The 203,697-nt window shown below is 36.3% G+C and overlaps 2 protein-coding genes, 2 long non-coding RNA genes and 1 pseudogene across 4 annotated transcripts; 2 read left to right on the top strand and 3 right to left on the bottom strand.

The window, feature by feature from the left end:
• Nucleotides 1-979: 979 nt before the first annotated feature.
• FAM237A (family with sequence similarity 237 member A) lies at nt 980-5,114 on the bottom strand. The gene is made up of 2 exons (XM_039844196.1): nt 4,703-5,114; nt 980-1,119 (listed from the first exon to the last, which is right to left on the bottom strand). The coding sequence occupies exons 1-2, from the start codon at nt 5,112-5,114 to the stop codon at nt 980-982; spliced, it is 552 nt and encodes a 183-aa protein (XP_039700130.1).
• Nucleotides 5,115-27,306: 22,192 nt separating this feature from the next.
• On the bottom strand, nt 27,307-171,898 carry ADAM23 (ADAM metallopeptidase domain 23). Its single transcript, XM_039844553.1, has 26 exons — nt 171,288-171,898; nt 169,923-170,140; nt 139,697-139,773; nt 100,202-100,265; nt 90,343-90,425; nt 89,198-89,261; nt 85,752-85,824; nt 84,856-84,932; nt 83,060-83,125; nt 77,165-77,236; nt 74,907-75,070; nt 73,901-73,985; nt 72,862-72,952; nt 70,504-70,552; nt 68,397-68,496; nt 65,394-65,465; nt 64,677-64,766; nt 63,323-63,403; nt 57,555-57,605; nt 56,810-56,873; nt 55,401-55,506; nt 52,603-52,722; nt 50,934-51,102; nt 48,855-48,966; nt 37,577-37,667; nt 27,307-30,387 (listed from the first exon to the last, which is right to left on the bottom strand). The coding sequence occupies exons 1-26, from the start codon at nt 171,499-171,501 to the stop codon at nt 30,339-30,341; spliced, it is 2,502 nt and encodes an 833-aa protein (XP_039700487.1). The 5' UTR covers nt 171,502-171,898; the 3' UTR covers nt 27,307-30,338.
• Nucleotides 104,302-114,528, bottom strand: LOC120587575 (uncharacterized). The gene is made up of 3 exons (XR_005649016.1): nt 114,518-114,528; nt 113,973-113,978; nt 104,302-104,428 (listed from the first exon to the last, which is right to left on the bottom strand). It is a non-coding gene; the product is annotated as an uncharacterized LOC120587575 (long non-coding RNA).
• Nucleotides 104,427-111,572, top strand: LOC120587574 (uncharacterized). The gene is made up of 2 exons (XR_005649015.1): nt 104,427-104,562; nt 110,112-111,572. It is a non-coding gene; the product is annotated as an uncharacterized LOC120587574 (long non-coding RNA).
• A 26,704-nt stretch (nt 171,899-198,602) lies between the features above and the next one.
• Nucleotides 198,603-198,721, top strand: LOC120587812 (uncharacterized; annotated as a pseudogene).
• Nucleotides 198,722-203,697: the final 4,976 nt, after the last annotated feature.

Below are 203,697 nucleotides of genomic sequence, written 5' to 3'. Positions count from 1 at the left end.
GGAGGGCCTAAATCGTCAGTGAAAACATTTACTGAGGCTTCCTTTGGACCTGATAAAAGCAAGTGGATTGCTAACATATCTGAAATGTATACTGATTGTCAATCATTGGTTATAACAGTCATCATGATTGGAGAGATGAGAGTAATTAGAGGTAAAAATAGCAATGTGTCCAGAACTCAAATTTGCCAATTGGATTTTTCTGCTATGAACCACATATTTTTTCTTATATTTTCTTTATATTATTTTCTTATAAAGCTTTTCATTTTACTTTTAGCTTCCTTTTCAATGCAAAGTGTAACCAATTATAAAGTTTTAATATTTAATTAAACAAAATATGCTAATTGGGAAATAATTTATACTTACTGCTATTTTATTAGAGTTTGGATTATCATTAATGGTAACATTAGATATTGAAATAAAGAGACTTCAATAACGTTACTTGGGGTCTAGAGCTTTTATTAATTTTGTTTCCATTAGAGAATGCTTTATTTACCAGTTTTTTGTTTTGTTCTGGTTTTTTTTGCTTCATTCAGTTCAAAATATTCAAAAATATTCTTTCCAATGAGATTCAGGTATTACAGATCATCAGAAACTGGTAACTCATATATTGTGTAAGCAATCTAGTGGTTAATAGCTTGGAAGTCATGCAATGTATTCAAGTTAAATGTATGGTACTCTAATTAACGATGTCAAGCATCTCAAAACAAATGATCAAATGAATACAAAGACTCTGAGTAGCTCTCATTTCCTACTCATCTTTGGAAGCTATTTTAACTTTCAGACAGTGAAATGATCAGGCAGTAATGTCATCACTTGAAGAAACATGCTAGCAGCCTAAAAGAATGAAACTAAGTATTCTGAATGTGACTTAATATTTATCTCTGGACATTTCTACCATTTCAGGTAAATAAGTGATCAGTAGTCAAGAAAAAAATATAAATTTAATATTCCAAGATGTGAGTTAGCTCTGAGGTTAGATTTATTTTCTCTTCATTTTCAGGCCACTGGTCATTTTTCCAAAGAACTTAGACCCACTCCTGTGCATGTGCATGTTTAGCAAATCTTCAATCAACTCTTTCTTCTTTAGGGAAGGAATTCTTAGTTGCTGAGAATATGCACCTGTAAATAGAGAAAAGGAATGAATCTTTAGGTTACCAAATTATTTTCAGGTTAATTAAATATCAATATATTGGTTTTAAAAGGAAAAATTGCTGTTTCTGTCACTCTGCTGTAAAAATTCTGTATATATTTATTGTAGAGGTATGTATGCAAAGTTTTGTGTCCTATGTAGTTTGGTCATATAACATAAATTAAGTAAATTATAATAAATACATTTCCTTGTTATGATACATTACGATATATTTTTCTGATTAAAAAAGTAAAAATGGTCATTATTTAATTTTTAATATAAAAACATAAAGAAAAAACTTAAAACCTTCCATGATATAATCTTCCTGAAATAACCAGTTTTATGCATAAACACTTTATACTGTAATTTATTTTGTCATTACCCTATCATGGGACATTTAGATTATTTTCAAATTTTCCATTACTATAAATAATATTGCAGTGAAGAGCCTCATACTGCATCATTGGCTACATCTCTCAATGTTCTCTCAGAATAGATTTCTAAATAGGTAATTTCTGAACATGTTGCTTAGGAAATTTCTTGAAATAAAGTAGAAAATCAAGCATTTGTGAATCTAATTATTTATATAACTGAAACATTGTTTTTTTTTCTGCTTAGTGTTTTAAAAATAAGCAGTATGAACATTTGCCTGCTAGTTAGACAACGACTGCAAACATCATCAAATTATAAATCTAAATTTTAATTTTCTTGTCATGGAGGAAAGCAAAGACTCACAATTTTTCTAGAACATGCAAACTGTTCCTCTCAGTGGCACAGCAATATTTATTGAAGGAAGAGGCCATCATTTTTGACACACACAAGAATATACTTCAAAATCTCTTCATTTGCATTCAAGCTTTTACTAACACATATGCTAAGCTCAACTTTACTATTTTCTGTTTGGAAATTATCATCAGCCTACCTTTTTCCTAAATCAATCAATCTTCTCTTCTCTTTCTCTCTCTCCCTCTTCTCCTTTCACATAATGCATCATATTTTAGTGGTTAAGCCTGGTGTACCTTCTTCACACCTTCCAGATATTTTAACATTCAGTGATTAGCTCATATTTTTCTAGACTAAATAACAATAATCTTTTGAGCCTTCTTAAATGATGATATCTCTAGCCCTTAGACTTCTTTGGTATTCTCATGTCTAGACCTCCCCTGTTCCTGCTGATCATTGTTGTAAACAGCTACCGTGTCCAGGTCATCCATCCCCAGCTCAGTAAGCTGTCCTTGGGGTAAAGCTCTTCCAGAGTCTTTCCATAATTAAATACATGTCTTTTGTAAATTTCTTTTTATAGAGTCACATAACATTAGAATGGAGAAACTGAAGAGACTTTATGGATCATCTAGTTCTTTCCATATCCCCCTTTTTCAGGTGAAGAAACTGAGGGCTCAATAAGTTAATTAACTTGCCCAATTACATAGCTGTTTGGTATTCCTTGTTTTTATATTTGTTTTTTTTTATATTTTCTATTTTATATTTGTTATGACCCAATCATAACAAATATGATATATTCACATAAAAAATTATACACAAGTTTTATGTTTTTAACAAAGCATGATTTATAGCAACATGTCTCAAGTGTATTTAAACTATTTAATTTGAAGAGACCAAAATAATAAGACCTTTTGCATATTACGTAGGCACTTATTTTAGTTCTTTCCTTCTGCTCTGATGATGTGATTTCTCTGGAGAACAATAGAGACAAACACTTCTTTACCCTTGCCACTATCCCAACCTGGTAGGATACAAACCCCCAAAGGACAAAAGAAAAAATTAGTGGAGAATTTGTGCAGGTACATCCAGAGCCCAGTTGAGCCACTAGAGATCTTACCAAGCCTCTTGAGATAAAATCTCGATGTTCCTGCAACTATTTAACTTTTAGACATGGTGTCTTCCTGACCCAAGACCCTCTTTGACTATAATTATACAAACTAAATGGAAAGGCTTTTTTCCTGATCTACAAACAATTGTTTATGTCAAACACTAAAATAACTCTAATAAAGTGAAATGCTCACTCTTGCTACTTGCATAGCAACTCCAGCTACAGTTTGCACACCAGCTGGGTCAATAGCAACTCCGTAGCAAGATGAAGGAAGTGGCTTACAAAGCTGAAGATAAATCTACTTTTTATTTAAAAAATGAAAATGCCATGTTGCAGTTTGCTCAGAAAATTACATGTAATCTCAGACTATTCTGATAACCTTGCTGCAAGAAAGTGAATTGAAAGTTGTTTTAGAGAAGGAATATATATAGATATATACACATAATTTTTATGTTATCTTAACACAAATATCATTTTCATTTATTCTACAGATAACTTGAGTAATTGGTAACCAACATCTAAGGATATTCATTTTGTATTTCCACTTTAGTAGCTAAGCTGCTGAAAGAATATTTCCTCTAAACAAGAAAATTGGTTTGAGGTACAATAACACTTGCCAAAATAATAAATTTATCTATAAATAATAGCAGTGGATTGACTGGTTTTATGGATCAGCAAATCATGGGGATTTTTAGTTACTGAGGTTAAAATGAACTAGATATATAAAGGCTCTACAATATTTTGGGAAAGGGTTGCTTTAAAACTGTTACTGTTAATTGCTATTTTAATAATTATAGGAATATATAACAATTCTCACAATAAAATGTACAAATACATAAATTAGTTATGCCTCAGTTTTCCACTGGTGCATAAATAATTCTAAGAGTCACTACTATTCAATCAGCCCTTGCTACAAGCATTGGAAGCTGATGGGTTGAAACAACACCAAAAAAAGGAACAAGAACAATATGAATAGGGCTAAGGTATCTCTCAGCTTAACTCACAGAGGCTAATTCTCCCTTATTCTGATTCTATAAAGGGTATTTCTTCTAGTGCCCTTAGAAAAAACTGTATTTGAATGTGATATTTACTTCAGTGAAAATCTCTACATTTGTAGGAAGTTCAAAATTATTAAACATTAATTGTTCAGCTTGCTAGAAGTTAATTACTTATTTGAGATTTATTTTAAAAGCAATGAGGAGTAAATTTGCAAGCCAGCCAGTTTTTCTATTCTTCACTTCAACTAAGTACATCTCAAGGAGTCTTACTATTTACATGAAAGCAACGTGTTGTTTGTTTGTTTTTAAATTTAAAAGGGGCAATAGCACATGTGTTGTGAATGTTTCCAGGCTTATATTTGAATCTTCTCACTTCCATAGCAAATAAACACAGGTTACAATTCCCAGTGTTCAGGCTAGTGGTAAAAAATAATACTAATTTTGGGGCATCCTTTTATACCCTTATTTTGTTCTTTGGGAATTATACTTTTCCTTACTTGTCTTCTGACTTTTCCTTGCTTCTGTTCATATGATCTATGAGGATGAGGACAATATATTGATATAAACAGCTACTATGAAATACAAAAGAAAGTGAAATACTATCACTTGTGTGCTTTTAAGGTCTACCCCTGAGAAGTATATATGTGGCAATAGCTTCCCCTAAAGCCATTTCCCTCTTCCTCACAATTCAGCACATCCATACTTGATTGACCCTTTCAAGACTTGGAACCTGGGGTTGACCACCTTGTTTTTTCCCTGAGTGCTGTAGATGCAGGGCTGAGATCTTCTCTTCCTCTCCAGCCAATTGCCTTCTTCCTAAGCCATGGTTCCTGGAGAGAACGCAGTCCACATAGATGTCCCAGAAGAGTTGAGCCAGATCCCAAAACAGTGCCCCATGCTTCAAATTCTCAGATGACTTCAGATAGATCATAAAATCCCAGAAACCTGAAACGGTGTTGGAAATTCGAGGCTTCCGCATTTCTAGGAGGAGCACTGAAGAAGACTCCCAGCACTGGGGATCAGCTTGGTTAAGAGCCAGCAGGTCTGCATGGCTATAGCAGAAAAAAGGAGGCACACAGCACATTGCCACAATGAGTAGGGAGCAGGTGAGGCTCAATGGGCAGTAGATCCCTCCTCTGTTCCCAGGATTAGCCATGGCCCTGAAAATGCACATGATGGAAATATCTCATATGAGTCCCTGCTTGTGTTCCACTCAGTAAAGAAAATAATTATGCCTTTAAGAACCCTGGTGCCAGCAAAGGAAACACAGTATTGTCTCTAGGAAAAGTCCTATCTTCCCTCCCATATCACAAGCCCCATTCTATCTAAAATGTTTCATTATCCAGCCAGGTAGTGTAAAACCAAGATATAGATAATAAGAAATATGTATCCCTAAAATGTGTTCCTTTGTAAGATGAATAAGTGAATGTATTTTCCTTAGTACAGAGGAATATAGTTTAAAAGAGCCGTAAGTGAACATTTTAAGTCCTGCTGCATGTCTTTAATTATTCTATATTGTAATTTAGCCTAGCTTTCTTAATCTAGAACTCCCACACAATTAAGAATTTGAATATATTTTACTCTTGAATGTTTTCCTATTCAGGGTGATTTAAATTTTTTAAAAAGGCATAAGAATTATAAAAAGTAAATAAAAATAAATACAAGATAGTGTGCTAAAAAGTATGTGAACCAAAGGACATATATTTAACCCATTAGAGTAGGATCAATAGACACTTTACAAACACCTAAAATGTCCTACGATTCTGATATAATTTTTATAAAGAAGTGTTTTCTCATTTCTCTCTTTTTACTATAAATCTTAAAAATTTTAATGAAAATTATTTGCCTCTCATTCAACTTTTCGGGCTATCGAGACTTGTTGCAATAAAATCAAGGCATCTATCTACCACTTTGAAATTATTATATTACACTTTAGACAAGTGCAATGAGAAATGGTGTCCTCAAAATAATAATAACAACCAGAATGTTCCCAGGAAAAAAAAAGTTATCTGACTCTCACAGACTATACAAAATGTATATCACACTTAAACAAATCTAAGGTAAAGAAGACACAGGACGGCATGTACTGCTCACTCATTTTTATCTTATATTTCCAAACCATTCTGATGTTAGTATGATGAAGGCAAGCAGGGCACAACTCATGAAACATTTAATGATCACACCATAAAATGAAATCTTTCTCTTCTGCACAGCAGAAACCATTTGAACATGTATGTTCCTGTTTTGAAGAGGCACGTTGAGATACAAGGTTATTCAAAAATGTTTCCTCTATATTTCAAATCATTTACGCAGCATATCTCTCTGAACAAAATTATATTTAATATGTCCTCTTCTGAGCTAAAATATCAAAGTCTAAGGGCCCTGAAGATTGTTTTTCTTGGGGGACTAGTCCAAGATGTCAGTGCTAAGTGTAAGACAGAGGGCGGGACGCGCTGTCCAGCGTGCTGAAGTTGGCGTTTCCCGGGTCTCCCCGTCTGCTGGCGCCACAGCGCTCATACTGGCGCTTGCAGGTTCCCTTCTTTTAAAAGGAGAGTCCTCCTCGAGCTTGGAAGTTCCTCAATCCTGGGGTCCTCCGTGCGCCCTGCTACGAACCCCGCGCTGAGCTCGGCGCGTTTTGAGCCCGCACCTGGTTCCATCGCCTCGCCTTCCTTCGGGCAGAGCTACCAGGGACCCTCTGAGTCCTTTGTGTCCCACTAGCCTCCTTACTCCACGCCTTTACTCCCAGGTGGAAGAAGGGCGCCCTCCGCACTTACCTGCTCAGCCCTGTCTGGATTCCCTCGAGCGCGTGGAGAGAAAATGTTCAGGCTGCTTCCCGAGCGAGTGCAGGTCCCCAGCTTCAGCGTCCTGGAGGCTACGGTGCCTCTTCTTAAGCAGTGGGAGTGTTCCGCGCCTCTTCAAGTCTACGTCAAAGCGCCAGGAAACTGCCGCCACCTCTCGCCCTCAAGTCCATCTCTCTTATTCCCTTCCTCCCTTGATAATTCCACTTCAGGAAATAAACAGACTTAGCCACACACACACACCCTCATTGACACTGACCCACACCCACTCTCCGCCCAGTGGAATTGAGCTTTTGTGCGGTTTGGCTTTTCGGCCTGACCTCGAGAGGTGTGACACTGCGGGCGGGAACTGGGAAGTTGGGACCCAGCCCAGCCCCGGTCTAGGAGAGAGTGTGACTCCCCAATTTTCACTCTCCAGGCGTGCCTTGTTAGAAAAATAAAGAGATATGAGGAAATACCGGGAACTCCTAGGGCCGGGGAAGGCACGTGGACGCCCGCCCAGTGGTCAGTAAGGGCTGTGAGGAAATAAGGTGCTTCCTCGAGACTTTCTGGGTGTGAATTTCCCTTGCTTGCCTGCGGACCTGGACTGGAAGGAGAACACCTCTGGGACAAGGATGTGGATAGGGGCGTGGCCCTACTGTAAGCTCCCTCTGACTGGGGGCAGGAGACCCATTATCTCCAGGCTCTGTGGCTCGGATCACCTCAGGAGCCCCAGTTGTTGCTGGCATCGCTGGAGTCAGCCCACCGCTCCAAATTCACAGCGGGGGCGGCTGCTTTCCAGGAAGAGTAACCGCCTGGGATTGTCTTTGAATGTCCACACACAGCTGGTTAATATTCTAGTCCAGGGCTAGAGCCCTGTCACCCCTTTGGGGTTCTGTTGATCACTAGTGTCCACCCTAACTGCAATATACCCAGCCCAGGGAGGGGCCTGAGGCGAAAGTCCTACCTTTGAAACTGTTTCCAGGTTTTGCCCCTCCCCTCAAAACCCTCTAAACATCCTGAAAACCATTTGTAGTCTCCATTAACTGAAAGCTTTTGTGCCAGCTCAATAGTATCCATGGTTACCTTTCAGGGGGGCATAGGGAGGAACCCAGGCTTATAGCAAAGCTTATGGAAGATATGAGGAACCTGCCCCCTGCCCAAATGATAAGAAGGAAGAGCTCTGGAGAGAATTCCTTTAGAGTTCTGCGCTTTTTCTCCTGCCTGAAACTGGATGAAGTGTACTTCAGTTTCTCAGTCTGTGAACTCAGCATACTAATGCCTGCTTCTAATTGCATTCTAAGGGTGAAGGAGAAGATCGTAGGTGAGGTCTTGAACTTGCTTCCTGAACTTCAAGAAGTCCTCAGCCTTTTGGAGAAAGTCATTAGAGAAACACAGTGTGTGAGCACAGGGATAGAAAATGGCATGAAAGAGCCCTGAGGTCAGGAAAGGGAAAGGGGAAGGGAAAGGAAGAGACAGACAGGTATCTCCGAAGAGGTGACTAGCAAACTTCTTGAAGAAGGAGTTGTACAGGCCATAAGGGAGGAGATGGTCTCCTGCAGGCTCAAAAGTCAGCATGAGTAAAGGCATGGAGAGAACATGCAGAGCAATTCTGTGTTTCTAGGGAGCAAAGTCAAGGAAAGGAGTGTAGAGAGAATGGAGAACAGAAATAGGGGATGAGTGGATTTAATTCTGGTTTAGAACATGTTGATAGTTACATTATCCTTGAAAACATTGGTATATAAATATGCAGTGCTTACTTTATTTTTAAGTGCCCATGTGCCAGGCACTATTCTAGACAATGTACATACAAAAGGAATAAAGCAAAGTCCCTGCACTCATGGAGCTTGTATTCTAGTGGAGGAGGGGGAATAAAATTGATATTTTAATTTTAAAATTGTGTATATATGTATAATGATTTGTATTTCTAGTTTCCGTGTTGTGGAGCTACAGCAATGTATCAAAAACAAACACATAACTAAATAATTAAATAAACAAATGAAGAGCATTAGGTAGCATAGAGAAATGTGTTTTCCAGGTATAATAGTAGGTGATGAGGCCGGAGAGCTGGTCGAAAACCCATCCTGGCTGCTCAGTAGAGAACAGACTAGAGAGGAACAGGAGCAGGGGTAGGTAGTCCAGTTAGGAACTGGTGCAATTAACTAGATGAAATAGGACGCTGTATTAGAAAAGGGTGGTAGCAGTGGAGTCAGTGAAAGTGATCAGATTCCGAATATATTTTGATAGTAGAAATTTTTGATGGACTACATGTGAGGTGCAAGAAAAACAGAAGAATTAAAGATGGCTCCAAGTTTTGGGGGCTAAGCAACTTTAAGTTTGGAATTATCATCAGCTAAGAGGGGGAAAATGTTCTGAGGAGTAGTTTTAAGAAGGGGAAATTAAGAATTTTTTTTCACAATGTTGTTTGAGATGACTGACATCTTAATGGAGATGTTGAACAGGAAAGAAAAAGTGGAGACTAAAGATAAACACCTGTGGTACAGTGCACAGGAAAGAATTCTAGATCTGGGATTTAAACTTATGTATAGCCAATAGGTAAAACCCTCAGGACAGGTGTGTAGAGTGTACAGTAGTAAAATAGAAACTGAGAAATGCAGACATTTATGTGATTAAGAAACAGAGAGTTAAGAGGAAGCAGGAGAGTGTGGTGCCTTGGGAGCCAATGATACAGAGATTTTCATGAAGAGGGAAAATCACATCACTCACATTCAGAAAAGGGGGTCAATAAAATGAAGACAAAGAATTTCCATTGGATCTAAAACAGGAGGTCACAAAGATGCTTACTAAGGTCAATTTCAACTGAGTGTTGGGGGAGAAGAAGTGGTGGGCTGAGGCAGAAATGGAAAGTGAGGAAATACTGAAATTGCCCCTGTGAAGCACTTTCTATGATGTTTAAAAAAGAAGAGGGCGAAGGATTGAAACAGGAGATTGAGGATCAGATCTTTGTCGCATTTACTAGCAGAGGAAAATAAACCAATGGACAGGGAGGAGTTGAAATTCAGGAGAGAAGGACAATTAAAAATCTCAGAGGAAACAAAAAGCCATAGGAACAAGAGAATGAGAAACCAGTGTTTAACAGAAGAGGAGTAGCTTTCTTTCTGAACAAGGAAGAAAGGAGGCTACCTTTGGACATGGATATGTCTGTAGGTAGTATGGTAGGTAAGGGAACAGGAATTGAGAGAGATATGGTCTCAATTTTCTTAATGAAGTAAGAGGCATATTCATCCACAAAAAGTGAATGAAGAGGGAAGTATTAAATACAGAACTTAAGGAGAGTAATCATTAGAATAATCATTGAAGAGAAGAAAAGAGAAAAAATATAAAATAGGAGAGAGGAGAGAGAAACTAAAGAACGTATGAAAAATCCAGGCAAAGTCTGAGACCATGAGTTTGTAACAAACTATTCTGCTTGCTTGTGTGGTTTTTACGAAGCAGAATAACATAATGATGACTTATGCTCTGGATCCAAACTGCCTAGGTTTCCACCATGTCTCTGTCACTTGTCATATTTCATTGATTCTTTAATGCACTTTTTTCACATTAAATACTGCTGAAATCAGGATGTATCTATCAACTGATGGCATCTTGCAATTAGAATTGCAGCATTTTCTTTTATTTTTTCTTAAGAAATGAGATGTCTGCAATTGATGGTATCTTTGATATGATGTAATTCTTTGGGCAAGTTAACTCAATTTCTGTAAAACGGTTTTCTTGCCCATAAAATGGGCAAAAAACCTCGAAACCCTGTCTTATGGCTAGTGAGTATAAATTGAGATCATACATAGAAAACTCTTAGAATGGTGCTGCAGGTAGCAAATACTTGATAAATGCTAGTTATTATTTTCTCCTGCAGTGTTCATCTGACTAAATGCAGGAGAAAAGAATTGTCTTTATTATATTGATTCAATGTTAGAGCTATGTTGGTAAATGCTGATGAAAGAGAAGGATGCAACGCAATCAAGGGTAAAAAGCAGGTTCGAAAAAGCAGGGGTAGAAAGATGAAAGACTGGGAGGAAACTGGAGGTCTCATTGAAAGAGGAAGAAAAACAAGTGTAAGGAGAGTAAAGAAAGAGGGTACTGAAAGGCAGAGAGGTTCAAGTCAGGGAGAGGGATATTTAAGTTTCAGATTTTAGAGATGGAGCAGCTCTAAATTCTGAGCAGACCACTGAAATGAGTTGCTAATATAGAGTGACGGTCAGGGTCATTGCCGTTGAGCTACTGTAGGTCTGAGATGATGAACTGGGATGGTCTCCCCTTGCTTTATAGTAGCTGAGGGTGTGTGGCACTGCTATCCCAACCAGCCTAGAACATTCCTTGCCAATGAAAGTAAAAACTTTAAAAATAATTTTTATAAGGCCTAGCTAGTGTCTACTTATATGTTTTCTTTTCCTTTCAATATAAATATATGGGACCGAATGTTTTGACTTTCAATAAAACTTTTGTAGTGCCACACTGGAAAACAACGTCGTGATTAAACATTTTGCTAAGTACAATTTATCAACTTGCACTTGAAAATTAAGTAGGCATCTTATTGAATATTTTTATTTAGAATATCTTAATGACTATGTACTCTGTCATAACATATATTTAGTATTCCTTGGTTATCAGGACAATTTGGAGAGTTTCTTGGAAAGAAATGTATATCTTTTATCTGAACATTATTATCAGCCTAATAATTACAAGAGGAAAACAGATTACTAATTCTCACATTTAGATAAAAACAAAACCTCTACCAAATCATTTGAATAAAATATTTTATACTTTATTGAACATATGAGAGTGCTTATATGTTCACGAAACACAGGATATCTTATCCTGTGTTTTCGTTCTCACAGACGACTCTCTCTAACGATGACGAATATTTGGTCAGCACCTACGTTTTAAAAAACATCATTTTCATATACATAGATGGTCTCATGTGACCCTAAGGAAACTACATTTTATCTTCCTCTTTCCCTCATTTTGCTGTTAAGGGATTTTCCTTGTGTCACTTAGCTGGTAAGAGTTAGAACATGGTCTCTTTCCAAAACTTAGCTTTACTCATTGTCATTTATCTGTTCTAAAGAGTGTGCTTGTACAAACACACACACCATCTGTCACTATATTCTCTTGACTATATAGTCTATCATTATTCCCCTTCTTGCTCCCCAGTATCACCTAGGAGGGAGCCTATGGTAGGTCCAACTTACAGAGAGGATAATTTTACCAAGTTACATCTGGAATCCATCCATCTCATCATTCTAACTTGCTATAAAATATTCAGGAAACCAATGATCATTTAAAATTATATAATACTAAATGACTGGTTTGACTGTCATTTGTCATCAGAAGAGTTGTTTCAGTTTTATGTGGTTGCAGCCTACGGTGAAAGAGTGACTAGTTGAGAAGTAAATTGCAATTAGCTGAATGTGCCCCATGGGTAAGTTTTCTGATTTTTGCCACTTGAAGCAATTCTCAAAGACATTAAAAAGGACTTCCGATTAATTTTAATGAAATTCAAGAGCAGTTATATAGATAGTTTGCACCTTCAGCAGTGCATTAATTTGCAAATGATGGGGACAGACTTTAAGAATAGGGTGCTTCTTTAACATTTAGGATCAGATAGCAAAAATAATTACTTTCTCTCATTCTATTAAGCTGTTTCCATCGTTTGAAGATGACAATAAACAAGGACAATTTCCTGGCATGCCCACTGGGATAAGTGGATGAGTCATTAAGGGTCATCAAATTCATAAGGGCAAGTTGCAGTGAAGTAGTCAAATGATATTGGACATTGAATCTAAAATGTGTGGCAAAAGAAAGTTACTCAGGGATGCAGGAATAGTTCATTCATATGCTTACTGCTTATACAAGTAAAGATACTATAGTTGTGATAAAGATATAGTGGTGATTTCTTTCTAGAATACTTCTCAAGGTACATCCATCCTTGGCCCATTCTTTCCAGTAGGTTGCAAACCTCGTGTAAATTCTTATGGCTTTATCAAAAGTTGAGTTTATCTCTCACTATAACCCCAACATTTCAAGACTGACCATTAAAAGTATTGGCTTTCAGAACAGTCCTGTTTTTCAAGCTATTCATTTCCAAAGGAGACTGCGATAAAGTGATTTGTTTTCAATTTGGTTTACATAACAAGGCAATAGTGACAAAGTTCTAAGATTTTAGCAATGGTAAGTTTCTTTTTTACTAAGGCTTCAGTTTTGATATACTAGCATGAAATAACATAAAATCTCAACTTTAACATATATAGGAGGAGCAAAGGGATCCACAGCTCAAAAACCAGAGATCCAGTGGCAATCATGGACTTTTGCCAAGAGGAAAACATCTGTAAAAGGACAAATAAGGACATAGAACTGATTGCTGAAGGCATAGAATATCTTACAGTATGAGCAGGACTTCTGGGATGAGAGACTTCCTTGACTTATGCATGTCTAAGGGAGTTAACTCTGTTCTGCTCTAGATCCCTGCATAATTTTGTTCATATTTTCATTATGCACTTACTGTAGTCTAATTGTTATACATGCTTATCTGTCTCTCCTCATTCCCACTCCTATCTACTAACCCTATGAGCTCCTTCAGAGTGAGAATCATGTCTGACTACTCAACTTTAGAGCCCAACACACATATTGCTTCTTAACCAATGTTAGTTGAACTTATTTATGAGAACAGTCTCATTTTGAACCTGAACTGAAGTAGTCAGTGCCATTAATCAACTTTGCATTGATAAGATTTCTTTCTCATGTCTGGACAAAGAAATTAAAATGTCGGTCAGCCAATTTAGTGTTTTCCTTTATCCAGTACCTTAATTTTTTTTATCATGCTTTTGCTGAATGGAGATATTACTTTGATGTGATTATGGACACATAATCTGAAATGGAATTTTCGAGTGAAAGACTATTATCTAAAAGTAGATGCTAAGCATGAAAGTATAAAATTATTTTTCCCTAGAAAAAAAAATTCCCATTTAATGACAAGATTTTAATTTTCAGTCATTGGAAAATAAAAAACATTCTAAATTTGGTTTGAGATAATTTTTGTAACATGGTGTATTAGTTAGGAATGGATTAAGAAGCAAGTAGCAGAAAATGTGACCACAATAGCTTAAACAAAAGCAGGTTTATTTTTCTTACCTAATAAGAGTCTAGAGACAAGTGACTACTGATGTTAGTTCAGTGAACCAAATATATCAGGCCCTATGTTTCTATGATTCCCTTAACCTTCCCTTGGACTCACTATTTAGCTGACACTGCTCCAGACATCACATCACCATTCAAGGCAAGAAGTAGGGAGAAGGGTAGTGCCAGCTCAGCCATATCAGTTACTTTTTAATCAAGAAAGTAAAATCATTTCTATTATGCCTATCACTGAGTAGACTTAGGCTTAAATTCATGGGCTACAACTAGGTAACATGGTCATTTATAGATGCAAGTAAGTCTGGAAAAAAGAGCTGCAGTAGGAGGCAGTAAAGAATTTTGTTCAGAGGGTTGGGAATGGCTTTTGGAGAAGCAATCAGCAAAGTCAATCCCACAGGGCAATGTGAGCTGATGGAAAAAACTATGCATTGAATAAATTCAACTTTAACCTTAAGCTGGGATAACTCCTTTGCTGCTTATCTTTTTTATTTTCTTAGGTCTTAATGTCTTTATCTTAAAAATGGAAGTTTATTATTATCCACTATAGTGTATATGAGAAATAGCAGATACTACTAGGTGATGTATCTGAAAACCCCTTGTTTCTAAAACTTTGAGCAAATCATTTAGTCTCTCCTATGTACCAATGTTCTCTGTAAATTAGATTCAATTAGATAATCTCAACATTGTTTCTGCTTTATTATTTTATTCTTCTATAATTTGATTTATTATTTATCTATTCTATGATTAATGATCCATTAATTAAATAAATATCTAGAAATCCTGGAGTTTGGCAAACAATTGAAATCAAGAATTAAAAATGGTATAATCACTGTAGAAAGCAGTTGAACATTGGTATACCCCATGAGTAAGAAATTGCACTCCTCAATATAAACGTCAAAGAAATTCTTGCACTTGTACACTAATAAATATGTAAAAGAATGTTTGCAGAAACACTATTCATATAGGAAATACCCAGAAACAACTTAAAAGCACAAAGAATAGGGAATTAAATAAATTGTAGTATGTTCACATAATAGGCTATTTAATAGCAGTTAAAATGAATGAAGTACAGCTAGCTGGACACTGTGGATGGTTTTATAAATATAATATTGAGAAGAAAAACATAAGTCCCAAAAGATTATATACAACATGTTGATATTCTTTTTATAAAGTTAAAACAAGTATAAACAAACAATGCATTTATTAAAAGAATATAACTATGTATGTTTCCAAATGACAATGAAATGATTATTATAAGAATCAAGGTAGTAATTACATTAGGAGGGAGGAGCCAAATGGACAAAATGGAGGAGTTTTACATAGAAAAATGTTAGTTACTATCAATGTTTAATTATCACATTCAGTAGAAGATTTATAAACATTTATTATAGAATTTTAAATAAGTAGGTATGTAAATAAATATATATATATATGCATACAAAAGGTCACTGGACTAATGATAGTGTATATCAGGAACCAAGGATTATAATTAACCTCATTTTGTTTACTTAAATTTCAAGTAAAAAATTAAGTCTGGGGGGAAAAAATGACGTAGATAAAGGCTCTGTTCATCTCTCTGGCAACCAAATCAAGGTTGTGACGGAAACAAGGAGCAGCAGCATGGAAAAAACACCTGAGATCTAGATGAACAAGCCATGTGACTATGGAGAAATCCAAGAAATCACCCTGCAATAACAGAAGTTAGGATGGGGCGAGGACGTGGGGCTGCCCAGTCCTGAGTGGCTGAGTGAAACAGAGGCTGCGGCAGTGGCAGTGTCTGAAGCCTCTTAAAGGGACCCAGTATGTGAGCAAATTTTTGTGGTGAGAGACCTGCTCGCTCTGGGCACCAGTGCCAGTTTGGCTGTGCACAGGGGGCACCAGGACTTACAGGGAGGCACTGAGATGTCAGAGTGAGGGCTTAGGTGAGACTCACTCTATACAGAAGTGCCAGCGGTGTCCATTGTTCCCTGTTGAGCCCTACCCGCTTATAGGACACAGCGCTGCCATAGCTGAGACATCATCAAACTGGATAACAGAGGTCGCTCTGCCCAGAAGATTCCCTGAAACTACACCTTCCCCAACTGGCGGCCCCACCCAAGCTACATCCAGGTATATCCTCAGAGAGTCAGGTGCTCCTTGCTGAGCAGCGCCTAGACTCACACTGGAGGCAGCTGGCCTTCGTTTCTGGTATGGCCTTTTGAAGCAACTATAAACACAGCATCTGTGGATTGTGTGCTGAATCTTAACAGGTGGCCATGGAGGGATAGATGCTTGAGCTAAGTTTGGCCTGCAGCTGAACCCCTCTCAGGACTGTGCCACTGGACACCTACCACACAAAGCCACACTAATAAGACCGGGAGACTTAGGAGCCTTGCTTAGTACATAGGAACAGACATGGAAAGGTAGCCAAAATGGGAAGACAAAGAAGCAGAAATCATATGAGAGAACAGAACAGAGATCCAGAAATAATGAAGTCAAGCAATCTAACAGAAGCAGAGTTCAAAACACTGGTTATAAAGATACTCAATGAACTTATGGGAAGTGTAGATAAATTCAGTGAGAACTTCAACAAAGAGATAAAAAAACATAAAAATGGAAATGGAAATTATAAAAGGGAACTAGTCTGAAATGAAGAATACATTATCTGAGATGAGAAGTATATTAAATGGAACAAACAAAGGAATAAACAAAGAGGATCAAATGACCTATATAGAGGACAGGAAAGCCAAGGACATTCAATCAGAATGGCAAGAAAAAAGAAGCCAAGGCTATAATAATAATTTAAGGAGCCTTGGGACACTATTAAAGGTAAAAAAGTCCATCTCATTGGAGTACCGGGAAGAAAACAAGATGTTGAACAGCTATTTAAAAAAATAATGATGGAAAACTTCCCTAACCTGGTGAAGGAAATAGACATACAACCCCAGGAAGCTCAGAAAATCCCCCAAACCAGGAATCCACAGAGGCCCACACCAAGACACATCACAATTAAAATGTCAAAGGTTAAATATAAAGAGAATCTTAAACACAGCAAGAGAAAAGCAGATAGTTACCTACAAGGGAGCACCCATAAGACTGGCAGCTGACTTCTCAAAAGAAACTATGCAGGACAGAAGGGCTTGACACAAAATATTCAATGTGATGAAGACCCAGGATCTACAACAAGAATACTTTATCCAGCAAAGCTATCATTTAGAGTTGAAGGACAGATAAAGAGCTTCCCAGACAAAAATAAGCAAAAAGAATTTATCACCACCAAGCCAGTATTACAGGATATGTTGGAGAGACTTCTTTAAGAAGAAAAAACATGTATCAAAAACAAGAATAAAGAATGGTAACAACTACATTCCTATCGATAAGTACCTCAATGGAAAAGAATTAAGTGCTCCGACTAAAAGATAGGGTGGCTGAATGAATAAGAAAACAAGACCCCTACATATGCTGCCTACAAGAGACTCAGTTTAGATTAAAAGACACACACAGATTAAAAGGAAGGGGATGAAAAAAGATATTACCTTGATGGACCTAGAAGGTATTGTGCTGAATGAAATGGGATGGATAGAGAAAGACAAATATCGCATGATTTTATGTACATGTGGAATCTAAAGAATAAAATCAACAAAAACAACAACAAAAGTGGAAATAAACTCATAGATACAGAGAATATTTAGAGGGCTACTAGATGGGAGGGGGATTGGGGGACGACAAAAAAAGGCAAAGGGATTAAGAGTACAAATGGGTAGTTGCAGAATAGACATGGAGATGTAGAGTGTAGCATGGGGAAGAGGGTTAATAATGTTGTAATAAATATGTAAGGGTGAAGAAGGGTACTAGATTTAGTGGGGTCATCACTTTGAGAGTTATATGGATCTCTGATCACTATGCTATAAAACTGAAACTGGTATATTACTGTACGCCAACTATAAGTGGGAAAAGAACTCATTGAATTATACAATGTAAATACAAGCAACTCATTGTCAATTATATTTCAATAAAGACAAAAATATGAAAAAAAAATTAAGTCTATGTCATCTAGGGAAGCTCTTTAAGATAAAGACCTTAAGCTAATGTTCTTCATTCCTCACGTAAATCAAATGATACAAAAATTTATTTACCAAAAATAGTAGAATTTCTTGGTTATTTAGGATGTCTTTTACTAGAGTGCTTAGACATTTAGCTAGTGGTAATCAAACAAGTAAGGAAACCAGAAATATATCACATCCTGCCTTAACTCCAGTCCCTCTTGGGATGGCAGTCACTCTCTATTCTCTTTGACCACCAATCTCGTCCCTGTGCTGCTTCTCTGGAGTGAGGTCAGGCCAGTGAAATGTGAGAGTTTATGCACAACATTTTCCTGAGCAGAAAGGAGATTGTTGAGATGACTGAATACTTACTCTTTTAAAGCATATTCTCTACTGGGTGAAATGAGAGATCATCAAGATACCTTTTAAACACTGATGAATCCACAAACTAATGGGGAACACAGCAGATAAAGAGAGGCAAAGAACAAGATATTGAAATATAATGACATATATCCTCAACCAAAGCAATTTATTTGTTCAGTATTACACACACACACACACACACACACACATGCACATCACACACAGTGCCATTAACTGTTATGGGCATGGGGGACATATATCGGTGAACAAGATAAGCAGTCTTTGCCCATGACTTACATTCTACTGATAAAGACTAACAATATTTATGTAAACAAATAAATAAGCAAGGTAACTTAAGAGATTAAAAGTGAAATAAAGAAAATAATATCATGTATTATAATGGACATTGAAGAGAAAACATGGCTTTTAAGAAGTAAAAAACAAATGACTTCAGTCCTCTCTAACTTGTTTAGATATTCATATCATACAAGCTTTGAGATTGCATCAGTTCTCAGTATAACAAATGCACAGCCGCTTATCCTTATAAAATTGACTTGTATCGGCCAAATTCAAGCATCATTAGGCATACACATCTGAAACTACTGAAACCTACTAAGATATATGGAGAGCATGTGCCTTTTCACCATTCAGCCACTCTGCAATCAGGCTTCTTTTTAACCCTCCCCCACTTTTTTCTTGAAAACCTTCAGAAAGATAGGTGACTCACACCCCTTCTGTAATGACAAGCAGCTCCCAAAGAAGAGTAAATTTCTTTTAACGGTCCCCATGCTTCTGACATATCTGGGGGGCTATATCTTAAGGGAATTTAAATTTATACGTAATTTGTATAAGCACAGATTTAGAAGACTATGTTACATATTCAAATATATATTATGTTATAAATATATATATGTATGTATGTGTATCCATTCTGTCTTGGAATCCCACATTCAGATGAAGTTTCATACCTAACACACTTTTCGGGACACCCATTCATACATGGTTTTGAATTAATAATCATGCAGAAGACTTCTAGACTGACAAAGCTGTGACACAGGCCAAGGCATTGATTAAATCTTAGTGAGAAATTTATAAATTTCTATATATAAGTGTGTGATTTTTTTTTCAACTTGTAAACTGATCTAGAGTTGCTATGAAAAATTTGACCACCTCTACTCTTAAACAAGACTTCTTTGATATCCAACATAGTTTGTCATCCTCAGCAGCAAAAGAAATTTTATTTTCAAATGAATTTCTTGAGTTTCTAGTTCAACACATCTTTCTCACTAGGTCACAGGCATAAGTGAGAGAATTGTCCAGGACATCTATTACACAACAATTGCACCGATCCGTTTTAAGATCAGAAAAATGTCAGGCAACAACCTATGCATTTGTGTTAAGCATTCATCAAATGCCTGGCAGTTTTTGAAACACTTTTGAGCTGCTTGTTGTAAAGAGGTTGTTGAACCGCTTCCTTACCTTCCCCGGTCATAAATGTTTCAGACATAAAACTGTAGAATCTGGGAGGAAATCAAAACAGCAAACAAAATAAAGTTAAAGCCAAGCTCATCTGCTAATAAACCCAAGCCCTATCCCTCTGATGATTTTTGCAAAGTAATATTTACAAATATGACCCAACTCATTTCTCAACCACGGTAGTTCAGCCATACTCAGGCCAGAACCATGATCCCAGTAGCTTTCTGACACTGAATTTCCCCTTTCTCTAAAATGGTTCCCCATGACCTGTCCTACAGAACAGCCTCTCTCACATTGAATAGGAAAGTGGAGGTATTCTCAGGCCCTCATCAAATGTAGCGGGGGAAGAGTATTATGAGGGGTTGGAATTATTCTGTTAGGGATGTTTCCAAGGTTTAATTTTTCCATGTTGGAAAAAAAAAAATCTCTTAACTTAAAAGCAAAATATTAACATTATTTTTAGCTGTCAATCACTTTTTGTACAAGGAGTTGAGTTTTAGATATCTATCACAGTTTGTGAAAGGAATTGAAAATTTATCTTTCACTACAATAAAAGTAAATATATACAAAGCTTTCTAACCAAACTAATTGCAAAGCTATGTTGCTGTCAGACTATTGTAGGAAATTGAGCCAAATAGAGAGATGATCAGTGTTATAAAATATTTGTAATGGTCCACTAAGATAAGTGATATGTGATTTGTGGATAAATGAATTATTTTCTCTAACTGAGAATTGTACAGACTTTGATACTCAAAGGACTTCTTTAAGGGACATTCATCTGTAATTCAATCATTTGTAAAAAGCCAAACTTTTTTATTTCATAATAATAGCTACCTACTCAGTATATATCCTGAGAAAAAATTAAAAATGGACTGATTTAACTACATTTCCTCCATTCATATGAATGTTTGGTCTCAGATAAATATTTAAGTACAAGGCCCTCTCAGAGTCTTAACTTTAATAAAGAAAAATTTATTCTTCATTTTTAGCCATTGCTAATGAAATGTGGCTCTGGGCAATACATCACCAAGAAAGGAGAGAAAAACGACTTTCCAATACAGTCATTTTAATTAGCTGTAACCATGACTTTCTCCTTGGATTGGTTCTTTTTATTTCTATGTTCAACTCACATTTCTCAAAATATTAAATGCCCGATAAAACGTCTTAAGCATTTCGCCTCCTCTTTGTATGGCACTGGGAATGTAATTTTAAGACTCCAGAACGATTACCAACTTTCTTGTGTTCAACCTTATGCCAATCATCTGCACTTATATCACAATGGCCCAGGAATAATATTTTTCTGTGAAGAGCTATTATGATGTTATTAATAAACAACTACTCTGCCGATAAATCAATATTTGGCTTCTAATAAGTATAGGAGTGTCATACTCATCTCTTGTAATTTCAGTATCATGAAAAGTTCCAAGCTTAGAAAACCTAGTTTCCGTCCAAATTTTTTCAAATACCTGCGTGAAGTAATTGAGTTTTTCAGTAACCAAGCTGTATGTTGCATTTTAAGGAGAGCTGTTATCAATTCCACATCAGTTGGAATTATGGCTACAGCAGGAAAATCAGATTTACCCTTTCTCGTTGAGTTCTGTTCTGGGGACCAACAGAATTCAGTTCTACCATCAGTAATCTTTTAGCGGGTACTGTCAATTGCATGGAAGTAATCTCCTTTCGTTGCATTCATCCCATATTTTCTCTTAATATCTTCAGCTCTTTCTCTCCCCCATGCCCCTCAATTTTTTTATGATGCTTCCTTGAGAAATTGCCTCTAATTTTATGTCTTAAATCATTGCATCTATTGATGGTTCTCAAGTAAATGTTTTCATCCCAATTTCTTTAAGGAGTTTCACATCCTCATTTTAACAGCCTGCTGGACATCTTCACCGAGATTTCCTTGAAGCCCCTCAAATTCAGCAGATCCAAAATGGAATACATCTTTGTCTCCTAAATCAGGATCTCTTCCAGATTGTCTCCGTCATCCCAACCACTAGGTATCAAACCTGGCCTTTATCTTTTACTCTTCCTTCTCCCTTGCTTTCCACAACCAACTGCCCAGTTCTGTTGATTTTGCCTGTATGATCTGTCCCTTCCACTCTGTGCATCACCAGAGCCCTGTTTCAGTTCTTCATTAACTGATTTGCCTCTCTTACCCACAATCCATCTTGTATACTACTAGCAGATAGCTTCTGTTACTCTGATCATCAGAAAACTGCTTGCAACTGCCTAAAGGATCAAGTCCATGCATGACAGTTCAGGGTATCTACAACTTTACTCAGAACTATAGGTCATTCCCCACTTCCTCCCTTTCCTCTTTATATACTCCAGCTCTGCTAAAATCATGCTATTGGTGATTGTTCCAGATGGGGTTTCCTGGGAAGCAGACTCCGAGGCAGAGATGAGATTCATGAAGGCCCAACAAAGGCAGAGCTTTTGGAGCAGGTCTGGCCCGGGGAGCTGTCCTCAATGGGGGTGAGAGGGCTGGGCCTTGATAACCCCACACTGATCCATCATTGGATGTAGGCTGCTTCGAGGAGGGCCGTTTTCTTCACTAGAGGCAGTCCTCAAAAGGGTCAACAGCTGATGTCCATCTTCCAGCAGCATTCCCGTCAGACAAATAAACGTTTTATAATCCCTCTGTTCTTCTAAGTGGATCTGAGTAGTACACACAAAGCCATCCAGGAATCCTCATCTACCCTCACGATTCCCCAGCTTCACTGCTAACTAGAGCTCCCACACTCTCTGTATATACCTAGAAAGCTGTGGTAGGATCAGGAAAAACTTTGTGAAGGAAGCAATATTTGAGGTGACACTTGGGGGTGCATGGAAATTTGACTGGGGCTCTGAGAGCAAGAGGAAGTCTTTCCAGCAGAAGAAATAGGCTAAGCCAAGGCCGAGAGGCTAGAAAGTATTTCTTTGCCCTAATGATCTCACCGTTCTGTTTCTGGAGCCAGTAGAACATAAAAAATGGTACATAGGACATATATACAGACACACACACACACACACACACACACACACACACACACACACACACACACACACGTAGAGGAATGGAAATGAGAGGCCCAGTTGCTGCCTACCTTTGTGGGTTGATTCTGTGGTGATGGGAGAAAACAAAATAAAAGTTTGAGAAATTAACAAAATATTAATGAAGGTTATATATTGGTGATTAGATCATAACAGTTTTAATTTTCTTTGAGTTTTTGTTTGTTTTCCAGATTTCTGCAATAAACATAAATTTTCATAATTAAACGTCCCACAAAATTGTAATTAAGTTGTTTTTTTTCTGCTGGATTTTTAAGCTTCTAGACTTTTAAGTTTCTGAATTTCTTTGCTCAAGAATCCTTTCCTTATTTTCCTGGATCCAGAAAACTACAAAGAGACCTCTGGATTAACTGGATTGGTTGATTTATCCCTATATCCAATATTGCCCTTGAGAGTAAAGAGTGAAAAACTGTCTTAAGATTTGTGCAGCTCTAGTCAGGTACTTCTGGTTGCCAGGTAGCAGACATCCATAATCAATAGCAGTCTCTCTAAATGTTAGTAGACATGGCTTAGGATTCAGGCAGCCACTAAGCTGCCTTAGTGAGCATTGAGGAATGAGCATTGAGACAAAGCCTACATGCCAACATAGGATTTGTTCTTTGTCAGTTGAGCACATCTGAATAAACTTAGCACAAAAAGCACCACCAAAAGGACATCCTTCCTCTAGGCTGTCATGGATACTCTGTGGTTTCAGGGTCTGCTCCTCATCCACACACACACACACAAAGACAGTGTCAACTTTGTAATGGCAGCTCATGCGAATGCCTGCATGACTCGACACATGGCACCCTGACAGGGAACAAGGCTACGTCTGTGTACTAACTGGAATTATCAGATGATTCTTGTAGGTCACATGTGAAAATGTCTCATAAATTTATCCAGAAGTTACATACCCGGGGCCAATGGGCTTCCATTTTAAAAGTAGGAAATTTTGTATACAAATTTTGATTTCTGGCTTCTCTAGAAAAATAAATGGAAGAGGCCATGTGGAAATATTTTCCACATGGTGACTATTGGCTGGAGCTGAGTAGAGACAGAGTGTGTGCTCTCCAGCTCAGCTCCGTCTCCCTCACCCTTCTCGTCTTCTATACTATGCTGTTCTGCTCATCTTGGTAATTAGCTTCTGTAGACATTAAGGTTTGTCACCCTTGCTTTATAGCCACTTCACCTATGTAGGAAAGAAGTTTTAGCCTTCTGCATACAGTCTTTACTATTTCTACAGGAGTTACAATGACGCTACAAGTCTGTGTCTGTTGCTACAGAACTGAGACCTCCCTGATGTCACTTACAATCCAAGTTACCTTTTTTCTGTCTTCACCCTGAGACCTGGCCTGACGTAGGAAGGAACTCTGCTGCAAGCTCATTTACCTCCTGAAGGCTAGAAGCTATTTAAAGCTCCAGACATCTGAAGAACTCTTGACATACTCCTGATCATTCAAGATGAAGATTGTGTTTTGTTTTGTTTTGCTTTATTTTGCCTTGTTTTTGTAGAACCAATCAATTTACTCAGCTTATTTTGCTTTCAATGATCATCACAGTCTGATAAATGTTCTCACAAAGGTGGACTCTGTAGAGTCACAAGTGCAGTCTTTGCAGCCGCACCAGGGCAAGTATATGCGTACAGGCAATCAACTGGCAAAGGAGCATAGGCAGGTCACAGCAGGAAAACTATTTTCAGGTAATGAGGGATCATGGCATTTCCTTTCTCTCCAGAAGTCAGGTTTATGGCCTAGAACTTGTTCTAGTCAAGGAGCCAGACCTGGCTCCTCATCCACACACACAGTTGACACTGTCTTTGTGTGTCTTTGATAGGTTTCTGAAAAGACTGAGGAATGACAGGTAACCTTCTCTCCAAGGCATAAGACAGATAAGTCATTAATTGAAGGACTTACAAATGATTCTGTAAAGGCATTTATGGTTCTAATCCATCACTTCATTCCAGACTGAAATTATCCAGGAATCTTTATGTTAAGAAAATATTAGAGATTTGCAGTTCAGGTCAAAAAGTACTCTTTGTTATTATGGACAGCATCAAACACTTAAGACTGATGATCTATGATGAGTACATCAGTAGGAAAATATCTAAAAATATAAGCTTCTGATGGAGAATCTTATAAAAATAATCTTCACACAAGCAAAAGGAATCCAGATATCTGAACTAGAAAATTAGACTGAATATTACAAGTTGTTCTTCTTCCAAGGCATCTATGAACGAACATTCTCCGGCCAAAATGAGCCCTAATTAAACCTAACAATCTGGGATCATGGGATTAGGTTCAATTGCAAAGCCTTTTGCTCAAATGCTACCTCCTTTGTGAGACCCTCTTTGATTTCAAGGGCAAAGATAGTGTTTCACTTCTCTCTTCTTCTGAAGCACTTAATACTTATGCCTATTAGGGTACTTATCACATTGTACTTACATATTGCATCTTGTTCACAAGCCTGAGAGCTCATCGTTGTGTCCTTGAGATCTTGCACATTACTATAGGATTTTTATAGATCAAGTGTTTGTGAAAGGTAGGAGGGAAAAAGAAAGGAGGGAGAGAGATGAAAGGAAACATAGGCCAGATGGATCAGACACTTAGCATTACTTACCCCAAGAGTCTAGCTCTTCTTCCTGGGTCTTGGCACATGTTGCTTTCTATGCCTTGAATGTTTCCCACTTTATTAGATTAGTAAGCTCCTGCCATCTTTCAAGATGGTTCAGAACTCACTTCTTTCAGGAAGCCTTTCTGCACCCCTCTCTCACATGCCCACATGAGTTCTTTTTACTCCCATTCACAATTTCATTGATCACATGTATCTCTCTGTCAAATTGTGAGCAACTTTAGGCCAAGAATTTTCTTTTGTTCCTTAACAGGAGTTCCTGGCATGGAGGCTTAATAAATATTTGTTGGATGAATAAATTAATGAGGAGCAGCCCCTAACCCTTGCACGTTAACCTAAAGCATGCCTACTTTAAATTTCAAAAGTTACTTAGGAATCTCATCTTGAATATGTGGATTATCTACTTAATTATTCACATTAAAGTTTAATTCTAGGGCTGCCGTTCTATTATGTAGGGAGTTTCTGGTTTCTGGGTCATCTTTCTCAGTCAGTTACCCAGGGAGCAGGGAGTAGAACTCATTTCAATGTCAACCTCAAAAATAGAATGACTTAAAGAAAAACCTATCAAATAATCAGGTAATTCTTCTAAAGTCAAACATAAATAATTCTAATATGCTTTCTTAAAGTATAATGCTCATGTTATATGTAAGTGCTTTCTACATTTATTTCATGAAATGACATAGAAACAAATGAATTATGGTGAGTGGACATAACATTTACTTAAGATTATTCAGATCTGAGTAGAAGTAGCTCTTTGAGTAGAACTTTAAGTGGGGTGATTATGAGAGGATAAGAGCCAATGAAAGCTAGAAAAAATAAACAAGGTTGAGGTTGTGAAAGACAGAAGTTTAAGTTACATTATTAAGTTTGGACTTTATCCTATAGAAAATGAAGAGCTCCAGCATACTTTCAAGGAATGACGTGGTCAGATTAGCCTCCCTCTGTGTTAGTGCAGAAGACATATGAGATCTCTGTGGCTGTTGATACCAAACCAAGGCCTGGCAGCAGGAATGGAGAGGAGCCACATTCATGAAGGATTATCATTTGATGACCAATTCCATGTGAGGTATGAGGAAATGCCTTGTTTCAAATGTTTTTGATAACACAATTCATGTAACAAACACTTCTATTTTCTTCACAGCTTAATTGTAAAATTTGGTACCAGGTCAATAGTGTGGATGTTATTACTAGCCACCCCCTTAACACTCAGAATAGACACTAATGAATGAAAACCAAACAAAAAAACAGTAATGGTATGATTCTAAGGTGGCTTTCCCCCCCAATTTATAAGAAGCAAAGCATTTCCAATAAATTCAATGAAACTGAATCCTAATCAGGAATACATTATCATTAATCAGAGATTTTATTTTGCTCCATTGACTGCTTAAATTTTCAGGGAGCCTTTGATTGAGAGATCTGTGCTAAAACTTGATGATATCAGGCGCATGGCCATTTATTCAACAATACAAGAAGTCACAGAAAAAGGGTTTATGAAAAATGATCAAAATATAAAGCTACAACATTTATGTTAACAAAAGTTTTAATACACACTTGACTAAAAGATGCATACAATGAGTACTGAATCTCCATTCGTAGGCAGCTAACAAGATCCTGAATGAATTTATTAACTTCAAACAAAACTTCAGGTTGTGCACTTAAAAAATTACAAAGCATCTAAAAATGAAAATCAATGATGACTATAAAATATGATGGGATGACTTTAAAGAAAGGGTTCAAGTATTGTTTGTAAAGTTCTTCAGACACTAGTCTTTGAAAACTTTGTGCATTTTCCATCTTTGCATAGTAAAAAACAAAAACAAAAACAAAAAACAGAAAACACACATACCACTTGGTAAACTCCATTGCAATATGTGATTCATTTTGTAACATGCACCTATGTGTACTGCTCATTTACCTAATAGGAGTAGCTCTAATTCAGTGGGTTCATGCAGTATCTCAGATGAGCAATGAAGTTAAGCACACATCTCATCCATGTGTCATTAATTAATGCAGCAAAAGTATAGCGGATGAAATGGGAACTTGCCATCACTTAACACTAACTCTTGTTGGGTAACATTAAAGTGATATACTTGTGCTTTAAGCTCAAATTAATAAAAAAGAGTATTCACATCACAAAAATCAGCAAATGAATGATGTGTACCAAAGAAAATACAGCAAAGAGTTTGAAACTACATATAATCTAATGCCACCAAAAATAATTATAATCCATTGTTTATGATTGGTATGGTTGCATTATCTTTCATGTTCATACACACATAGCTTAAAGCTTGTGTATTTTACACATACACACAAATAATTTAACATTGGAGCATAGGTTTGGTTACCTATGAAATTGCCAGTGTAACAAAAAGTTACACTGACATTTGCCATATGTACATAATATTTGGGGACCACTGTGGTCTGATTTAAAACATAACATCGCACATTTACAATGTTGTTTGTGAAATGCTCAAAAGTTAATTAATAAAGATTTAACTTGTTTTGTAACCACCATGGTTTTGTTTCTATTAAGTCATCGTGGTGCCTCTGGAAGAGCAATAAAATGTACACGATGTACACAGCAGTGACTTAGAATCCACGAGTGAGCAGGATCCAGCAATAGGGAGACAAATAATGCAGTGACAGGAAGAGATGCTAAGTAATCTGAGTTTCCTCCAAGCTGAAAAAGCCATTACCACTAGATAAGGTATACAACCTGTGTCTTATGAAGCCACAGTAAGGTTGGTAACACCTTATAAAGAGCCCAGTTATTACAATATAAACATATGGCTAGTTCTAGAGAGACCGTGTACCTGTGTAGCACCTAGTACTCAAAAAGCAACAACAAGAGTAAGATGTTAGGTTATGGTCTACTGTAGCATGTAGAAATTAAAGTTTCTGCTCTATGACTGTGATACTTCCATAATTAAGGATAGACGGGGAAATCCCCACTGTTTTAAGCAGTACATCTTTAGGACATGATCCTTTCTTTCCAAAGTCAAAGCTAAAGTTATGAGACTAGTGTCATGAATCTTGCTAGGAAAAAACTCAAAGCTAAATCTAGCAAACTGATTTGGTTGTCATAAAGTGAATAGTACAAGTGATGTCCTGTTCCCAAAAAAAGGACCTCAGAGAAGTGCGGGCTCTTTGGGGGCCTTCAGGAAAACCCACTGAAGGGATCATGTACAAGTTTTTACATTCCAAACAAAGCTGGGACCCAATTTCTTTATTAACATATATAATCAACACTCGACAGAAAATGGTCATGATCATATTTATGGAAGAAGAAACCTCCATGAAAGCGAAGTAAACTCAGAGGGATTTGGGAACCCAGATTACATCTGCAAATCTGCCTGGAGGGAAAATAAGGTGAGTTTGTATATAGTAGAATCCCATCGTAATCCAGCACAACATTCCACAGACCAGCAACACACTGTGGGCCAAACAAGGTTTGCTGAAAACGCAACACACAGAATTAAAGACTATTACAACAGTGCTCGTAAGAAGGAGATCGCTGTGTCTGCCCTCGTTACTGGTTTTACAGTGGGGTTCTACCACACATATTCGGAGGCAGGAAGATGAAGCATGAATGAAATACTGACAGTAATAGATGTGAATAAAATGGAAAGCTTTAATTTTTTTCCCAAGCTTTCAACATTGAAAAATCATTTTTTAAATTTAAGGCTTTAAGTTTATCCTCCTTTCACATTAAAGACAGGGAAAGAAAATCCTCAAAACCAAAAACCGAAATCATGAGCTTGGCACTTCTGTGATTAATTTGAGAGGGTATCTACTCTCTTACACTATATACATATGTTTATAATGACATCAAAAAAATTTTAGAGACTTATCAGTACGTACACTCGCATTTACATAATTTTCATTTTTAAATGGGTTATTTTGTTGTTTTGTTCCCCCTCCCAACCTTTTGTTTTCTGGGGGTTCGAGCATTTCATTTTTAAATTGAACTTGTTTTGTGCCCAAACTCCCTGCATCTGTGGCTCCATGTCTTTTTTTAAACAAGCCCAACAATCATTGTACAACATGTTACAAGACAGAACAGAGACAGAGAAATAGAGAAAAGAAACCAAAAAGATGAAGAGCAAACAATAAACTCAAATTTGCAGAGAACCTTTACAAGAAAAATATTTCAGTACAGACAAGTGAAAATGATGTGTCAAAATCTCTTATTTCCATATTTACATTTATAAAAGAATTATACAATAGCATCATTGCTCAAATTCCAGCTCCCATTTCCAAAGAATACTTGTTCCAGCAGAAAAGACAATGCGAAAGTGAATCAACAAGAGCGGGAGTTCCTTGAGGGGCCTGGTCTAGATTAGGGGGTGGGGGCCAGGCAGCTTCCTTGTGTTCATCTGTCCTCTTCATCTTAGGAAGTCAACTGCTCGTTTTGCTGGGGATTGGCTTGCTAGCTGCTTGTTGTATATATGCCATGCAGATTTTACCCTTTCGAAAATTAGATCTTCATGCCACTGGAGTGTGTCATTGGTAGGAAAAGGAAAAAAAAAAAAATCATGCCAAATCATTTAGAAGATATTAAGTGCCAGCAGGCTGAGGAAGGAAAAAAAATCATTTGCTATTTTTTAATGGTTCTTTTATTGCACTTAAGTTTTTGTTGTTGTTGCTCCTTCTTCCTTCAGTTAGAAAAAAAAAAGATTCTGAAATAGTTCTTTTAATAACATTGTCTTTTGCTCCCTTTTATTGACAGGTGGTGGGAGGAGTTCTTTGAAATTATTTCCAAAAAGGACAGTTTTCTTTTACCTCATCCCTGTCACTCCATCTTTAGTTCTGTTGTCATTACCACCCAATGTTCTTGTTTACAGACTTAGTAGTTCTGGCAATGTTGCTGCAAGTATGTCATACCCAGAATCCAACAGTGCAAGGCACCATTCATCCAGTGCAGCTGATTCAGATGGGGCCTTGTTGAGTAGGATCGAACCTCCTCTTCTTGACATTTCTTCCAGAGCGCGTCAAAAGAAGATGCAAGCAGAGGGGGGAAATATCCACAATATTAATCAGATCATAATGAGAGAAGGGGGATGACAATGACAATGCTAGTTCCAGAGCAAAGTAATCAACTCACAACGAGGCAGATTTTCCAAAACAGCTTGAAATTCACAGAATAGCTCACACTTTTGAATGTCTTGGTAACCTCTCCACTAGAGTACATCCATTTGTGAAGACGTAAAGAAACTTCAAGTTTTTCATTTTAAATCGTTGGAAGCCTCATTAGCCCAATTTGTCTTTTGTTTCAGAAGTAACTGGCATGGCCAATTGTAACTAGATGATTTTTATAGGGAGGGCTCTTTCATTTAGGGGGCTATTAGAACTAAGAAAAACTTTAAGCAGCGGTCCCCAACCTTTTTGTCACCAGGCACCGGTGCTCCTATGAGAATCTAATGCCTGATGATCTGAGGTGGAGCTGAGGCAGAGATGCTAGTGCTGGGGAGCGGCTGCAAATACAGGTGAAACTTCGCTCGCTTGCCTGCTGCTCACATTGCGCTGTTGTGGCCCGGTTCCTAACAGGCCATGGACTGGTACTGGTTTGCAGCTCAGGTGTTGGGGACCCCTGCAAAGGTCTTGTAGCTGCTTCTTTCCAAGACCTGAGAATTCTGCATCAGTGGATCAGCCTTTGCCAAAATGGCAAAAAAAAAAAAAAGCCTTGTTCTACTCAAGTTATCTTGCAGCCTTGGGTGTGTGAGCTCTTACCTCACTATGGAACTAGCATTTTTCATGTCTAGAAAGTTGAAAACCGGAGTGCACAGGAAGACAGTACACTCAGAGGAGAATGGACACAGGCTCAGGTTAGTTAAGCAAATGCAGCAGATTAGCTTAGTTGAAAGAAGCAAGTTAAAATGCCTTGCACACAGTGTCCAGTCTCCTAAAAAGTGGTTCCTAGGTTTAAAAAGAGGAAAGAAAGAACCAGCAAGACACTTGTACAAGGCAACAACAAAAGTTGGTTGCAACCTCCCCATGGTCTGGCTTCATGTGGGGCATCAAGCAAGGGGGCTCATGCATTTAATCTGCACACTGGGTGGGTGCAACGCTGCTGCCACCGAGGCATCATGCAAAACTGGAGACTGAGGAGTCCCCAGGAGCCCTCATTCCCCTGCCCACTCACTCAGGGCCAGCTGGATACCCTTCCAGCCCTAAGTTCCAAGAGGATTCGAATATATTCCTCCTCCCCCATAGGTAATTTTAAAAAGACCAAAGCTCAAAATATATATAAAGGCATCCTGCAAAGTTCTTATTTTTCCCGAGATGACCACTTTGATGCTTCTCTTTTAAAATACCAAATGTAAAATATTTTAAAGAAAATCTCCCTCTTCTTTTAAAAAGTTTTCATTAAAACGTCTCCATTTATGGCCTAAGCACATGGTTCATTGGGCTAGCAGGTAATCCAACACAGCAAACACTATTTACAACAGTGATAGTTCCTTTTCTTCCCTATCTCCCTCAAACCCTCTTTTGAGTCAATATTCTTTAAAGCAGGCATTGCAGATGCTGCCCTGAAAATAGATGAGATGAAAAGGGACATCTCTCATAATGTACCTCTCACCGAGTTTGCTTTGGAGCACAGGATCTGCTTCTGCTACCCATGCTCACAGCTCTTGAAAGTAGACACATAAGGAACCACACTTTCCTTGAGTCAGGTGGGGAATAACAGGGACAGCTTGACCTTGTGAAATGACCCTGAAGGACGACAGGCCCCAACCTATTTATCTATGTATTACTGGAAATCAAGAGAAATGTTAAACTAATGTCTCCTCAATTAAAATGAATGGAAAGAGCAAGCCAGCTAGCGCCATGCATGTAAATGATTCTTATTTCCCATATCTAAATTCTTTTATTCAAATTTAGGGAACATCAAGTAAATAGCCACGTCCAAGGTCATAACTGCAATCCAGTTCATTTTTGAATGGAGATAAGAAATTCCATTTCAGCCTGGCATAGAGTCAACCTCCAGTGTCCAAAAGCTTCTTTTTCTTTTTAAAAGTCAGTGTTTGAAGCTTAGATTGCAATTTTTATAGAAATGATGTTATATTGGGTGGCTGGGTTCCTAGGCCAGACCAGAAGGCCAACCACCCTGGAGAACCATGTATTTCTACAGGAAAATGGGCTCTGAATACTGACGAGGACTCCAGGACCATATTTCCTCCACTAAGTGGAATCCCGATGAAGACAAAGAGGGACACTCTTTGTGGCAGACTGGTTGTGAGGGCTCCCCACGCATCTATCAATTGTAAAACCACTATGAGCTGCTGTATGTTCCACTGCTTGTCCTGAATTTTCTATGTGAAAAAAAAAAAAAGTCTTTTTGTTCAATTTTAATATGAAAGCACAGCTATCAGTGTAGGTACTTGCTATCTTCCTTCCACAACTGTTTCATCTGAATACTCTCTGTTCACTAGGATTTTGAAAGCAATTAACTTTCTGATCATAACCTGTAAGCTATTTCTGGTTCATTATAAAATAATATCGTAATCCATAAACCTCACATTGACCCAGTTTTCATCAATTTTTACTACTTCTGAACACCTGTACTTTTGTTCACACTATATATTATATACATTTACATCTATACAAAATTAAAACAAAGCTCTTCAGGTAACAACAGCCATCTCAGATTGCAAAGCCTTTAGATCTTTCAAGGGTATATATTTATCCACCGTTATCACCTTCTTATCTTTCCACGATGAGCCATCACTGACCCCACCCCACCCCCGCCACCACCACCACCACCAAGAACACCTTGGCCACTTTAGACTGAGTTCACTTCCTCAAGTGGCTGAGTCAGGGAGCTGAACTGGCCAGCCTGGCCAGCCTGGCACCACCACCATCTGCTAGATCTGAGTGAGAAAGTGCCTAATCCAGGAAAGATAAGGCTCTAAGGGAATCAGGTTCTTTATTTTACATTGAGCTATGGTCATGGAATTCAGATAAGCAACAGTCTGGTTATCCTCCTCATGGAAAGACTAGCTAACACTGATTCCATTTCCTAATTCTATAAAAAGCAAAAGCAAAAAAAAGAAAAAAGACATTTATTCTTTTGAGAAAATATAATTACCAATATTAAGTTACTTTCAAATTTCACCCAACTTGACATTCAAACAATTCAGTTAACTTTCCTTGTGATAATCCAGGGAGGGTCCTTTAAATTTTCATTTACATGAATACCGAAATAATCTTTTCGTTAGCCGATGAAATGGAGCATAGGCCAAACAGAATTGCTTACGAAGTCAGGCTTAGTAAAAACTTGTAACCCAAGTAACTTCTTATAAAGAAGAAATCACATTTGATAATTACGGACATAATAAGTTACCATCTTTAATGTCAAAAAAAAGCTCTGTCAGGCAGTATGGCCACTACTGCCACTGAACCCCATGGAAAGAGCAAGTAGTGGGACAGTGGAACATGGTGATGGGGTTCCACAGACTGAAACATTATAATGTGGTCAGAAGTGCTCAATGCTCATCCTGAAATCTTGTGATCTGAATTGTAAACAAACTACATCACTGTTACCTTCAAGTTCTTTTCCTAGAATTTCTCTTTCCTACTACCACCACCTATGGTGTCCATATACTTTACGTGAATGCAAATGACTACATTGCGCCCACCTAATTTCCTGTATTAAAATTTGGGGAATGTCCACGGTAAAAATAGATATCCTGTTCATTTTTAAATGGAGATATAAAATCCTCTTTTTATATATATGTCACCTTTCCTAAGCTAAAACAATCCTTCATCTACACAATTTTTTCCAAAGTTTAATAAAAAGCAACAGATCTAATGATCGAATCAAGTAGCATTTTTATTCAACAGATATAGGCTATGAGTCTCCATGAGTCAATCAGAACAGAGGTTTGAAATCCTCTGCACCATAGTTCATACCTTTATTCTGTGTATGTAGGTGATGGAGAGGAAAGGGAACATGAGGTGAGGGTAAATAAATGCAGATGTGGGGAAAAGTTGGACAAATTGGTGAACCAAAAGCCTATATTCATTTTTCACCTTAATGACTTGGAATCCATAAACTAGATCCTCACTTATTATCCTCATACTTTTGGAGTATTGGATTAACTGAAGTTACTAAAATATAGCTACCACATTACCAACATATCAGAATATGTTAAATAAAATAATCTACCAAATAAAACATGCTCTTTCCTTTCAGGAATTCTACAATCTTGCTTATAGAAGTGTTGTTTGCATTAAGCAAAGCTTTCAGACTCTACTATCCTTCTATCTACTATCCTAAAAAAAGATCTAAATTTATTTTAATTTTTATCACAATAATCGTGATAAACCTTCATTATCACTCTACACACAGAAAGGTGCATACATTCACACATGCACACACATTCACATATATTCATCCTTTTTTCCACCTCTGTCAGAGGAAATGTGGTTCAAGAAAAAACTATAAAGAATGGCAGGTAATGTCAAGGGTCAAATCACAGCTAATCTCTCATTTATACTAGAAGAGGTCATGTATGGTGTTATACGTCTACGTTTAAATTACTCCCAGTTATACACCTAAAGAAGTGTGACATTAGGAAAAAGCAATACTTCTGAGCAGTTAATACATTCTCCTTTAATTTGAAAGTGCATGTACTCTCAAATTCTTGGGTTTACTTTGCTAATTTCTCTTCTGGTAATAGAAACCTGGTTTCGAGAGGGATTTCCAATAAAGGTATTGAGAGCAGTCATTTTTACAAACTGTTTTTAACTTCTGAACCTAAAGGAATTTCTTTTGTATTTACCTTGAACTCAATGAGAAACTCAAAGGCTTTCAGTTCAACTAGTAAATAGTTATACTTCCAAATCATTTCTAGACTAATCATCTCCAAAATTGCCATGCACTAGGAAAGCCTAAGCTTTATCATTCAGCACCCAAAGTCTTTTATTGCAAAGTAGAAGCAGTTACTTAACACTTAATATAAACCACATAGCTACTGTTGAAATCTAATGCAAATTCAGATAGATCCTCATGTAGCAACTAAAAGCACAAAAAGCAGCAGCTTCTCCAAATTTAAACTCTTTAAGTTTTTTCACTTTTCACTTTAAAATTCTTTTGCCTGTTTCAGAGCATAAAAGTATTTACTTCACACTCTTGTGTGCCTTTCTACAATTTTTATTATTATTATTATTATTATTATGAGAGTCCTAGGGCATGGGGAGGGGTGTTGACTTAGTGCAGCAGCACATATGCCTACACATTAATCTCCACTCTGCCATCAACAGAGGCTGTTTCTCACCTAAGTGTCCATCTCCGCTACCCCCCCTTTTTTGTCTGTTCTTCTAATGATTAGACATCTCTCTCAGATATAATCTGTACAGGGCCTAATCCACTTATATACACAGTGATAAAGGCTTTTCAGTTTTTCCCCAAAGAAACATGCAATTCAAGCTGTGAGCTAGGCCAGGCCGCTGTTTTGAGGTCCTGCTACAGAATAGTGCTCTTATTTCCAAATGTTGAAATGGTAAATTTGACACTGCGTGTGGCTGGATGGCAAAGATGCATAGTAGACTGTTTCCTAAGCCTTTGAAACTGAGGTTTCCTGATGCCAAAGAGGCTAAAGCCTGGGCATGAGCCAAATTTCTTTTCCTTGAGGAACATTTACAAAAAAGTTCAAAGGGGCATTATAAAATAATAACAGGTTATGGAAGTACTTTAATGTGCAATCACTTATTTATAGTAATGAGCCACTAAGAAAATCTTTGCTTGAATTAGGCCAGTCTGAATAAACATATATTCTTTTGTTAAGTGCCACATGAGCTACTCATTATGTGGGCATTGTCTTATTAATATTATGATGAGAAATTCAAATGTGAGTTGCCCATTTCGTGTGTGTGTTTTTGAAAACACACTAATGGCAAAACTACTGTTCCGCCAAACGAGTTCAAGTTTATAAATATCTCTGTAGAAAAGTATCATTTGATAACAACTTTCCAGGTTGAAGCTGCTTGAAAACCTGTAGGCTTAGTCATTAAATCCTAATGTAGTAAAATTAACAGAAAATGTTAAATTTATTTAAATCATTTTTTGGCTTTTCTTTCATAATCGGTTTCTAATAATAACATTTTACCTGGTTTAAATATACTGAATTCGAGATTCCAAATAAAAAACAGACTAAACTTCATAATTAAGGCAATTACTCAAATAATTCAGGTCAAAAACTTCCTCTTTGAGTAACTAAATGGAGGCAAAGCGGGTTTTGAATTTAGGTAACGGTCTTATTTCCCACTTAAATTTGTTTCTATAGGTCTGGATGAAACTTAATTTATCACGAGGACTATTTGGCACAGGAGGTCTTATTTACAAATCACAATAATCAAGTCACTACAGAATTAAAAGCTATAAAAAGCAATTATCCAATGAATCGGAGGTATGAAAATATCCAAACTGGATAAATTAGGTTTAAAATTTTTGATCATAATTAAGGATTATTTGTGATTATCTGGCATGTCTATTTAAATAAACTTAGTTTAGTGATCAGTGTACAATACAAGCTAAAAGGTCACTATGAAAATGCACCAGGCCTACCAGTTAGGTCAATACTGGCAGTTAATTAGAAAATATTAAGTATCACAAAGCCATAGATTTCAAATTCCAATGTGAAACTAATTCAGCTGGTTAGGGAATTAATGAAAATATATTTTATTTAATCTGCTTTTAAATGAAGCTTTTCAAATCACAATGCTATATAAATTCCATGTGAAAAATTGAAAAAATGGTTATTTGCTTGTGAAAATTTCAAAAATTCAATGGAATATAAGCCTGTTTTAAACATACAGAAATAATTTATATCCACTATTTCCAACTACGCAGTTTCTTTGATTATCTATGTATAAATAAATATATCTCAGAATGCTGGCTCCTAAAAGCTGAAATGTCTCATAAAAAACTTTTACTTAGTTCTCCTAAACCATGTGAATTCCTTCTATAATTTATGTTTTCCCACTTGCCTGAAAATGACATTTGAGTTTCCATGTTTCTTCTTTTCTGACCCATTTCTGAATAAAAATATTCAATTTTAGCAGTTTTACTGTTAAAACTTGTAGCAGGAACTCAAAACTTGGTTATGTAAGCAGAAAAGAGAAGTGCCAGAGCCACTGAGAAGAAGGCATGCGGCGTTGCTTACTTAAATCCCCATCCTGTGCCCCCAAGGACAATAGCTGCTACCAGGATGGCACCAGCGATGGAGCCTATTATGAGATTGGTGGCACTAGGACCTGTGACAAAGGATCATGGGAAGAAAGTCATATGAGCCAATCACTTTCGTTACCACAAGGGAAAGGCAGTTAAGCGGTTTCAGGAAGTAAATACCCTGCATAAAAGATTGCTAAACACATAAATCGCCTGTATTACTTAGCCTAATTGCACTTTCGATTCTATGGATAGCTACCGTTTGGATTTGAATGCCTTTAAATCTAAAGCTTCTGCAGTATTGACAATTAAATTCCATTAAATTCACCTTTTGCAGAATTTGAAGCAAATATGCCCCGATTGCTGTCATTGCCTGTCTTTCTTCTCCTCCCCTTTCCCAATATCATGAATCAAACAAGTAAAAAAGTGCATAAAGAACATGACTGAATTAGAATTAGCTCAATCTGATTGGCAGATGAGGGCCTGAAAAGAAGGGAAAATATTCTACTGAAGTGTTCTTTCAAGCAATACATATAGTTGTCTGAACGCTAAATTTTTATCCCCAACTGTGAGACAGTTAAAATTCAGAAGTCAGAAGGTTACTAATAAAGATCTGACTTTGAAGTCTTGTTCTCAAAGATAGATTTCTTTACTGTATGAACCCACACAGTGTTTAAACAGCAACATGGGGTTCCAAAGGCAAGATTAAAAGAATCGTAAAACTCATTTGGGTAATTTTGGGGAAATGGAGAAAGAATTCTTTAAGTTCGATTAAGGCTATCTTTCAAGTTCCCATTTGAAGTTTGAGGCTTGGATATATATACATAAAAAGAAGGGAACAGGAAGGACAGCAAGAAAAAAAATACAAAACGGAGTTTCTGTCAATTGTTTGAGTAAGAGTTGATAAATATTACAACACACACTCTCCACTCACATGAAAAACACCTTACCTCACTATTTTTAAATGTAAGCAACATTAACCTTAACACAATTATTTCAAACATCACATCCTACAGGATTCTAATATGCAGGAACAGTGTCTCTCAACAGCAAAATATTTTCAGTCCTAACATTATGTCCCTGTTCTAGAAGTCACAAGGCCAATTTTGGTAGTTCCCCTAAAATTCTCGATTTTGTGCACACATTTGTCGCTGTGTAAAATAATTCTCTTTTCTGCTCACATCAGTGCCCTCAACTGTGTACATAAATGGATGCCACTTTTAGCAGCACTAAAATTGTGTGCGGCATATGTTTTTACTCAGAGACTACCCAGTGCTTGTGGGTGTGAGTAGAAAGGTGGAGGACAGCTGCAATGGGTGTCTCGGGAATGCAGCCTCTTCAGGCTTCTGGGCTTGTGACAGACACACTCTTAAGACTAACCACTGAGGTTCCACAGAACACCAATCTCAGTGGCCTGTAGAGGTACACCAATAAAATAATAATACTAATAATGAGAACAATAAAAACAGGTTGGCCGCTATATATTATACATATGAGCATTTACGACATGCCAGGTGCAGTTCTACTAAGCACTTGACAAGGCTTATTTCATTTGATCCTCACAAAACTATACAAGGTAGGAACTATGACTATCTCTGTTGAACACATGAAAAAACTGAGGCTTCTAGAAATTGATAAGTGATGGAGGCAAGATTTAACTCAAATTTGTCTGACTCTAAAGTTTCTGCTCTCTATCAACAGTCAGAAAGCTCCAGCCCACAGCCAAATCTGGCCCTGCTGACTGTTTTTTCAAAGAAACTCTATTAAAGCACAGCCACACTCATTCGTCTACATATTGTTTACCACTGCTTTCATGTTAGGACAGCAGAGTTGCATGGTTGTGACAGACATCCTGTCACCTGCAATGCCAAATGCATTTACCATCTGGCCTTTCGCAGACAGTTTGCTAACCCCTGTGCTAATGAAACATTATGCCATTTGTATGTATTTTCTCCCCACGGTTTAATAGGGAATCAAATTTTGACACAAACATTTAAAGATATTTATATTACCATGTACATAATCTATGCTTTAGACATGATTTGCACATTACTAGCTCAGAGAACAGGTTGGAATTAAAATCAACACATAATCCATGAGAAATGATTCCGAATGTACAATTATTAGCTAAGGAGTAGAAATAAAAGCAAACAAAATAAATAAGACAAAACCTCTGTCCATGGAATCCTTAGTGACTAAATGAACATTATTCTATCAGTTAAATTAGAAACTGTTAAAACTATATCATCCTATGTAGATTTTATTCTTTTTAAATGGTATTTACTTTCAGCAATTAAGGTGAAATTTAAAATTCGAAGGAAAAAAATTAGTTAACTAATAGACAAAAACAGTATATAAGCCAAGAATGATAACATCTACTTTCAATACATATACACACACCTATACAGACTTACCTGTCACAACCAGAAAAGGCCACAAACCAACAACACTGAAAGGGATGGATGGAACAAATGCTGGTAACAAGGACTATGCTTTACAACAAAGGCCTTGGATTTTGCCTAGCTCTAAGACTCGAAGGGAAAATTATTAAAACTCATCCCTTCAGTTAATACATTGTAGCCCACCAACAGCCAAGAAATTATATGGAGAAAATAGAATTGGGATGATTTTTTAAAAAAAAACTACCTTTCTTCCAAGGAGGAATTTCACATAAATGTACAGAATTTCCTCTGGAAGAGAAATGTTACTTCTATATATAATCCAGTCAACAGAGCCAAGGTGAAATTTCATAAAATAAAGTTCTTATTTTCTCTGAATATTTTACTTCTGTGATATACTTTATTTTCTAATCAGAAAGGAGAAACAAAATCTCTTTTCCAGTATTTCTAGCTTCTTCTGGGTTAACTAGTTTCACAGCCAACATCCATCAGAAGAGCCAAGTCTAGTCAAAAACCTTGAGATCCAGGAGGGAGAAGGTTTATCTCCAAAACAAAGTGTGACCTACAGAGCTGCTTCCCTCTTCGTGCCATTTCTCCCAGATCCTGTAAGTAAAAAGAGCTTCTGTGTGGTGCAATTGATGGCATTAAGGAGGTACGTGTGTGATGTTATCAGCAAGCCCGTGGTTTGGGCTGGCTGAGTGGAGAGTATCTGGTGATTTCTTAAGATACCAGTAATTTGTTCCTGTGCTGCTGTGAAGTGTTCACCACCACCACGGTGAGTAGAAAAGACAGCATGAGAAGGAGTATTTCTGTTATTTGCAAATGCTCTCTCTGTAATTAGAGAGAGAGAAAAAAAACCAAAATATGATAACGTTTTAATCTATAGATTAGCAATCTCATGAAAGCAATATCCCATGAACTGACAGCTATTCTGAGGATGCGTGGATCAAGTACAGAGCAACCTAAATAAAGGCACCAGAGAGCTGTATTTCCGTGAGGGCTTAATGGGCAAGTGATGCGCAATATATTTATTAACATGCTGGCTATTTTTAAGACAAATCCACCAGATAATTAACAACTGTTCACTTAAGGTTTTGCAGGTTTGGATTAAATATCTTCTCATTCTTAATGCTGCTGGCTCCCAAAAATTTATATAAACTTTAAGATAGTAACCTGTTTTGTTTTGTAAAAAAAAATAAAATAAAGGCAGTATCCTAAATATCTTCTTTAAAAAAAATTAAACTGAAGCCTCCTATATTGTTCAAAAAAATTGGAGAAAATATTAGCGACTATCATTCAAATTATTTTTAAAAAGAGCTACAACTGTTGGTAATTCCTAGGTGTATATGTGGATCTATTTGGTGATGATTAATTTTGTTACAGGAATCTTAATAAAACACCCATATTAAAGCATTTTTTGCCAATAAATAATTTTTTTTTTTAAAAAAGGCATATCTTAAAATTGTTTTTTTCAAGTGGAGGAGCAATGGAAAGGTTTGGACCATTGCCTTAAGTGTAAAGACATCATAAGCACCCCAATATTATTTTATGCCCCACATTGGTCCAGACAGGAGAAGGTTCTCCACTGCACAGAAAACCACAAGACACGAACACGTCCAAATCACACCACAAGTTGCACTACCACGGGACACACATCAATGAGACGACACATGGGAAGTCAGGTACCAAGGGTCAGCTCACACACCAGGAACCAAACAGAAACACTCTGAAACTCATAAAGATGCTTACTCTATTCCCCACCCTGTGCCTCCAAAAATCACCCCCAGGGCCAGAATGGTGCCTGCCACAGCACCTATTAGTCTGCTTGTGGCCATGTTCACTGTGTGGAGGGAAAAACGGAGATTTTTTTTTTTAACAAAGGAAATTAATTACACACTGATTTCACTAACATACAAAATAATCTCTTTAGGAAATGTTTTGAAATTCAGTTAAATAAAAATCTTTGCTTTATGATTTGAAATTAAGATCTACATACACACTGAAAATATTCGAGGATAATTTTGAATTTACCTTCAAACTCCACTAACCCTACTTAAAAACATAATATCTTATACCTTTAAACACATAAATAATCCAATTTGAGATACTCTTCCTACGAGGAGTGAGGTAAAATTAAAATGTAGTTTACACTGCATAACAGCACATCTATATTTTAATTATGAAAGTAATAAACCATTAGTATATTTTTTAAAAAATTCTTGAGCTGTAAACTAGGTCTAAGCTACATCTTTTTAAAATTCAGAACTTGTTCAATTCTGCGAAAATCTTTACAAATTTAAAAAGAGAGTATGTTTAAAATTAAATGGACTTTTATCTGGAAAGTTATTTTACCTGAAAAAGTTTATTTCAAATAACTGCATTTACTTAGGGTTGAGTGTGTCTGTGTGTGTGCATGCAAGTGTGTGGACCTATATTTACTTTATCTCACATTTCTATGAATCAAAAGTACTGGCTTCAAATCAGTCCACTAATGGAAATAGAGATTAGCCTCAATAAGGCTGCATTTATAGACTGTGTGCTATGAGACACAGTGAAAACAAAACATAGAACCACGACTGGAACTCACAATTTCCTAAGGTTTAATATTGGGTTCATTGACTTTTTAGCTAAATAGTCTTCCAAAAAAGAGAAAATCTTAGATTTCTAAGCCAGGTAAGCAACTGTACAATTACTTCATTTTATCACAGGGCAAATAATGAGAGAGAGATTCTAGTTTTACCATTACCTAAGTACAACCTGAGTTGTTCTTAAACACAAAAAAGATGGGGACACAACAGAAAACAGAAAAAGGCTATTGAGAGCAGTGAGGGGAAAGGAAAAAAGACCAACATATAAGGTAGTGGTAATGTTTTCCAAATATGACGATATATAATTCAAAATAACCTAAATTACAACTCAGATTTCCAAATTATGGAAGCAAATACTGAGATAAAAGGTATTCCAGATATAATGCCTCATTTTTTTAAGACCTTAGAAAATCATTGTTTTCAGAATATTAAATTAATTAGGATATATTATATGTAGAAATAAAAAAATATATTTTATATATATATTTTTTTGCTTAAGTTTTAGGCACTGGCTCTCAGAGCCAGAATACACGAGAGTCCTACTACCTCTTTAATTTTTATATAAGCCATATATGCTAAATTATAGAAAATGTACACACACTCCTGTAAAATTTGATGCTGAATAAAAATTTGTTAATTTTTAAAAAATTATAGTAACTGTATGAATGATGAATATAAATATTTTAAAGGCTAAGGATGTAATTTCTCACTGCAGAATCAAGAGAATTAGGCTATCCATCATGTAGGTGTTCAAAACACAACCAGAGGAACAAGACATTTCTACAGATACTTCAAATATATGTGCAAGATAAACAGATAGTCTGTAATCTCCATTGAACAAGAATAATTATCTCCAAATTCTTAACTGATAAGTAAGTATGTACTCTTAACACCAAAGCAAAATAAAAGTGAGAAAATAGCATTTTCAAAAGTATCCTCTCCCCTCCTTTTTCTTCCACCCTCCTACTACTTCGAATTCTGCTATACTGAGAATATATGTAAAAGTCATTTGATCCTTTATCAAGATAGTAACAAGGTTATCTTTTCTAGTAAGTAGGGACTAAATCTGTTTTCAAACCGACATGAATTAATTGAGTGGCTCACAAACAGGTGAAATTTTACAGGGGATATATTTGCAAACTGAGGTCTCAGCTGCTCTTCACAGCTACTAAGAATTTATCTTATTGAAAAAAAATTCCTGGGACCTTTGAGAGCACATGCTCTGATTTTATTTCTATACTAATTTATGATGTAACTGTATTTGTTCACTCACTCACTCATTCTTTCATTATCTACTAAATGCCCTCTTCTGTTCTAGGAACTATAATGGGCAAATGATGATAGACCTTATTTTTCTTTTCATCCCATGAAACCTGAAGATGGAACTCTTAAAGATTCTAGCTTAAAAAAAAAAATTCTAACTAATAACACAGTCCTCTTATCAGGGACTTAACTTTGTTCCTTAACTCTTTGACACACTTCTCTTTCACTATTGACTGTGAAAACTATCATTTAGTAGTATGTCTTCATTGTTGTTTCCTTGTTTATTTCTGTTGTTCGTTGGTTTATAATTATTACTTTTAGTCTTGGTTCCTACTATCTAGGTTCATATGTACTAAAATGTAGACTTTTTGAGAAGTATATAGTATCAAGACACAAACTATGAATTTTCTCCTTTTCTTAAGAATTTCTATTTTATATATAGAATTCTTCCACAGATAAGTCATGTTTCAGACATTTTGAAATTGTGTTTTTGAAACCGAGTGATTCTTTTTCTTCTTCTTCTTACTTTTAGGGAGTTTCTGAAATAGAAAGGTGCATTATTTAGTCCATGTGATTCCAATGAGCTAAAAGGGGCTATAATCCTATATCCCTTAATATTTCCAAGACAGGAGGTATCAAAATCATCATTTGTATTCCATGGACCAAAGTTCTTTCTGCCGGATTTATTATTTTGCTAAAATTTAAGATTAGAAATAAATACTAAATATATTCTTTAGAGTATAATATTGGCATGACAGATATTTTATCTAGCTCTATATTTCAACATGTCAGATCTACACTCATCTCCTTACTCTTTTTCATGAAATAATAATAATAATAATAATAATAATAATAATAATAATAATTAAGTTCATTTTGGGATATATTGGGACAAATATCTAAGAAAATAAAAAATAAATTATTTCATATAAGAATATTATTTCAATCAGTTTAGCTGCCTATGAAAATATCATGGCATTTTTCTGAACCTAAAGAAAACAAACTCACAGTTATTGAAAAATTTTAGAACATGGTAAATCCTTACATTATTAATGAGGCTATTGCTAATGAGAAAAATATCTTAGTGAAATATAATTATACATAAGCATAATCATATATGAAAATCATAACTTCTCATATGTAATCATCTGAACTACAAATCACAGATTTGTGCACTCACAAAAGAAGTCATCTTTTAAAAAGATACATGCAAAAAGTAAACATAAACACTAAATAATACCCTTCAAGGTATTAAGACTTAGAAATTATTGTTTCCAAAATACTAAATGCTAATAATATAACACTTCCTTCGACAAGTAATAAATCAGCTAATAAGCTTAATCATTACTTGGTTATTGTTTCACCCCTTCTACTTATTATTATGCTTTAAGAACCAGCATAACTTAATGTATACTCAGCTTTAAATGAGGCCATGTACAATAACAGAAAAGGCATCGGACTCAAGATCAGGTAATCTGTGTTTTATTCTTGGCTCTGCCCCAACTATCTGTTAACCCTGATCATTAAATTAGTTTTCTCATTTATAAAACAATGGGCCTGGACTAAATTTCCACTAAGGCCTTTCTATCTCTGATTTGATGACTATGGTCATGATGAAAGGGTCCGAACAAAGCTTCCCAGGAAGCTCTCTGCCCTTCCATATCAACAAAAACATTTGATCTGTCCCAGCATCTTCTCTTCCCTCCTATGATGGTGATATAAATCATCCAATAAGAAAGGTTCCATTGTATCTCATAATGAGCACCATGCAAAGGTACCTACAAATTAACAAAAGTTATGGATACTTGACAAGCCTCTTCCCACAGCAGGTCACAATTCTAGGTCTCTTAAACAGAGTTCAAATATACACTACATTTGCTGAACAGTGGGTCAAAAGTGGACAATTTTAGTGCAGAGTGACTTCAATAGCAATGTTTTCATGTGTTTTCAGTTCCTACCTAGCTGAAGAGGTTGAATTTTTATTCTTCCAGCAATTTATAATTAAAATGAAAGAAATACCCAAAATACATTGGTTCATTTCTAACAACTTCAAATCAATGGAAAGAGTCACAGAATTCACCTTTACTTTTACTATTTTGGCCTTGATCCAAAGGGCTGTAGTTGGGTACAATTTATCTTTTATGCTTGCTGTCATTAAAAAAAAAAAAAAAGGTAATAGTTTCATTTTCCTTCTTGAAATTTTTCTCTATAGCAAGTATAATGAAATTAAGTAAAACTAAGTATTTTTAATACCCTCTCACTATGTCTATACAAAAAAAACCTTCATCTATGGATATGACAGGTCAGATTATTGCAGTGTTGCTCATTACACATGGCAAGCATTTGGCAGGGCCCGAACACAGCTCCATAAGGCAAGTGCCAACCAAACCTTCGATCATGAAAAAGAATATACAGCATGCAGTTATAGAGAAAAACCTTGGCTCCTCACGCAGCTGCTGAACCCACAGTCAAGTGAGTACTGATTGTTTCAATATCTTGAGTTCATTTCCTATTACTCTTCAGCAAGGCAATATAACAAACGGATACTGGTAAACTGAAAACCAGCACCAATATGCAGCATTTCCTTCCCTTATATGTTCCCAAAGGGAAGAGATGTAATATTTATTGAGTGTTTACTGTGTGCCAAGGATGCACTGTATTTTAAATAGTAGACAGTCAATGAATACTTGCTACCCAGATAAAAATAGAAGTACATAGTTTCTCTTTCATCATCTTCTTTTAATCAGAATATCAAAAATAAAATCATAAAACCTACAACAAAGTGTTAAAGTTTTGATTTCTGTTGTTTCCCATTTTACTAGTATATTAACAGATTTTTCTATAAAGGCTGAAAAGATATAAATAAATAAAGATAAAGCTATTATTTAGTTATGCTAAAATTGCTCGACTTTTCTGGAAATCTAATAATTTACAATAATAACTGCTCTTCATTAATATCAATTAATGGCTTTTTCAATTTAATCAAGATTATTAGAGATCATGAAGATCTTAATTTTAGAACCAATGGTTATCCTGACCCTAATGACTCCATTGTCTTCATTAAGAATGTGAAAAACAATAACAACAACAATAAAATATACCAAAATGCTTATATTGATCACCTCTGAGTTGTAGGATTAAGGGTGATATTTATTTTTTTTTAATTTTTTCTGTATGTTCAAAAATTTTCTACTATAAATATGTATTACTTGCATGATCAAAGAGGCTATCTTTAAAGATCGTGCAAAATAGCACCACCGTGCTAAATAAGGAAAAACCAAAACAAACAAACAAAAAAGGCAACTGTGAATATCTCCTTCTCTAGAATGCAGCTATTCACTATATGCCCCCATATAAGTTTTCTAGGCCTGGATGGATATAGGAAGGAGGAATAGATAGAGTCAGACAGTTAATAATCCCCTACCCGACCTAATGAAAAGAGACAGAGTCTAGGCCGATTTAGCTCTGCCCATCTGTTCAGGCACCTTTATCCATCCCTTGAGGAAACAGCATGTAGATCTTTAAGAGAATCACAGACATGTATGGAGAGAAAATTTGGAAAAAAATGAACCTCTGCTTCTCCTGTCAGAGCCTAAATTTTCTCTAAATCTAACTTCTGAAGGTGGATCCAAGAATTTTTTGTTCTAGTTTTAAAGTAACAAAAGACTACATGTAAAAATGAAATTGGTTCCTTTTTAGAAACAGAAGAACAGAAATAGACTGTGAGGGTGTGATTATTATTCTTATAGAAGTTTAATATCATGGACATATTAAGCAAATGCATGGAAAGTGTTTTAACACACTCACAATTACCGAACATTAAGTACACACTTGAGTCAGCCTACATCCCTTCAGGAATTTAAGACTGTAGAGCTTCATACGCTTTTGAAGTCTTATTTTCTCATATGGACAATACTGAAGTTCAGAGTTTAAATGAAATTTTGTCCCAAAACTAAGCAGATCGAAATGGCACTATTTCTACACACATATTTCCCACCTGCAGGAAAAAAACATGATAGTTATTTATAAAATACTGTTAGCAGAATCATCAAAAAGAAGAACCTGATGTACAGTGTCACTGGGATACACTATTCACTCCTTGGTTTTCCAGGTACGTACAATGCCATAGGTGCTACTGTAAGCCTATTGCAACTAATGACTTTTCTTGGTCTTAAAAAATAATATCAGGGCTTGGGAATGGGGGGAATAATGAGAAAGTGATTACCATATTCATGATGACATAGATTACGTTATAGTATTATGTAACAGAAGAAACTGGGCCTAATATCGGGCACTTGGGTCCTGGTCCCAGCCCTGCTTCTGGTTACCTGGGTAACTATAGCATATTACTTGACCTCAGGGCCTGGGCATCCTCATCTGCAAAATGAGGATGGTCTAGTTGGTCACTGAGACATCTTCTAATTCTAAAATTCTAATTTCACTCCTTTTAATGGTTGATAAAAAACAAAGGTCTAGATCTTTCATGTTTTCTTTGAACAATTCAAGTTCTGTGAACAAAATTCAACTTCTTCCTAATCAAAAGTGTATTTAAAACAGAGTATAGAAGACTACAACTTCCACATTTTAGTCTTCACTTCTCAAGTACAATTTCACTCCTCAAGTACAATTTCACTTCTCAAGTACTAAGGAATGACAAGACTCTCATGTCAGCCAAAAAGATTTATCTGTTAGAAAACTCACATAGCTTAGATGAACTATAAAATTAGCATTTGTTATTATGAAAAAAGAATGAAGTTTAAAGAAAAGAAATGAAACTGGAAGAAAAGAAATTGGTAAATTTACTCCCTCCTAATCTCAGTTCTAGACTAAGGGGTAGTTCAAACATTTTTTCAGTATGATATACTAGAATCCTTATTTCTACAGTAACATGAATTATACATTTTAATGGCAGAAAGAGGTATTTTTACGTGTCTCCTTTCCAATCTATTACGTTTTATTGGCACCATTGGAAAAGTACCAATAAATTCCGTATATTAAGAATTGAAACTGAAATCACACAAACCCTTGGGTCCCTCATCCTTGCGGGGGTGAGGGTTCCTAACTGGATCCCGGATACTGCAGTCTGTCCCTGCCCAGGTGAAATCACAGATGCAGGTGGCTTCGTTACTACACACCTGGGAAGAACAAATAACAGAGATGGAACATTTTCACTGTGCTTTGTAGAATACTCGTGATAAACATAAAAGAGACATGGGGTCTGGCAGACACTTTAAAAGCCATTTTCAAATTTTTTAAAACTCTCCCACAGTTTTGAATACTAGGCAAGGGGAATTCATGTATGGATCAAATAGCTGAATGATGTTTTTTCAGTTAATTACCAAAAAAAATATTAAAAGGAAGACATTTTAATTAAATGTTATTCACATTGATATTATTTAAGTATAGAAATGTCTAACGATGTAGTTTTTTTCAGAAATAGGACCATATTAAGGAACATATATGTTTAATTCAAGGAATTAATAGATACTGGGTTCAAGAAGTGTTGCTAGAGATTAAAGATCAGGAGACATAAATCACCAATGCATTGCTCATTACTTCACCATATTCAACACCAAATTCATTTGGTGATACTTTTCCAGCCAAATAAGCACCCCTCCCACTTTCCCTCTCTGCCATGGTATCTCTTCTCTCAGTCAGCCAGGCTGGAGCCCCTCCTAGAATGATCTCTGTCTCCTGTCTCTTCCTCTGGGAACCAAGCAGCAAGCTGGAATGGACTTGTAATTTAGATGAAATAAATAACCGTCTGCAAACTAGAGATATAGTAGTTTAAACCCTTATTTGCCTGTAAAATACATTCAGAGACAGATTATTAGAGATGACAAAATCAAACTTAAGCTTATTGATATAAGAGGCTTTTTACTCTGAAATGTTACAATACCATGATTAGATTAACAAGACTGAATTTGACCTTTTTTTTAAACAAGATTAAAAAGTGGGAGGAATAGTAGAGAATCAAGGGCCCTTTTATGCACTAAGTTTTATAATGCTTATAAAGCAATAACTGAAAGGTTCTGCCCAGTGCATTAATTTGAACAGCAATTATTGAATATTTACTATGTGCCAGGTACCTATGCTAAGTGTTTTATGTATAGCATCTCATTATCCTCACACTAGCATTACGATGGATGAGAGAGGTTAAGTGACTTGCCCAAAGTCAGAAGGACAGCAAGAAGTAGAGCCAGGATTCAAACACAGGATTCTTCTAGCCCCCAAATTCATGCTCTTGATCACTAGGCAATACAGCTTCCCTTGTGAGCCTATGATTCAGCTAAACTTGAAACTATAATACATAGTGGTTGAGCGTATGCTTCTTAGGCCTTTCTACCTTATTCTATTCTATATCACCTGCTTAGCTATCTATATTTTCGAGTATTTTCCCCTTCATTCCAGCCTCTTCCTTTTATATTATCATTCTCAGCTTCCTCATGTCTCTTTTATCCACTTCTGAGCTCTGCATAAATTTTGAAATATCTTCCTTTTACAAGCTCAATTTGAATAATTATTAAGATGTTTTTAGATATTAAGCCTAGGTTTGCCAGAAAATGTCTGCCCAAACTCTTTCTTCATAGAATTAAAGATACATGCAGGTAGGGGGAGCAGCTCCTCTTTGGCTGGCAATGATTCAAACATAACTACAGAACTTTAAATGTGTGAATTATCAATGATCCAACTTCCAGTCTGATCTGATCTTGTACATATAGACACCAAGTATGCATTTTGAATAGCTGAAAGGGAATTACTGAGAAGTTTAAGTTATTTTGAACAGTATAAAGTAATCACATTGGGTTGATACAGTTCATTTAGGAATCATATCAATTTTCTTCCAACTCCTTAGATGTCAAGCTATATCTAGAGAATGTGGTGAATTCAAATAGCCAGTGATAAAAGAAATAACAAAAATATACCATATCAATACATATAGGTGTCATTGTTAGCAGATAAAGATATTAAGAAAATAATCATAGTGCAGATATAGGCAATAGCCACAAAAGGCGAGTAGGTGAACTAGAAGTCTAATCATTGTGAACTCTGACGATGCCAGACATTGAAAGTTTGAATTGGAACATTAAAGCCTACTTACCCCATGGCCTGAACAGACTTTACCCTTGGAATCAAGTGGGCAACTGCTCATATTTAGGGCCTGAATCTGCAGGCACTTCCGATCTAAACACATCATAGATGGGCCGCATGGCGTCCCATCTTCCACATAGCCCACATCTGTATCATCATCTAACACCACATGAGCACCACTAAAAAGAGAGAGATATTCATACAATCATTAGCACCACACTTAGAAATATAATGTCAACATGAATGAGCCTTGCTCTTCATGATGCTGAAGAGGCTGTCAGAGGGCATGGATTTCTCCTCGCATACTCCACTTTTCCTTTCCCCCTTCTCCACCTCCTCTTAATAAAAGAACATGATTAAAGGAACTAGCTTTCTCTATCATTATTACACTGCATGTCATCAGGGAAAAAAACGTCATTTGCACAAAGTGTATTCTAAATCTTCACGTTTTCAAGACCAACATTACAACTAGGGTAGAGGTGTATGTACAAGAACAACAGAAGCAATCTTATCATAGCTCTCTAAGGCTTTCAAATGTGTAAAACTGCAAAGTTAAGAGCAACTTGAATTTGAATAATAATCAATACTATAATTACTAATAGAGTATCTTGCTGAATATTTTACAAATATACCAGTTTAAAATATAATGAGGTTGTAAATACACCAGTGTAAAATATAATGATATAATTTATGAAATAATTAATGATATAATTAATGATATAATTTATGAAACTCACATATTCAAAGGAAGCTTGTGGGCATCAAACTATATTTGAAGACTAAAAATTTATTTCAGGAAGGATCTTATTATCTAAGGCCCTATTAGAATTGCCTTCAGAGCTATTTAAAAGATAGAAAAACAGCAATCATTTGATCAAGACAGCATTATCCAATTTGGTTACCCAATCAATTTACTAAATTTTGTTCAAAATTACTTTTGGATGTTTCTGAATCTTACATTCACTCACATAAGATGAAGGTTTGCTTCTCTGGGGATACTAAGAATAAAGTTTTACAGATGCTGAAGGCAATTCTGTGAGGGGAATTCCAGAAGATTTTTGAGCAATGACAGTACCATGTGAAGGAGAGTATAGTATCTGAGAATTATGACTACTTTGAAGGGAACAATGATTATTTAGAATACAATATGACTCCCCTGCCTAAAAAATAGGCCTCATACTTTCTGCCCCTTGTACGCACTGATAGTTAGGTATCAAATGTTTGCTACAACTATAAATAACATTTTAATAAATATTTTCTATATGTGATTGGGTATTTATTTAACAATCTTCTAAACCAGACACATGCTACTTAAAGTAAAGCTTAAACTCTTTTTTTTTTTTTTTTTGGTTATAAAAAATAAAACACACATAGTGCTTAAATAGTGACATATTTCAATGTTCAAAGCTTTAATCATAGGTCAAAACAGATAACATAATTCTACTCTTAAGGTTATAATTACAAAGAATACCTTACTACTAATTACTGGTACAATTTTTGAATGAATGCAATTTGCAAATCTAGTCACAAACTTTGTTTTTTAAATGACTCTTAACATGAAAGGGGATAATAAAATCTCAGTCAGAATTCCTCTTGTAAGACATAGAAAAATTTCCCTTGATTTTTCTAAATTTGTAATTCTCATTATTCATTCGAATTTGCAATATTTAATATGTTACCTGCAATCAATTACCCGGCCTTGATGGTAGAAGGAAGTTGGGATGATCTCACCCTGAAGTTGACCAATACGTGGAGCTCGAGTAAGATTGGTACAGAGTAAAAATCCACAGAACACATCACTAGACAGGTTTAAAAAAAAAAAAAAAAAAGATAAAACGAGAGAAGAGGATCAACCTCAAAAAATCAAAACTATTTAGTCTATATACATTCAAAAACAAAGTGTTCTCTTTCCTTTTAAACAGAAACATTTCTTCAGATATTGTTGGTCGGCTATGACCTCTTCCTTTTTATTAACGGGATCACATTTTTGTTCGGCTCAGTAAAATTCCCGGCCCTGAAAGACGGTCATGACTAGTGTCTAAGCTATTCATGTACTTCCCATTCCTTGCACCCACTTTCCTAGTCATCTTTTCTTCTCATCCTCTTAGAACTAAAAGTGGCCCCTGAGTGTTGAGAAGTGTGAAAAAGCCAGCTAGGAAGTCGCTGGGTAGAATTTTGCTTTCTGGATAAAAGGTTAGAGCCTGACAGAGAAGATCTTTTGCTTCTACCTCTGTTTGCTACCTTTGAATGTGGGGTCTTTGCATCTACTTTGCAATCGTGAGTTCACAGGCATAAGGATGCAAACTCAAGACGCTAAGGATTATAGAGCAGAGGGGCAGAAATCACCCAGGTTCTCGGTGACACTTTAAATGACTCACCCAGCAGGATTGCATCTACCTCCAGTCTATCTTGTTAAGTAAATAATGCACTCCTAAAAAATAGGCAAAGAATTGAAGTAGCACATCAAAAAAAAAAAAAAAAGGAAATCCATGTCCAATAAAAGCATGAAAATGTACTTAATTCTATTTGTAATCAGGGAAGGACAAATTAAAACCACAATAATATAAAAGCTCACACCTCTGGAATAGATAAAAGTAAAAAGGCTGCTAATACCAAGTGTTGGTGAGAATGCAGTATGACAAAATTCTCATACATGTTATTGCTGGTGGGATTTACTAGTACAAATGTTTTAGAAAACTGTGTGACATCATCAGATAACACTGAAAACATGTACCCCCTATGACTTAGCAAATTTTTCTCTAGGTACTAGCTTTAGAAAAATATGTCCAAATATACACTAAATTACATGTAAGGAATGTTCATAGCAGCATGGTTCCTAATAGACAAAACACAGAAACAATCTAAATGTACATCAACATAGAATGGAGAAACAAATTGTGGTATATGACTATGAATATGAATGAAAGTAAAACGAACAAAAAAATTAAGAGGCAGTTGTGTATACCATGGAAGACTCTTAAAATGCTGAACTTAAGAAGCAAAAGACAAAATGATATAGGAAGCATGATGCCTTTTCTATAAAGTTATCAACACTTTTGGCAAAATATATCATTTAGAGATGGAAAGTTAGGTAGTAAAACTCTAAAGAAAACCAAGAAAGATATTGCCATAAAGTCAAAATGATAGTACCTCCAGAAGAGAGACAGGGACATCATGAGGGGAAAGAATAATTTTCTAGGATGCTTCAGTGTTCTATTTCTTGATCCAGATAGAGGTTACACAAAAATTCACTTCATAACTATTTGGTTAAATGTATATTTTGGTATTACTCACTTTTCTATCTATATCTTACATTTCATGATATTTACAAGTTTCAGAAAACACACATTGTTTTTCTTTAATTTCTTGGTAGTTGGATATTCTGTTATCAGTATGCAAAAGCTATCTTTTACAATGATCTGATCCAATGCCTCTCAAACTTTTTGAAGTCACAGAGACACAGAGAAATGATTGGATTTGTCTAGGACACCAAGTTAAGGAACGAACTTAATCATATCTAGAGACATTCAATCCCATGGATTTTGGCAAATTTAGATCCCACTTTCTCCTTTTCCCTGGTTCCTCAAGGACTGAACACTGCAGAACATCTGTACCTTACTTATGAGATATCAGGTGGGAAGCATTGTTCTATATTTTGGGTTGATTTTATAGAAATTATGATCAACAATTTATTGTCTCTTAAGTCCTCATCTCTCATCAAAGACTAGATGAAATTGCAAAGTTTCATACAGTGCAACACAGAAATATTAACCAGAGAAATAAAAATTTTCCTTAAATCCTTGCTGTGCTTCTAAATTGAGAGAAGAACCCTCATTGCTACAGAAAAAAACTGGAGCTTTGGCCTATAACTTAATGGTCCCAAAGTTATTGAGTTAACTTTAATAAACCGTTAAATCACAATTTTAATTTTCCTCAATAATCAAGGCAAAACACCACTGATGTGCTCTGAAAATATTTCATTTCCTCAGTAAAGATGTCTGATATGAACAAACTAGATGGCTTTTAGAAGGGAAAAAAATCTGATATAGATATTAGTTATTTAACCAAATCAAAAGGTGCTGCACTTGTTAAATTATCAAAAATATATGTTATGTCACTTTAAATGTTCCCCAAAATACATATGGTCTACATATTTTGCTTATAGAGCTCTGTATATATTAGTGCATTCATAGGGCATATCTTCTAGCAACAGTAGAAAATTAAAACCTAATATTAATTTGTAATATGTTGGCAAAGTATCTCTTCAAAAAAAGCATCAAGTAAAATACAGCATGTGAGAGATTTTCTAAATTTTACAGAAATGGAGTGAGTCTGTGCCACGGCATTTGTCTCTAAATAAACTGATAAAAAATTTTTAGACGTATACTATAAAATTTGAAATAGTTGAACATTTATAAAAAATTCAGTAACGTTTATTTTGTGCCCATTTCATTAGGCTCCAGAGCTGAGTACTCACTGTTTGCTGCACTGGATCCATCGATCTCCATCTTTCCCACAGTTTCCCTTCTCTGTGCCTTCTGTATTCAGCTTTTCATAACAGAACTTGTCAGACCCTGAAGCCTCTTTTGGACATAAGCAAGAGGAGGAAATTATTTCAGTTCTCTTTGTTAGTCATAACCAGTAATGTGACAGCAAATGTTTAACGACTGGTTTCTCCAGAAAAAAAAAATTCCTAATTTGCAGCATTGACCAATTTGCATGGTATAAATATCATTATGCAAATTTCCATGGTATAATGCGTGGCTAATTTCAAGGTATCAATGTAATGTCAATTGGCTTCTACAATTCCTAAAAATTTAACAACTGGCTCTTGTGGGCTAATACAAGACAGCTCCAACACATAACTGTTTTTAACTTGAGAAACAAACTTATTTCTAATTCTTGTTGGTGGGTTTGAAGATGGATGGTAGGAATAATCATCAGCAGAAATTAGTGAAATGATACATAGAAAATCAATAAACATTCTTAGTTCTGCTTTATATTACTATCAGGAGATATTATAAAGTCTTAGTCAATTGAGATTTTATGTTGGCACTTGGGTTTTGATATTTAAACCCTTCGAAAGACAAATATTTCATTATCTTTCCTCTGTCAAAACTGAAGAACCAAATGTAAATCTTTCAGCTAAATGACATTTGACACTGAAATCACTTGTGCAGGAGAGGGGCTCTATTCTCCAGTTATGTGCTTTCTTTTCATTGAGGGGGTGACCTGGCCTCAGCCAGCAAGGCAGACCCACTTCTTTCTTTTCTGTTCTGTCCCTCAAGAATCAAAGTTCACTGGAGAGGCACTGGAAAGGTCAGGAAGATAACATGTGCATTAGCATTTAGGAAACATACTGAAAACCACGACCGTGTATCTAAATTTCTATGTGTCTTTGGGAAGTACCTGTATTTCTTCACTTTAAACTGAGGATAATAAATTACAGAATTTAAAAAATAAAGGGCTGGAACTTTCCTGGGGTAAAAGAATAGAAAACTAACGTGGAGAGGAGGGATGTTAAATCCAAGATACGAAGTAAACTATGCAAATGGCTGGATAGTGAACGTGATGCTGCACACAACCCAATCTTTACCAGTGGATGTAATATCCCTGCTCTTGCAGCCGCAAGCACTGAATGACACCGTTTGGTTCTGATGACGAGTCCCCAACTTCAGCAGCTGTTATCTGTAGTTTTGTGACTAAGATTCACAGTTCTCTTTATCTCACCCTTGTCTGGATTTTGTTTTGTTTTGTTTTTAAAAAACAAACAAACAAACAAAACACATCACTCCAAGCTGTACATCTCTTTCAGCAAGACTGGCAGAGAAGAACACTATGCAACAGAAATCTGAGTGTGGCCATCTACGGGAGAGCGTGACCTACTTGTTCCCCAGATGTACTGACACTGGTTATCCCGCGTCTTGCACTCCCCGTTGTAGCAGCGGCCCTGAGGACAAGCACACATGTTATGGGACACATGGAGTCAGTTCTCTTTCCCCCCAAATTTCCCCCTGCAAAGTTTCCTTTTTGTTGTATAGATAAACTTCTTTTTCATTCCTCAATCAAATATTTTCGCAGTGAAAATAAGACTCACAAACATCTTAAGAGAAGCATAGGAATCACAGTCAAAATCTAAAACTCAGTCAAGGTCTCATAGCCTAGCCCTTTAAATCCAAACTCATCATCTAAAATGTAAAATTTCATGGTAAACAAAAATTCAGACACTTCTTTAGGTGATACCAAAATAACTTTTAGCTCCTTTTTTTGTGAATGGTTAGGTTATAATATGGCTTTGGGGGTGAGGGGGGCGGACAAAAACAAAAAACACGTTACAACAGATTGTCATATAAATCCATAATAAACAGTCACGACTCAATAAATTAGGTTGTGAATTCTTCAGCCATCACATTTTTTGCCTTGCCTTCTATCTGGACAATCTGCAACCAGAGCAAAATATACTATATTTTGTATCTGGTCTGACACTAAGCAACTCTGAATTAGAAGACCACTGCAATAATTGACTGTTGTTTGAATTGTGATTTCCCTTCAAAAGTATATTTATCAAAAAGAAAAAAACTTGCTAATGAATCCTTTCAAAATTGTATTTAAAACTTATAACTCAGCATACCTGATTTTGATTGCATGCATATCCATCTTGCTTATGAAGATTTGGTGGGCACTGAAAAATATGATCTCTTTAGTTAATCTTCAGCATTAGTACCTTCAGGTATGTGCACGATATATAAAAATGTAAAAAAAAAAATGCAAGCATGGTCAATATATAATTAGAAATGTTGAGGAAAACATGAGTAACTCCTTAAGTAGCTTACTCAAATTAATTATCTTATTATTGGTAAAAATAAGTAAATTAGGTACACACAGTGGGTGCTTTTTATAGTTCCGTTTTCCATAAGGTGGACCAGAATAATAATTTACATTCACTTGCCTGCAGAGTTAAAAGAAGAAGGGATTAAAATGGACAATGAAAGGAATGATTCAGCTTGTTATGTAGGAGTGGACACATTCAGGCCCTAATTTACAAGATCGGCTCAACTCTGTGAAAAATGTCAAATCTATATTTGACACCCATGACACTTACCTATAGGCCACATCACTAAAATGAAAGAAATATTCTGCCTTTCAACTCAATGTGAGTATTGTATCTTTATTAATTTCTGACCTCTCAAACCATAGACATGTTATTAGAACAATCCAGATATGATGGATATTTCTTTTTTCATGTCTATTTATCAAATAATTGTTCAGAAGTACATTTCATTTTCCCCCAAAATTACCCTGAATAAATTAAGTTAAAATGTTTACTCTCTGTATATTTCACTTACCACATTTAAGAGAGCTAAAAAAAAAAAAATTCAACTCAAAGGCTCTGCTACAGTGTTCAAAGCAAATATGAAAAGGAAAAAAAGACGCAGGTATGACAAGTGAATAGGAAACAGCGGTATGCATCGAGGTCCTTCTCGGTTTCCACCTTCTTAGTAAATGACAGTTCCATTCTTTCAGTTGTTCAGGCCCCAACTAGAAAGTCATCCTCTGTTTCTCTCATACTCTCTCTAGTCTGTCAAAGAATCCCAATAGCTCTATCTTCAAAATATAATCAAAATATAATCTGACCACTTTTCTCCATCTCCACTGCTAACACCTGGTCCAGCCCATCACTGTCTCTCACCTGGATTATGCGACAGTCTCCAATCCATTCCCCTGCTGCCACCGAGTCACCTTATAGTCTATATAACTACCAGAAAATCCCTTTAAAAACGTAAACCAGATCATGTGACCCCTCTTCCCAACTTACTAGCCTTCAAAGTTCAACATGATCTGTTCCCATATAACCCCGTCCCCACCCCAATCTCTTGACCTCATTCCTACTCTCTGCCATGACTGATGTGACTCTACGTGAATGTGCCAGGCAAGCTGCCACCCCATGGCTTTTACTCTTGCTCTTCCTTTGATCTTCCCACCAGATTTCTGTATGGCGTTGCTCAAATATTAGCATCTCAGAGAAGCCTTCCCTAGCCATGTTCTTCAAAACTATAACCCCTGCCGTGCTAGCATCCTCCGTTCCCCATTCCCTGTTTTTTCTTCTCCACAGCACTTATCATCAACCAACAATTCATATACAGCAGGTCCTTGAATAACATTGTTTTGTTATAACATGGATGAGAAAGAAAAATAAAAACTGATTTTAGCCGGGGCCACAGTCTGTGCAGGGTTTGCAAGTTCTCCCCATATCTGCTTAGGTTTTCCCCAGAGATTCCAGTTTTCTTCAACACCCCAAAGACATGCATGTGAGGTGATTGGCATCCAAACTGTCCCTGTCTGAGTGAGTGTGGGGGTGGAAGTGAGTGTACCTGGATGGAAGGGTGTGCTGTCTAAAGGGTACCTGCTTTACACAGCCAAGGTTGGGACAGGCTCTGGCCACCTGCAACCTGGACTAAGCAGGTTGGAAAAGAATGATCTTACTCGTTTTTCTTCATCTTTCTCAAATGTCTATATAACTCATGATTATTTCAATGTTTAATATTAGAAGTGTTTGGGGTCTTTATTTATTTATAAGTTTGGTGATGATTTAGTGAAGAAATAGGCCATAGGAACTTAATTCTTATTCATATCCATTAGCCTATGGTAAAATTTTTTGTTGTTGTTACACATCGTTAAACTTAAAGCCACAGTTTCCAAGAACCTATCAATGATGTTAGATGAGGATTTACTGTATTTTACTAATTTGTGTGTCTATTGTCCTATCCTAATGTGAGCTCGTGCAGACAGAGATTTTATGTTTTGTTCCCTGCTGCCTCCCCAGCACCTACAACACTGGGCTCAAGTATTACTGAGTAGGTGGCTCAATTACTATTGGCTGGCTAAGAAAATAAATGAATGACCCATACAGATACATACAATTAAGTTATTCTTTTCTGCACATATCAAGCTGTTTAACTAAAGTTCACTACAGAAAGATAACAACTAATTTGGAACTGCTAAGAAACAGTAACTTACTAAGGAACAATTTGAGATAAAGTGCTTTGGTTCTACATCTTTCTAAAGAATAACCGACTCTTACATAAGCTTTCCTTCACCACAGCTTTTCATTCAACCTGAAGGCAACTATTCAAAAGATGTAATTATCAGCACTAAAACCTGGTATATTGGGCCAACTCCACAGAAACAGAGCTCCCTGTGGCTTCTCGTTCATCCAAATCCACTCAAAACACAATCATTATATTATTAATCAACTAACATTAATTATTTACTTACTCCAAGAAAAATACAATCACGCAGAACAAAAACGCAAAATAAATGGTTGCTCTCAGAATAGGCACGTCACGGTCTAAAATTAATTCGTCATTGTTGACTTTTGCAATGTTTCAATAGGAAAAAACTTTCAGAATGCTTTACTAATGAAGAAAAAGCCGTTGCTATAAACTGTCATGGCTATATGCAAGATGATTCCTAATCAACTTATTTTCAGTTTAAACAAATAAAAGCCAGTAGCTTATCACCGAAATGTTTAACAAGGGAAATTATGGAATGTCTGTGTTCTCTGGAGACATTTAAAACAGAACCGTAAATCTGTGCACTTTATTCTGCCTGTGAGTACAGCTCTGGAGTTAGTCTCTAAATGGCATTCTAGCCCCCGGTTTTATGCTGTACAAGAAGGTTCACTTGAGGCAGGCTTCAGCAATAGCATTTAAATGGGCTTATTTTAAATTGTGTTACACTACACATTTAGATGACATATAACAAAAAATATTTCCCACATCTTTCCAAAATATCTTTATTATATCATCCAGTATTTTTTGCCAAGGAGTTCTGTCAGTTGCAAGTATTGTTTATTCTGTTATCAATTGTGAATTTAAAAAGTAGCTCAAAGCCATCAGTAAATGCTACTATTGAAATTAAGCAAAAACATACTATGAGAAAAAAAGAGATAGTCAAAATGTTGCCAATGATACTGATTCTCAGAGATCGCATTTTCTTAATCATAATTAGTACCAATTAAATTCAAAGTTCACTGCCTCTTACAAAGCAAAAGAATTTGAGGGGCGGGGGGCTTAACTCCTTCAACTACAATTATCTATTTCAGGTTCATTCTAGTCATATTGGAAATAATTACTGAAAGAATATTTCATTACTGAAAGAAATTAATTTAACAGTACAATTTTTACCTTAGACACACAAAATCAAAAGAATATCTTAAAAAATTTAGACAATAGAAAATCAGCCCTCATTTAAAAAGCCTACTTCCAGTTAATTCTATTGCAATTAAGCAGTTAAAGGTTGAAATGGAAAAACTATACTACTAAAAGAGCTGAATACACAGAACCAAAACAAAATATGATGGGTATAAAAATAGTATTATTCTTCATAACTAAAAATATAACTCAATGAAACAATATATCAGGAATGTCAATATACTTGTCATAAAACACAGAATGAACAATTCTTACACTTTGCTACTATATTATAAGAAAATTACAAAGAAACCTATTTATATATTTAAACATAAGAAACAGATATGTGTAAAAATCACAAGAAATAGCCTGAACATTTTTCACCATACCATATCCTCACATGATTCCATTCGAATTAAGCCTCAGTTGATATATATCAAGAATTTTCAGAAAGGTTAATTAGGACCCTTTCTTCCCCTCTCCCCTCGTTTCCTCCAGTGAAGAGAACTCAGTGTAACTCCAACTACTACTCTCTGCTTCTTTATTTCTTCTCCAGACAGAGTGCTTGATTGGTTGATTGACTGACTGATAAACTTGGGAAGAATAACTGGGCATTCTGGCTTGCTTCTGCCATTCTTATCTTGCCTGCTCACATAAATAATATTCTCTCCACCGCTCTTCCATGACATGTGAGGGCAGGGCCTGCCTCTGCAGGGAGAGGTCACTGCAGACTCGATTTTGTCAAAACCTGTTGCTACAGCTTGAATCTGGGGTATATAAAGAGGCCCCTTTAGTCCTCACACTAAGCTATGGCTTTTAACTTGGCTATTTTCAATAACAAAAATGATATTTTGGCCTTCATCCGTACTCTATTTACTGGAAGCCCCTTAGAAATCACAATACCTGGCAATAGGTAACTCTACTCATGGGCTCTTATCCTAAGCAGCTAACCGTGAATGAGAAACACTCTTAAAATTCATGAAGGTGTTCACTGCCATATTAATTATAATAAAAAAATGCCAAAAATCTAAATATCCACCACTAGATATAGAAGTCAACTGATAAATAAACATGACAGACTCTCATGTAATCATAAAAAGGATATTTGTGTAATAGTATGGGAAAACACTTTTGAAGTAATGTCAGAATGAAAATGAAAGTAGAATGAAATCCAAAATTCTAACCAAGTTCCTACCTGCTCTGATGTCTGACTTCTTTGAATCCTTTCCACTGCTCTCCAGTTATTCTTGCTTTTACTCCATTTCTTAAAGAAGCCAAGCTTCTATATTCACCATTTTCTGACTAGCTCCTTATTTGTGTTTCTACTTAAATGCCAACTTCTCCAGGAAAATATACCTGATCACCCCACTTAAAGCTCCCTACCCCATCATTATTTTTCACATAGCCTTATTTTATGCTTCATACTATCACCAGCTAATATTTTTGTTCATTTATTTCTCTCTATCCACCCAGTAAAATCTAAGTTCCAGAAAAGCAAGGATTTGTCTATCTTGATCCCTACCATATCCCAGCATTTACAGCAGTGCTTGGCACACAGGTGCTCAACAAATGTTTATTTGAGTGACAAATACTTAGAATAACATGATATAAATTATTAAAAATGTAAAAATTACATAAAGAAGGAATGCTATAAGGCAATTATAACGTTAATTATAACGTTGTCAAAATTTTAATATGAGGAAGATTCTGCTCGTGTATGGGCCATGAAGCCAGGGCTCTGTAAGTGGAAGAAAGATGGCAACAGAGTTGACAAAGGAGGACTTCTGCTCCCAATCTCACTTTAGCCAGAGCAGTGCTACTTGTTCCCTACTTTCTACATTGGGCTTCCATCCAAAATTTTGTTAAAAGAAAGGGTTTTGTGGCTTTAAAATGTTTGAAAACAGAACATTAGTGTTTCATTGGTGTTTTAGATGTGGGGACCAGAAAAGAAAAACCAATTAGTTGGGTATAAACCCAACTGATGAAAAGAAAATTTGGAAGAAAAAAAAAAATATTTAGGTCCAAAAAACACAATAAAGGTTCTTAAAATAAAGACATAGTAGATAACTAGAAATTACTAGAAGACAAAGCAAAACAAAACTAAAACAAAGGAGCCAAAGTATATTCATGCATGCAATCTAAAGTGAAAGCTTTAAAATGTGTATTTACAAGTAAAATGTATTACCTACAACTGAGTTTGCCATACCTGGCCAGAGTCTCCAGTACAATATTCAGTAATATCACACCCATTCACAGCATCCCGACATTCATATCCTCGTGGCTGAAACTGCAAATCAAAATTCGATATTAGGCGATAGTATGAATTAAAATTTGAAAGAGTTAGCATTCTTATATTCAGCAATAATTCTCATACTCTCTTATAACCATCAGCAAACTCTTTTTATGAACTAGCAAGATTATTGCAGAATAGAGAGAAGGCCAGATACCACTCTCTGTAGTGAATATGAATCATTAACCAAAGCAGTAAATGTTTAGATTTCAAAACTCACTGTCTCAGAGTATTATTTTTAGAAAAGAATGTGATGGCAATTATGTAAAAAGGAAACAGCAGTATGGCTTAAGACAAAAGAGCAAAATACTAAAATATAAATATTTAAGATCTTTCTGAAGATTGATGTACGTACCCAATGTTCACTAAGTTACTTAAGGGCTTGGATAGTAATATTGCTTTAACTAAATATACACAATCAAATTTCAATGATCCCCTTCAGTAACACCAGCGAATGCCTACTATATACAAGGCATTTTATTTGTCTGGATGGGATTGCGTAAAAGAGGAAGCAAAGAGCCCATCACCCTCAAGCAACTTATTACCTGTTAAGGAATGTAAGGTGAGTATAAACTAAGCTAGAATCATCTAGAATACCATAATGCATGATACCCATTGGTATTAAATAAAATAATCAAATCATTCAATTTTATAGTTCAATGGAATTTTAGAGGTTTTATACATGAGAAAAGGGAAGATTTAAAAAATAAACTTTCAATTTTTAAATCTAGAGGTCTCTGCAGATGGAAGTAACTATGTGTCTACACACAAATAAACGGACATTCGGGGATCACTTCTTTATCTAGCTTTCTTGCTTTTATAGGGGATTTAAAAAGCCAAATGTATAAATATGAGCACTAGCTTTTATGCTCAGGTTCTAAAATAATTAGGGTAAGTTTTAAAGAACAATATTATTATTAGGTCGTATTATTAAAAAGAAAACGAGAATCATCCCTCTTCTATTCAACCATTTAACTTGTTTTTCATCTGTGTTAATAGGGAACTCTCCATGTTTATTTTGGAAGGAGTAGAGGTAAATATTTTTAAGGAGGCACTGGAAGATAGGATGGTTGACAGTGAATCATAGTAAAGGTAAATGTTGTGACCCACAGAACTTGGGTAAATTTATTGATTCTACAGAATTGCCAGACTAATACGCACACTGTCAACCGACAAATTTGTGGTAAGCTATACAAATGCTCAATGTGCATATTGAGATATTTGGCTAATATGTCAATAAAAGGAAAGACAAAACTGTCAGGGAACTTACAAGACATGAAGTATTGTTACAGCAAGGCCCGTCGCTGCAATGGGCTCCATTGGAGAGAGAGCACTTCTTACAGCACAATCCATAGCATTCCTAGAAAAAACATTTTACATGAGTGAGGAAACTTACCCACTGGTCATTCAATATTCTCTCCACATGTGACTTATGCATAATCCAGATGAGGAGATTTATACAATAGTAAGCAAATACTTTAGGAAAGAATTAATCACTTTAAACAATAATAGATTCCTCCCTGCCATATTTCTTGGCAAAGCATGATCGTCTACGAAAGGGCTTCTCTACCAAAAAAGTCAGCTTATTTCTTAGCAGGCATCCCACCCTTGTTTAGTTCTATTACATTCTTAATAATCTAGTTTTATAAAAACAAAAATAATACCCAACACAAAAGAAATGTTTTGTGATTTGGTAAAACTGGTCCAAGATGAATGCGAGCTATGAACTTGTAAGAAGTAGGGAATTTGATTAGAAGAATGCATTAGGGTTTTTTTTGTTTGTTTGTTTGTTTGTTTTTTTTCCAGATAGGCCTTAAGAAAATGATTAATTCTAATATGTCTGAGCTGGGATTAAGCATTGATAAGAGAAGTCTGAAAGAAAGGTGGTAGACCACAATGAATGATAGCACTGGCTTGTCCCTAAGGCTATTCTTGTTTGCTCTGGGTATGAGCTGTGCTAAAGGTAGAAAAGATCTCTTATACTTACCACATGGAAACCACAATCACATTCCTCCCCAGCTTCTACATATCCATTTCCACATTCTGTGGGCTCAAATAGCTGAAAGATATTAGGGAAATAAAGAAAAAACATTTTAATTTATCATAGAAAATCACCATACCAATCTGGCCGTATACATGGTCCTTTAATCAGATATCATGTAATATTCTTCTGTGATCTGTTGTTATGGCATCTTATAAGTGATGTCTGTGTGGGAAATACTGTTTACTTATTAATAACACTTCTAAAAACCATACTTTAAATGGGGTAATATCTCTTGGAGGATTCTCAAGTGGTGGGCTCCAGAGACGACCTCTACCATTAGAGTTACTTTTTACAGAGATAAGCTGTCGAGAGGAATAGATCACTTTTCATGTTTGTTAAAAGAGCTAAGATGCATTGCTAATAAGACATATCTAATTTGCTGACTTAAGGCAGCTGAGAAGACATCAAAATTTTCAAAAACATAACAATGCCTCAGTCAGAGCTAAAGGTGATATATACAATCAAGTAAATGCAAATAAGCTTTAAAAAATGTGGCTGGAAATCCACGTCCATCATTCTCACTGAAAAAGAAATCCAGACTGCCCGAAGTACATATGCACAGATGTACAGAAAGTTCTCAGTCATTCCTGGAACAATGGAAGGGTCAAATTTTTAAAACAATCCACCTTACTGGTGCTATCAACTTGCCTGCCAGATAAACTCTATTGCAACCAATTGTGGAGACAGTTGATTGTTTATGAGAACTATTCCAATTTCCCATCGCCTGGGGCAAGATTTCTCTGTGCATGTCCACCACACCTGGGTGAAGACTGGAACAGTACATCCCAACACAAATGATCAGTGCCATGAATACAAGAGGGAGAAAAGAGACTCCTTCCCCAGAAGCAGCGCACACTCAAGGAAGGGTTGGCTTCCACTGAGTCCCCCTGAGAAAAACCTAATCCTCCCTCCGTGTCCAGGAAGGAAAAACTATTATAAGAAGCAAGGAAGGTTTCCAGGATACTTGGGTGGGACTCTCCTATGGGGAAAGTCCAATGAATAAAATCAATAGTTCTACCGTCTTCAGTATTTTGGTATTTTGTTCAGCAGGCAGGAGGAAATGGAAAAGGGAAGGGCAGACTGGAACATAACTAATGCTTTACATCAGGCCTCCCATGTAACCAACTGTTAGATTTCATTCTTAGGACTCACCCATCTTGAGACAGGTCACTACTGTAAACCAGACAGAAAACATGGCAATTGGGAAGGTTCTCACAGCACAGAAAAGATGCATATGGATAATATAAAAATACATAAAATAGGAATACATATTCATTGACTAAAAACACTTGGAAAAAGTCAGTTGTTTGATACATACATATTAAACTCTTTTATTGGAATCTACAAGGGCTTTTTAAAGTGATTCTAATATGAGAATGATGGATCCCTATATACGCACTAGAAACTTTAACCTTTCCAAACAGCTCAGCGTTGTTTCCTCAGGTGTGATGCTTATAATTAGCTGGCGAGCTGCAAAGCAGGTAAAATTAGCCAAGTACATTGTAACTCAAAAATACCAGTTGCTCACATTAATTCATTATTACTCATTTCATGCATTTTAAACACTCCAAAGCTTTCAGATTTCTGTTGCATTGAGATGAATGCCATAAAAGGCAGGCGGCCGAGTTTAATGATGCAAGGTCACTTTAAAATTCCTGTTTCTTTTTCTGCAGCCTTACTGCGATTTTATACAAATCTCAGGCACCACACTACCATCCCCTGACTACAGCAGTATCACTTAATTATGGGGCTAGGAATACATTATTCTGTCAGTTATCTACATTTGTCACTAATTTTTTAAAAAAGGCTAATGATTTCACTCCTCTCTCAATTTGCAGAGTATTAAACATTTTGTATGGCAATAGACTATTTTTGACTTATGAAGTAGTATTTTAAAAGAAAATGTGAAATGTGCTATGTTAGAATTTCTATACCATCTGCTAATTAGCATCAACCCTGTCTTTTTGCCTGTCAAGCAACTCTTCCCAAACATCCTACTACAGGTCCGCAGTCTATTATCCAAAAGCTTCGAAGGTGGCATATTTGAGAATTTTGACTTTGCTGTATTTTAGAAAAGTATGATGCATTTACCATGCTCTGTATACTAACCCTGAGAGGCCTGGTGCATACCCTATAATCAAACACATCAATATTTCCACAGTAAGACTTATGAATATTTACACTGTGAGGTATAAAGAAAGATTTTCAGTTTTGGGTAAGTTCTACTGTCCAGTGTGTTTTCTGCAAACTCATAAAAAACACTTCCAATTTTCAGAACTTTTTGAATAAAGGAATTTGTGGATAGGGGATTGTGACACTGTACATATGAACTTTGATGAAATGTCAACTGACAACATGGAGCTTCCCAAGTAAAGAGACTGTATAATATAGATACATATATGTATTTGTGGGATCCATAAGTATTTCGGGCCATTTTTTGTCTAGCCGATATTAGTAATGCTTCCTATCTGGGAGAATAGACCACTCAAAAAAAAGAAAAAGAAAAAGACAAGACATTAGTTACACTCCTAGAGAGTATGTTAAGGGGTAATGGAATTTTTGTCAGAGTAATGGATTAAAGTAATATATTTTAATCTAAGCTACTATCTCTTAGCAGCAGGGCGAAAACCCTAACATGAAAATTTCAAAGATATTTTAAAAGATTGTTTGTTTTTTGGAGGGGGGATTTAGGAGAGGGTGCAGCTAACACTAAAAACCAAAGATTCAGAACAGTGAAGCTATGCTTTTGCCATTCATTTAAACAGGTCTCGGTCTTCGACATGATAAAGACTTTTATAACTAAATATTGATCTGATTGACAACAAACCTGCTTTCCAAGACAAGTATCTGATATTTGGCACTATTCTATTCTAAAAAAAGAAAAAAGGAAGAAAAGAAAAAGAAAAAGAAATTCGAGAAATAATTATCACTTCATAAATTACTAACCTTTGTTGGCCTGTTGAAAAGACAGGCGCCACCCCCTCTCTGTAAAAAGTCTCTATACTCCAAAATGCTGCACTTTGAGAACTTCCGGGAATGGGATACCCTGAGGAAATAAAGAATCAATTATGTAAATAACTTACCAAAAGTAGTTATCAGAGGAGAAAATTAAAACCCTGGAATTAGAACAAAATGTTTGCTCTGGACCCAGACAATTCCACACAAATTTTGACAAGGCACTTATGTTCAAATTGCCAAATATGTGTGATTCAGTTTGTAAAAATAGTAACTCAAAGGAAATCATAGATTTAGGGGCTAGGTTACAACCTCCTGAGTGCTCAAGACCTTTGGTGCCTGGGCTTGAAAAAGTTTATGAAAAGTTCATCACAAAACTACATCTAGGCTGTATTTTAAAATGTTGTCATTTTTATTTGCTCTGTCTCAGTAAAGGATGCACTTTTTTTGTCTCTGTCCTGAATAAAAGGAACATGGGAACCTACGAGATTTTATTTTGAAGAGAGAGTTGTTAGGGTCAATTTATTAGAGATTATATAATGCAAGCTTCAGCAAGGCAATTTGGGTAAACAATAAAACCCTAAAAAGATGTGTTAGACCATACATATGTGTGCATATATTTTTTTAGTATACCTTATCCTCACCTTCAGATGCTACTGGGTAATATTTAGGATTTAATAGGACTATAACATGAGCCTCTCTATGATTTGTTTAATCAAATTATTATATCTATGTCAGTACATAGGGGAATATTAAGCACATAGTCAAGGTTAAACAAATAATAACTGATTCCTTGAGCATATCTGTAATACTACTTGATTTGAGAGTGAAAGACCACTTACTCTAAGATGTGAGCCAATAGTTTTATGTATCCTGATGTATAAGGGTAGTGTATGCAAGTAGGTAAAATCTGCCAGCGTTAACAGAAATCTCTTACAAGAACTATGCAGAAATGTATACTTGAGAAAATATATATTAACATTAAATAGTTTTATCATACCTATGAGTAATTAGTCCAAAAATCCATTTGGAAATTGGGAGTTTAGAAGACAGAAGACATCTCCATATATGAACCCATATTATAAATGGTGTTACCTTCCTATAGCAGTCCTCAAAAAAGTGTGTTTAAGCCATAATACTACAATAGTAAGGAGACCATGAAATCTAACAGTTTTGAGTTTAGACTACATTTCTAGAAATAAGCATTCTAAAGTCACAGGGAAAATGGCTGACTCTCTCTGCAAATCCTCATGCTCACACTCCTGAGCTAAATTCCTGGTGGAAGAACAAGGAAGGGAACTCTGCACAAGTAGGTCCAGGCTCTGGCAAACCGGACCTCCTGGGGTTTGAGGTAGGACCAGAAATGACCGCCATGTTGAGCAGATGTCTGGCATGGGCAAAAGAGGTGGGAGAGGCACATAGGTAAGGAAACCTTTCTTATCTACAAGGAGAGCTTTAGGGCTCTTAGGGGAGTGGTGCCTCTCAGGCAAGAGTCCCTGATAAAAAGGGCAATGTTTCTAGGCCTTGGTTCACAGAAGCAATGGCAACTCTGGGGCATCTGTTCTGGTTCCCAAAGTATCCACAGAAGAGAGGAGATAAGTGAGAAAATGTTCAAATGCCTACTGGTAGGAGACTATCTAATTTAGACACGATAAATCTGTCTTAAAAAATTATTGATTATATAAGCAGTATAGTACAATTTTTATTACAGCAACATGTCTCTTTGTGAGTTCCTTAAAATAGAAATTGATGACTAAATTGATTTTCACTGACGGCTTCAGGTAGAAAACCAGCTTTTATTCTAAGTGTACTAAAAAATTAATGCCTCTACTAAACGTAGAAGCATTTAATAATGTGCTTCCTTTAAGGGTTAATAAAAGTAGAAATAGTTACTATATTTTACTCTTATCACCAACTTTAAATAAAAAATTAAAATGTAAAGTAAATTAGTCCTTTCATTTTTAAAGTATCAGATAATTATTGAATTTATACTACATGCTTCGCCTAAAAGACCAGTACCCAAGAGACCGTTTATATAATTATATGCAGCAATTTCAGTGAAAGGCATATATCAAATACATGTATAATAACAATTTACCCTGTTTCCTCCATGATGCAGCCACCCCAGGATTCTGTGCAGTCACATTCTAGTCCAAGGGAACAATAAAAGCAGAAGAAAAGGAAAACAACAAAAGTCACATCTTCAATTTACATTACAGCTTTTGAAATAATTCCTTATTACCAATTCCATGTGAAACAGGTAGAGAAGGTGGTCTCACAGAACAAAATCTATTTTCTTTAAATCAATATTTATCCTTTCCAGAAGCATAGGTTAATTCCTAAGACAATGGCTGGCAAGAAATACAATTTTTGTAAACTCAGAGAACTCAATGTTCCAATGTTTAATAAAAAGTACCCTGGTCCAGAAATCGGAAAGCCTGAGTTCTAGTCCAAATTCTCCTTGATGAGAGAGTCCCACAGGGAAGTGACTTAGCATGTCTTGGGGCTATGTTTCCACTTCTAAAATGGGGAATGAATCTCTCTGCCTATCTCCCCGAGTGGTTCTGGGGCCCACAGGAGCTGGCACGCCTGTGTGCTCTCTGTGACCTGTAAAGCTCTATTGCACAAAAGCAATAAGTCATCATCGAAGTCCTGCTCACAGAGCACAATGAAAGTTAAAGATGAGAATTCAATAGGCCAGAGACTTGAAGAACACTATGCTAAAAAGGTTTAGTATAAGAGAGCAATCTAAATGTAAATAATCGTTTAAATTAAATAACAATCATAAAATTAACATAGATACCGTTGATATTGTGATGGGCTGTTCTTTTCATTTAATTTTTCCTATTCTCTTTTCTATTATAGATAATAGATACTTTTAAAGAAAGACTTCCAAATGGATTTTTTAAAATTCAAAGTTCAGAACTAATAACTATCTAAATAATTCAAACAAATAATTCACAAAGGAATGAAGAATTTTAAGAAGGAATTATGCCAGGCATTAATAATGAACGCTATTTCTCACCCTACCCCATCATCCCATTCAGTAACACTCCCAGTTGCCCCAGAGCTGGCTTCTTCTCAGCTCCAGGGGTTTCAACTTATCACCAACTTTAAATAAAAAAATTAACAAGGCTGTAAAACCTGGTCTTACTCCTTTCATATTTTAAAGCATTTATGCCAGCTGACAAAGCCCAAAATACCTCCTTTAATTTTTACTCCCTGTTTCCTTGGGAAAGCAAATTCCCTGAGCACGATACTAATAAATAAATGTTTGCTAAATGCCACTAGACTTAATATACTCATAAATTGATGACTTAGTATGTTATAAAGGGAATTGAGAAGCCTCGGGATAAATATCTTGTTTCAAGTTTCCATAATATTATGTCTTACTGACAATTATTTGATAGTAAAAAGCATAAATGTAGGATAAAGTTAAGGTAGATTTCTTTCCCTTTCTTCTTTGGTGGCGGGGTGCTTTACTTCTGGCATCTGATATTTTTCTCAGAGGGGAGGAACCTTTCACTTAATTTCGAGGTAAGAGAATAATTTGAGTGAACACGTTGGTTCTTCCTTCCACAGGATCGCATTATGGGAGTCCTAGGCAGTTTTTCCTTCTGCCACAAAAAAATGTATTAGAAAATTATATTTTACTATTGTGTTGGTATAAAAAGGAACATAATGCACATTGGATTTTATTCTGATTTTAAAAGAAACTAAAAGTTTTTATGGACCCCTCCTAAAACTATTTTGGGCCTTAGACACTTTGTCACTAGAAACTCACCCCAGCCTTTTCATCTTCCTCTCATCTGATTAATGAAGAGAGTGACACCTCGCAGTCACTGGCTGCATTTTCCTACTGGATGGGTCTGTGGCCCCGTTTGTACTCCCTTTTGGCCCTGCCCACCCACTAGAGGAGTGTGCTCTCCTCTCCCACCTCCCCCAGGCTTAAAAGGCCTGGGGGTGGGGCCTGCCTGTAAGGAAGGCTTCTCTAGTTTCTGGTGGGACTAGTGGATGAGTTTAATTAGAGGTAGGTAGGTGGGTAAGTTTACAGTTTGGGCTCTCTTTTGACCCTAGATCTAAGCTATTTCCTGACCCAACTGTGCTCTTATCAGATTTGTGAAGGAGACTCACTGGCATCTTGTTTCTAGACTCATGTGGTTAGAAGCCAGAGAGTGACAACTCACCACCCCAACACTCTGCAGTGTGGGAAAGCTGATCAGTATCTCAGAAAGTGAGTGTAGTTTTAGCGATTTTGGAAAAGGGACAATTCTACAACCTAAACAAACTGAGAGTTACCTTAAATTGCTCAACTTATCATTTTTTTTAGAGGAAGGAGATACACTACAATTAAACTATAATAACTTAGGAATAAAAAATATATATTTATTGACTGGACATGCATTATACAGACAGAATGGCACATGAAAGGGAGTAAGAAGGTCAGTGTACATACTTGGCTTTCTGCTAGAAGGTTCCCATTGGATTCCAAGGTTTTGAGCCAGGCTCTGCGATAATACTTGTGCCACTGCCATTGGAAGACCATACTGTTTTTCAGAGTTGAAAGTGTGTGGGAGACATTTGAGAGAGTGCACAAAGCTAGTTATTATTTCTTAATCATTACCACATATCATCTCAGTTCTCTAAGTAGAGCCTCACAGCATCAAAAAGCGGCATATGCTCCTTTGTCATTTCTTCCTTGCAACTGGGCCCAAGAAGCAGAAAGCCTCTCTTACTATGTGGCATCTGTCAGAACTTGATGCTCTCACATGGAAACATAATATACAAGTCATAAAAGGCTGTATGTACCTCAATTTGACTCATACCAAACCAAGAATAAATTCAACTTACTACAAATATGTCAAGAGAGGTCTCCAATGGCTATGGGGATAACCTGATATACTCTGGTACTGATCAGGGTTTAGATATAGTTGATTTGGCTTTTTGGGTGCTGTTGCCAACTGTTGTAAGAATTTTCTTTATATTAATGAAGGTAACAAAAACCAAACAATGAGATTAAGGAAATAATTGTCTCAATTGATTCTACAGATAGGTAGGTAGAAGGCATAAAGATAAAAAATTTACATAGGGAGAAAACAAAGATACTGATTAGATACAATCACAAACTCTTTGATATAGATGAGTTAAACCTAACATGGGCAAAAGAGCATTATAACTTCAAGTTATAGAGGAAGAATTAATAAGCTTATAAAAAGTTATCTATAGAGGCCAAAAAAATCTCTAGGCTAATCTTTGCCTTTCATTCACCTGATAAATATGAAAATTATTATTACAAAATGAAACAATGTCTCTTTTCTAACAACAAAGGCCACTTTGGGTTCTATTTGCTAATATAAATCACTCAAAATATATTCTGAATGTCGTTATCATTCTAAACAAGCCTGCGAAGGAATATAAACTGGGCCATAGGGAAAAAAGAGATCATATAAGATACAAAGATAAAGCTCTACTTTAGGAAAATTGACAAAATTTACCTCATTCACACCAACTCCCCTTGTGCGAGAACAGACACCTCCAAAGTAGCTCAGACTGCTTCTCTTATAGTGGAATGTCACGCGTCTTAAAAAAAAGTTGCAGTTAGGAAAGTACATTACATAAGTTCTCCCAAAACATGTCTACACTCCTACAGGGAATACTCAAAACCTGTACTCCTGCAAAAAAATCAAAAACTGTATTTTAAATACATTTATATTTATGTTGTCATAAAAATATTTAAATTTATGTTAAATTAAATAACTCCAGTTGAGAAACATTAATTGAGCATCATATACTGGCACAGGAACTGAGGACACAAAGATAAACAGATCACAGGCCTTGACTTTTTTCTAGTGGAGAATAACTAGTGTTTATACAAAATATTGCTGATTATTATAAATTGCTGATTAAAGACTGAGAGAAAAGAAAGTAAGAGGAAAGGAAGGAGACTTTGGTTGGTTTGATTCTAGGACAGAACCTTAGAGGACTGTCAGAAAACAGTGTCACCATAAGTAGAGAAGGCAGCACCTTCTCTACTTAGTGATAGAAGTTCAATTTTATTCAATAATTCACCTCAAAAGAGAATATTTCCTAGCCTCTCTTGCAGGTCAGTGTGGCCATGTGACTAAGATCTAACAAATGATTTGCTAGTGAAATTGATGTGTGCAAGCTTTCAGGAAATCTGCTTTAAAAGAACTCGGCTGGAAGGAATGTTTTTTTGCAGTCGTCCGGGACCATAATTCCTGCTGCCTACAAGAAGGCTGGAACATCAGAAGCCATCTTGAATTCTGAGTTGACCTTGTAGATGGAAGATCTGAAGGTAAGGATGTGCTCTGAAGGTAGATCTAATAACTAAAGAACCACCATCTCAGCATCTTTGTGCATCTTACTAACAGAGAGAGGAATCAACATCAATCTTGTTTAAAATCAATATACTGATATGTCAACTTAACTTTTCCAATGAAGGGATAAAGATAAATGTCAAACCAAAGACTGAGTACATACGATATGAGATGTACAGCATCAGCATGCTGCTTGATACGCTGCCGGTATTTGGAGAATTCATGGAGCATCTGCACGAGGTTGGTGGTGATATCAATATGATCCTTCTCAGTCCAGGTCTCTACAGCCACCAGGACAACCCTGGTATTGAGCTGCTCCTTGTAAATCTGAGGGTATACAACAGGACAGATGCAGGAGGAAAACACTGGGTCAAACATGCACAATCAGTGATTCAGAGTCAGCGGAAGGACAGGAGGGAAGGTAAGAGGAGAACACGAGGTCATAATTAGCTCATCATAGAGAATCTTCTTTTCCTTTCTCTTTTCCAAGAGCAAGAATAAAGAACAATCACACAATTCAGCCTCTCCTACGAGTTTATTTCAATCCCAAATCAGTATATTTGGTGGCCAGGCATCTCACCAGGGGATAAATAAGCAGGGATGTCACGATTATAAAGTCTGGACATCAATCCAAAACAGGGTTCAATAAAGACACTCTTCCAAACCTCACAGGAGGTAACAGTTTGGAGCCAGATACACAGCTCTGGGGAGTACAGTACAACCAGTTATTCTCGCAGGATTGGAACGGATCATTGAATCCTTCGACAAGCACCAATGCCATGGCCAGCTTGTCCCTGAAGCCTTGTTATATGAAAAGTAAAGCAACACTGGGAGAGAATCAAGGCTCTGAGGTCATTGGAGGGAAGGGCAAATTTATATCATCCGTTTCACCCTCACCACAGGGTGGCATCACACGATACTTAAATTGTATCTTCCTGTTCTCTTTATTTTGGGGCCAGTAGCTAAATAATTCACACAATTAAGCAATTTCACTGAATGTTGTCATTTGGTCCTGTTTTCAAACTAATTAAGAAAATAATGGATGATCTTTGAATACACTGAAGAAAGGGAATATCAGTGTGGCTAAATCAACCTGAAGTGATAACGATTTTATAAGGAGAGAGTTAAATGCAATATATTTTAAAAATTAATTAGTCAGCTTCAGAATCTTGTATGGTAATCCAAAATAAAAATTACACTTTGCAAGATGTGATTCTGTTCAAGCATACTAAAATGGCTAACACAGAGATGCTGCCAAGGGGGAAAAGTGTGTTTAATATGTTTATTTCCATATTCACTTATAATTTTCCTCTGAGAGGACTGATGAGAGCTGAAATTAAAGAAAACCAATAAACCATGTATATTTGGCTTTCAAAATTTCAGTCTTAACTTCATATGCTATTCTAGGCCCATCCATCCATGTTATACTTCTGCTTAGCTATGCCTACCACATTATATGTCATGAGTATTTATATGACTGGAAGTTTTCAGATTGTTTAAAAGGCAAAAAAGAAAGCAGTTCTTTGGAGAAAATAAGTATCATTTAGATATTTAGCAATTTATAAAAAAAAATTTCTAAGTTAAGAGGGAACATACAATAAATATCAGATTAAAAATATATTTGGCTGAACAAAATAGCACTGTACATTAGAATACACTAAGTAGTATGCTGCATTTAATTTATGACTAGTCATATTGAACTATTTATTGGAACATAGTGAATAGTATTCACATCTATGGAGTTCCTATTTAAAGAAGAAAAAAGCAAGAAAATTTAACCATCATTCGTTGTAACTTACAAAATGAGAAGGGAAAATTATCAATATGAAAGATTGGTAGAGTAAGTCTTTGTTAGGAGACATGTATTTTACTGTTTCAAATTAGTTTTATTTGAGGACTACATTTAATTCTGTCACCTAAAAATGAAGTCTGAAGCATTCCACTAAGGGGAGCACTAAGAAGATAAACTTGGGTTCTTTTTAAAGAAACTTTTTATATTTCCTATATCTTTCAAGCATAATACACCTCAATCTGTTAACTCTTTTGCCATATATTTAAGACAATAAGTTCGACCGATTATTATTATTAACAAAGTTTCATTTGCCAAGTTTAATTTGTGCTCTTCTTCTTAGCTAATTTTCTCCAGTGTTTCTGTCCCCCATCCGCTCTGGTGACAATGAGGTCTAGATATCACTTAGAAGCAACTATGGTACATCTTTGAAATTCAAAGAATAACAGTCCCCTGCAACTCTTACAACACTACCCTTTGTGAAGCAGACCACTCCATAATTTCTTAGTCAGATGAGCTTAAGGATGGCATTTTTATATTTTACAAGAAAGAACTAAAGTAACAAGTAAGCACACAGAGATATAAACCATTCTATTTTGGAAAAATAGGTTCAAGGAACCTGGAATACTTACAGAATCCACAAGGTTGACCACAGACTTTGCAAAGTTGTTGGTGTGTGCATGAGAAGAGCGATACTTCTTATACTGGGGAGGAAAAAAAGATATACCAGTCACTGCCAAATCATAATTTAATGGTAAACTTCAAAATTCTATAAATGCAGAATTCTCACAGCAATAGTAGAAGTGGGGATTAAAAATTTAAACAGAATTTAGTTTGTGCCATGTTGGGTATGGTGGTGTTCTTATTTTACTTCTGTGTTATGCAGGAAACTCTGACGGTCTACAATACCCATGGTGTTCTAGGTAATAGAGAGGACCTACAGAAATCTGTGCGAGACCCTTTACACTTGAGAAGTAAGTTGTTATTTCAGTCTTAATGTCTACAAATGCAATCCTCTCGTTTTCAAATAAATGATCTTTCCCATCTTATAAAAGGCTTAGATCAAGAAATTTAGTCCCAACTGGACACCCTCCTCACTTTAAACTCAAAGCCATATACAGATCAAAAAAATTTTGTAGACAGCCTTTTAGATACTGTCCATAATATGGAATGCATCTGTCATGTATTTTAGTATATTCTTTCAGAAAAATGCCTCCTCCAAATGAAGCCTTTCACTTTTGGTTGCTCAAAGTTACAACAACGAAGAGACAAAAAGTAAAAATGAAATGTGATAATAGTTTTTGATTGTTTATGGTTATTTACAATTATTTAAGAAAATAATAAGTAAATAAAATAATTTTCATAGAATTATTACATAGCAACATTTGAAGGGTTACAGTTTTAGCAAGGAGTACTTTGTACAAGTGTATTTGAGAAGAGATTTGAAAACAAAAAAGTCTACCACAAGGGGATCATGCCCTCTGCTGAGAAAAAAGAAAAACATTCCCAAACTACCAAAACAAATTAGCACTATAAGTCTTTAAAATGTGTCTTCAATTATTAATTGAATTGAAATTAATTGAAATTTTAATTATTAAAATAATGCATCTTTTATAAAAGTTAAAAATACTTCTACATTGGAAAACCATGATATTCTATTTTCTTCTTTGCCCACTTTCGCACTATAAATTTATTAGACTCCCCTCACTTAATTCTCTAACTGTTACTATGTTTTTTAAACAAAGAATATATGTCTTAATGCTTACGTATCTGATATTTATTTTTATAATACTAAACACATTGACAACCTATGATAAATGTGCAATATTAGTATTGTGTTTTAGTAGCATTCATTAATTTATAACTATTTATATTTATGATATTGCTATGGTGTGAAAGTTTGTGTGTTCCCAAAATTCATATGTTGAAATCTTAACCCCCAAAACAATAGTATTAGGAGGTAGACCTTTGGGAGGCCTTAAATCATGAGGGTAGAGCCCTCATGAATGGAATTAATGTCTTATGAAAGAGGCTCCAGAGAGAACCCCACCCTTTCTACCATATGAGGACACAGCGGGACATTTTAACAGGTTTTTTAAAACTGAGCATAAAGTTACTGTAAATAGTTCAGCATTTTAAGTTGCCTAGCAAATTCTGCAAGCTGAAAAATTTCAAATATATCTGCAAAAGTAAAAGCAAAAATGTCTCAACATTAAGTCTCTTTGGGGTGATGAAAATGCTTTTGGAACTAAATAGCAGTAATGGTTCACCATATGGTGAAGGTAACTAAATGCCACTGAACTGTGCATGTAAAAACAAGTCTTAATATTAAGAAGCACACATCATCACAGAAAGAAAGGAAAATATGAATTTTATTTTGCTTCTGAACATTCACTTGTCTTTTTGAATACTTCTTTTTATAGTATAATGGTCATGGAAAATATGACATGCAAGTTTAATAAATGAGATCTTGTTAAAGTCTATCAAAATAGAGTTTTTCACCTATTTCATATTTTTAATTTCTAAGTCTCTGATTTTGTTTTCAGAAAAATTACTTTGCCTGCTGTGAGGTGAGCGAATTAAAGAGGTTCAAGAATGAAAGTAGAGAGACCTGTTGGGAAACTATTGCAATAGTCCAGGTAAAAGATAAAGAGAGCTGGACATCTGTATAGGCTGTGGAAGAAAGAGAATAAAAGATGACTCCTAGCTTTTGAACTTGAATAGCTGTGGGGATGGTGGTGACAGTTAAATTAATGAGAAAAACTAGGGGAAGAGAAATTTGGACCCAGGAACCAAGAGTTCTGATCTAGCAATGTTAAATATGAGATGCCTATTCAATATTGAATTATGGATGCCAACTAGGAAGTTGAATATATAAGTATGGAACTCAGAAGGCTAAAGGTATAAAGTAGAGAGTGATGAATTTAAAGTCATGATTTTATTTAAAGACTTGAGACTGGAAGTAGTCACTTTAGGGGAGAGTTTTATAGAAAAGAGAACCCCAAACCAAGCTGTGGGGCACTCCTGAAATTCTAGAGGCTGGAAGTAAAAGACTAAGAAGAAATGGTCATTGAGGCGGGAGAGCTGTTGTGTCACAGAAGCCGAAAGATGGAGAAAATGTTTCAAATAGGTGAGAGTAAACCACTCTGTCCAAAGCTGCTGGTACAGCAAGGAAGATGAGGACAAACAGCAACCACTAGATTCATTCGCCTTAAGTTCCATTTAACTGAGCACCTCGGATTTACCATGATCTACGATCAGCACTTCTCCTGCAACAAATATTCATTCCTCACAACTCCATGAGGTGAGTTTTATTATCTCTATTTTATGAATGTGGAAAGTGATGCTCGAAGGGAACAAATAAAGTTACCCAAGATCACACAGCTGGAATTCAATGGCTACTCTGGGTTGAGATGAGATAAACTTGTTCAGTTAACAATTCTTGTAAAATTATATTATAAACATATCATGAGTAGTTCTCATTTATTTTAATAATAATAAATAAAATGAGTCACCTGTATTTGCCCTTAAAAGATCTAGTAGCCTAAATAAGGTAACTTTATCACAGAATATATGGTATAATTTTTCATATGTGAAAATAATATTTTAAAAGGTGCTATTTTATTATTCATAAGATAAAGACAAGATTATTTAAATGCTTCTTATTTACAAGGATTAAAAATAAATTCAAAATACATAATTTTAAAAAAATTATCAAAATTCCTGCTTTACAGTTACTGAGATCAGCTCTCTGATTGATACCTCATGTGCCTTCCAAATAGAGTATGATAAAACAAGAGATTGGATTCACAAATCATGGGTTGGAGAACTGTTCTATCAATTATCAGCCACATGTGAATACACTTTGTGAATTTAAAGGCTTTGTATATATCTTAATTATTATTTCCTCTTTTTAAAAATATTTGTATAATGAATGTTGTTAAAAGTTGGAGTTTCTAAAGCTGAAATTTCATAACATGCCATAACGCTAAGGATTGAGTTGTAGCTGGAAAAAAACTCAATGTCCCAATCGACAAAAATAATTTAGATAAAAAAAATTAGCTTGGGCTTTCAAGCAAATTAACATCCTTCGGAAACTCATATTTTAGCCTTCATTATCTAATATGTCTGCCTACATACTTGGTTTCCCTTCCTACCAGGCAAACCTCTCCTAAATTATAATTCTGCCTCTTACTAACATGTCTTAAGCAATGAATTTAAAAGCTACTGGTATATTGGGTGGATCCATAGTATAGTGGTTAGCATGTCTACTTTACATGCAGAAGGTGCTGGGTTCACAACCCAGGTGAAGCCACGGACCATACTCCAGGTGCTCCCGGGCACCAGGCACCTGGTGCACCCCACGAGCATGTGGGAGAAGATGCCCCACCTTCAGAGATCTAGTTCTTAAGGGATAACAGCAACATCCATAGGTCAGGGGTGGGAGTGGCAGGGTGCGGGAGGAATTGAAGAGGGGGGAAAAATAAAAAATAAAAGCTACTGGTATAGAAAATAAATCTGCATACAAAATTAAGAGGTGTCTTATTGAATAACTTTATCGTCAACATAATTTAACTGATGTTTGGTAATGAATGGAAGACATCAGTTAATAAAAAAGACCCAAATTAAAGTTTAAATATAAATTAAATAATCATTTCTAAAAATGGATGGTTTCATGGACTTTTCTAATTAGAATTTCAGATTGTCGTTTTTGCTTGAAACACAACTTTATCCTATAGTCTACTAATCTAATGTTTATTTCCTTAAAGGAAAACAAGGACTTAAAAGATATTTGAAATGCAATCTAAGTTTCTGTTGCGATCTTTTACAAGTTTTTCATCCATACCTAACTTTTAAGTATTTATTAAAAGATTCTCATCTTTATAAAGGCTTTCCAGAAATATAACTTAGTTTTCACAGAAACAACTACACCCTGTCTTAGTTTATGCAATTTTTTAAATTAAATTATACCTTAGTTTATGCAATTTTAAAAATTAAACTTTAACTCAATGGAGTGAAATTCTAATAATAACGTAGTAATTCTTCAACATACAACTTTTCCAAGGAACAAACATTAACAATTTTAATATTTTAAATTCTTCCAAATGTTGATTATTATTAGATAATCCTTTAAGAGCAAAAGCCAAATATTTTAGCTATCATTTTAGCCATCAACAAAAATTACAACTGGTCTAAACAGCTTGGAAAGTGTGGCAGTGGGTAGCGGAGTTAGCGCCTAACCAGTTTGCAAGAGCCAACTGGCTGCATCTTTTGCCACCTCCTCACTGAGCGACCTCACTTTGTTAACCTGAAATCAGTCATGATGGGAATATTTACACCATGGCTATCAGCAAATATTTTAATTCGGGCTTTTTTTCAGAGCCAGGTGTTATACATTTATAAGCCAACTACAAGTACTGTGTAGAACAGCAAATAGCCTACAGACTAAGACGTTTTATAATGCTCCAGGCTTCAGTCAAGATATTTTATAAGGAAAATGGTTAAGTAGAGTATGGTTAAGAAAGTTTCTAAGTCTACAGCCATGCCACCCTGAACATGCCCGATCCTGTCTGATCTAGGAAGCTAGGCAGGGTCAGGCCTGGTTAGTACTTGGATGAGAGACCACCTACGAAGACTGTGTGCTGTAGGTGTAAAAAAAAAAAAAAAGTTTCTATTTTATCTTCAAGAGGGGCCAATGGAGGACAATAATTATTTTTCATGTATCTTTTAAGTGATACTGAAATGACATTGATTCACATTTTACTTTGACAGGAGTAACACGAAATAATTCATCTCTCTAATATTTAAATCATCAGTTAAAGATAGTTTCTTTGGGCATATTCTTTATTATATATGCTTATCTCCTATAATTATATCTGCCAGAAATCATAGCAATTAGAAAAAAAATTAACATGTTAGCAGAGCAAAGACATGAAATAAAATTAGAAAGAGGTGACCAATTACATAGATGAAAAGTAGGGAATAAGAATTTTAAATGAAGACAAAGGGAAAGTTTAGTTATAAAATTTCTGTAAAACCCAGTTTTCCCAGAAACAAGGTCATACAGAGTTCATTTTGATGGTTGCCAGATTGGAGATGGAGGTCAGGGGGCAAGAAACGGGTAAAGGGAGAAGGGGATTAAGAGGTACGCATTGGTAGTTACAAAATAGTAATGGAGATGTAGAGCATAGCATGGGGAATATAGTCAAAATTATGTATGGGGTCATATGGGTACTGGATTTATCGGGGTGATCACTTTGTAAGTTATCTGAGTATTAACTCACTGTGTTGTACACCCGAAGCCAATAAAATATTGTATGTCAATTGTAATTGAAAATTTTAAAAATATTTTTTAAAAAACAATGTTCCAAAATACCATGAAATAAATGAAGTTAATATGTCCCAAAAATAAAGTATCTAAGTATCTTGGCTTTACTAAGTAACAAATAATGATCGAATATAAAGTGAAATGTATTCTTTCTCAAGTAAGCTGTCAAGTCCAAAACCAATGGATTCTATAGTCTTACCGTTTTGTGATCATTAACAATCATAAGCTCCAAATATTTCATTTCTTCAAACACACCACGAGATGGCTATGGAAAATAAAAATATATGGTCAAAGATAACAACACCATCTCTGATGCTAACTGTGAAGTTGTAGACTGACTTTGAATTTCAGAAGAACTCTTTGCTGCCTACTTTATAAACACCCTCGAAGAAACAGTCAGGAAAATCAAAAAAAGTGACTAAAAAGAGTGAGTATACATTCAAGTATTCAGAAAAGAACTATATTTAACTATCATTAAAGTACTCAACGAGTAGAGAACAGCCTGTGTTGTTTTATATGATTTTCATATATAAAAATATTCTAGAGAAAAATGTACAGTATAATTCTGTTAAAATAAATAATCTCAATTTCGTTGGCATTAAGATGTGATAAAAATATTCATGTCTATTTAAAACTTCGAGGAAAACCTATGTGAAGCTCATTTAATAAGAATAGAACAGAGCTTGCTTTGGCAGCACATGTACTAATAAGAATAGCACAGTACAACTGGAAAAGATACAAATGTAGTCAAATCTAGCTCAATGGAGTGAAATTCTAATAATAATGTACTAATTCTTCAAAACACAACTTTTCAAGGGAACAAACATTAACAAGGACAATATTCTAAATTCTTTCAAATGTTTATTATTACTAGATAATCCTTTAAGAGTAAAGGCTCAGTATTTTAGCCATCGTTTGGACTTTTATTTCTTTTTCATAGCTGAAAAAGTACAAGGTCATTGAGCACTTTATATTAATAGGGGTGAACTATGGTGAAATGTCATTAGCCTATCTAAAACTTACTATTTCCAAACACATCTTCAAGAGTAAGCAAAAAGAGATCTCTAAGTCAACATATATAAACAATATATATAAATTTCCATAATATCCATAATAAAAGCTCATAAAAGATGTTAATTTAACCCATAACTAAGTTTTTGATGGCTGGCGTTCTAATTTTTTCACAAAAAAATACATTCAACAAAACATTACTTAAATGTGTAATTTCCAGTATAATTAATTACTCATTAAGTTATCTAGTAAATTACCATGTAATCTATAAACTGTGGAATTAATTCTCAGTTACATAGCATTCACCATATAATTACTAGATAGTCCTCATCATTACAGCTTTCTAATCTATTATGAAAAGGACTAGGAACATAATTTCAATTACAAAGCCCCTATACATTTATCAATACATGGAGCTATATGACAGATGTTGATTATATAATTACGTAATTCTTGTTTAGCAACTGTCATGATACTAATGGTCAAACAGATCCATTCTATTTAGAAATACACATTCAGCTTCAACATTTGGTAAAACAGAGTTTTTAATTTGAAAGAAATAAAAATAAGTGTGATTAGACAACATTTCAGAACCTAACTCCTACCCCTACACTTTTTGTCAACAGAATAGTTTTATATGTTATAGTAGCTATATTTTTTAAAAGCCTGATATACTTTCAACAGAAACAAAATGCACTGCAATTTTCATGAGAAAACACTTTGAAAACGGAGCTAAAATAACACATTCTTTATATGATATCAGGGTTCATAAAACATCTTAATCAGTTTATATCACTAATAGGGAAAGCTGAATAAAAAGCAATATGCCTGTAAGACTCAAATTACAAGGGTTTTTGGTTTGTTGTTTTGTTTGTAAGAGAAAGTTTCCCAAATCTAAACTGTTTTGGGCACACGTAGATACTGTGTGATGACAGGCAGCAACTGAGTGAAATGGCCCCACCTGTGGCTCAATGTCAAACTCACATTCACTGCTCTCTTCCTTCTCCTTTTGAACCACTGTAATTCTGATAGAAAGGGCCACTGGTCACTGCTTTCCATACCTGTGTAAAAGGAAAAGAAATACCAAAATCTATGCTTGACTGCATTGCAATAGGAGTATGTGTTTTAAATGTTATATGAAGGAATAGCCACATTGATAGCATATTTCATCTTAAAATCAAAGTTAAGGTGAAAAAAAATATGTTGATCACTAAACATTTCACATTCTCATAGTCACTGATACAATCCAATTTATTAAGAAATTATAACACATAATCCACACATAATTTTCTTACAAACATCATCAAAAACAGAAAGTTGTTCCAAGACTTACTAGGATATATATCTTTGACCTACAACCACCTGACCCTCAATATCTGAAAATTCAAGAGAATTCTACTATGCTTAATTCATCTTAGAATTAAAAGAATAATGCATGTCATAAGCTTTCGCATAAATTATTAAAGTCTTTTGGCACTAATATACAGAAGCAGTCACATCACATACCGCAATAATCCAAAGGAAGCTTTTGCAAATCAGCATGCTTAAAATGTCTCAAGACTAGAGCATGAGAGGGAGACAATAGAAGTTGGCTAAAGATCAGTAAACTGCCAGGGAAATTTAAAGATGAATCTCACTGTCAATAACTCTGGTTCCAAACACGACTTTATTCCTGGACATCATATTTCGGTCTTGCCATCAGAAGCAACTCTCTATGCCTCATTACATGAATGCCACAGTTCACTCCACTGCCTACCCACACTGCTCACTCTAGACCTTGAGCCAATTTTATTTCCCAACAAGCCCACATGTCTACAGAGTTCCACCAAGTCATGGCTCCTATTACATAAAATAGAATGCCTATTCAAGTTAAAACTTACTGAGATTCTTCATTTGCTTAGAATATTGTCCCGCCAAGTTTTTCTGGATTATATGTGGTCGACCTGTGCTTTTCTGAAACAAAAACAATTGTAGACAAGATGTGACTATGCCTAGAGAACTTTCTCTGATATTCTTCCTAGAATGGGGACATTAGTATGCTAATGTTTTAGCTATCAAAAATAAAATTGAAACTTTAATTTTAAATAAAATAGAGCATCACCCAATGGTTCCAGTTTAAACAAAAGCAATAGTTTCAGTAGCAACTCTTAAGCCTTATCATTCTTCAAAGTCATGAATAGGATATTCACAAGAAAGAAACACAAATGGTCAATGAACATATGAAAAAATGATGAATATTTTAATATTCCTTCAAAATCATTTAAAAAAAAATATATATATATACACAAATTTTTGCCTTCTAGTTGGCAAAGGTTTAAAAATTACAACTACAAGGCAAAAAACACTCTCATATACTGCTGGTAGGAAAAACTGGTATTGCACTTCAGTAAGAAATTTAACAATTCTATCAACAACCTTAAAAATATTCATACCCTACCCCCTCGAAATTACACTTTTAGAAATGTCTTATTTCCATTACTATTATCAGTATTAGCTTCCATCACTGAGCGCGTAGTATGTGCTAGGCACTGTTAATGAATCCGTTACCCAATTTAATCCTCATAAGAATTCCATATAGCACATTTTATCTCCATTTTACAAATAAAAATATTGAGGCTCAGAGAGATAATTACTGACTCAAAATTATAATATCAAATAATGACCTAATTTATTTTAAAAATGTGTGGGAATGTTATCAATGGAAAATTGGAAGAATGTACACTGAAAAGTGAAGAGACGTTATCTCTGGTGGATGATGGGATGATGGATAATTACTATTTAGTTAAGTTTTTGTTTATTTTGCTTTTCCAAATTTCCTACACTATATTAGTTTTATAATCAGAAAAATAATTTTTAAAAAGAGTGTTCTCAATGGATTACATAAGACATACAATAATTAAGAGATTTGTTATTCACTTATTACTTGAGATAACATGAATTCTCATTAGAAATATCTCATATCCTTATTACTTGACTTATTGTGAAGCATACTAAAATTAATAATAATAACTAAATATAAAAAATTTAAATTCAAGTACAGTAAACTCTTACTTCTGGTAACAGGTGAAAAGATACCTAGAGTAATAACACTCACAACTAGATTAAAAACGGACTAAAGTTCAAGCACTGTTCCTTTCCCTCTACCCCTAGTGAAGATGAAGACAAATCATTACATGAACAAAAGGTAGGCAGTAAGAAAGAAGGCAAAAAAGAAAAGCATTATGCATGTAACAATCAGCCCCCGAAGAATATGATTACAAATATAACAATGCAACACTAATGACTTACACATTAGGATAATAACAGTTTATATTTACAAATCTCTTTAACAGTTTATTAGATAAAGTCATATACATTATTAATTCATCAAATCTACAAAGCTGTCCTACTAGGAATGTATTTTGAAAAATTATCTCATTTTACATATTTAAAAACTCTAAGGCTTAGGAAGTTGTAAGTTTTTTTAAATTTTGTTTTGTGTTGTTTTTTAGGTTTGGCTTTAATTTTTTTTAAAGTAACAGAGCTATTAATCAATGCCAGAAATCAAAGTCAATTGCTGAATGAGTCAAATAATTTTTGCTGTATACAGGTTATCTACCTACAACTGGAGTAGGTGGAAAACATTTTATTTAATCAAGATGATTTTATATAGGTGGGGTTTGTTTTGTTACCCAGTAACCTTTATAGTCACAAGTTGAAAATGTGATACAGGACTACTCAAATACTAACCATTTAAAATTTAATAACTTCTCTGTCTCAAATTCAAAATATACCTCATATTCATATATATATTGCCACAACAAAGAAAATAAATGTCTGTTCAACTGCTATTATATCGACAGCCTATATGACTATTACCTGTTTCAAAATTTACTTTATTTACATTTGACATCTCTAAAGATAAAAAACATTTTCTGCTCCCCATCAAATGATTACAATATTCTGACTCTATCACTCTCAAAATATTATTTTCCCATTAGCAGTTCTTTTCACCGATGTGGCTTCCCTACTGTTACCATTCGGTGCCTCCATCTCCTACCACTCTCCCCCTTTGTCCAATCTAGTTGGGTTCCTCGAAGTTCCTATAATACACTGGGAACACTCCTTCCTCAGGGCCTTTGCATTTGCTCTTCTCCTAGAATGTTCTTCCAGCTCCTCAATTTCTTGGAGATCTTCATTCAATACTACCATCTTATTGTGCTGTTCCACAGAAGGTTAATATGAAGGTTTAACTCTACCTTTCTGGCTTGATTTTTTTCTCCTTAGCATGGATCACTGTCTAACACACCTGTATATAATCACTATTCATCCCATTTATTCCTGTCTGCCCCTGTAGAGTAAAAGCACCTTTAGGCTCAGGTTCTATGTCTGTTTTGTTCACTATTTTGTCCCTAGCATCTAAAATAGTGTCCAGCATACAGTAAGCCCTCATTATAGCATTTGATGAATATATATTAAATTTTAAATTTGGTTGCATTCTATTAGTGACAACACTATTAGAGTGCATTGAGATATAACTGACATATAATATAGTATAAATTTTAAGTGTACAACATAATGATTTGACATACACACACACACACATACACACACACACACATATATAGCAAAATGAACTCCACAATAAATTTAGTGAATATCCATTGCCTCACATGACACAAAATTTTTTTCTTATGATGAGAACTTTTAAGATCTACTCTCTCAGAAAGTTTCAAATATACAATACAGTATCGTCAACTATACATGTATATTATATCCTCAGAGCTTTTTTATCTTATAACTGGAAGGTTGTACCTTTTGACCATCTTCACCCATTTCCCCCACCGGCCTCTGGTAACCACTAACCTGTTCTCTATTTCTATGAGTTCCAATTTTTATCAATTTCACAAATAAAGGAGATCATATAATATTTCTTTGTCTGACTTATTTCACTTAGCATAATGCACTCATGATTTCTTGTCTAGGCTACTGGCCTGTGCATGACTCTAAACATTATTTTCTTCTCTATCTCTAAAGAAATCTAAATATTAAAAGAAAAGAAGTTGGTCAGTACAAAACAAAATGTCCTCTCTGCTCTCCCTACAGATTGGAAAAAACTGATCTTCACTTCGGAAAATCTACGAGTGTGCCTCTTATCATCCCTTTCTGCTGTGTGAGCTGGGATGTGTAACTTAAGCTTTAAGATTCATGGTTTGATGACTCCCAAGTTTGAAACAGGTTCTATGTGTACATGCACACTGAACATTATGTTCTCTTTACTGATCTAAGGCAAAGATGCTGAAAGAATAAAACACCATAAGGAAACTGATGTCACAGTCAGACTTACCTCTTCATGAATCAGATCCAGTGGTTCTATCATATACACAAAGGTATTATCTTCAAACATACCACTATAACACAAGAAACCACACAAAGAAAGAATTAACATATAGCAGACAGCAAGAAACAGCAGGTGAGCTTCATATTATGTCTTTAAAAATAAAGAGTATATCTAAATAAACATCTTTATACTTCCCCAAATCTAATTCACATATCTATATGGAATCTCACCGTGTTCCCCACACTGTACTAGGCAGCATACACACTATACAGGGTGTAACAAGTATATGCCAAAAGCATACCATCATATCTGATATAATTAATTTTTTAAATTAAATGGACAGATTAGGAGATTAATCTGGGATAGGACTATTCTTGCAGTTCCAATATCATAAATTATTATTCCAGAATAATGTACAATCGGTACTAATTTCTTGCTATGCAAATCCAATATCTATAAGAAAATAGACAGGCTCTTCATGTATAAGAATAATCTAAAACCACCTGATTCTGAAGAGGCAAATAAAGTATCTTTATGCTTGCAAATTGTGAATTTCCATTAAGCAATATACTTTTGTGTTGAAAATCACATTTAATTTTCAAAGATATGGGATTTATTTATTATGTGCAAAGGTAAGATTTTCAAGATCCTTTTTCCTCTCGTGGGCACAACCAGTTTCTACATGAAGTGTTCTGAGTTCAGGTCTAAAAGGTGCCTACAAATGTTTTTATTTAGAGCTGCCTCAAAGCCAATGTACAAGTTCCTCTCTTTCACAGCCTACCCTTACCTGGCTAACTCCTACCTATCCTTAGGTCTAATCTGGCTGATATGTCCTCCTGCATACACCTCTGGGAGATTGTCCTGGACTAGGTTCGGTTACCCTGTAAGTCCCTGTCCTCCCCCTTCACAGCACCTACCAAAAAAGCAAATTAAATATTACTCTGTGTAATCATTTGCTTAATCTCTGAATCTCCTGCAAACTCTAAGTGTTAAGAGGACAAAGACTATGCCCTCCTTGTTCACCACTCCACATCCAGTCCCTTACGTGGCACTGGCACAGAAGAGTCACTACAAAAATATCTGTGGAAGAAAAGATGGGAAGTGTGGATGGACAAAAGCAAGTTCATTCTTCCAATGAGAGTCCTACGTACTGAAGTCCGTTGCAGGTCGACAGAGCCGCCCTGGAGTCCTTGACACCTCGGATGTTTCCATGATAGTAACAGTGCTCTCCACCCTACAATACAGAAGAAGGTGTAACTGAGAAACTATGATTTCTGTATCATGAGTCACTCTTTAGGACTCTTTTATAAAGCAAAAGGAAATGTGAGGATGGTCCTAGAAACTCCTCCTGGTTAATATGAAATCTCAAAGAGCACTAGACAATTTTTCAACTTTCCTGTCATAAGCATCTGTATATTAAATTTAATGAATGAGAAAAGGTTTTAACAGGAATAAGACACCAATGCAACTGGTACAACTTACATACCTTTCATAAGCATGTAAGGGAGTAGATACTTGTTAGATATTATTATGGAATAAGGTCTTTTACCTAACAAAGGAGAGACCCCAATGTTGCTAGTTATAATCATTTTTACGAAAAACTACATAAAGCCTTATTTGCTTTTCCACTTTTTAAAATTAGTTTAAACAAATTTTTAGAAATAATATATGAATTTAGTTTTCAAAGTCAAATAACTACAAGGCTTATTTTTTGCTGCTTAAATTTCTTACTAAGTTTATTGGGGTGACATTGGTTAACAAAATCATATAGGTTTCAAGTGTACAATTCTATAATACATCATCCATATATTGCATTATGTGTTCACCACCCAAAATCAAATCTCCTTCTGTCACCGTATATTTGACCCCCTTTCCCTCTAGTATCCACTAAACTGTTGTGTCTATGAGTTTTTGTTTGTTTGTCTTATACATTTGTTGCTTTCAGTTTTATATCCCAGATGTGAGTGAAATCATATGGCTCTCAACTTTTTCTGTCTGACTTATTTCCCTTATCATGATAATCTCAAGATCCATTCATGTTGCTGCAAATGGCAGTATTTCATCTTTTATGCTGGCTGAGTAATACACCATTGTATATATGTACCACAGATTCTTTATCCATTCATCTATTGAAGGACACTTCAGTTGTTTCTATGTTTTGGCTTCAATGAATAATACTGCAATAAACATAGGGTGCATATATCTTTATGAATAAATGTTTTCAAATTTTTTTTGAGTAGATTCTCGGAAGAGGGATTGCTAAGTGATATGATAATTTTATTCTTAATTTTGAGGAACCTCCACACTGTTTTCCATAGTGGCTATACCAATTTACATTACAAAGCCTATTTTAAAAAATATATAGCCATTTCCTTTCTCCCTCTCTCCCCACTTTCACAGCAATCACTTTTAATTCTTTTAGCTGCTTCGTCTGTTGTTAACCTATATATTTCTGAACAGAATATTTATACTATTATGCCCTAATTTATTTCACTTTAAAAATTTTCTTCCTAATATAGAATCTTAAAAACCCCTCTTATCCCCAGTACATTCCAATACACATCATCAATTTGGGATTAAATCGATATTTAGTGTTTATATTACAACAATGCAAATATTGTTCATAGCTGTGCCACTGTGATTACGTTTTCTCACTTCCTTTTTTAATCATTTCAAAAACTTTTGCTTCATTTTCTTGTTTGCTTGTTTTTCCACAGATTTAATGGCCCCATCATCTAAAATATTATCTATAACTCTTCTCCTATGGTTAAAAACAGGTAATTTATCGTATCCATTTTGTTCCTGGAGACACTCTTAGTGTTTGCCTTCGACCTCCTGCTAGGCCCAACGTACCACCATCATCTAGGACTTGGTAGCATCACCCCTGGAATTTCCTTAGCCTCCCTTCTACATTGACTCCGAGACTCCATGTCTCATCCATTCATGGTCTCACCTTCCCCTTTTCTGGAGGTACACATCCCCTGGTACTTTCCTGAAAAGTGTTCATGGGAGATAAATTTACTGAGAACTTGCATGTATGAAAATTTCGTTTTCTATCTTCACACCTGAGTGACTATTTGAGTGGGTAGAGAATTCTAGATTGGAAATTATTTTCTCTCAGTATTTCAACAGCGTTATACACAGTCTTTTACTTCTAATGTTGCTTTTGAGAACTAGATATAATTCTAATGTCAGATATTTTCTATCAAATCTATTTTTCACTTTCATGAAGACTATAGGAAATTTTATTTATCTCATTTTCTTGAAATCTCATGATATGTATTGGTGTGGGTTGTTGGTTATTCATTGCTCTGGGCACTCTGTCACACCTTTTAATCAAGAAAATGTGTGCAATTCAGTTCTGAGAAACTTTAATTATTTCTCTGATAATTTCCTCCTTTACATTTTTCTCTAAAAGCTGAGCTTTTCTACCAGAGTACAGAGGGATGGCCACCTGGCCATATGCTTATGTAATAGATCAGGGATTTAAATGGCCTCCATATAAACTTTCAACCAAACTTTCTATTTTCATGTGCCTTCAATTCCTGTGCCTTTCTGGGTGAAGTGACATGAGTTGGCTTACTTCTTCTGGGTTTTCCCCAAAAGAATTTAGCAGAGCAGGAAAAGCTCAAACCTAAGGCAGTTAATCCTCATCCATCTTTCTATCTTCTATAATTCTATGGACACCTATCATCTGCTGTCTTTTCTTCTCTTGTCTTTGTCTCTGTGGGTTTATCCTTTTTATTCTCTAACTGCTATTTGGATGTGTTATTGGAAGGGAATAAAGATAAATATAAGCATTAAATCCACATTGTTTAACTAGAAGCTTTCAATTTGTTTTCTTAAATAGAATATATTGGATGTACTTTGACTTTTTATAGATGATTTACTGTCATTTTGATCACTGTTTATTATATTGTATTATAATAGTCTCAAGGCTATTTAATGCGCCTAAAGGTAGTCATCCATACACCAAATAACCACTCCCCGACCAACTCAGTTTATTTCCTCTTAGTAACTATAACAATTTGTATTATAGTTCATTGTCTAAATTTGGCATTATAACCTTGTTAATATTAGTTGAATATGCAAGTTCTATTTGCATATTCAACTCCATAACTTGTAAGGACAAATGGTATCATACATCTCAGCAATTTGAGGATCCAGGTCAATATTCTGCAATTAAATTTCCAACTCTTCGCATGATTCTAAACTGGTTATTTAGCACTTTTATATCACACCAAAAGGCTGTTTTAAGTCAGGTGATTTTTAGAAATGCATAACAAACACTGTCATATTTACTTGACCTTTCTAAGAAAGCTAGATTTTCCAGATTTTCCTAAAAATATTCTTTTTTTCCCAGAAAATATTTCCAAGTCCTTTCTTAAATTTTAGTTTCATTCACTCGCATTGGAAACTGATGGTTGATGCTCTCTCAGTATAAAGGTCATTGCTACTTCTTTTAGTTAAGGCAGGACATTATCTGAAGGAAATTATTTTAGTTCTCTGTATATTTGAATGTGAATCACCATATTTTCTGGACCTTAAATGAGACTTGAGGTAACATCCAATCCCTGATGTTTATCATCATAAGAAAACTTAATATCTAATTGTGTTGTTACATTAAACACTGTAAGCAGTTCAACAGGTTCTAATTTAGTCTTGGTATTCGAGGATTCTCCGAGTTTCTAATTACTAAAGTTATATCAAGTTTCTCAGAAAGCATTACCAGAAAAATACTATTTTGCAACTCTCCTGGTCAATGCAGCATTTTGTAAATACCACTGCAAAGAAACATCTTGAGGTATTTAGTATTAAATAAATCCAAGTTGAAAAGAAGCATTCTTTCTTGAGTTACAGGTAAAAGTAGCAGGTCAGTGCAAAGAGGTCACTTCCAGAGGGCTTCATCAATGGTGACATTGGGCAGTCAGCTCTGTGGATGCCTTCCACACAAAGAACTAGCCATCTTGAACACTCACTATCTCACAGTGACTACTATCTCTGTGTGCGAGTGGGGAGACAGCCACAAAGTGCTACATGTCTCTGCTAAAGACAGCAAAAAGCCAACTGAATCCCACATCTTCAGGCTCTCAAATTAGTATTTCTTTCTCCAGTCAAGAAGGCCTCAGACAGCTCAAGAATGAGGGCCACAGATCTGCAACTAGGCAAACAAAAGGCAGGAGAACCAAAAAAGGACTTATTAAGCCCAAGATACGAGTATATGTGTGTGTCCCCATGGACATTTTGGATTTAAAACTGTCAAGCAGTTAATTAAATTCAACAAATATGGAGCACCGATAAGTGGAAGCTATTGGAGAGTCAAAGGAACTTAAAAATCCTCACTATGTATGATCCCGAACCTTCTCAGCCTACCACTTTTACCTAGCTGAACATTCTGCAAGCCAGATAATGTTCAAATAATGGTTATTTTGCTCCACCAGGTTGTCAAGCTAAGAAGCCCACTGCAAACTACCAGGCCATGCATACAAATAATAAAACCCTGAAGCCATGTGCATTCTTAAAAACATTTCCTAATCAGAAATGGCTGAGAATGACAACCTTGTGAGTCTACTGATGATGACTTGGAGGGAAAAACAGATTTGGTTCCCTGGTATTATTGATCAAATGGCAGGAAAGGTTTGATTCTACTCACTTTAGAAACAACCTATTAGAAAACAGAACCTATTGGAAATAGAATCTATTGTTTCAATTTAATTGATTTTAAAATTACCCCATCTTTATGCCTGTTTAATTATCTCATCTGCTTTAGTAAAGTTCAAGCAGCTGGTTCTTATTATCTCCATTGCTTAAGAAACTCTCATAAACTTGGCTATTCATGGTGGCCAACCACTGATGTTTTCAATCGACTCCTGAATGTGTGGATAAACATTAAAAAATAACTGCATAGGCCTTAGCTCACAAATGTATCTATTCTGATATTTCAGGTTCTGCACCTAATAATAAAATATTATACTATATTCACTATTCTATGTGCATATCTTTAAATATCTCAAACTTATCAACTAGCAGGGCATATCAATCTAACAAATCAGTGGGCTTGTAGCAAAAGAGAAAAGATATCTATAATTGGACACATATACCTGAATTTGAATACTGCAGAATAAGAAAATGAAAAAATATTTCAGAAAATCAGAGAATGTCTGACCCCAACACCAGTTTAATTATTTACCTTCATTAAAATCAATGGGGGGGAAATGTTCAAGTATTAGAACAGTTTGGCTCTACCAATGCTATATAAATTTTTAATAGTTCAAAATTATACTATTCAAACTTAAAATAGCTTTGCGAGGAGCCAGTACTGTCTGCTCTCTTGATTTCATGGGGATTTGCTACCTTCTCAGCCAGAAGCCATGCCCACAGAGGCCCATTCCCTCCAACAACAATCGCTGCCAAGAAGTCTTCATGGAAGAAGGGAGCTGAAGCTGAGCCATGGTGATAATTTGATAAGGAAAGCACAAAAAAAAAAAAAAAAAAAAAAAAAAAAAAAAAAAAAAAAAACACTGTAGGAGGGCAGTGTGATTATAATGATAAAGAAAAGAACAAAGGCAGAGATTTTTATCTATTTGGTTCACTGATATATATACAGCATTTGGAACAGTGACTAGATCAAAGTGAGTGAAATCAATACTGTTTAATGAGTGAATAAGAACAGCTTATTTATGAGCCTAAGAGACAAGATCAATCTTACAGGAGCAGAGGATTCATATTTGTTGAGAGGATGGGTAAATAAACTCACTTCCCAACTAAGGGTTTCTTCCGTTGAGACATAATTGACAAACCATAAAAATCACTCTTGTGAAGAATACAATTCAGTGGTTTTCAGTATATTCACAGAGTTGTGCAACCATCACCATGCTCTAATTCCAGAATATTTTTATCACCTCAAAAGGAAACCTTGCACCCACTTGCAGTCATTCCTCATTCCTTTCCCCCCTCCCCCACCCCCCACCTCCAGACCCTGGCAACCACTAATCTACTTTCAGTCTCTATAGGTTTGCCTATTCTAGACATTTCAAATAAATAAAAATATACAATATGTGATCCTTTGTGACTAGCTTCTTTCACTTAGTATGTCTATGAGATTGATCCATGATATAGCATGAATCAGTACTTCATGCTATATATAATAGTCCTTTGTGTGGATAAACCACATTCTGGTGATTTAATCATCAATTGATGGACATTTGGGTTGTTTCCAATTTTCTGCTATTATAAATAATGCTGCTCTATACGTCCACATACAAGATTTTGCTTAGACATATGTTTTCAATTCACTTGGATATATACCTATGTGTAAAATTGCTGGGCCATGACTTTATGCTTAACTTTTTGAGAAACTGCCAAACTATTTTCCAAAGCAGCTCCACCATTTTACCTTCTTACCAGCGGTATATGAGGGTTCCAGCTCTCCATATCCTCACCAGCACTTGTTATTGTCCATCTTTTTGGTTATAGACAACCTAGAGGGTATGAAGTGGTACCCGCCCAAGTTTAAAACCAAATGAGAGTGTGACACAGGACTAAAACAGAGATTAAAAAATATTTATATATATATATATATATATATATATATATATTACCTTCACTTTTGATAGTACTATACTGGAGAAGAGAATTAGCTGAGAATTTCATAGGCCTGCTAACGCTACACCCTGGAGTCAGCCAGACTTACCCACCCAGGTACAGAGAACACGGGGTAACCAACCCCTCCCCACCACACACACACACACGGCTGCTCCTATACAATTTAGAGCATGGAAAAGTGGAGAGAACATGATCTTCATGTAGGGAGGTGGATCTCACAAAAGAAAGGGAGAAAGGGACTATGTGGATGTGCTCAACTCCTTCTCATCAGTTAAGTCACTCTTCTGTCCCTGGGAAGGAGTGGGCAAGGGACCAGGAAGAAGCCAAGGGAGAAAATGGAGCTAGGAAAAGACATCTTCCCCACTCAATAATGATAAAGAGTAATAAAGCAGAGGAAGTAGAGATGGGAACTATTCGGTCTTACACTGTTGGCCAGAGGGTAGTTCTTTTCATAAGAAGAAGAGAAATCAAAGTATTAGTAAGCACTCAAAGTTAATGGTTCGCCTAAAAGGAATTTAATCAAAATATATTAATTTGAAAAGTACTTTTATACTGTCATATTGATGCCTAATTCTTTTACGAGAACTGAAATACTAAAACTTTTAATAAGTTCATCAAAAAAGTTGATCAACAAATCAACAAAGTTGCTTTATTATATATACTGTGTGCAAAGTATTGTGCTAGAATCTCTAATAAAAGCTACTGCTCTGTTGGGTACAGAACAAAGTCCTTCCATGTGTGCTTACTGATTATCTGGCATCTAGTCTATATCTCCCACTTCAGTTCCTATATTGGCTTCACAAGAAAAGAAGCCCTTTTAACCCACTTTCATCCAATAAAAGTAAAAGCCTAAGACATGAGCCTCTTCTTAGCTAGAAGTAGGAACTATGTAGGAGTTTGGTGGTGGTAAAAGGAAAAAACCTACATTAGCTTCTTCAAAGTATGGATTCATCATTTTGTTTGAAACTAATTACCAGGATATTTTAAATGTCCACATATATATTTAACTTCAAAGCCAAATAGGATATTAGTGAATCTGTTCCTCTCTAAACATATGAATAATAGTGTGTGTGTGTGTGTATGTATGTATGTGTATGTTATGTTCAAGTACTTTGTCTAAATAGTTTGAGATCTTTGGAAGAAAGGTTGCATAAAACAGGTTTATTTAACCTAGCCATTCTTACTTGTTAATTCCCCTTTCTGGTACTCTGTACTAAGATTTTCTTAAACAACATGGAAGGTAATGTGAAGTTTTAAAAACTGCTTTTAAAAATATGTATGTAATGGTAATGTAAGTATAATTTATACAATATTTCAGAAAGAAAAACTGTCAGTATATACCAACAGCCTTAAGAAAAAATGTACCAACTCTTGACCCAGAAAATCTCATTAGAATTAATCCTTAAGCAATTATTAAAGCTGTCTTCAAATACATCTAGAAGGCCCTTCTTCACAGTTATTTGTATGGTGAAAGATAGAAAATAATCTAAATGTTTATTACTATGGGATGTTTAAACAAATTATAGCAAGTAAATAGGAAAGAATATAATGTATTTTTTAACATAATATTTAGAAGATCATTTAATGCATGTTAAAATGTTTATAATATTGTTAGCTTAAAAAATTCTGCTACAAGATAGTGTGCACCATAACACCTTGGTTTTAGGGGGTGTATATAGATAGATAGATAGATAGATAGATAGATAGATAGATAGATAGAGACACATAAAAAACAGACTATAACCATTAATTTATTATATATGAAGCAAGTAAGTTTGGGTATATGAGCTGTTTGGAGAAAATGGTCATAAATAAGAGAAAAGCAATGAACACAAATACAAACTGCAATGAACACTTCACTCAATTGAAATACTCTTTTAAATTTCAGTTACAACCGATGTGAGATATGGCACGTCTTATTAATGATAAGGCTTCCTTTGGGGACCTCAAATGACCTCTGGAGGCCAATTAGCTATTCCGCTTCTAGAAAAAAAAATTTTGCTGAACTTAGTCAGAAGTTTGGATCAGGTTACTGCGGCCTGCAAAGGTGGCTCATTTGCTGAGTCTATAAGTTCTCATGCAATCTTCGCTACTCCAGACTCATGATTCAGCATCCGCAGTGCTCCCGGCATTGGCACAGCTGACAGAAGCTGTGGTTTGTACAAATGCCAGAAAGCACCATTCTCGTGCTTGATTTAGCATTTCTGCTCACTTTCCACAGCATTAACTTTTAGGGAGATTCAACAACTCCCCAGATGCAGCCTAAGGCAAGAACTGACAGACTAGTAAAAGTAAAATATGAAAGTTCTTAATCTAGGGCAGAAAATTCAAAGGTTTGGAACTCACAACAAATTACAAATGTGTCCACCGTTAATTGGGCAGTTATAAATCCTGAGCAAAGCCATGGTTCCCCAGGCAGTATATACAATTAAGACCGCCTGTAAATATTTGCTGCGAGACTTCAAACTGACAAAGCCAGTTCTCTATGCTGCACAAGCAAGCCAGCCCACACACGAAAGGTCCACTTTTGTGCCAACACTCATTAGCAATTTAGAAAAAATAAATCCGATAATGTTTCCCTACTTTGTTTTGCTTTTTTCTGCGTCCTCCCCATGCCCGTTGTATCCGTGGCCACTGCTGCAGCTCGATGGCACTCTGTGGACTTCCTGCAGATCAGAGTCCTGGACGTGGCCATTCCACAGATTTTTACCCTGACTAGTGGAGATCACTGTGTTCCTGACATACAAATAATCTTTCTCATTTTAATGTAAATCCACTTGCTGGTGATTGATCTTTTGTGAAGAGAATAAAATCTCCAACTAAAGGAAATCAAGTACCCATTTACCTTTATATTATAATGCTTGGTGGCCTTGAGCAGGTTTATTTGCCCTCTCTCTGCCTCCATTTATTCCTTTGCACAACAGGGATGGTACTATCCACCTCTAAGAATTTTCGTAAAGATTAAGAGGGAGAATGCTCCCTAAATCTTCCTTCTCCCACCTGTACTCTGCCCTTCTCGAGCACCAAAGTCACTTGGACTAAATACTCATTCTAATAGTCCGACCGGGCTTATCATTCAGCTTCTATGACCACGAGCCTGGCTATCTACTACTGGAAGATGTTGATATGGAACGGTATAGCTCTTTATACCATTCACTTACATATGATACTGTATGTATAACCGAAACAATAAACGTTTCTTCATTGGCCTAAATACATTGAACCTCTAATGTTATCTCAAACACATTTGTAGTTTTAATAAATTTCTCCTAAATATATTTTAAATTTAAAAATCGTACCCTTGTATAAGAAGACAAATGGTTTATTGGGATAGACATCAAAACAACGTGGTGTGCACTGAACAGTTCTAAGATTCAGTATATTTATACTACAAGATTTCCATACCTTAGAGTACTGTGGTTTCCCATTTTCATAGTGAATCTCCACATAATCGGAAGACAGCAAACCACTACAAAAGGAAGAAAACAGAGTGATTTCTGCATCTAAGACATTTCAACGTTTAAAAATAATCAGCTCAATATATGGATGTGAGGAGCATGTACACCACAAATAGCAACAGTCCACAGCAAGTACAAAAGAGGTTATCATCAAATCTCAAATGTCATCCAGTAACAAGTCATTCCTCAGTCTGTTCAAAGACACAAGATATAGATAATTTAAGGGTGAACTCCTTTTATACACAACATTCGTCATTTGATTGATATGTTAATTAATATGGAACAACCAAAAAAGCCAGATAAGTGGAGGAGATAGATGCTCTATATTGCTCTAAATAACTGGAATCTCATAAAACATAATCACTGAGAAAGAGTATAGAATAAAGGCCAGATATGTAAATATTTTAGGCTTTTCAGGCCACACGGTCTCTATCACTACTACTCAACTCTGTATCACAAAACCAGCCACAGGCAACATGTAAACAAATGAGCATGGCTGTCTTCCAATAAAATTTCATTTATGGCCACTGAAATTTGAATTTCACATAATTTTCACACAAAATGAAATATTATTCTTTAATTTTTTTCAACTATTTAAAAACATAAAAACCATTCTTAGCTTGAGGACTGTACATAAACACATACAGCTGAATTTGGCCCAAGGGCCATAGTTTGCCAACCCCTGGAATAAAACAATAGTTAAGAGTATAAATTTTGAAGTTAGACAGAGTAGGCTTTAAAGCTCAGCCCAGTCTCTTAATAGTGATGTGACCACGGATAAATTACCCAACTCAGCCTCTACATGACTCTAATAGATGAGAGAAAGTGCGAGTCTCATAGGATTGTGAGAATTAAATGCAATGCTTAGCCTAGCACTCAGCACTGACACACGCTCACTAATGGGCATTGAGGCTGTCACTATATTTATTTTAATTCAACTTCTTGAAACACATTTCACCCTATACAATGCGGGAAATACAAAATATGAGTCTCTGAAAGAGCACTGGACCATTAGATTACTTGGGTTCCTGTTTGGGTTCTGCCACTAGAAATAATGATAATAACTGAAAACTCACATTTACTGAATACTTTCTAGGTCCTAGACACTGTTCTAAGGACCACAAGGGTATTAACTCATATAATCTTAATGGTAACTGAAGGACAATAACAGGTTCTAGTATGAGCCATATGTGTGTCCTAAATTAGGGCTCCATTTCCTCTTCTGCAAAAGAAAGGGTTAGAACAGATGCTTCCTCAGGTCCCTTCCTGCTATGACACACTATTTTCTATAAATCTGTCTAATAACAGGTTTTCTTATTAGGAAATATTGACACTACTTCCATGGGAGGATTCGATGATTTTGCATCATTTTGAGAGCTGCGCCTGATGCAATTCTCAAGTGACCCAACGAGGAGGCCTGGAGGAGCCTTAGAGCCAGTTAACAACATACATGGGAGCTGCGTGTGTGTGTCCAGCATGGTTTCCTGTATGAGCTGAAGGACAACCTTTACAGCACAGAAGTAAAGCAGAGAGACGCTTGTGCCTTGGACAAGTTTTTCTATTGAAATTACTAATCAAATGTGTATCTATTGATGATTCTACATTTGAAACTAATTTGTGATAAATTCACTCATTTCCTTTTTAAAATCTAAATAATATTCAAAGTAATGTCAATTCTCAACTCTATATACTTGGGAATACCTGACAGGATGCAGAAACTTCTTTCATGTCTAGGTAATTAAGTCAGCTGCCAGCACTGTGAATACATATAAACAGGGCTGTTGATAATAACATTTCTCTGTGGAATGCTTCCACAACACCAAGAGATAGAGAGGTTTCATTAACTGCATTCTAATTACCTCTCTCTACAGATAATTCATTATTTTCAAAATTTTCAACCACACAACCACTGGAGCATGTCTAAGAATTAAAAATAAAAGTTGTTTTAGACTATTACTTTTGCTTATAATTACAAAATTAGATAGTATTCTAACCATAAATTGCCAAATTTGATAAAGGTCACTTTAATTATCTCATTTCTCCCTTTTTAAAGGGCTTCTGCCTCCCTACCCCATAGATATAATGGATAAGCCTTTTTCTAGTATCCTCTACATTTGAAAATCTTAAAGAAAAATAGATACTTTCTAGGAGCTTATGTTATGACAAACACTGAGATGGACATAAAATAATACCATAGGCTCCCTGTCACCACACCACTCAACTCTCCCATCTCTTATAAGTACCATACGTGCCCATTTGCTCTATCTTTTCCTCTTGCCTGACCCTAGTAATCTCTTCCTTAAAACTGTTTCTTTCATTCATCACAGCATCCCCAGCACCTGGCATGATGCCTAGCGCATAGTAAGCCTAATCGACATTTACTGGGTGAGCAAACATCTAGGAACATGTACTAGATGCCAGGCCAACACCATGTTCTGGGAAGCTGGGATGAAGAATGCAATTCTCTGAAATTGAAAATAAGCAAATCAGCACCAATGTATGAGATTACTCATCTCATCCTAAAATATTATTTGTAATTTCCCTGAAAGTGAATTAATGCCAACTGAAATGTAATCTAATTAATTATAAAAGTCTTGAAGTAATTTTGAAATGAGACCTTTCAGTGATAGACAAGTAACACTAGAAAGGAAGAGCTGAATAGTTCATTTGCTGTGGTGTGTCTCCAGCCCTAGCCAGCAGAGAAGGAACAGGTAATCTATAACTCTGTGTGCCTGAAGATGAGTTGTCTGACAGTCACTTCCTGCAGGTGCTCAGCAAGGCCTTCCCTCCACCTCTGCTCAGTAGTTTCCCTAGTAGAACTAACTTCCTGTTGGAAACAAAATGTTCTGACACGCCAATACTAATTCATTTAGCAACTGTGGTCCCAAGCATAAATTGTCATTTTACTTTGCTGATCAGTCAATGGCAGGGGGCGGGTTGTGGGGAGAGGAGCAGGGTTCTGAGTTACCTAATAAATTGCAGGAACTGGTAAAAGTGAATTTCTGAGCATCCTAAGTTCTTAAATAAATATCCTTCTTCTAATCATTTAAGTTACAGGAAAGCTATATATACCATGGCTACTGCAGTGCTTCCCCATGCAGGTTATCTGGTTAAAAAGTGACCTTTGGAAGTAAAAAGTTAAATTATAGAGTGGAAATTCCAAGTAAGGTGGAAGAGAGTGGAAGAATTGAATAAGTCAATTCTCTTGAACCCACTTACTATGTACCTTCATGGTCAAGTTGCACCACAGGGTAGTGAAAAGAACATAAACTTTAGAGAGTCAAACTGAATGTGAGTGTACTCAAAAAACGAAGGACCAGGGTAAGCACCTTGAAGATGCTGAACTCTAAGAGCAGAAGAATGGTAAGACAAAAATGTGGCAAATTAGCCAAGAATCAGATTGATGAAGGACACTGCAGCAGAAATAATACTGCATAACCACCAATCCCAGTTCATTTTTTCCTTTCTGGCACAGTAGGACTACACTCTACAGCTTCCCCAGAAGTTAGGTTGGGACCAAAAAATTGAATTGTGACTCATAAGATATGGGAGGAAGTGATGTCTACCCCTCTAGTGTGACCATTAAATCCATGCATGATTATCCAAGCTCTTCTTCCATGGTGACTCCGGAAGCCACATGACTCAAATGGCACAGGTACAGGATGAATGTGGCCAAGGTTCCCACATCGTTCTTTGGAGAATCGCCTTCTAGGAGAGCCACTAAACTTGTACTAGATCATAATATGAGTAAGAGATAAAATTTTTTCGGTGTTGAATCTCAGATTTCTTACCAAGAATCCCTAGTGCCTAGAAAAAAATATTTTTTTGAAACATCATGGCAAATTTGATTTAAAAAAAAAAAAAGAGGAGGTAGAATTGACTCTGGGGGAAGGAAGGGGAAAATAGAGGGAAGGTGAAACCAAAAGGCACTGAGCACGCTTGGTGGGGAGAGGAAGGACACCATCACTCCAGAGACATTTTGTAACAAAAGGGCTGGAATGGTCCACACCAGATTCAGGCTCTTCAGAAGCCAGAGAGATGCCCAAGCCCCTAAACCAAGTTCTCCAAGGCTTTTCAAGAAACAGGATTTGCTCTGCAGGATAAATGATGGAGGAGGTCCCATGACTTCCAAGAGATCATCCATGTGCTCCAGTGCCTCACTGCTGAATCCCACCTAGGTCCCCCCACAGCCAGGGAGCTCTCTGACAGGGTCCCCCTCTTGCCCTCACAACCCTGGAGTGCTTGAAGGTGCTGGTCCCTGGGAAGGAGGCAGTGACGAGGACCTCCCTAGGAACTGAGTTACAGAAGGTGAATGACTTCTAGTTTTTTGAAAAATAACTTGAACCCCATACTTTGAAGAAAGAACCATAGGCTTTCTTTTGGGTAACCTTGTCGTGAAAAGCTGAGTATGCTAACCAAGCAAACTAAATTGCTCAGAATTTGACAACATAGATAACAGGGCCTTGAGCTCTAAGTTAGATGACTAGGAAAGACATTCATTGGACCACAAGGAAACTCTCTGTTGTACATGAGTTAAAAATCATTTACTTCCTTGTAAAAAAAAATAGTCAAACTACCAGTCTCTATAAGTCCTTTCCAGTTCTGAAATCTACATTTGCTGAAATTCATGTGTTAAGCCCTCAGTCCAAATCCGATTAAGATATAGAGTAGGTTGCTGGAGCAGAATGAGTTCTTTTGAGGAGACCTAGAAGCCAACAGGGCATTCCTTCACCAGCAGAGCTGGGGAAAAGTCTAGAAGAGTAGCGAGCTCCACAGCTTAACAACTGGGTGGCCATATAATTTATCATCCAAATCAGGCCATTTCTGGAAGTGAAAAGAGGCATATTAATAATTATGCCAGGACAACTGACATAAATCAGGAAAGACTGTGCTGGGAAAACTGGGACATATGCTAACCCTCCCTAAAGGTCAAATTTACAGTTCACACGTCAAGTTCTACATGGAAGGTCAGGCTAGTCTATGAGGTAAAAAATACCCCAAATCTAACGTGTTACTAAGCAGTCTGTGAGTATATCTCCTTCTCCAGCTGCTTTTGGGTTCTGTGACTACATTTTACATGGCCACTGTTTTAGGACAACCTTAAGTAGGCACCTTAGGTTCTCTCTCAGTGCATAACATCAGGAGGTAGATATTGGGAGAGGAGTCGGCAGGTCGACAGGTAAAAACTAGGAAGCTATGAGTCTGCATTCACTGTAATACCCTGGACTCATCGGGTCTTGACCAGCCATGCTCCTTGCCACACAAATGTCCTAATTCAATTCTCTATGGTAAAACATATGTTAGTTTCCATATGTGATCAAACTGGAACTGGAGCAGAAGTCAACAAAGAATGAACAATTATGTCTAAAAAAAAGGAATGCCACTAATGTCCATTTTCATAATGTAAATCCACTCATCTGACCATCTTCTGTTTGACAGTATTTAATTTCTCAGTATTAGGAACACTGATCACCCCAAGTGGCCCTTAATGGATTCACACAACAAGTCTCCTGTCCTCCTCCCCATCAGGTCATACATTCGTTCATTTAATGACAACAAGTGCTGGTCACTTGGGATATTCTCAACTTCACAGGGCTTCAAGCATAATAACAGCATTGCACAGTGAAGCACCATGCCCACTCTCTCTTTATGCTGCAAGCTTCTCTTTTTTCCTTTCATACACATAAATATTTTTAATTCGTTAAATACTTACTATAAGTGGTAATGAAGAATTTAAACTCAGTCTATTACAATAATCTTTCTGTCTTTATATTGTTTTTCTTTTTGAAAACAATGGACTTAAAAAGTAAAATGGTTTTTCAATCATGACTTTTCTCAAGTTTTAAGAAAAAGTTAGACTCATCCCACCTAAAAAAATTTTTTATACCAAAACTTGTTTCAACTAGAAAATATATACTCTTTTGGATGTAAACAATACAAAGGACTTTTAAGCTGTGATAAGTATTGTAGACATGGAGAGGTTGGGATTTAAGAGTATAGAAATAATATGTTAAGTGGGTGAAAGTAATTATAGGTTGAATTAAGGCTTTGTGTTAAGTCAAACAAAGATGGCATGCTAGGCAAGGATTGGGAAATGTGGGCATATTTCATAGGAACAGAGCTGCAGGTAGAGAACACTCCTAGCATAAGCGGGATATAGGGGTGTAAGCTTTTCCTGCATCTCACATGTGGTAGCCCCATGCACAGTTAAGAACACTGTCATATAATAAGAACAGGAAACATAGGCAGGGCTACAAATTAACAGACAGGGAAGTAGAGAAAGGAGAAGTTAGGAGGGAAATAAGGAATGAATTTGAGGTGATGTAAAAGCTGAGGACCCCCACTCAAGCTGGCTTGATTAGCTAATAAGAATAGCCAATTAAGAGTTCTCTTTTGAGAAGGTGGCATCAATAAAAACATCTTTAATTAAATAAAAATGAAAGATGTTTAATGTCTCCTCTCCAACTTTGAAACCAGAGAATCTGGATTAGCAATATATGACAGACTATATGAAGTGGCTAACTCATTCCTAGTGTGGCTGCCAGTTATCTCCACAAATATAGTTACTCTCACATATGTCATGAAACAAAAAATTTTAAACACAAAGAAAACTGCACCTAAGTAAAGATGGCATATCTTTTGAACAGTTATATAAAACTGAAACACTTTGATGCATAATTTTCAAAGATAATACTGAATATTATAGTTTGTCAAATATTGCTAATCCAGATTCTCTTCTGTTCTGCCCAATATTTATTTATACAATTATTAAACCAGGCATCACACATAGTGAAACTGTAGAGAAAACAATATAAAGACAGAAGGATTATCGTAATAGACTCAGTCTAAATTCTGTCTCTTCATTACAACTTATAGTAAGTTTTAATGAATTAAAAATATTTTTGTGTATGAAAGGAAAAAAGAGGAGTTTATAGCATAAAAAAAGAGCAGGCATCGTGCTTCACTGTACAATGCTGTTATGCTTGAAGCCTCGTGAAGTTGAGAATATCCCAAGTGACCAGCATTTGTTGTCATTAAATGAATGAATGTATGACCTGATGGGGAGGAGGACAGGAGACTTGTTGTGTGAACCTGTTAAGGGCCATTTGGGATAATCGGGGTTCCTAATACTGAGAAGTTAAATATTGTCAAACAGAAGATGGTGATCAGATGAAAATTGATATTAGTGGCACATTTGCTTAATCAGTGCCCATTCTTCCCAGGTACACATGAAATGGTTAAAAGAATACAAAGGAAATCAAAGAGGAAACTATCAGAAATAATAAGTTAAGTTAGGTAGCCGGTTATAAGATAACTATGCAAAACAAACACATTCCTATGTGCACCAGCAAAGACAACCTAGCAGTGATCTGGGGGAAAGTTTCTGCTTATGATGACAACAATGGCACAACTTTTATATGTGCAGGGTGTATGTGGATATTCATACACATACATACATATGTATAGACAGACGTATCTCCTCTTTAACTTTAATGTAATTCCAAACAAAATCTCAGCACATTTTTTAACTTGACAAAATTATTTTAATGTTCATCTTAAAGAATGAATGTTTATAACTACTCTTTTTAAAAAAAAAAAAAGAGAGAAGTAACAATGGGACCTTATATACTATTATAGTAATCAAGATACAGAGCATTGGCCTGATGAGACAGATGGCCTAAAGGGCAGAACGGAAAGTCTATGAGAGGTTCAAGTTCATATCAAAAATGCAATATATAAAATAATGGCATTTTAAGTTGATAAAGAAGATAATAAATAAAAAATAAAGATGTTTATTCTTTATTTGGACAAGTAACCAAACATTTTGGGAAAGTAAGATCCCTACATCAAATCTTACACCAAACTAATAATATATGCATTAAAGATATGCATGTTTAAAAACAAAGCCATAAATTTACTATAAAAATATAGCTGAATGTTAGGAAGGAGACACCTTTTTAAGGATGACATTAAACCCAGAAATTATAAAAAAAAGATGAGCATAAAAATTTTTAAACTTATATAAGTTAAAAAAATATCATAAACAAAATTTTGAGGCAAAGTGAGAAAAAAAAATTCAAAATATATGAAAAACAAAGGATTACCATCCTTACATAAGGAACCAAAAACAAGTAAAAACAAACAACCCAACAGAAAGTGGGCAAAGGGCATGGGCAAGTGATTCATAAAATATAATGTACAAAATGCAATTTACAGAAAAAAGGAAACAAGAAATACTAATGGTGATCAATCATTTACAAATCTACAATTATATTAGGAATAAAAGACCCATAAATTAAAATTGCCTTAAGAGACCACTTTTCCCCATCAGTTCAGAAATTAAAATGAATGATAGTAGACAAAGCTGGCAAGAATGGAAAAAACCCGGCACTCCACACATTATACTGGGAACATAAATTAATATGCCTTTCCAGAGGCAATTTAGCAATAGCTATCAAAAGCCCTGAAAGCATATTTGCCCTTCAAGTCCATATGTTTTTATAATCTTATAAGTGCTACTTATAAAGGTTTCCTGAGGAAATAACTAGATAAGAGCAAATACACATGCACAAATAGCTATTCTCTGCAGATGATGTAGATATGAGTATGTTTACGTGTACTTTTACAGATACTTGGAAAAATGAGAAAGATGTTTACAATACCCTTCAATGAAAAAAGCAAATGAGGAAATATGTTTGGCAACTTTTTAATAATATGTTGCTATGTTCACATACAGAAAAATATCTACAAAGATATACACACAAATATAATAGTGGGCTATTGCTTCCTATAGAACTTTCAATGGTATCTGTTTTCTTTTGCTTACTCATAATTCCTAAACGTCTTACAATGAATATACATTACCTATTAAAATAAGAAACCACAATACAAGCTATAAATTTTAAAGGACGAGAAACATAGCTCCCTTAGAAAGGAAATTAATTAATTACTAATTTCAGATGCAGGAAAAGAAGAGCCACAGACACTGATAATAGCCAGGCCTGCTGCCTCTGTCCCCTCAACTTAATGCAACTGACATTTCCTGAACACCTAGAGGCTGGGGTGAGGACAGGAAGAGAAACAAAACACAGTCTCTGCCCTCAAGGTGATTATAATCTTATAGCTAAAGTAAGACAAGGCAGCGGGTACTTTAATATCATAAATAACAAAGCATCGAGGTGCTCTAAAGGGGAAGTTAATTTCCACTAGGATGATCAGGATCTTTTCAAAAAGAAAGCAGGGCCCCAAGGCAAGTTCATGACAAAATATGGACAGGGAAAAATATAAGCAGGAAGAATCAGGTCATATAGACAGAGACCATGGTGTGCAAACACATGAGACAGGAAGAGGCTGAGAAGCATATTCAGGGAGCAACTAGAAATCTGGTAGAAGTCATAGGGGGGATGGTGTTAAAAAGGCCGATCTGGGACCAGACAGTATACAGGTTTAAGCAAGAAGTTGGAACTTTGAAAGCAAAGGGCACTGTGGGACCAGGGACTCCTCTCTATAAGAGCTGAGAGCAAATACTTCATTTGTGTCCTCAGAAACTGCAAAGACTTTAGGGCCTAGAAAGTGCTGAACACAGATAAGGTTCTTTTACTGGGTCAATTAAAGCCATCTGCAAAGTAATTAATGTTAACAGCAGGAGAGAATGGCAAGAGACCAGCAAAGACACTAAGAAAAGGCTTTCCACATATGAAAACCTGTAGCTTTAACTTTCCTTCACTCATTCAATTAATGGCTGAAGACTAAATGAGAGAAAAAAAAAATAAAGCCGACGAGGGTCAAAGTAAGATTTTTATAGAATAACCACAATTGTCTTTTATGTGCTCTTTTCTTCATTTTACCCTACTTAGGTGTCTAACCCTTCATTTCTCTTGTGCTGCCACAATCTGAGCATGCATGCATGGTTATCTGCCTGCTGAACTGAGACCCAAGTCCTCTGCAGAGCAAGTCCAACAAATCAGAATGAAGACAAGTTGCACAACCCTATAAAGAAAAAGGCATTTGAAGTTGTCGCCCTAGATGTCTCTGCACTAGGCAGAAAACAATACTCTGTGAGTCATGGTAACCTTCATACATATCACACAGGGGCATTTAGAGATAATAACCATGGTCATTCCTAAATATTAGATATATTTAAGAAATTATCTCAATGTAGCAATTAGAAACATATTGCAGTAATAGCAAACCAGTATGGCTGATAAGAGCATGGCATGGCAAATAAAGAGAAGGAGGAAGAAAAAGGAGAGCTTTCTAATGATTTCTTCAAGCAAGTACAGAATGATTATCATACAAAATAGCAATAATTTTTTAAATTGCCATTTAGAAAAATGATCTTCAGATTTATCTGACCTTCTGAGGACACTCCATTCCATCAAATAATTATTCACCGGGCCTTTGATTGTTTAAAAAAACAAAAAGTGCAGCGCCCTCGGGGGTCGTCCGGATCTGTCTCTTGCATCAAAAGTGTTTCAATGGAACAGACCCAGGGACACCCCTTCCTCCAGCCTCCGACCACCCTCCAACCTCTTTTCCAGTCGCAATCTTCGGAATCTTCTCAGCCATTGTCAGCCTCCGAGACCAGCCAACACCGTGTTTGGAGCTTAATTCCTTATTGCCGAACTACCATGAACTCTCAAATCAGAATTATTCCACCGAGGTGGAGGCCTGGTTGACCGGCATCTGTGGGCCTCCTACACATACCTCTCTCTGCGCTTCTATTTCAACCATGACAACGTGGCTCTGGAAAGCGTTGGCTGAGGGGAAACATGAGGGTACCGAGCATCTCTTAAAGATGCAAAACCGGTGTGGCAGCCGCACCCTCTTATAGGGCCTGCAGAAGTCTTCCCAAGATGAGTGGGGTAAAACTCAGGATGCCATGGAAGCCACCATGGTCATGAAGGAGAACCCAAACCAGGCCCTTCTGGACCTGCATGCCCTGGGTCTTGCCTGCGCAGACCCCCATCTCTGTGATTTCCTCCAGAGTCACTTCCTAGATGAGGAGGTGAAACTAATCAAGAAGATGAGCAACCACCTGACTAACCTCCGCAGGCTGGCCAGCCTCCAGGCCGAGCTGGGCGAGTATCTCTTCAAAAGGCTCACCATTAAGCACGACTAGTATCCTTTGGAACCCTGAGGCTTTTCAGGGGCCCCTATGCATCCTCCTGGTGTCAGCCTTGTGCCTGAGCCTCTCTCTACAACCAAGAGGCAGCCTTCTAACCATCTTAGAGCCATCTCCCATGCCTTGGACCAAATTGAAACAATAAAGCTTTTTGCAGCCAGAAAAAAAAAAAAAAGTCATGATTTGCCTAAAGGCCAATTAATTTCTCTAACCAAAGAGAATTTTCATTCTTTCAAATTATGTACCATTTCAAAATAATAACAACACAACAGACTTCTGAAAATTATAGAATTTATTGGAAAAACTACCACTTATTTGTAGTTTCTCTGGAGAAGGGATTTCTTCCAACTAGTATGCACTTTCAGATTCAATGTAGTTTATCAGAATGCTAACTGGGCCTTTTTCGTTCTGCTTACTGTTATATCCTCAGCCATGAAAGAATTCCTGAACTGAAAATGTACCCAGAGCTATTTGTTGTTTGAAAGAGTGAACATGAACCAGTGAATAAATGGGTAAACAGGAATCGAGAGATCCAATTCTTAGCCTGACTCTGATACTGACTGTCTCTAAGATCTTGGGGAAGTCATTGTGAATCAAATTTTCTTCCTTTTAAAAAAAATATTGGATTATAGGATCTGAAAGAAAATTTCCAAGTCTAATACAGTGAATGTGAGTATGACTGCTACCATCTCCTACCCTAAAAATATAGCTGTGCAAATCTGGGAGTTGGGGACTGTGAGTGCACACATCTCATCCATTTGGTACATGCTTTGTCAAATAATCAACAGTCTGTCTGCTAGGCCAGTATACTGGGACTTCAGGTTGACCTCTTCCAGCATGGTGCTGAAAGGACAGTTCCATTCAGGTTCTGTATATACTGTAAAGAGATGCTCTATAATTTTTTTCTAATTCTACATATTTCTCTGTTGCTCAACCAAAAAAAAAGCACACCTCAATTTCTAAGATGCAAAGTGATAAACCGTTTCTACACATTAGACTAATAATGAACAAAAAACTTTTACATAGAAACTAATCTGAGAGCTAATGATCAAGATCTGCTACATTTATGTTAATACCAACCTATTTAAGTGGTACGTTGAAAATCAGACAACACAATTATACAACTATTTTTGATTGTAACTAATATAAGTCAAAAACTTAAAGCCATACTAACATGATTTATTATAAAGATACTAAAAACCAAGAATAACATGGAAAAGTAAGTTCTTATCCTATACAAGCAGCTTAGGATAAGCAAATTTCAAGACATTTGATATCACTTTGAAAAAACATATAAAATAGTGATTACAGGTGACTAATTTTTTTCCAGTCTACGTATGCAGTCTGGACATTCTGCATAATACTAAAACTGAATTTTTATCTTTGAAAAGCTACTCAGATAATTATGCACACTTGATTCTATCAATATGTCTTAAAAGTAATTTAAGATAATTTATAGGCACACACCTTCTTTCCATTTTAATGTAATGTTCCAGTAATAAAATCAAATCAGTGGTGGCAGGAAAAAAAAAAGCAGAACAACGGATCTATAAATCAGAGATTTAAGGCAATTTCTATAGATGGGCTTTTCTTCCAGCCAGATAACTTTCATTAAATTGTCTTAAAATTTTAAGTTCATATCGACAATCTTACCCACATTCACCATTAAAATGACTCTCAATGTCTGGACCAAAAGCAAAATTTTTATAAGATTCTAAAAGCAGCCAAATCCCAGTGAGACTGACACAGAAAAAGGAGAAACTATTCTATTTAGGTCTTTTCAGAGAAACTATTTTTAGTTTAATCTTAAAACCAGACATTTTTAGAACACTGGTGGAAATTCTAACAATTAACTATATGATCCATAGTGGCAAATTCACTAAATATCAATAGTAATTTCCACGATCATGAGTAGGTAGGATTGGAGATGATGGAGAAGGAAAAAAATCCTAAGCGAATGAAGTTACATCCAAGAAAGCCATACCAAGGTTGGTAACTTGCAACAAGGGTAGAAAATGGAGTGAACTACATTCCGAGAAAATCCAGAACCTAGTGATCTGGTAGAGTCAAAACTCTAGGTAAAGAGAATATTCAGGAGCTGAAATGCACAGAGAAGCAAGAGATCACACCAGATAAACAAATGAGATCCTCCAAACTACCATACCATAGAAAGGGCAAGTACTATGTTGTATCCACAGTTCTTAGTATTATTGCCAAAACTAATAAAGTTTTGTTGATGATGAGTCAACAAGCCAGGAAACTCAGAAGAAACAAAAGACGAGAGAAGATGGCACATAACTCTCTAGTCCAAGAAATCCATAGGAAGGTTAGGGTCCCATGGTCAGAGCTCAACTCCTAGGTAAGTGAGGTGGGGTTTCAGACAGAACATGGCAGAGACAGCAAGAAAACTTTTGAGACTCAGGCTACTTCTTGTCTCTGTCTTTTATAGATAAGCATCTGAGAAGTCAAAAGCCAGTCCGAGGCAGTCAGCACATGAACAGTGGGAATGTATGGTTGAAAGAATGTAACATAAAAGTAGATGTGATAGTAAGATTACTCTAAGAGCAGTCCTCTTTACAATTTCAACACCTACCTAGAGCTTTATGAAGGAAGTGTGTGTGTGTGTGTGTGTGTGTGTGTGTGTGTGTGTGTGTGTAATTCCTTAATGGGCTATCTATAACAAATGGTAAGACATGAAAATGCTGTTAGTCTATATCCTCAAGGACCAGGAGTCGATGAGGTAAAGAAAAGTTGTGTGCTTTCAAAATGACAGACAAAGATAAGAAATTTCTAATTGCTCCTGATAACACCAGACAAAGGTATGTTGGGTAAAAGTCCATTGAATATTTTCATTATATATGTTTGAACCTTTCATTTTACCCTAATTCTAATTTTAGTAAGGCAGTATGAACCGCTGAAACCTTTCTAGGAGTGTTAATTCTCTTTATAATCCTAAACGAATTTTTCTTATATAGAATGCAAGGAATAAACATCCATCCACGTTATCTTTATTTTCTCCTGAAAATTCTGTTGTTATAATTTGTTGCTATTTTGCTATTTTTGATAAAAATATCCCAAATCTCCTACACAAATTAAGAATGAGCAGTTAACTTGGGTGGGGACTGAGGCTGGAAAGACACCGGAAGAGCCCCTAAGACGATAATAATGTTCTATTTCTCAACCCGGACAGTGGGTATATGTGAATGCCCATTTATTGTTCTTCTTTAAACAGTAAAAATATATTTCCACTCTTTTATGTGTATATTTCATAATTTTAATATATTAGAGATAAAAGAATCCAAACTATCTATAAGTAATAGAAACAGAAGAGCCCGATCCAATTCTGACTTTAATATTTTGAGTATGAGACAAATTGAGCCAGAAATGGGCCAAGGAAAAGGCATCTAGAATTCAAAAGCTATCACTACTAAGGTCGGGGAAAATTCTCTAAAGAACATGTGGGAGGTGAAAAGCACACAGAGAACAAAAGGCAAAGAACTTTCTCCTTCTCTAAAAATAGCAGGCCTATTAGGCCATTTTTAGACTCCAGTGTTCATGTAGGAGCCCATTTCTATTAAAAGAGTAAAACTTAGAAAGGAAAAAGAAGTTCTTGGAAGATATCAAAGTATGAAAAAGAAAAGTTCAGAAATGTAACAAGATGTAATAGACCTGACAGGATTTGAACTAGATATGACTTTATTATCAAAATATTTAACTCTCAAACTAGAAAGCTAAAGAAACAAAAGATTAAAGGGTGAGACCAACCAAATCCTTCCACACACTGATTTTCCTTGGAATTACATTAAAACAGTGAAGAATGTGGGTGGCTCATAGAGCACACTGCCATGGCAAATAACTGCTTTCAAAACAAAAAGGCAAGTGATACCATCCCGAACCTTTCACTGGAAAAATCTACAAACTTAAATTTGATTTTTTTTTTTTAAAAGAAATCCTTGTTTTCAATCGCCAAAATCGCCATGGCTGGAAAATACCAGTCTCAGTTGTTTTGATAATCACTTACAAACATGCTGATAAATTCATAATGTATACGTATGTCTTCCCTAGTTCATCCCCAATTCTCCCATTGTTTAAAAGATTTATTTGCTCCCAGGATGGTGGAATTCATGGATGATATCACCAACAGTGGATTTAAGGATAAGCAAGAGCTGTGCCACCACTATACTAAGGTATACTCATATTATACAATACAAGGCACTTCAAGACATTTTATGCTCAATAAGACCCTTTTCAGAGTTCCTATTTTTTCATCAAAGGCAATGTATTACAGTGTTAGATATTTAGAGCATCCAATAATTCTGAAAAAGATTATTCTAGGAGTGTTTACACATGCATGCTCAGAGGGTCGGATCAATATTATAAATTGTTCTATTTTTATATATAATTTTTAAAATTCTCGGGCCATGTAATGGCAGTTAATAGCCTTTTTGAATGACTAATAATATCTATAATCAGAGGATACTTTTCACGTGACTAATAATTTAAATATCCACACTAAATTGCAATCTAAAAATCAGAAAGGTTGAGTGAAGTAACAGCATAATGAGGCTTTTTTCCTTTTTTCTGTGCCTCATGCCTGATCATTCCTATAATTCTTAACTAGAAAGGAATTTTAGTTTGTTTATCCTTTAACAGGATATTAAACAGCTTGTTTAAAAAACTGAAAGATAATTCTAATCTTTTATCCCAGAATCTCAGATAACCAGCATGTGGATATCAGTTTTCTTTAATCCTTTTATCTGGATTCCAGGCATTGCATCATTTTGTAGAGTTGTCTAAATTTCACAACAGTTGTCATTGAAACAATGACCTAAATCTCTCAAATCTCTGTCATCTCTACCTAGTGTTGGATAACTCAGTGTAAGTTCCTAGTTAATAGGCTCTCATTCCGAGTTATCCATTCTGCAAGTCCAAGGCTACTGCCACCACAACATACCTGAGAGAAATGCTTAATGGTCAAAATACTTGAAAAGACTGAAAATGTTTCCCTCCCTCTCAATTTCCATCTTAGTCTTTCATTGATTTTCTGTGATCATAATCTTTATACAAATTATAAACCCTGTCACAAATAATAACACAAAATATACAGGAACAAAAAACTACTCTATGGTCCTAATTTCAAGCTACTGAAAGCTACAAAGCTAAATACTGGGAAATACGAGCCAACACTTATCTCCTCAAAATTTGAAGGAGTCAGAGGATTTTTGAGAGCTTACGTGAAGAAAAGAAAGGAGTGAGGTGAAAGTGCAAACACCTGCTCACCACACAGAGCTCTGAGGAGGCTCTGAAATGAGTTCCACTGACCCCTTCATGCGCGCAGTGAGAGATGGGCCTCCAAAAAAAAAGACTGGCAGACTGGTGAATAGTGATAAAAGTAACAAGCCCCAAACGTTGTGGGGCCCTGGCTCATTCCTCCCACCCAGCCACCACACTCTTCTTCCCACACTACACTTCAGCAAACAGCTAGCCCCATGCATGGACTCATTATAACTAAAAAGAAACAAACAGGGGACATGAGCGTAGATACTGAGGAAGAAAAGATAGAAGAAAAGTACTAAAGCCAGGGAGATGAAGGAGATATATCTATCTATCTATACAATATATATATATATATAATATATATACATATTCATAATATATATTATGAATATGTATATATATTATATACATAATATATATTATATATGTACATAATATATATACATATATATATAATATATATATAAATAATCAGTCCTCAGGGACTGATTATATATTATATATATCAGTCCTCGGGGACTGATTATCTATAATATAATAGAATATGTATATATATTATATATATAATAGAATATGTCTATATGTTATATATATAAATAATCAGTCCTCAGGGAAAAAATTAGAGAAATGACCTCTTTTTAAAAAGAGCTCAAAGAAACATCGCAAAAGAATAGAACAAGATGAAAAGGAAGCTGGCAAGGCTCAGGAGAAAAAAAATAAAATAAAAAATAAATATTACAAGGATGTAAATCAAGTTGGAAAAAAATAGTCAGGAATCAATGATAAAATGGTAGAGATATGTACAGAACATAACATATACACATTGTTGATATTTGTAAAGAAGAGAATAAAACACACGGAAGAGAAAAAAATAGGCAAAAATAGAACATAAATTTCCTAAAATCGAGACTTGAATTTGGAGCTTAAAAAGGCAAACCACATTCTTGGAAACCTTTATAAAGCACCGTTAGCACTAAATAGTGTTATTAATTCTGGGGAACTTACTGATTAGGAAAAATCATGTAATCGTGTAAGTCAGAAGAAAGCTCTCGAAGGAGGGAAAACGAGGTTGCCTCAGACTCATTCACAGCAATTCTCAACGCTCAAAAACAGTGGGCCATTCCCAAAAAAGTGCTGAGGGAAGTATGATTCGAAAACATCATATCCAGCCAAGTTACTCTTCAAGTATAAGAGTAATAAACAAACATTCTCAAGCATTCAAGAACTCGTGAACTACAACCCCCCAAATTCTATCTGTAACAATATATTTTTCAATTAATTCCAGTCAAGAAAAATACAAAAAATCCAGGAAGAATGGAGAAGCCATGGTAAAAGGATTCATGACGAGAACTAAATCCTTTACATAAAGAACTAATACTTATTGTGGGAATTCTCAGTATAGAACAAAATGCAAATGTTATAAACCTAGACAACGTGAAAAGAGTATTATAACTAACAAGTGAGGAAGAAAGTGAAAGAAATATGTTAATTTTTCTTCACTCAAATATATAATCTTGTTGAAGCATGTCTCTTTTTTTTTTTTAATGACTCCAAACAATATTCTTCACAACTTTAGTGGGACTTTTTTTTTAAGTAAGTAACATCTCTTGCTATGAAGAAATAGTCATCTGACCTTCATCATAATTTCACTTATTTTCCTTTTATTAAATTTAATATTTATTAATTCAAATTTTGTTAATCACTTATATTTAAAATATGATAGAATAATCCCTCTTTTATAAACTATCTTCCAAACCTTCCGTCAGTATGCATAGAGTTCTCCGGATGAAGTTTACAAATAATAATAATGGTTACTTTTGAACTGCAATTTTTAACTTTTTCTTTGCACTTTTTTTATATTGATTTTAAATTTTATAATGAGTAGTATCATTTAAAAAAACAATAAAATATTTTTTGGAAAATTGCTTTTGATTAAACAGCTACTCTTCTGTCTCAAAAGTACAAAGATTTCTGACAATAAAAAGGAAACACATCTAGACATCCACCATTAGCTGCTTTTTTATATGATAGTCCAGTAACAATAGGTCTGTAACTTTGTTATTAAGGATGAAGAAATAACGGGATATCCATAACGTGATCATGGCAAGCTGTCGTTTTAATGAACTCCAGCTTTTGGATGGAAACAGTAAGTCCAACACTGCCAGTGATCTCAGAGAGAAGAGTTGAGAGAATTATCCATACCTACTAAAATGCTTTTGTTACAAATCATATTGTTGCTGACTTCTCAAAAACAAAACAAGATCTTTATCACTCAAATACAAAATGCTACTTTAGAACCTAGAACTTGGTAGGTGCTCAGTACATGCTAACATCTACTTTAATGAAGTGATGTCTGAAAAGCAGAAGGCTTTACTAAGCCATTTATTTTTCTAAATACTGTTGGGAAAATAATTTAAAATAAACTAGGCAATTAATTAAAATTTAAAAAGGAGGAGGAAAGCTCCTTTTGTCTCTTCTTCCCCAATTCCTTTCATATCTTTATCTCCATTGGAAAACCAACCCAGAAGTTGAGAGAAGCCAACTCAGGCTGCACAGTGATCATTACCCTTCAGATCTGTCTATTCCCAGCTTATAAACATAAGGGCTAGAATAAAGTCTACCAGGAAAAAAGGACACTCCTGCAAAGCTTGAAGACACCCACGCATTAAAAAAGCATGTTTGCATTTTTTGATAGCAGTGAGACCAAACACAAGCATACAACTATGACCTGAAAATATACAACACTGGACATTCAGACAAAACTTCATTAAAGAAAGCACACTTTTGAAAGAATTCCCTGGGAAATCTCCATACAGTAAATCCCATCAGGCAAAGATCTGATTGCAATTTGTCATCTAGAATGCTATGGCTTTATCAACACTCAAAACTTTAAATATATTTTCTTTTTGTTAAAAAAAAAAATAGCCCTGTATTTATTTCTATGTCAATGTTAAAAAGCAAGAGTCCTTAAATAGATGTGAATTTCCTTTTATTGCAACATAATGTACTATCCTGTGTTTTTCAGAACATCTTCTTACATTTTTTAAAAAGATTTCAGCCATCCCACCCTCTTTCACTTATACTTCTAGGTTTAGATCATCAATTTTGACAGATTCCTACTTCGGTGTTAAAATACAACTACAGTTAACTGGAAAACAAGATTTTTCTCACTCCACTTAGACAAAGCTAAGGGATATAACCACACATCTATTAAGGAATCAGATTGTTTTGTCAGCAACAGAGATGTTAAAAATAATTTTTTTCCAGTTGATATAAAGCATGAGAGGCTTTATACTTTCAAAGAAGATACATTCATAAAGACAAAAAGACTGGATCTGCAACATCAGAAGGTAAAATTCAAAGGAAGTTGGCCTATTTACCTCAACATGGAAATACAGATTTTAAATTGTAACTGAGGAAAAGTTTGGAAGAGTAAAAGAGAGAGCATGCGAACACAGGAATATTAAAGTGCATGATAGCTTGTATTATTAGGAGGTGGAGTAGTCTTAGAAGAAGACTCCTAAATTGAGGTTCTCCTCTACCTACCAAAACACCAACCACTTGGTGAACCTTGGGAACAGAGGCTTAAGACCACCACATTTCACTTTTCAGCTGAAGTTATTACCATTTGCACCCCCACCCTGCTCCCTCTTTATTCCCCCCACCACCTTGACATCTCCAGGATCAGCACATGGTAACTAATCCCTTCTGATAAGCCCTTTCCTCTGCAAAATTGCTCAAATAGGACAAAGAGTCATCATGTTGATAAAGACTGCCTTTTGTTTACAGAGACTGTAGTGGTGAAACATAACCCATGTCTTGTCTAGAGTCCTGATAAGAAATTCCAAGGAACTTGGTGGCCTGAGAGGCATATATCAATTTCAAAAAAAAATGATGTTGTCTTCTAGGGGAACTCTAAACTTTAAATCTAACCCTTCTTGACCTGAATGTAAGATCTTAAATAATAAAATGCATAGAAGAAAACATAGGAACTAAACTCAAAGACCTTGGACTTAAAAAAGATTTTATGAATTTGATCTCAAAGGCAAGAGAAGTAAACCCAAAATAAATGAATGGGACTACATTAAACTAAAAAGCTTCTGCACAGCAAAAGAAACCAACAAGGTAGAGACAACCATCCAAATGGGAAAATATATTTGCAAGCAACACCTCCAATAAGGGCCTAATATCCAAAATATACGAAGAACTCATATGACTCAATAACAACAATAAAAACAAATGATCCAATCAAAAAATGGGCAGAGGACCTGAACAGACACTTCTCCCTAGAGGACATATAAATGACCAACAAATATTTGAAAAGATGCTCAACATCGCAAGCTATTAAGGAAATGCAAATCAAAACCACAATGAAATACCATCTTGCATCTGTTAGAATAGTTATAATCAATAGAACAAGTAATAACAAATGTTGGAGAGGATGTGGAGAAAAAGGAACCCTCATACACTGCTGGTGAAACTGCATATTGGTACAGCCACTATGGAAAACAGTATGGAGGTTCCTCAAAATCTAAGAATTGATCTACCATATGATCCAGCAATCCCTCTCCTGGGTATTTACCCCAAAGACTTGAAAATCCATATCCGAAAAGATATTTGCACACCGATGTTCATACCAGCATTATTCACAGTGGCCAGGACATGGAAGCAACCGAAGTGTCCTACGAAAGATGACTGACTGAGGAAGCTGTGGTACATATATACAACGGAATATTACTCAGCCATAAGAAGAGATGAAATACTGCCAATCGCGACATGGATGGACCTCGAGATAATCATGCTAAGTGAAATAAGCCAGACAGAAAAAGTTGAAAATCACATGATATCACTTATATGTCGGATATAAACCTAAAAGCAACAAATGAACAGGACAAACAAACAGAGACTCGTGGACATGGACAATAGACTAGTGGTTACCAGAGGGTAGGAGGGAGGGGGAGAAGGGAGGTAAGTGGGGTAACAGAAAGAAATCTAACACATTGTAAATATATATATGCCTTACTGTTAAAGTATACAGCTGAAACTTTTGTTAACCAAAGTCACCATTAAAAAAATAAATAAATAAAAATATTTTAAAAGAATAAAAATAAATAAATAATGAATGAATGAATGAATGAATGAATGAATGAATCTATCTAACCCTTCTAAATGTGAAGATCCATTTCATAAAATGTCAACAACCAACTAAACTGAGGCTAGACCTTCTCAGGAATCAATGTGAAGCTGACTTGCTCCACAAGAAACCAAACTCTCTGTCAAAAATAGGAAAAAGCTGGTTGAAAATCTGATTTCCTTTACAGTTATAGCTAGATGAGGCTGCCTCTCTAGAGAGGCAATGAACCTCTAAAGCCAGAATGCTGATTAAATCCCAGGACGGCCACTAACTAGGTGTGTGATCATAAAATGCCAGAACTGACTTCTCTGTGCCTCAGTATGCATCATCTGTAAAGAGTGGGTGAAAATGTACTTCACACCTGGGTTGTTGTGAGAATTAATTGAGTCAGTTCACATAAGTCACTTTGAACTGTAGCATACACCGAAACCGATCAAGTCAATAATTATTGTCACTTTTGCCTGAATTCCAAGCCTTGCTAACTTAGTCTGAGTCAAAATTTGTATCCTTTTGCCAATAATTCTGGAGGTGAAAACCAGATCTAAACCATCATTGTTAGAAGCCTTAGTTTGTAAATATATACCCACTTTCAAATTCAATAACTGAAAGGTTTGACAGTCCCTTCTTGCTCTGCAAGCCAGCTGCTGTATCAACATCAAGAGAGGAAACCTTATGAGAATCAAGTTTGGTATTTCATACCTCGAAACCTACATTCTCGGTCCCAGATTTTTTGTCATATTTCTGATAACATTCATTTTTCTTTCCATTTATTCTTCACTATTTAAATAATTTGAAAGATTTAGGTACAGAGTATACAGTTTAATAATTCCATGCATATAATCTATAGTCATATATGAAAGAGCCCTATAGGCAATACACTCCAACTGGGAGAGGAGAATGACAACAGTTATAGGCTGGAAGTTCTAAATTCTAAGTCCTAGGACTAAACACAAACCAGTCACCTTGAGCAAAAGAGTCTATTACTGAATTTTAGGGTCTTCAACTGTAAGTCGTGGAATTTGGTGCAAACTCAGAGACTCCACTAATTACAAAATATATATCAAATTGACAGCTACCTGTCTAAAGTTATTCCGTTATAAAGCAAAATAATACTCCTTATTTTCTAGGCCTCAGATTCCTGAGACTGTTAACCACCTGCATTGTGGCCAGTATCCAAGATACAAGGCAAAAAGGCTCATTGAGTCTGTGAAATCACTACGTTTTTCAATTGAAGTTGACATTTAATATTGTTTTATATTAGTTTCAGGTGTATAGCATGGTGGTTAGACATTTATATAATTTACAAAGTGATCCCCCCGATTAGTCTAGTACCCACCTGTCACTATAGTTATTACATCATTGACAATATTCCTTAAGCTATACTTCGCATCCCCATGACTATTTCGTAACTACAAATTTGTACTTCTTATCCTTTCACCTCTTTCACTAGGCCCCCAAACCCCTCCCCCAAATCTGGCAATCACCATAATGTAAAATAATCCATTTTCGAGCAAGCTTATATAAATGAAGTTTCACAGTATAAGACCTTTAAAAATAGCCTTTTATAGGTTTTAGATGATGGGGAAAAAATAGGTCAAAATTTACACAGTTTCAACAAACATAAATATGTCAGTGAAGTCATGATAATTTTGAGTGGTTTTTAAATAGAATCTTACTATAGTTTTCAATCAAGTGCTTTCATGAATAGAAAAACAGAAAATAAGAGACTGTTTGGAAACCCTTACACCAGCCATTGAAAACACCAGAATATTTGCAAAAGATATTAATGGTCATGAAATAGAAAGTGCACTTTGTGGAAGGAACTAAACACCTGCTAAATGTCTATTATACATGCCGGTCTCTTTCACATACTACACCTTGGTTAAGCCTCCCATCAATCTCAGCTTATAATTTAATAAACTGAGACTGAGAGTAGTTCCATAATTTCCCCAAATGGCAGAACCATAATGCAATTCATAGCATCTAGCTATAAGCCTAAATCATATTCATATTTTCTACCACATCACACGATTAATTCATTCATTGCACAAATAATAATTGCACCTTTATGTGGTGTCAGGCATGGTTCTAGGTGCTGATGGGCTATGTAGTCCTTCTTCATCTATCTTCTCTTTATGACCTCTTATCTCCTCTCATCCACCTTCTGATAGGTGCCTTTTTATTTCATCTACTATAAGAAATCATCCACATAAACTTTTCTTCTTATCCCACAGGTACCAGTCTCTCTATAAAGGTATTTAGTATGAACTTTGGCTTTAAATAAATGTGAATACAGTTCTGCAAAGTGAATATGCTTCTCTTTTTTAATTATGCTGACTTTCCAAATTAGCACCACAACATTAGACGACACATTACAGTAGAAGAGTAAAACTCTATCTTCCTATGGTTCACAGTGGCCTAACAAAATTAACACAATCCCAAGAAAACTAATTTATACTGCTTCACCTCATTTGGTTTAATCTTATCTTTCTGAAATCATTAACCAATAAAAATAAGCAAGTAGTATCCCGACATACAGAGAATAACTATGCTTAGAGGGAAAAAAATCACTTGGTCCATCCCATGAATGAATGAAATTTGAACACTACTGAGTATCATGCTTTGCTCAAGAGTATACTACTACAACCTTTCTGCAGGGCTATTCTGCAGTACTTCATCAAATTAAGTATACACCTATCTTCCAACCCAGCAGTCCTGCTCCTGGGTATGCGCACCAGAGAAATTCTTACACAGGTCCATAGGCAACGGGCCACAGGTCCATTATTATACGGCTTATGATTGTAGAGAGCCAAATGGAATCTAGGTTTCTCCCCTTGGGGGGAATGGAAGAGTCCTGGATACACTCCACAGGGTGCTCTCCAACAGTTAGACATAATGGGATAGATGTACACAGTTAAAGGCATAGATCTTTAAATGCTGTGTTGAGTAGAGATCTGTAGAATAGCACCATTTATATGAAATAAAATTATATGCCTCTAAACTATAACATACATATTTATAAGAGCACATACAAAAAATGGTTCATGGAAGACATTTTTGGATATTTGCCTCATTAGGACAAGAGTGGAGAGAATAAGAAGGAGACTGGAAATAGACAAGAATGAAAACATTAAACAATATTGGGGCCTTGCCCAGAAGGGTGCTGCAGTGTGCCACGATGAGAAAGATGATTAATAGACTGAATGTTTGTGTCACAGAAACCCTCTGCACCTGAAGTTAATGTAAAAATTAAAGAAATATCAGTCCCAATCACCAAAATATGCTATGTGTGAGTGCTTGGCTTCCTTCCAGTGTTCTCTAAAGTTAATGGAAAATACTGATTTTTACCACTAATATTTGTTTTACATAGTAGAGTAAATAAACAGAATGTTATTGAAAAAAATACATGCTTTTTGAAAAAAGAAAAATTTTAAATCTTGAAAACACAGAGGAAACGTTTTTGCTGAGTCATAGGTTAACACAGGAGAAAATAACCACAGTTATTCATAAAATGTTTTTACATAAATTCATTAGAAGATGACCTACTTTGAACAAAGACAATGGCCAAATACTTAGCCAATTTAAAGGGCACACCCTTATATACAATGTGCCTACTATATATATGCAAAAAGAGAATTTTCAATCAGATTTGGACAGTGGATTTGTTAATAAATATAATAAACAATACAAAGGTATGGCATTTCATACCAATGGTTTTTAGATTGTTTTTCTACACATCACCATCATGCTCCAAACTAAGTGAAGTTAGTGAGTTTTTGATATTATTCTTTCCAAAATAATGAGATTGGATAAAAATTAATTTTTGGCATTAAATTTGATTTCTGAAATAGCCTAATATTTTCTCCAAAGAAGACCCTAAAAACATATTTAAGTTACTGCATTCAATTCTAGCTAGAATGCAAAAATATTTTATCATATTTCAATGCAATTTTAGAAATAAAATTAAATTACATTTAACACATTGGAGTGTACATCTATTAATGAGTCATTAGTTTTTAACTGTTCTCTTAACAGACTGCATTAAGTTGATCTATAATGATGCATATTATAAGACTGTATAAGCTCATCTATAAAACATGAGACATCAAAAATCTGGCAGAATTCAACTTGAGATTGCTTTCACCTTGCAGAAACTTCTTACAGACTTCAATATACCATTTTTTAGATTGCAAAAAGCTCCTACTGCTTAATAGTACTGAAAACTGGCAGGGAGAAACTATAAATAACTTCTTACATGCTTGAAAAATAGTACTTTTCAAGTTAAGTATTAGAAATTTCTTTTTATAACTTTCCCATCTTCTTTTTTCTTGGAAAATACTTATTTTGTATTCTAGGTGAACACCTATGAACAGAATCTTGGCTATTTGGTGGGGGACAACATCTATCTCAGGATAAGAAGTGCTAATAATTGAATGAAGTAGACTGATGTTCAGTCTCCATAAGTGAGTGGCTTTTAAGTACAAAATTGAGACTTGGAGGTCAAAAATTACAGAAAGATAGGAAAAGAAAAAAGAACTCGATAAGTCAGCATGATGTAAGAAACAGCTACCTCAGACCTGGAGGTGCTTAGGAAAACAGTAGAAAACCACTCAATGGGGATAAAAAGAGATATTAGAGTCAGCTAGGAAGTTGGACTGCATGACATTTAAGGATTTATCTAACTCCAACCTCCCATGCTTCAAAGGAAGCTCATAAAAGAAGCTAAAAGTTGTTCTTGGAAGCAGGAATCAAATACACAAATATACATGTAACAGTTTTCATTAAGGTATCATAATTCAAGGTATCATAATTTAATCAAATCAGCAACCTTTATCAATCCTTTCCACTTCAAAGTGGAAATTCAAAAGTTACACACTTTAATGAAGTCAAAAAAGGTGGAAAGCTCACCTAACTCAGGCACCTTTAATACAAGAAACAAGTCCTTTAAAAAAAGAAATTTGTATCTTGACTTTAAACTCAGAAAAGCACCAGAGTAGGAAGTATTCTGCAATTAAATCCAACTCTCTTCAAATGAAGTATGAGGCTTCTACATTCAAAGCCCTAAATCAGAAGTGGAAGATGACGGAAGGATCCATGGTGGAGGGCAAGTGTGGAAGGGGAGTATGCCCCGCCTAACCACGAACTCCCTTCACATGTGGAGGCACAGGCAGGCGAAAGAAATTAGGTTTAACTCGGAAGCATATTCTTATGTTCTTGGACTTCCCCTGATGCCAAGACTAGAATAAAGACAAGATGGACCCTCTGGATCCCTCACAAAAGACAGGAGAGGGACATCTACACTGCTCTACATAAAGCATTGCTGCAGCACTGTTTGTTAGTCAAATTATACTAAAAAACACATTTTGATTCCAGAGTCTGTATTATTATCCACTGCTGTGGCAGAGATAAGTCTTAGTCACATAAAAGGTTTTTTTTCCTTCCTAAAGGCCATTTTTTATGATATAATGTAGTAATGTCCTCAATTATCATGGGTAACTACCCACACACCTGTGCTGCACACATGCTGAGTAACATCTGAGGATTTGTGGTTTTTGTACCTTGAGAGACATGTAATTAAGTTATTACCAGGAGTGGCCTTCAAAGAATATTAGTTTTCTTTTGGCTTTCAATATAGCTTTGCTATAGGATGGTGGGTACGGTGCTATGAGATACTCTACTTTGACATTAGTATCTGATCAAGGCATTAAGCAAGCCTTATATACTGGGCCCTACAGGAAGAAAGAAAAATTCCTTGCATATAAAACAGAACAAAATAATTTTTCAAACAAGTCATATAATATTTTAATTATAAAAAGTACTTCCAAACAACGAATCTCGAGGAGAGCTATAAAGTCAAAACAAGGAAAATGTAGTAAGGGCATTTTGTTGGTGGTGCTGGGTGCAGGAACAGTTTGCTGCCTTTAATCCACTGACTTGGAAACCTTGCCTCAAACTGCTTTCATGAAAAAAGAATATCTAATAGTGTCTTGCAGTTTACTCATTTTTTAGAGTTCACCAAATCAAAAGCACAAAAAAGAACCAAGGTATTCAAAGCTGGATGAAAAAATAGATGTATTATTTACTTCTGAAAGCACCATTGTCACTTGGTGTTTACACACTCAGTCACAAGTACATTAATGATTTCATAGAAATAGTTAACTAAAAGGAAATGGGCACATATGTATTTTTAACCTCAGTAAAACGTCAGTACTTCATTTTTAAAGCTCATAAAACTATTCCTGGCTGTTAGATACTAGTGAGAAAAATGATGCAAATTAACTACCCTGTATCAATAACCCATCATTTGTATATATCCAGTGAAGATTCTATACCAAATACCGACTCATCAGTGAAAATAAGTGAGTGCTCAAAAGAGTTACTGCCCCCAACCCATCCAAAAGTATTAAAATTCATCCTTAAATCACTTATCCTTCAAAATTCACCATCTCCTCTGTGTAGCTTTCCTTGATCCCACTCTAAATTGTGGGCTCTTTAAAGAGACTACATCTCATTCTTCTTCACACAATAACATAGCACAGTGCAGAAGGTGGGGGGAGGGAAGACAGGCAAGTGCTAGAAGTCACACAAAGAAACCCTTTACTGTTGTCTGAATAAGAGCAAAGCATCTCCTTAGGGTCAAGTACCAGGTCGGTGAGTGCTCAAAGAATAAATACTAACAGTAATGATGAAGAGCTTCAGACACAATTAAGTCTCTAAGAAATTCTAGGGATTTATAGGAGACAGAGTCTTGTCCTTATGCTGTGATATCCTTCTTGTCACATAGTTTAGTCTCTTATTTATTGCATGTGTGAAGTCATTTGAGCTAAAAATAAAGGAGGAAAAAATGAAATGTGTATTCTACAATGTGTTTAGAGATTTTCAACCTCTGATTTGAAAAACATTCCTGTAAGAAATATAAATATATATTTAATTTTAAAATTATTTTAACAAAATAAGAAATTGAAACTTTTGGCAGAAATGGTCTTATGAAAAAGCCTATTCAAGTTGTTTTTAAACAATTGAAATACTAAAGCACATGGATATCATCATGTAAGAGAAATTAGAAAGGACTTAAAGAAAGGACTTTTACAAACAAATCATAGTAAAGCAAAGTTAGAATTCAAATATCAGGGATTCTAATATTATAATTAATTTTAAAAGATTAGAGGGAAATAACTAGGCATGAAAGTCTAGCCTATGACTCATCAAAAAATGGTTCTAGAAATAACACAGTTCCAGCAGAACTTAATAAATTACTGTTCAGAGCTAGATTTATGCAAGAAATAGGAGTAGTGGAAGTTAAGCAAAATGTTAAAAAAGGCAGGTGATATAAAATTTATTTCTCTAAAGCTCATTTTTGTAGAGCTTTTCAAACATAACTTCAATGGATTACTTCATCACTGAAAAAATGTCTCACTTCCCAAAGGCTTTGACAGTAGACAATCCTGAGTTCTGATTCCTACTGTCATTTACTAGCTGTGTGGTTTTATTAATTTCTCCAAGCCTCCATTTTCTCTCACTCACTTCTCTTGCCTACTACCTTCAGGCCCTCACCTACCTAACTCTCAATCCTTCCTCTGGCCAACTCTTAAGCTTTAAGTCTGAGCTTACACGTTTAGCTCCACAGACATTTAGCTCTCTAACCACTCCCACACCTCCTACAAGGGATAAAAGCATTCTCTATTTTCCCCACCACACTTCTCAGACTGCAATTTAAATGCCTGTAGACCTGTCTTTTTCCTCCATTGTAAGCTTCATGAGGGAAGCATTTCTCTCTGGCAGCTTCAAAAGAGCCTGGCACTTAGCAGGTACTCAATAAACATTTCTGAAATAAAAAGTGCTTGGAATGGTTCATAAAAGGCTTCAATCAATGGAAATCTATTGATCAATCCTCTGAGGTTAGAAAGACCTTATGCATTTGGCTAATATAGAGAGTCAATATGAGAAGTCCATTTAAGTAACATTTCTGGTCATTCACAAAACCATGGTTGCAGACAACCATTATGCTACCAAATGCTCTACACCAGGGCTAAAGAAATAAATTTCTCCTTGACAGAAAAACGTTTATATCTCTAGACAGACTAACTTCTTTTATCAGATAATGGGAACTAAATACCCTAATATGTGGCCTTTCTCACTTAACTGTCAGAAAAGTAAGATCTATATTCAGTAACTACTGCAATTAACTCATTTCAGCTGCCTAGTAACATCGAATCTGTGCTTTTCAATTTTTTGCCATGATTAACTTCTGAAATTTTTATACATGAATCTGTCTTCAAAAGACCGAGAAGTGGTCTGAAGAATGAATCAAGTTCAAGTTTTATTTGCCTACATTCTGCATTGGGGTGGGCACTTGCCAATGGTCTCTTTTATTTTTTTTATTAGTTTTTAAAATTAATTAATTAATTTATCTTTTATAGTGACATCGGTTAATGAAATCCATTAAGTTTCAGCTGGACACTTAACTGTAAAGCATATATATATATATATATTTACACTGTGTGTTCACCTCCCATAGTTACATTTCTTTCTGTCACCACATATTTGACCCTGCAAAGGGTCTCTTTTAATCCATCAATCAAGAAATAGTCTTTTAATTCACACAGATATGTCTTTTACATCCTAAATTAAATAAACAATACAATGTGATCCAAATGACAATTAGATCTCTTTGATTTTGCTAGAAATTCTTAGATGCCATATTTTTTTATCCTTGGTGCTGGAGGCTATAGCCATAGACTCCTCCTTTCTGGGCAATTATGGTCTTCTCACCTCTTGGAACTTTAGAAAATCTAAATCCAGCTCCTATGGCCCTCCTGATTTCCTCAGCCTGGTATTTGATCTCCCTGGATCCCATTCATCCACATTAATTATTATCAACAGGCAAGAGAGCACAGGGTAAGAAAGTCTCCAACTGTAGGCAGAAGCAAACATCCAGTGTCCTTCACCACCTAAAAGTTATACTGGTTCTCATCCACCTATGGAAATCAAGAATCACTACATAAATAGCAATGGTTTAATCGTGATTTTATTTTTAATGCTTCTGCTATTATTATGCTTAATTGTGAAAGTCATTCTCAAACCATTTTGAAAGTAGGTCAGATACACATCCTAAAAAATAGGACTAGAACCTATTAATATTTAAGCAATATTTTATTATGAAATTTTTCAAGAGTTTCTGGACCTAATCTACCGACATAAAGATGGATCGTCAAAGCAAATGATAATGGTAACATCCAAAGCATTCAATATGGGGTAATTCTTCAGCCAGAAATTCCTGAGAGAGACCTGATAAACACTCATTTGATCAGAGAAAATATGGCAAAAGGAAGAGCTACCTGGCACAATAGAATCAAAATGTTTAGAATCAGATAGGAAAGGGTGCCCTAAGAAAACCCTGCAACAATTCATCCCTGCCAGCACAGGAAAACTTAGACTACTACTAGGCCTCTAAAAGATATCAAAAGCACTATGCATCTACATCATATTGCACATGACACAGTGGCAATCGATACTTTGAGGATCTTTGCCTCTTAAAATCACTTATTATCACAGAAACTTTTTCAAAACTACCAAAATAGTTCACTCTTCCCTAAGTCCATAAATACAAAAAAAAAAAAAAGGACCATAATCTCTCAAAATGCACTTGGAAAGTATAGTAGGAAAACTAGCTATGAGAGACAAACAGATTTACCCATTATCGAGCAGCAGCCTAATACTGAATGTCTCACTGCAAGAAGTAAGCAGTAATTAGGATGAGTATTAATTTGCTCGGGCTGCTTAACAGAGTATCACACACTGGTGACTTAAACAACAGAAACATATCTTCACACTTCTAGAGACTACAAATCCAAGATCAAGGTGTGGGCAGGGCTGGTTTCATTCCGAGCCCTCTCTCCCTGACTTGCAGATGGTCGCCTTCTTGCTGTGTCCTCTCATGATGTTTCCTCTGTGCACATGTCTGTGTCCGAATTTCCTATTCTTATAAGGACGCCACTCACATTAGATTAAGATTCATCCTAACAGCTTCATTTTAACTTAATTACCTCTTTAAAATCTTTATCTCCAAATACAGTTCTATTCTGAGGAACTGAGGGTTAGGACTTTGACATGTGAATTTTGAGGGGATATAATCCGGCACAATAACAGATGGTCTGCTCAAACAAAAACAGGCTTATTTTAAATCCTACTGGGACCTTCTAGTTTTCTTTATATTGTTAAAAATTGACTAAAATTGTTCAATTCTTTTTCTCACTTAATATGAACAGATGAGCAATCATTGGAATTACACCCAGCTCATTTGTAAATGATATAGTAAAGCAGCCACAGAAGAATAGTCCAGACGGACAGCCCATGTCAAATACCAGCACGTGACTTAATCTCTCCAGGCCTTAGGATGCTCAACTGTAAAGTGGAGATGATCACATCCTCTTCACAAGGTCATTAAAATAATTTAAATTGGAGAATATGGGTAAAGGGCTTAGCACGGGGTCTATCACCATCATTATTATTGTAGTAATGAGCTTCCTTACACAGAGCTCTGAAATTAGGAAAAAAAGCATTTAGCCGATGAGTTAGCAGCATCTTAAAGACACAGAATCCTGAAATGGAGAGCAATGTTACACATATCCTCTACCTCCTTCAGACTAAAACCCAGAGAGCATGCCTGAGCTAGCAACCTCAACAAGACTGATTGAAACCTGGACTCCAAAAAGCCAGTCCTTTTCCTGCTTCCCTCACCCAGATGTGTGAGAGGAATTTCCGCAGTGATACTGATGGGCGGCAGACAGTAGGAGAGAAGTGGGGGGTCGGCACAGGCACACAGGGCCAGCCAATCGTGGTTCAGGAGTCATGTGCATTCACAAGCCAAGGCGGAAGATGGCCACACCACAGTCTCGGGTTGGAGTGCAGGTCAATTTGCCTCACACTCTTCTCCAGCCAGAGCTCGTAGCTTCTGGTCCTACTCACGCACAAAAGGCAAATGGGGCAGCAGCAGCGGGGCTGTTTCTTCTCCACACATTTCTTCTTAAAAACCAAATTTAGGTAGTTTGCCTTCCAGCCACCGCTTTGAGTTAAGGGTTCACCCATCTTATCTTCACACTCACAGGGAGTCTGATGCTTCCCGCTCCCACCACACCTTTGCTCTGCCATTTCCCCTTGTGGATGCTTCTTTCTCCCTCCCACATCTTTCCAAACAGAAAGCCACTGCAGCAGACTGACAGACCTGCCACAGGCCCTCAGCATTCACCTCCATACACTGAAGGCAGCTGACTGAAAAGACCTGAGACTCTTGGCCTCAGCGCTTTTATTTTACCCTAGAGGAGGTGCAGAGGAGGTACTGAAGAGTTAATGTCCCCAGAAGTAGTCCCCCAACAACAAGAGACTGGTAGTTGGTGGACAGAAGTCCAGCTTCCTAGCTCCTCAGCTGGAAAACGTTCCGGCATGTTCTAGAGAACGAATGCACAGACACCCAGGGTTCCTTGGTGGAAAGAGCCCAAGTCAGGCACAAGGGAACTCACCCCTTTTCAGTCCCCTCCTCTTCTACATCTCCCTTCCCCGCTCCCTAAAGGCATTTCCCAGAGTCCTTGCCTCAGGGTCTGCTACCAAGGGAACCAAAACCAAGGCGGCATCCTTTAAGAGGAACATCAAATCCCACCTTCCCTCCAAAAATCTTCCCTCAGCACCAAGGCCTCAGGAATCAATCACTTCCTCTCATGATTTAATACTATTTGCATATGTTTTAATCTTATGTCTCTACTGTGGGCTCCTGGAGAAGAGGAATTCTTTTACACAGCTCTGAATTCCCTGGGTTGCACAACACAATCTCTTATGCAAACTAGATGTTCAATAAATGTTTGTTGACTAAATGAAGAATAAATTAATCACCCTAATCAGCACGAAAGTCAGGTTCTTTATTTAACCTAACCAAAACTACATCAATGTGGCTATTTTCTTCTTTCAAAAGCACTGCATGAACTGCTTTTAATGAGCAAATTACTATGTGCATCTATGTCTTTAAATCAGCATTTTCTAGACATTCATCTTAAATCAAACACCCTGATTCCCAAAAACATCAGAACAAAGATCTTCTCCTAAATCCCTAACTACCTTACTGGATGCTTTACTTCAAATCTTTTCATCACGCCTCCATTCTCACTGAACACTTCCGCAAGGCCGCCCCCTTCCGTGTGAAGACATTAGACTACTCCGATGATCTGAATCCTCGCACCGCCCCATCTTCTCCTGCACACACTCATCAGTACACACCTCGAACCCCTTCCCTAGGTGAATGAAAACATCACCGCGAGTCAGCGCAACAGCCTCTGCACAGAAGAGCGTGATCATTGAGGTCTGTGTAATTCTCTGAACTGGAGATGCTATGTCAATTTTCCTTTTCCAAGATTCCTGGCGGCCCAACATCAAATGTCACCACTATTTACATATGTACAACAAAGCCAAATCCAGATATGATCCAGGTCTAGCAGTGTCTCCCCAATGGGTTCATTGGAGGTTACAGAAGGCTTAATCTTCGTTGGGGTATCAGTCATCCCTCTATGTTCTAGCCAAAAGAGTATATAAACAACAACAAAAAAATGGAGCCAAACGTTAAGTTCAGAGCATTGAACACATCCTTCCAATTTGCAGACGTGTCCAAGGACCACACATTATCTCATTTAATCCTTACAACAATCTACGATTTGGGAAGGAAACAAAAGCTTAAGAAGACTATATCCATTTAATGGCAGATGATTCAGCCACAGCATAGATGAAACTTGAAAACATTACACTAAGTGTAAGAAACCAATCACAAGTTGTACCAACCCATCATTTATATGAATGTCCAGAATGGTCAAATTTATAGAGACAGAAAGTAGATGAGTGGTGGCCAGAGGCTTGGGGGAGAGGAGAATGGGCAGTGACTCCTACAGGCACAAGTTTTTTTTTCTGGGGCAATGAAAATGTTCTGGAATTAGATGGTGGTGATAACTGCACAACTCTGTGAATACAATAAAAACCACTGAATGGTGTACTTCAAATGAGTGAATTTTATGGCACGTATCTCAAACTGTTATTAAAAAAGAAGTTGAGAAAATTGCCCAAGTTCACACAATTAGTTAATGGCAGCCTCAGATTCAAACCCCGGTCTGTTCGACTCCCAAACCTGTGCTTTCGACATGGCTCTGATCGCAGTTATTTCCAAAAAACGCTGGCTGAAGACACCAGTAAATTTAATTACAGGTAACACAGGCTTTGGATAACTCCAATCACACATAGGGAAAGACAATCCTCAGACCGCCCCTGGGACCTCAAAGGATTGATACATATTGAGAATTAGTAATCTAGTAATCCTTTTTAAAGCTTCTATAACTTGAAACAATGGTTATTCTAGAGGAAAAACTAAATTAAAAAGGAGAGTATCCTGAAAGGAATCTGACTAAAAGTCCTCTGAGGCCACAATGAGGACCTTTTGAGCTAAATAAAATGTAAATCTGAAGGTGTGACATCCATGACGACCGCCTCACAGCGGCTCCACATCCAAACATCTTACCATGACATTGTTCTGGCTACACAGCTTCCTCTCTGATCTCATCTCTTCAGTGTCCCTCCATCTCCTGCCCCCTGCTGCACTCCAGTCACGTCAGCTTCTGTCCCTCTTGACCATTCTATGTTCTCCTCAGCACTTGCTGTCTTACCGTCCCAGCTGTGTGGAACCGTCAGCCTCCAAGCTTTGTGTAGTAGCTCATCTTTGATGATCACGTCTCAGCTCAATGTCCCTCCCGAGACATACCTTCTGGCTTCTGTGACATCTAAATCACATTGGTCACCTCCACCTGCAGTCCCTCTCCATCACAGAGACGAGTTTATGTTCTTTAACGCACTCGTCTGGTGCATTTAGTGGTTCACTGCCTCTTCCCGTGGAATGAAGCTCCAACAGGGGAAGCAGGTGCTTTGTCTAGCCTGTTCTCAACAGCATCAGCACCTATAGCAGTCAGAGGCATATCGCTGATGCTCACTCGACATTTGCTGAACAAATAAAAGACACACACCTCTGCCCTGAGATGCCTCAGCAAGCCAAGGCCTCACTTGTTCAATCCATGAAAGCACAGATTCCAAAAGGTTCTCCTCTCAGGAGTTCATATGAGGGTAATCTTCATAAGCTGGCAGTCCAGGCCTGGTGACATCATTAACCATTTACATTCTATGGTCACTGCTTTCATTGGTTTATTTCATCATCTTTATATTTCGTTCCCTCACTGAGCCCATATACTTGTCATATACCTGTTGCCTTTTCCCTCCTCTAACAACTTAAAATTGTTGTACATGGTGTGGCAACGACCACCCTGCGGTGGCAGTGAGATCTCTCTTTCCTCAGGAGCTCTTTTGCTTCCTCCATGACTGATTAAAAATGCTCTTGACTCTAACTTTATTCTAATATGGATCAATTTTTAATTAATCTCAGCCATTAAAAGTCATTTAAACTCAAGGTGCACCCTGGCCAACACATGTCACAAGTTGATACAGTACAATTGCTATCTCCAGGTCATATCAGTATCACACACTCACATTGTTCTCAGGTGGCTGGGGACTCTGCGTCAGGGAGACACCACACGATTGGAGTTCTCATGGCCTCCCTCCCACTGCATTTAATTCTCCCTACAGAGATCTCATTTTCTCCTAGTCTGTAAGCCTCCTCTTGACCTCATCTCCCTTTCTACCAAGACTTGATCCTAATACTTAACTACCTGTTATTTACCAGAATTCAGAGGTCTGCCTCCACTGTTTTTCCTCTGTGCCACCACCAGAAAAAGTGAACCCTGATCCATACTACAACCTGCCTCCTTCCTCACATACTGCAGTGATGTAAAAAAAAAAATCAGGAAGAATGATGCTAAGGCTAACACATAACACTTGATTTCTACAGGCTGCTCATAAATTCTTTAATATGACCTTGGTGAGCTTCCTTACTCACTCCTCTCAGCAATTAACCTAGACTTTCATCATTTTCCTCAAGTCCCAACCTACCCCATCTTCCCTCCCCATCCCAATCCCAACGGCAGATACTGCTGTCTCCAAGAAGGAAATCTTCAGAGATGCATCTGCTGAACTCCATCCCTTCAACTACAAACCAGTCTCTACCTGCAGACACGCTAATACCATCACACAAGTTGGGGATGAACGCTCTCCTAGTTCAAAACTAAATTCTGCCCTTGTGCTCTTGATCTCACTCTCTTCTGTCTTCGCCCAGATCTTGCTCCATAAATTACCTTCTCTCTCCTCTGTATCATCCCCTCTCACTCTCTTATCAGCTTCATCTCTCAGCCTATTATCACTATTATCTCACTCTCTTATCAGCTTCATCTCTCAGCTCTGTTATCACTAAAAGTCCCTCCCTTGACCCCCAATGTCTTCTTCTAGCTACTACCCCTGGCGCTCTTTCCTTCTGAAACCTCCCCAATGGGTACTTGCTGTTTCTACATCATCTCTCATTCACTCCCAGCCCATGGCAACCTGGTTTCTGCCCCTAGAGCTTCACTGAAACTGCTGCCTTCAGACCACCACCGATTACTTAATAGGCAAATCCACAGAGAAGTCTTTGCTCCTTATCTCACTAAATCATTCTACTGCATGTGATGCTCTAGATCACGCCTTTGTTTTGAAACTCAGTTATGCTTCTGATTCTCCTCCCACTTCTCTTATCACTCATTCTCTGTCCCGTCATGGGCTCTTCTTCCTCTCCTCAACTCTTAACTATCTTCCCACGCTCCCGGAGAATCTCATTCACAACCATGTTTGTTATTAGCATTTGTATGGAAATGACTCTCGACTCTATGATCTCCAGCTCCCATGTCTTCGCTGAGCTTCAGACTGTTATATCCACCTACCTCTTAGACACGGCTTCATGTGTGTCCCAAAGTCCCTCAAATCAATTATGTCTATTCTGATTTCACATTCCTTTCTCTTCACCATTCAACCTGTTTGTTCCTTGTGCTGCCCATTTCAGCTGAACACCACTTTCCACCACCACTTTCCACCAAGCTATATAATCAAGGCGTATTAATTTTAACACTTCCTTCTGCCTCATCAACTACATCAAAGCAATTCTAATCATTTTTATTGACTGAAGACTCTTGAAAGCATTCCATCTCCATGCCTCTCAGCATTCTCAGCACTTCCTGAAAACAGAATTTCTGTTTATTCCCCTACTTCATTTTTCACAGTCTAAGGGACGATAGCCAAGCACTTGAGCATGACATATAAGATCTTTTATGACTTGGGCTGTGTCCTGCTTCATCTCCCTCTGCCTCAACCTTGTAATTTACTATGAAGTTCAACAAAAGACTCATGCAAGACTCAGCCTCATCCATCTCCAAAACTTCCCTTCCTCTTTAGCACTTGTCCTCCAAGATTTAGCTCAAGCATCATCTTTTCCAAGATGCCTTTTCACATTCCTCCAGCCTGAAGAGCTGCCTCTCTTTGGTGCAATCATAGCATTCCATGTTTATCTCAAGTAGAACAAATTTCACATTTCTAAAGTTACATATTTATCTATCGACCTCTCCCAACTAGACTATAAGCTCCTTGTGGCAAGGGCTATTCATAGTCAGAGCTCAACTTGACTTCTCTGCATGTTAAAGATTAGTGGTAAATAACTTTCTGACTTGTTTACAGACCTCTAAATACGCTGGATACCCCATCTGACCCTTTCTCAGTCATTCGATTGGGAGATCTGCCATGACCATGATGTTTTAATGTTCAAAACACATAGCAATGTTGGTTGCTATCATCACGCTATGGTCTGGAACGACAGTCTCCACTGCAGTAAGAGTTAAAGAAATACAGGACCCTAAACACTAAAATTAGCCACACCTTGCTTCTCAACATAGTCTAAGATTTGGCAAGACAAATCTCTCAGGTAGGCACAGTGCTGACGCAGCATGGTAAAAAGGAACTCAACCAATGCTCAGCAGAGTCAAAGAAGAAAACCTGCAATACCTTTAACAAAGGAAATTCTCAATTCTGCTGATTCATTCTGACTTAAAGCTGCAATAACACTTGAGTAAGGTGCACCCAAGCTGACTCTGCATTTTTTTTCTGCAGAGTTCACAGAATTTAGCATACAAGAAATTTAATAGTTGTTCTTTATAGTCTTTTACCATTTCTCAGGTATCGACTGTGGTCACTTACATTATAGCGTCTCATAGCATTACGTGGTATTTTTCTGGCCAAGATGCAGCCCTAGTCAAAATACTAATGAAAAACTCACTTATGTCAACAGCTCTTGCTCACGATTTGTACAAAGATATCTGTACAATTGGTTCCAACTTAGGAAATAGCACTGAAATATCAACATAAACACATGCTCAGAGAAAAGTCAGGTAAATTTTCAATAAGACCAAAATTTCTAAAAACCTGTACTAGAGCAAATTACAAGGCAAAAACCTTCTCAAAATATTTGCAAGTCATCATTTCCTTTGTTTTTCATACAGAAGTCATGTGAACTGTATAATGCCAGGTAAAATGCAAGAAATTTCTTACAGAAATTTCTAGACTAAAGTCCAATTATACTTGAGCCAGTAGTTTATCATGCTTCCTATACATAGTAATGATTGTAGTAAACATTTAATTAGCTAGCATTACTTCAGATATTTATTTCACTTAAAATCATAATACCTAAGTACTATATTTGAGATATTTAACAAGTTAAATACTAAATGCTTTTTCTTTCAGGAAAAGAAAAAAAAGACAATTAACTTCAGACTTTTATATTTTTCTCAGTGCTATCTGACATATAATCAGCTAGAAAGTACCAGTTGCTTCAACAACAGACATTATTTTAACCAAACCATTATCATGAAGTGAAGTTTTACTGCACTTGCTTATCAGAATTATGACTAAATACTTACTTGTTCAGTGTGAGGTCAAGAATAAACTTGGAACCGAAGGCTTCAATCTGGAAGCTTGCCTGGGCCAGATGGACAGCCTATGGATCCAAAAAGACAGAAAAAATGCTTAGTTTACTTTCCTGTCTTTAAAGCTGATTATATCCATATCAAGAATAATATTTAATAAGAACTTTTTAATGAATTGATTCACTTCTTCACAGATCCTTATGTAACAATTCATTTCTTTAAAAGGAGAGCAAGTGCATTGTCATGGCTTTACTTGGAAAACCTAAATATTTGTGCAGCAATAAATTAATAAAAGACAAAGAGTCTTTTTAAACTAACACATCATGATAAAAATCAAAAGTATATTCAGCTGGACTTACAAAGTGACCACGATGAATTATGCAAAAGTCTGACGAATTAAAACTTGATTTCAGCCTGTTTCGTGAACAAAGCTAACCAATTCTTTCTGCACACCTAAGTAAAAAATTATATCAGCTCTCTGCTCTGCATCAGGAATTGGAACTTTTTCTAAATGATGTATCAGCAGAATGACAGTGAAATGGGATAGCTCAAACTTTTAACTTAAAAAGCACTAAGAACCATGCCCTTTGTGAATACTGAGCATTTACGTTCCCTTTTAAAAGTCACACATTTACAAATATTGTCATTACTGTGCTTTATCTCAAAATGCAAAGATAATCTCATCTAAACATAAATCACACCTACTAGTTGTTAAAGATTAGTATAGATCACAAAAGCTTCTTGAGTAATGTAAATTAACAAATCAATGAAGTCTTGTCAAAGTATTATCCAAGATTAAACTCTCTTGCCCTATCAGGAAAAAAAAGGACAAGGATAAATGCAGCCTTTACATCCCTCTCCCCTTTCCTTGCTCACAAACATCCTTCCTCCAGACTTCATTCTGAAAACACAGTGGGCGTCACAATTCATAGGTGAAGTGCTACATGCATAGAACCAGACGTTTTCCACTCCCACCTTCCCCCCAAAGTCACCCAGACTCCTCTTGGCCCTCCTCTTCCATTTCTGATTATTGAAACCCTACTCATCATCCTTCAAGGGCAACCCAACTGCACTACTTTCCATGAAGCTCTCATTCACAGGCATGAAGGAAAACAAACTCTTCATACTCAGGGTTCAGAAAAACTTAATTTGTTCTTCTCTCCACTGGCAAGTGTGCTTCCTATCCCATCCTTGGCAGTGAGCTCCACAACTCCACAACTCACGAGAGTCTTGCAAATAGTTGTAGATTAACAGCCCTTCCCCAAAATAGATGAACTTTCAATTAATTAACCAAATATTTATTGTCAAAATTACTGTCATGCCAAACATAAAATACTGTAAATCATGACTTCTACTTCTTGTTAACTACAACTGCTAATCAGATAGTCACTCTACAATAATCAATAAATAAAATTAAAAGGAAATTAACAAATATTAAATTTTAAATACAATGCAATAAAAAGGCACCTGAATCCCTAACAGCATGAAATAGCATGTGAAACCCGAAATAACCACGTAGAACAGCGTCACTGTACTTGATCTGCATTTCCTGCATCCAGACAACTACATGAGAAAGAAATCTGTCTTGTCAAGTGTAGTCTCCATCATCTATCTGCAGAAGAACCTCTGATAATACAAATATCATATATAGTCTTTAAATTCATTCTGTATCTTAAAGCATTAACTTTTGCATGAAGATTTTTATACTGATAAATAATTTAGACAAGGGGAAATTTTTCAGCTCCAGATCCCAAAATCTTTAAAAAAAAAACAAACCAACCTTATTTCCTGAGAATAAGATAGGTCCTTAGGCATATTTCTGTTTAGAACATTAAATAGTAGAAAAAAGTTAGTTAGTAGCACTCTGGACTAAAATTGCTGATAAATGTACCTCCTTGAGCATCTTCAAAAATACTACGAAAAACCTGACAGTGACCCAGTAAAAGGCTCATTTTATAGCAAATAAGCAGCAAGACAAGCACAAACCCCAACAAAACTCTGTTGCAAAATATAGTAGCCTGCTGGTAACTGCTTACTCCATTTTATAGAATTGTTGGGAGTTATAAAATTTGCTCATTGTTAAATAAGTTTATACTGAGTCAATGTGATATGATTCAGTTTAACAGAATTTAATGACAGGGCTAGCAAATAATATTAATATTGGGATTTTCCTTTGCTATTTTCAGTCACTTATTCCACCCACACGCATTAAGTCCCACTTTGTGTATAAAGGTGGTTAAGACACAGCCCCTGCCCTCAAGGAAGTGGCAGTCTCCAGGGAAGCAGGTGCCCTCAACCTGTCCTAAGGGGTTACGGGGACCAAGGCTTCACCGACAAGGTTCAATTTGAACAAAACATCAAAAGATAAATAAAAATTCACTATCCAGGAAAAGAAAAGGTATTTGGGGCATAGGGGAAAACATTTACAAAAGTTGAGTAAAAAATAAACATGGGGAAAAAAATTTTTTTCATTTTTAAAAATGAGTGTGGCCTGTAGGAAAATGGCTTTTGGAGGAAAAGTCTAACAATAAATATCAAAAAGTGGGCTGGAGACTGCGGGGGTTTATGTGACATGCTCAATGACATATCTGATCACATATACATACATGCAGCCAAGATAGCAAGCTTTCCTCTAAATGCCCCTCCTCTTACTCAGCACAGTGTCTGGCCCCACAGTTATCATCACTGTCATCATCATCATCAATAACAACAACAAGATTATGATCCAAACATACTGACAGATTACTCTCCACACTGAAAAAATTACAATGCTTTCGACAGCGCTCCTGTTTCTCCATAGGGAGAAAAGTCTGATTTTATTACCTTCGTTGGTAAGAATGTTTTAACATTTTAATTTATTTTAATGCTAAGAGGCAGTACATTTTCCTATAAAATGACTTAAGATTTCCTCAAGCATTCATCTTCCTTGCACATATATCAAATGAAATTAGTATATTCATCTAATATATTGTATCCATTTTAAGTAATTTCAGTACAGTGGTATATGTTATTTGTTTCTATTCTATTTCTCTTTCAGTTGCTCTATATTCTGCATTTGTATACAGAGTACAGATGCTTCTCTATGCCAAAATACCTGACAAATGCTACTTTTCCCTGTGATTCTATTATTTCTGCTGTCTTAGACATGATTAAAATTGCTTTCAACTTCTAAAATCTGTCATTCCATATCAATTGATCTTTTTTTCTTTAACGAAATATTATCCCGTTTTGATAACTGTCTATTTTAAATATGTTTTCAAATCAGGTAAAATAAGTCTTCATCATTATTGTTTTACAAATTATATTTTTGGATATTATTTGTTCCTCCTTCATATTAACCTACCTCTTCCAAATGATAGGAAAATTAGAAGAATGGGTGGAATGAGCAGAAAGTTTTATAATATACAGCCATATCACTGACACCCACTGAAATGCAAAGCCTGCCTTGAGTACTGCTTTTCTTTTACAAAGAAGGAACTATACAGTGAGGTTTAGAAATGTGTTCAGTAATAAAAAATCAGACCACAGGAATACTTCAGAGATGAGTTCATGAATACACATAAGGGCACAAGGGGTTATTTTCTTCTTTAAGATATCCGTTAAGCAGACTTGATGATGAACACTTGTTTTTACAAGGATAGTCACTGTAATAGCACTGTGGAAGAATGCAGGGTTTTATAGTCAAAGAGCATCATTTCACGATAAGCACAGCCCTGGGCTCAGAATTACCACCCTGAAGGACTGAGAACAGCTGTTGCCTAAGTACTTTGATATTCTTTGACTCAGAATCTGGCACAAGGAAATTACAGGAGCTCTATAAACAAAAACAACTAAACTCAATTATATACACAAAACTCCTTCACTGAAGAACAATTTATACATCTTAACAATGTGCTTTTATTGTTCTGGTTTTTTTCTTTTTTTTTCCTTTGAGTAGATGGCACCTAATGGTATCATATTAAATAACTTTCGAAAACTGCTAGGTTCCTCAGCTAAGGCTGGGTTTGCATCTAATGGAGCGATATTATTATATGAAGCAATCATAACACTTAGCTTTGTGTAAGGCACATTACATAAGCTGAAGAGACACGGTTATGTTTTCTTGGGACTTATATTCTAGAATAGTTAACATTTAATACAGACAGAAAAACAAGAAAAAAAATGACTACTTATAGAAATAAAAATCAGGCATTTCCAGGATATATATGTTTTCATGCAAAAACATTTCACACGTAATGAGTGTTCAATCAGTAGTCTTAACTACTTGGCAAGGATTTGCGTGTACATAACTGGAACTGAAAAGGGAAATAGATGGTTTACATTTTCCCAGAAAATATTATAAGACTGAATTTCATAATTTAGTAGAAAGCGAGCAACTGAAATTAAGATATCTACGCTACCAGGCACAACATCCTCTGAGCATGTATTTTCCTTTAGTACACTCTATAATGTATATAGTTTGGGAAACAAGAAAATTTGGAAGAAATTTGCAGTTCTTAAGATATATTTCGTTTATTTAGGGAGACACTCATTTAAGTAGCGAAGGAAACATATCCAGAATAGTACATCAATAAGACAAGAAAATACTTTCAAATGGAAGCAGAAACCCTGGAGGCTGTCAAGCAAGCCTCAGCAGACACCTGTGAACAGTTCGAGCTCCACTTCCTAACGAGAAGGCTGTGTGGGCTTCCAGGAAAAAAAGATGCTAGAGAAAGCCACATGCTGCAGCTACAGCTGCAAGGCAGCATTAATAAAACTATCTTCTACATAAGAAGAAATCATGGAAAAAGTAAAACAGCTAAATAGCTGATTACTAGTGAGACAGTGGGTAATTTTTTAATTTTTATTTCTCTCATTGTTATGACAACATGCTTTTTCTACATTCATTAAAATGTCAAAGATATATGTTGTGATTGTATATGTGTTTGTATGAACTATAACCTTTTCAGGAAGTATTTTTCTCTCCTTTTCTCTTTTTGCTTATGGTTTTTTCTCCTACTCTTAATTTTTCAATACACCCTACAAGAGTTTTTACTCCTTTTTCTTCAAATATAATGGAAAAAGTTCACAGAATCTCAAAACCACCTTCTTTTGAGATTCAGGAGATTTTATGGTGTTTCAGAGAAGACAGATTTCAAAATTCACCAAGTAAGAAGGGAGGAAGATCAATTAATCAGATACTAGAAGAAGCCTGCTTCGTTGTAATGGATTGAGTTGTTGAAGAAAGAAGCTTCACAAGGGCGCCTTGTGTCAATTTGGTTGTACAGTATGTTTTTCTCTTCATATAAAAAAGTAGACACATAACCCAGTGACCCAAATAATTAAATTCTAATAAGAAATAAACTATCAAATTTACATTGAAATAAGTTTGAGAAAAGTACATCATTTTCTTTAGATCACATAGGCTTTTCTGTAAATAACTAATCTGGGTCTATCCCACAGCTGGAAAAACATAAAAGTTCAGCTTGTGGATCTTTTTTCTGGATAATGCAAAATTCAAATATGTGAATATTTCCTAAGAGTTTTAAAGAAAACATCAATAGGCCATTTTAAATTACAGCCTGGTTCTAATCCCTTCTTCACAATTTGCACATTGGTAATCACCAATGTGATCAAGACAAGCCTATGAGAAAAAGAATACTCTATATTTTTTGTGTTTTAATTACCCCAATTATTCAGAATAATACAGTACCATATGAAGTTAGTAGGGTAGACATTTTTAGTAACCTTTTATTTTAAAAAATTTTTTATCAAGGCACAGAAAGGTTAAATGATGTTTTTGTCCAACGTCACACATCAAAGGAAGAAAGGTGAGGTGTTTGCTTCACTTCAGTGAAAAAAAGTGCCAAGTTCATGCCAAAAATCCTTAAGCCTCCAAACCTTGACATTTCCTGGTCATTAAAATATAAATATTAATAGCTTGCCAACAAGATGTGTGTGATTAAATTATAAAATAATGTAACAGAAAGTTCCTAGAAAAGGTTGGCCACATAGAAAGAGCTCAATAATTTAGGAAGAAGGGGGTAAATAGAAGGAGAAAGGAAAAAAGAATTAAACAATATTGTTTCAGAAAGATTATCAGTCAGCTCTACCTTAAAAGTTCTCTCTCAATATAGCTGGCCACCTTCTAGACAATCCAGTGTGCATTTGTACTCTGCAAAATTTGCAAATTTTATATTTTTTATTGTTAATTACCATTAGGTATTATGCTTTGACTTTATTCAAGCTGTCGTGTCTTTAAAATAATATGAATCATTTTCCTGAGAAGTGAAACAGCTGCAATATTATATGAAGGCAATTTTGCAAATTAAGGTAATTTGCTGAACATTCTTCCCAAGATGCATTTAAATAGGTAGTGTGTGGTAGAGAATATCATCACATTTTCTTCTAGCATGTTCCAATTCACAGGATTATTGGTCAACCCATTAACAAATTGGTACTGAATCCCTACCTTGTATGAGATACTGTGGCAAATGTAAAGATATAGAAGAATTAGAATTTATATCAAAAAGTGCATAATCTGGTTAGTGAAATGAGATATAAACCACAGAGTAAGAAATACAATACTTCAATTAATAATGATAATAAATATGATTTGTAAAGATGCCACATACAACATAACCATGATTAATTATTCAATTTAATATTAAGTGTACGGTCTGGGTAAAAAGTGCTTTTAAATTTGAGGAGTAAGAATGCTGAGGGATGGAAAGAACTAGGAAAGCTTACTGGAGAAGTCCTTCTCAGCATCTAAAGACAGAATTCAGATAGCTCTAGGAATGATTAAATAGGATGAAATTTCAAAGTGTTTCTAAGTGTTTGCTAATAAATAGAGACTTAAGAAACATGCTTTTATAGTAAAACACAGGATGCCGTCTATTCTGGAGCATTAACTACAGTTTGAATTGTGATGAGAATTAAAGCACGGCAGTTTATTATAAAATAAAACATTTCACAAGATCAATAAGTTGTGTGAACACAAACAAGCCCCCCAAAATACTAAAGCCTTGTGTTAATCAATCTGTGTTTTAGCCTTAAACTAAAAAGCGGAAGTCCTAGCTGTGACGGATACTAACAGATAGATGCACACCAAAACATCAGGAAAGCATACTCTTCTCATAGGCCCCTGACAGATCAGCATCTGTTGGTGAAGGAAGCAGGTCATTGTTTGACCCTGTTTTCTGTGCAGTCCTAGCCAGAAAGATAAAACTTCCACTCTGAAAGAAATCTGGCCAACATTCAATTATCCAGTCTAATGATACGGAAAAAAAGGATAGCTGTTAGATTTCAATTTCTGACCAAATCTTTTATGAGAGCTTTTTTCTAAATAAACCAATTTTCAAGAGAAACCAGTTTCATCTTCTCCTTTTTTTTTTTAACTACTCTCATTTTCAGGTGCTCTCAAAGCTTAATACAGAAAAAAGATAGACACTGCAGGGAATGAAGAAAAATAGGCACTGATAATCCAAACAGATAGTTCAATGAATAAATCATGAGTTAGCTGTCCTAAAAATTTGTTTTTAAAATTTCTCATAATCAGTCAAAGAAGAGAAGCTACATCTCATATTATTTGGGGTGGATGGGGGTCTCTTTTTAGCCCTGAAGGGTTGCACTAACATTTTCTTAGTGATCATTTAGCATCCCAGAACTCTGTAGCAATACACTTTCACTGACAAAGCATCTTTGGATATTTACATGAACTGTCTTCTATAAATTTACCACTGGTGATTAATGTTTGCTGAACATTAAACTGACAATGCCAACTCAAAAGAGAGATGAAATCATAAGCCTTCAGACTTCTTGTTATTTGAAAATGGATAAAGCATTACAAGTATCACTACGGCTCTATTATTTAGCTTTCATATATTTTCCGGAGGATGAGTAAAAATACAGCTATGACACAGTTACCATGGAAGCAGTTTCTTTCTGCTGCTTTCCTGAATAGTAACATTTAATTTGATGCATTAGTCTAGTGGCTGAGGTGTGATTCACCTTGTTCTTTTTCCTCATCAATTCCTACTTCACCAAACTCCGTAACTCCAAAGAGTGTGTCTCTCTGCTGACACTTTTGTCATAAAGCAAAAACCTAATTTTTCTTTCTAGCCAGAGTTATTAAACACCCACTAAATAATTTAAGTAAAAGAATAGAAGTAAGGCATAAGTTTTGGAAAGCAAGGCACCAAGCTCCATGCGTAATGTCTGTGGCTCAGAACATGGTTTTTTAACTTGCTTATTTAATGTTAATACTATCCTGAAAGAAGAAAGCCTCCACAAGGCAGCACTCCACGAGGTTTTTCTAGTCCACTCACTCTGGTCCTTGGGATGCTGGCTACAACAGCCCAGTGGACGCAACTCAAATATCTCTCTAGAGCAGGGGGGAAAAAAAAAAAGTTCTTTAATTTGGATCTTTATAATGACCACATAAGGATTAGTCAAGAGCAAATGAGTCTGAAACACAAAATGAGATTATGAGCTTTGTTATAGTCAGCAAACCATAAATGTTGTGAATTCAAATATTAATTTCTAGTTCTCCCTCACTAAGAAATTACTGAAACCAAGGGAGGCTAAGCCGACCTATCCAGGCCAAATCTCTCTTCTCTTGAGATCAATAATTCTATTGATCTTCATTGGTGGGTCTCACACTGCTCTTGCCTAGAGCTGATTTGTGTTGGGATCTCTAAACTGGCACTCTTATTTCTATTTGAAGAAAAGGCTCTGCTTGTGAGTTCACCGTAAGCATACAGCTGTTTGGCAATGAGAATCTTAAGTGGTCTTTGCTTTCCCTAACTACCCTATGCAAGACATGTGTCACAGGTTGAATATTAGTGGGGTGAACCTCCCTTCCTCTACAGGGACCCAGCTCTGTCCACAGCTATAAATTAAAGAGCGTTCTGGGTTTTCTGATGCTCAGCTCTGTCTGGCTCAGTCCTTTGCTCTGAATTCTGACCTTAGCTGTGATCATGGATGGGGTGCATTCTGCCCTCTTTGATAGAAAGAGTAACTTTCAAATGGCAGGAAGCAAGACAAAAATTGATTTTCCCATTTTACAAACATGCAGGTGCCAGCAGATTTTCTAAGAAAGTCTATTAAGGTCTATTCCTGAACATAGAGGCTCACAATTGTCATATATCACAATTTTACTCACAACAAATATTGTATGTGCTACACATACTTTACTCAAAGATGAATGTCAAAAATCTAATATTGAAGTGACCTCATTTTTTCTAACACTCGACTTCCATAGAATTCTTCAAAATGCCAACCACTCAGACTGCAATCATACAATTTTTAAAACTAACACTCAGAATATTGACTGTTACACAGAATATCCTGCCTATTTTAGTAAGCAAATGATAGACTTACCACATCTACAGAATGTTTTAGGTTCATTAAAACTCTATTTTTGTTTCCAAATGAGAACCCAGAATTACATGGAACCATGAAGACATAGAAAAATAAAAAATAGTACTTTGGAATATATCTGTTTCCTCAGATTATATGCTACCTCATTGGCTTCTACATCATATATGAAATCATTTACTCATTCAACAAATATTGTGTCTGCCATGTTTTAAGCAGAGGCCCTGGTTTTCTGGAGTTTGCATTTTAGTGTTGGGGGACAGGGAGAATAATACAATCAACGAATAAATGTAAAGCAAGTTAGATGGTGACAAACTCTATAGGTAAAAAAAAATAAAGTAGGTAAGAGGCAAAGAAAGTTAGGAAGTGACATATTAAATAGAGTGGACAGAGAAAAACTCTTTGAAAAGATGACATTTGAGCAAGGGAGAAGGTAGAGGGTCCAATTAAGAGGTTGTTGCAATAATCCAGGTAGGAACTAATGATAGGTAGGAACTGGGGAGTAACTGTGGAGTTGATAAGAAGTGATCAGATTTGAAGTAGACAGTGAAAGCAGAGTCAACAGGAGTTGCTTAAAGATTAGACAGGGGTTATGAAAGAAATAGAGATAAAAAGGAAAACCAGAATTTTTGGCCTGAATAACCAGAAGGCGCAAGCAATGTGTTGAGATGGGAAACACTGCAGGAGAAGGAGGTGGTAGTGGGAATACAGGATTTCTGTTTGAGATCTGTTAAGTTTGATATGCACATTATATATCCACATGGAGATGTGGAATAGGCAGTTAGATATAAGGCATATATAGATATATCTTTTAATTGATGTTTACTGAGTGATTAAGTGAATTAAGAAATATTGAACAAATAAGTGAATGATTAAGCATATGAATGAGTGAAAAAAATAAATGAATATTAAAGTACAAAAAATTCTAGTAAAAGAACTAAAGAGAGGATTATTTAAATTCAGCAGACAACTTACTGTCTGAAATAGCTACAGCTTAAATGAAAAAACTAATATAACTGGGGAGGGAAAACTCTAGCAGTCAGTACAAAATAACCCATTCATTCGGTTTTAAAATAACATTTTCAATTAAAACAGTGTTACTTCGGAACTCAAGAAGCATATCATGCACTACGAACTCCCCCAAAAGAATTCAAGTATCATTTTCATATGTCTTGTCTGTATGTGTTACAAAGAAATGCTCAGCAAATGAGGATGTTAGTTCTTTAACAAACCACATAGGTTATATGCATGAATGTATATATGTTAAATATTCCTAAAAAACAACACAATACTTATCTTTGATATCCCAAAATTCCATTTCCATATTCTGGAAGTCGTGCTATCTTAACTATGGTTAATATTACAAGCTTGTCACTGCTTTAAGACATAATTGTCATATATCTCATTTTAGGACTTTTTAAAAGTATACACTTACTCATTTTATTAACTGTATCCAGCATCGTAAGGGCCTGATCTTAAGTCACATAAACTAAAGTATATTCCACATACTATTAATTAATGTAGATTTCTCAAAATCTCTAACCAACTTAGTAATTAAAGTTTATATTGCAAAATATAGGAATAAAAAGAGTCAACAGAATTGTACAAATCTCTCCATTCCTACATCTGTTCCTAGGGCTGCTTCTTAAGTTAGCAAATAATAAGAAGGAGACTTTTGTTCAATATTTTTTTAAATCACAATGCTATCTCAATAGTGCCAAAAGAGTAAGAAAGAAACAAAGCAATTTTTATAATTTTATTTGATTTGAATTATAGTTATTTCAAGTGACTTTTTTTATCCAAAATAAGCAAAATTGTATCATGGCAGAATTTAATTAGTTATGACTAGAGAGAACGTGCTGTTAGTAACACTCGATAAATAGTCCACAATAAAAATTACTTATAGAATATAAATTTTTTTCCAAAAATTTAAGACTATAATAAAATTAAGTGTTTTATCTTAACAAAAAAAGAAGAAGAAAACATTTCAATAAAGACTGAGCAAATTCTTTTCTTTCTTCCTTCCATTCCAGTTAACACTAAATTAGCCAGTTTCTCACAAAATAAAAATTACAGAATCTGCAAGAATTACTGTAGTACTTACCTTGAGGGCAGCAAAAGATGAAGTCCACTGGCTCCATGTATAATCAGATTTATGTTGGAAACAGCATATATATTAAGGGACAGAAAGATAATAGTTCCCATTTTCCTGACCTATAGGTTTACAGGCTTTCTCAACCTCGGCACTATTGACATTTTAGATTGCATTCATCTTTGAGCGGTGACAGGGGTCGGGGGTTAGGGGACTGGAATAAACTGTGGTATGTTTGGCAGCGTCCCTGCCCTCCACCCACTAGATGCCAGTAGCATCCAATCCACAGTATGACAACCAAAAATATGTCCAGACATTACCAAATGTCTCCTGGGGAGGGCAAAACTGCCCCTGGTGGAGAACGCTTGATCTATGTGTTCAACAGATATATGAATTAATATAGATTCCCCTAGATGCATTGCCTTTACACTAAATTTAACCTTAATTTCAAAGGTCACTTTCAGCTGTCACCGAAGGCCTTGAAATAAAACAGCAGAAAGCAACTGATACCAACAGAAAAGGGGAGTATGGTTCTTTCAAGATTGTTATCTAACTGATCAGAAGCAAATTTTTAAAAATGTATACCCATAGAAATCCCCCCAATTAAGCTGTAGATTTAAATCTGTTAAATAAGTTCACATGTAGTCCTCAAAAAGTAAGAAATGCTGCAACTATCTACACAGTCCAAAAACTTGTTCTTTTTAAAAAGTGCTTAATTTTGCTTTTTTTCCCTCCTAAAGTGGCAGCTCCTTATTATCTTTTGAAATGTCATTTGATGACGCAAAAGAAAACAACTGTAATTTAAACAGCAAGAAATTAAGGGGAATAACTCTGAATGTGGCCTCAGATTGGAAGGTACTAAGCTGTTTTTCCATGATTAATGTACTACACTTTTTTTCCATCGGTATCAAATCCCAGGTCTCTAAATACCATTTATATGCTTTTACATGGCTCCCACATTTTCATCCCATCCCAACCTGCCCGAGACCATGGCAAACTCATTTGACAACATAACTATATAAATGACCAATAGTCGGAATGAAGAGAACAGTTTCCATGTTCTGTGAGCTCTCTTCTAAACTTTCCTCCCCAGCTTTTCCCATGTTGAGCAACAGTAGTACCACTCACCAGGAAAAAGCCTTACAATTACTCTGGACTTCTATACTAATTTCCAATTAGTACTGTAACAAATTTCTATAATTTTGTGACTTAAAACAACACAATTATTATCTCACATCTCTAGACTTCAACATCCAAAATCAAAGTCTAGAGTCTAAAGTTAAGGTATAGACAGGGCCAGTTCCTTTTGGAGGCTCTATTTCCTTATCTTCTCCAGCTTCTAGAGGCTGCCTGCACTCCATGGCTTCTTTACATCACTCCAATCTCCCCATCCATCGTGACATCTCCTTCTCTGGCTCTCACTCTTATAAGGACCCTTGTGATTATATTGGGTCCACCCAGATAATCCAAGATAACCTCCCCATCTCATGACCCTTAACTTAATCAGAGCTACAAAGTTTCTGTTGCCTACAATATTGTTATTTATAAGAAATATTTATATTGGGTCATTCAGATGATCAAAATAGATTTCTCATATATGTTTGACCTTTATCCAATGTTTCTGGCTCACAGTTCCCAAAACCCTTTGAATTTTCTAAGCAATAAAAGCAGACAACTTACTGTCTGAAATAGCTATCTTTAGTCATATTTGGTTTCTTGTCCTCAGTTTCTAAAATCACTTCAGAGTCATAAAGGGGAAGTAGATGTCTTATTCATGAAAAGCTCCTTTCCACCACAACTGGGTTTATGTTCATGAGAAAACTTTTGGAAAGCACCTAAGGATGGGAGCTGGTTGCCAGGAGAACCAAACATGAATAAAGGGCTGGAACTTTCAGTCCCACCCCCTAGGGGAGAGAGGCTCAAGGTTCAATCAATTACCAATAGCCAATGATTTCATCAGTCATGCCTATGTAATGAACTCTCCATAAAAACGCAAAAGGAAGGAGTTCAGAGAGATTACAGATGAACATATGGAGAGTTCATTACATATGGTGCACCAAAGAGGGCATGAAGCTCTGTGTCCATTCTCCATAACTTGCCCAATGCCTCTCTTCCATCTGGCTTTTCCTGAGTTATATCTTTTTACAATAAACTGATAATCTAATAAGTAAGTGTTTCTCTGAGTTCTGTGATCTACTCTAGCAAATTAATCAAACCTGAGGAGGGGGTCTTAGGGACTCCTTATCTATAGCCGGTCAATCAGAAGTATAGGTAACAACCTGGACTTGAGACAGACATCAGAAGTGGGGGTTGGGGGAACAGTCCTGTAGGACTGACCTCCTTAACCTGTGGGATCTGAGGCTATCTCCAGGTAACTAGTGTCGGAATTGAGTTGAGTTCTCGGACACCCTCCTAGTATTCCAAGAATTGCTTGTTGACGTGAAACATCGATAAGTGGAATTTGGTGATCAGAAACCACCTTTTACCACAAAAAGTAACATATTACGTATTCACAGGTTATGGAGATTTGGATGTTAACATCTTTGGGGGCAGGTATTCTGTCTACTGTAGTTCCTCTCTTTTTCTAGCCGATCCAGCCAAGTCATCAACCATCTGGAGGCTTGATCTCTAAAATATATCCCAAATCAACTACTTCTCTGTAACTCCTCTGCTACCACCCTAGCACAGGCATGCAGACTCTGCCCTGGACGACTCCAGCGCCTCCTAACTGGTCTCCTTGCTGCCATTCTTGCTCCTCCACAGTCCATGGCCTATATAGCTGCCAGAAATCTGATCTTTTTTAAAATATAAATCAGAAAATGTTATTTCCTTGTTTAAAACCCATCAGTGGCTTCCCATTATAACAAGAATGAAATCCTAATAGGCCCTTCACCCTCTGGCCCCTTCTTGCCTTTAAAAAACAATGGAAAAGGAAATAACGCAATTTCCTCCTCCACAAAATTTCTCTCCATCCCTCACCATCAAGGCCTTGCACACTGAGCAGGAGCTCTTAGCAACTCATCATGGGGAGGTACTTGTGTTCAGCTGTCTTTCCTGGGTCTCCAATTTTACTTCTCTCTCCAGAGGCAAAAGATAGCAACTTACCACATAATTCTAACCCTAACTAAGCTCACCCTCCCCAAGTCTGTTTTGACTGTAAAATTCCTGCTAAAACTACCAGAAATTTTAAAATATATAAGGAAAAAAATGAGGAGGTAGGAAAAGAAAGAGTACAACATAGTGCGATATATTCTTTTCATTTTATAGCAGGCAGACAAAAGATAATATCTTAGGTTGATGGATCTAAAAATAGGGCAGAGATAAATTTTTTAATGTTAAAAGGACTAAAAATAAATATTTAACAGCCTTTGGGGAATGACAAGAGACTTTTACTTTTCATTTTTTTCCTTTGTGAACGCTGAATTCTTAGACCATGTAAATAAATATAGCAACTACTAATTTTATACAACAATTTACACTAATTTTACATGTGAGGGTATGCATGTGTATATGTGGAAATTAGTCATCCGTTTTTTCAGCTATTGTAGCATTTCTTCCCTCTGATTCCCAACACTGTTCTTTAGAATTCCCCCACCAGAAACTGTCCCGCCAAGGATTTCTTGGTGATAAAATCAGAGGGCACCATGATCCCACCAGCAGCCTTATTGTAGAAAATTGTTCCTTAGGCTCTCCTCTATCTCTATTTTTGAAAAACTCTTTTCTCCCCGAATCATTTCACACCAACTACTTCTGAAGCCAGCTACTCTCCTTACTTTCAAATAACAAGAATCCACACTTTATAATTCCTATTCTTCTTCCATCATGACAGAATCTCAGGGTAGCAGCTACTCCACAAATACAGACATTACTTAGAATAATGTACAATCCCTAACTCAACTACTTGTATCCATATTTCTTTGCCTCTGGTGAACACCCAGTCAACATTTATTGAAAGATATTTCACAGAATTTTAAGGGATTCTAGAGGACAAACCCACCCACATCAAAGTCACCTGTGATGTAAAAATGCAAACCATTGAACCTGATATATACCCACTAACTCAAATTGTTTTCAACAACCCCCTCTCCTTGGTGGTTTCAACACACACAAAAGTTTGAAATTCACCAAATCTAACCCAATCTCCTTACTTTTAAAATGAGGCCAAATTAAATCTAGAGATGTAAGTGATTCATCCAAAATTGCCCACTTAATATGCAGCCAATTAATTATCTACTCACATATATTCTGGTAACCCTTTAAAAGGAATCTGTGAGATTCCTTTATGTAAATATACTCAATGCCACAGAGATAGTTAAAAAGTACAAAATACAAAAATGGTTACAATGGTAAATTTTAAGTTATGTATATTTTACCATAATAAAAAAGTTGTATTACAAGCAAAATTATTAGAAAGAAACAACCTAAACATAATAAAGGCCATATAAGAAAAATCCACAGCTCATACTTGAATCACACTCAATGAAGAAAAATCGAAAACTTTTCCGCTAAGATCAGGAACAAGATAAATATGCCCACTTTCGCCACTTCTATTCAGCATAGTACTAGAAGTCCTAGCCAGAGCAATTAGGCAAAGGAAAAAAAAGAGGCATGTAAACTGGAAAGAAAAAACATATTATCACTGTTTATAGATGACATGATCTGATATGTAGAAGCCCTAAAGATTCCACACACATATACCAAGAAAACTAAAACTAATAAATGAATTCTGCAAAGTTGCAGGATACAAAATCGACACACAAAAATTAGTTTCATTTTTATACACTAACAATGCAAAATCCTAAAAAGAAATTAAGAAAACAATTCCATTTACAATAGCATCAAGAAGAATAAATACTTAGGAATAAACTTAACTAAGGACACTGAAAACTGTAAAACATTGATGAAAGAAATTAAATAAAACAAATAAATGGAAAGAATGACATCTTGTGCTCATGGACTGAAAGACTTAATATTGTTAAGATGCCAATATTATGCAAAGCAATCCACAGATTCAGTGCAATTCTTATCAAAATCTCAGTGACATTTTTTTGCAGAAATTAAAAAATCTATCCTAAAATTCATAGAGAATCTCAAGGGACCCCCAAAAGCCAAAAGAATCCTGAAAAATAACAAAGCTAGAGGTCTCACACTTCCTGATTTTAAAACTTACCATCAAGTTACTATAACAAAAACAGTGTGGTGCTGACATAAAGATGGACATATAGACCAATGGACTAAACCAGCCCAGAAATAAACCCTCACATATATAGTCGATGAATTTTGACAAGGGTGCCATGACCATTCAGTGGAGAAAAGACAGTCTTTTCAACAAATGGCGATAGGAAAACTGAATATCTATATACAAAAAACATAGAGTTGAACCTTTAAATTACACCATATACAAAAATTAACTAAAATGAATCAAAGGCCTAAATATAAGAGCTGAAAATATAAAACTCTTTGAAGAAAATATAGGGGAGAAGCTTCTTGGCTATAACACCAAAAGCACAAACAACAAAAGAAAAATAGGTAAGTTGAACATCATCAAAATTAAAAACTTTTGTGCATCAAAGTACACTATCAACAGAGTTAAAAATTAAACAACCCAATTAAAAAATAGTCAAAAGTTTTAATTGACATTTCTCCAAAGAAGATATATGAATGGCCAATAAGCAAATGAAAAGGTGCTCGACATGACTAATCATCAGAAAAATGCAAATCAAAACCAAGATGAGATACCATTTCACACCCATTAGGATGGCTATATCAAAAAAAAAAAAAGAGTGTTTACATGAATGTGAAGAAATTGGAACCTTTGTGCATTGCTGATAGGCGTGTAAAATAATGCAGCTGCCGTGAAAAATGTCACAGTGATTCCTCAAAAAATTAAAAATTAAATCCAGCAATTCCACTTCTGGGTATAGATATACCCAAATGAATTGAAAACGGGGATTCAAACAGATATTTGAACATCCATGTTCACAGCAACATTATTCACAATAATCTAAAGGTGAAAAAGTCCAAGTATCCATCAAAATGTGATATATACATACAATGAAACATTATTCAGCCCTAAAAAGGAAGGAAATCTGGATACATTCTAAAACATAAAGAACCTTGAAGACATTATGCTCTGTGAAATAAGCCAGTCACAAAAGGGCCAGTACTATATAATTCTATTTACATGAGGTACCTAGGAAAATCAAATTCACAGAGACATAAAGTAGAATGGTGGTTGCCAGGGGCTGGGAAGAGGGAGAAATATGGAATTAGTATTTAACGAGTACAGAGTTTCAGTTGGATAAAATGAAAATGTTCTGGAGATGGATGGTGGTGATGGTAGCACAATAATGTAAATATACTCAATGCCACAGAGATAGTTAAAAAGTACAAAATACAAAAATGGTTAAAATGGTAAATTTTAAGTTATGTATATTTTACCATAATAAAAAAGTTGTATTACAAAAATTGAACTACTTATCTTTCTCTTAAATATCGTGTTTTATTCGTCCAACCATTAGCAAATCTAAGCTTCCAGCAAAACGTCTCCAAATACTTCTTTTGAGCAATTTTCTTTTCAGAACCTCAGTTTATACTCGCATTTCTGTGATCATCCTCTCCCCATGAGGCCCAACGGTTGCAGTACAATCTGTTTCCTTCCACTCTGACATAAGAGCCCCTTCAGAAAATTCTGTGAAGGCTGAGAAGCTTCTCTTCTTTGACCTCAAGCAATTTCCCTAGCTACCAAGAAGTAAAAAAGCACTGCTCTTCATGGAAATAAAACTGTGATACTCACATTTTAATTTTCATAGGTGACCACATTATGATTAGAAGAGGGAAAAAAAAAAGTCACTCTGAGTGAGATGGGAAGCTCCTGTGGGTTACTGAGCTAAGGAGTAACATGATCCAAATTAGTATACAAAAGGATCACTCTACCTGTTGTGTGTAAAACAGACTGGAGTCAGAGTGACGGGGACAGGACAAAAGCAGGGACAAGATTTAAAAAGATATTTTAATAATACAGGAAGGAGTGATGACCAGGTTGGCAGCAATGGAGACAGTAAAAAATGGTTGAATTCTGAATAAAACTGAAGGGAGAACCAGCAAGATTTAATGGCTTGAAGTAATGCTTGAGAGAAAAAGAGTAGAGTCTCTTGGCTCGGGCAACTGGAAGAATGATCTTCTAACTTCTCAGAAGGGAAAGACAGTGGAAGGGCAGGTTGGGGTAGGAGATGTTAGAGTAAAGAGCTTTGTTTTGGACATGTTGGGTTTGAGTTGCCTATCAGATATCCAAGTGGACATACAAGATAAACAGTTGGATATGTAAGTCTGGGTATCAAGGGAGAGATTATGCTCTCTATGAAGAAACTAAGATTCTAAAATGTTACATCACAAACAAGTGTTTCATACAAACAAGTCAAATAAGTTTATAAATTTTTAACATATTAGGGTGTTAAAACATGTCATGAGACATCCAAGAACTCTAGAAAACTAAAATGGAAAGGTGATTTAAGATCTGATACAAAGACAAAATAGTTTATAAATATACCATTTGGGTAACAATTCTAAATAAATTAGTAGGTTTTAAAAAGCATTAATGTCCCAAATAAAAGAATAAAAGAAAAATATAGGTATAATTCATTAGAAAGGGAAAGAATAATAGTTAACTATTTTTAAAAAATGTTTTACTCACAATTGCAATGCCAAAAATAACAAGTGAAAGGGACGCGTGATTGTGTTTATGCCGCCCAACAGTGATAAATGCCTCTAACTACAGTCTGAACATTCTACGGGGATGAAAGTTCATTTCATTGCACAGGGCAGACCATAGTAATTAACAAGGTAATTAACTAGTTGTGCTCACTTACAGTTCCTCACTGTTGTTAGCCATAATTTATCAGAGAAGGGGAATCAATGTATGAACTCCTCTTGGTTAAAGCAGTTAGGATGCGAAGCCCAAAATTTTACATCTGGCCATAGCATGTTCAATAATATCCCAGTGTCTAAATAAAAACAGAACTGTATTTCTGATATTTTTACCCTGTTCAGTGTTTCTGATTAAGAGATCTATGTACTATTCTATTTGTCATAGTTTTATAACTGTTAAAATTTCATTCCAAAGCCAGAAAACTATCAATGGCAAATGAAAGCACTTCTTAGGTTTTGTTTTGTTTAGGGAATTGGTGGGAGAAAGAAGAGAGGTGAGTGGATGTTTAAATGCGTCATTTCTTAGGGAAATTATCATATAAATATGTGCTGTTTATAGTGTTTGGTGCCACACCATGCCCACCTTGGCAATTAGCACCATAAAGAAAACAGTTCACCTTACAACTCACTAAAACGCCCTATTCCAAGCCTGCCCTGGAGTGCCCTGATTATTGGCAAAGTCTAGGGAAAACTCCTCTACATCCCCAGAGAACAAATAGCATGTTCACATACTACTGCTTCAACGTGGTTTAGAGGAGTGCAGCCTCTAAGACATCTCACGACACCCTCAAGGATTTACTCCACTCTCATCTGAGGTCAAGCAATCAAGTTCACATGTACCCATAAAACCAGAAAGACCCTAAAAGTCACCTTTCCCCACACATGTCTTCACAACTACTTCTAAACCCACCTTCATTTTTAACAAAAAAAATCCTTTATTTATAAAAGAGCATTTCACAACCTGGATTCCCTGGACCTCTTGTCAGTCAGGACTAGATAACACTTGCTGAGAACTTCCTGTATGCCAGGTACTGGGCAAAGCACTTTACATGGGTGATCCAATTTCATTCAGGCACAGCCTCTGGGGTGGGCACTATTATTACATCCATGCTATTGATAAGAAAGCTGGAGCTTAGAAAGACTAGGTAATTTGCCCAAGTCTAAATAACTGGTGTTAACAGATCTGTCACACTCCCAACCCTTGACTTCTCAATCATTCTTCACCACTATGTGTCAAAAGAGTTAGTAAGAGAAGTCAAAGAATATCTGACATTCCAAAAAGCCTAATACAAATCACATTTACTCCACAACTAAATGCCTATACTGTATCACTAGATTGCCAATTCCCTTGCTTTGGCTGAAATAATATCATGTCTGCTTAGGAACAGTGGTTATCTCATGCTGACAAAAAGTTTAAACTGGGTGTTAGTAAAAAAATAGAGAGTAAATTAACCAGTTCTTGTTAAATTCAGCTTGTTTTGAAGACCTAGTTCTTTAGACTGCAGACCCCTTTATTAGAGAATATTTAAAAAAAAAAAAAAAGCTTTTCTAGAATAGTCAAATGTCTGACTTATAATTTGAAAACACTAAAAGTGTTTAGTAAACAAGGAAGGTGGGGAATCTAATAGAGGAAAAAGTACGTTAAAGAAGGTTAACAAGGAAATGCAAGTAGGTAAGCAAAATATTGTAGAAAAAATGTCAGCATTTTTAAAAAGATTATTTATCTGGAGTACTCATTTAGAAAGAAAAAGAAGAAAACAAGAAAATCAACATGTTGCAGAGGAAGGCCAGGGCAATGTGTGTGGTTGCGTACCCATGGTATAATTAGTTCATAGGTCCTTATCATAGAGCGAAAAGGTGTCTAAAAGAGACAGAAACTTTTCTATGCAACCCACAGTTGTGGTGCGATGAAAGCACGAGGGGCCGGAAGTCTACAGACCACGGTTCTTGTCATTCTGGCATTCTGGTCATGCCAATAAATTCCAAGACCTGGAGCAATGGACTTGATTTCTTCGGACTTAGTTTCCCCACCTAGAATGCAGAAATAATCATCATCTAATAATAAAAGTTGTTTTATTGCTGGGAGGATGTTGTGAGATTATAGATAGGAAAATACCTTGATAAAACTGTTTAGGTTCACTACAAAAGCAATGTATTATATTTGTTACTACCAGCGCATTACAGTGAGTTGCGAGTTGATTTAATACATTCGACTTAGCTGAAAATGTAAAGAGCAAGAAGACACGTGGAGGACGGGGCACTCCTCTAGGCGTTGATCGATTAATATTATTAATGGAGCCCATCTGTAATATCCATTAACTATAAGAGTATATGGTACTAGCAGACCTGTTTACAATGAAAAGACAGCTCAAAGCACCCAATTAAGTGATCTAGACCACAACCTGATATAGCAAATTCTCGAGCATTCACACTAAGGGAAGGAAGCTCTGGAACAGATACTAGAAGTCAGCAGATACTCAAAATCAATTTCTTCATGGCTCTGGAATGTTTTCTATGATATGCCTCAAGGCATGCTTAGATTCAACTTCTAAAATTAATCTTTTGCCCCAGTGAGGACAAAAGGAGATGGTCCCAGAGCATGTGATTATCTTGTTCCCACTATATTCCTAGGATTAAAAATGTGCCAAGATGACTTCCTCAAGTGGACACTGTCATGCAGATAAGAAAGAGGTAAATGTCCCCAACTATATGATAACAAATCAAAGCTAAAGAGCATTACAGGCGCCATTTACACTTCTGTTAATTAGTTTGTTTGAACTTATTTCTCTGCAATTAGTGTCTATCGATAGAGGAGATGTATTGAATTTCCCTCTTTTTCCTTTCTAAGCAGACAGCTTAGAGAACATTTAGTGTTAAGGTAGATCTTGTTAACAAATATATTTCACAGTAAAATTGAAAGGCAATCTCAAATTCATTTATTTATAATTTCCCAGGTGAGGAAAGCATCTTATCTACTCTTCAGCCAGAGAAGACATCTATATAACAAAACCTTATCTAGAGCATCCAGCTAATTGACATGTTTGGCACTCTTTCAGACTGGGTGGCCAGTGATGGAGAAAGCACCTTTCATGTTCCTCTATAAAAAGCAAACACTTTATCCTATTTTGCTATGAATGAACATGATTGTTTTTAACTTCTCATTATTCTGAGTAAAATATGATAGCTGGATCTATTCTTTTTTATAATAGAATTCCTAGCATTAGATTTGATTAAAATTGTCCTGAATTTATATAAATGCTAGACACAAAGACTCCTCTGTAAAACTGCAAAATTCAGATGCTTGGTGGATTTTGAATGAATAAATTATATGAATGAATGAGTCTTTCATAAGGTTAAAGGGTACCCATGTCACTTGTGTGAATAAGGCCTTATGATTACGTAAATTTTTGAGAGGAATAAAATATTTTCATTCAGAAAACTTATACACTAGGAGCAATTAATTACTCAGATCTTAAAGATGGAGATGGCAGAGTTTTCTGAAGCAGGAGTTTAACAGTATTTGAAATAAAAACAAAAGCCTGAGAACGCTTTACTGATACATTGGGTTATAGCTAATGTTCACAAGAGTTTTCCATAACTAGCCCCAGAGTTTGAACATATATGAACGAAATCATCCAGACAAAATTACCTCCTGGTATGGACTAACCTTTGAGTAAACAGCCTGGAAAAATCAAGAAAGGAGAACAGAGTAGCAAACATATAGTACACAGAGAGGAGCGACAGCTCATCTCCAGAGCGTTTCATATTCTCTCCTTCACACCACAAGTAAAATTTATCTAGCTGAAATTATGCTTGTCGCATGAAGATAAAGGGGGTCACGTGATGAAATAAGCGTTTTACGAAGATTAGTCTGTCAGCAGTGGGACTGATAGATTGACAGAGAGAGAGAGACAGAAGCGATGACAAGAACACAATACAGAGAGGAGGAGGGGTGGATGGGTTCAAGGGAGAAACGTCAAGACTTAATAACTGACTATTTATAGATAGAAGACGAAGGAGAGAAAAGAGTCAAAGATGACTCCAAAGGTTCGCTTTCAGATGGCTTGGAAAATAGCGGTACCACTGAGAAAAATGAGGGAGGACAGCTCTCTTCATGCCCTACTCTACCCGCAGACGGGTGATGTCACCGACCCTGGGCAACGCCATCAGCCATGTAAGTGTGCCTGGTATTTTTTAACTGGCTGTACAGGAAGGACAGTGGCCCAATCTGTTAACAAACCCTGAGAATAAGTGCAGACAGAATGACACTGGTAGTTGTATAGTTAGCAGGAATGAGTCAACCCATGAGCAGAAAGTGGAAAATGTTACGTAGGAATACATGCTAAAGCAAGACTTTCAAGAGCACAGCTCAGCTGCGGACTGCTAGAAAATACGATGGCTGTCAACCCAATCTGGGATGAAATGATCAAAAATGGTCCAGATTTCATAGGAGAGAAGCACCAAAGACTAGGGTGCAAACTCAAATGCCTATAGGGGCCAGACAAGTAGCAGAAATGAGGAAGGGTGGTTGATAGGCAACAAAGAGTGGGGAAGACTGAAGTAAACAGCTCATGCCCACCCACCCCATCTAAAGAGGAGGGACAGTAGATGGGTTACTTCTGCCCAAGATCATAGGCTCTAACTTCTTACTCTTCAAGAGAAATCATCCCACCCACCATTCTCTACCATGTAGGCTACTTTATCTTCTTCAAGCACTTGTCAATACCTGAAATCTTTGTGGTGCTGTTGCTGTTGCTCTGGTGTTTATGGTCTATCTTCTCCCACTAGAAGGTAAATTCCCTAAGGAATCACAGAATTGGCAGTCAATCAATGCTTAATCAAAATGTGTTCAACTCCTGACTTCTCGAGACTTAACCATTTGATATGGAATAAATCCAACTCCTTTATCTCTTCACAGCCTTCACAGCTTTCACATTCACCACCTGCCACTCCCAACACACCCTATTCTCTCTGCAGTGAGAGCTTTGCCAAGATAAGACCTGAGTTCAAATCCTGACTCTGCCACTTACTAGCTGTTTGTCATTATTGGAGACACTTACTATTAACTGCAACTGCTGCATCTATAAACATGTACGTCACTGGATTTCTACAGGAATTAAGTGAGTTTTTAACTGGCTACAAATGTAACACTAATGCAAAATTCTTTTTAAATTTCCCACACTGGGTTTCCTCTTCTCACACTGACCACATAGAATGAGCTCCCTACTGCCTCCCAGCAGACCAGGGCCTTGCCTCTAACTTTGTGGGCCCCGCTTCACCTCCTAAAAACTTACCTCCTAATTGCTATGTAGGTCCAGCTCAATTATGTCTTCCTCTACGAGGCTTTTTTTGACTTTGCTGGGTGCCCACAGCCCTTCGTTCTTACAACTAGCAACTGCACTGGCATGAACTATGCACCATTAGCTGCCTTGTTTCTAATGCCCATCAAGTTATGAGCAAAGGTAGGGACTGAGTGTTACTTTTCATCATTTTTACCAAAGTCTAGCACAGTGCCTGATTTAAAACAGGTATTCAATAAATGATTGCCGAACCAAATAGAACTTAACCATTAACAGATGTAAATCTGATTTACTGGAAACTAAGCAGACAACTCTTGCTCCACCATTGAGAATTAACCCACAGCAATGACAAAAACTGCCACATGGTCAGCTCTTGATTAGCCACATTAATGGTGGTGACAGTGATAGAGATAATCTAAGAATTGTTAACATAGGTATTTTCACAATTTTAGGTAATGTAAGCAGAAAGTAGGTGCAATTTATGCAGTGCTAAAAACTCAAGACCAACATTCTGTCTCCTACTGATCTGTCACAGTGCCAAAACTGCTTAACAGTAACTTGAGGCTCTTTTGAATGTCAATTTGATTACAACATGAAATTTCACAGAAAGCACCGCACTCATTCCAATATATGAGTGTTCAACCATCAATTCATTCAACAGATATTTACCAACAGTTTACCATAGGGAAGGCATTACAAGTAAAACTATTACAAGTCTGAATTCTATATGCTACAATTTTATAATGACCTGGAAAATTTGAGAAGGCTGTTGAAACCAATACAAAAGTTTGTATTGTCATAGAACAAAATAGTTGCCACTCTACCAATTCTGAGAAAGGTCCCTGTGTCTCTTTCTGCTGTCCAACACCAAGCACAACGGAGTAGCTGGCTTCTGGATAGTCAGGAAATGAGGAACCGGCCTTATCCTGAAGTAGAGTAGGAAGTAATAATAATCATTGTGATCTAAATTCACTTAAACATCTCTCCTCTCTCTTTAACTTGGGGTGGTGGGGAGTAGGGGTGATGAGAAAAACAACTCTTGTTTTTCTGAGTTGCAGCCTAGGCATTTTACCTTATGAGAACCTTGCTCACATCCAGAGTCTAGACATTTAGACAAAGACTTGAGTTTAGGATTTCTGCCATTAGTCCCCATTTTGCTTTTTCCAGGGCACCTTTTAAAATAACCACTTAAAGTTAAGGCCGTGAAAAGTCTGTGACCTCCACCCCAACCCTCTTATGAGTAAACAGGTGCTTGCTACCCCACAGTCCATCTCCTGCTCATTTATAGCATGGGAGTGGGGACTGCTCTTCCCCTGGCTCACTGTACCCCCTTGCTTCTGAGATCTTCAAGTCATAAATTTTGTGACTCTGTTTCTTTAGTGTGGGTGTACTAAAACTGTGCCTCCCATCAAAACAACTCCATGGATTTTACTTCCCCAAAGTGGGAACTCAGATGCTGAAGGAACCACCTGCCACCCCCGTGTGGGTGGCTTGTGCCCCCTCATTCAGCAGGCCATACTCTGCATATTCTTAATTCAATACACCAGCTCAGCTCCTCAACAAAGCAGGGAGGTAACAAAAGACAGCATCTGCAGGCCGACTAAAGTCAAAAGAGATGGCTTTCATTTTCCCCAGACCCAGCACTACACACGGTGAACATCAGCCACCCCTTCCCGCCGGGAAGGGAAAAAAATCCTGAGAAAGGAAACAGGGCAAGTAATTTTTGACTAAAGGAAAGTTTCAGGGAAAGGTTTGAATGGGAGCAGAATGTACCACCCTAAAATATGCATCTTTGGCAAAAGGATTATTTAAGGCCAATTATTATTTTTTTAATGTTTATTTATTATTTTTTATTATTTAATTTTTTAATTTTTTTATGATGACATTAGTTAACGAAATCCAATAAGTTTCAGCTGTACACTTTAACAGTAAGGCATATATATATTTACACTGTGCATTCACCTCCCATAGTGAGATTTCCTTCTGTCACCACATATTTGACCCTCTTTACCCTGTCTACCTCCCCCCTTCCCCCTATCCCCTGGTAACCACTAGTTTATAGTCCATGTCCATAAGTCTCTGTTTGTTTGTCTTGTTTATTTGTTGCTTTAGGACAATTATTTTTAAGAAAGAGCAGACACCAGAGAAGCTCTGAAAACTCGGTAGTTACCCTTTTGTAAGAAACTTTTACCTTTATAAGAAATCTCCATTTGTCAGGGTGTCTCCTTCTTAGTACCAGGTAGAGGAGGATAGCTAAGAGGCCAGAAACTCTTCTATCAAGGGAGAAGACAACTTAAATGTGCATAACAACTTTCCCCTTGATTACTGTGCATTTCCTTACAGCCTCTCAGAACTGGCTCCCCACCTCTCAACACATCCTTTTGTCTTTAGCTGGAGATGTTATTTACAGTGATGACTAGGGCTAGAAGCGTCACTCAGTTCTCCTAGGCCTCTCCCATGTACACAGAAGGTATACATGTCATTAGACTCCTATTTTTCTCCTGTTAATCTGTCTTTTAATACAGGATATGTCTCAGTCACGAACCTAGAAGGGTAGAGGAAAAATTATTTTTCCTCTGCCACAGATTCATTAACTTCCTTAGAAACTGACCTCATAGGATTATCTCAGAATTCATGCATGAATAAATGAATGAATGAATGAATCTAAATATTTTCTCCCTCTTTTTAAATGTATGATCCATTTTATTTATATATTGCATTAATGGTTAATAAAATTCTTATGTTTAATAAGCATAAAATTCTGTTTATGCCTGGAAAAGTCTCTACAAATGAAAAAAATATATCTTGGTAACGAAGCAAAACTAAATTTTTCCTTTTCAGACCCTAATACTTCTATGTGGTGGTAAACTGACATCCTTGCTAGTAAGGAAAAAATTACAATAAATCATCAGAAAATAAAATAAAAACTGTCTATGTAAAAACTTGAACTTTAGTAAGCACCAAAAATCAAGGAACATAATTGTTTAGATCTGAAGTGATCATATTCCTTGTCTGCTCTGGACCATCTTGGTTTACGCCTGTTGTCCTGGCATAATTGTTAAGCGTGCCCTCTTTCGCTCTCAAAAATGTCGTAGTTTGGACAATAAGTCATACATCATCCTAGCTGGAGATAAAAAGGTTTCTAAACAGCCTTTGACAAAGAAAACTTTAAGGTTTTCAGAAACACTAGTATTACAGAGGTGCTTTGTACGTCTGCTTCTAAACTTACCAATTTAAAAGAGTTAATAAACATTTTTAACTTTCACAGCCATAAAGTAATAAGGCCTGATCAACACTGAATATTTCTGAAATAAATATGGAGCTCTGCCTTGCAACCTATATCTGGGAATTTCCCTTTCCATCTCTACCTCCAAACTAGGAGAATCCAGGAGAATGGCACAGTGATTCAGCATTTCTCAGGCATTCATTAAGATGTGCTTGAGTGCAATGAAATCAGTGGAGGAAAAAAGGTACATACTACATAGATACTAAAATGCAAACTTATAGAAGCAAAAATGATGAAATTCTATACTTTCTCTCTTACCGAAACATTTGTAAAACAGCTGAACTGACAAGTATCTCTTATCACTATTATTTGGCAAGTCATCCTAAGATACAAGCATAAAGCATATGGAGCACTTTTTGTCAACCAGTTCAAGAGATGCTTAAAAACACAAGTAAAAGGCAAAGACTAGAATGCAAAGGGAATTTCAAGGAATGCACCATTTAAGAAAACTGTATGAGAGCCCTTTTTAGAATTTTGCTTATCTCTTTTCTCTGTCTCCTGTCTTATTCACCTTGTACCCCTTATCTCTTATCAAATCTCTAGCATACTACTTTGCACATGAAAAATGTGTAACAAATGTTTGTTGAATTAAACTAATAAGAATAAGAAAAAATGCTTTCATATGTAATTTCTGCATAAGCACATTTTGAAGATAAAAGAAACTCAACCACTGTGGGGAATGAAAGTGGAGAGGTAGACGCCTTCCAACAGCAAGTATGTGGTTCACAGTGAGAAATCTATTCCTCTACATGAGAGGCGGATGAAGTTCTAACAAACCTATTATCATAGAAATTCGGATATATGGTAATCGAACCATGTCCCACCAACAAAACAACCACATAAGGTTAGATTATAAGATAGGCATTAGTCATAGCCTCCAACACTTGAGTTACAAAGAAGTTCCACAGAAATTTCTTTCAAGTCTCAGCTCAGTAGGGCTTGAGCATTCTTTAAAATAGACTTTGAGGCAGTTTTTTTTTTTTTTCCTTCCTCCAGCAACTTATACGAAGGCACTGGAGTTTGAGAACTTGCCACTTAACCAGAGAAGGTCTCATTAATTAGGAAAGCCACATAATGGCCCTCAATGCATCTATCAAAGGGGCCTTGGACTCTTCTTCCTTTAAGACATTACCCACTCCGCTTATCAACAAGGCAAATTGGTAGACATGATCCAGGAGGCAACCCATTAAGTTACATAGGAGTAGGTGAAAAATGTACTGTGAGAACAGAGACCCATTCAACTCAGCCAAGGTGGGTAGCAGCCACTGCACAATACTCCGAAACAAAATTAACTTCTCCAATAACATTTAATACTAAAGGAAGTATTTTCTCAGAAATCTGACTTGTAAAAAAATATTAAAAATTAAATATTCAGGCCTCTTGAATTTTATATTAGATATTTTATGATCTCGGGAAAGTCTCCAAAAATCTTAAATTTCTAACTCCACACTTGTAAAATGGAAATAAATACCGTTACCACTTACCTATGTTTTAGAAAACTAATGAAAACAATGATGTAAACCACAGACGCTTTTCTAAAGTCCTAGGTATTAAACAGTTCCTGTTCCTCTCAACTGAACAGGAATAGTTCAAAGTAAAATATTTGACACAGAGACTCTCTTTTCTGCTCCTGATAAAAAAACAAAGCCACTAATAACCCATTGTATAAATCTGCTTGGGTCCAAAATATTATTTACTCAAATAAAAAAGAGTAAGCAGGAAAAAAGATTCCTTAAACTCTTTGGATATTAAGCACATTGATCTTCCATTGAATGTCTTCTAAAATATTAGGGCCCCTTTCTGAACCAACCTGAAAGTAAAGCAACTGCTCACAGTTAAGGCAGACAGAGTCTAAGGATGACGCTGACCAAACTGGTCTCTATAAAGTATAAAGGGCTTGTTTGTATTCACCATAATCTTTTAAAAACGTCAAATTGTTTACCTACTAAAAATATAACAAAGGGTTTTTTTCTATTGATCAATAAAGGAAGAGGTTATTTACATTTAAACATTCAGTTTCTAAGTGAAAGACTGATGGAGAATCTGCAGCCAAATAGTCTCTGATAGCAATCTCCTGTGTGCAGGTGGAAAGCAGTTTTCATCATGGGAGGGAGAATACTGCACCCTTACATAAAGCCTCACAGATACAAGTCAGGATCATACACATAGTCACTTAACTATTATTCAGTGTCCAATGCACTTGAAAGATACATGGACCACATTTTCAGCTGTTAAACTTCTAAGGCCATTTTAAGAAAATTCCAATTCCAGTTTTGAGTCAGAGAAGAGAAAAAAATGGCAATCTTATTCCAGTAGATTCCAGGTTAATTCCCTCCAGTTTCTCCCCTAACATAATATTAACTGATTTCCTAATAAAATGTTGCAGTAAAATTTGTGAAATCAGATTCTGGCAGAAAATTGAATTAAAGGAAAACTTCATGGCAGCTACTTTTGCATAACTGGCTCACTGCCTACCTTGTTATGTTTTTGCTGGTGTCTTGCCTTTGTGTCAAGAACATGGTAAGGGCTTTCCGAGTCTTGGTTGATGTAATATATGAGTCTTGAAGGCAGTGTGATTTCTTTCTGCATTGCATTGCTGTCACTGATATTACTGCTGCTATGCTGTTGCAATGTGTTGTCTTCATCTGCCAGGACTCCCAAAATTTTTTCTGCAGTTTCATTCCAACGTGGAGCTGGTTGGGGGAAAAGGGGCAAGGGGCACAAATACATACAAACACACACATATATACCCTATAAATACATAAATACCAAAATGCATTTTTCCATTAGTGGCATAAACAAAGTTTCCTATTTATAAGCAGGTAAGAAGTGGACACACAGTAAAGCAAGTTATTGCAACAATGAAATTGCCTGGATAAGTTAACAGCCAATAAGGCTTATACGATAATGTAGTTTGATTTGTGTTTTGTATGTACATTTTTAATCAGTCTCAAATCTATACTTCTAAGTATGGGAGTGGGTGGGGGGGGTGGGCAGAATGGACTTGAAAAATGAGTCATTTAATGAACTCGCTCAAGGGTTCTGGCCCTCATTTCTATCCTTCTCCGAGTCTACAGAAGCTCAATGGGACTCTGAATATGAGTATCTCATCTGAGACCTAAGAACGCTCCTAAGATAACTTGAGTGCTGAATTCATGTTAAATGATTCATTTAACAAAGTGGACAATTCCCTTTTCTTCTAACTTTGAGATGAGCAAAAAATCCTTTGCCATAGAGGGATGCAGATGCTGGCAGCTTTCCAATTCCTTTTTACGTTCCTGCCAAGGCCAGCTTTCTGCTTTCACTGATTTCCAATTGTATTGAATATTATCTAAATTGTTCATTATAATGACAAGCATTTTGAGAATTACAAACCAAAGGTTTATATCCCCGAAGTTTTTCTCTCCCCCACTTTAATTCCAACAGGAGGGGATAAACCCAGTAGGCAATTTGAGGAAACAACATGTTAACATTATTATTACATCCTTTTGCATTCACATTCAGGCTCCACCACCCAAGAAGCAACTTGCTCCCTCGCTGCATTACCCATCCACCGGGCTCCCATCAGCCAAGTTGCACAGAGGGACCCCGCATCCACTAAATACCTTCCAGTGGAACCGACAGTAATTGGAATGGGTTTCTAGTGAATGTAACAGAAATTAACTTCAAAAAGTGAACTGGAATGAATGGGAGGTTGCGGAATAAGAGAGGTAGGCAGGGAGGCGCGGAAAGGCCGAGCCCGGGACGTGTCCAGAGCGCACGGACCTGCCTGTGCCCTTCGCTTTCCTCTGCAGGGCCCCACGAGCAAGGCAATGCAAAGGGAACCGGGGCCATACCCACCGCTGGGTGCAGCAGACCCCCAGGCGCGGGGCCGGGACGAGGCGGCGAGTGGAGGCAGCAGGAGAAGGACGAGGAGCAGGCGGCAGGGCGGCGCGCGGGCCAGGGCGCGGGCAGGCGCCGGGCCGGCGGGGCCGCCGCGGGGGCCGCTGGAGGCTCGCGAAAGACTGCAGCCCGCCAGGGGCGGCCGCCGGGAGCTGCTGCCGGGCGGCTTCATGGCTCATAGCTCCCGGGCGCCGCTCGGTGTGGCGGGAGAGTGCGCCGGGCTAGGCTGCGGGGAAGCTGCGGGCGGAGCCGGTCACGCCGGCTCGGCGCGCATGGTGCCGCCGCGAGCAGGGGGTCAGGGCTCGGGGCTAGGGACTGGGCGGCGCCCCTTCCCCAGCTCGCGTCTCAGGCCCACTCGGGGCGGACGCTGACGAGTCCGGGGGTCCCAGTTGCTCTGCCAACTTGGAGCCTCCCCAGTTGCTCCTCCCTCCCTGCGGCGGGCGCGGCCGCTCCAGTGACTGCGGGGGCTGCTGGTGGGGCTGAGGATGCTGAGGCGGCGCGCGGGAGCGAGCCAGGCGGGGGCGCGCGCCGCGGGCGTGCTCCCGGCTCTCGAGAGCGCTCCCGAGAGCGAATTCGGGTCCTGATGCTGATGCTGTTGCCCGGCACGGGACGCACTGCGCATGCTTTATTGTGGGGAGGGGCGGGGACAGGGCGGGGGGAGAGGCAGCAGAGTGATGCAGCAACCCAGGCAGCATCAGAGGGGATGGTGGCACCTCCAGAGGTGGGGGAGGGGAAGGCTGTCAGTCGGGTATTAGAGAGGAAGAAAGAGTGCGGGGCCTTCCAGGCCCGAGACAAGGATGATCTAGAAGAAATAATCAGCCAGAGAAATCGACCTGCCTTTTCCACCACACCAGATTCCAACTATTCCCCTATTCCAACTTCCTCCTCGGGAAAAACTAAGGCTAACCATTTCCTTCTTAGTCCTTTATTTCCTTCCTGCTAATAAATATAAAGAATTGCAGCGGGGGGAGGTAGAAATAGCGAGGCTAATCATTCAGCCCACCGGCAGCGAGTGGAACCAGGGCTGGGAGACACGTTCGGGCGTTGCAGGCTGGAGGGCGCTGACGCCCAGTGGCCTCGCATCCTGTCGGACTCCCTGCGCCGGGATCCCGTCGCGGGGCCGCTACGCCCCGGCCTCTGCTCCCCTGCCTGTGCCTGAGGGTTTTGCAGAAAACAGATGAAGCCGGAAGACATTTGCTCAAAAGTTCAGAAAGTGTGACTGACTGGGCTTATTCGGAAGGACTTGGAGATTCTGGCGGGGAAGAAATATACGGCGATTAGAAACCGAGCGTTTGGCTGCTATCTTGGGAAATCCATCGTTTGTTAACCATGTGGGTGGGCATGCATGGGGGAGGACGCATTTCCAATTCTAAGATCCAGTCCTGACTTCTGCAGAGAAAAGAGGTTTTTTTCTCTCGCTGTTGTTAAAAAGAAAAGAAAAAGAAAGAAAGAAAGAAAAAAGGAAATTCAGAGTCTTTGATTTTAGGTCGGTTAGCAGCTACTAAATCTGATGGTTTCAAATTAGGGCCTGTGGCATATTTCTGCCCTCAAACTCTCATAATGCAAATATTCGTTTATTCACTCTCCCAGTGTCAGATTGAGTAATAACAATGTTTTCTTACTGCATAATTAAAAGAAAGAATGTGGCTATAAAGCACCATAGCGATGACAGGACTGAGTGTTGTTAGCCATTTTGTCAAAGAGGGAAGAGAGAGAGAGGGAGAGAGAGAGAGAGAGGAAGAGAAGACACACAGGGACCAGAGCTGTTAGGGAATTAAACACTAATTTTAGCTCTTCCTCTCCTATCAGAGCTAGGATATTAATTCATTATCACACATTTATTAATGTAAACGTATGATTGATGCTACTTCTCCCAAATGAAGGAAGCAATCATTTTCCTTTGGCTCAATTTTATTTCCTTAGAACGGAGCATGGTGTTTGTGGCACAGAGAAGGGTGTAGAAAATATGTCATGAATGAATAAATGAGTTGGTGATGCACACGGCTGAGTCACACTGGGGCAGGTTGGTGAACGCTGAGCCCCCCTGTTTCCTACTTGGTCAGTGTTCTTGGGGGTGCCTCCCTCAAGACAAGCCTGTCCTACTAAGTTTTCCCAATTTATATTTGATATAATCATATGATTTTGAAAAAGGGCTTGGGAGAAAGGAAGTGTACAAGGAATGAGAAGGGAGAAGGAAATGAAAGGCGAAAGATGTCCAGATACGAAGTTATTTGAAAGGCATCTCTTGCAATTGAGTGACAACCTCTCAAAGCCTATTCCAAAAATTAAAGTTATGAGTCAACCTAGACCAGCTCATCACCCACCAGTTATAAGCGACCATTCCATGTACTTAGGGAACAGAATGAGGACTCAGTTCAATTTCTAATGAGGAGCAGGAGTGTTTACAAAGAGAAGATGCTGTCTTTTGCAATATAATCAAAAGACTGCATTTATTTACAGAACCCTGGTGTTTACAGGCTTGGCTGGAGGCAAGATAATGTATCAATAAATGAGATAGTGAGTCATAAAAGGAGTAAATTACTCAGAAAAAAATACTGGAAGTTTGGTCCTTAAACCATATAGTTCATGAAAGGTTAAACACAAAGTCAAATATTCTTTAACTGGTAAATTTGTTATACCTAGTATTATTCTCATTAGGTAGTTTGAAATTTTTATTGTTACATAGTTTAGTTCTAAATATTCTCTTCGGTGCTTTCATCCTATTTAGTAACCTTGTTAATCACTACCTACTGCTTGGCTCTATATTCACATCTGGGCATATTACCTTTCATTTGTCAAAAAAGACTGAGAGCTGGGCTGCATCTCAATCATCCCTGAGTCCCAGACCCTAGTAAAGTACCTGGAATGGAGTCGGCATTTGATACATGTATGTGGAGTAGGGGGATGGTACAAGTAGGAGAGGGAGGGATTCCTCAAGCTGGACTGGAATGAAGAAAGGAATGTACCATAAATTTGAGTGCTGTAATAGCTCTGGTAGACATGCGTACTGGATTCCAAGGGCAATAGGAAACACTGGGGTGACCTGGTCAAAGTGATAGGCATGAAAAACTGCTGCGGTCCTAGGTGAAGGCAAAAAGCCAGGAGGTCCATGGGAAGGAAATTACACCTAGTGATATGGGCACTACGTGAACACAAGAAAGGGTGTGTACAAACGGTGTCCAGAAGGGGTGGCTGTATTGCTCACAAAAAATGCTTCAGTTCATCGGGTGAAAGAAGCCACCAGAAATCCTCTTTTTGCTATAATCTATTGCAGAGGCAGAACTGGATCCACTTTGAAATCAGCAAGAAAACTGAGCCTAAATAGGAGCAAGTAAAGGATAGGGGTACGTATATTAGATTTGGAAGGCATCTACCTCAACAGGGCTGAAATTCTGGGGAAGAAGGTCGAAAAGAAGATCACAGAAGAGGGGCTTAGAGGGTGAAAGCAAATGAAATTGGGTCAATGTAGCAAAACAGATTCACAAGAGCAGTTACAATGGAATCATCATTTGGCCAAAAAGCCAAGGTCATAGAAGGTGTGCAGCAAATTGGTGGCTGGTGATGATGCTGAGGAGTTGTCTGGGGGGCTGAGAGCAACAGCACAAGGCGACAGCTCTGATTCAAGAGCAGCTACAACAGAGCTGGCGGGGGCCAGAGAATTCTCTTACAGATTCATCTGTCGGAGGTTTCTCATTCTCTTTTTAAGATGACTGTGAAGACTGATTTTACAAACAGAAATTAATACCTCCAAGGAAAGATGACAATGTACTACTTCTTGGTAAAAGTAAAAAATAAGTGAGCTCTATTATTGGTACTTTTCACATGGTTCAGGGGTCATTTTCTATAGCAGACATTTTCTATAAAGGGCCAGATAGTAAACATTTTAGGGCTTCTGTGCCCTATGGTCTCTGACATATTCTTTGGTGTGTTTGTTTTGTTTTTTTTAACAACCCTTTAAAAATATAAAAATCATGCAGCCTCTGGCTGTCATTTATGAACCTACCATTTTAAACTAATATATATATTTAAAATTGTTCAACTGCATTATCTTCTATGCTTGTGAGCAGAAAAGCATGTGCAACAGTCTACATGGCTCTAACTCCAAAAGAGCTTAGCTCTTTATTAAGATTTCACTATTCATTTAATGAACAGGTAGTTGCTTAATTCTTAATAGACAGTCATCACTTGAAGGGATTCCTAAGGAAAGAAGTATTTCTCCGCTTAAACGTAATTCTCAGACTTAAACAAGGAGAGAAACGTCAGAAATCAGTGACCAAAAAAATACAGATATTGAAAAGATTCCAGACTTTTCTTTTGCCAAGTTGTATTTTCTGGTGAGCATAGAGGGCTGTCATTGCATGTGTTGCTCCATCCTCTGACTTCTCGTGGCTGTAGCATCATGCCGACTGGATGCTACAGCCATGAGAAGTCAGAGGATGGAGCAACACATGCAATGACAGCCCTTCCTGGAGCCTGTCACCCTCGGTGATCTGCCTGTGTTCCTCAAACTCAGTCCTGAAGAGCTACTATGAGGCAGCAAGCAAGGAGACTCTCCAGACACAGAGACATCTCAGGCTACCTTCAAGTTCATGAAAAATAAGTCTACAAGTCTATGTCAAATACACCTTTGCTCATTCTGAAGGACAGACCATAGTGGGACGATTTCAGAAGTTTAAGGATGACTTATTCCAACACTACTGGGAAAAGAATATTTATTACCAAAACTGCAATGGTCACAGATATTTCTAGTGGAAGAGTTGAACAGACAAAAATGCATCGAAGTGTCAAAGTGTGAAAATATCTGAAGAAAGATAACCACTGGAGAAAACTAAGTTCTTAAAGGATATTATGTTAAGTGAAATTTAATTAGGAATTCCTAATAGAATAAGATAAATCTGAAAAACAGTTGATTTTCTCTTTCTCATTACACAAACATTAGGACAGTTTATCCCACAGTTTGCTACGTTTACAAGCTGTGGCACGAAGGGATAAACAAGTATGTCATGATGATTTGTGGTGATCATATGTGCTACGAAAAACTTGGAAGAATCATGTTTATTAAGAATAATCAGTGAATCAACACATAATTATTAAGCTCTCACCGGGTCACAGAGCAGCACTAGGAGTTTCTGCGGAAAGAAATTTGCCATATACTAATTGGGGAGTGGGGGAAACCTCAGCTACTTTTAGAGACAGCAAGTGAATTTTATGTGAAAAGGTTAGAACCTCTTAGTTATTGTTAAAACAATAACTAAGTCCTTTAATAATGTCTTAGTTATTGTTAATAATGTCTTAGTTATTGTTAAGACAATAACTAAGTCCTTTAATAATGTCTGCTTTAATAATTACTGGGCATTTACACATCATAAAGAGCTTTTATCTATTTTATTTGATTTGATCCTCAATTGATCTTCAATTCTCTGACACAAAGAGGGCAGTTGTTACTATTCCTTTTAGGAGCTCCATCTTGGATGCAAGGACACAGGCTCACTGGTTTTTGCGGTGATCCTTAATCCTGGCTGCACATTCAAGTCACCTGGAGAGTTTTAACAACCTATCGATGCCTGAGTATTTAGAATCTCCAAGAGCAGGATCCAACATCAGTGTTTTTTAAATTCTCCCAGAATAAATGAATGTACAGCCAGGGTTATGAAATGTTGAGGAAAGGGATTTCCCAAGATCAGGCAGCTGCTCAACATCAAATTGAAATTGTTTATCCTTATTTCTGCTCTTAGAACAAGTTAACCCTGAACAAGAAAAAACTAAGAAGTTAGTATAGCAGCTGCAGGACCTAAGAAAACATAGAATTAGAAAACATTTGAGACAGAAGTTACCTTTCAGATCATCCAAGACTAAAACTCATTGTTGTACAATTGTAGAAACAAAATGCAGAATTTAAGCTTGTCGCCCAAGGTCACACCGATCTGTGGCAGAGCTGGGACTAGATTAGGGTTTTCCTCTCCCAGGCTTTACAGTACTTTCTTTTGTGCTTTGTACATGGTTTGTTAAAACACTAAAATTGACTTGCAAAAATTCTGGTCAGTCTACAATGTAATCCATTTCTGGTCTCCCACATGACATTGATTTGTAAAGATAAAGAAAATTATAGCTAGGAAGTCTGCGTCCCAGATCATCGGTTCCTCCAAGCTCAGTTCCATAGTTTGGCAGCATAAACAGTCTCACACTGCAGCAGGAAAGTAGTCCAATATGAAATAAAAGTACTATGGGGGAAGGTCCCACACATTTTTGGAGGTCATCTATTCAAATGAAATATCTATTCTCCCACTTTTTTGTCTTTCGAGTCCCAAGGGACAATTTTCTCATTCAATGAGTTTCTTGTAATACCCTCAATATACCTTAAGAACTCAATAATTGCAGGTTCTTAAATCTTGTTTTAGGTAGCACCACAGTTGATGAGAAACAGAAAAGAGCACAGGAAATAATAAAAATAAAATAATAGCAATAATGACAAAGAGGAGGAAGAAGAGGCTTATGCAGCACCTACTATGTGACAGATACTGTTTGAGCACTTTATCTGCATGATCTCACTTAATCCTCATGAAATTCTATGAAGGAGCTTCTATTATTACTCATATTTTGACTGATGAGGCAGCTGAGCCTTGGAGAAGTTGAATAACTTGTCTCAGGTCAAATAACTGCTGAGAAGTAGGGCTGGGTCAGGAACCATTTTTGCCTGACTCCAAAGAATAAACTCCTAACCACATGATAATGACTCACAAAACAGCATCAATCTATCAAGTATAATAACAAAGTTCACAAAAAAATTATTAAATTTTAATCCTCTATCCGTTTCACAGTGAATTAGCAATTAATTTTGTTTATAACTAGAGATGAAAAACACTTAAGCCATATAATCTATTTGACTACTGCCCCAAACAGATCACCTGTCACAGTCTCTTCAAAAGACCTATAATATTTTGAAATCATGGCACTTGGCTATAAATATAATTTTAAATTTTATTTTTGTCTGTTTAAAACCACTGACACGTTGATCCACACACAGGACTGTTTTGAATTATGTTTCCAACTTCACATTAGAGATTTTTAAATACAGCCATTCTTTACAATGATTTTATAATTCCCAAACAAAACCTAATTATGGTCTAGATATTCGTTTCTTACACTGAAGTGTCCCTCTAAAAGAGAAGACCAAGATCCTCACTTAACAGATAATTTAATTTTTTCCAAATTGTAAATTAACTAACATAGCCACCCATTAAATTTAGTTTAATTATATTATAATTAGCAATGTTTATTAATCTACTTCTATCAAATAATAATATTAGCTTTGGTCAACATATTAACATGTTCGAATTTCTAAAGATGTAACTGTGAAGTTTAAACCCTGATCAGCTGTCATTAAATATTTTTATTCTGTTGTTCTAAGGCCAAAAAAAAAAAACAGCTAACTTTTATATAGCTTCTTAGATCATATGACATGTTTTTGTATGCCTTTTGTCATTTATTATATATATTGTGGCACCTAAGTTAAAGCTGACTAGCTGTATTATTTCTTTTAGATTGTCATGGGACTAGACTACTTACGTCCTGGATATAGACATGGCTTAGAGATAGAAAACAAATAATGGAGACAGACAATCACTTCTCCAGAAGGAAAAGATAAACTCTAGGATTCTCCAGAGTCCAGTTCTAAGATGTTTTATTTGCTATTCTGATAAATTATCTAAGGAACAAATTGCATGCTGAAATGCCCTGTCTTGCAGAAAACATTGAGTTCTTTCATGTAATAAAATGTTTGGGAGAACTGAGATAAACTATAAACAAATTTCCTGAGGCTGTGTGATAGGGCCTAAAAACTAATAAAAGAATTTCAATATCAAAAGTAAGTTTTGGAAAAAGTAATCTAAACTATTTATATATCAAAAGAGCTACATATCCCACCTTCAAACCTCACTGCACACATAGATTATTATCCAAATTACAACTGGCAACAACACACACACACACACTCCTTCAACACCAATATGGGAAACAGACTATGGACTTGACTATTCTTTAAATAAAACAACTTCATCTAAAAATGCCACCAAAACAATATGGATGACAAAATAGAAAATGTGATAAAAATTACACCAAACTACGCCCTATGAGGGAACTGGATGTGGTCCAAGAAAAAACATTTTAAATGAGCAAGCTGTTGCCAGATGAGAACAACCTAAAAAGATAAGAACCATACCATCTGGTAAGATAAAGAATGAGAGAGGATATTTTCCAAGGCTTTAAAATCGTGAACAGTGTAGATAAGGTGAACATAACCATCTAAATCCTAAAATATTTTAATGAAGGGGTAGCTTCTGAAACTTGAGAGACAAACTTTGGGCAAATAACAAGTAATACCACATATCGTGTTAAATTCATTTGTAGTTAACCCCTTCTTGGGGAAGCTTCCCTGTTCAGAGATCTCACCTCTTCTGAAAACATTCTAGGAAGTAGGTCCTCATGACTTTGTCAGTACTTCATGGCCTTGCTCCTTCAGTTCCTCCCCAAACCAACCATAGCTTATTCATTTAGAATCAGTGCCCTGACTCAAGATGGACTGCTCACAGTGTCTTATCTTCCAGGAATACTCGATTGGCTCAGTGTGATCAACCAAGTCTTCACTTGAGACTTTTCTAAAAGTAAGACTTAATTTTTTCGAGCAGTGTAAGGTTCACATCAAAACTGAGGGGACGGTACAGAGATTTCCTCTATACCTCTGTTCCCACACATGCATTCCCTCCCCTATTATCAACATCCCCCACAGGAGTGGTACCCTTGTTACAACTGATGAACCTACATTGACTCACAATCACTCAAAGTCCATAGTTTACATAACAATTGCTCTTGGTGTTATGCATTCTAGTGGTTTGAACAGATGTTTAATGATATATATTCAGTATTAGAGTATCATACAAAGTATTTTTAGTGTCCTCAAAATCTTTTGTGCTCCATTTATTTACCCCAACCTTTGGCAACCACTGAATATTTACTGTCTCCATAGTTTTGCTTTTTCCAAAATGTCATATAGTTGGAGTCATATAGTATGCAGCCTTTTCAGATTGGCTTCTTTCACTTACTAATATATTTTATGGTTCCTTCTTGTTTTTCATGGCTTGAAAGCTCATTTCTTTTTAGTGTTGAATAATAGACCATTGTCTGGCAGTACCAGTCTATTTATCCATTCGCCTACTAAAGGACAGCTTGGCTACTTCAGAGTTTTGGCAATTATGAATAAAGTTGCTATAAATATCTGTGTGCAGGTTTTGTGTGAACATAAGTTTTCTCCACCTTTGGGCAAATTCCAAGGAGCACGACAACCGAATCATATGGTAAGAGTATGTTCAGTTTTGTAAGAAACCATCAAACTGTCTTCCAAAGTTGCTGTTTCATTTTTCATGCCCACCAGCAATGAATGAGAGTTCCTGTTGCTCCACACCCTTGCCATCATTTGGTGTTGTCTGTGTTCTGGATTTTGGCTACTCTAATAGGTGTATGGTGATATCTCATTTAACAGTGGTATCTGTTTAATTTGTAGTTAACCCCTTCTTGGGGAAGCTTCTTGGGGAATACTTCAAGGCCATGAAGTATTGACAGATTCATGAGGATCTACTTCCTAATGACATATGATGTAGAGCACCTTTTCCCATGCTTATTTGTCATCTGTATATCTTCTTTAGTGAGGTATCTGTTTAGGTCTTTGGTCCACCTTTAAATTGAATTCTTTGCTTTCTTATTGTCGAGTTTTGATGGTTCTTTGTACATTTGGGGGAACAGTCCTTTATCAGATGTGCCTTTTGCAAATATTTTCTCCCAGTCTGAACTTTTTTCTTCATTCTCTTGACATTGTCTTTTGCAGAGTATAAATTACAATTTTAACAAAGTTCAGCTTATCAAACTTTTCTCTTATGGATTATAAATTTGTTGTTGTATCTAAAAAGTCATCACCATCCCCAAGGTCATCTAGGTTTTCTCCTATGTCATCTTCTAGGAGTTTTATAATTTTGCATTTTACATTTAGGTCTATGATTCATTTTGAGTTTATTTTTTGTGAAGAGTGCAAGGTCTGTGTGAATATCTACTTGTTCTACCTCTATTTGTTGAAAAGACTATCTTTCCTCCATTGTATTGCCTTTCTCCTTTGTCAAAGATCAGTTGACTATACTTATATGGGTCTATTTCTGGGCTCTTTATTCTGTTCCACCAATCTATTTGTCATTCTTTCATCAACATCATACTGTCTTGCTTTATAGTAAGTCTTAAAGTAGGATGACATCAGGCCTCCAACTTTGTTCATGTTCTTCAATATCGTATTATCTCTCTGTATAAACTTTAGATCCTGTTTATCAATATCAACAAAATAACCTGCTAAAATTTTGATAGGGATAGCATTGAACCTATAGATCAAGTTGGAAGGAATGTCGTAACAATATTGAGCTTATCCATGAATATAAAATAGATCTTTTTTATTTTGTTCATCAGAGTTTTGTAGATTTCTTCATATAGATCTTAGACATATTTTATTGGATTTATACCTAAGTATTTTATTTTGTAAATGATATTCCCTCGGCCTCTGCATAGGCCAAGTAGGAGAATTGAATGGAAATGTAGTAGGAATCGCCACACCTACATCTTTTAAGTCCTTGGTGGTGACACTAATCTCTGCATTCCCTTCAGTAATATAATATTGCTTTTGGTTTACTATTTTCCTACATAGAGGCAGATCTAGTGGCTTTCTCTTGGCTTTTCCCATCATAATAGGCCACAGTTGAATATATGAGAATGGAGTTCAAGGGAAAAAGATAAAATTGAGAGTCAAAATGTAGATGGCGTTTAAAGCCATGAAATCACCTCACTGTAGAGAGCATCAAAGAAATGAGTGGAGATAGAAAAACTAAGGACTGACCCCTAGGGCACTCCAAATGTAAGAGGGGAAGATGGGCAAACACACTGGAAAGGCTTAGCCTGTGAGATACAAGGAACCAGAGAAGTGTGATGCCTGGAAACTAAGTAAAGGATGTGTTTCGAGGAGGGAGCGATCAACTGTGCCAGTGCTCAATAGAAAAAGGAAGATGAGGACTGAAAATTTCATTGAATTGAGCAATGTGAAGTCTCCAAAACTAAACTATACATATCTTGAGGAAAACTGTTTTTTCCTTTGTGTTTGTCCTGTGCCTGTTAAATCTGGGAGCACCTGAGTACTCTGAAGGTGCCTCTACCCAGTAGTGTTTTATTAGAAAACATTTATTAGTAAATGTAGACATGGTAGACATGAACATGCAGGCTCCTTTTGACCTTAAGGAATGGAGTGAACTATCAGAGGAACCTGATAGTCATTCTCATCTATCATTTACACAGGTTTTCGATGCTGCTACATTTATATCAGAACAATGTGTAACGAAAGGAAAGTTCTTAAAGATGTCAGAAAATGTAATCTTTTCCATTGTAATGCAGAGTCTTGCTTAAACACTTTCTAACCTTTCAGGAAAGGGAGACTTTTCTCGCCCAAGGTAATCCTGCAGCCTTGCAAAGAGCTTGCTTCAGCCTGCAATAGGAAATACTGAGTTTTAGCAAGTTGTGTTTTAGATCATAGAGAATGTGGGTGTGCCACACTGGCATCAACAGCATGGGGTGTGTGTGTACGATTGGGGCAATGAAGAATGACTAGTTGACTCATAAAATATTTGATCTTGCATGTGACTAAAGTTCTCAGGAAGACAAAGACCTAGAATAACATCAAGATGACTGGAAAGCAGTGTTTCCCAACATTAGTCATGTTAGGGCCTACATAAAAATGATAATATTTAATAATATTTTTAGGGCACACTAGGGTAAACAGAGGGGTCTGCTGTCTGCCAGAGGTGACCATCCCAGTGGTTCTGGTCATCTCACACCCCACCTAGGTTCCTCAAACGTCAAGAGGCTCAATATCTTAGCATGCTATATGCCTAGGAATTTCAGTTGGAAAATGCCACCTTAAGTTCAGAGACTATGGCCTATTTATCTCTACATCCTGAGAATCTAGCAGAGAGCTGCTGTAATCAAAAATATTATGGAATGGTAGACATGAACATGCAGGCTCCTTTTGACCTTAAGGAATGGAGTGAACTATCAGAGGAACCTGATAGTCATTCTCATCTATCATTTACACAGGTTTTCAAAAAATATATTAAAATACAGCCAGCAGTGTGAGGCAAGTATATATTCATTGTTGATAGAAATGCAAACAAATGCCACCATTCTAGAAATGTGAACAATACGCCTTAACATTTCCACATCATTGTACTTTTAGGAATCTCTCCTAATGAAAATTTCAAAAATGCAAACAAAATTTTATGTACAAAGATATTCATCATAGCATTATTTTGTACAACAGGGTATGGATTAAGTAAATTATCATATGATGAAATTTTATAAAACTTTTAAAATTTCATTTACAAAGAGTTTTGATGGCATAAGAAAATGCTTATATTGCAGTATTAGGTGATAGAAACGGAATACAAAATAGTATATGAATTACAATTTCAATCATTTTAAATATATATACACACATATACCAATACTTAAATGACCAAATGACCATTGGAAATGGGATTTCAGGCAATTTTTGTTTTCTATAAGTTTATTTTCTAAATTTTCTACAGTAATACTTAATATATTTTTATAATCATAAAATATTTTAGTAAAATCATTTTTTGGAATTTATAGTAAGATTCAAAATGTGTATAATAGTAAGTAAAAAAATCAAGATGCATAGTATAATTACAACTATTTAATTTTTATAAAAAGTATATCTATATTTAGAAAAGAAAGTTCCAAAATGATAAATATGGTTCTCTCTGGGTAATTAGATTGGGGCAATTAACATTCTCCTTTCTATTTTTCTGCATTTTCTAACTTCACACGATGAAAATTTATTAATTTTATGTTGATAACAGCAATAAAATTACTTATTTTTTATTCTAAATTCAACTATTAGACAAACCTTGGTAGAATTTTTTCCAAGTAGAAGATTAAGTAAAGCTAAGTTGGAGAAGGATCTAATTAGCATGCAAGGAAAAAAATCTTTTGCAAGAACATCAGTCAGACTAAAACAGACTCATTGTAAGCCTGAAAAAAACCCCATTCAACTCCATTTTCATGATCTAGTCTGCAGTCACTGTTAACTTGAGAATAGCAGTTAAACTCTGACATTTTCTGTATCATTACAGATAGTGACTTCTCTCTCCAACCCAAACAACTCGAGCTAAGTCAATTTTTAAATCTAAAGCATTTCTAGAAATAAGTACTGTTAACAGACATAAAGACAATAAAAATACAATGTCTCTTTGTTGTCTTTTTCATCTTCAACATGTTTTACTAAGATCCAGAGATGCCTGGATGACAATGGTCCCCAGTTAGAGGGGAGCAACTGGTCCAGATTGGAGAAGGTCAGAGGGCTCCAGAGGAGATTTTTGTCAAGAAGATGAATTGTTGAAAGACCTAATACCTCTGAAAATACTAAAAAGAAACTTAGACAACTAGGGAAATATTGCCTTGAATTAGTGATATATACATAGTGACAATATACATAGAAAAATAAGCACACGTTAAAAAAAGATTATTATTAAGTCTAAGGAAAGCAAGTGTGGGTAGGAAAAGAAAAGTCATTATATAATATCAGCTACCAGTAGCATTTTATAACAATAATAATATAAACTCCAAATATTAATCTAACCCAAATCACAGTATAACTGTATTGAGAGATTGGATATATAGGTGTGTTTGCATTTGCCATAGCAACTTTCATAGTAGGAAATCAACAGATTATGTATAATAATCCCTTTAAAATGTAGTAATATAAACATATTATTCAGATATATGAAGGTAAATACCAAAAGAATCAGCTAATAGTGATCACAGAGATGGTGTGGCTTGCTGATGGAATATGCACATATATAAGATTATAGGCATATATAAGAAACATTGGGAAGGGCTGATATAACCCTTTTCCCTCACAAAACCTGTAGTGAATTCACCTGTGGAGTTTCTTTGTGAATAGACTCTTAACTACACCCTACTTCCTACCCCACTTCAGTGTTGGGTTTTTATTGTAAAAAAAAAGTAAGGATGTCTGCTTTACAGTCATTTTGTTTCTTTGGAAGATTAAAAATTATTGAAATAAATGAGCATCTCCATTCTTCTGCATATTTTTTGTTTTGCAGAAATTATCTTTTCATAATCAGAGGGTAGCTGAGTATTACAGTGGTTCCTTGCTTCCCCTTCCTTTCTCTCCCCCATGGGGCTGAACACACTGGAAAGATAACTTGATGCATTTACCTCACATATACACAAGTGTCATTAACCATAATGTGATTAATGAGTCTAATTTTAGACCTACTATCCTTGAACGTCTTGTTTTTCTCTTTCATTGATAATATCTTTTATTCTCTGTAATAGGGGGACGTCCTGTTTTTATGTCTGCGAAGCAAGGAGTTTTACTTTGTTTCCTTTGTAGTACTTTAAATGTTTTTATTGCATGAAATTTGAGTTTTGATTTTAAATGTTCTTTTTATTTTTTTTTTCAAGTTGGTGTTACTGATTATTTCAAAGACCCTATTTGCCTATCTGTTTAGCAGTATTTCTAGTACTGCTTAAGTATTTCTGTGTATTCCAGCTGTTTATAGAGTCTTTGTTTCTCTGCATTTTGTTTTGTTTTGTTTTGTTTTGTTTTGAGGTATATACACAGTTACACTTCATGGAGTTGCATTTAGCCAAGTATCTATGCTCTTCTAGAGGAGAAGCTGAGAAAATCACCTCTCCCAAGAATTTTCACAGCTGACCAAGGGAAATGTGTCCTAAAGAGCTGTACACAGAAGGGAGGCAACTTATTTACTTGTTCTGCTGCTAGAGCATTGAATTAATTATCAGACAAGCTTTGGGTAGCCATGTGCAGACAAAGAAGCACCAGCCAGAGCCCAGTAGGCCTGGGACAGAAAAAGTAAGCTACACTCTCTTTTAAAACACTTTTTTGAGTACTGACAGTGATTCTTGTCTTTAATACTAAAGGGCGACTCGTAACTTACTGTTTGTGTTTACACATTGGGTACATCTGTTCTTTTTCTAAGACCCTAGATCATATCCTAAATCCTGCTCCAAAGCAGAACAAAGCATTGCTTAACTTGTTTTCATTCATTCTCTCTACCAATATTCTAATTTTTTGTGGGTAGCATGCTTTTCCTATGTGTTAGGAAAATGAAGAATTGCATCTCACTATAGCAGATCAAATAGCTTAATTGAATCCTAGGCATCCCAGTTGACAAAAGTTCTTTGACTCTCCCCCTGCCAGGGAGTTTTTACTGACGGTCATTCTCACTCAGGGCCCAGCCTCCTGTGCCGTGTATGTTTCCTGACAGTTCGTGATGTGCAATATCTGTAACACAGGGTGTCAACACTTTAACGCTCACTAGGTTTCTCAGAAAACTCAGTGAGGAACTTATTTACATTTTCCTTTCTCGGAGTATGTACAGATGTTAACATTTTAAAGTGTGTTGAAAGTCTTTAGTAAAAAGAAGCATAGTTATGTTAGTATTACCTCCCCAATTCTGACCATGCCTTCACTTCATTTTTGATAGAAGGATAGTTTAAGTTATTATAATTTCATGGTCTGTTAGGGTTTGTGTGTTTTGTTTTGTTTTGTTTTTTGTTTTGTTTTGTTTTGTTTTGTTTGAGTGGTATTTCCATATTATTGTCACCATGGTGGAGAGGTATAATTATTTAGGTTGAAAGGAAATGTAAGGGGCTGCCAAATTTGGCTTTATTGGAAAAAAGGCTACATTCGTCTTTTCTATTGCAGTGCATATGGAAAGGACAGTTTCAGGTACTGTGTGTGCTAACCTCTTCCTGGACACTGTAAAGAATCCAACTAAAACAAAGTTTAAACTAGTTCAGATGTACAAGTCTATTGAAGCTAATATTTTATTTTAGAGATTCGTGTTATATTTGACAACTCTTTGTACTGCAATTCTGTGGCTTTCAATTAAGAAAAACATGAAAATAAACTCTGTGATGTCATTTTCTTGCCTAACTATTTATGTTTATTTGCAAATTAGGCAGATAATAAAAAGAGGTAAGTACAGATGTGTAGAGCTTTCTTATTAAAATATTTTAATAATAAATTAGAAAAATACAGTTCCATTTTTGACAGACTATTGTATGTCAAATTAACAAATGCTCTAATGAACACTTGTGGCATATTTATTCCAACATTTCCAGAAGAGCTTGGATGCTTCAAGAAGATCATAAAAAGTCTTAGTTCCTAATACATATGCTGTTATGTGTTTCTGTTTTTAACATAAAGTATGTTGTCTTTTGTGTAATTGAAGAGTTAAAAAAATGAGCTGTCACAGATACTAAAACTGGGCATCCAACATACTATATTTGACTCAAGTGTTCACGAAATGTGATATAAACAAATGTTCTCTGATTTTACATCTGAGATAGCTAAAATATTACTTTACCACATGTGAAAAGTAGAATACTGTAACTATTTGGCTAGATATAATTCCGGGCTGTCTAAGTTGAGTAATTGTCTCAGGGATTCCAACTTTGATCAACCACAGCAAGAACTTTTAGCATGTCTGTAAAGCAGCCAGTGCATCTGTAAGTATGTCCTGAGGTAGAGAGAAAAGAATGAATGCCAAAAAAGAAAATACTTTCTATCACTGAGGAGCAATTACAGAATGAAATGGAAAGTTTTTTTGCTTCTCTGGGAACTCTTTTTAGATAATTGAACCTCTGGTGTCTAAATATGCCCTGTGGTTCTGTATTAATAAATGAAAGATACTTCATTTGTGCCTAGTAAAAATGTTTTTTGGCTAACTCTGCTAAAACTTACTGGTTAAAGTCTATTAATTCCTAAATTTTTCATTCTTTATTAATGTAATATTAATTGATTAAAAATCTAAAAATAAACAATAGTATATATCTTAGCAAAGACATACAGATAGACAAGAAAGAAAATCAGCTAAAATAGTTAAACACTTGCTTTTGAGAAAGGAGAAATGAAGATTTAAAAAATCAAGGTAGAGGCTACTATTTTTAATAAGAACCATTGTGGAATTATTTGACTCTTTAAAGTACAGGTATATAAAATGTCAGTGCAAATTAAAAACTTATATTAAGGACAGTTTTCATACTCTTGCAAATTATCTCCCTCAATTCTCAACATAATGCACTGGACAGACAGTGGATATGGTTCAATAAAACATTTCTTATTGTATCGTTATGTATAGTCATCTAAGAAAATAAGCATGTATTTAATTACAAAATTAGCTGGTTCATGACAACTAAATACAGCATGCAATCCTGAATTGACCCTAGACCAAAAAAACTATCTATCTATCTATCTATCTATCTATCTATCTATCTATCTACCTACCTACCTACCTACCTATCATCTATCTATCACATTGTTGAATTGTGTCAAAATGAAAATAAGACCTATAGATTTAGATAATAAATCTATCCTAATTTTGATACCTATACTATGGTTATGTAAGACAATTTCCATCTTCTTTAGAAATACAAACTGAACAATTTAGGGATAAAAGAATATCAGGTCTACAGTTTATTCTCAAATAGTTCAGAAAAAATATTTCCATTTATATCTACCTTTCTATGTAAAAAGAATGATAAAATGTAACAATTAGTGAAACTGAGTAAAAGGGAGTTCTTTGTACTAATTTTGTAACAATTCTGTAAGCTTAAAAGCATTTCAAAATAAAAATAATAAGCAAGCCAATAGATGACAATAGTAAGTGGCTAGGAAGACAGTCTCAACACGCTCACACCCAGTTCAATTCTCTCATTATTATACACTTCTCCTATTCTGAAGGACACTTTTCTGTAAAATATAGTGGTTTGAACACTTAAGAAACGCACTTAACTCGCTAGGTATCATTGAGGTTCAAATGTTTACATTGATTGGTACATCCATTCAAAAACTTTTTTAGAAATAGTTCCAAGGCAAATGTTTTCTACGAGCATATGTTCTTCTCTAGTGCTGGTCAGCTAACATGAACTTCTTCTATTCCAGTCTACAATTGATCTAGTCATTTTAAGTCTTTTAAAATACAGATTAAAGGAGCCAACTATTTTATTTCCACACCATATTAGTCAGAACTGTGTACAGATAACAGTATATTGATTAAAGCTGGCAAGTGGTAAGCTACTGTTGGTATTTGCCTAGTTCAGTGATGACAGGACTGAGATTTCTGATTCTCTTGATCTTTCCCTCATGGTTTTAAGATGTCTGCCACATTTTCAAACACCAAGTGAAAGACAGGAGGAAAGAGGTATGAGCAGCACTAACCTATCTCTCCTCTTCGTTAGTAGGGTTTTTTTAAGCCTCACATATTTATTACTGAACCAATCTACTGGTGCAGAAGCATATTACACAAAGAAAATCATTTTTCCAATAATTTCTCAATGAAACATGCCCAATAGTACAGATAGCAGCAATCTTCTCAGTACTTTAGTAAGATCCAAACAACCTGGATACAGCAGAAATATGTGTGCCATCTCATGTGTGATTTCTTACAGATCCAGCTTGGTTCTTCTCCAGTGTCTCCTCTTGGAGTTGTACCTGATTTTATTACCAGTTTTCATCCAAATCCATTGGGGAATGGGCCAATTCTGCTTTTGTTTCTTGGCCAGGAACCACTTGATCCTGAAAGTCTTGTGAGAAGACATGGCATGTAAGATTCAACTGCATGCACCATGATGGTGGAGAAAGAAGAGAGCCATAGTAGTTTTTTATTTACATCTTATCTATTAGAACTGTGTCACATAGCCACCCCTAAGGAAGGGTCAGAGAGGCTGGAAAAGCAGAGAACAGGATTGTCACAATTGGCTTCTTAGACCATAGGTCTTACTTGAGAATTATTCTTGCTTAAGACTGAGGACATTGCCACCCTGAACAAAATCGGGGTTCCGTTAGAAAAGGAGGAAGGTGTTGGAAGATTGAGAAGGCACCAGAAGCATCTCCTACACATTCCCAGTTCTAGTCATCAGACTATTGGTCCAAAGAACAGCTATTCATTCAATTTGATGTAAAATTCTACCCACTAAAAAATCCTTTTTCTTAGTCAGCTCCATGTGAATACTGGTCCAGTAAATCATTAAGGCCCATTCTACTGGCACTTGAAATTGTTTTCTAGTCATTCAGAAACTTTAGCTCTTTGAAGTTGGGCCTACTCTTTGACTGAATGCTGAGGATGAAGTGACCTCAAAGTAGTGCATGTCAGTTAAGGTCAGAGTCTTATATGCAATTTTCAAAATTCAAAATCAATTTTCTTAAGGGAACACACTGGTAAAGATGTGCGCTTGTCAGAATAATCGTATAATTTACATATTATATGAATACTTGGAGTCTCTGAAGCTTATTCATTATAGTGTCCATTGCAGAAAGTCAGGAGAGACACTGGAAGCCAATTTGTGCCAAGTATAATACATTATATTGGCTGAAAAACAGCTTTATTATTCTTGCACACTATCCAATAATAAAAGCTACAGTGGTCCATGTCTCATCTACCATGTTTGCAGTTATACATAATTGCACAATTATTCTCGAGACTAATATTTTCATGTCTTTAGTCTGTAGGGGGAAAATAATGCTGTTGGAGAAAGCAAGTCATAGAGGAAGATCGTATAGGATGAAAAAGGAGAAAGGCGAGAAACAGGAATTGATCTAAAGAGCACCTTCGTGTACAAGACTGTCAGAGGAAGAGAAAAAATGTAATATTATTTGCAATCTTATTTAGTTCCAGTTCACTAGTGTTTTTTTAACTGTGTTCAATATAATGTTTACCCTATTAAGTTTTTTATTTCATTTACTGTATTTTCATTGTCATAATTACTATTTTTATGTAGTCTATCAGATATGCCTACTTCTACTTTGTAATTTCATGTTCTTTATCTCTGAAGATCTAGAACATAATTTTTAAAAATCATTTGATATGCTTTGTTATTTTGCATTTCATTAGAAGTGAATCCATCTGACTGATTATTTTGTGGATTATACTTTTTACTGGTAGTTTTCTTAATGGTGAATTTATATTTGGGTTGGTAGGCTGATCTTGGGTGAAATTGGTCTTTGTCATCATTTTGTCTTTTTTTGTTTTCTTTCTCTGTGATCGCTCCTCTCCACATCTAAGTTCTACAATTGCCCACACTCAACCTCCAAAGAGACCCATCTCCAAAGTCCAGAACCAGGTCTTACACTGGAGGGACAGCTCCAAGAGCAGAATGATGGGGCTATTTTAGATCTAGTTACAGAGGCAAACAGGTCCCGCTGCTGGGCTTGCTCTACTTCCTCCCGTACCCTGCGGGGCTCAGCTTTATAAAATCACAGCTTCAAGAAAAGATCAGAGCTGTTTCAACCTCCTTCCAAGGTCAGGGCAGGCCTATCTAGCCTTTGCTTTTACACTGTGATCCTGGCCTTGGTGCCCCACCACATGTGGGCCGCTTTGGTTTTCGTTCCTCTGCAGGTGGCACACTCTTAACTCTGCCTATTTCTGGACCTATAGCCCAACAGGCCTATGCCGCAGACCCAGCTTACTGCTGAGCGTTTCCATTTCTAGCCCATTAAATGTTTCATTATTGCTTGTTTTGTTTTGTTTTGTTTTTTTCCATAGCTATGTCTTTTAAATTTGGAACAGAGGGGAAATTTTTAAGGCTACACTCACAGTACCACTTAATGGAGAAGTCTGGAAAGAAAATAAAGTAGGGTGTAGCTATAGATAGATTTGTAGATCAGGTGTCAGAAGTTGAACATCAGAGTTTTGCCTCAGCGTGCCCCTGCTTCCAAAGACACAAAAATACTCTAACCAAAGGTAGCAGGTGTGTCAGCTGAGGAATGAATAATGTTTAAATGTATATTTACTATAAGACTAATACACATTCTAAAGAGGAAGAAGGAAAAGACACAAAAACATTGCCAGAATAACCCATAGGGTTCTCCCGAGTCCATCCCTTTAGCCCCCATGACCTTAAATTCAGAAGAAACGATGAAGAGATTGAAATATAAATACTAAATTTTATTGAAAAATTCACTCCAGTAGACTGTTCCTCTTCTTGCATGACTAAGAACTTTGCATTGAGGGTCTCACCAATCCCCAAGGCTTTCTAAGGTCATTTTCTACTTATTGGTGTTTATTCTGCCTATTAAAATGTTCTTAATTTGTTTTCATATTCGTTGCTGTAGTCCCAGTGCCCAAATGTTGAACAGAGTTTGAACCCCATCTAAGAGTACAGTGTTATGCTCTCATAACAATGCATGGCCATTTACAAAAGACATCTCAAAGCACCCAATGTTCCTGGTCTTATATTTCCTGCTCATTTCTATTTTTCTATCTCTCATCAAATGCCATTTGTCTGTCTGTGTGTTTGTTTGTTTAAGTCCTGTGATATTCTTTATGCTGAAGACACAACTGTTTTAGACACTGAAGTTTCTTAGTCCTAAGAACCCTCCTTCCTAGGTTAGATTTCCTTCTGCCTCCACATTTGTGCCAGCTGGAGAATCCTTCCATCAATGTATTTCTGAGCTAGAGTTGGTGACATTTTTCAAGACTTTAGTGGTGCAAGAAAAAGCAGTATGTCTTCGTGTTTTTTCGCTTTCTCTCAGCCAACAGAAAAACTGCTCTCTCTACCTCTTTTTCTACAACAGCATGACCTAACTCCTTATGGTTGCGTTCATTTCCATGTCCTGTAAGAAATCTTTATTTCTTTCAGTTAGAGTCAGATATTTCTTTCCAAACTTCTACCTGTTCCTAAGTTAGTCCCATTCTTCCTCTACAACATGTAGGCTTACACTGTTTGTCTAATCTATATCATCCTTCCTATTATGTTCACGTTCTACCTGATCTCAAGACAAAAATTTAATTTTAAAAGTAGTTCTGTTCCTCTCCACATTCCAGACTTGCTGATTCCAGAGCTCAAGCAATACTTTTTTGATCCCATATCAGATTTTGAATACTTCTTCTTCTTTATCTGCAGTTTTCCTCTGCCCCTGAGCAAACATGTGTGATAAGAAAAACAACTTTTGTTTTTCTGAGTTGCTGCATAGGAACTTTACAGTATGATAACCCTGCTTATATCCAGAGTCTGAACATTTTGATAAAGATTTTGGTTTAATAAAGACTTTAATTTAATACACCAACTTTGGCTTGTGTTTAGGATTCCTGCCATAAATTTCCCCCTTTGCTTCTCCTTGGACACTTTTCAAAACAACCACTTAGAGTTAAGCCTGTAAAAAGTTGGTGACGTCCACCCCAACCACCTTGCTACCCTACCTTCTACTCCTAGGGTGAAGGACTGCCCTTCCCCCAGCTCCTTGCAGGAGTTGGGGGCACCTTGCTTCTAGCATCTGTAAGTAATAAATCCTATGACTACTTCCTTTGTGTGGGTATATCGAAACTGTGCCTTCAATCAAAATGACTCCATGGTTTCACTTTCCCAAAGTGGGAGCTTGGATGAGCTGCGGGAACCACCTGCCACCCCCGTGTGGGTGGCTTGTGCCCCCTCATTCAGCAAGCAATAATCTACATATTCTTACTTTAATATATCAGCTCTGGCTTCTCAACACAACATGATTTCTAGAAGCAGAATGTTCTGGTACCATAGGCCTTTATATTTTCTAAGAAGACAACATATCCCTGTATAGAAAGGGTCCTTTAGAAAAGATAGATGATGGTATAGGTATAGATATATATATAGATAGATAGATATAGATATATATCTATATATATATAGAGAGAGAGAGAGAGAGAGGTAGAGAGATAGAGATGGAGATAGAGATAAATATAGATGATAGAGATAGAGACAGATAAAGATAGAGACAGAGATATATGTATATAGGTATCTTTATGTATAGAGAGAGATAGATATCCATACAAAATTGTGATAAAGTCTTTCTTAAATAAGATGCTAAAAGCAAAATGACAAACAAACAAAAAAAGATTCTTCAACTTGGTTACATCCAAATTTAGGTCTGTGTGCTCCAAGACTGTGAACAAAGCTAAAAGATAAGCAGAACTGATTAAGATAAATATTTGTCAAATATTTAACAAAGAATTATTTTACAGAGTAATAAGAAAAGGACTAACAATATAATAGAAATGGGAACAGAGGTTATGAGCAGATGACTTACAGAAGAAAAAATACAAATGGCCAATACAAATATGAAAAGATGCTCATCAATCTCACCAGAAACCATGGAAATACAAATTAAAAAGATAATGACATAATAATTCTTTCCATTAGACTGGCACAACTGTTCGATTTTAGTTATTTGCAAGGGTTTGACAAAGTGAGTACTCTCAGATACTGGTAGCAGGAATATGAGTTGGTTCAACCATTTCGCACATTCCCTACCACCCAGCAGTTCCACATATAGATTTCCATCTGAAAGAAACTCTGGCACATGTGCACGGTATGGCACAGATCAGTATGTGAAGGTTTGTGCAGCACTGTTAACACCGTTTATAATAGACAAAAATTACTAACATTTTAACCATTCACCAGTAAGGAAATAACTAAAGGAATTATAGATTCATATAGTGTGTTTTACAGCAGTTAAAAGGAATTTGCTAGGTCTATTTGTGTCAACATAGATAAATCATAAAACTTCATTGCTAATTGAAATAGGCAAGCTGAAGAATAATATGTATAATGTTACATCATTTTGTCAAACACATACACTCACACACACACATACTCACACATAAACAATACAAAAACGATAATTGGACAACTCATAATAGTGGTTACCTGTAGGAACTGGGGAGAAGTATATGTCACAAGTGAGAAGTGGGATAATAATAGTTAACATTTTATTAAGTGCTGACTAAATGTGATATGATGTTTAAGTGTTTTACATATATTATTACATTTAATCCTTAAAAACGAGGTAGATATTAATTATATTTCCATTACCCAGATAAGGAAATTTAGGCACAGACAGGTTAAGTAACTTGCCTAAAGTTGCACAGAAAGTTAAGTGGTAGAGTGAAATTTAAGCCTAGGCAATCTGGCTTCAGCCTCTCCTTAATTACTCTGTGACAATGCCTGGAATACAGCATTGGGGCAGTGAAGCAGTTGAGTAGTGGAGTGGTGCTCCAAGAAGACTTCACAGCAGCTTAAGCTGTAGGCGTCTGTTTTTTTGGAGGAAGAATGTATTCAAGAATCACTTATATAGTTAAAAAGTAATTTTAAATAGGAAAATCAATTATTGACATAACACACATGAAACCAAATCCAAAAGGAAAATAGAATGAATGAATAAAAGGAAGGAAGGAGGGGAAGAAGGAAGGAAGAAAGGAAAGAAGTCTTCTCCCACGTGTTTCCTAAGCATGAAGGGAGGGAGAGAGAGGGAGGGAGATAAGGAGAAAGGACTCTAAACCTCTTCATCTGTTTAGTGATGAATTTCATAGCTCTAGTTTATTGGACACAGCTCCAAAATCCATGTCATTATCAGGACTTATCTCAACCCAGGTTGAGAAACAGGAGATAAAAAGGAAATCAAAATCCTTGGATTGTGAATACACTCATCCACAAATGCCAGCACCATCAGTCCAAAGTTCACTACAGAGAGGCTCTGTCCGTTTTGAGATGAGCCTTTCTTTCCCCTTGAAACTAATTCCTAACCCATTACAATCAGTTCTGTCTCATTACCCAAAGGATGTTGCCTGGCCTGCAGTCGTCCTCATTGTTTGGCTCTGATGGAGAGAAAAGACAATTCTAATCAAATTGCAATTAAAGCAAGGAAAGAAAGAAAATTTTTTCTTAGTTTCTAGAAACTACCCATTCTGTCCCCTCAAGGCCTTCTGGGAAGCGGGGGCAGCAGGCCCCTCTGTCTAAGCAGAGCCCTCTTTTATCACCCTAACTGTACAGGAAACTAGTTTTCCTTAAAAGCCAATCAAAGAGAGTAAATCCTACAAAATGAGGAGCCAAAAAGAAACCTTGCCACTAGGTTTAACCTCTCTTTCAGCGCGTAGAAAGTTCCAGGCTCTAGCAAGGTGCCTTAAGCTGTGTTCTTGGACTTGACCAATCAATCCAAAGTCAGCAGTCAACCTCTTCAGGGGTGGAGTAATAGATGAGGGAAATGAGAGTTGAGCTCCCCCACGTGGCTGAAGCCTTCTACTAACCTGTGGGGTGAATAGGTTTTTGCAGGCTATCCCAGATTTTTCGGGTCTGCGTACAATCCTTATTTTCCTTTAATGTGTTCTTATAGAGTTTTCTGAAATAACATCATTATTTGATGGGTTCTTATTCTGAGACACTGAATACTGCAGTGTTTATGACTGGGGTTAGACAAGAATATCCTTCTCAATAACAGACAGTACAATCTGCTTATTCCTATCTGTTTTTGCCAACCCACGCAGCACTTCTTATGTGAATTAATTTTTTTAGCAAGTTTTTATTTTCAGGACTGTGTTACAATTAGTTTAGTATCTGATTTTTCAAATATTCTATGACCAAGGAGAAAAATAGCTCTAGTGTGTGTCATTTACTCTACTGTCCTCAAAACAAAGCAGCTAGTCCTATGATTAAGAACAAAACAAATCAAAACAAACAAATGCTGGTTCGATTTATGTTCCTCACCTCCAAAATACCCCAGGAACAGAAAACACAGAGCCTCTCCGCCCAAGCTTGCGGTATTTTCTTCTTCCTCTCTTTTAGGAACTCCTTCCAGATATAGAACAAGTCTTGAACTTGCCAATTCTTCTTGCTGCTGCAGCATATTTTCTGATTCCCAAGAAAATGTCCTTTCTCTTATAGAGTAAAATGACAAAAATTGAAAGGCAAACCACAAATTGGGGAAATACTGCAACAACTGTGATAAAGCACTTATAAAAAATTATCAAAGAAAGACTATTACCCCAATAGATAAAAGGATATAAAGATTATTTCCAAAAGAGAAAACACTAATGGGCAACAAAAATTGGAAATACTTCATCTTCTAAAGAAATCAAAGAAATAAAGATTAAAACAAGATAACACCTTTTGTATATCATGTTAACAAAGATGTTTAAAATGTTGAAATGATTTATTTACATACAAGAAGGCTAAATAGACATTGGATAATTTGTTTTTTAAAACAGTTTAAAAAAGTATCAGTAGGAGACTTTAAAATATTCATACCCTTTGACTTCTGAGATCGATAAGAGTAAAATACAAAATAAGGGGTAAGCTTTATGCACAGATTCTTATTGAAATATTATAGATAGAAACAACCTAAATAGACAACATTAAGGAATTGGTTACTACCATAGTTTTTCTACCCTTGCAGTTCTTATTTCTGGTTCCATATTACAATCACTTGGGGAATTTTATTTTTACAAGAATGATGTTTTGGCCTCATTCAAAACAACTGAATCAAAATCTCTGGGGGGTGATATCTGGGCATGTACATTTTTTTTAACTCTCGAAGTGAGTCTCATGTTCAGGATTGAGAACCACTAGGCTAAGGAAACTACAGTAGATTTGTTAAGTAGAATATTATGTAGTATTAAAAATATGCTTTCAGAATTTTTTAAAAATGTTTTCTCTTGAAACAGTTGTAAACTTAGCAAAAAATTGCAAGATTGAACTCCTATAGACCCATTATCCAGAGCCCATGAAAGTTTGGCCAGTTATGGACATACGAGTCCACTGTATATATTTATTTCTGTATCCCCAAAATATTCTTTTCAGTGAGGGATCCAATCCAGGATCTCACAGTGTTTCCTGTTGGTATAACTTTCTTGACTTCCATCACTCTGACATTTTTTTTAAATTATAAGACAATCATTTTATAGAATGTCTTTCGATGTGGATGTTTCAGGGGCACCCAAGGTCACTCCTAATTTCAGTGATTTGTTAGGAGAAATCATAGGGCTAAGCATATTGTTGTACTTACAGCTATGATTTATTACAGCCAAGGACACTAAGCAAAACCAGCAAAGGAAAAAGGCTAAATGAACCAAGTCCAGGGAAAACCACACGCAAGCTTCCAAGAGTCTTCTCCCAGAGGAGCCACACAGGACATGCTTCACTCCCCCAACAATAAGTTGTAATAATACTTGTGAAATGTTGTCTACCAGAAGAGCTTATTAGAGACTCTGTGCCCAAGGTTTTTATAGGAGGCTGGTCGCATTAGGCACCTTCTGCATAGCAGGTACCAAAAATCCAGACTTCCAGAAGGAAAACAGAGTTTCAGTATAAACCACATCTTTGGTCTATGACCATACCACCCTGAACACGCCCGATCTTATCTGATCTCAGAAGCTAAGTAGGGTCGATCTTGGTTAGTACTTGGATGGGAGACCACCTAGGAAGACCAGATGCTGTAGGCTTTAAAAAACACACACACACATTCTTTGTACAGTTTAGGCTCAATAAGCCAGTCTTATCAGTGTGGTGGGAACACTCCTGAAATCCAAGTTCTCAGAGGTCAACAAAGGCCAATCTTGCAAGCAGGGCTTTCTGAAGAAAGGCTTGCTGTGTTAACTATTTTCTACACAGTAAATTTGTCCGATGCTTCTCAAGATTAGACGCAGGTCATGTATTTTTGGCTAGAGTATCACAGACATATTCTTCTCATTGCACTTATTGGATGGGATGTGGCATCAATTGGCCCATGTAATAAAGAATGAGATTCCATTTTTGATGTTAGATTGCTGATAACTTTCAAGTCATCCCTCTCTATTCCCCACATCTGGGCCAGCTCATAAGAACACCCCCAGATGATCCTTCCTTCGGTCTAGGTGAGAAGTTCAAACCACACAAGTCCAGGCCCCTGCCTGGGAATCCTCATCAGTAGCCCCACCCTTTAAATAAAATAAAAGCCCAAACCAGTCACCCTTGCTCTCTCAGGACATGCTTGTGAGTCTACCCTACTCTTCCCTGAAGTCTCAAAATGTGAGTAATAAACCTCTTTCTATCCTCAGGTTTTGTGTGTGTGAGAGAGACCATCAGTCTCAAGACCTAAACCAACTTTGGGTAGGTGGTCTATTTCACCTCTACAAAAGTCCTGTTACCAGTGATGTTACTTTCATATGGTTAAGACAGTATTTTCTAGGTCCCTAAAAGTGTAAAGCTAAGTTTTTCCCCTTTCATAATCAATAAATATTTGGTGGAGAGACGATTTAACTATGTAAAATCTCGTTCTTCGCCTCACTTTCACCCACTAGTTGTGACATCCATTAATGTTAATTATTTTTGCCAGATGGAGACTTTCTAATATCATTGCTTCTTCTATATTTAGTAATTGGTTTTCTACTCTTAGGAAGAGTTCTCCAGCCTTCCTATTATCTATTTATCTATCTACCTACCTACCTACCTACCTATATCTATCCCTTTATTATTTATTTATTCAAGCTTTACTGAGATATATTTAACACAACACTAAAAGTTTATGGTGTACAAGTAATGATTTGACACATATTGAAAAATGATTATTATAATAAGTTTAGTTAACATCTCCATTACTTCAAGTAATTACAGTTTTGTGTATTGGGTGGTAAGAACATGTAAGATCTACTCTCTTAGCCACTTTCAAGTATATAATACAGTATTAATTATAGCCACCATGCAAATCTTATTCATCTTATAACCAGAAGTTTGTACACTTTGACCAACACCTCTTCATTTCCCCAATAAACTAACTCTTTGGCTGCCATTTCCTCATAGGCTACAGGGAAAATTCAGTACCTATTATTCTATCTTGTTCAAAAGTAAATTTTTCCTTAATGGAATTTTGATGATAGAAGAAGAAAAAAATTAAGACAACAAATACTTTCTAAAGAAGAGAGTGGAAAGGAAGAGAAGGAGAAGTAAGAGAAAGAGGAAGAATTGCTTACAGAATTTTTAATAACATTGGAGAAAATATGACTGGACTTTTTTAGGAATATAAAATTTTACATACAATATAGTCTCGATTATGAAACACACACACATACACACACGCATGCGCACGCACACACACACCTACCTGGGCCAGGATTAACAGAGATACTAAAAACACTTGCCCTTTAGAATAGAATTTTTCTTATTTTTAGTTTTTCTATGCCCTTTGGAATAGAATTTTTCTTATTTTTAGTTTTTCTGTATTTTCCAAAGTTTTATAAACAATAATTAATTAGTATTTTCATAATAAAGAATAAAAAGCATAACTGGGACAAACTGTATTCACCTTGAAAGAAGAAGGAAAAGAAGTAAAAGAGAGCAAAATGCCCTACATTTTGTGACAATTTTTTTTAGGTAGAAGGATTCTATGAGTGTTCATATTAAGATTAGAAATTCCACCTAACGTCCCAAAGTGTCACCACCCACCATCACCGCCACCATTAAAAAATATAGTGGTGGACCCAAGGATCCAAAAGACTTGTTGTTCCAACTAAGATGCTACACATACTAAATAAGACTGCCTTCTCACTACACTAACATGAAGATTCTCCGGTGATAGCCAGTAGCCTAAAGCCTGCTGGCATTTGATATGAATGCGAGAAATCTGGATCCTGCTATCTAAATTCTTGATTTAATGCTACGATGCTACAAGTAAGTTTTCAAAGTGGATGTTAAACTTTACAGCAATATTTAAAAGGCATAGAATTCAAAGAAAAAAGGAAAGTCACTTTAAACAGCCCAAAGAGCAAACAAATCTGTAGGGATTACTGCACACAAAAATCTTTGCTAGACTTGTATGTAGTGTGTACTCCATCCCACTTCCTCTGCCATCATGTATTAATAAATTCAGGGTTTGTACAATTTAAAGAGATTTTTTGTAAATATAGTTATCTAAATGAACATAAACAAAACAAAAATAGTCTTTCCACAAAAAAAGCAAACATTTTGCCTCTTTTGTTCACTGATTCCCCAGTAAAATTCAGTGTTTCCTCCTCTACGAAAACCATGTATTTGCCATGGCTAACTCAGTTTTCTGCTATTCTGTTCATACATATTAAAGGACTCAACGACATAATTGGCTTTGCTTTTCACTCAGTTGCTTAGGGCTTGTAAAAATAAAACACAAATACCCACAGCTGTTCTAGGCAATCACTCAGCTCTTTGAGAAAAAAATATAGATATAGGGACAGGTGGCCTCACTCTCAGCATAACATTCAAAATCAAGGGTGCAGGGACTGCAGCTGTGTTTCCAGGAGAACACTATCAAACTCCCAGGCTTTCTAGGTCAACTATAGTTACAAATGGACACTCAGGACCAAAGGAGTGGCCTTCTTGAGTCTTGCTTCTCCCAAAAGTTGACCAACTGATATCCAAGGTCTTCCTTCCTCTACGGGAGTACTTCAGGATTTCTGATTACCCAGCGAAAGTCATTCAAGATTACAGAAAACAGGGAGTCAGCAGTAAGCTGACTGTCAGATGATAAGGTTGGTAAAGAATACATCAGGAGATCTACCTGCCCTTTCTATAGCTAGCCTGATTGCAATAACTTGACTTTCTTAGTACAATTGAGCAAAATCATGGAGACAGAGCAAGAGAATGTGATAGCTCAGACAATTTTGAAGGAGGCTATCTAAGTGGGTGATACTATCTGGCTCTACTCTTAATATACTCACAGCACCCAGCTTGATCATATCTTCTGACTGCTACCCAGAGGATGTGAGATCACAGAAGTCATGACTCTGGTTTCAGACACTGGCTACCCTAGCTGCCTCCAAAGCTTACCTTATGACCCCCTACCCCGCACCCCACCCCATCCCCACCCGCCTTGAATCTCAGAACTTCTGCACAGCTATTTTCAACTTTATTTACATCTCTGACTTGGGATTCACCACAGATTTAAGTTGGGAGTCCCCGCTCCATCTCTCAGCCCTATGGACCACGGCCCCAGCCAGCTCATTCTTCTCCCAAGCAGTGAGTGGATCATATAGCAGCTTAAATCTCTATACTATCTTTCTACCCTAATCACATAAAGCTTTTCCAAACCAATTTTTCAGCCATTGATTTATGGGCTATATTGGTGCATCTCAAACTTTCTTTAATGGCAGCCCATTTACTCCATTCATTCTTAATTTCAAAAGGAAAACCTAATGGTAATTTTTATGTATATTAATAAATATTTATTAAATAAATAAGTATAACAATAGAAAGCCATTATCAACTCAAGTAAATACTGATAGTGCACTCACAATAATCAGTTCTTCCAAGCATTATGGACATTCCAATCATTTCCTTTTATAAATTCCAAATTTTAGCAATTCTTAGAGGATAGAGGATTCTGGGAATGTAGCAGAGTAGAAAACATCAGGAGTCAGTTTCTTCACCTAGACAACTATTGCAATGGCAAAATCTGTCTGATGTAATATTTTGGAACTCTAGAGTCTACTAAAGGTTCGCAACTTCCAGGAGATGCTTAGACAGTAATTTATTAATTTCAGTCAATTTCATCTCCTGACACAGTAGCAGCTACCCAGCCCCAAACCCAGAGCCCCATGGCAGGAAGCTATGCATGTTTTCTAAGAGCAACTTGAATACAAGCCGTGGGAGCCAGGATGGGTAAAAAGGACCCCATGCACCAAATTTCAGGGATCTGTGCTCTCAAAACTGATTGGCCAGGAATAAAAACTAAAAGACCAAAGATCAAAAAGATTATTTGAATCATTATTGGGCTAAATTTGTTTTTTCTTTTTTCTCCTACCTTAGAGGAATTTGTAAATAAGACCACCTTGGTTTTGAAAAACTAAGGAATCTATCTTTTCTTAATATATTCAAGTGATAGTGTAAGAAAATTGAATGATTTCACAGAAAAGGAATGAAAGAACTCTGATTGGAAACATGGGTCATAATATCTCATTTGAATATCACTTATTATTGCCTTTGTCTGGTCTTAGAATGATTGATTTATAGTCCACCAGAGCTGAGAAATTTTATTGCTCATATGTTTCAACCTTTCTCGTTCTGCAAATGAAGAAACAGATCACATTATTGTTTCTTCGCAGTTTGATTCCTTTAAGACCCATCCCCACCCCAGCAAGGCATGCCATAATTCATGTGAAAGAATTCCTCCACTAGGTTAATGGATCCCCCACCTTCACTTGCCCTGCACTCTGGTCCTCGCCCCAGGCTCTCAGTCTCTGTTAATGCTTCGTCCAGACTCCATCTGATGCATAACTCAGTGCAGTATCTTCTCCTTCAGTGGTTCTGACTGCAGAGCCAGCTCCATTTCTAAGCAATTGCTCATGCTTTGGCTCTGTGGTAAATGATCTGATGAGCAGCTTTCTAGGTAATCTTCCTCCTGATTTGACATGGCCGTATATTGACCAGTAGGCAATATTCTCAGATCTGTTCTGACTTTGGCAGTGAGAAT

Source organism: Pteropus medius, unplaced genomic scaffold, assembly GCF_902729225.1.
Source record: "Pteropus medius unplaced genomic scaffold, Ma_sr-lr_union100, whole genome shotgun sequence".
Taxonomy (NCBI): Eukaryota; Metazoa; Chordata; class Mammalia; order Chiroptera; family Pteropodidae; genus Pteropus; species Pteropus medius.
The sequence above is the reverse complement of the archived record's forward strand: the minus strand, read 5'-3'. Positions and strand labels throughout refer to the sequence as shown.

Excerpts from the sequence above, each read along its gene's own strand:
- FAM237A (XM_039844196.1), bottom strand. The coding sequence starts at position 5,114 with ATGGCTAATCCTGGGAACAGAGGAGGGATCTACTGCCCATTGAGCCTC. Across the intron at positions 1,120-4,702 it reads GCACTCAGGGAAAAAACAAG|GTGCATATTCTCAGCAACTA; the intron begins GTGGTCAACCCC and ends CTCTATTTACAG.
- ADAM23 (XM_039844553.1), bottom strand. The coding sequence starts at position 171,501 with ATGAAGCCGCCCGGCAGCAGCTCCCGGCGGCCGCCCCTGGCGGGCTGC. Across the intron at positions 85,825-89,197 it reads TGGATCTGATTCATGAAGAG|AAAAGCACAGGTCGACCACA; the intron begins GTAAGTCTGACT and ends TTTTTGTTTCAG. Across the intron at positions 51,103-52,602 it reads GGCCGGGTAATTGATTGCAG|TGGTGCTCATGTGGTGTTAG; the intron begins GTAACATATTAA and ends CTCTCTTTTTAG.